Below are 237,566 nucleotides of genomic sequence, written 5' to 3'. Positions count from 1 at the left end.
AGACGCACGCTCCATACGCTCTCATGGAGGCGTCAGCAAAGGCATGTATTTGAACCGGTGACATCGGATCGGAATACACAAACCGAGATATGGATATGTCTTCCAATTGAGATAGTGTATTTTTCAACTTATTCCACGCTGTTTCCAAATGCAGCGGGATCGACTCATCCCAATCTAGTTTGTTAAGCCAAAGCTCCTGCAATAGGATCTTGCCTTTTATAACGATAGGACTTAATAAACCTAGGGGGTCAAACAACTTTGATGTCACCGATAGTATGTTCCGTTTTGTCGCTCGGAGACCCATAACTGAATTGTCAATTTTGAACTTAAAGGCATCGTCAGTAGGTAACCATGAGATTCCTAACGCCTTTGTCGACTCTGAATCCGAGATTGTTATGGGTTTGGCTGTGCTCTCAGATGCGGTGATCTCGGGTGAGTTTGAAAACCACTTAGTCAACTCAAACCCTGCGGTCTGAAGAACCTGAGACACTTCGGACTTAATTGCCCTTAGCTCCTCTACGCATGCAGCACCAGTCAACAAGTCATCGACGTAAAAGTCGGACCCAATAACGTTAGCAGCTCTAGGGAATGAGAGCTTCGCAGACTCACTCAACCTTTTCAAACACCGGATAGCTAAGAATGGGGCTGGTCCAGTCCCATAGGTTACAGTGTTGAGCTTGTATAATCTCAAGGATTCAGAAGGGTCTCTTCTCCACACTATGAGCTGAAACTGCCGATCCGCTTCGTTCACCATCACTTGGCGATACATCTTTTTAACATCAGCAGTCAGGGCAAACCTGTGCAGACGGAAACGGAGCAGTGTCGAGTATAATTCCTCTTGAATGGTAGGTCCCACCATCAGAATGTCATTTAAGGCCACCTGTGAGGACGTCTTGGACGAAGCATCGAACACGACTCGGAGCTTGGTAGACGTACTTTGGGGCCTCAGAACACACTGATGAGGGATTACGTAGTGTGGAGTAGACGGAATCGTATTGTCAGTAGGAGACATATGACCTAAGGAGAGGTACTCTTCCATGAATTCCAAGTACATTTTCTTCAACTCAGGGTCACGATGCAATCGTCTTTCAAGCGACAAAAACCGCCGTTTCGCAACCTCAAAGGAGTTTCCTAAACAATTTGGATCTGATTTAAACGGGAGCCTTACTTCGAACCGACCTGATGATAGTACCTGAGTCGTCTTACGATAGTGTTCTTCACATAGCTTGTGCTCAGGTGTGGCAATTTTCTTGGTAGATGGCATTTCTTCCAGTGACCAAAACTTTTTCAAGGTCCTATCGATGGATACTAGCAACTCTTCACTGCAACTCAAACTGTTTGTAATTTGAGGAGCAGAACTCCTGGAAACATATTTTCCCGACACAACCCAACCAAGAAGGGTTTTCTGAAGAGTTGGAAAGTCAGGACCTTGTTTAATTTGACCAACAGCTAATAATTCAAAGAACGATTCTGCTCCAATTAACATATCTATTCTTTGTGGCTTGTAGAAATAAGGGTCTGCCAGTGGTAGGTTCTCTGGGATTCGCCAGTCAGTCACATTCACTGACTGGTCAGGGTGATAACCTGAAATTGATTTCAGGATCCAAAAATCAAAGGAGAACTCACTACCATTTATTCGCGACTTCACCACTGTGTGTATTTTATCCTTTACTTGGGAATTAGATTCACCAATTCCAAGCAAGTTAATACAGGACTCCTCTCTACGGATCTGTAAGCGATTAGCGAGGTCCTCGGTAATGAAATTTGTTTGTGATCCAGAGTCGAGCAGAGCTCTGGCCAGAATGTGTTCACCGCTCTTAGTTCGGACGCTTACGATCGACGTAGCCAGAATTACCCTGTCCAACGCTGTCGCATGCAAAACATGTGACGTGGAAGGTTGATTCTGATTTGATGGAGGAGAAGGACTCTCTTGGGGTGGTGGCAACGCGAGACTATTAGCCGACACTGTGTATCGATGCAATAATGTATGATGTGAGCGGCTGCACACTCGACATTTATTGGCTTTGCATTTTACAACAGCGTGGCCTTTTCGCAGACAATTAATGCATAGGGATGCCGACTTAGCAAACTCAAACCTTTGCATCACCGAGAGACGCGAAAATGAAGGGCAATTTGACACTACATGGTCTCCTGAATTGCAGTAGCTACAAGTTTGCTGAGTTCTACTGTTGGTGGAAGTGGAAGAACAAGCAAATGAACTGCGATTATGTTGCTTGCTTGGCATGACTTTGTCTTGCCTTGGCTTGGTCGATTCTTCAGCAGACAGATGCTGGTATCGACGATTCAAGACTTTCTCAAAGTCGGACCAAAGCGGCAACTTCTCATAAGTAAGCTGTTCATCCCACTTTTGTTTCGTCACTGGGTCGACTCTGTTTAAAACGAGATGAATGAGCATTGCATTCGAAATTGTTGTATCATCTCCGATCGACAGTAACGATCCGTAAATCGACGAAACAGTATCGATTAGAGTTCTTAGAGATGATGCAGATTGATGCGACATTCTCGGCAGATTGAACAATGTGGAAATATTATTCGTGAAAATCAAATAATCGTTGTCATACACTCGTTTTAGGCCAGCCATGGCCTTTTCATAATTTGCCTCGGTGACTTGGAACGCCTTTATTGTTCCTAATGCTTCATCAGAGAGGCACGAAATCAAATGATTAAATTTTTCGATCACCGGTATGCTGTTGTCGCTATGGACTAGTCTTTCAAAAAGGCTAATGAAATTTTTGAATTCCGAGTGTTTACCACTAAATTTGGGTAATGCCAATTTCGGAAGTCTAGCATGAGTTGGGGCTGAAGAAGACACTGGCTTCGTCTCGCTTGCTGCATCAAAGGCGGCGATAAGCGACATTATCTTTCCTTTGGTGACAATTATCAGCTCTTCCAACTCGGCTGCATATGCATCATCACCTGTTATATCCTCGATTTGCTCCTGCAAATGGTTAGCCTTTTCAATTGAAGCATTCAAACAATCTAATCTACATTGTAATTCCGGTAATTGCAAAGGAATCGACCCTTGATCTAATCGATCCTCTAAGCGGCGAATGCTTTTTACTCTACTTTTGAGCTTAATCTTTAAGTCTTCAAGAGTGGGTTTACTTTTTTCTGCCATAATGGTTGTGTTTTTATTTATATATTTATTATTAATATTTTTTTTTTTTTTTTTTTTTTAATTTTAAATTTTTGAACGAGAACGATAATCGAAAACGAATTTTAATTGAATGTCGATGCACGAGGTATCAAGGGAAAGAGTTGTTGCAAGTAACAGCCGAAAACAATATACCCGTTAGATACAGGGTAGCGCGTCACTTGGCAAGTAACAGCCGAAAACAATATACCCGTTGGATGTAGGGTAGCACGTCACTTGGCGCACCGTTAAGCTCAAGAGCGGCAACGAAAATTCTCCCAACAAATACAACGCAAGCAGCAGTGGAGAAGCGAAAGCGAAAACGAAATAATGCACCGGTGCTGCTGCTTGTATGTATGTGTGGATATTTTCTATACGCCGTGGCTTGGGTGAACGAACGAACAAACTTTGTTCTAACGACGAGAAAGGTAGAACAAAATAAAATGGGGGGGGGGGGGGGGGCGTTGACAGTGATTGCAGTAAACGAAAGATGTATGTATGTATGTACATATGTATAACTGTTGCGTCCAAATAGCGGTTCACATATGTATGTCTGTTTGGGTCGATATGTATGTATGTATTTATGTTTTTAGTTATATTTATGCAATTAATAACAAAATGCATGCAATCAAGCTCTACTATATATGTATCATACGTCTGTGCCTAGAATTGAAGGCGATGTGCAATGTATTCAGCACAAGACACCTCAAAGAAAGATCTGAATGTCTTTAGCTCAGCCTTCAATTTTCTGCACAAATACCTCTGATTCCTCTTTTGGATTTTTGAATCCAACTGCTACTTTCCTGTCTTTTTCGCAGGGCATCCCTCGGCGGTAGCAGAATTGCACAAAAATTATTGTTGGCGCGACCGACGCGATGATATTTTACAAAAATTGATTGCCGATTGCACACACACACGACGCGGGCAACGAATATGTTTGCATATGTATACTGCAATTTCTTGTGTCACTGTCACTTGTTTTTTGTTGCCTATAATTCACTTTACAGTCCACCCGGGGGCGCCATGAAAAATTAGAAGAGTTTTTCTAATCAGTTACCGAAAACTTTGGGTGGCTGTAATTTAAATTATTTATTTGGCGGGGCGAAAAACTTTATACGCTCGATCTATTTCAAGGTTGGCGAACAACTAAAGTTTCTTCACAATTCAATCTCTTACTCTAGCTATCCTACGGTGGCAAAGCGGGGCGAATTCGCCAAGAGCGAGAGAGCGAGCTTTTATTGCGCTCCCGCTTTGCCCTAGCCTAACTTACACTAGACTTCATAATTCATAATTCCATCTATAACTAATAATTGTGGCCATGGATGGAAGGTCACGCAACAGTGGTGCTAATTGATTGTACACACAATCGTCGAACGCATGCCCTAGAGTTCGAATTGAAAGTTTCTCTAGTGCAAACAAACAGAAGATTACCTCATGTTTAAAGCGGGGTTTTCCGATCTGGCACATTGAATATGATCTTCATTGAATGGATTGAGTTAAGCTGTAGATAAGTATCCACAAGTACAATCATTGCTAGTATCTTTTCTGCCAGTAAGCACTCACACCGCGAGTTATCGCATCAATGGTACTCTCATGGACCCACTCAGGCATAATCCCAGTGCCCCATTAAATACTTACGGCAAAACCCTCCAACATTATGCACTCGAGCGGTTCAACGAACTAGCCAGCACTCAAAAGGAAAGCACAGCCCTTACTACCATGATTCAATATCAAGTTGGCAACTCGAAACCCACTTGGAATTAAGTATGACTGACCTGCAGGCGGCGCACCTCAACCTCAACCTCAACATCAACCTCAGTGCCCGCCCGAATGAACATCAGCATTCAGCGTTTAGCATTCAGCTGTGTCCAATGCTAAGATCAATGCCACTCCACGTTGCCTCTGCTAACTTCCTGTTGCAACAACCACTACTACCCTATATGGGCACATATATATGTGTGTATACTACTTGCAAGTATTTGGGAGAGTGAGAGGTATGCCCAGGACAGTTCTACTTCTACTGCTTCTCCTTTCTTTATTTCAGTTTTTTAAACACTTCCTCATTTCATTTTGTGCCCTGGCATTCGGCATTCGGCATTTGGCAGCTATTCTGTGTCAATTCCGGGCACTGTGTCTGAGTGTCATCCGAGAGCGAGCCAGCGCCTGTGAAATGTGAAAAAGCAGGTGAATGGGATTGGCTTCGAGCGAGCTGTCTCTGCCGCTGCCACTGCCACTGCCACTGCCTCGCTCGTCTGGCTGTGTGCCAAGTGTAGTGCAATAAACTTGCCATCCTGAATGGCTGGCAATCAAAGATTTGAATGCAAGATACGATGACATTTACTCGCACATTCAATTGCGCTTTTGATTTGAATATTTACATGCTCCTATCCACAGTCCTGGTCGTAGTCCTAGCCCTATTCCTGGTCCGAGTCTCTCTCCCTTAGGCTGGAATTCTTTCATGTCTTTGGCTTTATCCTTTCATGCTATTGACATAACCAAATTGGCTTTGCCTTTGGTTTTTCTAGAGGGGAGAGTGGAGCGGAGCCGGAGCCGGGCCCTAATTGATTTTCAAATGTTTCCTAAACATCTTTCAGTCTCGGCTTTGTCGTCTTTATTTAAATAGCTTGGCAAGTACTACGAGTATCTCGGAGCCTTGGCATACTTAGCTGCAGTTATGCATTTCAAGCATAAGCAACTAATTTGCCTAATTGATTAGCCATGCCAGGGCACCTCAAGAAGTCTTGACTTGACTTGACTTGACTTTACTTGGCTCCCCTTCGCCTTAACCCAGGTCTGGGCTTGCCGCTTGGTCTCTCTGCCTTGAGTTTCTGTTTCTGTTTGCTTTGTCCGTCAACATCTTTTGAGTCGAGGCACTCAGGCGCAAACTGTTGCACTTCAGCCCCAGCCTTATAGTCGGCCAAGAGGAGTTGCATACACAGCATGCGAGTACGAACATGCCTTCGCCTTCTCCTACTCCTACTCCTACTCCATCTCCTACTCGTACCCCCTCCCCGGTACGTATACGTACCCCCATTAATTGCAATCAATTTCGCTGTCAACACACACTCCAAATAACTGCAGGATATTTATTCATGTTGCGCTTCCCTTCAGCAACCTTTTGCAACTGAATAATTGCCTTATGACACATTATCATTATTAAGGCTGCCAGAAGCCACGGCAAAAGTTATCATTATCATTCTCCTATCGGCCCCGGGGGCCGTGGGCCCAGGAATTAGAGAGTCAACAATGAAGTCCCCCCATCCTAGAGAACTCATAAATTTATTTGCAGCTGGCAACATTATATAATTATTTTGCCATGGATTGGATTGGACTGCTTCTTGAGGGCTTGGAGTGCGTGGAGTGCGTTGCTTCTTGTTGTTTTTAGCGGATGTTGCCGCAGGTTGTAACTCTTCATCTTGCTTCATCTGCTGCTGCCGCTGCTGCTGCTGCTGCTTTTACAGAGCCAACATTTTTAGGCCAAGAGCAGTAGGAGAGGAGTGAGTCTTTTGCGTGTATTTCATTTTAAAGAGCAAATATTTGTGGCCTGGCAACTGCTTAAATGGTAAGAACTGGGCAAAAAAAAAAGCACACACTCGCACAAGCACTGAAACCAGTAATGAAATTGTGCGGCACTCGTCATTGCGGCACTCATTTTTACATACACACAATCCACATACATACATATATATGAATATATACTCGTAATATATAAATACACATGCATTTGTATAATTGCATTGGCAGCCTATAAAGCAATGCCCCTGAGGACGTCAGGGATGGGAGACTATAAATCGTCAAAGTTCTCGCCAAAAGGAAACTTAAGTTTAAGGGCGGGAAACCACAAAAGAAACCAATGATATTTCTTGTAAACTTTGTATAGAAAAAAGAAGGGAAGGCACTTAGGTTATCAGAGCTGTCAAGACATTTTTATCTGATGAAAGTTTTTAGCAGCGGAGAAAGGCTTTTGTTTTCCATATATAAGAGGAACTCTCAAACAAAGACCCAAATAAGACAGTAATCGAAATAGTAAATTCCTTTATAAATACAGGAAAATCTGGCCAATTCTAAGAATACTTTCCAAAAGTAAATCCCAAATCAATATTTGAATTCCATTTGAGTACAATTTTGATTTCAATTTAACAATCAAAGGCCTTCCCAGGCTAGAATTCTTCACGATACGCCAGTGTTCCCTTGGATTGCAATTTATATCGCATCAGAGCCCCAGAACCTTGCAGTTTGTGCATCTCTAGCCAATACAATATTATTATATACTTGCAAAAGTTGTGCACTGTAAATATTTGAACCGAACACCCGCACTTTTTCCATGGCCATGCGAATGGGTGGACGGGGAGGAAACCGCAGAGCATGCTTGACTTTGGTTGTGGAAAAAAAAGCTACGCAGTCCATTGGTCTCCCTCTACCTCTTGTCGTCACTTTTCCGTTGCTTTCCATCGCTTTCCCTCGCTGGGACTTTTATTGATGGTCGCGGCAAGTGCTTTAATGGAAATTTAAGTATCATCGTTTAAAATGAAGCAGAAAAGCGCAAACGAATGGACGACTCCCTGCCAGAACAGAACTGGACCAGGAAAAGGCCATCTCCGAGCAGCGATAGGGCCCGCGACCCTTGAAGCTTTGGACATTGCGTTGCCAGGGAAAATTATTATTATTTTTTTTATTTTTAGTATTATAGCCTGGTTTTTGGTGCACATTTATTTTATGCAACATTTCCATCCAATGCACATAGAAGTTATGTACAGGCCCGCTCGCTGTCCAGCAGTGGACATTGTTGAGAAAGGCGCCATGTAAAAGGGGAGCGACAGGAATCACATGGCATTAACCAGAGCAAACAGTAAACTAAAATATGCAATGCCAGCGGTGGCGAAATTTGATGGCAGACAGAGGAGAATCGTGTCGTGAAAATGCCATAAAACTGAGCCAGGTAATGGTAATGAGCTACAGAGAGCCCATTAAATATGCAACAATTAAAAGTGACAGGCACTCAAACAGGAAAAAAAAGAGTCTTTCAAAATTTGTTGCCCAAAATGAAATGGAATGCAAGACAAGGCAAATATTTCAAAGCCCAGTACAAATTTATGCCAAGCTGCTTAGCTAACCCGATGATGGCCGGAGGAGTGGGAGTGGATGTGGGAGTGGGGGCACCGTAAGCACTTTTAACACCCTTTCTCGGAGTAACTTTTGCATTAACAAACCAGGCTCGTAAAAAAGACAAACAACTCATGAAAAGTGAAGCCAAAACCCCAACCAAAAACCTCCGTCTAAACCGATTTGAGAATTTATTTAGGCAACCACTTTCGGGCTCCATTTTTGGCAGCTTCGATTTCCCAGGATAACCTATAAATCCTTCTCAAAAAAAGGACAGCCTTTTTGGCTCGGGACTGACTGTTCATGCTTAAAGCCAGATATGGAAAAAGCTTTTCAAATTTAACAAAAATTTTAAAATAGAAAATCAAGCATGAAAGGATGAAAGGGAAAATATTTAGTAAGTAATCTCAAAGTAGAGAGCAAACCACTGTATGAATATTCCATTCCAAAAGCCTTTAATGAGTAATTCTCGCAGACATTTGATAACAAAAATGTATCCGGCATGTAAATTAAATATATATTTTTGTCAACCATTTTTTGCCAGTTTGATCTGTTTGAGCTATTAATTTATCACATTTACAGTTGATTTAGCAAATAATACGAAATTAATTATAAATCTCTGCAAAAATACATAAATTAATATCGAAAGCCAAAGGGTGGGCGCGACAATATCGTCATTAACAATTAATTATGCAGATAAAATCTATGAAGGTGTGTGAGTACATGAGTCTATTAATGTCCATAAAGAGGGGACAGTATGGGCGTGGCTTTAACGGTATTCTAGTGCTTATTAATTATGTGGAGAGTGTGTAATGGATGGGTCTGTAAATGGAAGCGATCTGCATAGAGAGGGGATTGGAAGGACATTAAAAACTCTTCATGTTCTTTAATCGGCATGTTCCCTCTTAAACCAGACGGTCATTGGCCCTGAAACAAACAACAAAAACCCCAAATGATTAACAATGTCTGCAACTGGTAGACAATTTTAATTACAACGCAATGAAACCAAAAAAGGCGACTATTACATTATATTCCGGTTTCATTTGTTCCAAGGGCGCCTTTAAGTTGTATTCCCTCCCACCCCTTCAGTCCCCATGGCACTCCCACACCTCGTACTCTCAAAACAAAAAAATATGATTTATGTGTTTAATTTAATGTTCTTGGTGTTGTAGTCCTCGTCGGCGGAGGGGCTTTCTTTTAGAGGACAGCTACAGCCCCACTGCACGGTGTGTGTTTATTTGTCAGGCGACAACGGGATAATAACAGAGAGACAGTGCCAAAAAGAAGATGTAGATGGAGATGGTGGGTATCCGGCAGAGAGCGATTTCCTTTGTTGGTTTTAACGGCATTTTGCTGTTTTAAAGGCATTAAATTATCTTGATATTGTTCCCTTTTTATTTTGATACTCCCACCTCCCCCTCCTGGACCCCCATGCGGACATAAAAATGAAAAATGTGCGGCGACTTAGCTCTACAGTTTTCCTCGGTCTTCATCTCCTTCCTTTGGTCTCTTCCGCTCGTACAATAATTATAAATAATTTGTCCTGTTGTTGGTTTTGCAGGGATGGTTCGCCCGTGTGCAGTGCATTAATAAATAAATAGGCCACAGGGCAACTATGAGATCTGTTTTTGCCCGGGGGGCACTCGTTTCCTTCAATTATGCAAAATGAGAACAAAACACGGCCAAATCAAATTTCGAGAACGAGAGTGCAGAGAGGGGATCAAAAGCACACACACTTGTAAAAACATTAGGGGCACACACACATACATTCACGTCATGCAATTACCATAAGCCGCACACACACTGACAATCTCTCCCTCTCTCTCAGGGAGACCATTGTGCCAGAAAACGAAAAATAAGAAGGAGCCAAATAATAAAGGAAATCTTCTTTCAAGGGTCGTAACAAGGGATACCCTTGTTTCCATGGCACCTATAGTCATCCGATTTTCCTCAAATTGTATCAGAAAAGCCTACTCTAACAGGGTTTTAGAGTTTGGGGAGTGCAGGCTTACAAGGCGGACTCTTTTTCCATGTAATTGTTTTGCCTTCTATTTAAAGCATTTCCGGAATTCCGAATTGTGCCCCTGCCACCCTTCAGAATCTACAGCGCCTCATTCTTTTGGGGGACAGGTGAAAACTGGGATTGACGATGTAATTGGAATTGAAAAGAACGCGACACTTTGCCCTAGAAAGGTTTCAAGGATGAAAGCTTATCTCCGGGACAGATGAATGATGATCAAGAATATGGTGATCGTGAGTTCTCCCACATCTGCATTGAAAACATTTGTGGGAAATAAGAACTCCCTCTGCTTTGTAGGGTATTAAAAACGCAGGATCAAGTGCAAATTTTTGATAATTAAACATTCAGCAGCGCCAAAATGCTTAACACAAGCACAAACAGAGAAACAGAGTCGAGTGGAGTCGAGTGGGGCCGCCGTACCCGTACTGCCACGCCCACCCGGCGGGAGGTCCGGAACTGGGGCCCGGCAATGTAATTAACACACAAAAATTGAAATCTGTTGGCTCACACGCACACACACACACACGAGCACACATACAGAAACTGCCGAGGAGACGATGGCTTCATTGAGGTCTAGGAATGTCTGCAGATGGTGAGAGGACGGAATGCGATGCCGAAATGTGTATAAGTATGTGTGGCATGGCCGTGAGTGTGTGTGCGTGCTTCTGTGCTTGTATTGGTGTTTACATGCACGAAGTCGCAACAGCATCCTTTTTTGTGTTTTCGTAATTAAAAATCAGCTGCAGGATATTTTTCGCCCAGATACTCGTCGTACTCCAACGAAATTACAGCCTCAGAACGTGTGTGTGCATACGATACGAGTAAAAGCAGCAATTTTCACAGGAGGCAACATGCCCCCTCCCTTTCTTGTAATTTGACTGAGGCCCACTCCCACTCGGCAACAAAATGATGAAAATTGAACAGTTGTCATGGAAATCTCAAAAAATGTAAGGTATTTCGAGAATTCTTTTCAGTAGTCATTTTATTTTCAATTAATTTGATGAGATATATTTATATATATTAATTAACTAATATTTGAGTGACTTTTTTCCATGCCATGACATGCTATATTGCACTTTATTTAGTCCATTATTTTTTGCTGCCTTTGCCCATCTTGCTACTGACAAATTGGTCTTTAATGCGCATTACTCGTGGGCCAAGAACTTGTAGATACTCCCAGAGTATCCCCGTCTAATAGTCACAGATACTGTCAATGCTTGGGGAGTACTTGTTATGTTAAATCTTCCTATTCCGCAGTTGACATTAGGAATGTACACTCAACAATACGAGGGTGCACAATCCATCGGGCTCAGAAATAAAAAGGTATTTAAGATCCTTTCACCGATGGAGGCAAATCGAATTCGCAGCCTAGTCCGTAGAAGCTAGATGTTGAGGTACTCCTCCAGGCCGGATGTAGGGGTCCTTTCACCATAACCAACATTAAAAACGGGGTATTCTCTGCCTGTGTCGGTAGATTGTGCGAAAATCTGAGCCTTTGCTTGCTGAAGTATAACACAGCAAACAACTAGTGAGAGGCCGCGAACAATTTTCAGGCAGACTCGATGACGCAATAAAACAACTGAACTGAGAAGCTACCCAATCTCCATAATTGATACTCGCATTCGAAATAAATAAAGCTAAATGAGTACTTGTATCTCTTATTTTAATTAAGAGTGACATTTTTTTCTGAGTGACTAATACTTTTGTTACGGCAATTAAAAATACCTGAATATTTCTTTTTTTTTGCGAAAATTATACATGACATCATCGTCATCACCAGAATCAGTAGATCTGAGCAGCCTTCTAAGCCCAAAGGGCATCGACTCTGAATACTCCCCAATAAACCAATCAAGCTTATGCCACCTTCTGCAGAGCCAAGAATCCTCTAATATCTTAACTTAATAAAATTCCATGACCACACTTTGTGCGTAAAGCCAAGCAACAATATTTTGTACAGCGAAGAAAAAACATTATGGAACCTGCGAGCCTGTAAATACATTGCATTGATATGTGTATGTGTCAGGCATATGCGTGACCACTATACGGTGGTCCAATCCATAAAATCCACTGCCGACATTCCATTCATGGCTGCTGAAGGCAGAAGCTTAAAATAATTAACCGGCGAGACTTCGCTTTGGGCAGAGATAAGCGAGGGTTCGTCGAGTGTTTAAATATGCTTTCATATGGTTTAAACGAATAGTCTGGCCGGACAAACAGACCCATCGCTGTGCAGGGAGGGGGGAGTGTTAGCATTAAAGCCAAACCATAAGCAAATATTTTCAGACACACATTTCAGGTCCGTTGCATTCGGCGATGGTCGATGGTCGATGGCCGTGGCCCTGCTGTGTACTCCGGATGCAGCCCGAAGTCAACATTTTTAATTTATTTCCCAATCATTTATTTTATATTAATTAAATATGCGGTTTTGATACATACATACATTAATATTTACGTTGGGTGGAAATCGGTTTTTAAGCTGGAAAAGAAAACATTGAGGGTTTTTCCCTTATTTTTTTGCCCTCGTTTTCCCTTGTGCGCTGAAACCACACACCAAAACATAAAATCAAATGAAATGAAATGCTTTGACAAGCATCTGTTGTGGGGAGCCGTATCAGGGGCGTGGTTTTGACAAATTGACTTTTGCAGCAATAATAATAATAATAATAACAACAGCAGCAACAAGACCGATTTTTCAAGTACTATATTAATATTTATTCCAAAACGAAACTTGAAATGCAAATGACAGATTTATTTTTCATGCAGTCGTTCCGCAGCTGTCAATCATCATGTCGAAGGTGTTGATTGATGTCTAGACGGAAGCTGGGGCGGGCCCCTTAAAACCAGAGAATAAGAGGGAGTGAGAGGGAGGTTAGCGGAACATTTCAAATATTTTTGACAGCTTTGAATTTCAGATTTTCGAATTTGAAACTTCCCACTCCCGAAAAGAGCCTTTTGAAAGAGAGTCTGCCACTGTGCTTCGGTGGTCGAAAATGCTTGAATGAGTTTTCTCCATTGAGGGAGCTACTAAGCCGGCCAGCCAGCCAGCCAGCCAGCCAACCAGCCATTCATGCGAGCATTCGACATGCTTAGAAATGCAATGGAGCATGTGCAGCTTCTATCCTGAAAGAGATTTCCTCCTCCCATCTCACGGTGGTCCTTTTCTGGCTATGAATGGCGTTCTGCGGTCGTCTGGCGCTCAACTTCAAGAGCACAAAATCGCAGTAAAAATTGTTATTAAAATCTTAGCCTACATTTCATTGTTTGCTGCCGCTAAAAAACCACAGAAATTCAAATTTTAACACGAAAGGATGCAAAAGACGATGTTCGCGACCATAATATACCCATTACTTTAGATTACATTTAAATTGAAGTCGCCAAATGCTTGAAAAACTATACCAAAATTTAAGAAAAGAGACAACTATATCATTTAGAGATCACTATATTCTATATGATCTATATTCTAGATCAAACGAAAAGATTTTTTTTCAGGAACACTACAACAAATGCAGTCGATCCTGGTAAATGGTTTGTTACATAAATCTCCTGGATACAGTATAGCCCTGTGCTATGACATGTACTGAGTGCGGGAACAGAAAGCCTAAACAAAAGCACGCGCTTACACATTTTGCACCTGTGCTCGCCAAGGTGCGAAATGTGTAAGCGCGAGGCGAGCTTTGCCTTTGTTTTTGTTTGTCGAGTACTGTAATTTGTTTGCCTGTTTATTCATGAGAGCGCCGCCGCGCAGGCAGCAGGCAGCAGACAACAGGCAGACGCTAAACAAATACGGACTCACTCGCACCAACAATAGCGAGCTGCTCTCCCACACGCCATGACACTCATGCTTTAAATAATTCATCTCCCTTCCACACACACACATGCGACACATAGCAGCAGCAGCGGTAGCGAAATTGAAAGCTTAAACGGTCGCAAAGAGAGAGCTTGACATCTCTTGCAGTGCTTAAAAACTGTCGAAAAAAGCCAAACCAAAGGAAGTCTGGGAAAGGGAAGGCAGAGGCAGCACGAGCCCTGGAAAGCAAAGGGACCACGAGGCCGGGTAAAGTGCCTTAAATGGGTTGCAGGATTTTCGGGGACCCACTGAGGGAATGCAGGAAAGGACCTCCACTCATTGGCTTTCGTCGAGCGGTTATCCTCTTGGCTTAACCCCATAAGGCCACAAAAGATGTTTAGCTTTATTTATGTGACGAAAATGGTATAAGGGGGGAATAGAAACGAAAGTACTCGTAAAAGCAGGTCAGGGGTCCTCATGGATTATCCTTTTGAGGGAAAAATCCATCCACTTGAAACATTTTGCTGTGCTGTGTAGGACATTCTTTTACATTTCCACTCAGTAAACTGTGAATATTGGTTGTTTTTTTTTTGGAATGAAACAAACTTTCTATTATTCATTTTTTTGTAAATCTTCCCCAAACCAAAATGTTAAAGTCCCCTTAATGTTAATAATAAGAAGTTCGAAATACTCTACATATCCTAGCAATTTCCTTATTAGCCTTCACCGCTTTACCAACCGCCTTTAAACGCCCACAGACCCAACCTTTAACGCACCTTACCTCCACTTTGATTCGTTTCCAACTTTTTGCATTTTCGATGTAGTAACTTGGCATAAAACTTACAAAAAGGAGTAAAGCACCAGGCCAGGCTCGTCTCCTCTCCTCTCCTCTCCATACAGAATTCAATTAAAAACTTCAACGCTTTTGTGGTGGTGCAAAAGGAGTAAGGGAAGAAGCGTGTGAGCGAGGAGAAGGAGATTGAAAAAATCATAGAAGTATTTTTGATTTTGTTCGCATATTTTTGTTATTGGTTGAAATTCTATACCGCCACCACGCTGTGTATCTGCCTCTGTCTCTGCTCTGCTCTGCTCTGTTCTGCTCTCTCAGGGGGTGAGGATTAGTGTCTGCCACCAGGTACGGTTCCAGTTTCAGTTTCAGCTTCTGCTACGGTACGGTTCCAACATCAGTTTCGGCTTCTGGTATCCCTTTGCAAAAACTTACACAAACGAAATAATCCAATATACATATTGTATTGTGCGATAATACGCCTCGTCGGTGGAGAGGGCGAGCCAGCCGGAACGATTCGAGACTGAAGCGCTGGTCCATGGACATTTCCACTTTCCTTCTTTGTTTTTTCTGTCCCCCCTTTTTTGTTGAGTTTTTGTTCTCTTCCTTCCCCAAACAGTGTTTTGTTTAACAATGCTATCAGGATTCCGTTGAGTCGGTATGGGGATCTCTGTATCGAGTGCGTTCATTTAAATTTTTTGCAATTTTTAGGCAGTTTTATGCATGGCAAAGCCAAGCAACTGGCGTACAAACTGAATGGAGGGAAAATCATTTCAATTTTCCAGAAATTTGCATATGTACGAGTATATACTCCGATGTTGTGGAGTGGTTATATTCCACTCCATCGAGGTACAACAATTGGCAAAACAAAGACTTGCAAAAGATTTCATGGAGGTAATAATATCTCCTTTCTTTAATGAGAAGTTCGCCCCATCTGAGACGAGGGGTTCGGTTCGTTCAAACGAATAACAAATAAATTTCCATTGCTGACTAAGTAAATACAAATTGTTTATGCTTGAAATAGCGCAGAGCAGAGTTTCTTGAGAACCCAATAAATTAACTGGCAGATAAACGTAATTCGAGAGGAATAATTGAAATTGAAATTGTCACAAGAGATGGGTGGATTGCCATTCCCATTCTGATTCTGATTCCCACTCCCAATTTAGATTCGATTTCAGGACATTGATTTCAGGCAAAGGTCTCAGGATGGCCGACAGCGAACAGCTGCTGGTGTGTCACATCTTGTTCTGTTTGTTTCTGCCAACTCTGCATACGAAAAATAAAAGATAATGCTGATTGTAAGTGCTGGGGCGGGACCAGGACCAGGAACTGGAGGCCCGTGTATTCTGTGGTCCATAACTGCTTCGCTGTTGACCCCGAAGTGGGCAAATGGCCAGGAAGAATGTAGCAACTGCTGGCGCTAATGTCACCGTCTGGGCCTTTTTGGCAACTCTTCAAGCCATGCCCCTCCCAGTCCTCCCAGTCCACCAATTGCCAATCGTACGTGGAGGCTCGCTGTTTATTTTTATGTGACAATGACCATGCAAAGTAAGTGCACTTGAGTCGGACGCCACAGTCCACTACAGTGTGCTCCACTCCACACTCCACACCCCATCCAGCTGGAAGTCGATCAACGGAGTACACAGAAGGATGTGCATAAAAATCACTGAGCTTTAAAATTAACGATGCATTTCGCTCAATTACGGCAGTATAAACAACTCCATTGGCTCCTGTTCCCCTGCTACTGCGTGGTGCTGGTGCTGCTGCCGCTGCCCTGTACCCCCAGAGGGGTGCTGGTGCTCCTTCCGACATTGGATGTGTGCGAGCTCTGCCCTCAGTTCCGCTTTGCAGCCCTGCCATAATTGTTTGGCTAGAAAAAACAACAGCTCGCAGATGCCAATCAATGAGAAGCCCGCTATAATGCCGCAGATGTTGCCAATTGTACCTGGCAAACGGGCATAATGGTTGGTGAGATATGCAAAATTGTTACAGCCACCCCCAAAACCCATCCCATGCCCATTCCCCATTTTGAATGGATAGGGAGATACTCACTGAAGGTCTCGTACCAGGCGCTCTTAATAATCTGGCGAAAGTATTGAATGTGCGTTTCGGCAAAATAAATACGAACCACAGTCATCTCCGACTGAGAGGATGAGTTCGAGTTGGCGTTGGCGTTGGCGTTGGCTTGGCCGTAACTGTTATTGCCAGTAGGTCCAAGGATGCTTCGCCTGCAAAATGAAAAACTTTTACGATCTCTTGGCAAGGAGTCAACGTGAGCCCCCGGGAAAGGGGTTGAGCAAAGGAGTGATTCCATATGGAAATTGAACTCAATTGAAGGCGCAGCAGAAGCACAATTTCCACCGCCATGAATTCATGTTTCCAGCGGACTTACGGCGGGGACTTCGATGTGCTCGGCAGGGCCAAAGTCATGGAACCGCGCACACTGTAGCGCGTCTCCGAGCAGGAGGCCAGACACTGCGGACAGTAGAGGGCATCCTGCATCTCGTGCTCCAGGCCAGTGACATTCTCGCGACTGGTGATGACATTCAACCATTTAACTGGACACGGGCACATCGCATATACATAAGTAATGCAAGTACTCGTATATTTCAGATTGAATGAATTTCAGATTAACTCACAATCGTAGCGTTTGAGGCACTCGACATGCTGCAGCGTGCAGTAGAGCCGACTCTCATTCCCACCGATGTACCGCAGGGGCAGTGAGAAGGGAAGGCACTCGCAGAGGCTGACAACACTGCGTGCCCGGCAGGCGGAGATGCACTTGCTGAAGGTATAGCGACGGGCAAAGATCCATGGCATTTCGTCCTCAAAGAGACACTTGCGCTGGTAAATCATCGAAGGAGTGACTGATTGATTTGGTTAGCAGATTGAAGGATACCTACCACCGACATACTCATCCTGCGGGCTTCGGGCACCGTTTCAAAGATCTTGGCCTTTATGGGCAGCAAGGTGTTCACGCCCGTCTTGGCCATTCTTTCGGCCACTCCACCGGAAAACGGATCCGGATAGCTATGTGGCTCATAAATGGAAATCTGAAACAATATCCCCTTGGGCTATCCATATAAAGTACGAATGTTTCTATACCCCTTACCCTAAAACCCTTCTTTGGATTCTCTTTGTAGAAAATATCGCCGGGCAGTGACTTTAGAGTCAGCACAAGGCCCATTTCGGGTCCAAAGTAACGCTGTCGAAAGTCCCGCTTGTTGACATACCTACAATGATGTGATTATACAACATTTTTATAAAAGATTGTGCCAATGGTTCGGCGGACCTTCCATCATAGTTGAACGTGCAACAGTAGCCATGGCTTGTGAGGGTCTCCTCGAACTGCTGTAGACAATCGAAGGTGCGCCCTGCAATCCGGCAGGATACAAACATGTCGCTGCAGTTGGGTGTGAGGAGATGCATGCGCCTTCTCGTATTGAAGAAGAGCTCATTTGCCTCGACATCGAATTTATCGAGAAAGCTCTGAAAGCGCAGCGCATTGTCAATATCCGTTGTCCCATGGGGATTGTAGAACAAATTAAAAAAGTCCTTCAGCTGGTCATAGAAGAAGCTAGCGTCGCGCTGCTTGGGATCCTTGCCGCTCCTGCAAAGGATTACAGGATTGTCCGTAAGTCTTTTATCCCAAAACAACATTCGGCTTACAGCTCTTGGGCATAACGCCAGGCAGCCCGCTCGGATATGCGATTAAAGGAGCACACGGATATCGCCGGGAACTGCACCTTCCAAATGGGATAGAGCGGATGGTAAATGGTGGTGACCAGAGCGTCCTGGACCTCGTTCGTGTAGGTCCCCCAGAGGAATGCAATTAGAACGCTCAGGGCAGTTATGTGGAAAATGAGCCAGAAGAAGCTGCGGGTGGTTAACGGTTTCGGTAATGGCTAATGCTAATTGAAAAGGTTGCTGCTGGATGGAGCCCCCCACTTCCCACTGTCCACTGCTTACCGCTCCTGAATGCGACGGCCGTGCTCGACTAATTTGCCATAACAATGAAAGGACAGGTTCTGCAGAAAATCCTTTAAAGCGGCAGAAAATGGCAATTTTCGCGTATCCTCTGCTGAAGTCGCGGCGGCGACCATGACCGTCGCGTTCGTCACAGCCGCAGGTGCGTGTCGAGTGGATTTGCGATGGCATTGCGGTGGCTCTGGTCCTGGATGGGGTATCCACCAGGCAGCTCTCCCCATGACCAGTCGAACGGGCAGTGTCTCCTTTGCCATCGCTGTTCCGATTGCAACTGTTGGACGCTACTGGAAACCGTATGCTCCTGTTCCGTGTCGGATACTGGATCCATTGTCCTCGCACCCGACTATGGCGTAGCGTACGCTTTCTGGCTCATTTTAATGAAAATTTCGCAGTCATGTCGTGCGTGTTGTTGTAATTAGGCCTTGTGTTCCAACTTATTGCCAACAAATTAACTGCGACATGGCACGTGGTGTTCGTTCAACGTTGCAGGAGTGGGAAATGCCAGAGGAACTCACTCCCTCTCTCTCTCTCTCTCTCTGTTGGTCTCCTGCTCTCGTCTCGATTCGTCTTGGCAATTCCCCTTAATTGTCAACAATTTAAAATGAAATTAGTTAAATGCGCGTTAAATGTCAGCCAGCGGAAACATCATCATCATCAGCAACAGCAACAGCAGGAACAACAGTTGTGTCCTTGTGTATTCTTTCCACCAAAAAAAACAAAAAAAATCATGTTTTCGCCGCCCTCTCCTTTGGATTATGAACTGGGCGGGCAAATGGAGGACACGTGTTGGTTCTGTATATAGAAATTCAGATTTGTTCTGACTAAAAAAGTGGATTATATGCCTAGGGCCTGGTCCTTAAGAACACATTTTTAATGATGATGAGCTGCAAAGCCTTGAAGACTAAATAATTAAATCATTTGAAAACAAAGCAAATTTTGAATTTCATACCACAAAAAACTTGAATGATTTGTTGTTGTCTTAAGTGTCTGTAAGTGGATAAACGAATAGCTTGTACTTCATTCCATTTGTTTGACTCTACAGGGTGTCTGGGGTCTCTACAGGGGCTCCTCATCTTAACGGAATACATGCCGCTCTGTCATCAAGCTGCAGCACTTGAATGCGTTGATGTAAGGGTCGATTCACCATAGTGTTACTGATGATTGATGCATTCACATGCACATGACACAGGGTGCAGTGCAGTAGACAATGCCATTGAGGCATCCGAATAATCAATGATATGCGGATGGAATGCATCAGATGGCAAACCAAAGAAAGATCTAGTTTCTTACTGATGTCTCGCTGATTGATCTAAGAACATTATACACGCCTGAAGTCCAATCCATTGCCTTGTTGACGCCAAGAAAGGCAATCCGCCAAGACAAATAGTTTGATAAAAAGATGGCAAAGGGGGATGGACTCGTGTCGGTAGGGGGATAATTCATGAATGGAGATGCATGAAAATTCAATGGTTGAAACATATTGACACACCCGGAAATGGCACATTTTCAACGGAATAAAGTGAAGGATCCTTCAGATTGGTGACAAAGGATTGTGCGACAAATTGCTCCCCAGGTGAGTGAGAGACTACCACCAGAGCGGGACGAAAGGCAGCAGCAGCCAAATTAATCTGCAAATAAGCAGGAGACAGACCAGGAGGCAGGCAGGGAAAGAGACAGCAGAGTCAGAGGCAAAGATAAACGCACAAAGCGCAAATATTCTGGGTATGAGGTTGCCAGCATGGGCGTAGGACTGGGAAGGTGGTATTCTTTTCTCTTTTTGAGGTAGAAGCGGAAACGGAAATGAAAAATGTGAAAAATGCAGTGCGCAGCGAGTCGCGAAAAACGAGAAAACGACAGTAACATTCAATGGAGAGCGGAAACGGGAGGGGGGAAGCGAGAGGACCTCCAAGAGGCACTGCAGTGAAAATTGCAAATGCAAATTGTCTATGGAGCCCATATGTGGACGTGGACCCCTTCCTGTGTCCCCCGTATGTGCGTGTGCGTGTGCGTCCGTTGCACGTTGCGTATAAGCAACATCGATGCCGACTTGCCTTTTATCTTGCCCTCACCTGTACCTCAGGTCCCCAGTGCCAGTCTCCATTTCCCCCATTCCCTAGGCCCCCTGCAGCGTTCATCTCGGCGCCAATAGTTTGCCGTATCTGTTCGCGGGGATATATGGCGCCGTAAATCTGTCATAACCAGACAAAAGCTCAAGCCAAAACGATTTCTGCCTGCTCTGGTGCGGCAGCTTCTATACGCAACAGAGGGAAGTGTGTTCCATCCACAAGGATGAGCTCTGATAATTTGATTATCAATATTTGTTTTATTTTATTAATTGGACTATGCAAAGTTAATTAACTTTTACTTTATTATTAATTGAGATTTTGAGATTAACATATGATATATCGTACGAAAAGACTTTTTGGCATGGCATCAAATTCACAATTGAGCCATTATTGCTTCAACATTTCGTCCACCGGCCCGAGAATATTTAAATTTTCATGGGAAACCGCCAGGAGAAAAAAACAAGCCTAATCGATAAGTCTGGCAGCCCCAAAAAGGAACATAGCATACTTGTAGGCAAAGTTTGCACCTGACAAAAGCTAAATGCTACAAAAGTGGCCGGCGACAGAAAACGTTTCTTTTCAAAACGTCATTTTGTGCTGAAAATGTTTAATGTCGGTATTTGGTATAATTTTAAGTTCATTCGGTTCAAACCAGTGACAATTAAATGAATTGTTGAACTCAGAAATCCAGTTCTGAATTGCACGCACCGGAACTAACTCAAGTGGTGATTTAAGACCAAGTCAAGCCAGTTGTAAGTTCTTATCTCTGATCAGATGACATGTTAATCAGATAAAATAAAATGTAATTAATCACATTACAGCTTTTTTAACCGTTTATTTTGCTGTAATCATATTTAACACATTGCAGCAGTGAAACACAAGGTATTAAACGATGTCGCACTCGAATGGTATCTTGAAAATCCCCATAAAAAGTGGAGGCGCAGTTGAAAAAGGATACAAATCTTGGAGATATTTCAAATATACTCTCAATTTTATCAAAATTATAAAAGATTTGGTAGATCTGGTAAACGTCGATAGTAGATTGGTCTTCCATTTGTATCTTGTAGGTCGCGATAGTTGTTGATCAAAGGTCTGGAGCGTGAATCTCTAAGGTTGAACAATCTCTCTATAAGTCGATACTGCAGCTCGAGAACATCTGGGAACACAATCCAAGTAACAGCCTCAGCACAGTCCGGTGTAGTCAGCGATCCTAAACAGAGGTTAAGGAGAGTCGAAGATACCAATATCGAACATTTTCTGGGACTGAGAGTGGACTAACCATTATAGGTGAAGAACTCCCCCGTTACGACAGATCCCAGCAGCTGTGCAACCTCCAAGCGACCATTTATTGTAGCATTAGTGTTGTATTGAACTATGCGGGGCACCCGATTGAAGATCTTGGTGAGGCCGGAGTTCCTGGGGTTTTGCCTCCTTCCGGGGCGGATCAGCACACCAAGCACGGCGAGACCATCCCGATGCTTACTGGCCTCCGAGGTGGTGGCGTATCGTGTATTCTTGTGCACGATATGCATCTCCACCTGTGCTTTTTCGATATTATAGTTCACCAAATGCTCCACGCCACTGGAGTTCCTCGATCCCCAATGGAAGTGCACGCTCTGGGCCTCAAAGTTGCCCGGCAGAAGAGCGCCATTGATGTAGGCACGCGGCCCCAACTGGGTGGGTGGTATGACCATGTTGGCTGTTCAAAATCAAGTTCAATCATTAGCTCAAAAGATCATTCAGTCACTCACCTGTGTGGCCATTGTTCATCAGGACAAGAGGCGTTTGCAGGGTTTCATTATAATAGTGGAAGCGAATGCGTGGAACATACATATCTTCGGTCTGTGGAACATTTCCCCAGCTGGTTATATTCCTCGTTCTGTCAAGATTTCAAACTTACTTCCTCTACATTGAGAGCAATAGGTGACTGTGCCTGTCCCGTCTGACATAGACCCTCCCAGTCATCGCCCTGCTGATCGTAGTTATAGTCTCCGGCTGCCTGGTCATCCGCCTGATCCAGCCTTATGGCAGTCAGATATTCCTCAGATATATCTAAGGGAAAGCTATAGACAACAGGTCCGAAGCAGAGGCATCATCAATACGTACGAATCAAGGCGCTGGAGCAGGTGAAGACCACAAGCAGAAGCAGGCAGCCGAGAGCAGGCAAAGGATGATACATTTTCTAATGATTTCAGCCCGTTCTGTTCGCGCAGGAGACTGCAAGAAGACTGTAATTCTCCCAGAGCCAGGCAGGACCATTTATACTGGCAGCAGCGGACCAACACCAGCATCAGCCCACTTGCATCAGCAATAACTTCTAAATGGGCGTGTATATAAGTCTGGGTCTGATAAGCGCAATCATTTGCAGATTTGCCGCACGGTGGCACCTTTTGAAAATTAAAACTAGCAAAAATGCATCCATTCTTAATAAACACACAAGACGTCCTCAGAATAATACCAAAAAGTATTCCAAATTCAATTCGTAAGTCAAAGAAAATTGTTTTCTTTCAGAAATCCAAAGTACATAGCCATCATTGTTTTGTGAGGCTTTTCTTCAAAATCCTGAAAAGGCACCACTGTGCGGCATCGCAGCAATACTCTAATCCGCCCATGGGCTCAATTTACGTAGAAGCTATGCAGCTAGAAAACCAGATAGGCAAATAATTGAGTTTTGCCGCATCCACAGCGTGTAATTAATGGCCACTTCATTTACCGGCTTTTGGTTTGATTTATAAATAAATAGGAAAGAAGAAAGGAGAGCAAGCTTCAAAGACTCAAGCATTTGATACCCTTGCAGATGCATCGGTTTAAAGTTCAGTCTACGATCTTAATCTGGAATGGCTGTCTACAGCCTGCTGCAGCTGCAAAAACGGTATAGTGATCGATCTTCAGTCTCAGAACTGAAGAAATAGTCTGTATAGACATGGATGACAAATAACTTGTATACTTTATAAAATCAACATAATAGCAATACCCTCTGGAAGGGTATAAAAAGAGAGGAGTAACAAATTGCATTGGCAATTATCCAGCAGCGCGAATCAAACTACAAATTACCAAGGTGTCGGATCAAATGGAGAAGGAGAACGAACTCCATTTCAGATCAATACGTGTCTGGGTAAGCTTTTGGCTGTCACACTGTCGGAGAGTCATTATATTGTAACTTCCCACGTGACACAAATTGGCACGTAAGCTATTTGGTATCGGTAAAAATTAGGGCTCTATTTGCCTAAGTACTTTTCCGGCTGATAACTCTTGGAGGTCATCAATAGAACATTTGTTGGATATAGTATCATTTCTATGAATTATATTTGTATACCTAAATTTGTAGTTTAAGAAAATGCAATAACCATTAGTGCAATTCCGATTCTGTACCGATTAGTTTCTGCTTGGGTAACTGATCTTGGGTAACATTTATTCTTAGTATATCTCTGACTTATGCCTCGACTCTGGTGTAGTAATTATTATCGCTGCTTAAGGTTATATTGTGATTATAAAATAAAATCCAGATGTCATACCTTGAATTCTTCATAACAGATAGCTTTTCAGGATAAGTATGTATGTACGATATTTACATTGGGGGTGGGGTATTCTCTATTTAGACTTCGGTCATAATAACAGGCATAATGGTAATAATATTTAACATTGAAGCCATCCTGAAAAATACTTTAATGTCTTATTTAAACAATCTCCAATTTATTACATACACCCATAATCCACATCTCTTTAACTGACATTAACTTCGCATTCAGAATGTGTTCATCCTGTAACAGAGGCTTTATAGGAAGATATTGAGTTTTTTTCAAACGGAAACACTCAACACAATTTTATTGTAAAATTCTTGTATCCTTTTATTGTAAAATATGAAATAAATAATAAAAATAGGTATATTTTTCGCTCCCATCTTTGGTCCTCTCCTCCAATGATCATTACTAGCCGAGCAAATTGTTTATCTGATTCGGGCTGGTACGATAGTACACGGGCCGGTTGTTCCTGGGCTGGATGTTTCGATAGTTGTTGACCAATCTGTAGCCGTCAGAGCTGCGTAGGTTCCAAAACCGCGAGACCGCTGCAAAGCTTATGGGCAGGGGCTGGGAGAACACGGTCCAGGTAACAGCCTCCTCGCAATCGGGCGTCGTCAACGATCCCCTGTACGTGAAAAAGTCGCGGGTGTTCAAATTTCCGAACACTTGTCCCAATGTTAGACTGCCCAAAATTGTCGCTTCCTCTTTGTATTTCTTAATTTTTGGAAGCTGGGCAAAGATTTTGTTCAGACCGGGAAAAAAGGCATCTGGTGTCTGAAAGCCGAAGGGTTATGTTTGAATTCACTTAAGGATCAAAACGTTTCTAGGAAAACGTACTTGGACAATTTTGAACATTACTCCAAGCACAGCGACGCCATCTTTATACTTTAATGCTTCGGGGAAATCGGTGTACCTTGAATTCCTATGAACAATGTGCATTTCCACATCATAGCGATGATCTTGGATCGAATGCTCGGATCCACGCCAGTTCGGCGATCCCCAATGGAAATGGAGACCCTCCGCAATGTACCGACCCTTGAGGAGCCCTCCAGTTATAAATGGTCTGCTGTTGTCAAGCGTCTCTGGTATGTCCATGTGAGCTGCGGAGTATCAGAGCTGATTAACATACGTATGGAAATGTATAGACATGACCTACCCGAATGCCCGTTGTTCACCAAGGTGAGTGGAGGTCTCAGCTTTGTGTCGTAGTTCCCGAAAGTAATCCGCGGCATTGCTGCTAAAAGCGACTGGCAGAAAGCATGAAGAAAATTTCAGGTTATTGAAATGAATTTCTTCCATATATGTATATGTATCACCCACCCCCTCAAAACCATTAACTCTTGTAATACGAAAAGTGTGCGTTAAAAGAGTTTCCAATTTGTCTCATTCGGAAGCAATTTGTTTGTACTCAAGACTTTAGTTTAAATCATCAAATTAGCTGTCAATGCGCAAAGCGGAAACAAATGGATGGTTATAGTCGGGTAAATTATTATTCAATTATCTTTAATATTTTTGGTAACTTCAACTATGAGCTTAAACATGTTAAAACACATTAAAGGGATTGGAAACCTCTCCAATGTTTGCTTTTACATGAATTTTTCTAATGTTTACTCAACTGATATATTTTTACAGCATTTTTCTTGCAACATCTAAGAGAAACAGTAGCGTTTTTCTTTCTATAATGCATTTTTTATGAGCTTGTTCATCAACCTTTTTAGAACTTAGAACTCACTTTTTGAACGGCCAATCTTATGGGGGATTGTCGTAGTCCCGTCCGACAAGTGCCACCCCAGTCGTTTCCGTTATATTCGTAGTTCCAATGATGCACACGATGATCGCCATCATCTGTAAAATCGATATTGAAGCAGAAACCAGGTCTGAGACAAATTTCACTTTCGTTCAACCGATAAGCGGCTCATAATCCTATTAGCGCAGACCATGAATAAGTTTTAAATTGGTTTAGATGTAATTTTATTCGACATCGATCGACTCTCTCATTTCTTTGGTTGCTCTCCAAACAAGGGCATGGAATGATTAATTATTATTGATTGTTAATGGGGAAAAGAGTTCGATTTGGAATGGTGTCCAGTAGATTTTACATTTCTTTTAAGATATGTCATTCAGTTTCACTTGGAGTTCTTTCCAATCGGATTACCATTATGCGGTAGTTGCGGCTTGTTGGTATAGGCAAGCGGCAGCAATAGTAAAAGTTTTTGAAAAATTCTCGATTCTGGCATTGTTTTACAGATGCAGATTTGCAATCTCCCGATTGTTCTGTTTATGGTTCTTTAATTGATGCTGGGAAACGGAATCGCGCGTGCTTGTCTTTGTCTCGGGTCGCTTTCAGTTTTGCATAATTTCTCATATGCGAATGCGAATATGAATACGAATACGAATACGGATCTCCCGGTGAATACTACAACTAACGGTGGCAACTGCTGCTGCTGTCGCTGGTGGTGCGGTCGTCGTACAACTGAAACGGTTCCCCCACATCTCGATAACTTTTATAGTGTCTTTAGTGACGACTATGACACGGTGCGAGTAGCTGGTGTATGCCACCGCAACGTCTCGGAATCGGGTTCGAATCGAAAAACCTAAGTGGAGCGATTATTAGTGGCAAATCAAACGCCAAACAGTAGCAGCAACTGGCAGTCTAATTGCAGTCGTTTCTTTTCGAAATGATAAATGATGGATTACTTGAAATCTGTGCAATATGGGGCGAAGAAAAAACATTTAATAAACGCTCTTGAAAGAATGGCCCGGCCCCGATGGAAATGCGGAAAACAGATCTTTGGGAGAAGGTGTCTGGGGTTCAACACGGCAAGGCTGTACGGTATGAAAAGTCCCTTTCCTTTCCCTCATGCAACATTTATTTTATTAGAAATAAATTCAAACTATTTGGGGAGATATGTTGCTGACCGACATTTACATATATGGAAATGTTTGATAAAAAACCATTAAGAAAGCAGATGTTGGATACGAAGTTAATATATGTACCCTTGAAGTTGGATGACTAATAAATTTTTATTTACTGAGCAGTAATTTTTTAGGCTGAAGGGATATGCGATATAACATTACTAAGAGAGCTCTATTGTGTATCCAGCTGATTCCAACAAATTAAATGCCAATAATATGCCACCTTTAGGATCTGATCTCGGTTCAATGTCCTTTGGAAATTTTGATATGCCTTATTTCAGGGTACACAAATTTCGCAAAAAAACCCAAAATATAAACGTTATATGGAATCCCCTCTGCTGTGACGACATTAAAGAAAGTAGCTGAAAAAATTAGCATTTTAATTAAAAGCCAAAATCAAAGTTAGGGCTAAACATTGGGCAGCTTTTCAGGGTCACTTAAGTCCTATGATAAATATGATTGATAGCTTTTTACCTCGAGGGAGACCCTCTCTCATCAGTTCCGCACACTTCGCATATTTTGCGTAATAACTTCTTTGAAAAAAATTTCGTAATATCCATAATGTTGTGGCATCCAATGGGAAGCGTGCATAAGAGGCGCCAATTAGGTATAACAATGGGCCAAGCATTTGTCATTACTACTTATATTGGACACACAATTATGGGCGGACAGAGCTGGAGAGGAGTCTTTTAGTTTCACTTTTCAATCATCACCGAATGAATGAATCTCCGAAATGGCAAGAAGATTGTTGCGGCAATAGAAAGTCGCTTAGCATTTTAAGGCATTACATTTAATCCGTATTTCGCATTCTATCACTAAAAATTAAATATACATACACACGTACTATAGTTAATACAATACATTATATATAGAAAAGGAGCATTCAATTAATGCAATTGATTTTGATTAATGTTTTCATATTCTATCTGCTTAAACAAAGCAACGTAACGTAACAATGCCTCCAGAGGAAAGCGAGAAGCACACGGTTCTATGCACCCTATTGCTTTAAAACTGTAACACTAGTTTCATCATCATTTTGGGTATGGGGAATTGGGTTATTGGTCAGAGTTCAGTGGCGAAATAGATACGTTTGTTGGGTCAGAAGTCGCCCACCGTATGCGAAACGAACTCGAACTGGCGCTCCACACTGCCGTCGATCTCCATCTCTAAGGCATCGTCAATGAAGTGCATCTCCACATGTTCACGGAACGCGTTGAACGACACCTGGCTGGAGTATAGCTTCCCGCACATGGGGCAGGTCTTCTCCATGGCATCGGCAGCGTCGGCCTTCAGTTTTTCCTGGATAATATTGATCCTAGACGGTGGGGCGGAGGCATGCCCATTGTAGCCATTGAGCGTGTCATTGTGCTCGCTGTGGTAGAGTTTGAGCTCGTTGTTGAGACTCTCATCGGTTTCGAGGCTCTTATCTGCCATTTCTGGCTTCTTGGCTGCCTTTTGGGCGCACTCCCGGCAGGGCTGCAGTGCTGTGAAAAGATAAGATAACAATAACTATAAGTTTTCCTTCAATTGATGAAACGAAATACGAGTGCTTACCAATGCGACTTTCCAGCAGCGTGAGTGCAGAGCTCAGCTCCTGCTGCTGCTTCAAGGCCTCCCGTCGCAGGTCCTGCAGCCCATCCATGCAACGTTTGGCATCCAAATTGGCATCTGGTTCACTGGACGTCGTTTCCTCCACGGGCAGGCCGTAGGGATAGCCCATCTCTGTGTCGCCGGCGCCGAAGTCGTCCAGGACTATCTCCTCGAGACTGATGTCCCTCAGGCCATCTGAGATCATCTTCTGGCGCAAGTGCGGATTTGGCGAGTGCTGTGTGAAAGTCTTGGAGCGAATAAGATTCTGATTGGCACGCGAGTCGGGTGACGCATCCTCGGCCTTTGCCGGGGCCTGTGCCAGCAGCAGCTGCTGTTGCTGCTGGTCCTTGGAGATTTGTGACAGACGCGACCACAGTCTGCGATTCTCGTTCGAGACCATGCCGATGTGCTCCTCAAGCTGCTCCTTCTGGCGCTGCAGCTCGGCCACTTGTGTGCGCAGGGATAGCGAGTCGTCGCCGCCGCTGCCACTGTCCGGCTGGACACCACTGGAGCCCTTGGCGTTGGCTTCGCGCAGCCGCTGGTTCTCCTCCTCCATGCTGGTCACCCTCCGCTGCAGCTGCATGCATCGCTCTTTGATCGTCTGCAGGGCCACTTGCAGTGCGTAGTTCATTTTTTCGCTGGATGTTGTGCTGGAGCTGGAGCTGACGGGGGGGATGGTAGTTTTAGCAGCTGTTGCCTCCATTACGCTTTACCCAGGTCCACATGCAGTTTGCACACAAATCTGCCACTTGCTTTCCAAAAATTAAATTAAAATTAAAATTTCGCTAGATTTTCCTTTTGTTGCGTTTTTTGCTTAGTGTGACCGACGAAAATGTACAAATATAAACATAAAATATACCGCCCGACCCTGACAAATATACCGAAGTGCACCGTTTGTTTTAAAAATATACCGTAAATATACTGACGAATTATTCAAGGTCTATCTTACATATTCCTCGTTTTTTATATTCCGTCGAATATTACTAGCTTAATAAAACCCTCAGTCCTGCCCACATAATTTTATCGAATAAATGAACCAACTTTGTACTTTACTGGCTTATTTTAAATACTTGCTTTTACTGGATTTCTTTTCCCATTCTTTAGCTTTGAAAATGAAATTAAAAAAATTGATGAAATTTATAAAATATACCATTATATACCGATATACCGTAAATATACCACCAACTCAATCTCGACTCAAAAATATAGCGAAAAGTATATAAAATATATCACAGTGGCTCTAACATATCGTTCCAAAACCATTGATGTCGGCGATAGTTTCACACCACCAGCACAGCTGTTTTTGTTTACCTCTGCGCGCATATTATCCAATAGCTTTTAATTATGCTTTTCGGGCGGAAATTAGTTAATAATTTTTATAAATACAAGAGAAAAGCGTTTCAAAGTGTGTGTCTCAAAATTACACGATCTATTTCAACCCGCGAACCTTCCAGAATACTGTTTTTCGGTACCGACAACTTTTCGCTGCCCAGTCTTCAGGCCCTTCATAAAAATTGCAGGTTTTTAAGCGTTTTTAAAAGAATATCTGAATAAACTCTAATACTTTGATACTTCGTAGTCACAACTTGGGCGTGGTTACATCCTTCAAGAGTCCCGCCAACTGTGTGAGAACCTATGCAGAGCGGGAGAAACTCCCCTTGCAGCGGTGGCCTATTACAGAGGACCAATGCACGGACTACGACCTGGGTGTTGTGGTCTCTTTTGGTCACATGATTCCAGCTCAGATTATTAATGCCTTTCCCCGGGGAATGATCAACGTGCATGCCAGCCTGCTGCCTCTCTGGAGAGGAGCTGCACCCATCATCTATGCAATTATGAAGGGCGATGCGAGAACAGGTGTATCAATTATGAAAATTGAGCCACATCATTTTGATATTGGTGCTGTAAGTGATTGCGAAAGATAAGAGAAACGTATGTGGACAATATATAGTAACTCTTTTTAGGTCCTGGCTCAGCGTGAAGTACCTATTCGAAGGGACATCTACATGCCAGAGCTGCATGCCTCCTTGTCTCTGTTGGGAGCCGATTTGCTGGTCGATACTGTAAACAACCTATCCGACAGGCTTAAAAATGCCAAGCCACAGGAAAATGCAACTGCCAGCTATGGTACGTTTTAGACCTTTTATCATAAACTCGTGAATCCGATATGATCTTTATTTTTATGCAGCTCCAAAGATCACATCCAAAATTACAGAGATTCTGTGGACAGAACTAAGCGCCGACGAGCTGTATGCCAGGCATCGAGCTCTGTATGGCTACAAAAATCTTACAACAAGCTTTCTGGATAAGCAAATACAACTCCTGGAGCTCCGGTTGCCTGAGAAGCACCTGACGGTGCAGGAACCAGGCCATTTCAGCTACCAACGCTCGCGGAAGTCCCTCCTGATAGGTTGTGCCCAGGGCACACAGCTAGAAGTGCTGCAGGTGCGCGTGGAAGGACGCAAACCAATGAGTGCCCAGGATTTCAGCAATGGATTTCTGCGGCAAGCGAGATCGTTGCAATTTACACACAATAAACAAGTTGCCTGTTGATAACAAAGTAGGTTTTAATGCACAATGTGACCTAATATCTATGCCAGATCGGAGGGTTTAACCTCCTTGGCTTCCGACTGCTGCTGTGTGGATTTCTGTAGTAGATTTTTGGTGAACCACATGGGACGTGGCTTTTTCATTTCCACAATTCGTTTGCCCTGCAGTTGCTCGGCAGTCTGTTCGGCCTTCTCTCCCTCGTACAGCACAATAACCTCCTTGTCGACGGGATCCAGACCGAGCTTCTCTTGGATTTTCGCCTGCATCTGCTCCGTTTCCTTCAGCACCTTGTTGTAGCAGAAGGCTGTTGGAATATACTTAATTAATAGGAATCCCCTTAGACTTTCTTTGCAACTTACGACACAGCACACCCAATTCATGGTCATGACCGCATGTCTGGCACGAGCGGATGTTTCGCTTCACTTTGAGCGGCTTCCACACGTACTCAGGATAGCCGAATTTGCGGTTCAGACGCTTCTCCACGGAACGCCTGTGCTTGGGCACGGCCCAGAGCATTCCATCGCCAATCAGCTTCTTCAGACTGAATTCCTGTGCCCTGTTGTTATTGCTGGTGCTGCTATGTTCGTGCTGGAAGCCGGCCAGGGCCAGCGCTGGGAATTGGAGCAATATTTAACTTTGTTTCGCCGCACTTCGGCTGCCACTCACCTGGTGGATGTCCGCCATATGGCAGAAAAAGACGCTCCAAACTTCTAACAAAGTTTGTAAGTGATAAAATCAAGTTTTTCGACATTTTTTAAAAATTGTTGGATTTACATAAACGGATGGGCACCAGTGTGACCGCGGATTTATCGTTAAAGTATACCGTCCGACCCTCAGAAATATACCAAAATATACCGTCTCATCTTAAAAACTGATGAATTCAAGTTCAATATTCCTCGATTTTGATATTCCGTGGAATATTTCTAGCTATCTATAACTCTCAGCCCTGCCCACATAATTTGAACCAATTAATGAACTCTTTTTCTACTCTGTTCTGTTCAAACAGCTGTTCGGCCGGCCCTATCGAAAAATACCACGTGCAACGTTAGCGGCTTACGTTCTTGGCCGCTTGCGCTACGAAATTTCGCACGTTGCTGCATCCCTGGCCAACAGCTGGCCACTGTTACGTCAAAATAGAGTAGTGAAAAGGTTAAATTAAATAAAACTATAACAGACCGCGACACTCGTACTGCATGTGACATCTGCTTTTAAACTACGTGTGGACAATGATGATTACGCCCAGCCTTAGTGTGAAATAATGGCCGCGTACTAGGCGGCCCTTATCATCCCCCAGCGAATAAACCCTTGGCACGGGTCAAGTCAGGAGAGCCGCAAAGTTCCCACGATTGCGTCCATACAGTTGCTCTAAAACTGCACGGCGGATGTGCAACTGTCGTGTGTTTGCATCCGCCTAAACGCTGAACGCTCAAGTTCAAGCCGAATGCAGATCGTGCCTTGGCTGGCTTGCGATCGGACTAAGCCCGAAAGCCCGAATTCCACCACGAAGACGAACGACTCTTTCACCACAGTTGGCGCGCAGGCGCTCAAGCCAGCTCTCGGGTGGCTCCAAAGCCACTAAAGCTCCACTTTGCTGGAGCTGCTGGAGCCAGACGCAAGCCAAACGCGCTTCGCTGCCGCCTCATATAAAAACCTTTGCCTCGTTCCGCCGTAGATCTAGCGTTTGAAGAAGTGTAACTGACAGTCGACCGACCGCTTGTTTCGGGCGTGAGTGTGAATCGATCATCGCAAATATCCTGCGAGAACCCAAAAAAATAAAAATAAACCAGAACCAGAATAAAAACCAAAGGAAGAATGCCCTCAAATAATCAATGAGCTGCACATCCTCCTAATTTCTGTGTGTTTTTGTGTGTGTGTCTCGATCGTTTCTTGCACCTGCACTTCCTCTTTAACCAAACAAACGAAATATATAAAAGAAAAAACCAAAAAATTCAGTACAACAAAATGGCCTGCATGAGCACTTCCGGTCGCGTCGTGTGCGGTTCGCGTCGCCAGCAAACGCACAAATTCCTGTGCCAACTCTTTGGACGACAGTCAGGATATGCCACGGCGGTCTCCAGTTCGGGTTCGGTTTCGGGTGCGGGATCCCAGCTGCTGCCCATCGCAAACACACAACAATACCAATTGGTGCGTCGCTTTCATGGATTAAGCTTCAACCTGGGCAAGGATTATCTCGATTTGCTGGTGAGTTCAATGTTTGGCTCGAATCGGATCCGGACATCGGATCGGATCGGATCGGATCGCGGGGTCTGTGGCCAAGCCAGGCCACAACCCGTTAAGCAGGCGTTGGCCAAAAGTGCATTGGCAGCGCGCGCGCGCTCTCAAGTCGATGCCGTGGAGGCGATGCCTTTTTGCGCATGCGCCACGAGTTTGCCGCTAATGCGTCTGCGTGACTTTGGCTTTTGCCTGCTGCCTGCTGCCTGTTGCTGCTGCCACTGCTGCTGCTGCAGCTTGTGGCATGCCTTGTCTTTGTCCGCTTTTCATTTCGCGCTGCAAAAGCCAAAAAGAAAATGAAAGTGAAATTGTTGGCCATTGCTTTTGTGCAAGTAGCGTGAAAAAAACCAAAGGCCGAAGACAGCCCCAACAAATTCCAACAACAACTTGTGGCAGTAGCGCGCCCACTGTCTCGCTGTTGTTGTTGGCGGAAGCTGCCGCATTTATTTATTATTTTGCTTACACTTTTGATACCCTTACAAGAGGTATTACGTGGCGTCTATGAACGAAGAAGATATGCGTGCGTTCGATCATATTTATGGAGTCATATTTATGTCTGTTAACAGATTCAGTGATAAAGGACCTTCGGTTTGAAAAGCAACACTTTGAGAGATATCTCAACAGATATTTCAATAGCGTCCATTGAGATGCTAGAGTATCAAAATCTTCGCCCACTGAAGCCATATTTTCTTCTTGTTTTTGCCTTTTTAACGAAACGCCTGTTTCTGTGTTTTTTCCTTGCATTTTTGCAAGGTGAAGTCTCCTACTCCATCTATCTACGAGTATCTCTCTCTCTGCTGCTTGTCTCCTCTTTCTTTACCCCTAATTATGTCTCTTTCTAGTCTGACTGCCCGTTTGTCATTAATTTTTTTTTATACCGTTGACAAGTCTCTGTTTCTGTCTCTGTCTCTTGTCTCATGTTTTTCTTCCTTGCACATTTTCTTGTTATGTCATTTTCGTTAGTTACATAGAAATATCTCTGTTTATTGCTACCATTTATCAATATTTATGGGCACTGCTTGTTGATTTTTCGCGCCTTATTTTATGAGGGGGGGGAAACAGCTGATTAGGCTTCAATGCTTCTGAAACTGTACGGAAACTCTGACCTGCGCAGAAATCTGAAGTGGAACCACACTGCTGTTCCCCCATTTTTCGTGTTTAACATCTGGATTTGTGTTTGCTTATCAATTGGGAGAACGATTGCTGATAGGAACGCTCAATATTTAATTTGTTTTATTAGAAATTGCATCACTCCGTAACAGGGGGAAAGCTAGAAACAACAACAGAAGAGTACTCTGTGAAATTTGTGTTATCTTAGCAGCAATCGATTTCGAATGGGGAGGGAGACTCAGGATTACTCTAATCGGAATTACTATAGAAAATTCCTAAAGCTATCATTTCATTATTGTTTCCTTTTTTGTTATTCCCATATGAATGTTTTATGCTGGGAACATCGTATTGTATAGCCTCTTCTCTGCCATTATATGTGTAACTAGAGGCATTCCAGACCATTGTTATTGAATGTTCGAATTGTTAATGGTAGTTAATCCATTCACCTTGAGATTAATTGCTTACATGCCCGCCTTGACTATTGCTCGAACCACAATTAGTGCATCAGTTTTCCACTGGTTTTTAGTGTTTTTCTTTAGAGTTTATATAGTTTTATGGCACGCCATTTATGTATGTATGTCTCCTCCCCTCCTCAAGCGAAGGAGCCCCCCTTCCCTGACAAGGCTTTGATTAAATTGCTTTAGCATTGCGAATGCAATAACTAATTTTCTGTGCAGTATTGTAGGCCTTCTGTAGGCATTGGCCATAATGCAATGGTTATCCATGTGCGGAATATCTGTGGCCACATTTCAAGGCCCTGGCATAAATATTTGCCGTGTGCAGGATAGTTTTCAAAAGGTGATAATGTGTTAAAGGGTTAAGTGCTCATTAAACCCCACTTTTAATGGTTGATCTTTTTTTTTTGACACTCGGCAGCAGAGTACGGCCCTGCTCCGGGGGTTAGCGGGTCTCTAGATCGCCCCGGAATAAAGCCAAGAATTAATTATATTATTGTTTATTATTGTATATTAAATAAAAGACGTGTGCGTTTCATTAGGGTGCTGTCTGGGGTGCTTTCGAATATAAAAGATAGACAAAAATTGAGGAAAAAGTAAATAATAATTTTGTATGCAGTTGACGTTGGTTTTTGTGTTTCAAATAAAAATTCATTCAACGCCAAATTGGTTTTATGCCCAACACACAACCCCACACACACACACACACACACAGGCGCAAAGAGAGAGACACAGATACAGCTGGAAACTGATACGTTCATCTATCATAGGTAAACAATAAACAAAACGCAAATAGAAAGCGCACGTCGCAGCGCAGCAGCAGCAGCAGAGCCAACAGAGACGCTTGGCCAAGAGACGCTTTTGGCCAAAAAAAAAAAAACGAAAAAACAAAAAACGCCAACTAATAATAGTCTGCAATGGCAGAAGCAACGGCCAACAGCAACAGAAACAGCTAACAGCTAACAGCCATAGAAGAAATTCACTTTTAACCGTTTCTTTGACTTTCTTCTTCATTTCATTTGGCCAAAAGCAAAGAGAGCTCTCCTCTCTGCCGCACTCCACTCTCCTCACTCTCTGCCCCTGCCTCTGCCTCTGCCCCTGTCTGGCTATTGTCTTGCGTCTTTATCTATGCCCCACACGAATTTGGCAAGCAACTTATTGGCCAGGTTTTAGTATTCGTTATCGTTGACTGGTATATCTTTTGACTCGAATTAGTTTCCAAAACGCTATGCCCCTTCTTCCGCCTTCGGTATCAACTTTTCACTTTCATTGCGAATGCGTGAGATGAAGTCAACCTGTGGATTTGGACTCCGACTCGGACTCGCAGTCGGACTCCGACTTAACGCCAGCGTGTGAATTTGATGGGTTGATACTCTCTCAAGGTAGCGACTTTTCAATTAGATGCCAGATACTTCCCTCTAGATGGAATCCCGTTTTGATTTGATTGATTTCCGTCGATTCTTCTCTCGTGGTTTTTATTTTTATTTAATTTGAATGCTTTTGAGGGTTTGGTCTTGTGAAAGTGAAACCAAAAGCGCGACCTGTTTTCATTGAAATATTTTTGTTTTTTAGAAATTTCTTGTTGTGGGCACGAAAACGTTTGACTTGAGCCAAGTGGTATTTTTGATTGAAATTATACTAAAGGGGACTTTAGTCTTAAGCCATACAATATTTTTTTAAAGATCTCCGAAATGTTTGATCATTTAAGAGCTTACAGAACCAACTACATTTGTGGCTTATAAGTCCCACAGAGACTATTCCCCTCATTCATTCACAATTTATCATTTGTAATGTTTCACTTGTGTGAAAGCCATTAATTTGAGCAGAAATATGTGGCAGAAGCTCTCACGTATAAAAGTAGCCGAATATGCTAAAAGATACATCTGCCGTATCGTAAATCTTTGTCTTCATTTCTGCAAACAACAAAACACTTTCACTTGCGGCCCCAAAACCAAAACCAAAACCAAAACCGAAACCCTGACCAAAAAAAACCAACAACGAAAAAGAAACGAAACCCCGATTTTCTAATGAAAAGTTCTGAATAAATTTCATATGCATATGCAAAATGAATGGAAAATGGTATAATTGTGCATTAAATGCATTGGGTGTACGATTACGATTACGATTATGGTTTAATTGGATTTTCAGCTGTGGTTGAAGGGAATCGAAAACGAAATTGGTTTTTGGGCATGCCTAAGCGGCTTTTGGCTTTGGTTTTGGTTTTGGCTTTGGCTTTAGGCTTTTGGCTTGGGTTGACTTTCATTCAACCTGTCCCTACACCTGCAATGGCTTGTCTTTTGATCGTTTGGTGCTGCTGTTGGAACTGTTGGCTCGTTTGCCTCTTGGCTTTGGTATTTTTGTCGGTTCGGTTTGGTTCGGTTCGGCTTGGGCCCCGGTACTTGCTGACCCAATTCCATGAGAGACGCATGCGTTTTGGTGTTGTCCTAAACTGGTTTCTGTGGTCTCTGCCTTCTGCCTCACTCTCTCGGCGTGTGATTGGCGGCGTCTCTCGGCCAAGTCTGTTAACTGTTAATGATTTCGGCGTTGTTTTCCTTAACAACAAAAATATTTCGAATTTCGATTTGAAAGCCAAAAAGAAGCGCCGCCGCCACCGACACCGCCACCGTCTAGGCCACGGAAGAAACAAAAGCATGGAGCAAGAGCATTGCATAACGCCGGACCAAACCCACAGATCCGCAGATCCGCAGATGGATTTTCTACTGGATGTCAGTCAGCCCCACATTTCATCAATGTCGCTCACCATTCGGATATCTCTGTATAAATTTAATCAATAATTATTGATAATTAGCATAAATTTGTGTATCTTAGGGAAATGAATTTCCCACACTGATTGGCTGCTTTGTGTGCTCGGTTTCTGAGTGCAAATTGCCATTAGTTTCGGTTTAATTTTGTGGACAAAAGGTTGCACCTTAATTAACATTGGAATTCAGTTGATTGCTGTGTCCCCCATTGCCACATTCCCCCAACCCCACTCCAACAATCCAAAGATACTCTATTCAAAATTAGGATAGTGCCCGCCTTTAATTTGCGGCACGCGTCGTGCTTTTCCATCAGTTTTTCCTCTTGGGATTTTGTGATTTTTTCCTGTCTGCACATTTTATGTAATTTTTTTTGGAGTACATTCATTTTGGAGACCCGCCTGATTTACACTTTGTTGCTGTTGCCATTGCAGGATAAACTTGAATTTTTCTGGTTTTCCCCCAACGAACAGGTTTCCAATTTGTCTGGAAAAACATTTTTGTTTGGGTGATGTTTTTTTCTTTTCTTTTGCCTTTGACAGATTGCCATATTTACCGTATCCAATGAACTGCCAGTATTTAATTTATGGATATTTTGGTCTATAAAATAATTCTCTCACCATTTTCGGCCTTTTTTTCCTGAGCTTAGAAGTTCAAGCGTTTTAAAACGCATTCTCTTGGGAGTCCAAGCGTTTAAAAACGCATTATCTTGGAAGTCCAAGCGTTTAAAAACGCATTCGCTTAGGATTGAGGCGTTTTAAAACGCATGCTCTTTGAAGTTGAAGCGTTTTAAAAAGCATTGGCTCGGAAGTTGAAGCTTTTTAAAACGCACGCCAATGAGTCGGCTCAAAACACCTGCGGGTCTTAGACGTTGAGAGACGCGTGTGCGTTTTAAATCGCCCACATGTAGCCGCTGCATTAGCCGGTCGCACGCACTAATTTCAATTGTAAATCGCATTGCGTTGCGTAACATTCAAAGTGGAATTTAAGGTGATTTGTGCATTGATATATGATGGCGGAAAAATGTAACTTAACTGCAAGCTAAAGTAGTTTTTTGGGAAAACTAGTTGAGATCCAGTCGAAGATTATTAATAGGAGATAAATAGATGAATGTGGGGAACTTTGAAGGCTGATTTGATTGGTGCAAGAGCTAAAAAAAACAGTTAATTTAATTAATTTAATTGAATAAAGCGGAATCCCTCGAAGGTGTTCGTGTTAAGAATGCTTGGAATTGGATAGAATGGAGATCTTTCTTTGGGTAATTTATACTTTCGTGGAATTGTGACAGATCACTCTTCTAAAGATTACATTCTAATAGTTTTGTATCCTTTTATTGGTTTTTCTTGGGAATGATGAACGAATGAAGACCCACTTTTATGTATTAATACTGGGGGATTCTCCTCATACTTCCCTTTGCCATTTCTTCAGCGACTTTTCATCTTTATACTTCTTTAGATTCGCAGCATTAAGTTTCCCAATCGATTACATTGAGGGTGCAGTCCGTACCTCCAATAATTGCAATTGTCATAGTTTCTGATGAGCTCAATTTTGAACGCAATGAAACCGTGACGCATTGAGACATCCATCTGTCAATATGTGAGACTCTCGAAGATACGCACATCTCTGGGTGCGTACGGGGTACTGGTGCCTAAGAAACATTCCTTGTGAATACTCGTATACATCATAGATTACCCAGCGTTTGGGGGCAAACACTCCCCAGCACTTGGCATCCACCCTCACTTGAGCTGCGTGAGCGGTGGCATGGTGGCAAGGTGTCTGTTAACACGCATGTTAACCACTTTGCCAGCAACAGACGGTGCCGCTAATGAAGGGAGAAGGCGGTGCCCTCGGCACAGCAACGGCAGAAGAGTTCGAAAATCGAACAGAGAAATTACATACCGCATAAAATCGGCCATGGCGAGCGATTGCCCCCCTGCACACCCCTGTACCCCCCGCTGCCATATCCCCCAGCCATTTACTCATCCCGCCAACGTATCGTTATGTCAGCCACAAATACAAATAAAAGATACAACCACAGCAGCGACATCAATAGCAACAGCAACAGCAGCAGCAGCAGCGACAGCGACAGCGACAACGACGATGACAAAAAGGGAAAGTAAGTCCAAAGCGTCGACTTCGACTTCGTCTTCGACTTCGGCCCTCGGCAGAAAAAAGAGAGGTTCACTCACTTTCTTGACTGTGTTTCTCTGGCTTTTGGCTTTGGCCAATACGCTGCTTCCGCTACGCCATAGGCCCTGTCTGTCATAGCCGATCAAGGCAGCATTAAATATACATTTCTAAAGAAAGGCAGGAGGCGGAACATTGATTGAAATTAAATGTTCTTTCTGGCCATGCCTGATGATCATTATAATTGGAATAATTCCAAAAATTAATGCTTATAAATAGCTTAAACCCCAGTGTAGGAGGTCTACGATCTCAGGTGTTGTGTGAGACCTCCATTAAAATAGCAACATGCAAAGGCAATTGTCTGAAGCAAAACAAAAATGGAATACCATATGCGGAATACAAATTGCCCTAAAAACCAGACAACAACAAAAAACTATGCAGCAAACAAGAGCAAAATTATAACAATAATATGAAATAACAATAAGTAAGTCGTAAAGCCATCAATAACCAAAAATTGTTGCAAAATGTTGCAATTTGGCCGTTTTTTTTTTTCGATCAATCTGTGACATCAATCAGCGCGCGCGCTCTTTGGATTTGCCCTGACACTTGAGTAGATCGTTAAATACTTTCAACATTTCATCTTCATTTTCAATTGCAGCTTGAGATGAGGCCATCATCCCATCCATCCCATTTGGGGGGATGGATGGCGGATTATATCGTGGGAGCGCCTTGAGGCGCAAAATTCAAAACATTTTTGTTTTTTTTTTCTTTTTTTTTTTGGCACTTGTCTTCTCTATTTGCATGGCTTTTAAGCCGCACACTCTTCTTTGAATGCTGCTGCAATTTCCTTTGATCGCTGCGCCCATTTCTCCACCACTTTTTCGCCAATTAAATTAACGGCTCCAAAAACAGTCGAGTATTTAAATGAAAATTGGCAGAGGCACAGCAGAAATCAGCAGCAAATAAACGTAAATTATTTCTTTGTTGCCAAAAGATTGTTATTATTATTTCTCTTTTTTTGTTGTTGTTGTTGTTGCTGAAATCAATGTGAAAGTTGCTGGCCTGCTGATCGGCAGCGGCCTGCTGACTCTTTTGCGGTGTGGCGGCTTTTGCGGTTTAACCTTATCAATCGATTGTAGTCAATCTTTATTGGCCAAAAAGAGTGAACTCTTTTGGGGCTTTTTTGGGGGGATTAACTTTTTAAAACTGCCGTTTTACTGTATCTTTTTATTCACATATAAATCTGCTATTAGATACATGGCTAAATTGGCACTCGGTGATACTTTGAGACCCCTGCCAGCGGAGGATTTGTTTAACTTTGTTGTTAAACTTCAAAATTACAATAGAAAAAGTTTATTGTGACGAGGAATCCTAGAGGATGCCTTCAGACTTTCACAAAATATTTCAGAGGAATCCCTTTGTGCATTACTTACAGAAAGTGAGATATTTCCTGCAGTCCTCCTTCTCTGCACTGCCTGCACTCTTCTAGATATTTCCTTCTTTCATATAACTAACCCCAAACCAAAACCAGCCAACTGCAACGAATCATATCGCACTTCCTACATGGTTAATGTTTGTGTATTTCGCACGCAACAATTTACCAGAAAAATCCAAGAGCTTATAAGTTTTTGATGAAGATCTGCTCCAGAATTGAAGGCAAACTTAAATACTAAATTGATTCATAAAGGTTGAACTCACGACTGAAGAGACCATAGGTTTAGAGACACTTAAACTCCGTTCGGCTTCGTGTGGCACCTGCTGTTTTGTGGTAGGACGCCGAGGCAGAAGACCGACTATAAAAACCATTTAAAAATCATTCAACGTATGCGGGCCACAATTATATGCATTTCTGCACGTTCGCCAAAGAAATGGTAGTGTAATTTTTTCGGTTTTTTTCTTCTTTGTTTTTGCAAATATTAACAAGTGCGAGACTGGCGGAACTCTGTTGGCCATTGGCCACTAATTTTAATTTGGCGCACATATTGAAAATGAAAGTTTCCACGACTCGCATTTAATTGGATTTCTTTTGGAGGGGAGCTACTGCTGCCACTGCCACTGCCACTGCTGCTGCTGCTGTTGTAATTGTGATGCCCTCCGATTTTGTAATACATTTCAGCAGGGGGGGGGGCCTCTCTCGCTTTCTACACGGCTAAAAGCTAAGCCTCAACCGATGTTTATGACATATATTTAATATGAAACTGGGTCATTTACAAGCTCTTTTGAATGGGCTGGGGGATGGTCAACAATTTGGTTGGGTATTTTACGATGTCTCAGCGGAGACCCCCAAAAACGATCATCAATGAAAAGAAACCATCATCGTCGAACCCGTTTTTGGGTCCATCGTCCACACGTGTGCGGTAGATCCGGAGACCAATCAAAGATGATGATGTAGCCAAGGGCGCTGAATGGTTACGGCCACTCGTGGATGATGATGGTCAGTGACTGCTGTGATGCAGGACCCACCGTCAAGTGGGTCAGCACACCACCAGTACGCGTAATCCGTTCACGCCCAGGACCCGCGCCATAGACAAATATTAGATGTAAGAAACGTTTGCCTCCCGTTCCGCCTCTGTGTTGACAAGTTGGCAACATAAAATTTACATGTTATCATGCCTGCATTTGAGTGCGACTCTTATTGACAGACTGACAGATAGACATAGCGACAGATAGACAGAGCCACAGACGGACAGGGCGACTGCTTGAATGCACAAGAAGCCAAACGGCAATTGCATCATTGCATATAAATTGCTCCGGAAAGAAAAAAAGCCAAATCAAGAGACACATTTCGTGGCATTTCGGGGCATTTCGTGGCAACATGTTGCCAGGCAGTTTAGCAGCGCGTGCGGCTTTCGTTTTGGCTTTGATTTTGCGGCCCCCGAAACAAAAGGACTTGGCTTTAACAATAGCGACATTGGCGACAAGGTCAAGAGTCGCTGTGCGAGGGCGTCAACAATAAACTTCAATTAGTTGGCCATTTACTGCTGCTTTTGGCTGCTGTTGGCTGCTGCCTACCGCTGTCGGGCTTTTTGGCTGCTGCAATTTTCCAGTTATTAATTTCGGTCGTCGGGCAAGGCGAAACTTGTTAGCCGCAATTGAAAGTTGTTAACTGACTTGTTTGCTCCTTCAATTATTCACACTTTGTTATTAATTACAGCATTTAACCAAAAACTAATGCAGCCAACCATTCTAAAATCCCTGTTCTCTCTCCGTATCTATGTTTCACAGCAAAACGCCCACAGCTGCAGCCAGAATCTGAAGTACTCGCAGTGCTCGAAGACGAATCTGAGGCAGCATAGCTCGGTGCACACCCAACAGCCCGCCGGTCCTGTCCGAGAGATCCAGATCGATCCGTACATCATACTGGACGACGAACTCAAGTACTTCTATGATGATGTCAGAGATGTAAGTAGGGTCTCCGTGATTAATGGACCTATTCATGGGAATCATTTTTTAACTAAACAAAACCTTAATTATCTTAATGTATGTATTTTCAAAATGAATCAGCTTAAAAAGAGTGTATTTTTGCCATACTTAATATCTAGTGGAAAATTGATTAGAAAATTGTTTTTTTGTATTCATTTTTTTTTTATTAGTTTATTTTCTAACCCAAATATTTATATTATTTGATGATAGTACTTAAACAAATTTCGATGCTAAATACCAAATGTAAAGAGTTAAAAATTATAGTTTAGAGTTTTTTTGACCCTGGATGGTCTTTCTTTTGGGATGTACGTTTGATGTACATGTAAATAGTAGTCGATTTGAGAAAGAAACAAAGAAATATACAATTTTTGTAATAGATTTTGATAATAATATTGAAAATATGTAAAATCCTGAAAATACAAAGAATACTATGAATATTAAAACAATAAACTTATGAAAATAGAGCTCAAGTTCAGATTTAGTAAACAAAAAACATGTAACAACCAACCTATTCAAATCTCGAATACTTAGGAATAAATTAGTTGTTGTTTCTTGTAGATTTGCCTTGAAAAATATTCCCATTACCGCATGACATATATTTGCCTATTTTGGGTTGACAATCTCAAAGATAAATAAACAAATGTATGAATATCATCAATAAATAACAACTAATTCATCAATGTAGACAAAACGGTATCAGATATTTCACTCATCTGTTAAATACGTCATTGATTAGTTGGTTTTTTCCGCCAAACATTCCAAAGGGGATTTTTCTTTCCGCAATATAAGCAAACACAAACCCAAGAACAAAGAATAATATTTGATGCTATATTTGGCAGTTGCTGCAATCGGGAACATCCCAGCCGGAGCTGGACACCATCGCCAGCTACTACTTCGATGGCCAGGGTAAGGCCCTGCGGCCCATGGTCACCATGCTGATGGCCAAGGCGATAAACTATCATTTGAACAACGAGTCACAGTAAGTGTTGTTTGTGCTTCGATTTGGGTGTTCCATGTAGCACAGTGTACATAATTAGCATGGCTTTGCGAAATGTGCGCATTTTTTGGGCCAAATTAAAGCCCCGCCATAGACATAGTCGTATGTAGTCGTATGTACACATGTGGATGGGATACACTCGCATCGGAGCCATATTGAATGGTAATGTGTGCTCTTTACAAAATACTATTGTGCCCCCTATCGCCTTGACAGCCAATTAGTACACAAACAACGACAGGTCGCTCTCTTCTCCGAGATGGTACACTCGGCCAGCCTGGTGCACGACGATGTCATCGATCAGTCGGACTTCCGACGCGGCAAGCCCAGCGTTAACGCTCTGTGGAATCATAAAAAGGTAAAGATCTTCGATTGCACACCCCGCATGTCGGGCTATATGTTTGCCAAAATCAAATAAAACCAAGCAGCGATCAGCAAGCAGCAAACAGCAGCCAACCGCAAAGGCAATCATCATGCAGCTAGCTCCCAACTCTGACTTTGACATCAATTTGTTGCGTATTTCGATTTGAAGTGTTTATTGACTTTGTCAACATCTTTGCCGTCTTGCATCACTTTGTAAGGCCTCAAAATCAGATGCCTCTTCATTAAATTTAATCATAGCCCTCATACCCCGCCATAGGCCACATTCCAGCCTGCATTTACCCTTTCGACATGTGTCTTTTAAAAATTGAAATGCATAAATTAATTCCACACTTTCGAAGAGCAGGAGGCATCATTCAACAAACCGTCAAGCAGCTTTAATTTCTTGTCTTTGATTGTATCTCTCAGCCTCACATCTTAGTCACATGTCAGTGGAGTGGATAGCGTCTTTTGATGATTTTGTGCTGCCTTTACTGTTAGCTGTTTTAGCTCTTGCCACAGTTAACGGGTTTCCTTTGTCCATGTTGCCTGAACTTTTGTTATATGTATGTATTTTTCTCTCGTCTCTCGTCTTTCTTCTTCAGGTCACAATGGCTGGTGATTATATCTTATCGATTGCCTCAATTATGATAGCCCGTCTCCGCAGCGACGATGTGACGATCGTCTTGAGTCAGGTAAGAAAAATGTTGCATTACGAAGACAATCCAATGACGAATACCCAAAGGGGGAACTCCTTTTTGGTCGGGAGAAAGGTATTTTCGCTGAAAAAAGATGAGTCTTACAGATGAAATCTAGTATTCCCGAAGGCCAGAGCCTAAACCTTAATGAAACGATAAATATAAACTTGTTAATCATCAAAGGCGAAGAATCTTTAGTCAGAGAAGGAGGTGATTAATGAAGCAGATTGCTCGAATGGTAGTCGTATATCAAAGAAGAAGAGTTTAGCCTTCTTTAAGTTTTTAAGTTCTTTAAAAAATGCATTATCACGTAACCCTTTTAAAAGCACCGGCACTCCAACCCCATGATATTTAAGGATTCTCAAATATTCCAGGCTCTAGGTAAGACATGGACTTCCAAAGCTAAGAATCAGAGCTTCCTCATGTAGCTGTACATTGTTCCCGGAAGTATAAGCCGTACTCTCACCTCCCCTTCCAATATTTCATCATCGATCCAAGTTCATTGTGCTTTTTGGACTTTAAGTACTCAACCCTAAAGATTTGTGCACCCACAACCACAAAAATAAGCTAAATATACGAGGTACCTCGCACATTTTTTGCTTCTAGTTAATTGCCGAAGCAAACACACAAATACCCCCCGTACGAGTAGTGCCGATCTACTATTTGTCCAAGTCGTTTGGTGTGGGCAAAGATGCCATCAAGAACTGACCGAAAAGAAAAAAAAATCCCGGATTCGAATGAATTTTGGTTAGATCTACAGATCTGTGTGTTGTGTGCGTTTCTGGGAGTACGTAATCGAATAAGGTGCCAAATTTCACACAATTTCTGGGCAAACAGGAGAGTACTTTTGTCTTTTGGTACACGCGTTTTATACAAAAAAATTATGAAAGTTGCTTTAGCGGCTGTTCGGTTACAACATTAAACAGAAACCAGTCAGTCCCTGAGGGGCACACATGGGGCAGCACAAATCATTCGGCCTGCCACTTCCTGCGTCCCTGGGAATCGGCATTCATCCAAGGTTTGCCCTTCGCCGGAGTTCGTGCAACTTTGCAACGGCATGGCATTCACTTTTCCATGTTTCGCTTTGTTCAATGCAAGTTCTTGCTCGTCCTTGCTGATATAAAATTCCGCACAAATGCTGGGCTACGGGCATTGTGCAACGTGTCTCTCGCCGGCCCTCACGTAGTTTCTATAAATTTCGAATTAGTCACACCTGCCAATTTCACTTTCGGCCGTGGCCGCGTGTGTGAGAGTGAAACTAGATCTGCTCCGCACGGATGCTGAGGTGTCTCCACATGCTCGTATGTATCTGCGAGTATCTCTGCGAGTATATCTATCGCATATTTACACAATCGACCGAGCCAAGTTAATAGCCCGAGCAAACACTATAAACTTGCCTACGTTTTCGGGCTACACATTGTCTCGGATCTCCATATCCATCTCTCCCCTGGTTTTTTGAATTCGCCAAAAAACATGCGTAACATCTTAGGCTGGAACCAAGAGGTGTGGCCCAAGGCGGCCGCTTTGTGAGTGCTCGAGGTGCTCATGCATATGCCAATCTAGGAATTATCATACCCGTGTCTCTATCGGATCACATCTCAGATCTCATTAGCATACCAAACATTCAGTGTGGATCCCACCAAGGGATGAACAACCAAACTTTCTTTAGTCTTAGAGCCGGCTCCAGACTATTTATCTTTTCTTGCAGGAACGTGTTCTGTAAATATGTATACAGGTTTATCCCAGTTCATATTTAAATTGCAGCTTAATAAATATTTCTTAGATATTTATTGCTATGCTTCTAATTTTCATAGTTTCCCTAAAAATTCCACCTCTCGCCAATTGCTAACCATATTTTAAGCATATGGCAATAAAAACCAATCCAATCTCTTCGTTAACTACCAAATATTGTATCCAAATGTTTAGTGTTTGATATTCTTCCACCTTTTGCTATATTTCTTTCTATTGACAAACGACTTTTGGCAGGTTCTTCTTTCATCTGCTACGACAATCGACGGCATAAACCCATGTATTTTTGTCAGATTTTCTTATTAAACATTCCGTGCGCGTGTCTGAATAATTTCAACGGCTTCTAAGACGTTGATTGCATTAAAAAAAAAGAAGAATAATGATTAGAATTTCAGTGACTCTTAATCGAGTGGATTTATGACTTTTACTGGGTATTGGGTTAAACCAGTCCGTTAAGTTTGATTGTTACGCCCTCGGAATGCCCAGACAATGTCAGATATAAATGTACTTCAAAGAAAATGCGACCATTTAAAGTCACGCATAATGATTCGTATCTACTTTGCTAATTTCATGACCAATTCGCATAGAAATCTGGCCACATACATATGTATGTTACATTTTAAACGTTTCTGTGGATAATAGTTTAATATAAGCCCCCAATCTAGCGGACCATTCGTTTCTTATTTTAAGTGAATTTTCTTTTAGCCAATATTTCCTTTGTCGAAAAAGAAAATTCCCAAGTACGTGCCACACGAAGAGTTGCTTCGGGGCAAACAGCTTTTCTTTACGGCTGCCTTGAGGCGAAAGACTCCGTAAACTGCGCTCGCGTTTTGCGGTTGAGTGAAAAAATGTGGCAAACCCAAGGCATTGGCCGGGTTTTGGCAGCATTTTGACTTTATTTGGTGGCTAAGAAGGCGGCTTTGTGTTAATTTGACGCGTATATGGCTCGAAATGCATTTTGTTGGCCGCATTGTTGAAGCTCACGCACTTGTCGCTCTAGCTTGTGCGCTGTTTGTGTCAATTAACATTGAAAGTCAGGTAGCAGGCAGATTTTGGCCAGAAACTATTGGCCAGCTATGGCTGCCTCGCCTTGAGCTCCTTGGAAACACACAGCCACAGATCAGAAGCGCCCACACAGACGCATACGCACACGCACGAACACACGCACACGCACTGTAGGCCGAGTGTTTGCCAAAGATTTTGACAAGTGTCTGCTAGTTTTTGGGGTCCGAATGAATGAAATTGCCTATCGAAAGCGAAATGGAAGGGCGTGCCAACCAGCCATCGATTTGTGTGCAAACAAAATTGGGCATAGAAATAGTGGACAGGTAGGTAGTATCTGAGAGCTGAATGAAACTGTGTTTGCCAGAAATATTTGGCACAATAGTATTTGCTCTTTGCATTTGAGGCTCCGTTCAAGCGGAAGTTACGTACCATACAAAATGGCTGCGCCCCTACAGCATGCCTGACGGAACACCGAAAATAGCCACAAATTTTGCATTTTATTGTGGGAATCTTCACGGGGATTACAGAACAATCGAACGTGAAGCGATAACCATATCTTTTGTGACATATTTACGAGCCATTGTGCGGAATACTTAAAACACCATTTATTTGCAGATATTAACCGATTTGGTTCAAGGCGAGTTCATGCAGCTGGGCTCAAGGGAAACGGAGAACGAGCGTTTCGCCCACTATCTGACCAAGACATACAGGAAGACCGCATCGCTGATTGCCAACGCACTGAAGGCGGTGAGTAATCGTTATCGGCATGCAACCGTGCAGCAGCGGCATGCAGTGCAGCCTCTGTGTTTGTCTCTGTCTCTGTCTCTGCGGATAATTCAGCGATTAGTGTGCACGCAGGCCGTTGTCATTGTTCCCATTTGCACCGCACAGCACCGCCGATTGCAATTGACTTTGAACCTAACCCAACCCCGCGCTCTCTTGCAGACCGCCGTCATTGCCCAGGCCGATGATAATGTTGCTGAAGTGGCCTTCCAGTACGGACGAAACATAGGCCTGGCCTTTCAACTGGTCGACGACATGCTGGACTTTGTCTCATCCACCGAACAGATGGGAAAGCCAACGGCGGCAGACCTCAAACTGGGCCTGGCCACGGCTCCAGTTCTCTTTGCATGCGAAAAGGTGAGTACACGGGCCAGCGGTAATTGCCCCTAGATAGCTTATAGATACAAAATGCTTGAAGATATTTCCTTATTGCTGTGACAACAGTTGATCGATCCAGTGTGGAATAATGCAAACACCAGAGCAGGTCTCTCTGTGTGCGCATGCATCTAAAGTGCCTGCCCGGGCATGACCGGGTGATGCCAGCGCAGCGATGATATCATGTGTGGTGGGTGGGTGGTGGCCGGCTGGAGATGCGTCTGTAAGTCGATTGCATATGGGACCGATTAGCGCCTGCGGCCATACCCATTTGCTATGCAGCCCGCGATTAGCGGACGCGTGCGATGCGTTTCAAACAGCGCGCTTTTGAATGCCAGTGGCCCGCGGATGCATGTGCGTTGGCAAATAGTAAAAGCCAGACAGCAAAAAACCACCCGCCCAACCCACGCTGAGACCTTGCATAATTGAAATATTTGGCATTTCTCGCCTCTTGCAGTACCCCGAGCTGAATCCCATGGTGATGCGACGCTTCAGCGAGCCCGGAGATGTGGAGCGGGCCTTTGAGCTGGTGCACAAGTCGCACGGACTGGAGCAGACCCGCTTCCTGGCCAAGAAGCACTGCAACGAGGCGATACGGCTGGCCCAGGAGCTGACGGAGTCGCCCTACCAGAAGGGCCTACAGGTCGTGGCCGACCTAGTCATCAACCGCTTGAAGTAGAGCGTAATGAATCAGAACTACAATTTAAATATACTATAATGGAATTACAATATGTAGGCTAAGAGCGGGCCACACTCGGTGTTCGGATTAGGTTTTTGCCGGCACATAAACGAATAACGTCAAATTGTAAAGAAGATTTATTATTTAGTTTTTAGGCATCTGTTGTTGACACTGTAAATAATTGCATAAAAACAAACAAAACAAAAACAAAATAAACGGCAACGTTTGCTGTACATAAAAACGAGATGTTCATGGAATTTTTAAAGAAATTTTATATGCAATGTTTTTGAGAGAATATATTTATACGAAATACTATGTGTGTGTAAAGCCAACAAGCAAATTGTACAAATCTTTCTTCTAAAATGGAAATGAATCAAACCCAAATGGAATCGCGAATATGATTTAGCTACAACTTTTGAGGGAACTTTCCTTCCGGCTACGCTATTTCTAAGGGAGAAAAAAAATCATATATAGTCAATGCAACAAAGAAGACAGAGTGCAGAAGGATATTTATAAAAGAAAGACAGCCCTAAATAATACGCAAACAACTAAAGTTCTATTTATGCTTAATATTTGTTTAAGGCATTTCGTGCCTAAATGGTTCAATGGTCATTGCCTGCACTCTTCAGATCCCCCCTTCGGACAGCACAAAAATATCTTATTTAAAGTCTTTATTTAATTTAACGGAATTAAGTTGAATTTTTGAACCATTCGCGCATGAAATGCACATATACAATTTGTTGTACATGTAAAGAAAAGCCCTTCCCCTCCCCTAAGAGGATTATATGACAAAACAACGCTGCCCAGTCTTAATTTTAATAAAATCTTATTTTCTGCAATAATAATTAATAAGAAATTCAAACAAAATCGGACGACAAGAAATATCTACAGAATCGCATGAAAAAAGGAAAAAAACACTTCTATATAATATAATTTAAGTTTTTATTTTAATTTATGCAGCAAAACCTCAATTAAGTCAGTCAGCAACTTTTGTTTTTTTGTTTCGATAGAAATCATTAAATGGTTTAGGGCTCCTTTACAGCCTGCAATACTGAGGTCAAAAGAGAGAACAAACTAAAACCAAATCTTGGGTAGAAATCAATTTAAAATGGGTGCTGAGGACACGATTTGGCCCCCCACAGGTTATAGAGTGCGAATGCTGAAACGGTGGAAATGTTGTTGATATTGATAACTTTAACTACGATATTTGTATACCTAATGAGATGAATAAAAATTCGATTTTGTAAAATATTTGTGGGAAACAAATTTATAAGGGTACAAACTTCTTTAAATTGGTTCATTTTGGATTAAAGCTTAAATTCCTGATTGTTTCTCACACAAAGATACTATGCTATCAAAGAATCATTAAGCACACATGCCCCAAAGGCAGCCTGCCACACTGTAACTATTCAACATATTGGCCCAAGAGCCGACTGGGCCAACAAAAACAACAGCCATGGCGACCTAGTGGAATAGTTTTGGACATGACCCAAAGTGCTTTATGTTGCGACGGGCAGGGACTACGAGTGCTGCCTGATATCGGAATTGGGTCAAACAAATAAATGTGTTTGTGCTGCCACAAGAGGGAAATTGTAGCCGACACATTGGGGCGGATGAGCAATGCGATATGGAGTTGCATTTCAGTTTAAAGTATCAACAAGTTTCGGATTAAATTGCACGCAATGCTGCAGCGGCTTTAACCTGGATAAGTAGACCCCTTCTAGTATTGATGACTCTACAAACTTTTGGCTTTTATAGAACAAAGCATAAGGGAATTGGGTTAAGCTAAGGCAGCCGTGGCACAATTTTTCCGCAATATAAAGTAAATATATTTTACGTCCAAGTCTCGTTACTCTACCAGACAGGCAAACAGGCCCAAGTAACCAGAGCAAGCAAACAGAAAGCCAGGTTGAAGCGTGCCTAACAGGCAAAATATTTAAATGGCCAACGAAATTAGCAGTGGTTACGCAAAAAGCGGATGGCAATCCCGACCCTGCCCTGTCCCACCCTTAGACGACTTGACAAACAGCAAGAACAAGAACAACTTCAAGGACAGTTGCCCGACGCTCACGTGCGGCCCAAGTACGCCTTAACCTAGGCTATAAATAGTCAGGCACGCTGCCTAGACAACCGGATTGGAGGCCCAGCCGTACTCCGCCGTGTCCCAGCAGTGCCTGGCACGGATCAGTGCAGCCAATTCGGCGGTTAAACGGTTTGAGTCGAGCACGAGACTGTTTCAGTAACGCGGCATTTGCTGAACGCAGCGCTACTTCCGTTCTTCCAGCTCCCTGTGGAACGATCTCAAAGGAAACCAAGGACTGGAGGCATCACAGACACAATGACGACCAGCGATGAGATGGGCATGGGGGGCAACTTCTGCCACGACCACATCCAACATCCCCTGATGTGGTGTGACGAGAAGAAGCGTCTCGTGGAGCGCAAAAATGCGGAGGAGAGTCTACGCATGTGGCGGCGGAGAAAGGCGGAGGAGTGTGCCCGCAAGGAAAAGGACAAACAGGAGGTGGGTAACAGTAAAAAAACAGAAAACGGTGTCACACAGTGCGTATGTGTAATGTTCAGTCGGTTGAAAGATGTTAGAGATTTCAGGGAATATAGTAAGTTGATCAAAGTTTTGAGTTTATCTTTAGTTCGAGTTCGGAATGCTTTATATGCTGACATCCTAAGAACTACAAACATATTACTTTGTGGTCTTTAGTGGATGGTGTTCCAAAGCTAAGAACTCAAAGAAAGAGGACGCTAAGGTTTTTCCAGAAAATGCAGGAATGCAAGAAAACTTGAATACAAGTTTGCCCAAGAACTTCCAGAAAGAACCTACGACAACCACACAAAACTTCTCGAGCTTACACCCACGCGATTCCAGCGACTTGAACGGAGTTCAAAGACCTGCCCCAAGCAACATGTAATACATCAGTTTTTCGTGGATTTGGTTCAACAAACCCTTTGACAATTTTGACTTTAGTAATCAAATCATTTCGCCAGACGAATGCCTAACCAGAAGCAGCTTGGCTTCGTACTCGTACCTTGCCTTGCGTGACTGAATTCCTGTCTGATTCTTCAGCATTTTCAGAGTGTGCAGCTGTGCAAGCCCCCAAACCGAAATGTGGGTGAAAAAAATCAGTGAAAATGCAAATCGCGAGGCGTTGCAACTATAACAACAACCTACAAACAAAGTAGTTGTCGGGCCTGGCCTGGCGCCAGGGCACGGGGAAATGGTGGCCAATTTCCGTAAACAAACAGCGGAACACTCGGGGAAGAGTGACACACTGAGATGGGCGAGGAGGCAGGTCACGTCGCGTCGAGTCTGGAGCCCGTAAATAGGCTGCCAACAAATCGATAGAGCATAACTCGGTTTTGTAATCAGTGTCTGACTGACTGAACACTGGAATACATTACGTACTAGGGAATTCATTTAATTGGTAGCACATTAAGTACTGATTTACGGTGCAAATGCAGGCTGGAATACATTAGCATATACCAGGGAATTGGCTTCATTAGTAATATTTAATGTGGATTAAGGGGAAATTCCAGACTGCAATTAATATATCTGATCCCCACCTGCCTCCTTCCAGTACTACGACCTCTTCCTACAGCATTGCCCTTGGGGTCGACCGGGAGGGGGAGCTCCTAATATAGAAGTACGCCGCAAGGATATCACAGCCGTTGGTCTTCATTCCACACCAACCGTGGCAAGTAGTCCCTCTTCAGCTGATTCCCAAAGCACTACGCTAATCGAAAGGTGCATCCCCCAGGCCACTGCCCACCGGATGAACTCCCTGCAGCCGTGTCGCTACAACGACTACTTTTCCGTGCAGAAAAAGTGCCAGAACAATCCGCTGGCTGCCTATCACCATCATCATCATCACCATCCGCCGCCGCCTCCGCCAGGGGGTCGTTTGGGCCATGCCCATTCCGTACACCATCTACAGGAGAGCGGACCCCGGAGCAGCACCGTGACAATCTGTGAGAGGGAAATCCCCCACAAGCACGGCGCAGGAGTGGGCGTTGGCCTGGCCAAGAATGCCAATGGTGAGAGTCTGCACATCCAGCTGAAAGAGCATCCTTCAATGTCGTTTCGCAATAAAGGACACGTGGATATCGAGCTGCGGTACAAGCCCTCGCCGCCCTGCAAGGGTAAGCCGCTGCTCGAGAAGATCGTCGTCAGCGAGAGCGACCAGCGGTGTCCGCTCCAGGAGAAGCTTGCCTCGCAGAAGAAGCGCCTGCAGGCGAAGCTGGAAAAGCCGGTGAGCGGCATTTATTACGCATCCAGGGGCGTGGCCTTACTAATTCCATATTCTTTCCTCTTGTTTTAGCCCTGCAAGGATCCGTGGGGCAAGCCAGGGCCTGGGGGCAAGCCCTGGCGCAGTCCCAAGGAAGTGGGAAATACATTCATGAAATCGTTGGTAAGGAATCCACCATCCAAAACTTACCTTTTGGGTAATAAGCCTCTTTCTTACAGGGCTGGACAAACAAGGAAATGCTCAAGGAACTTGATCAGGACAATCCTGTGACTCCGGCGGAGAAAAACACATTCCGCAAATCGAGACCCAACAAACCGCCGAAGCCGCAGCGGTGCTGCGAGCACTGCACCTGCACCTGCCCCGCCATGAACAGCCCGCTGAAGCCGCCGCCGCCGCCGTGTAAGAGGGCGCTACCGCCTGCCCCACCAAAGATGGTGCACCACCTGAAGCCGGAGGACTGCAAACCCATCAGGCTGTGTCCACGCATGGCCCGCGGTGACACCAGCACAGCCACGCCCAATGTCAGCGCCACCAATGGGGGCAACGATTGCAACGGCGAGGGCGGGGGCGTGGAGCTGGTGCCGCTTCTGGCGCGCAGACGGGGCATGCACCGGCCGATAAGCCTGTCCAGCACGGATGTGACCAAGAGGACGCCCTCGCATGATAGGTACGCATCCAAGCACAAGCCCAAGAACAGTCAACCGACCCAGATCAAGTGCATCAACAGCATCATCAAGAACATCGGCCACATGAAGCGGCTGCCCAAGAATCTGAGCTGCAAGCTGCAATGTTGCAGCTGCGATTGCCCCACAGCCACGGCCACGGGCTGCTGCCTCAAGCGGCTCACATTGCACATTCGTTAGGCATTCGTCCAGCCCCCATTTCCCCCTAGCATACCCCACACACTTCCATTTCCGTTTCTCATTTGCTTGCTCTGCGCCATATTGAAAAGATAGCAAAACAATCCGCTTGCCACTTACCCGACCCCCCGTCTTTTGAGTCTATCATTTTGCATTGTTAATGGTTTCTCTACCCCCACTTCTTCTCGGCTTATTCAGCAAAAAGAAAATATCCATTGTAATCCAAGTGAAAGTATAGCAACCAAAAGAGCAAACCCAATCTCACCAAAAACCAAATACCAAAAACAAAACTAAACCAACAAAAACCAAATCATAATACCAATCTTCTATGTATCCCCGTGCAAAACGAAACGAAACGAAACGAACCGAACCAAACCGAAAATCGTTTACAATTCCAAAAAACCCTGAAAACCAAACCAAACCAAACGTTAAAAACGAAATGAAATCACTTAATAACCAACACCAAACAACCAACCAACCAAAATTGCTGCCCACCAACCCATGAACATCATCTTCCACATGCGATTCGATGCAGGATTCAAACGGCCGCCGATATGCGCTATCTCCACGACTTGAATGTCCAAATATCGCAGAACCGCCGCTCCGTTTCCGTCTCGAAGCAACTGGACCGGGACCTGTGCAATCAGCATTTCGACACCTTCGAAACGTTTTGGGGACGGCCAGGACATGGGGCCCGCGGCGACCACATCAACAAATTAAAACTGGACAATCTGCTGTACGGCGCCAGCGAAACCTCCTGAAGCTCTTGGTCCGGATGATGGGTGCTTAGAGACATGGATAAGGTTACAGACACGACTATGGACACACTGCCTCCCCCACCCAACAAACACTCATGTCCATTCAGTCCGCTGCGTTGGGGCATTCGTACAGCGTACGGCTCGTAGTTTTTGTGCTGCAAATCATTTGCCCAGAAATCAATCGATGCCAAGGTCCAGAGGAACAGGAAAAAACTATTTCCGTATAGCCGATAGAGAAAGCAAAATAGAAAAACTTTAGGGTTTTTTTTCGTGAAATTTTGCCAACTTGCAGCAAATTGTAAGTTGACCAAAGTTTTGAAAATGTCAGCTGGGACTCGCAGTATGAGGGGGGAAAACTAAAACGGTTGAAGGTAAGGAGCGATATAGAAAATCACATTTCATTGTTAGCAATTGTCGTCCATTTAGTTAGTTTTATAAATACCAAATAACATTTAAGCAAAGTCAAGCCTTGGTTCGGCTCTGTCGATCATTCAAGCCCCTTAAAATTTATCACATAATTAGATAAATTTATGGAAAAGCTTTTAATTTTATTTATTTTTTTTTAATATCAATGAATTAATCGTTCGTGTGATTATGCATTTATTTTATTTCGAGAACCTTTAGATCTATCAAACATTGTTTTATTCTTTTTAAAGAACTTACAATTGAATTAATCTTTCAAAAGACTTTGCGATAAGTTTACTAATTATAATTATAAATAGATATGTGAAATATGAATACAATGTAAATAAAATAAATAAATGTGCATTAAAAAAATGTAATCTTTATACTTCATTACTGATAAAAAGTTATATCTATACCACTTCCTACTATATATATAGTGATATTCCCCATAACGGACAGTCCTTTATGATAAAATATTGAAATAACTAAAAAAATATACATATGCTCTTCATATATGTATCTACATTTCTTGCGTGTAACAACGTAATTTTACACGTCTTTTACCTACATCATGAAGCAGGGCATCTAAAACGCCTCAAAAGTGTCTGTGTCTCCACTAAACATAACAGTGCCCTTAAAACTAGCTTTGCATTGCACAATACCTCTACAACTGTACTGCGAGGAACAGTCACTCAGTCAACAAATCCCCAACTTTAAAACTCAGCCACCACTTAGCTATCAAAGAAAAGATTTTTTACTCAAACCGCAAAAAAAATCTGACAGACACCGAAAATGTCGAGTCACGTTCTTGTCATTTATTATTTTAGTTTTATATTAGCCCAGAGGATATGGGCTAACACAGAACACATGATATCTGCACTGTCGCTGGAGGGTGGATAATACACATAAGCCTAGCGTGCGGAATAGTGTTGGCAGCTTAAAACGAGCTTGAAACGTTTTGGCAAATGCAAATTGTAAAAGTTTATAAAATAAGGTGAGACTGGGTATCCTCCCAGACCTCTTAATCCGCGGCAACATTAAGGGTGAATGATGTTAGTGCTCTTTCATCTGGTTTAGTGAAAATGGGCGAAAACATTTGTAATAACACCATAAAACACGGTAGCCGGCTAATTTGATTGCATTTTGCAATTAAACTTGGCCAAAAACCGGGAACACAAAGCCATTTCAAGGTTGGCCGAACCCGCATACGACCGGTCGCGACCGTGCCAAGAACTCGTACTCTCAGATGCGCTTAATTAAATTAAATTGTTCCTACAACTTGTCTTCAAGGCGCCCAATAAATAGATTATGTTTTAATTAAAAAAGTACGGAAATGTGCGACGTCGCTTGCAGTACAAATTTAAGTGTTTGTGGTCCGTGTTTCTGTAGTTGAGAAAACATTTTTTTCTGAGGAGTTCTTATGGGCCAAGAAAGTTGGTTAAGCAGGCTGGCTAATTGCAGGCATAAGAAGCATATATGTATATGCGTAGAAGGCAAAAGGCTAATGATGATGACTTTCGACCTCAACGAGTTGGAAAATAGACGGGAACCAGGCCTGCCAAGTAGAAAAAAAAACCGACGGAAGCCCAAGCGAAAAATCAAGAAAATATTTGCGTGCACCGTGAACAAACAAACCGGAGACTTAGCCCTAGGCCCATCTGTCCATTCCACTCCCTCTCTATGCCAACACGTGTGTTTGCCGTTCTTCACGCACGCCAAAAAAAAAAAAAAATGGGAATGAAGAATAAGCCGCCATGGCTTTGATGTCGAGGCAGTCTGTGCCACCAGGAGTATACAAACGGATAGCGCCCGAAAGGAAAACAGATTTCGCCCAGCATTTAAGTTTTTAAAGGGGCATGAAAATGGTACAGAAATCTGTTGGCGATTTCCCGATAATGGTTGATTATGTTTGGAAAACGCTTATAGGTGCAATTAAAGCGAAAATATCTAACAGAGAAGCGAAATTCATTGATTTAGAACGCTGTACAACAACACCAAATCCTGTTCAGCTTCATTCTCAATTCGTTTGAGAATTATCCTCATTAATTAGGCCGAAACAATGGCTATGTAACCACATATCAGGTTAATTTAATTGAGCAACGGAAAATGCTCTAATCACGTGTCGAAATTAGCAACAATGCCTGATCAGCAGTTATCTCCTGTCAGCCATGCAGGTAAGGTACGAGTTCCTTTTTGTGTGGGCTGCGGGTGTAGTGCTAATTACTGAAATAGCCTTAGACACTGTACGTTCTGTCGAATGAAAGCCTAGAGCAATAATTACAGCAAATAAACTGGTGAAATTAGAGCTAGCATTGCGCAAAGAGTTGCTGCAGTTACGGCTACAAATCATTGCGGAGTTGTCCAAATGGAAGCATGAGAACGAAATCCCCAGCTGAAAGACTGACCAGCAATGCATCATATTTCTCTTTGTCCTGGGATGAGGCATGTCCCGGGCTGAAGGGAGAACCAACGAACGGTCACGGACTGCTGACAGTCCTCCTCCATTGCCTCACGCTGTTTGGCTTTGCATCAAATTTTGAGCAATTTGTCTCAAGGAAATTCTTGAAGCTCCTTCAAGCTCCGGCATTTTGCTGTTGACTCTGGGTGAGCCAACAATGTCAGTGCCCGATGCAAATATTTGGCTAACATTTTTTGGCTATTTTGCTCGACTAATGGGGGAAAATTAACTATGCCAGCTAGGAGGAGTTTTCCATAGTTTGCATATGGCTCCAGGCAACTGCTACTGCTACTCGTGCTCCTCGTATGACAGAAGGAAAATTCAATTCATTTTTTAAAAGGCGACAGAAGGGGGGCAGCAAAAATTGAATTCTAAATGATACATAATATGCAAATTGAATTTGTGGATAACAAAACGTTTGGGCAAATACATTTATTTGTATTTAGTTTGTTGCTCTCCCCCTTCTGCCTTCCGGCTGTTGCTGTATGTGCCTGAAACCGATAACGTTTGTCTTCCATTAACAATCCAAACACCAAAGCAATAACGAGAGGGAACGGATAGCTAAGTGGCTCGAAGTTTTGGATACCCTAGATCCTTCTAATCTTCTGTGACTTATCAGTTTCTTAGCCGATAGATTCCATGGCAGGTATTCGTTATAGTAGCCCAACTTCCAGAGATTCGGCTTGGCAGTGTAAATTTATATCTAATGGAAAATTATGGAGTTGTAATGGACACTGTTCAGAAGTGTAAGAGAGGCTCTCACCAAGACTAAAGTCTATGTTGATTCAGCCGGTTAAGACTTATGCTGGCAGCCAAAAGCGGGGTATTTACACAGTTGATCTAGCTTAAAAACTTCAATACTGCTCCTGATCAAGAACCACCCTTTCCTGCATTCAAAACATCTAGTCCATACCCTAATACCCACTTCAAGTGTAGGCAAAAAACAGAACACAGCAGATGTATGTATGTGTTTCTTAGTGTACGGTTACGAATCAGTGTTTGTGTGAAGATGACTCTTCTTTCGAGTCGGTGAGCGGCATAATAAGCTTTGACATAAACTGTAGCATACTTTTTCGGGATTTGCATTTGTCACATGCAAAACAGGGACTCGACGCGCTTTATGCAAACGAATGAATGAATACAAACGAATACATGGCAGCGACACAGCACAAAAATGATAAATTCAAATCGAAAATCGAATGTTATCCTATCCAAGCTTCAAGTTGTTTACGTCCGCCCACGCCTTACCCTGCTGCAGAGGGAGTCTGTGGCTGCTCATCGAATATGCTGATTTGTTGTGATGTTTGCATTTTCACGTAATTTCCAATCTTTTTTCTGGTTTGTTTGCCAAGAAAACAGACACACAAACAGTTTGGGAAAGTGTGCAAAGTTGCGAAACTGGTGGATGCCAGCCAGCCCCAACAATGCCAGACATTTTGCATTGTTTATTGAATTAGTATCGATGACGTGTCTGAACATGAACACACAATGGCGTCGACGACCGTAATATCGTACGTTCCGACTCGCTAGCTAGTTATGGCTAGGTGGATGTGCATGTGTATGTGATGGTGTTAGGTGGATGTGGAACTGCCACGTGATAAGTGAATGATAAATGAAGCATGATATGTGCATTCTGACACCATATACTGCATATCGCATTGAATTAGTATCAAATTAAATGCAATTTTAATGCCCTCGAAGCTTATAGTATTTCCAGTTATTCTTTTTTGTTTTTGTTATTCTTAAATGATTATGATTAAAAGATTAAAAGACTGGAAATTTTATTTCATGTCCTTCAATTTTGTTGAAATTTAGTTCTTTTTTCAGAGGAAGCCGATGAAAAATAAAAGCACTTAAATTTTATCCAGATGTTTTAAATGGAGGGCAATACTTGTTTCAAGCCTCTTGTACATGCATATATGCAAGCTTTCAATCAGCTTCAAGAAACGAGTCGATACAGAAGTGTCCGTGATGTGCATCCGTTCAGTTACTCCTCGCCCTTAAAATTCTTAACCACTTCTCTCTCACCTTTTCCTTAAGGCTTAGTTTTCCCTTTGGTTTTATGCTACCTATAAATAAACTATATCTTGACACTGTGTCAACCATCAACAGGCTTGTGGCATTAATCAATTATTTATGCGAAATACTTTATAGCTTGTGGCAGACACTTTGTGCGTTGACTTCCAGAAGGAGTCGTCTCTGTTTCTGTGTGCCCTAGAGACCAACGCAATTACCAGACTCAAATTACTTCATGCATACGTGAGACTCTTCTTTTGCGAGCTGTAGTTGACTCAAAGGGAGACAGAAAACGACACAAAAAACGCCACAAAATTGTATTTTTTTTGGTAGTTCAAGTTGTATTTTACATGCAACATGGTTCTCTTTTGTCTGGTTTGCTCATCGCTCTGGCTGATGTGTCAGTTTACAAGTGTTTACATGTCCTTAAACCCGCTCTCTTACAAAATAATATACCCGCCCGCTGTGCTTACGTCACTGACAGCCCAGGCGGCGGCGGCACCTTGTTCTTCGTGTGTCCTTCGCCCGGCCGATTGCCACTGCAGGCCGCCCCCATGGCTGAGACTGAAATTGAGGGTCTCAAGGTTTTGTCGCCTGTACACACTGTAAGCTACACTTGGCATATATCCATATATATCTATATGCACTACCTGTATGTATGTTTCCTTACAGATGTGTCTATGTGTGTGTGTGTGCCCCTTCCTTTGTTACTTTCACGCGCATTTGTGAGCATAAAATACAAATTGCAAGCCCAGCCACAACTGCCGCTGACATTTTGCATTCGTTTATTTTTCCACTACTCCTGTTTTACCTTTTTCTTTAACTTTCCTCACGGCTGTTTGGTCTGGCACAGAAACTCCCCTCACCGTCTGAGATTTCGCCCACTCAGACGGCAACATATTTTAAATAATTTAAGGCTTGTTCCATATCAACGTGTCACTTGGGCAATCGCACACTCAAACATTCATCAAGCGGCCTTGTGAGTGCACTTTTAATGCCTTCATTTAGTATGCATTTGTTGGCCAGTTGAACCCCTCTCCAATTTTAACTTAATTAGTTTCCCGAAATAAACTCTGCAAGAGCAAAAACTATGTTTTGGGGCACATTTATTATGGGGCTGTTAATTTGGGGTAAAAAACTTGCACTTAAAGTCAATTTGATTAACAATAGAAACTTTCCAGAAAGCAGTAGGCCAAGACGCAGTCAACTTGGCCAATTGTTTGAGCAACCAACCACAGCCACTAGGGGCCCTAGACGGAGCAATTTTCTGGAATTTGTGCAAGAAGTTTGTGCTTTGTCCAAAATTAATTAAAGCCAAATTATGGGGCATAAAAAAGGCAAACGATTTGCTTGGGTAAATTGTGCCAGCGATAAGAAGAAAAATTCTAAAAGAGAGCTGCACAAAAGTACTCTAGAAATTTATTTTATCCTCTTATTGATTTTATCATCAGAGGCAGAAGATTGGCAGACAAATCGCACATATAAGTCAATAAGTAACAGATACTCCATTCAACGTTTTTAAGCAGCTCCATTTGGCCTCTAAGTGTCGGCCATTTCTCTATGCCAGCTCTGGAATTGACTCTAAGATCTCTCTATACGAGTAGATGCTGCTGATGCTTCTAGTTATGCTTCTCTCTGGGTGATACTCCTAATGCAGCTCCTAGCGCCCCCTCTGCTCTGGCATCTGATGCATGATTATGGATGTTGTAGATGTACTGCACTGGGAAAACGTTTGCATATGTCTGGAGCTGCATTAAAGTAAGACATTCTCACACACTCTCCAACGTGCAACACTTTGACATGTTCACGTGCTGCGATTTTTCCTTTAAGCTTGCAACATGAAAGAAAAGAGAGAAGGGAACGCTGCTTAAACCGGTAAATAAACAAGAATCTGTGACACGAAATGAGCTCGTGGCTCATGGCACACTCTCAAAAGAATATCGCCGAGTGTGTGGTGTGGTGTGGTATGGTGTGGCACGCCAGGCAGTCTTTAGTGCGCTGCCGAGCAAGTGCGAGTGGCGAGTGGTGCAAGCTTTTGCAGGAAATGCATTAAAAGCGTGTCGCCCCCAAATAGCAGTTGGCTCTGAGTGCAAGTGTCTATATGTTAGTGTGCTTGTGTTTGCGCCGCTTACTTATCAGCTGAAAGAATGTGCATATGTGTTGAGAGGAGTACGAAAGTACGAACAACTAACACCCAATCGATATTGTTGCCCCTTAATAGACTTTTTCATGAAGAAACGTTCCAAGCTCCATTAAAATCTCCTTCCCTTAAAGCTGCTCTACATTATAATGACACAATTATTCTGCCATCACTTTACCATTTTTCTCCCTCCAAAGAAACCCATTTAAGCATTGAAAATGCGGCAAGCCGAGCAGACGACGCGCTTAGTTCAATTTGTGGGACGCCGTGAAACGAGGCGTATGCGCATTATTACTTGGCGGGTCACTGAAATATGAAGGAGCTCGAGAGAACTAGACGCCCGACTGCCCTGGACGACAGATGCTAATTTTCCAGCACTGCAGCCACCAAAATTGTGCAACAACGGCAACCAGTTATCTGCTGTATAACGATGCGTTTTTCACCGACACTTTTTTTAGAATTTTCCCCAATAACTGGACGAATAAAAGTGGTATCGATTTAAATTTTAGTCTCAAAACGTATAAGTAAAATGACGAAACATACGGTAGAAAAAAAATGTATCGTGCAACAGCCGCATAGTGAAAATGAAAACTGGCGCACGCCAAGTCGACAGCGACAACACAGCAACTTTAATTGGACTGTGGCAGGATGGCTGGCTTGCTGCTGAAAAATCATAAACATTTCTTGGAGCTAAGCCAAAATTGGAAAAAAAACCCCAAAACAAAATTCAGCGTACCCGAAAAAAGAAAAGCCCAAAAACGGTACAACAAATGACAAAGCAACTGCAATGAAAATGAAAGCCAGGACTTAAATGAAGATTGACGTTAATTTAAGCACCCTCACAGCTCTGCTAATCAGCACGGGCAGGACGACACACACACACACATACCAGTGCATGTGAGGCTTCAAAGCCATGCTGCAATTATGGCTGACTTCCGGCCATGGCATATATGCCACCCTCTAACACCTACTCCTCTTTTTTTGGGGAAAATTGCATTAGCATGGCACACACACACACACACCATCACACGTGGGAAAAGTGCTTTGACATCTCCCTCAAGATGTCCGCCCCCCTGGCGACCATTTGCATTAGCACGCCGATGACGTCATTGCCTTATAGAGCACATTCGCTTTTCACAGATGACCTTCAATGGCTGCAACATGCCTGCATTCTGTACGTATGTTACAAGAAAAAAAACTAGGGAAATTTTTTCCACATTAACATCGTCAGCTGCATATTTCTGAGGTTTTTTTTTCGACTACTCATTTCTTAGTTGCTTTTTTCATAATTTGTTTGCCTTGACTATTTGCCTTGTTGCGCATTTGGCTGGGATTTCGGTACAGTGCTGCTGTGTGTGTGTGTGTTGCAGTGTATCTTTGTGTGGGGCAACATATGTTTGCCACTGACAAACTCATCAAGGCGAGCCGCAATGCCAAGAGCTAGACTCGAGACGTGGCTCTGAGAGAGCTAGAGCAAAAACTGCAACTGAATCAGAGATTTGAGCATGGTTAATATTTTATTTAATTACTGCATCTCCCACCAGATTGTATGTGCTCGTAAAGTCCTATTTGGGCTTTTGTGATTGTGGCTTGACAACCGCATTTCGGTACGATAGGCATCTATCAAGGTTGCATTGTCAAGGTCGGATTGATGGGGCCAAGGCAACACTAAGAATACTTAACCTATGGCACTGAGAAGAGTTCTGCATAAATTATAGGTTAATTTTGCAAATGAATAAGCCTCACATTTCCCTTCCTGCTAATGCAATTTTCGTGCTCTTTATTCCTTTCATATTATTAATGTATTCGCTTTCATTTCCCTCTCCATTCATCATATATGTATGTATATGTATTCCTAATGACCCAAATGGCTTTCACGATAAAAGTAAATTACTGATTGGCAAATTGGGTAAATTTACGCCAATTTCATGTGATATTAATTGCAGTGGCAGGCCGCACACTTTATCGCACAGCTGTAACAAATTGGTACACCTGTGCCGCCATTAATATTGTTACCAGCAATTTGTTCCGGACTCCCACTCTAAATATATATCACCCATCTAAGGTTATCCGCAAATACCTTGTCATGGCTGCACGGCAGCTTATCGTTTCCTGTTTTTCATACCAATGAAATTCAAGAGCGAATAACTTAAAAATGTATACTTTCATCTGCCATTCGCGGTCGCGTGTGTGTGTGTGAAAATTCGGATTGCGTGTTTGGTTTCATATTTGATTTGCATTCAAAATCGAGAAGGCATTTACATTTTTAATCATTTTTGCTCTCCCGACGCTCTTTATGGTTCAGTTAACCTTTAATAATTACCGTAGAGGGTAATGTGAGCACGTCGCAGTCATTGAAAGTTGTTGGCGGCGTCGTGACTCCTGAAATATTAACGCCTTCCGGAATAAATGTGGCAACCGGAACCGTGGCAGCCGCTAGCTTCCGCTGCGTGCTCTGGAGGCGTAATTATTAACACTTGCCTGCCCGCAAGAGAGAATTTTTTGAGTGACTGGCCTGAAAAATCTTAAGCAGAAGCTCGGGAAATGTAGGTGAAGTGCGTATCTACTATAGATATCAGTTGTTTCTCGGACGAAATCCTTTCAATATATATATTTTATTTTTAATCGGTTGCTTAAGAACTCTGTAAGCTGAGGGCAAACTTCGGCTGGCTTGGGGTTAAATAGGCTTAAAGCTGAAGGAGAACAGTGTCCTCTGTGCTGTTATCTGCTTCTTTGGCGCTGGGATCTTTGCGGCTTGGAAAACACAATCTGAAAGGGGTCCTGCCACCTGGCACTTCCACTGGGACGCGTGATGGAATTTAATTGGCTTTTAATTACGGCACACTAGAGACAAGGATTATTAATAGTCTTGAGGGGTGTTCTGATAAGCCCCCATGGAAAACGAAAGCAATCGAATCGATGTAAGGCTATAAAGACATATAAGAACTCTCGTTTCCAGTTCCACTATAAGCTGTGTTTACAGCAGCGATCGGTAATCGGTGGTCATAACTCAGTTGTTGTTATGTTTAAATTTAATTTATTAAACATAATTTAAATTTGAATTAGGCCAATTATGACTCATTTGTCTTTTAGGAAGACGATATGAAGGGTGTATTAGTGTTGTGGCAAGTGTATTTTGTAACAATTATAATTGAGCTCTAATTGTGGCCAGAGGCAGATGTCAAAGGAAAGCCAAAGGAAACCCCACGGCAGTCAGTTCAAACATGGAATTATTCCTGTTGATTGCGGCTTGCCAAATAAATGGCAGTCATTCAACGTCATTGTATGTATGAACATTTAATTAACATTCACACACGGGTGTCGGATTTATTACTGGCCAAATTTGATTTGTAATTATCAAGCATACGACACGTTGGCTGGGCCGGGAGCAGTCCTGATTCAATCAATTAAACTATTTTCATTGGTAGCAGCTAGAAGAAATTCAATTACCTTGGACCCCACATCAGTCACTCTGCCAATCAATCAATCAATCAGTCAAGATTGAGTTATCAGCAAACCCACCGACTGTGAGTAGTTCGGCATCAATCAAAGTCAGCAAGTTTTGGCCCAACAGAGGAGTGTTGACGGTTTTGGTTACGGCTAAAGGTGGCACCGCATATTCGGTTTAGGTGGCAAACGCAACGCCACCGCACTGTAACACACATCGTGCATAAATTACAAATTAAATGCAGGGCAAACACCGATCTCGCAAAACAAACAAAAAGTGGGAGCTATTATGCTTTACGCCAAGGTTCGACAGTGGGATACCTTTTCCGGGTAAACTGTTCGTCCAAATCTGTACGCTAATCGCATAAACACCCCTCCTGTTCAAACAAAATTGTATCTGGTATCTGGTGGCAAATAAGCACCGAAAGCGACACAAAATTTGCATTAGACTAACGCGAACACCCCGAAAAAGGGCACGCAAAATGGAAGTGCGTAATGGCCACCGCATCGGCTGTGGTATTAGCCAACTGCAAACTGCAGTAGCTGCAACTGGAACCATGGCAACAGCTCGGTAGCCTCCAATGCCCATGCCACTGGGTGGCAGCCCACAAACAAGTGCGAGTGCAGATCCAACGGTTTTTCGACGCCACAGCCCTTGCCCCTGTGTCTGTTGATTTGCTGCCGCAAATAGTGCAGAAACAGAGCAGGTGGGGGATGCAGGAAAAATGAAGGACATTTACCATTCAGCGCCTCCGCAAAAATAGGCACTGAAAATCAATGAATTCATGGTTTTCGCCAAATAGCAAATTCCGGCAAAAAGTTTAGTGGCCGACTAATGATGATTCCCTGCTAATGACGTAAGGCCACGATTCACCGCACAAGTGACGCTATATGTTTGCCCGGTTCTGACAGCTTCTGTGGTCACAAGTTTATTGCCTTGCGGCCAAAAAGAAAACCGGAAAATCGCAGGCCAGTAATTTCAATCTAAATTCAATGGGAGGATAACATTTCTGGCATTCATTTCCTTTTTTCAAGTTTATTCTCTGGCTTTCTTTATAATTGAATGGTGGACTGTTGGCGGCCCTTTTTGGCCAAAAAGTAGTAAAAGCAAGCAGCAAATGATGCATTCAGCATAAAAACAAAAGCCCAAACAGGCTTAAGCACCTGCACGAACAACAGCAGCAACAGCAGCTGCATTGAACATCAGCGAAAACGAGGTTAAAACGAGTTAAGCACTTGAGGGCCCGAACCGGCCGTGACGTTAACTGAAACTGAAAGCCACAGCCGCCAGTTTTACCCAGTTGTTGTTGGAGTTTTTGTTGTATTTGTGCCCTGTGGGAAAATTTTACGAGTTTAATGAAACCTGAAGAGGTAAACACGGTTAAGGTTTTTCTGGGGAGTGGTCAAAATGTAATTACACACACACATACACAACAACTCAACCACACGCACACAGTCTGTTGACCGCCGCGCAGGTTAATTGCATCAAAATCTCAGCAGTTCGGTGCGAAAAGGCGAACAGCATCTCTCCCTCTGACGCCTTTTTACTGTACTCGTACACTTTTGCCCTTTGATTTGCTCCGGGCTTTATGTAGAGGGTCTGCGCGATGGAAGTTTGCTTGTGTCCACAAACGATGGCGATGGCGATGGCGATGGCGATGGCGATGGCGATGGCGTAACATCATTACATTCAGTATCTCGCTGTCATCAACCCCATCAGCGATGCATCACCGAGCGGGCGCTCGACTAATGAAGGGGGAAGCTACGCACCCAATTTACCAGGTCTACAGAAGCAATTAGGGCTATGGATGCTGTCTGTACTTTTCTTCTTAAAGCTGCGAAAAAGGTTCTATGCACTTATCCCCTGAAAATCTGCCATATCGCGCTTCTCAGTGCGACAGACAGACTTAAATATGCGTGACCCAGGGGTGTACATATAAGTTAAAGCTTTTCATACTACTTATAAGCATACCATACTCGTAGACACCAAAATATAGTGATATTCGATTTTCCTGCATGCAATGTTCCTTTTTATTCGAATAGGATTAGTGCCCACAGATGGTTTCTTAAATTCTTTGGGTTGATATACCAAAATGAAGTACCCTCTAAATAAAGCTTCTAATAGTATTGTAATACTGTGGTTTTATAACACCCATATCCCTGTTCAGAGTAGCATTAATTCACCATTAACACACCCACGAACAGACTATCATTTCCCGAACACATTTCCCCTGCTGAGCAGGGCTGAGCACTACTCCAACCGGGAAGTCCCTCAACAATCCCGTAACACTGCCCTAGTAAAACCTGACAGTAACTATAAACCCAGATAACACACACAGACATCCCTCGCTGTCCTTTGCATACGCCACTTGACTGGGGACTCCCACAATTTGTAGACAATTTCGTTATACGGACCATAAACGCAAATTCCCGATGCTCGACGCCTGTGTAAATAAAATTTATAATCAGTGCCAGTTCCACAACCCCCAAGGAAACCCACAAAAAAGTAAAAGGACTTTCGAACAAGACTCTGGTGGGGCTCCTGCTGGCTGAATGGCTGCCAGGGATCGGCAAACAGAAAATGGCAAATGTTGACGCCTTTATTGAGTTTAAAATGCGAATGGCGTCATGGTAGGATGGCATCGAGTTGTTCGTAGATGACGAGGTGGCTTGGCTTTTAGGGGACTTTCTGGGCTGGTCGTAAGTAGTTGACATTGGCCAAAACACGTTCAACAGCCCTGCCTCGTACACGAATTTCCAATTAGTCTTCATTTTAAGTAAATTTCCCACACAGTTCGTTTTTACGGGCCAATTTTCAATGCGCCCCTGAAAAATTCCCTACTGCCATTGCTGCCAGTTAATATCCTGCCAGTGGGCACTATCTCGGCCAGAGTTACTGCCACCGATACTGTCCGCTGCCTGTCCGCTGAATTTATGTTCCGGATTGATATTCGAATTTCGAAATAAATGCTGTTTCCAGGGCGGCTTTATTGGCTTTTGGCTTCTGGCTGATGGCAATTTTCGGCAACTATTTTTGCAAAAAAGAATCCATTGACAGACGGAGAGTAGTTTGTGTTGTTGGTGCGGTTGCTGGTTGTAATGCCTGTCGCTCAGACATGCCCGCAAAGGCAGCAGCAGCGGCCGCTCCATCGATTCGGATCCTGGCAAACGGTTTAAAGCTCCAAAGATCCGGGTTGATGCATGTCACTCACAATGTTTGCTGTTGATGCAAAGAAATGGCCCTTTAAATATTTCCATTGGATAGTTGCATCCAATGTTTATAGCTACATATACGTATCTGGCATGCTGGCATGCTGGCATGCAACCGCTTTAAATTATTTTCCCACCACTCGTATACATATTTTCTGACATAATTGAGACCCAGCAAACATGTCAAAAAATCATCAAAAGAAAGCATTACCGAACATTGAATATGAAAGCCAACAAGTAAACCTTATACAACTTTGCAGAGTCGACAACAACTACGAAGAGTTATTGATGGTAACATTTCTCGCTCTTTATTTCATTTCATTTTTATATTTATAATAAACTCGCAAAAGCGACAGAAATTACGAGCCACGGCAAAGGGGGAGGGAGAGTTTTTGGCCGCGAGCCAAATTTGTAGAGCCATCCAGAGATGAGACAGGCCAAAAAGGAAGGGCGACCATGTGGTGGCAAAGCGCTGTAGACGACGGGAAATGAAACCAAGCCACGAAATATGTTGACTGCAATAGCGGACTTTCCTGCAATTTATGCCAACGCAATGAGCAGGACGGCGAGGACACATTAAGAGCCGTTGAAGCTGTCACAATTTAAGAGGAGGTCTGAAGCGAATACTAACGAAAGAGGGGAGGGGGTCGGGTCTGCAGCGAGTGCTAACGTAAGTATGGCACAAAGCGGTCTAGAGCGAGCGATATTTATCGAGTGGGTCGAGCGAGAGTTCGTGAAAAAGTGAGACCAAAAGAAGCATTTTGTAAGGACTAGAATTTTGTAAGGAACGAGTTATATTCAACGAGTGTGACTTGGGCGAGCTCCTCGATAAGATTATCTCTAATGAATGAATAGAACCGGAGCAAGTGATTACAAAGGAGTAAAATTTCAACGGGTGCCAACACAAAGGGACTGCCAAATGGGTAATATTATAAAGGAATAAATCAAGACATTATGCCTGCACTGGACACCGGGGGCTGCGGTCACGCCCAGGTCCACGCAGCCCCGCCGCATCCGCTGCCTGTACATTATTAATGCCCCGACATAAACCGCCGCCTGTCTAAACTTTCCCACAGACTTACTTCTTCGTGTGCAAGTCTCTGAGTGTGTGTGTGAATATCTAATATACGTAGTTTGTCAGCTCCTTTGACCGTTTCAAGGCCAACAATTTGGGGGCCTTTGTTTTGCACTGTGTGCCTAGACCCCGAAAAATATGTCAGCCCGAAGAGAGCAACAATTTATCATTCCAGCATGGAGGCCGAGATTGGTCCAGGACCTGCACCTACTTATGTACTTCTGTGTTTCTCTTTCTGGTCAGTGTCTCATCAGGCGCTGAAAGCAAACGCCTGGAGCTGTCAAACGCAAATGTTTGCCTGATGTTCGGATTAGCATATAACAAGCCAAGGACACGTAGATATATCTGTGTCATCCCCTCTACAGAAATATGTACGGGTAGGAACGAGTGTGTCTGAATACGTGTCCTCGCACAGCGTCAGCTGTGGTTCCTTTTTACAAAAATATTTCTTTCATTTCATGTTCCATATATAACTTCCAGTATCCATACTCATTCGTATGATAGCCCAGATGACGTTGCTGTTATTTTGCCTGATTTTACTCTCGGGACAGCTGCACAAAAAAGTTATGCCGCTTTTTTCCCAGGTGCCTCGGAAGTGTTTGTTCAATTATGAGCTGGAGCAAAAAAGTGTTGTTATTGCTGACCGCTTCGTGGTTATATTTTTTAAAAACAATAAAGAATCGCATAAATGTGTATTCAACTTTTCCAGTTAAAACGAACAGGTATTCAGATGTTATACAGTTAAAAGTAATGCATATTTTGATAAAATACTGAATATCTAAAAGTCCTTTTCGACGTGGCATTAACACTATCATTATCAGATGTATACAGCTGTAGATATATCCTAAACTCTTCCCCACTTGCTTCTTATAATTTATACGAAAAAGGAGTGTTTCAGTGTGAATACATTAAAGTTTTAATTGGAATCCTCGCCAAACTTTTGGTGTAGATTTCAACTTTAATTGATTTTCACCTGACTAGCTAAAAGTTTCAGTGTCGGCATTTCCTTTATGGGTATCTGTTAGCCCACGAGAAAGCCTGTCTGTGTCTACGGGTTAGCTCAAAGAGTAGAAAGACGCTGGTATGCTGGTACACAACATTGTCGCCCTATGCGCCGTAAGCCTTTTCTTGCACGCTTATTTTTATGCAAAAAATATTTACCCATTTATGTTGACTGCAACACTTTTAGCTATTGCCGGACGGCCAGCTCCTGGCTCTGGTCTTCGTGTTTTTCCGACTGCTCCTGCTACTGTTACTGCAGTTGTCACAGTCCTTCCCAGCAGTTGCTATGCCGATGGCTCAGTCCTGTTGGCCATTCCCTTTGCCCCGCTCTGCGGTCACCCACTGACCGCCACGCCCACACAAGCGACACATTTTTTGGGGGCACTCCGACTTAGATGGAGAATTTATGTAGGCTGTTGTGCCAGAATTGTTATTAATAGCCGGCACGATACATCCTGACTGTAGCCATGGAGTGTCGGCTGTGGTGTGGTGCACCTCTGACATTTCTGCATATAAATTTTGATTGGGGTACATAAAAACAAAGTTATGTTTGTGGCTGAGAACAGGTGACTTGCGTCCAAATATACAGAAATTCTTTGGGGTAGGAACGATAAATATTTGGCATATCTTTAAACTTGTACTCAGATAACTTTAAAGACGTGATTAAAACAAACAAAAAAACGAATAAAACAAGGAGTTAAACTTCTTTATTGATAGGTTATTCTGCAACCGATTTGAAACATCAATTCAAAGTTCAAGTGTCCTGAAGGACAACAAAACACATACACAAATACATCCAGAAAAAAAAACCAATGAAAGGGAAACATGTTGTGTGGCAGGGGCAGTGGCACAAACAAATACGCGTACGAGTGGCAACCAAAAGACAACCGGAAAGTAATGTGCGATAAGGGATAAGGGGAACAGCCGGATCCGGAGCCACACAACAAACAGAAGGCAAATGGCAAAAAGACAAACCGACGCAAACCTCAAGCAACTCAGGCAGCCAACGATGAACAATGAGATTTTTCTCCAATTCCAGACAAAGAGAAAAAATACGAATTACCTCTAGAATTATTTACGCTGGAATAATTCTCGAAAATGTACGAGTACTTCATTTGCTGCGGCCCCGGGTTCAGTGTTGACTTGGCGCCGCATTTAGCACGAAATTTATGTTGCCCTGTGCACGGATGTGGTTGGTGCCGGGATTCCGCTACAGGGAATCCCCATGAGGTGACAGAAATCTGTCTGCAACAAAGAGCACACAATTTTTAAGTCGTCACGGTTGGGACAATTATTCAAAAAGTACTCAATGCCAAACTCTGGAGTGTTTCTTAAATTAGCCGGAAGAAAGCAATGGCTCTATCAAAATATTCTGCACAGGGAATACTTTTTATTTCCTTGGATAATGTTAATTGAAAGTGATCTTTCGGAAAGATCGGTTCTGCTCCAGTGAATTCATCTTTCACTTCAATAAATACTTGGCTAACAAGAGTCAAAGAAAAATTGGAGTACCACACAACCTTCAGAAATGATTATGCTTATCATTATTCATTTTGCAACTAAGTAAATTTCCTAGAAGTACTCGATATAGTATGATCCAATAGCTATAAGTGAAATCTCAACAAAGTACCAGAAATACTTTCAAAGGGCTTTATCAACCTGTGTCTACCCCATAAGTACGTGAGATGACGGGCATGGGATAGTCAGAGGAATACTTTGAGAATGCTTGAATAAACATCATATATTTACTTAGTTTACTTTGAGTTCCTCAGTCTCTTTTGGCTCTGCAGAAGAGCCAGGAGGGCACTATGCAGGCAAAGGACAAAGGAACTAAATGCAATATGAAATATGGAATGTGCTGTCGGGCCTGTCGAGTAATAGTTTACTCTACGCCACGCGGAAATGGAACCATCTCGCATACACGAAATATTTTGGGGTAGTAGGCAATATTTTGTTATTGTTAGAAGGCATTGTTCGACCTGCTCCATGTGGCAACATTATTCAATGTCTTTTGTTACCTTGAGCGCTGTGTCCTTGCCGCAAAAGCGTCCTTGGACTGCTGTACTTTCATCGCCATCGCTATCATCTAACAAAAGCAGGTGGTACCGACAGGCGATATGCGACGCGGTGCTGTTTTTTGTGGCTCCATTTAGTTGCTTTCTAATATGAAATAAACAAAGCTGCGGAGCCGAAGCCAGAGCCAAAGGCAGTGCCAGAGCGAGCTGCAGCACATTATCCTGATCCTGTGCAGAGAGGTGTGAAATTCAATTTCGCCAATTCGAAGCAGCCATTGTGCTGCCACTGGCCCTATTTCGCTTTCACTTTTGCCATTGGCCCTGGCCCGACTGTCCGTTTTCATTATTATGGCCATTTGCCGTGACTGTGACGGCAACGGCGACGGTGATGCTGATGCTGCTGGTGCTGGTGACTTCTGCCCTGAACCTGGACCTGGAGTAACTGACAGATTGCTGGCAAGCGCTTGAACCTCAGGCACAAATTAAATTCCAGTCTCGTGCTGCAGGAAAGAGCAGCAAATAAAAGAAGTCAAATCAAATAATTGAAATGTGTGTGTGTTTGTGTGTGAATAGTTGGCTAGTGGCTTAAAAATTCATTAGAGCCGCATACATTGATGCCACGTCCAGGGCAAAGTTCAGTCCGCCTCTCACTCAAGCCCCAACCCAACGAACTCAATCCCAATCGAGATGCCAATCCTCCATGCAAATGTCCAAATACAGGCAGGCTTCTTTGGGGCTATAAATTTCAAATAAAAGCCGTCGATAACATAAATTATAAAATTAGTTTGCCAATGCGTCTAGTCGTCGGCCACTGGACCTGTCTCGTCTCGTGTCGATTCGTCGTCCCCCCGACAGCAAATAAATCCCGAACTAAATTTGAAAATGACCGAAAATTTAGTACATTTCAGTGTCTTCCTTTGACCCTTGAGGCAAGTGTAAACCAATGGCAAATTGAGCTGCTTCTGCTTCTGCTTTGGCATTCAATAAATTCAATTTACGCCAAGTTGAGTAAATTATTGCCTTGCATTGTCATGACAGAGCTTTTGGGCCGAGGTTTTTCTATTTCCATTACATTCGTATTGCTCCCGCTCTCGTTATGACATTCAATTATCTAACGCACATTACTATTCTTTCTATATAAAAGTAGATCCATTAGGTTTTATTTTCTTTCCTCATTTTCTAGAAATACTATAATTTATATGTCACGATGAAGACTGCACGGGACCTTGCAAACAATTATACCATAAATTTTAATTAATCATTCAGCTATTTTCTGCTACTTATTTTTCCTGGAACTTTTGCAGCCTGCACTTTTAATTAAAATAGCGACAATAAATGATGTCTCGAAGCCAATTAAAATGTGATTTCAAAGCAATTTTATCAGGGATTATTCAGCACTCAACGGACCGTGTTGCAAGCAGTGATATAGCACTTGATAACTCTCCAGAAGGCGAAACACAAACGGCCACAGGACAAGGGACTCCTCCTTAATCAGCGTGGCGTGGCGTGGCACGGCGTATGCTTTATGTCATGGCCTTGATTTGATTAATTAACAGTATGCCACATGGCTGGAGTTGTTCAGGCGAAATGCTGCTTGTCTAATAGATATCATTCACTGTGGAACACTTTGAATCACTCACTCATTCGTTGAACCACCCACGCACTTGAGGCCTGTGAATGCGGACAGCTGCTGGTCTGCGGTCAGCGAGTGCCCAGGCGGCGTATACGTAATGTGTGTTTGAATAATTAAAGGGGCTGGACTGGGCAAGCAGAAAGGTCAGAGTTCATGGCTGTAATGCTGTAAGTGATATTTAAAGAGATGTAGGCGAAACCAGAGGGCATTCATTAAGGCGTCCAGCAATCAACGGCAACTGGCGTTGGATTAATGTGTTGGCCAATTTTCAATTTGGGCGCGACATTATGTCCAGCAGATGCTGATTCTGGGAGAGGGAGAGAGACTGGAAAGTGCAGCGAGTCAAGGCGAGGCCAAGAAGCCAGCTGGAAAACAGAAAATGGAAATGAATAAAATTAAAATATGAATTGCACAACGCCCTCGTGTAGCGCGATAAAACACAAGAAGTGCAAGTCCGATAAGTGGGGAAAGTCCGCCAGTACGGGCCGTAGTCGTCTGTGCCATTACCATTGTCGTTGCCTTGTTAATGACATGAAAAGCCAAACAGGCAGCGAATAAAGGATAAAGTTGCCTGCAACTGACGCGGACAGCCATGCAGCAATTAAACAGCAAGCCGTTATCGGGAAAGAGTGGAGAGCAGGCTCCTTGCATCGGAATGGAGGGCAAGGAGAAATTTTCTCTCAGAAAGGAGTCAAAAGCAAGCAGCATGAGTCTGTTTGGTGTGAAGGTGGGAAGTAGCCAGCTGGAGGTCATTTATAGCGTGACTTCTGGCACAAAAGAAACTGGAGAATTCTTTCTCAGACACTTTGAGTGCTGGCAGAAAATGCTGTTAATTGCTAAGTGATTGGATGACTATTATAATGGCCAACGATTAAATGCTTAAAGTGTACAAATTGCCAGACAAGCTATCCAATTTAATCAGACTTCAACTTGGAATAACTAACCAGGTGAAAAGTGCCCTCACAGTTGCACCGTCCCCATCCAATACATTTCCTCTCACATTTTGTGCCTGTGGCAGTTGCAGGGGAGAACTTTTCTTATCTGCCAGGAAATAGGGTAGCCAATTGCCAGGAGCTATTCCTGATGATTCCCACCCATCCGTGTTCCCGGGTCTGTGGCTGTCATTAATGAGTGGAGATGCAGTGGGTGACTGGCTGCAGATTCAGTTGGAAAAGCCATCATTTTGCCGCATGCAAGGAATGGCTGGCCGGCATATTACTGACATTTCTCATTAGGTGTTGGTGGCACCATTTTTGTAGCTCACTCCCCCCGTTGCCAGGGGCATGCCAGTACCAGATGCACCACCGCATGGACAACTACACCCTTCAATCTCTGGATCTCGTTGCATTTCTTGGTCAACAAGCTCTTGGCATCAGAAGCATTCATTATGGCTCTGCTTTCCTTGGCTCCGCCTGGTTCTGTTCGGTTCAGTTTGGTTTAATTTGTTTTGGCTTCTCTGAAGCTGGGTCCAGCCCCAGCCTGCCATTTATGATGTTTCCCTCAAGGACAGCAAAAGCAGGCAAGCAGGTCTGCCGGCGATACGCCCACAGAAATGATGCCTTCTGCTTTCCGGACTCTGTGTTTCTTTTTGTTTGCTCCGCACACAAAGTGTCATAAATTAATACGAGGTTTTTTGGATGGTTCTGTGGACCCATGTGGGTGTTTTTGTATCCCTTGTGCTGATTTTGTTGGCAAAAATAGTAAAATGACTTAACAAATATTTTCATGGAATTTAATTTCGTATTTTGGAATAGAATTTAAGTTTTCGTAAAGGGAGAACACAAGCTATTTGGTATGCTGTACTAGGCTTAATGAAATGGAATAGAAGTTCGCATCAAAGAGTAAACGACTTGAACAGAGCTCAAGGATGCGAAGGATGCGAATGATGCTCGAATTGATTCTGGTGTAAACGGATTCCTATATTTCCATCATCGTCAAACAGCCCAAAGCTGCGGCCAAAAATCCTTGAAACCATTTCATTGTTATTGCCTTTGTCTTGGGGAATACCTCAAGTGGCGCTTGACTAGTCGCTGGCCATGCTAATGAAGCAGTTCAGCCGTGGAGCACTGGAGCACTGGAGCATCCCCCCATGATTCAGACTTGGTTTTAATCAAGCGCCTTGCACTTTGGTTTTGCCCTCGTTTGTGGCATGCCTCACGACTTAAACCGTTTGACATGTTCTGGGTTGCATTTAGTTGGATATTTATGGCAGACTTCCTTTTTACTCGCTGGCGCGACGCGTAATTGCGCGAAATCCTTTGCTGACACAAAACGTTCATTTCGCTTTCAATTTTACATCACGAATTTGTTTGTTAAGCCTCGCCCTAAGCTTGGGGACTCTACTCCGGTTTCCATTGGGGCAGTCGGGTCGATGCCACAGCCGATACCCGACCACTTTTTCTGTTTGACACGACGATATGTAAAATGCGTGGCTTATCCGGATTACTCAACGCTGAGCGCACAAACATTAGCACAACTCAGTGGTTGTCGCTTTTTTTTTTATTTTATATTTATTTTGTTGGGATAACAAAAATAGCATTGCGAAAGGTTAAATCCTGGAGGGGTGGGGAAGAAATTTATAGCGAAATGGAATTTTAATTTGTTTTACAAATGCATCATTTATCAAGGACAAAAAGATCAGTGAATTGGTCTAGATTTACTCATTTCTACTTCGATATAAGCTATATCTAACTATCAGCAACATTTATGAAAGTTTTCTCACAGAAAGTGTATGACGACGGCACATTAAATCCCTCAATTCAGAGAATGAAAGCCCTCCCGGAGAGACAAATATTTATGGCCCTGTTGAACTCTGAAATAATTCTCTCAGTCAAGGCCCTACTTAGCCATTACTCTTTTTGCTCTGCTCCAGTTTGTCAGAGACTTTCGCAAGAGTCCTTGCCAAGGAGCGGCATTGCACTTGAAAAATGAGCCTCATTTATTCAATTGTTTTGTACCGTGGAATGAAACGAAATGTATTCCTTTTTGTTTGTTTTATTGAAGTTTATTACTAAAAATTAAATGAAAATTTTATTGGAAATACATGTACCATATATAATACAATTATTATTAGTGTTGTAATTGCAATTGGAATAACCAGCATTTCTTGTAGCGTAGTGTGGGACTTGCAACGGAAAATCATTAATTTCGAGGTGAATGTCAAATGATATAATTGCATAAAATGTGGTCCAAGCGGACAAAATATTTGACACATTAATTGGCAAAATGTCAGAGACGATTTTCCTCTTTTAATACAATTAAATGGCAAATCCGATTTACCGATTTCATTAAGCATCGAATTTGTAATTTTTATGCAAATTATTCAACAGAATGGCGAGCTTTAAATACACAAGCTGCTTTGGTTTTGAGGAACTAACATTTAACAATCTTGTATGTGTATATTTGTTCTGTTTTGTTCACACTTTCTTTTTGTTTGCTTTTAATATAGTGGAAAGCCCTTAGATCTAGTCTCTATGTATGTTGTATATATCATATGCATTGTTTAAATATAGGTTTATAAGTATTTATCATTTAAAATGTTAGTATTATTTTAATTGTAAATAATTAAAAATGGAATCGCATAAGTGCTCTATAAGAAAATCGCTTAGAACTTTCATCGTAATTCACTTTGGGTTCACTAAACTCTCTCGATACTTCTAAATAATTCTAGTAATTGGTTTTTCTTTACCTACGTTATTCCAAATTGTGTTACACTCGTCAATCTGCTAGAAACATCTCCTCTTTGGTTATCATTGGATTCCCTTTAGTATTACATTACTTTTAATATATAATTTAGAATTTCATGAACAGTGGAATGAAGATTTGCTCGATTTTCGTTTTTCATTTTTCGTTTTCCGCTATGATAATTCTTATCACCTTAAAGTTACATACATTTGCATAGGTGCTAAATATTTTCCGTTTTAAGCGCCTATCATCTTCGGCCAGAAGGAACAACATATAATAGAGTATCCAGCAAATATTACTTGTACAAAGTACAAAGTCACAGACCCCAAAATAAACGCACCGTGACTTTGACATTTGCGTAATATTAGTGGATCTTTATAGAAATTATAAAGCAAATACTTTACCACGATTTATTTCTACGTTACTTTCGTTCTTTGTTCTTGTTCTTAGGTTTAATGTATTTATTAATGTTTATGAACTGTGAAATTGTAATGCATTCAACGACGCTAATTATATGATATTTATATATTTAACGTCTCAATGTGATTGCATTTCTTTATGTACTTTTGACAGCTGGCATTTTTCTTACAGACAATACTGGTTTTCTTTCTCTCAACATTTTTTTGTTCATCTCTTGTTATATCTAATTAAATTTTGGCATTATGTTTTATAGTGAATACGATTTAGTTTAGGTTTGCATTTGCATTTTCTTCTATTTAATTATTTAACATTTAGTTGTTTGGTTTCAAGAGTTTTATCATTGTTATTTTTATTCAGATATTATGGTGCATTTTGGGAAGACAGTCAGAAATACAAAGCCGCAAAGTATTAACAGTAAATATATATTGCAACATATTCATATACATATTTAATTCGTTTTGGAATCGTATGAGTTTATAAGTCACATCAAAACAGGTTCGAATGGTTGAATTTTCATAGAAATTTTCTTCTTTATGTTTTGTTTAGTTGATTAGGTCCCGTTCACAGAATTTATTTTTCGTATGTTTGTTTTTGAAACTCAATATAAATGCTAAACTTTTGAATTTTTATACACTTTCTTAGTTCAAAAATAAGTTCATAAATAAAAAAGTAACAAATGATATTGTGAATCATCTGAACAATTGTTCAACCTAACGCCTCATGTTCCAGAGATCGACGGCTGTGGGCCAGATCGATAGGAAGGGCAGGGTCAACAAGATGACAGAGTAGGCCAAGTGGGTGCCAGAATTACAGCCATCCTCGGTGCAGCAATGTGTTTGGGTCTCCCAAATTTCTAGCCAACAAAGAAACAGGATAATAATACACAATTAGCTGAGGTTTTGGCCAACAAAAATGGTTGACCACATTTAATTTGAATGCGGCTTTCCGATGAACGTTTCACAAATTATATTGTTCAACTAGCAGAATTAAATTGATCACTTCGGTTGACCCGCACTCACCTTTCTCCACACACTCGGTGGCACAATCGCGAACGGTCGACAGCTCACTAACGTATTTCTGAAAAGAAGGTCAATGGAAAATATGTAAATTTCATACAAAACTGACATTTGAAATCGCATCCATAAAAGGTTAATTAAATACCAACAAAGTCCGGTTGATAGGAGTGTCTGTTGGTCAACATGGTCAAAACTGTGTGTTTGTTATTTTATAACCGGAAAATCGGACATGTATACGCGCGTTCATGTGAATAAATATGAAATTTGGTATTGATTTTTATCAATTAAATATGAATATTTTATTAACTGCCCAGGACCGCAAATTACTGTAGGGACAGGTAAGCAGCGTTGTGGTTTTTATGTACATAAATGTAATTAATGGTTTATCTTGTCTAGTTTTGAAAGATAATACAAACAAAGTATTCGCATAATTATATATGCATATCTTGAAATATATATCTTGGTGTCTTTAAATGCTTTAAAGCGTAAAATTCACAAACACCAGACATGTTTGCACACAATACTGACACACAGTTGAATATTTCTCTTAACTTTGTGATTTTATAATTAATTTTACACTTAATTGGTTGATAGGAATTGCATTTTGTCACAATTTGAACGCAATTATCGTTATATTAAATAATTAATGATGGAGAATAAGCCATTTAAATCGTCAGTACTAACGTTTTCGTTAAATGGCATGTCACTTCGCTTGAAATCTCAAAACAGAAAAATATATACAATATGCTGGCCTTAAGATAAAAATATAAAAGCCACAGACATTTGTAAACATTTTTATGAGCATAATATAAAACTTGGAAAACAAAACAACTTTCGGGGTGGTATCTTACCATAAAAGAATGTTGGACGCCTGAATCTGTGTCCTGGACTCGTAATTATAAGTAAACTATAAGTAAAGTACTTTGCTGACTCAAGCCGATTCCAATCAATACTAAACAAACAAAACCCCACTAACGAAGTTGCCCCACTTTGATGTGGGGACAGAGCTTGTATAATTCCGTAAGAGTGCTCTAAAGGAATTATTTATTTCACTCAGGGATACCCGACATATGGGGGCCCCCATTGTGGGACACATTCGAAGTGTCATCAAGGATTCGTGTATTGTGTTCTAATCCAACTTTTGATGCTATTTTAACGACAGATTCGTGAGCTCAACTAGGGAGCTCCCTGGAGCTCTGCTGCAAGGAAATACTCATAAAACACATCATACAACGACCCCATAATGTACTTGCAACATCACCACCACCACTGTTACCCTACCGAAGTAAGCCCACACCCCATGAGCTGCACAAGCTGGTTTTTAGCATATATATACTTGACATTAAAGTTTATGGCAACATAAGAAAGGGACACTAAACACACAGATGACATGAAGATAGTAGTCGGCGGGTTTCCAGAGGGACATAAAGTGCTCCAGCACACACTCACTCGTGCGCCGGAACGCCCCATTATAAATCTTTTGTTAAACTCTCGACTAAATTGAAAAATGCGGCTCCCGTAAGTAGGCAACGCCGACGCCAACGCCTTACGGTCCATTAAGCAAATAATAAACCTGTTCAATAATTACCCAGCGTGTGTGCACTGAGTGTTATCCTCCAGCCACAGCTCGACAACAATGCACCTGCACCTGCAACCAGGAAGTTGCAACCAGCAATACCTCTACCTACACATGTACGCCCCGGGATAGGCACTGCAAAACACGTGTTCACAACAAGAGGCAAAGGCAGGCAAGCAAGCAGTCTGCTGAGGCAGCTTATGGGGCACTCTAAACCGCTTAATCGATTCGAGAGTCGGCAGGGGCAGGGGCTAGACAATGTGCAACAATCCGAGGCCACGAGCCAAGCCATTCCGCAGCACTTAACGACTTTGCGTGCTCATCGTCCGTTTGTTACTGCAACAGTTTCACGACACTTGCAGCTGGCCCCAGGATCAGGACCTGGGATCCAGGACAACCACAAGACTGCAGTAACCACCGCTAGAACATTGGCAGCTCATTGTTTATGTAACAGGTCCTGCAATAGCACCAAACCCATGCAACCCATTTAACCCCTGCAACCCACCCAGTTCTTACCAAATGTTGTCTTATTAAAATGGAACGACACTTGGAATATTCCAGTGATACATGTTGGCTCGAAACATGCCCTACTCTGCGGATTCGTTGGCATTGTGCAGCCCTTATGCTCGGCGCTAAGTAACCCCACTGGTGCCCCAGGGGGCGGCGAAAGGGTAAGCTCATTATGTTATGTGATGCCACAAATTGCGTCTGCTTGTGCGGCAGGCGGGCTAAGTAATGCGGCTAATGTAGATAATGTGGGGATAATCACATGAGACAAACATTGGGGTGCCATAGAGCGGACATTGGAGCTATAGGGAGTGGTTTCCAGTATCTCTTTAAGGGTTGCAAACCTGAAACTATTTCTGAGTTACTCATCTGATTTACCACCGACATTTCAGTGAACTTCAGTAAACCTCTGTTCCAACGCTTTCTCTCTTCTATCTTTCACTTCCCAAATTCAACTTTCTACAATGGAAATCCTTCCTCACTTAGAGACCCGCCAACGATTTATGCATTTGGCCTAGTTGAAAAACGAAATGCGAAAAAGAAATGCCTGCCTGGCTGCCGTGAGGGCGTGGCTATGGTCTGTCGAGCGCGTCGAGCAAAATGCAGCTCGGCAAAATGCAGCACGGCGTGTTATTTGGTTGTTAGGGCCAAAAGTTGTACCCAAAAGAAAACACGCCACGAAAGCGTTGAGCAGAGCAATAATCTTGAGACTCCCAAGGAGCGGTGCCACAGCCAGTGTTGCTCTTGAAAATGTTTCGGCTGCCCCCTGTGTGCTACTTTTACTTAAGCTAGTTATATCATCACTGTTTAGGTCTGATTTGAGCCCAGTCCTCACTCAGGCAGCCAGCAACTGATGACGACGTTGATGATTTCAATTTTGCATGCAAGTGACGGCTAGCACAAAAAAAAAACCAAAAGATGCAAGAGAAAACTGGTAATGACAGGAAAAGTACTGCAATTGCAAAAAGAGAATATGAACGGATAGACTTGGTGGTCGAATCTTTAGATACCCTAAACGATATACCTTTCCAATGGTATCTTATGACATCTTATATGTCCTGCAGCTGAAGGAATAGTTTTTACCAAAATGGCATAATGGAGCGATTTTCCTTCTTCTCTGCAATACAAATATCTTCCCCAGAGCTTAATACCTTCCTCCAAGGTATCCAAACTAAAAATAGAATGGTGGCAGTGAGTGTGGTAGGGCACTGGTGGCAAATGAACGAGCCACAACGTCATCAAAGCCATCAGTGGCAATGGCAACTTTGAATTGTGTGCGGCTGGTGGGGGAGGAGTGGCTGGTGGCACGGACACAGGTTGCAGGCAGCATTCGCCTCATCATGGCAACGTCCTTAAGCCATTTATGAAATTTTCAAGCGTCTGTGGAGCAGCAGGAGGGTCGAGTCGGCGCCAGCTTAATCTTGAAGAGAAGAAGATGATTTGCTTCAAATACTTAGGCATGCTGCAAATCATGTGTGCTCCTTGTCTGTGTGTGTCTGTGGACTAATGCCGGCCTTTCCTTTTGCCTGCCCCGGAATGGTGCACAATTTTTCACAATTTTACTGTAATAACTCAATTTGTCTGTAGGATGAAGCAGGATGCAAATTCTTGGGTATTCTATAAATATCTATCAACATTTTTAAGGAATGTACTAAAGTTAAAATAAAATGAGTAAAGGATTGTGCAATCCAAGCAAATCTACAAACTTTATTCAGAACTAGTACCGTAGTGTATGCTATGGCTGGAATTATTCATAATTATAGCCTTTGGTATTCAACCACTGCCATCCATTCCATTCCAAGTGCCGACCATTCAGATGTCCCCTCGTTAAAATTTATTCGCCAAGCTCAATAAATCCTTTCAGAACTGTGCCCCTGCCTTGTGCCATCAGCAAAGCTGGTCACGAACTCAATTGTGGAATCCACTCAAATATTTTTGGAGGCGCCACAGTTGTGACATTAATTACGAAATCGTGACTTATCAAATGACAGGCGGCATCTGCAATGTTGGAATTCAATACGTCTCCCAAACAAATCAATTATTCATGTCTAAGGAAAACAATTCCATCAGGGAACACTTTAATTCAACTTCAAAATGAAATAATGCAAAAAAGTGTGAAAATTCCAATGCGTTCAGCCGCGTGTATGCGAAAGGAAAGCAAATGAGGCGCACTCAAAGCAAAATGAAATTGAGGCGTTGGCAAAATGATCGGCAAACAGGCTCAAGGAAAAGTGCAATGAGAAGCAGAAAATGCAAGGGAAACTTTTGAACAAGAAGAATGAACTCGGGAAGAACTTTTGCAAGCTACATGAAACGATTTTGTCTCATTCCCCCACTCGTATGATTGTGCTGAGCATTGCCTTCAATTATTTAGGCAAAATTGTGCCCAGGTGTTGTGACAGGCGTAAAGCCATCTCTTCCCTTCCCTCCACTTGGGCCTTGAGCTCTCGCTTCAGTTGCTCTATTCAATGGGCACAGAAAGGACGAGTATCTAGTATAGTGTGTAGGCTGCCCCTACAGCCACTGTTGCAACTCCTGCCGCTCCATTATCAAAATGCAATTTCATCAATGCCGGCTTTGAGACCTCAAAAAATCCGACCAACAACAACAACAAAATGTAGAAAAATGTCTGAAATTTGATTTCCCTCTAAGAGTGAACGATGCACTCTCTCAGCTTTCAGCAAGAGCACCCAAATTCCCATTCCTCAAAATCCATCAGAATCCTCAGCCAAATCCCAGCCATCAGACAGGCCAGTCATGAGGCAGGCATCCAAGAGGCAGGCAGGCAACGGCAGCCAGCAGAGTCAAGATGCACAAAGCGAGCAGCCTGCAAACGCTTTTTGTGAGTGCAATTTGTTGTTACATGCAAACCATGCCATGCCATTCCCAACACCAACAACTTGACAGAGAGCAATTTTAAATAAAATGACGCTCCATCCACCGAAAATTCATGCCGAAACACATATACATATATGTATGCATGCCTTTATGGGTATATATTTTTGTCCGCGGGGCGTATACGTAATGCAATAAACTGATTTAGCTACTGACTAACAACCAGGGCCAGTCGGGTTGAGGTTCATATAACACTTATCTGGATACCAGCCACAATCAAAAAGAGATTTGTTTAAATTTGATTTTGAGGTCGTCGTGTGTGTAGGTTAAAGTTCAACCAAAGGAGAGCTGGTGTTAGGCCGAAGTTGAAACCAAACTTTATCTGAAATTAATGCAGACTTTTTTATACCCGATACTCAAAATGAGTATTGGGGTATATTAGATTTGTGGTGAAAGTGGATGTGTGTAACGTCCAGAAGGAATCGTTTCCGACCCCATAAAGTATATATATTCTTGATCAGCATCAATAGCCGAGTCGATTGAGCCCTGTCTGTCTGTCCGTCCGTCCGTCTGTCCGTCTGTCCGTCCCCTTCAGCGCCTAATGCTCAAAGACTATAAGAGCTAGAGCAACGATGTTTTGGATCCAGACTTCTGTGATATGTCACTGCTCCAAAAATATTTCAAAACTTTGCCCCGCCCACTTCCGCCCCCACAAAGGGCGAAAATCTGTGGCATCCACAATTTCGACGATACGAGAAAACTAACGCAGAATCGTAGAAGATGACTATATCTTCTAGAGTGCAAAATCTGAACCAGATCGTATAATTATTACAGCCAGAATCACGAAAACAATATCACTCTTTCTCGCTCTGTCTCACTCTAACACACAGGTTTCATGGTCGGTTTTGCCAATTGCAAAATATGAGTTCAAGGATCTCAGAACCTATAAAAGCCAGAGCAACCAAATTTGGTATCCACACTCCTGTGATATTGGACCTTGACCGTTTCCTGTCCAAATTTCGCCACACCCCCTTCCGCCCCCGCAAAGGACGAAAATCTGAGGCAACCACAAATCTCAGAGACTATTAAAGCTAGAGTAACCAAATTTGGTGCACACACTCCTTTAAGATGTCACTATAAAACGTATATCTCAGAATTTCGCCCCCCCCCCATCCGCCCCCACAAAGGACGAAAATCTGTTGCATCCACAATATTGCAGATTCGAGAAAACTAAAAACGCAGAATCATAGATACCGACCATATCTATCAGATTGCTGAATCTGGATCAGATCAGATCATTTTTATAGCGAAAGGAAACAAATCAATTTGCAGTGGCTACGCAGCGCCCGACGTCACGCTCAGACTGATTTTCTGTCTCTCTCGCACGCACTCTTTGTCGTGTCGTTAAATATTAGCGGCGTCTGCCGGAGGAGAGCCATACTGACTTAGTATCGGGTATAACCGTAGAGTTGCGGTGTCCGCAGCAACTCACAACGTTCCCCCTCGTTTAAATTCAAATATCGAGAAGCAGACTATCGTGTAATGAAATTACAGTCGAATAAGACTAAGGCAGAGTTCTCAGCATTAAGGCTTGTTCTAAAGTCACTATTTCTCTTTTATTCGAAATAAGAGCCATTTAGTAAGGACAGTCTTGACCATTGTCCCAGCACTCAACCTCTTAGAAGTATATTTTTATGAGGAAATATTTTTTGCACATTTTTTGCCTCTTTGCATATATTTTAAACAAGGCAAAAGTAATAAAAGTTAATTGCATACTCCTAGAAAATATGCAATATCATCGAAATATTTTTATTGCCGACTGCTCAATGGACTGGCAATTTGATTTTTAGGAAATATAAAAAAGCAATTTTATAATAAGCCAGTACCAGAAAGGTTTGAAGCTGTCCAACATAATCTGCCAAAGCCCAACTCAAAAGATAACGCCTCATTTTAGATGATATTCAATTGGCTAAGCGAATATAACCTTCATCATTGCCTGGTTTACCTTTTGGCCCAAGTCAAAGCTGTTGACCCACATCGCCCTTACCTTATAGACAAAAAAAAAAGGACAAAACGCTGATGACTTGGCAATACAAAAGTGCCACAAGCAGCTGCTTAAGAACAACCCCAGCCGGAATGCAAATATCTTGTTAGGTTTTTCGTTTAGGCTGGCAAAACGATTTGTGTGACATGCAATAGGTTCTGCCTGAGTGCCGATAGCTGTCAATGGCCAAAAAAACACAAATCTGGGCTAACGAAGGGGAAATAACAGCAGTTGCATTTGCGGCTATCTGCAGCACATAATGGTCACCATTGAACCGACAGAGTCGGTCACTTGCACGGACAATCGGAAGCCGGATGTATTGTCATTTATTTACAATGGCATCGCCAGGCGTGTGCGAAAAGCTGCGACTGGCCGGCACACTTATCTCACAGCCATTATGCCGATACTTGAATCCAGTGGTGTGGCATGTGGCAAACAATGGCAGCTGCAATTGCCACTGCAGAGGAAATACTAGAAGAGAACAGAGGAAGCCCCGCCACACAGACAGCTGCTACAGGAAGCAAATATTGTACATAATCAAGTGCACAAGCGATAGAAACTACAAAACTGTATAAGACACAGATAAGAAGGCTGCATTTCCCTTTTCCTTTTCCCGAAGTCCTTGCGGACACACTGAGACTGTATCTCCCCCTAAGCCATATCGATTGGGAAAACTTCCTCAGCTTAGCGAGGCTAAATATGTATTGCAGCACGAATGAAAAGATAGATAAGTCCAGGCTTCATATATATTTTTAGAGCGAACGACTTAAAAGAAAATAAATAGTTTAGCAATCTGGTTTTGATCTAAGAACAAATGAGACTTCAGTCTCTTAATTTTGGGTTTCCCAAAGACTAATTTTATATCAGTATATATTGGAGTTTTGACCTATAAAGTTCCTGAGCTCAGCCTATTCCTGTCAACTGACATTTAAAATTTTAACTTGTGAAAAATCAACCCGAACATGACCCAACTAGCATGTTTTGGGATGATAAATCGAATTTCATGAAAGTTTTCTGACCCTTTTTTAATTGCTTCTATACATTCTAGACATAAAGAAGACTCCTACGTCCTTACATTTTCATTTATGCTTTCAAAAATAGTTTAGCTTAGTCTTATTTGCCATGAGTCTTGAAACATTTTACAAGTGGTCGTGTTCGACTAGATTCCGGGCCTGCTGATGACTGGCATCCCGTTCGAATGGCTGCATGGACGTTTCTTGTGCAGCTGCCGCTGGCGTCATGTCAACATGTAATTGACACCGAAAATAACAGTGTGGGGAAGCAGTGTAGTGTAGTATGCCCTCAAAGGATGTGCGAGTATGTGGTTCAGTCGGGGCAAGGGTAAGCCATTAGTGGATGCTCCGGTCTCTTGTCAGAGTCAAACTGTGCAGTTGAGCTCATGATGCGAGAAACATGATGATGCATGACGCAATATTGCATGTTGATGGGGTCTCCAAACAGCGACAGTCCTGTGTGAATGACTGTAATGCAGGTCTGATGTCTGATTGGGTTACAGAGTGCCATTAGAAAAGCCAGAAAAATAGTTTCAATTATCTGATAAATTTCAGGGAATATTGATTTTCATAGAAACTCATTTGCCAAATAGTTTTTCAGATTCTATGTAAAATATTCATAGTTAACGATGAGCGAATTCAATAACGTTATTCAGCTTTCCCAAACTGCACGTCCTCCAAGTTTTGTCTACGTGAGCGAAAACGACAAACTTTGCTTGCATTAATTTGCGTTAATTCGGAACGATGCCAAAAGTTGAACGTATCGCCCAGACGGCACAGAGAGTCAGAGTCAGAGCCAAAGTCAGAGCCAGAGCAGAGACCAGGACCCAGCCACGCCACCTACTGTAATTAAATTTGATAAATGACGGCACTACGACCTCAGCCAAGGCCCCACCCACACCACCATCCATAGCCCCACACCGTTGACTACCCACAACGATACAGCCTCCTGGCAGGCTGGCACGTAGCCAGCTGGCGAGCGGCTTCTTGGAGAACTGCTCAAGTGTAAATGATCTGCGATTGCCTGGCATTCGATTGGATTGTGCTAATTTCATCGAGCTGTTGACGCACGGAGCACGTTGACAATTATGCGGAAGCCTACTCGGAACCCCAACAGCCTAATTTATGTCTGCCAATTTATCGTAGGCAACTGTACCTTATTCTGCCTCCTGCCTCCGATCCGAACGAAACCTTTGGCAAATTAATTTGCAACAAAACTTGATTAATGTCGGGTGTTTATGCGGCATTCGGGGTCCGTTTTTCCGTCATGTGGTTGGAATGGGGACATTTTTCCACATGAATACCGAAACGGAGAGGAATCGGTAATTAATTACTCACGGACCGCCGCAAAGTATGCCAAAAAACCAGCCATGGGCTGCGTATACGCCATGTGACCCAAAAGGCTTGAGAGCTCAGTGTGGGTTTCTGGGCTTGTCTGCTTGTGTTTGTGTGCTTTAATTACAGAGCATTTAAATTCGAAACAGATTTATGGGAGTTAATTGTTTTATAATTGCCGCATTAAATGCAAAACGACCGAACATTTCTCTGCCTTACCTATGTTAATATGCAAATAACAAGGATTCTGATTGTTTCGAAAACTATTAATATTCAGCTTTAGTACCCAAGTTGATGTTACATTATAGGTTTCCTGCTGATGCCATGCTACTGTTGGTAAATACATATGAGTATATGGGTATGACATCATTACGCCAATGAGAAATCCCGCAAATTTAGACATTAGTTCATTCGAATTTACAATTATATTTCCATAATTAGGGGTACATTAGAAACGATTTGTTCCTAAAAACCATCGGTAAAATATACATCGTGCAACACCACATTCAACTAAACCAAACATATTTGTATACGCATTGAAAATTCCCAATGGAAGATTAGCCCATAAATTCAGAGCTGACCAATACATAAATTGCATACAAAGGATATTTTCCAAAGTCAATATTGGTTTTCAGACCATGGTGATTTTGTGTTTACTTACCGGAGTGTTTCGGAATGTTTATTTTCAATAAAATTTAACTACAAATTCATATGTTTGTTTGCTTCATTGATTCTGGGAGCATGAAATGTTTTGTTAATTTCCCTGGGGCTAGTTATTTATGTACGAAAGTGCCCTCACACTCATATCAGCACCTTTTGTTTGCTGTTTAGCTTCATTTTTTAGGCGAAAAAATTGCGAAAATATTTACATAAGCAAACTTATAGAAAAAGACTTTAGATGGGACACCCCAAGGGTCTCTGCTGCACCTATGGGCAATCAATCAATTATACAATCAATCACCCCCAAAAAGGACGAGGCTCATCATCCCATTCCTTGTCGTCATCATGGGCGCATGAGATTCCCAAGTTTTTCCTTCAGACAGACTGATAAACGAAGGCACTGAGGGACTGAATGACTGATTGATTGTTGCTGCGTTGCATTAAGTGAAATTAAAGTGTTAATTTGACAATGGCCTTGTGCGATTGTTGGCAGTGTGGATGTGGATGGCAAAAGAAATTACCAAACAATTGGAAACTTTTTTCGGCTCGGGTCATGGCGGTTGCCCTTCGGAACATCTCAACCGTAACAAAGTGCACAGTCACCCACATATACATAGATACACACGTACATGTGTGGCATACAGCCAGATGTGTGCTCAGGCGTTTTCCACTTTCGAGGCGGAACTTTCACGACAATTTTGTTTTAAGAAAATGTTCTAATGAAATTGCCGAGCAACTCTTGCAGGTATTTCGTTATTTATAGTTTTCGTTGTTTGGTTTTGTAACCTATTTTTCATTAGAGGCCGAAACTTTCCCACTGAATCACAGCGAAGTGGAGGAATCTCTTACCGCTAATTAATTTAGTTTGTTTCTAGGTTGGTTTTCGGTTGACATGTGAGAGGAATATTTTATATGGAAATCACTTTGTTTTGCTATCCCTGATGCGGGGCCTGTCTTCCCTTTAATTGATTCAATTAAAAAAGTTTAAATTGTCATAGATTAACGGAAAAGTATGGCCCCAACAAGGCAGATCCGAGTCTGAAAAGTACGGCTATGGCCCCAACAAAGTGGATTTGGATGATAAATGTCGATCATTTGGGACGACGGCCTGAACAAACACACAGAGAGTCTGGCGGGGAGAGTGACATTCGAGCGTTAAAATTAACGAGTGTCACAATTTACGTGTGTGATTTACGACATCAAATTTTCAACTCCAGCTGGCAACCATTTTGTTGGGTTTTCTTTTTTGCTGTCGCGTCCCGGCCACAAGGTCGAACATGGAACATGGAACATGGAACATGGAAAACCACTTTGTAATTACTATATAAAGGCATTTGTTTGCCGCACTTTTATTACTTCATCCTGTCGCTGTTATTGTTTGTCGTTTGTCAGAGAACCAAGCGTAAGTCCTGGTGTGCCGCTCGTCCTCGTTAAAATTAATTAACCCTGTACACATTTTTTCATTAACCAGAAATATGAAAGCATTCAAAGAATGGCCTCTCCAGCAGGTCTGTCCTTTGCATGATTAATGATGCGCTTTAAGGCTCAGAGATACATTTTCGAAAAGGTTCTGCCATTAGCGAAGATATACTTATTTCTTTAAACTGTTTCCGGGAATGCCCCATAAGACTTTTTGAGCAAGAGAAAGTGGTTTCTCAGTAAAACATGCAGTCATAGCTGAGATGTCAAAGGTCCTTGACTTGGATTAGCCAATACTGCCCAACCGCAGGCCCAAGGCATTCCACATCTATGCACATATTTAACATACGGCCACATTGCATGACAAGGCCATAAAATACATCAAATTGTGTGGCCATATTATCCCCATATATTCAGGCTCTTGAATGCGGCAATTTATTGTAATTTGCCCAATTTATGTTGCACACTCTTTAGGTGCCATTCATATGTACTACTCTGCATCAAGACACACACATTCAAACTTGTCGAATACGTGCTGGCATCTGCTTTGGGCCGTGAGGCACAAAAAAAGAGACAAAAGAACAGACATGACACTCAGAGTTTTGCCACGCAGTTGACACTCCAGCGATTCAGAATTCCAAATGCATTGCGCAAAATTTCATTTCATTTACAGTGAGAAAACTTCTGCAAAACTTACCACTATAAATCAACCGCAGAGAATCGTTAAGTGTTCGCTCAAATGAGTTACCACTGTGCACACATACCATGTATTTGGTGTCTGCCATGGCACAGCAATGCTGTCAATTATTCTTGTTGCAGTTGCAAAGGCAAAGCAGCTTCCCGCACACTCGCACAAAGACAGACAATGGCATTGTGTGTCGCTGCCTCTATTCAAATTATCTGCTTCTAAGGGGTTTTTGTGTGCGCGTAAATCATTTCAAGTATGTGCCACACCTAAACACCCACACCCACACTCATCCTCGTACTCATACCATTTCCATGCTCATATTCATATTTATCTGGAGCTGCAGGGAAGGGGAAAATAAAAAGGCTGCAACTACTTCAGGAGTGAAAATGTTAAATGGAGTTGATAAGATGGAAAGTACTTGGTGTGTGATGATTGAGCATCGGCGGAAGTATGAGCATTTATCATAGTGCTTTACTCTCAATCATCTCAAATTTTATGGCTCTGCGAGGGTGGCTTCATTTGAGAGGAGTTGCAATTTACTCAGCTCTCATATTTACTAGATGATGGCTCACTCAATCAACTGAAGAATCGACTCGCATCAGCTGATATGTGGGTGAAGTGGCTTCTATTTTTCATACATTGTCCACAAAATAAGCAGTTATTCAAATGAACTCACATCCCCCCACTATACCACATCATTTTCGTTGTTTTCCTCAGTTGTTCTATCTAAAAAGAATTTATTTGCTCTACTTGTTTTATAGTTTCTCCTCTGCATTTTTTCGTGTGCCTCTCCCTGTTTGGCTTTTCCTGCCTGGCATCTGTTTTTTTTTTGCTTTGCTTTTTTTCCATGGCATTGTAATTCTATTATCTTGTACATTTCTTTTTCCCATTTTCCAGCGCCAGCGCCTGCTCAGCATTTTCTTTATGGAACTGCAGTGGTAGCCGCTTAACTTTTGCAAGGTTCCTTTTTTTCTGGGTAAAATCTTTGAAATATTTTAATGTGCTTTGGCCAGATTTATGGAGAGTATCTCCTTCTACCACTCCAACTTCTATTTCCATCTTTCTCGCCTCCACTTAATACCATGCATTAGCAGTAGCCGCCTGCAAATAATGCGCTATTTTATATACTCAAATCTCTGCGGTTTGACTTTTGAGCCGACTAACGAGGGGCTGGAAAGCGGTTGGTTTGATCCGGTTGGGGGAGCTGGTGGCCAAAGGGCGTGGCAGGCGCTACCATTAAGTGGCTTTGGCTTGCAGCTGATAAATGATGCCAGTTGGTTTTTGGCCATAAACATTTCGGTGCCTGCTTTCTGGCCATACAATGAAATATGATAATCGCCAGCCTGGTTGAGGTCCATAAATCCCATCGACTGCATAAATAAGCCCAACAAAATGTAGTCCTTTAACCGTTAACTACTGCTGTTAGAAAAGCAATCAACCTCAGAGATAGAATTGTGAGCACGTATATGAAAGGGTAAACGAAGAAAAGAGTCTTGAACTGAGAAAGTTGAAATCCCAAGAGTCTCGTTTCAATAACTCATAATTTTGAGGTCAGTAAAAAACCAGGCACCTGCTTTCAGAGGCCGGATACCCATTTTTGGGTGTCAAATGTCTAAAAATATTTTCTGAATTCGCATGCTTTTAAATTGAGAACTCTAGAGTTATCCAACAGTGGATGTGTGACTCAAATAAACAGAACTATATACGCAAATTTTAATTTCAAATGTTTCAAATTCCATTCCACAAAAATAATTAGATAATCAAATTAGTTTTACGGTCAAAATAATCAAAGAGTAAAATTCCATTCTGACAATAGAAAACATTGCAAATTAATTTTGTTTTTAAGCGGGGATTACATTAACCCACTCCACTCCGCAAATATAAATTGTAAATGTCCAAGTGAACAAATTCCCACTCGTCGGATGATGGATGTTGGTGGGAAATACCAAATGAAATGATCGAAATGAACCATTTGAAGGAAGCGAAGCTTAACCGGAAGTATACAAATATTTCAGGGGCCCTCAGCCCTTGGTCCGAGGCATTAATAGCTCAAAGTGCTTGGGCGTCCACAGTGCAGTCCTTCAGGGAGGACACACGTAAGCACAAATTCCGCGCCATAAATCACGGATAAACAATTTTTGTTGTTGCTTTTGTACCTGCGCAGAGGAAAAACACAAAATACGTAAAAACTTGAGCGAGAGCAGAGTTGCGTAACTGGTCAGGCGGCTGGCGGCAGGCGGCAGGCGGCAGGCGACAGGGGCAGAAAAGACCCCAGAACGAGGTCAGGTCCGAAAAAGACAGAGCAGGAAAAAAACCAAATTCCTACGACACAAATCAACAGCAGCTAAATTGAACGTCAACATGACTTTGATTGTTTGCTGCAAGTGTGAGTGGCCCCGTAGTCGTATCCCTGGATGGATATCAGGCATCACTCGCCGAAAAGGCAAACAGACGGACCCACCAGAACCGGAGCCACTGCCGGAGCCACTCATCCACACACGTGCCGCACTATGCCACATGCAGCAGGCCAACCAGGAATGGGCCGGGCAGTTGGCCCAGTCAAACACATAGTTGGAATTTCTAGCCCACAATTCAAAAGCCAGCCAACAGCCACAACAATCCAAGTGCCCCCATTCCGCACCCCATCCAACTCCCCCTTGCACAACTATCAAAATTTGCTTCAAATGAATGCGAAACGCTGCTGCCATGCCATAGCCGTCGGCTTCAGTTGGCAGCTGTTTCCTTAAAGCAAAGACCAGATCCTTCAGCAGGACCACACCAGACCAGACCCGACCAGAGCTAGACGGGGGCATATGAAATGCGAAAATATGCCAAAATGTCATTCACAAGCATGTGCAAAGTATGTCGTCTTCTGTTGAAAGACCCAAAAAACCATGGGATCTGAAAGGAATTGGCAGAGAAGAGGGACAGCAGATAGTGGAGGAATTATGGGAAAAGCGACACAACACCTTGGCAGGCAATAATTCATCAGAGATTCCATTCTGCAGTTTTAAAGTGTTTGCTCTTGGCCAGTGTTGAGTGCTTTTTGGGCTTGAACTAGTTTTTAACATTTGAGGAATTTTAAAAGATTTGTTATGGCTTTAAACAGAGGTTTTCTCTCTCAAGTTTAGATGTTCTTTTGCTTGTTTTATCTGTCCTATAAAGTATAAAATGGTATTTGCACAAAAATAAATCGCCTCAAAAGTGTATATTGCCATATGTTCTTTTAGTTTTTCCTGCCTGTTTGCTCCTCATATGCGGCAGTTCACATCCCAAAGCCTGCCAGCGTGTTGATTTCGAGTGCTCCTGTCTGTGTGAGTGGAAGTGCAGCCAAGCGGTAGTAAAACGGTTTGCCTTTTGAAATTTTTCGACATTCACAAAATGCGATGCGAGTTGTTATGCATTTCGCGCTCTTGTCATGCACTGCCACCCATCCTTGAATGGGGGGAACAGGAAGCACCCCTGAGGGCGAACAGGTGCCACTTTTCACTTTCTCTTTAATCGATTTAGTAGCGCTTTAGTTTCGTGGGTCTTAAAGTTCCCCCAGCAGAAGGAGAGATATTTAGTTCTTTCATTCAAATTGCGTTGGTAAAAGTGGAATTTAGTGGAAAACATCGCCGGACAAAACATGCCAAGACCACTTGAAAAACTTCTAGAAACTGAAAAAATTATGCAAAATGTCTTGCTCTTTAGTACATTTTATTTGAAGGAATGAAATTACCTGACCCAACTCAGCCAGCAGACAGTCGCACGAGTCCCAGTTGTCCTGACCCGAGCAAATCACATTAGGATAATAAGATTCCCACTAGCGAATACCAGCAAACTTTTCTTACTCGTTCTTCCCTCAAGTACTGTAGTAATCATAATTTTCGGCATGCAAGAACGACTTTTTAAAGGCTTAACTATGATTAATATTATTTACTGTTCTGCCAGAAGGCTGAGGTCTGGGTTTTCTGTAAAAAAAAACACTTTCATTACGCCTAATGAACCACAGAGGACCCAGATGGCAAGGCAATGCCCCAAATGGCATTGAGAGTGGTACAGGCTCGCACTCGTAAAAACTGCAACAGAATTTCCCATTTACACAGATCCGTTTTATGCGTTTTATTACGGAATATGGCCACAGCCCTCATCCCTTAACATTTTGGCTTACAATGTAGATGGCTTCGTTTATGGCCCCACATGGCATGCACCGGCAAATGGGGAGACGGATGGACGTTGATCAAGAGAGTCGCAGAACCCAGGAATTTCTATCGAAATTGTACATTTTTTCAACTTGTCGCCAGCTCTGAACTTTAAGCGAATTACATTATACACTTGGGGAAAATACACGAAAATTGTTTGGAGACCAAACATTGGACTCAACCTCGTGGAAGTCATGGGAAAAGTGAGGAAAAAGAAAAAGTTGTTGTGGTTTTTGACAAAAGTTTGAACAAGAAATTTAATATTTTCCTGATTGCCCTTTCACGGGGTGGAGGGCCTAACCAGAATGGTAGAAAATTCATGTGAGAAAATCCCTTTTAATTTGCCAAGATTTATCCTAATTTGATAAAATGGTGTGGAATTAAAAATTTGTATAATGGAGCTACAAAATGGCTTCAAAATCAAGAGTATTCCAAACTTCGGCTTACCAAATCTATTCTTTAACTTTATTCGAGATTTATTTATGACTGTGTCTCTGTTGTGGGTCAGTTGTTGAAGCAAATATTTTGATTCTCACTGCCCGAGGGATTTGTAGCCCAACAACCAACCTCAACCTTTAGTTTTACCAAAAAGTTGGAAAGTTTGAGCCTTGGCGACGCCAGGCCCTTGATTGATGGGTGATGGTGGTAAAAATTTTCATTTTGGCTTTTCAGTTGATTAATATGAATGGCTGTGGAGAAGGACCAACAGAATGCAGCCCCGACCAGCAGCAGACTGTCAATTAATAACCCCAGACCCGATATCGATGGCCAATATGGCAGTACTTCCGCGGGAAAGTGGAAAATGCCCGCGACGGAAGCCAGCAATTTGCCAGAGGCAATGTCGAGACGCGACGCGACTCCAATCCGAAGCTTTAAGTGACTGCAGGCGAAATCTAATAAAAAATTTGACGCTCTTTCTCCGCAGCTTTGTTGCCGGGCGAAAGTTTTTCTCTGTTTCTGGTTTTGCCCTCCTTTTTTTGGTTCGTCCTAGGATGTCGCTGTCATAAGGAAACTAAGGATTTCCGTTTTGGCTTTGGTTCGTAAGCCGAGCATCAGCTTTATAAAAATTTCAGTGGATGTTGTCACACAGACAGAACAGAGAAGGGCAAGAAAAGAAAAAGAATGTAAAAGAAATGAGTGGGGAAAAATTATGTAAAAAGTTTGTTCGTGCACGTTTAGCCACGCCCCCTGGTTATTAGTTGGTCACAGCTGCATGCCCATCACAAGATGGGGGGACACACGTTCCAGGGCAAACCATTTTTCATTAAGTTTTCGCGCCATATTGCTGCCTCTCATAAGTTATATACAAGAAATATATTTTATTAGTGTCTTGGCAATTGTCTGTCTTGGCAAAGAAATAATATAAATTTCCAGCAATAAATTACACGAAAGAGTCGCTTTTTCTTGTGTGTGCGAGAATGCTCAATGAATTGGCAAAGTGGCTTTGACAGGAGTCGAGCACATTACTTCATCCAGTTCGGATAGGTCCTGGCAGTTTCCCCGGCACCTTTATCAACAGCACCAGCAGCTCGTCAGTGGCACAGCATTCTTTATTTGACAGGAGAGATATACAGTAGAGGAAGATTCAAATTTGCATACACGGCGTATGCGCAACATGGCCAAACATCACTTTCCACACACATGCATATGTATGCAGTCATTTACATACTCTTACATATCTCTGCTGGTGAATGTGTTGTCTGGAGAGCTAATAAAACTTATTGTCAGCCACATGCTGACCCACTTTCCCATTCATTTTGTTTTTGCCCATTTTTTCGGTGGGTTCTTCGGCTGGTGTGGTATTCCATTGTTCGTTGGAATAATTTGAATTTTAGAATAATGAAGTCACAAAATGTCAGTGCGCGTTATCAAAATCATTTATATGCGAAAACAACTTTTTGGCCCTGGCAGCTCCCAAGTGCCGACTGCCAACAGGCAACAGTCGAAAGCAGGCCAGACAGCCAAACAGCCAACTGCCAGTTGCCAACATTTTAAATCGCTTACAATGCTTCAAAATGAATGCAAAGAAGTAGAATAGTTGCCGGGCCAACTGGGAATGTGTACTATACATACATATATGTTTGTATGTGTATTCAAATGTGGCAAAAATAAATGAATTATTGTTCTTTGGTGTTGGCCAAAAACTTTCTCTGTGTATATGTGTGTGCCAGAGAGCTGGTAATGGAAAATCCTTAAAGTGCCCGAAACAGAAATCAAGCTAATCTCTGATGAGGCAGAGAAGGAATCTCTGATTATTAAAAAACTTTTTTATTTGATTACACAAGTTCTATGGAATAGACCTACATTCAGGCATTGTTCCATAGCCACCAAAAATATACATAAGACATAATTGACAAAAAGAGAAGAGCCGAAAAGTGCCTTGAGTCAGAATTACAAAATTCGAAAGAATAGAGCTACCTAATTACAAGATTCTTCTTCTGTAAATCAAGGACATTCCACAGAACATTTTCTTTACATTCCTTGAAATAACCATCATCAAAAACTATTACCTACTTACGGACGTACACTCCTTTGTTCTGTTCATATAATTATATCAAACTATCCCCCATTTCGGGCAGAATCAGAGCCATTTAGACCGTACTACTGTCAAAAACAAACACGTTATAATTATAATGATGATCAAATAAAAGTGGAAATTAGCCCTTAAGTTAGTCAAGTGGAGTGGAGGTAAAAGACAAAGGAAACTACTGATAAATAATGCCATACAAGGCAAAAAGTGACAGCCAAATTTTCTAAAAGACAACGGCTAATGAGGCTGGGACGGAAAGTGGGCGAGTGGAAGGAAGGTCCAAATGAGAGTTGGTTAACAGGGAAAGATGTCTGTGGGTGGCTAGACCCCGAGGCTAGTCAAATAGAAAAGGCAACGAGAAGTGAAATGGGTTTGTGGCAGGACTAAGCGTCTTAGTTGTCCCCTCCCCGAGGAAGGGGTGAAAGTGAAGAGCGCGACTCTGGTCTCAAAGCCGAAAGCCGAAAGCCCAAAGCCCAACAAAGAAAAGGCAAAAACAGATGGAAGAAAAAACTCAATTGCCGCACAAACCGAGCCGCCATTGTTTTCTTAATTGAGTGCCTCTGCCATTGTATGGGGGGTGTACGATAGTATCTGTGTGCTGAGTAGGTGCTGGTATGGGTGTTCATGTTTGCTTAAGGACTTAGGGGAGTCCTGTATGTGTGGGTACTATCTGCTGGCAGGGCTGCTTATCAATTACATTGAATTTTTCCAGGCGCAACTTGTTTTCTGTTGACTTCTCCGCCCCCCTCACCCATTTGTCGTACCAATCAATGGCTGCCGGAAATGATGGCATAGGCAGTCACTTCAACATTCACTTCCCTTTCCGCTGGTCGCCCTTCCCACTCCACCTCTTTTCCGATTTGACGCTGATTTCACAACTCGCCGCACGGAAATTGCCAGCCCCCATTTATGGCTTTATTACACCCCACCCCCTCCTGGGCCTTTTCCTCCTCCTTCTCCTCTTCAGCTGGGCACCGCCTGTACTGCATTTGAAAAGACTCAACATTTTCTTATACAACCATTTGCATTGGCTCCTCAGTTTTCGATCCTCTTCAATGTCGAACTTAAGGATTCGACTGATTTATTCCGTTCACGTACCGCTCACTGCACACTTTGATTGCCGCATTGGGATGTAAATCTCGGCCTCTAAAAAGAGACCCAACCATTCGGGCCAATCCGCCAAATCTGGCCCACGTCAACACGCATAATCGGGCTTTTAATTTCGGGCAATAAAACCTTGGATGCCTTATTTAATGTCACAAACGTGGAAAAACTCTTCTCTCCGGGATTTGACACAAAGTTTGATGGAGAGCATAAAAATAGGTGTTTGTTCAAGTTCTCAAAGAAAAAAACTCCGAAAATATTTGTACTAATTAAGAATTCTATTACTGAACCAACATACGATAAAATTGGTGAAAATAATTGTCGGGAATCCCCATCCGTTAAACACAACTTTTCCATCATTAAACATTATGATATTCAAGCCCCACCTCAACAAACTTTCATCCACGAGTATCCCGAAACTTTTGGCAAAGTTTACGCATAATTTTTGACGATATTTTCCCGCATTTAGCCTTCGAGTGGTGGTTGCTGGTGTTGTCTTCGAGCACTTTTGTTGGCCTCCACGGATTCCAAATACGTTTCCGGCCAAACAACTTTATTCAATTTCTCATATTGCATTGGCATTGGTATTTTATTAAGCTGTTATGCTCTGAGCTCCTGGATATTAAGATAAGACAACTTCCTGGTAAGTTTTCTTCCTGAATATTAAATAAATTTCGAGTGTTTGTTATTAAAATTTTATGGTAATCTCCGGCAAACGATTGATATTTCTTTGCCAAACAAAATTTTGATGGTTTTTATTTTCGCAAAAGATTAAAATATTGCTCCCGTTTTCACAAAAAAAAATAAAATAGATGACTTATTGATGCAGTAACATTTAATTTTCATAATTACAATTGCAATTTTTCCTCGCAAACAACATAGGGCTCCAAACGAATTGGTTATCGGAACGGAAAAAAAAATCACTTTGTGCGCGTAACAGCCCAAATTGAGCTCGTTACCAACAAAATAGTTGGAAAAAATTGACCGTGGAAAGTGTATCAATGTCAAACCAAAAGGAAGACGACAAAAATTGACAAGCCATAAAGGTACGATAAAAAGTCAAGAGAAAATATTCCAATGACTTTCGAACAAATTTATTCCATTGGCCAACACGATTGTAGTCCATAAATATTCGTGGTAAATTGAACTATTGAATGTTTTGTTGTACCCCAACTGCTGCATCTGGAAATCATTAGAAACATGGGAAAATCTGATGAAGCGAAGGCCCATTCTAGTTCCTTATCGGAGATGAGGCTTATCCTCAACACAGCATTAAAGAAACCAACCAAAACGTACGATTGAAAGTTGATCACACTGTAGTCATTGATAATCCTTTCAGTCGTGGTTTCAAAGCTGAACAGATGCTCGAAGTTTTCAAAAAGGGAGAACAAATATCGATTTTGATCAGGTCTATGTCTGTATCTAGGCCACACCTATGTGGAACCCCACACGATCTTCAAGTTCTACGAAAAGAATTGCCAATTTGCAAAACTTAATAAGGATTGAATAAAGAATAGTTATTTAAATTTGTTCCTCAAAATTGCCTTAAGATTCTGAACAGATAAATAAGACCAAATCCGAATATGTATTATATTAATTTTTATTCTTATTCCATGAAACTGTTGTACTTCAGTTCCATTTGTTGTTTCTTTTATTGTACACATATTTGCACCATTAAATTGTGCCACTTTACGCAACATAATAAAAGGAAAAATGCCAACTTTTAAGTGATTTTCGGGGCGTGTTTGTTCCGGGTGCCCCCGAGTAAACATTCCTAATTGCAACAACAACATCGACAACGGGGCAGGCACCAAACAGAAGAGGCTCGAGGAATTTACAGCACGGGAAAATGAAGACAAAATATTTGCATTCTTTTTTTTTTCTCTCTCTCTTTTGGCCCCCCGTGGTGGATGGGGCGTGCCTGGTCGGCCAGTGGCCTATATTTGAGTCCGTTATTCAGCGTTTTGGTTTGGTTTGTTGCGTTACTCCCAACAGGCACGTAGTAGCACCAGCAGCCGCCATAGGGAATGCTTTGTTTATGCAGCAAGGAATTCCAAATGCAGTTCCTGCAGTTCCACCAAAATGGAAAACTTTGATACTGCAGTTCTATATAGAAAAAATGTGTACTGCAGTGGCCATATACGTAGAAAAGTGTTTAGCCTACAATATATAGAAGCTCGGCTTCAATTAGTCAGACGTCTGATCTATTGTGGATTGATTTTTGTAGATTATAAGGGTATGATAATATAAGTATGTCACAGTCTAACGAAAACATACATTGTACTCTTGATTCCAGATTCCTGATCAACATCAGCCTCCCTATTCAGTCGTAACATCAGCCATAGCACCCTTACTCCGTTTCTTTTTAAGGGTAATCAAGCGTCGCTTTCATGAACAAAACGGAAAAAAAAAAATTAATTGCGTGCCCAGGCGTTGGCTTTTCCTCCATTCCCATCCTACCATATGCCATTATTTTTTGTTTTCCATGAGGTCAAGGGTTAAATACATACACACATGCAGTATTTGTTTACGTGCTTGAGCCGAACCTCAAACAATGAACGACCCACACCCATTGTTCCAAGATGTAGAGTATGCTCTATGAATAGCAGAGTTTTTGCTACCCTGGAGCACTCATTATTAAAATTATGAATTATGCATTCATTCCATGTTGTTACACTGCTCGCACTGCGTCCCATCCCCCCTCTGGGCACCATCCAAAAACTGGTTACCCAACTAATTTGAATATAAATTTAACTCATAAATATATATAAGGCGATTCCAGGCAGACGGCGCCATGGTCCTGTAACTTTTTTTGGAGAAGAAAAACATCAACTACTTGGCCAAGAACAAGACGACATCAGGTCAAGCAGTCAAGACAGCAACCGCCCCACAAGAACTACAATAATACCAAGGAAACACTTCAACTTTTATGTAAGACATCCATAGATGATGAAAGAGGAGGAGCAGAAGGAGGAGGAGCAGTCATTAGGAGGAGCAGTCTTTAGTCTGCTGGTTAATATTTAAACAAAAGTTGGTCTCCTCTCTGTATAGTCGCGTGTTGCAGCATATTTTTCTTGCCTGTCCACTTTTCGGGGGCGCTCACTGGAGGGCATCCTCATCAACATCATCATTAACATCCTGGCATTCTGGGGCCCTTTAGTCTTGCGGCTTGGCATAAATTATGCCTCTAATTAAGTGTCTGTGAAGCTGTTAATAACGAAATGAATGGCAATTATCAGCAGAAGGGCAGCACAAAAAAAAAGAGAAAATAAAGTTAAATAGAATTACTTGAGCCTTGACGGGCTCAAGCGTTTTCTTTTGTAATTTTCTTGTACAAACTTCAGCTACATTTAGCAGATAAAGAATGGGATGTCCTTCTAAATTTATTGGTTTGTCATTTAAACCATTTTAGCGGAAAAAGGTTGGAAAAAACTTGTTCCTTTCGAAGTCAGTATACGCATGTCCAAGGGCGAACCACAATTTGTACCATATTTCCGCACAACATTTTCCATAATTATCCAATAAATATTAGTATAAATATATTGAATAACTCAATAATTGTTAATCGTTCAACATTATATGAAATAGGTCAAAATATGCTAAAATATTCGCATAAATGATGGCAGTCCATCAATCGAATGTTCACAAAATAAATTGGAATACAAATTTGCTACAAAGACACACTTTTGGGGGTACAAAGGCAATGCCGCAATGTTGTATAAATTTGTTAAATGTATGCTCATTTGCTCCCAATTCCAATTAAATGCAGTTTTCCCAAGCGTGCATAAAATAATGTTCTCATGAATGGAAAACGAGTGAAAAAATATAATGAAAATCTATTTTAATGAGAGCGAACAAACTGCAATCAAAATCGTATATATTAAAACAGCTCTCTCCATATTTCTCCAATTTTAAATGTGCCTTTCGCCAAAGTTTCCACAACTTTGAAAAAACTTTGCTTCATTTCCAGGAGCTCCCAAAATAGGATCCGTCGACTTGTGATAAAATCATGTGTTGATTTCCAAGAAAACTGTGCTCCGAGAGAAAAACCATGCTAACTAAATTATTCCCACGAGACGAGGGCGTTACGGGTGTGGCCGTTGAAATGAGCAGGACGTGTTCCCATCGAGCCCCGCAGAAAATAACAATTTATGGGTCTCCTCCTCCGTTGGAGCAGTGTGGTATAAGGGGCTGCACTCGGAAGGCAGATGGCAGCTGTGCATGGCAAGTAGGTGTTAAATATTTAATGATTATCAGAGCGCAAACAGGAGCAGCCCCAGAGCTGCTCCTCCGCCTGATCTGGCTTTTACTCGGCGTTCCTCCTGCTGCAATTCGTTAAGTGCTCCTTCCTCTTACGCATACAGACACTCGGATTGGGACACGGATACGGCTACAGATACACTGGAGAATCGAGTGCATACAATATGCCGCAATTTATGCGCACAATTGCGCTGCCACGCCCCCACTATAGGCGGCATACGTGCTCTATGCCCCCCCATGCCAGAGATCGTTCGAGGGAAACCAAATGCGACCGCAAAACTAATTGAAATTGCAAGCGCAGGCAGTTGCCATTAGTTTGTCTTTTCTTGGTGGAAGGATGGATGGATGGATGGGAAGGGATGGGATGGAAAGCAGCGAAAGGTAGGGTTGACAGTTGCGTGATTGGGGCCAAAAACAATGAGGCTGTGCGACGGTTGTCTTACAGCAACATTGCGTATTAGTAGCTCGAGCACGGCGCGTATACGTAATGGATTTACATGGACAATGAGCTCAACCCTTAAGCTCCCTTGCAGGCCATTACCTGATATTAATTAGTGGAGGAATTAGTGGTAATTATTTGCTAAAAGAGTTGTACATTTTCATTTTTTCCTTACAGCCCTCTTTGTGGATATAGCCGGAAAGACAAGAACAAACGTTCTTGTAATAAATACGTGTAAATTTGGGAATTAATTAGGGAATCAATTTTGTGACAAATGAATTTGTTTTCTTGACCTGGTTTTAAACTCTTGTTAATGATAAGATACTCGTAATTACCTTTTTAACCATTTCCTTTTAAGAACAGACTTTACTTGTGCCCTCCCTTTCCAGACGCTGATCCTCCCTGTTATTGGAGCACAGCATTGCTTTTATTTTTATAAGCAATTTATCTTTGTTTGTTCCCTCCCCAGCGAGAGAGCCAACAAAATTCTGACAACAGCAGAACTGCCAACGTGCTCTGATGACAGAGAATATATATATATGGCCAATACGGAGATAACACAAACAAACAACATGGCAAGAACAATAAAATGAAAACATCAACTCGAGAAGTCATCAATGGAGCAGTGGAGTGGCGGAAGAGCGGAAACCTTCAGTGGAGGGATGGTGGCTGTTTGCCTGGCAGGATGGTCTTTTTTTAGCCCGGACAATGACAACAATGAGCAGCAATGAATCGAAATGAATGAGTGTATAAATAAATGAATGCAACGTTTCAGTTTCGGTTTGATTTCCGAACGAGGGTGGGACCTTGGACTTTGCCGAGAAATTTCCACGAAAAACCTATACATATAGTATGTATGTACAGATCCGACTTACCACGCAATATTTCTCGCTCTTCTTGGTGCACTCCTTCAGATAGAGATGGGCAATGTCTTTGGTGTAGTTGGTGCAGGGCGTGATGGAGCCCACGCCCTCGTTGTACTGGCCGCACATGTGGCACTTGAGGCCGTCGGCGACTCCGAAGCTGCCGGTGCACAGAACAATGGCCACCAGCAGGGCAGCGGCCACCGTGGCCCGGCTGGCCCTAAACAGAGGTGTGCCACCCGTCAGGCTGCTGCTGGACATCGATGCAGATGCAGATGCAGATGCTGATGGGGATACGAGTACTGAGGATGCTGGATGCATGGACGAGGCCATGTCCTCGTCGACATTTGTTGACATTGCTTCTTGGTTAGAGCGCGACATTTTCATATGAGTTCTGACCTTTAACACAAAACACACACACACCGCACACAAAGGACGAGTCGACGGGCAGACTGACGAGTGACAAACAGTATGCGTGTGCACTCACTGAAATTGCAGTTGCTTCGTATTTTTTTTCGGCAGCTTTTGTTTCTGTTGTGGTTACTAGATTAATATATGTACAGTATACAATGTACAATGTATTTGGCTTTCGTCTTTCCTGTGTGGTTTATCACTTGCTCCTGCCAAAGGTCAATGTTGGTTTTTTGACTGCAAATGAAACTTGATCTTTAAAGGAAACTGCACATGATGAAGACGAAAGCTAACACTCCAAATGTTTCGACATACTTCAGAGCAGTTCTGAGAGTAAGCTGATACTTGGAAGCGCCGGACTGTATTTCCTGGAATAAACTATTGGACAAAATCCATCTCTCTATTTCTGTTAATAGAAATGAGATTTTCACTTACGAATTCTTCGGAAAACAGTAGGAAATACAATACTGACCTGTCACTAGAGGGATAGTTTGCTTTTACGACTATCTAGTTTTCTGTGAAACTGAATCAAATCTATATTAAATGGTAATCAATTTAGGTGAAAAATTCTTTGAACTTTTAGATGAAAAGGAAAGAGTTTCAAATTGTATTCCTATAAATTCTTCAAATCTATGCAGATAAAGGACTGCACTTTCTGTGAAAAACTAATCAGAAATTGACCTGAAATTGAATATTGACCTGTCACTAGAGGAATAGGTTGTTTTTACGACTATATAGTTTTCTGTGAAAGTGAATCAAATCTATATTAAATGGTAATCAATTTAGGTGGAAAATTCTTCGATCTTTTAGATGAAAAGCAAGGAATTTTAAATTGTATTCCTATAAGTTCTTCAAATCTGTGCAGATAAAGGACTGCACTTTCTGTGAAAAACTAATCAGAAGTCTTTGAAGAAAAAGTACTTTGAAGTTGCTTTCAGATGCCGCATGGAAGACATCGACTTAAATCACAAAAGCTGTCGATGCGTGGGCAACTTTTGTGGCAGCAGCATCCTGCATCATGCAGCAGCACCTTTTGTTATACGTAGGGCTCCTGGGCTTCCTGGCAGCATAGAAATGTTACAAATTGCCAAATGCTGCCACGCCCTTTGTTGGGCTGCTGGGGAGCTATGGAGCCAGGCCCAAAACCCATAAGCATGGATGCCACGACCACACACGGCCGCACGTTTTTCACAAAACTCAAAAAATTGTTTTCAAATTGCTTTTGTTGTTAGTTAAATGCGTGTCTGTGAGAAAGGGAGAGAGGAAGAGAGCCAGGGGAGCGGTGTGGCACTGAGGGATGGTTAAAAGTTCTTCTATACGCTTTCTGTGTTGAGTGTTTTCCACGAAATTTCCGGAAAATACATGGAAAAGTACGGTAGGCGAAACCCAAAATCGTATTACTGCCTCCTCGCACAATGTGTGTACATTTTGCAGCCTACTTTGCAGCCAGCTTTGATTTGATTCGGTGAAATATGGATGATGCCTGTCTGCCACACCGACAGGGCACGGGATCAATTCGGGTTTTGATTTTCTGCTATTTCGAAATTCTAGCCAAAGTATCACACATACGCCACGTTGCCCCGCAACAGCCAATTAACGAGGCTTTTTTTGCTTTTGTGTTTGGTTCTGTTCTTTTAATTAAACGAATGAATGCCATGGTCCATCATAATGGGCGATGGATGGATGGCCTTCCGCATTCTGCTCTTTTATGCCAAATGAAATATATTTTTCTCATTTTTGCATGGCACAATGTGCAACGGCACAGTGCAGCCACACAAAAACACCAACATTGACAAGATCTTTTCCCAGAGATTATCGTAAAAAAAAAACACAGTTTTCACTTTCTCGTTGAGGTTTCACAAATGTTTTTAGGGCAGTCTCTATTTCTATGGATATGTTTTTTTCATGTTTTATTCGTGTAAATTTTCTGCGTTTTTAGATAGATTTTACTAGTTTTATCTCTTATTCACTGTTCAGTCTTTTCAACTCAAAATTTGTTACATATTTTCTCTGTAGTTTCACAAAAGTTTTTGGGGGGGAATTTTTTATGTTACAGACACATTTTCAATCTATCACATTCTCTTTATAGTTTGAAAAATGTTTGTGAAGTTTTTCTATATTTAAAATACATTTTATATGTTTCATCTTTTGTTTGGATATTCCACAAATGTTTGCTTGAAAAACCTTTGTTTTAGACACATTTGCAATTGCTTAAACGTTTATTCCTGTGTTCACTCTTCAGTTTTAAACACATTCACTGACCGTTTTTCTAAAATATTTGATTTCCAACTGATTTTAGCTGAGTCCGTCGAACCGTGCGCTTCGTCAGAGTTGAAAATGTTGACTGCAGCGGCAGAAAGCAGAGGAAAGAAGAACCGTGCCACAAAAGGCATAGGCAACGGCGATGCTCGGGCTTTTTGTGGCAGCTTCGGGTCGTCTTCGTATTGGTCCAGTGGCTCAGTGCTGCTCAAACTCTTTTATTCTGCATTTTTGGTGGTACAGTTTTAGAGCTTGCATTGAGCGGCATTGAAAGTGGTTAATTCTGTTAAAAACGAGTGAGGATTGGTACACATTTACATATTTAAAAACTATTTTATTTCAGAATCAATGTTATGGTGTAAAAAAAGATTATAAAGTAATCATTTCATGAAAGAGTGAGTCGAAAACAAACAAAAAATGTCACTGAAAGGAAGAGAATGGGCTCAAAAGGTTATACATTTCAGTTAAGGCATTTCCCGATAAATTAAATCAACACAAGGGCTAATTAACTTTCTATTCTCACTTCGCTATTTTACAATGCAGCTGTTCCCAGTACTACAAAAAACAAAGTGCAGGCTTCCGATGCACGTTAAGCAACATTTTGCACTCGCACCTGGAAAATAACATTATTTATTTTTCATATGCTTGAAATCAGATTGCCTTATCAATCGCCACGAGCAATGTCAGTGGACCCCAATCCTATGATTTATGGGGCAATTTTAAAAGATATGTCTTTCAAATTTATTGGGGGAATTTCTGTGACTATGCCAATATGATTTGGCTCGTTTTAATCCAGTCAACGTAATTGCCGACCTTACAGTAAACACCCGGGTAGGGGGCCACAGTGCAGGGCTTGACGCTCCACGAAACAATGCCCACCTGTTGACCATTGTAGAGGAGAGGCCCGCCCGAGTCCCCGCTGCACTGTCCCATGCCGCCCTCATCGACACCACCGCAAATGTGGTAACTGGGATCCGTGGCCCCATTATGACGAGACGTGCATTCCGCGTCCGAGTAGACTTTCAGATTCACCTCCTGGAGAGTGGTCTGGATGCTGCCGCCAGTCTGAAGGGAGAGCAAAATTATTATTTGGATTTTCTAGGGAGAATTAAGGATTCTTCCAATCCAATCTCAAAACCCACCGCATTTAGACCCCAGCCAATGAGCACTCCCTCGCCACCATCCTCCGTCTGAGGAGTGGAAAAGTTAAGCACTGGGAGCTTAACGGGCGCCACATTAATATCATCGAAGACGAAGGGTTCCTGCACCATCAGTAGCGAGATATCATTGGCATAGTTTTTGCTGGGATTGTACAACTCATGCTGGATGATCTTCTTCACACCCACAACATTGGGACCCGTGGAATTGATCTGTGTCTGTCCATACTGCACCGTAAGCTGATCCGCAGTGCGGCCGGCTGTGCAATGAGCGGCAGTCATCACAAACTGTTTGGAGACGATGGATCCACCGCAAGAATGCGAACCGGTCGGACCACGCAACGATATCTGAGAGAATAACCACAGTAGTACATATCCGCTTATCCGTTATCCGTAAACCTTACCACAAACGGATACCTCTCGATGGTGGAGTCCGTGCCATTTACCACACGACCCATGGGAGGTGCAGCATGGCCAACGCCGACAATGGCCAAAAGTACAAGCGCGGCCAGGTGAAGATTTTTATGCGACAGCATGGTCGAGCGGAATGTGTTCCCTGTCAATTGGCCGCCCTATTATATAGAGCTCTTTGGCCATTGCCAATATCGGGACTGCGAACTGATTATGATTATTTATGAGCTCAGATTACAAGAGAGCGACGACAGTGCTATCGCTGCCAGAATGTGTGAGTATCTCCATTGATATCAAACGAAGCTTTATGCGGTTATCAATTAAACGATTTTAATCAAATTAAAAACAATGAATAAAAGTAGGTATAGCTTTGGAGGATTCGACCATCCGAGGAATGTGTTGGTTCTGATGATGGTGCGCTTAAAAGAAAAAAATTACAGTATAAAAAACTTAACGTTTTAGAGACAAACAAAAAAGAATAAATTTAATGTTAGAAAGAAGAAGGCCATCAATGTTAAGGCTAATACCGCTGCTCCACTAGGGCACATTCTTCGAATTACGTTCAAATTTTTCATAAGTGTTAGGACATACATAATGGGTTTCTGGTATTATTCGTACATACAATAAAATAGATTTTTTGGGGGGGAAGCGTTACAAAAAGCTGCTGTGGTTCTATTGTACATAGAAAGCAATTCTAGTATAGATATATCTCTGTATATAAGTATCTGTATACAAGTATATAAGAAGGCTACGTGACTATGCGATGCACCTCTAACATCGGTCTACAAAAATACTCTAACAAGTGCGCTCCAGGCGCCTGAAAAATTGCTCATGATTTCTATTTTGTTACTACTACTGTATGGTGCAGCTGTGTACCGTGGACAGCTTCCGTTCCTCTTCGTCCAAGTTCTTGGCGCTCAATATACTCTTAATGCTCTCCGCCTCCTTCATCCAAAACTCCAACTAAATAAAGGAAAAATTATCATTATAGTGGATCAAATTTTAAATTATGCACCAACCTGTTGCAATAATAGATTGCGACGTTCCCCCTTTGGTTCATTGTTCACGAAAGGCACCAGAATGCCCAGTGCTGAGGTATACGACTCCAGAGCTGCTTCCAGCTTCCGCTCGTACAGATACAGCTCTCCCTTGCGTCCGATCTCTAGGCCTGTTTTCAGGGACGGACTAGAGTTCGACAAGGCAACTGAAATGGAATTGGAAAAATTAACCATAAACACAAACACCATTAACCGCTTATCCTCTCATACATAGCTGCTTGTATCGTGCATCTGGCTCTAGCATCTCCGCCACCGTCGACCCACTAGGCTGTGGCTCTGCGGTTTGGAGAGCCTCTGTGGAATGTTCGGCTGCTAATGCAGCAGCAGCAGCCTTTTGTTGCCGCAGTGCCAGCTGTTTGTACTCATCCTCGATTATACAGTTTTTGATCTCCTCAGCGCGCTTCATGTAGGTCAGCGCTCGGTTGCGCAAGGCCTGCCGCTTGGGGGCATCCGATTCCTCCGTGATCAGCGGCACAAAATATTGCAGCGCGCTGCAGTATAGATAATAAGCCTCCTTGTAGTTGTGCTTCTCATCGTATTCACACGCCTGCGTGACCAGATCGATGGCCTTCTGCAGCGTGTGCTCCGTGGGAAACGTCTTGAGATCTAGAAACGGATGCGCAAAGAAATCCGCAAAAGAAATGCGTTCCGTTGGTTCGTGGGACAGCAGGCGGCCCAAGAGATCGTGACACTCGTTGCTGATGCGAGCATTTGGTGGCAGTGTAATGGGTTCGGCAGTGCGTATCTTCAACAGCAGCTCCTCAATGGTCCGCGAGCTATAAGGCGCCTTGCCGAACAGGCACTCGTACAGGATCACACCAATGCTCCAGAGATCCGCCTTAGCATCGTACTGGTGCTTGCGCACAATCTCCGGGGCCATATACAGCGGTGATCCCTTCAACTGCTGATTAATTTCGCCCAGCTTCAAGTGCTGGGCAAATCTAAAGAGAGACATTTAAACGTTTGAAAAGATGGTTTAGGCATGGTTTTCCGTGTGGTTACCCAAAGTCAGCTACTTTAAGAGAGACATTATTGGCTCCTCGTGTGAGGAGAAGGTTCTGGGGCTTCAGGTCAAAGTGGGACACATCGTTGGCCCGCATATACTGCACGGCGGCGGCCAACTGGCGTAGAAAATAGCGGCAGGTGGTCTCCGGCAGGGCCTTCTTGGTGCGAATAAAAGCAGAGAGGTTGCCGGCATTGCAGTACTCCAACACAATATAAATGTTTCTAGGGGGAATACTCTGTATGAGTAATGGCATTGATGAACGCTATCTACTTGCGTACTTATCGTCCCAGAAGAAATCCTGCAACGTAACAATGTACTTGTGTTTGAGGTCCCTGAGGAGGCGTATTTCCGTTATTAGATTCTCTCGTGAGGTTTGCGATAACGTTGACATTTCCACATATTTGATGGCATGATAAGTTCGCTGCTTCTGCAATAGAGATATAGTAAATTTTAATCAGCTAATTGATTGACCGTAAAAGTGTGTGCATATTGTATATGCCCCACTTTGTGGCGCGCTTTGTAGACGGATGCATAGCTGCCCACTCCAAGTTTCTCGAGAATATCATAGTCCGTGATGCGCGGCAGTGACATGTGGATGTGGTCATTTAATTCAAGTTTATTTTCAACTGTTTATTGTGATTGTAGCAACTCTTATCGTATATTTTTTTAATTTTGGGTCAGCAGCAGTGTGACTTAGCCCACTTACGCCCCCTTTAGTTAAGCAGGACAACAACTTGGGTTAAACCGCGGAAAATAATAATAATAATTAATCTTGTAGGTCCTTCCTATCCATTCTCTTTACTTAAAAAAGTCCACGTTGTTTTTTACGTCACCTGCGCTAAAATTCTTTATGATTCAAATTTTTAATTGGGAATATCTTTATACCCACTGGTCTACAATGGGGTAATCGTTCCTGTCCATGATCAGAAACGATATTCCTCTATTACGACCTTCGAATATTATTATTCATTCGAATTAATATAATATTAAACTAACTCACTATAACCACATCTGGATTGCATACGCATCCTTGTCACTCAATAATTTTCAAACAATTTATATTTGGCGCGAATTCAGTCGATAGTATCGGTGGAGGATTTTTATCTCAACAATTGCGCTACACCGTTGGCAACATTAAGTTGGTACTGGACAGCAGCATGTGCCCGGGAATGAGCAACATTCTGCTACCCTTGGGAAAGGGATATAGAATGTAGTCAGTCTCTGTTCTAAATATGTAACAATGAATTTTTGCACTTTATGGTCTTCTTACAGAGATCAAGAATAGGTATCGGAATCGAGATATATGTACAAGAAACTAATAAGGTGCATAATTATGTCCATATGTTCACTTACGTTTTATGCCGTTCACAGCTGTTTTATAGGTTGACCAGTTTTGCTTAAAATTTATTTTAGACTCAACCCAATAAAAGGGAGTACTTAAACTTAGCCAATCTTGTAGAAAACTTATTCATCAATGGGATAAAACTATGTGGGCATTGCTGAGAGATTTAGTTAGTCAGAATTATTCAATGGAATATCAAAATTGAGCAATTTCCTATTTCGTTTGTCTTGATTGACCTATTTCGCAATAAAAGCAAGTATTTAGAATAAGCCAGTTAAGTAGAAAATTGATTCATCATCCGTATAAAATTATGATGGCATAGATAAAGGCCCGGTAGACAACATTTAAATCCTTGTCGCTCACATTCAAAAAAGTTCGATTTGGCGCGCACCACTCGGTATATTTTGTGTATTTCGGTGCTGTTCTGAGGGTCATACTGTAGAAATACTAGTTTTCGCCGCGCTCCCATGGTATTTTTGTAAATTTCATCAATCTATTAATTGAATTTTCAATTTTATATAGAAATCCAATAAATGCAAGTATTTTGAATAGGCCAATCATGTATAGAATTGATTCATCAATCGTACAAAATTAAGTGGGCATGGCTAAATGTTCCATATAGATAGTATTATTCAACGGAACAAAGAATTGGTCTTTTTTTTTATCTAATTTGAATTCGCCGCAGTTCGCCCCAGTTCGCTTTAGCAACAATGAGTCTCGTTCCATACACAATGTTGCACATACCATACACACTGTTAGGCAACATTTACTTGAAAACCGTTTTTTGGTCAAAATAAAATACTTACAAGCAATTTAAAGACGCAATCTTGTAGAAAATGCATTTATCTATGGGATAAAGCAAAGTGGGCATCTATAGCTTGAAATATAGGCAATACCCGATTCGCCGCAGTTTCGCTTTTGCAACAATGAGTCTCACTCCATACACAAACATGTTGCAAATTCCATGCACACATACCCTGGGGAAATGGATGATATAGAGTTGTGAATACGTTTGTCATCCCAGGCTCGGTAGGTATCAGGATCGAGATAAATATACACAAGATACTAATAATGTACTTGAATATGTCTAAAGAATATCAATTTGAGAAAAGGTCTTTATAAATCACGTTTCATCTTCATATAAAATTAACAAAATAGGGTATACAAAGGCCTATACTACGGCTTTCACGCAACATAGTGACTCCTTTTTTGTTGGACTTTTTCGCTTAAACCTTTTTTTACAATAAATACAATAAAAGCAAGGATTGAAAACTAACCAATTGTGTAGAAAATTGATTCATCAATCGTATAAAATTATGTGGGCATGGCTAAATGTTCTATATAGCTGAGAATATTCCACGGAATATCAAAATCGAGAAATATTTTAGTACAACTTCAATTCGTCAGTATATTTACGGTATATTTTGAAAATGAGGCGGTATGTTTCGGTATATTTCCGAGGGTCGGACGATATATTTTATCGATAACTCCGCGGTCACACTGAAAACAACGTCGCGCATTTTTCCTCCGAGTTAAAAAAAATGAATTAATCACCATTAAATGCTGGTAAAAGAAAAACGGAAATGTTACTAATAACAGCAACACGCAAACGCGCTAGAATGTGCGGTTGAACCACTGTGATCCGTGGCAGCGACACGCAGCAAAGCAGCCACTGCGGCGGCAGTCTAACACAAAAAAAAGAAGAGAAAAACGAAGAAAAAGGAAAAAATTAAACAAGTTTTCGTGATGCGGTGGCCGTTGGAAATTTGCGTTTAAAGAGTTAAGGCTGCGCCCAGCCAGCCGCGAGAAAAAGTGCAATCAAACAATTAAACAAAAATGATAAACAAAATCCGCGAAGGAGTCGATTTTAAAGCTGTAATTGTGTCGTGAGAGTGATGAGTGTGTGTGCGTGTTGTGAGTGCGTTTTGTGTCTGTTCTCTGTGTGTGCAAATGACTGCTCAAAAGAAGTGCTGAAGTGGCGGCAGAGGTAGCAGCGGCGGCAGAGGTAGTGTTAGCCAAGCCCAAAACGAACGCGAATAAAGCTAGCAGTACAAATTAAATATATATGAAAAAGTTATAAACATAAGAGTGTGAGCCAAGCAGTACTGCACTGAAACAGCAGCAGGAGCAGCGACATCACAGCACACGCACAGGGAGCGGCATCTTTTTTGGGGCTGAAGGCGCAGACGGACGGCGGACACGGCGCAATGACCGAGGAATTGAAAGTGGTGCTGCGACGCAGCGAACAGCATTCCGGTTTCGGGTTTTCGCTACTTGGATCAACTGGACCGCCACATGTCATCTACGACATTGTGGAGAATTCGCCGGCAGCAGATTGCGGATCGGTAAGTGAATGACTCCATGCAGGACACCACTCCCCATAGCCCTAGTCCAATCGGGTGTGTTTGTGTGTGTCACTGGCCATATTCCCGTCTGGGACTGGCGCACTCTCTCCCGTAAAAGAGCGAAGAAATGACTTCATCAACCACCAAGCAGGAGCTCCTCCTTCTCACACCACTGTCCCTCGCCCTCGCCCTCTCCCACTCCTACTTCTACTTCCCTTTGGGTTCACTTTTGGCATTGCAACATTTTCCTTTATGTCTTGCCCCCAAGTGTCCCTGCCGCCTGCTGCCGCTGTCCAATGTCTGGGATGGGATGATGGACGCGGCGCGCCCATTTGTGTGCCCTCTGCCTCTTGATAAGAATATTTTCCACTTTTTTATGCTGTCTATCTGTCTGTCTGCCTGTCTGCGTATGTGAAAAGCATTTCAATTTGCAAAGCAACAAATATGTGGTTCTTCCTCTGTGATGTCATCGCTGTTCTCTCCCTAAGCTGGTCTTAATTGGAGAGGAGGGATGCCAAGCAAATAGATCCATTCACACACACGCACAAAAAAGTATAAAGATAGAAACACTCTCTGGCTCGTATCAGTTTTTGGTTTTGTTTTACCGTTTAATGTCATCGAATCGCAAATGTTTGGAGCGGGGTCCAAAAGTAAACGCAGAGAAACAAAGTAACGCAAACAGTTCATCTGGAGGGGGGGCGGGTGGAAGTATGTCTGTGTTTAATGATACCCTAACTATGATGGGTGATATATGTATGATGGCATGTGCCTCGGAGAGAAGGAAGATTTTCGTTAGTCGTAACTTATTGATTTCTGGATTTTAGACATTTTTATAAAACATTAGGTGATCTACAATCATGAAAATTAACGAGAAAGTCATACGTAAGCAAATGACAAATAGTACTCATATCTGACGCATGCTTTCGGTAGGTCCCATTCTTAATCATTATGATTTTGTTTGTTTAAATTTGAGGGAAACGGCACTTGGAAAAGATAATGGATAGAGAGGATTCTTTCGCTTTTGGGTGTAAATTAGATATGGATAGATAGATAGCGTTTGACGTAACTCTACCCATGATTCATAAAGTTTTCCCATCTCATGCATCAGCCGAAAGAATAAAGATTATTATATCTTATCTGACTATTCTAATGGGTGTCACATTGCGTGGAAAAGTAAACAAAACTGACTGCAATTTCCGAGAATACATACTAGTCTTCCTCCCCCAGAAAAAGTCAACAGCAGAGTAATGGCCGCCCCCCAACGGATATTGCTGTAAAAAGTAAAGTTACTTTACGTGCTGGACATTTGAATTATTATTAATTTGTCGCGGGGCAACTCTAATTCAAATGAAATGCAAAACAATGTAAAGGAGGGAGTCGGAGACGAAACAAAATGCAAATGTAGGAAAAACATTTATTTTCTTCTAAAAATAAAACTCTCTCGCACACACACAGACAGAAACGCACGGGGTACACTTTATAATTATCGGACGAGGCAACAATCCGCGCGATGACATGAAAACAGAGGGCTCTGGCTGGGCTCCTTCGAATCGGGTTTTGGCTTTTCAGAAACATCATTGTAAAGTGGAGTTTTTTTTTGTTGTTTCCCAAACAAACCAACGCGTTTGGAATTTTAAATTGTTAAAATTATTAAGTAATTCCATGCAATCCACAAAAACGAAGCAATGTCCCCAGGTATGTCGGAGAAAGAGGTAATTCTCAGCGGGCGGAGGCAGCGCAATGCAGTGGCAATGTATATTAAATAGAAGGTGTGGCCCAGGCAAGGTCATTCACATACAAATTCGGCATCGTCTCATAGATCCCGCACTCATTCAGTCCTCAATACAGGCCGATCTCTCGCACGTACCTTCCTCTTAATATACCTTGTGCAGCAGCAAACACACACACACACACACGTTAACCGGCACGCACTTTTTCAATTTCTTATCGCTTTCGCTTTACAACTTGTTGTTATTTTGTTGTCGCTTTGTTGTTGGGGTTTTACTTTGTTTTGTCTTCTATCTGCAATCTCCTCTCGCTTGTTGTCTTTGCTGTTGTGTGGCGCAGCACTCGGGGTACCCCTTACGCGTCTCGCAATGGTGGCATTTTATCTCTTTCATTTAATGGCAAATATAACCATAAGATTAGATATGGTATGTAATAATTATCCAATTGAGATGACCATCACATAAAATGTAATTGTCTTAACTACGTGCCTCAAATTGGGGAAGAATATCTTAATTGTAGATAGCGTGTCGCCTCCATTATCAATTAATCTTCGTGGGCATCAAAAGCGATCTCTTCCGAGTACTTATAGCATCTGAAAGTATCCCCAGGTGGAGATGCAAACGGATATGCCTTAATGGGTATTAACAAGTCGACCCCTTAGGGTATAGTGCCTTTTATTTATATGCCGTCATTCTGGTTGCGGGACAATTTTATTTTTCAATGAATTCATACACACACACACACGACACACACGCTCTCTCCAAGGGTGTGTTTGTCCATGCTGTCATCGGTTGTCGCCTTCTTTCTCTTTGCTTGCCTTTTGCCTTTCCTTTTTCTCTGTCGCGTAGACTGCAGTCGGACTCTGCTGTTGCTTCTTCCCTTCCCTTTTTCTCATTTGTTGCATTTGTTGCTCGTTTGTTTGCCTTTTCAGTGCTTCTCCAACTGGAGATTCCAGAGTGACAGACGTCTTTCTGTCATGCCTGGTGCCGTCTGCCCAGGGGGGCGGGGCGGGGGTGACAGACGGCAGACGGTGAATGGCAAATTGTCGCTTAATTGCGCGAATAAAGTAATCCTAAATGATGTGGTCACTCTTTCATGGTATTCCTGAAAGGAATTTTCGGATTTGCAATTGATTAATCTATGGCACATTCAACTCTCTTTCGGGAATATTATTTTTTATATAAATTTCAAAAACAACACACAGTATTTAATGTTCTGTATAGTTTCCACGCGCAGCACACATGATCAATTATCATCAAAAACATTTTGTATTTTTTTAAAATATTTTTGTCTACACATGTGTTTGTTTTGTCATTAATCTTTGCGGGTCCAACAGCACTTTGTAGATAGTTTTCCCTCTCTCTCTCAGGCTCCTATGCCATCCTTGTCTCAGACCGCCTTTGATTTCAGCTGTTTCTTGTGTACCCTGGAGACCCTACAAAACCCGATCAGTGGGTATCCATTAGTCCGTATATTGAACCATACTTGTTAAAAGTTCTATTGCGAAAAAGAGAGTGCTTCCTCCTTTCTTCTTCAGAAACGAAACCTTTAATAAAACGACTGTGTGTGGCCAAACCCCATTTCGCCTGCCCAGACTTTTTCGCATTTATTTCTGCAACCCCACCGTTTGCCCGGAGCCTCTTTTGTTCTCTCGGTTTCGGTTGGTGTGTGGTTTTGGCGTGGTATCTTGTGGTTGCTTGGCTTGCTTCTGGTTCTGTTCTGGTTCTGAATCGTTGCAAAATTCTAACGTTTTGCTTAATTACTCGTTAACTGGAAATGACAAACGACTTTTGTTGGCTCTCGACTACGCCTGCTGTTGGAGGGAACAAATTAATTGCCACCGACACACAGGCAACAGACAACAGAAGAAGAAGAAAAACAGGGAAAAAAGTGTCTCCAAGCAGTTTATTGATTTTCTAGAATGTGGCCACCTCCTCCCTCTCTCTCCATCTAATACCGATCTCACGCTGGGGCAACGACGGACGTGGACGGGGTATATCGCCTGGAAAATTGTGGCTAATGACAATTGAAACTTTAAAGGAAACGTCCCATCAGACAGAGTTCATAGTCGGCAAACTTCAAGCTCTGAAAAGCACAGAAAATAACAAGAAAACATTCTACAGCAAGTACTAATAGTGGTATTCTTTTGAAATGTCAAGAGTTCTTTTTTGCTTTTGACTTACATTTCTCTTTTGCCTAGTAGTACCTTTCTCCTGCCCTGCCACGTTCGGTTCAGTTGAAGTCAAAAGTGCAAAAAAGAAAGAAAAAAAAGTAGAGTAAATTCGCTTTAATTGAATTACAACAGTATGAAAAATTGTGCACGCGTTTATTAAGTTGGTTTTTCTTCTTTTTCTCTCTCTCTCTCTGCTCTCTACCATTTCTTCTACTTGCGAGGGTGGTAGAGACCTGAGGTGTACCCTGTGTGCACGCTGTGCGGCTCCAACGCTGCGGTTCGTTGCACGCCACGGCACAGCGAGCAGCATACAGCCACTACAACAACAATCAAAGAAATAATAAGAACAATAAGTGCATAAGGCACTCAGTGGCTCCCGTGGCTTCGACTCAGGCATGCAAAAAGTGTAGTAGAAAGCGTAGTGCTGCTGAAGCAGTAAACTTTGCGCTAAATCCGAACCATTTATATTTGGCGTCTCGCTCGCACGCTGGCCCGTTCGTGTGTGCGTCCAAGCATTACATAAGAAAAACGACCAAAACAGAAGCTAAACGATGGTTTGAATACCCTTGTAGATCGAATACCACACCCGAGTAAACTAATTTACCATAAGCGAGCAAGTACAAACTAGAAGAAGAAATAGTAGCACACAACTCTCTGCAAGAGTATAAAAAGTAATAAGAAAAGCAACAACGGTGCATCTCCACCAGCGTTGCCACTTGGCAGATGTCTGTCCATCTGTCTGGAAATTGAGTGGCAGCACTCATCGCATCTCATCTTAACCCCACCTTGCCTACCGGAGGCGCTTCTGTTGTTCTCCTCTTGGAGTGCTCTCCTCAATTAGACGGAAAGTGGCCTGGCGGCCTGCCGGCCGGCCGGCTTGGAATTTGCTCTCTCTTTCGTTTTTGTGGCCCACATTCGCAGCAATGCACACAGAAATTGCAACAGCAACAGCCAAGGCAAAATGCAAATCAATAGCAAAAATAAACCCTGCTTCTAGGCACGGGCCCCGTTGCCTCGACTGTTTAAAATAAAGTCCAAAAAAGCAAACAAAAACGCAAAAGCCGCTCGTATCCTAGAATGTGCGATGCACAAAACGTTTGTGTGCAAAAACATTTCTTGTTTTTTGTTTTTCTTGCCGCACGGGCTCTAGTTTGTATACAACCCCCCCCACCCCCTATTAGAAGACTATACGTGGGGTATATGGTATTTATGTGGGAAACGTCAAACCCCATAAATATTGTTGCTTTTATTTAGAATAAAATGCAAAGTTTAATCTATTCCCTTTTTTTCTTTCAATTGTAATTTTGTAATATTTTCTTAGGAAATCCCCTTAGAGGGTATTTTTTTAGTCGCATTGCCATTCCCTCTGGGTTGTTGTTTCTGTTGCAGTCATTTTTATGCGTTTTGCACAAGTTGCAAGACAAGGCCCACACAAACATTTTCTCTGGATTTTTGTGTATAAATATGGTAAATATCGTAAATTCCATGGCAGTTTTCGTGCTAATTTCACTTCATGTACTTTTAATATTTGAAGATTCGAAGAAGAGGGAGGAATATCTTAAGAAACTAGTCTTGTTATGCAATCGATACTAAGCCTTGATGCTGGAGTGAAAATTGAATTAAAGTAAAAGCAAAGAATTGTCAGATGAGTGACTTGATACATGGTTTCTTCATTGAGTTTCCCACAAAGTAAAATATAGGGCAACAAATTGAAAGCTTGATTGGAATTATAGACAAGAACAACTGGACAGAGAGAGAGAGAGAAAGAGAGGGGGGAAGAACATGTGGGAAGAAGGCTTCTCAAGTTGCGGTAAATGCGAAAGCAATTTCCGATTCAAGTTCCAATCAAGTGACAGCAGAGGGCACAGGGCATGGAATCACTCAATCAACAATCGCCCGTAGTTTCTGTGGCATTTCGCACATTATTAAGTATCACAATAGGTCAGGTTCCAGGCCGTCGCAACACCTATATAGCATGTACCCCTCCCCACCATATTTGACATTTATTAAGTGTTGGTGGGGGGGACACACCACAGCGATAACATCACCGTTTCAGAGACTTCCGATTCCCGCGATTACACAATCATCAGCCAGCACCCTCCACTCGAGAGGGAGAGCGAGTAGCATGATAATGAAATAAACCATTCATTCCATGCTAATTTGATTCTCTTTTATTTCTTGTTTTTTTTTTTTGTTCGACGGCGTGCGCAAATATGAAAGGAAATCCACCATGAATGTGGGGGAGCCAGGCCGGCAAGGTCGTTGGAATATTGAATAAAACAACAATAAAGCAGTGCCAAAAGGGGGGGTGCTTTGCTATCGACCAGGGTTGGCAAATAATATGATTATCAATCAAACAAAGGAACAATAGAGGAGATAGAATAGAGGAAGAGAATTACTAGAATTACATGTGTAATTCTGTACGAAAACTAGCCCTTTTCATAGGGTTCTTTAATTTCCCACAAGTAAAAGGACACGCCAATTATCTGCTAAAATCTCCACTGAACACATTTCAACATCTAGTACCGGGTGCGATGTGATTGATGTGTCGGACACTTTCCAGTGTCCACTTTATGGGACACTGAGAATGACACGAGAATGCAAATGGCAAAAGAAGTGGCATAACCATTAGTCCAATAACAGAGCTTGTTTTGGTTTGAGTGAGCCATGAGCCATACTACTCTAAATGTCTACCTCTGCGGCTGTGGCTTTACAAATTTTTTTCCATTGCCCATGGAGGCGTTGGGTGCTTGGGCTTATCTGCGCCTAACATTGATTTTTCTGCCCAGCAGCAAAGGAGGTTAGTGGGTTTTTCTATTACTGCAGCCTGTCAACGACTCTGCCAGCAGCAACAACAACAACCACAACCACCTCGACTTATAACGGTGAAGGTAGTGCACAGGCACAGAGGTCTGTACTTGAATAGGTCGTCGTCGTACTCGTACTCGTACTCGTAGAGTCAATCAATTGCCTTGTTTACCCGCTATATTAGTGAGTGGGCGTTCGGTTGTTGCTATTGTTAATTGATATTGGAACAAGTCGTCGTCGTAGCGTTGTGTCAATAAAACGTCATTGAACACACGTCTATATACGGACATCTATATATAAATATTGTATCTCTTGTGGAACACTTCCGAAATAATAAACCGAGTAGCCGAAAAAAATGATATTAATTGCTGCTTGAAGTGCTCATTAATTGATGGTCGAATGTGAGGGAAATACTAAAGTATATAACTATCAGGTTGTCAATGGGTTAGCATGATTATTGTGGCATTAGGAGGGGGTTACAACTGATAAGATTTCCTTTATTTACTTGAATGTTTGCCTTGTTGTCTTTCTGTTTTCCCAAGTAGCTTCTACATGCATTCTATATTTATGTATGCCCAGGGTTAAGTCCAGGTCTGTGAACCCTAGTCTCGTGCATGTGCAGTTTTCTGGCATCTGGCAACGCCCTCAAAGTTCCGTAAGTCCCAATACTGTGTGCGAGCCTCTCGCAAGATAACAAATCGAAGATGGGCGATGGGAATGTGACGTAGGAAGTGCACGTACAAAAAAACCCTCCTCAAAGTGTCATTGGAAAACAAATCAATTCAAACCAATTTCAATTTGTGCTGCAAGCGTTGCATCCAAGGGTGGAAGAGAGGAGGAGAGGGGTGATGCGGGGGATGGTGGTGGCAACCGAGTGTAACTGATTGATTTAACTTTTAACCGGGTTTCTGCCTGCTCTGCTGGTTGACTCTACTGCTTGCTTGACTGCTTGCCTGCCTCTGCCTGCTTCAACTGCTTTGCTGACATTCCCCCTCGAAAGCGTGAAAGTGAAATGCAAAAGGAGTGTATGCGTGTGTGCACAGGGAGAGGGGAGAGAAGTGTGCACCTGCTGCTGCTGCATTGTGTTTGTGTTTGTAAACTGCCTAATCGAATATCCGATGGAGATGATGGAGAGCGAGAGCGCACAGCAGAGAGAGAGTGAGAGAGAGAGAGAGCCTTCACCTTTGCTGTAAGTCATTAATCGTAGCTTGTTATCGCAGAAAACATGTTTTTGAGTGCCTGCTGTGGTACTCCATGCTGATAGTGCCAATGGGTGGAAGAAGGGGAAACATCAAATTTGCATTACGGTTTTGAGACTTTCTTTTGGCTAGAAATTGCATTAACCCTCCCAAAACCACTCTTTGCAGCTCTGACTACCTCCCATTGGGATTATATAATGCACTTTTTTATTTGTATTTTTTTTTTTTGCGAAAAACAATTAAATTAAACACAGTTTTAATTGAATTGCATTGCCGCCTCCCACAAGAACACAGAATCCGTCTCTCTTTGCATCAGCTCTCTTGGGCGCGCTCTCTCTCTCTCTCGCTCTCGCTGTTAGTTTCGGTTGTGCAGAGACAGGTCGCTGCCTGCTCTGTCGTGCAGACTGAACGTGCTCGCGCTTCATGCTCAGCTGACGCCTTCGCCTTCGCCTCTGTCTCCTCCGTCCTTCCGTCTCCACCGTTTCGCTCGCTCTTGTTATAAACGAACTTTGGAGAGCAGAGCGCATAAATTAGTGCGACTTTTAGTTTTTAATTGCGGCCCCTTTGCCTTCGCGGCTGCCAAGTGGAAACAAACCCTCGAGAGACCCAAGAGGCGGCAACGCTTTGCTCCCGAAAAAAGCATTAATAATAAATAGTGAGGGAAGCAGGAAAAACTAATTATGCAATAAAAGTAATGCTGTGTTCCTGCTGCCGCTGCCTCTACCGCTGCCGCTGATGCATTTTGCATGACATGGAAGATGGCGCCCGGCGCGTGTCACATTTCGCTTTTCGGGGTACCCTCTGTTCTAGGGAGTCCTCCATTTATTGAATAATCCATGCGGCGGAGCATATTCCGCCCCGGCCACTGGCTGTGACGTCTCCTCCAGTGTGTCTTCGTTCTCGGTTTTTCGCTTCTACGTCAGCAAGTAAATAAGGCGCCAATGTCGTTGCTGGCGGTGGACGGACGGGGGGGGCCCACGTTGTGATTTCATGTTATTTTCCTATTTTCCTTGTTGCCATTGCTGTTTTTGTTTTCTGTTCACTCTTGCGTTGCCGTTGAAGGCCCATCGAGAAGAAAATTAAAAATAGTTTACAAGTGCCGACAGTCCACACAGCCATAGTGCTGGATGGGCAGGCGGGACAGACGGGACAGACGGCGGCGTGCAAAAACCGAATACCCAAAAAGAGAAAATCAATAAGCTTTTGTTGTCGAGTGATTCGATTACGCCCGGAACTAACACGAGACATCCACATCCACCTTTTTGTTGCAGGTTGAAGCCGGGGATGTCATCCTCAAAGTCAATGGAACCGATGTCCATCGCTATACAACGAAGGAGGGTACGTAAACTTGTAGCTAGATCATCAGGAGAGAGCTTTACATTTCTTTATCTTTTATGATAGTTCTCAAATGCCTGCGATTGTCCGAACAGTTGGTGACCTTGGAACTGAAGCGAGGTAAATGGAATCGAAAGAAATGGCGTGTTTATAGAAGTTTTCGAATCATGTTCTTGCCATCCCTTAGATCCTAAGCTCAAGGCACGAATTAAAGAGCAGCTGGCCAACACACAGAGTCCACACTATGTGGATATTGAATCTCCCAACATCTACGACTACAGCAGCAGCCACAGCGCCAATTCCTCACCCAACCATCGTCCGAACAACAGCAAGGTATCTTCTCCGGCGGCGGCCAGCGGACTGCGCTTCAAGTCGCCCACACACTTGCCATCGCTGCGGCAGAACTCCTCGCCGCTGCTGGCCAGTGGATCCACCACTACGACCACCCACACACACAGCCGCAATTCCTCGGCCAGCTCCACAAAGATAAAGGTGGTGGAGACCACCATTCAGACGACATCATCAACCATCACCACAAGTGCAGCGCCAACGTCGCCAACGGGCTCGGACGCCACCTCGCCCACGCATCGACCCTCACGCATTCCACAGGCGCGAAAGTGCCCGGCGCCCAAGCCCGTGCCCGTGCTCCATTCGCCACAAAATAAGCGGCCACGCTCCTCGCAGATACCCACAAAGGCATCGAACGGCAACGGCAACGGTAACGGGAGTGCACACAACTCCCAGCTGCCACCGCAATCGTTGCAGCACTCGAACAGCTACAGCGGCAGTCCCGTGACCCGGCCACGGATCTCCACAGAGCGCGAGCCGGACACAGAGAGGGAACCAGAACCGAATTCGGCGCCACCGCAATCGGCGAAGGCGCCACGCTTTGAGGCTTTTATGATGACGGGAGATCTGATCTTGAATCTGTCCAGGACACCACAGACCAGCAATCACCTAACGACCCAGGCCAAGAAGGTACATAAGTAAAATAAAGAGAAACGCATGCGATTTCATTGCTAAAACGTAACATTTTCCTTTGCAGGTTGACAGTCTGCGTGATTCGCCGATTCGTCAGGCCAATTCCCGGATGAATGGCGCCCTAGCGCCACGAGCTTCGGGAGAATCCTCGCCCACATCCTCTTCCTCGGTGGACTCGCCCACCAACACCAGCTCGGATTCGGTGAAGCGTGAGGCGAAGCTGCAGCGCAAACAACACCCGCAGCAGCAGCAGCAACATCAGCAGCAGCGGGACAGCATCAACAACAGCTACAACCGCAAGGATTCGCTCACCAACGACACGCTGCTGATGTGCGAGGAGCTGGAGCGCGATGAGGAGGGCGAGTATGTGCTCGAGGAGGACAGCAAGCATCAGCATCAGCGTCAACGCCAGCACCAGCAACGCTATCGTCAGCAGCAGCAGCAGCAACGATACGAGTACTACCAGAACGATGACGAGCTGGACGAGGAGCAGGAGCAGGAGGTGGAAGCAGAGGCGGAGGCGGAGGAGGAGCGCGAGGAGGATCAGACCCACTACGACATCACCAACATAGAGACGTACCAGAGCGGGATGGGGCGCGGCGATGAGGATGACAGCGACCGCCAGTGCCTGGTCGAAGACGACGATGATGATGACGATGCCTACGACGAGGAGGAGAACGATGCCGGCGACGAGGATTACTCAACCAATTCGCTGGGCTCCGGATCTACGAAGCAGCGACTGCGCGCCCTCAAGCAGCGTGCCGCAACGCGACAACAGCAGCAGCGCAATCGAGATGCCGTCGATTGTGCTGCCCGCATGCCCGGCTACTCTGCCTCGGGCTCCACCTCGTCCACAACGGTCAAGAGTGAGGCGGCCGGCGGCATGGGCATTCCCATGGGCGTGGGGCTGGGCGCAGCCAATACCTCGCAGGACGAGACCTCCTTCTCAGTGCCAACATCGCCCATTTCGCTGTCGACGCCCCTGATCGACAAGGAGACGGCCAATTCGGTGCCCACCAGCCCGGAGCCGAGCTCTTTGGCTCCCGAGTCGAGTAGTGGGGCTGCTGGTGTCGTTGTTGTGCGACGCCACCACAACGGGCATGTGGTGCGCAAATGCGATGCCGCCGGCTTCCGCACCAGCAAGTCCGAGGATCATCTGCAGCAGATCCAGCGCGAGGGCATTGCGGCTGTGATACCCATCGACATTGATGAGGATGTGAATAGTTCACTCAATACGCTGCTGGACACGCGTCAGGACTCCGAGGACTCGCAGGTGAGGCGTCGAGTCGAGCGCACCATGTACTAAATCCACTTCAATCGCTGGATAGAGCTCTAGCCGCCCATAGATGGCCCTAGGCCATAGATGAACTACGTCGAACTTTCCGCCAGATCGATCTTTCTCCCCCCAGCTACCCCCCAGCAAAAGAAAAAACACATACGGTTCCACGTCTCTGTCTCTCATTTAGTAATCCGTATAATACCCGCCAACCCGTTGAACCCCCCTCTCGTTTGAAGTGCTTTGTAGAGTTCAGTTTGCCGTTAACTCTGGTTACTGTAGCTGTTGTCGTATGTGTGTATATATTTGATTGTAAAACCATTGCATTGTTCTATAAATCATATACCATATAACATTCCATTTGAGTTCCCCCATCCCGACCTGTTCCGTTCCTTTCATTACTCGCGTATTTATACATATCACTCGTTACTTTGAACTATCCTATTTGGAACATTTCCATTAGTACTTTCTACTACATTAGTACCATTCTACTTGTACTTCCATTACTCGTTATTCTATTTAGACTCCCATTCCCACTCGTTAGTTTGTTCTTTCCTATTAGAAACATTCCAATACTCGTTATTTCATTCCATATCCACCCGTTACCTTGATCTTTTCTATTAAAACCTTTCATTACTTGTACTTTCACTTCTACCTCCATTACTCGTTATTCTACATCCATAACATTGCCACTCGTTACTTTAATCTTTCCAACTTACTACTAAACAACTCTGTCTATCTTACTCTCTTGTTTCGTGTTTCTTTCTTTTCGTTTTCTCTGTTCTCCGTTCTCTCTTGTTTCTCCTATTTTGACTCTCTCTCAACTATCTCAAATTTGATATATGAGCAATTTATTGTCCACCAATGTGTGAGCTTTCTAGTCGACGGCCACCACTGCATCGTCGGTGGCCACCATTGTACACAACTCGTCGGCGTTGAACAACAACGAGAACGAGAATGAGATTGAGAGTGAACCGCTGAATAGCCGCAACAACAACAGTGCCGCAACAACAACAACAACAATAGGGAACAACAATAGCAGCGAGACCGAAAACGAAACCGAGAGCGAGTGCGAGGGCGAAAGCAGTGTAGCAACAGCAACAGCAACGACTGCCACGAGAACTAACAAGAAGATGATCGGAAGCAACTGCAGCAACAAATTAAACTATATCCTATGCAAAAAGGTTGCCATGCTGCATAGTTGGCATGCCGATTAATGTGATCTTTGACTCTTTTTTTGATTTGTGATCTCTCTTTTTTGAGTTGCCAGTTTTTGATTTCTTTGCCTGCGCTTGGAACAGTTTTGTAAATGTAGAAATTTGATTGATAGTAGACTAAAAGATTTGCGAAACATACTCTATATCGTATGTGGATCCATGAGGAAACGAAACACCCATAACACACCGAAAACTTGTCGTACACGTACACCTGCTGCATACCGCATACCACAGACACAGACACACAGCCACAGCCAAAAAAAAAAAAACAAAAAAAAATAGAGAACGCTTCAAACAAATAAAAGCCACTTTTGCAATTGTTTAGGACTCCTCAGAGTGAGATTGGGCAACGGCAAAATGGAAATTCGAGAGCTACCAAAAAAACGAATCTTGAAATGACATTCCGTGAAATTATACTTTCGTCTACTAATCTTTGTTTTTGTGTTATACCTAGGCATCGGATCGAGATCGGATTGTGTGGACCTATAATGCACCACTGCAGCCGCATCAGCTGCAGCAGATCCAACAGCAGCAGCAGCAACAACAGCTCCATCAGCAACAGCAGCAACAAATACTATTGCAGCAACAGCAACAACAGCAACAGCAGCAACAACAACAGCAGCAGCAGCAGCAATTCTACGGTCAGCAATCGCATTCAAATTCACATTCAAGTTCCATTAGTTCGTCGCCGCAGCATTCGGCTGCCGGCAGTCCTGCCTCCCCCACATCGGTGTCCTCGTCGGTGATGTCCTCGTCGGGCTCAAAGGGTGCCCTCGGTGCCGTGGGTGGCAATGGCCAGGCAGCGGACCAGCAGCAGCAGCAGCTAGAGCAGCGAGAACAAGGCGGAACAGCCTCCCTGCAGCCGCCCTCCGGCATGCCCGGTCTGCTAGCCTGTCCAGGGACTGGCAATGGTGCTGGTGGTGGTGGTGTTGGTTGTGGCAACGATCTGAGCGTCTCAGAGGCCATTTCGAATATATCTAGTCCCGACTACCAAGACGACGATAACTTATTGAGTTCTCGCGATATTCTAGGCGGCATGGTACTTAGCGATCCCAGTGACTCGGACTCCACCATACTCGTCTCGGATGGGGCCGCCCTGCAGCGCCAGCAGCTCAAGCAACAGCTGCGTGCCCAGCAGCAGCAGCAGAGGGACAGGGACAGAGATCAGTCGGAGCACAAGGTGGTCATCCAAGTGCGCGGCATGGACAACAACGGCGGTGGCGGTGGCGGTGGCAGTGCGGCTCGGTCCGAGGACGATGTGGTCACGCTGACGGATGAGCAGCCGCATACAACGATGTCGTCGGGGGCTGGGGCGGGGGCGCAGGGCACGCGAGACGCCTCGCCACCCGTCTCCGATGATGGCAGCGATGTGGAATCACTGCACTCCTACCATTACTCGCCCAAGGCTGTGGACATGCCCTCGGCCATACGCCTGGCTAAAAGACTGTATTCCCTCGATGGTTTCAAGAAGAGCGACGTCTCCCGGCATCTCAGCAAGAAGTGAGTGCCGCCCTAGGACTCTTTGTGGAACCGTTTGTTCACTTTGGATTTCGTTTCAGCAACGACTTTAGCAGGGCTGTGGCCGATGAGTATCTAAAGCATTTCACCTTTGAGAAAAAGTCGCTGGACCAGTCGCTGCGCGAATTCCTGCAACAGTTCTCGCTCTCCGGCGAGACCCAGGAGCGAGAGCGGGTGCTAGTGCACTTCTCGAAACGTTTTCTGGACTGCAATCCGGGTACCTTCAACTCGCAGGACGCGGTGCACACGCTGACCTGTGCCATAATGCTTCTGAACACGGATCTGCATGGGCAGAATATGAATCGTAAAATGAGCTGTGCGGAATTTGTCGACAATCTGGCAGATCTCAACGATGGCGAGAACTTTCCCAAGGATATACTCAAGTTGTTGTATCAGGCCATCAAAACCAAGCCGCTGGAATGGGCGCTGTAAGATCAATCAATCTCTTTAGTCAAGGAAAGCCATTAAATTTGATTTTATTCTTTCAGAGATGACGATGCGGGTGATCTGCAGCAGCGGGGCAACAATGCACTGGGAAATGTTGGACAGAATCCCTTCCTGGATGCACCCGAACTGGCCACCGCTGTGGAGTACAAGAAGGGCTATGTGATGCGCAAATGCTGCTACGATAGCAGCTACAAAAAGAGTGAGGAATACTGGGATACGATTCTAGACGAATTTGCTTCTTACCCGAAAACTGTACCCTTTTTACATTGGCAGCTCCCTTCGGCAAACGCTCCTGGAAGATGTTCTACTGCACGCTGCGTGATCTGGTTCTGTATCTGCATAAGGATGAGCATGGTTTTCGCAAGAGTCAAGTGAGTAGAAGTCACACCAGTAGACGGCACAGCCCTAATTCTTTTGTATCCCACAGATGTCCGACAATCTGCACAATGCAATACGCATACATCACGCCCTGGCCACCAAGGCCAATGACTACACCAAGAAGCAACATGTGTTCCGTCTGCAGACATCCGATCAAGCCGAGTATCTCTTCCAGACAAGCGACTCCAAGGAGCTCCACTCGTGGGTCGAGACGATCAACTACGTGTGCGCCGCCATTTCGGCGCCGCCACTCGAGGGCGGGGTGGGCAGCCAGAAGCGATTCCAGCGCCCACTCTTGCCCAGCAAGCAGACAAAACTGATGGTGGCAAGTATCTGCGTGGAGAAGGGTCACACTCAAAAGATCCCTATCTCATTAAATGGGTTTACTTTATATTGCAGAAGGAGCAATTGGAGTCGCACGAGGTGCAGCTGGCGCAGCTGGAGCAGGAGCTCAATGAGCACAAGAAGGGGCCGATACCCAGCAAGGGCTTGCCACTGCAGAACTACAAGGAGAAGGAGAGCTATTTGCAATACGAAGTGAGCCCGCCCGCCCGTCCCACCTTGTGTGTGCACATTGTAATATTTGGTTTATCCTACAGCTGCGTCGCTACCGCACCTATGTGAGCATACTTAGCGCCAAAATGCTAGCCGATCAGCAGCAATTGGAGCTGCAGGCGCTGCAGCCCACGCAGGCAATCCTTGACGAAGAAGCCGACACATTCCCCGTGGGCAACAGCTGCTCGCCCACCACGCCGCCAAGTATTAACATTCAGGAGCAACAGCAGAAGGAACAGCAGCGGCAGCCACATTCATCGAACAGGTACAGTCAGCAACCACGTGCTAGCGGCAGCAGCTCCTCATCCTCCGGCGGCAATGTCCAGCAGGACATTGGCTGACGCGTAATGGGAGTTTTCTCAGCTTGTGTGGTTTAAAGCGATCGCTTCGATCCATTACTGTTTCCTGTTTTCCCGTTTTCCCCGCAATTCTGTTTTGTTTTGTTACTTGTGTTGTTCGTTCCACCTGCCCCCAGAAGATATCCCCGGTTCTCAGTGCCTTCCCATTTGCTTTGGAACAGGCTGTTCTGGGACTGTGTTTGCTGCGGTGTCTTCCTATGTTGCTGGCGTTACTGCAATATACTCACATTTCTTTAATTTCTCTAATTGTGTGTGTCTGTAAATATATACGTTGTGTTTGTTTTTTATTTTCTTGGAAGTTGCTTTTGAGTTTTGCCTTGCCTTTCATTGTGGTCCCATCATACATACATTTGTACCATCTGCGATCATCTCTAACCATCTGTGAACTCTGTACAAGCTTTAATTTTAAATAGTTTTTAACTTTAACAATAATACAGAATTCAGACTTGAGCGTTGCGTTTAGGCAATTAAAACCATGTGGACATAAACATAGATCCCTAATCTAATTAGTTGTTATGTGGATTTATTTTGAGTGCAACACCCCACACCCGAAACCCCAAACCCCACAAATGCTGTGAAAATTCGAAAGATTCATCAAACCTATACCGAGATTCGAAAGTCAAGATGCGCATAGTTAACTATAGAGAACTAATGTTTTTTGGTAGCACTTGTAGCTATAAACCCGAACTTTTGGCGTTATACATGCATACTATATAGAAATATACATAGATTTAGAAACGAAGAAATGAAGAAATTATATTAAAAAAAAACAAAACACAAATGTGGTTCATTAGTAGCAGACGTTTATGCGTTTATACCTAAGCTAAAAGCATACGAAATATACATACACATACCATAGATGATGAGAATACAAAAATATTACAAGAATTTTACAAGAAATGTGCACACATCAGATAGAGATACAATTTTAAGTAGAACGAAACCAAACAAGCTTGTATGATAAGAGAATCCCTGGAATCATCTCACTCTACTCGCCTCGCTGGTTATCCTGGTTAATTGATTGATTGATTGTAGACCCACATCCATGCATCCACAAAACAACACCTACACTGATGTACCATACCATGAGAATCATCCTAACCGAACCGACATTTTGTAGCCTCTAAAACGAAGAGCGTTACTCGTTACTCGCTACCATCCGTTGTTACCCCCGCCCGCTCAACTCGTTACGTTCCGTTGAATTAATGCCAGTCAAAACCAAAACAAACAAACAAAAATAGAACCCAAATGGAAGAATTCTTCAATCTTACAGATGGCTCGATGTCTTCTGCTGCTGTAGCGTGCTCTGGCGGCATTTCCAAAAGCCTTTAAACGAGTAGTAGACTCTTGCCTGGAGGCTAGCGATCCGCGGACAGCAGTCCAACGAAGGTGCTTCTCTCTCTGTAAATGACCCGACCTGTACCTACTAGCCTGTCTTGAATGTGAGCAAGCTATGGGCTACATATATCTCAATGTTTTATTGCTTACTCTTCAATGTCTAGCTTGGCTCCACATCTTTATATCGAACATTTCAGAACCTCTTTTGTTCGGTGATTGCTAATTTTGGTTTTCATTCTAAACTTACAGAAAGGAGAAAAAATTCGTTTAATTACTTTTCGTTTCGCTCTTGATTTCGATCATTTCAACCCTGCAACACACAAACAAACACATACACATCCGCATCCGCCTCCTGGCAGTCGGTAAGTGCCACACGCCCTAAATGTAACATCCACAATTCGACTGTAACACTTTTTCTATTTATTCTCTCTCTTATTCAGAGATGATGCAGTGATGCAATGCTCATGAATATAGAATACTCCGAATATGCCACGCTGCCACTTAACACCACACCACACACTCGCATAAACAGCACTCATGCAGCAGGGAGCGGGAGCGGTAAAGAGAGAGAGAGGCTCCAACCACACACCCACCCCATCACACACACACTCACGCGTTCCGGCTGTGCCGTGCCGTGCCGTGCGGCACCCACTCAACAAACAAACACAACAAAAAATCTGCCAATACATTTATCCTACTTTACCGTTCGAATGATTCCAAGTGCCGGATCTTAAGGTTAAGCGGAAGATCAATTTGAGATGATTAAGACTACAAATACGAACCCAATTTGTAATCGAATTTGTTAACTTGTATGAGATGGTTTTATGTACTATGTAATCTGAGACGGTCGTTCAACAGAGATATTTGGCATTTCGATTTAGATTTGTTTGCCAGGGATTCTGTTGAACGACCGTTTAAGAACGTGAGGGCAAATCGCTTATACACATAGATTATAATTACGAGAATTGATATACAATACTTACATCATTACCTATGCTATCATTATAAATGATAAAAATAAATTATAAATTATTGAACAATTTCGCTACACACACACCACACACACACACACACGCGCGAACAACTGAAGAACAGTAACAATAAAACGATGAGAGGATCAGAAGATCAGAGGAGCACATTAGCTACCATTATCATAAGCAATAATCGTACATATATCATACATACATACATAGCACACATATGCTTCACATATATGACTCGTTCATTGGCCTTTTTGCGATAGATTATCCTATTTGATCTGTGTAGGGAACACAACAACAACTTACTCCAATATTATGTGCGGATGAGTAATATTAATTTGAGCAATTATTGGTTGATTACGCCACATGTCCATGTAGCTAGAATATGAAATTGATATTTGATGGGGAAACAATAAATCTAAAGAACAACAAAACATACATATACGAGTATATAGTATATATATTATATATTTTTGAATATATTATTACGAGTATATTATATTGTATTGTGTAATTATGTAAATGCAAACTGTATAACATTGTTTATAATAATTTTTAACAATTCTTCTGGAACGGCAATAAATTCGAAAATACCAACTAACTGAAGCGAACACTCGCTCGCTCGCTCGCCCGCTAAACCAAGCGCCTAAATGTATGCATATTGTATATTGATTTAGTTACAACATTTTAAACGGCTCTGCGAGGGCAGCCCCCACACTCACTCACCTCACTCACTCACTCACTTAGTTTTAAAGCAATACGAGTACTATCCGTAACCCTTTGAACCCAGAACCCCAAAAACCACACCGACACACACGAGCATTCTCATCTAAGAACTTCAGAACATATTACGAAAAAGGGAAACAAGAACGCGCATTGTAGAGGCGGTGATTTTTATGTGAACATTTATTACTAACTGATAAGCTTTGAGTAACTTTAGGAAAGCCGTTATACTATACAGATACACATATATATACATATATATGTACATATATACGAGTTATATATAGTATACATGTATATGCTCATGTGAGCAGCCCAATATGAATGATACATTAAATACTTCCAAAAACATTAAGCTCCCACTGTTTGCTTTTACTCCGTCTTGAAGGTGAAGGATGTGTCGGTCTCAGCCAGTATGTTCTCGAGACGTAGGCCGAACTTCAGACGCTTCTTGTCCAGGTTCACCACAGAGGCCACAATGCGATCGCCAATGCTTAGGTCGCAGTTCTTCATGTGGCTCTTGTGCAAGAGGCCGTCCCGCTCCACACCAATGTCGACAAAGGCACCAAAGTGTGTTACATTGGTAACAGCACCTGGAAAATAGAAGAAAAAGGATTAGACGAGGGTAGACGAGTACGTGGGTCGATTCTCACCGGTAACCACTTCACAATTGCTGAGGTCTTCGATTCGTGTCAGTCCCTGTTTGAACAGCGGCCGCTTGTCCAAATCAGCTCGATAGTCCTGCAGCAGCTCCCGCTGCAAGGCCACCAGCAGGAACTCAAGCTGCAGCCATTCCATATATAAAAATAACATACTCAGAGGTAATGTTTTAATGGCTTACCCGATCCATGGGCAGCTTGTGCTGCTTGGCTATGCGATCCAGTTTCGTTTTCGAGGCGGAAAACTCTTTAATGCGTGCTATAAAGCTAGCCTTGCCTATATCCGACAATTTCAAGTCACATTCCCCAAGGATACTGGAAAAATTAAGACAAAATAAAAGATTTCCTATATGTAGTACAAATTCTCAATTCAGTTCAATTCAATGCCGCCCAAACAAACGATCGCTGAGCTGCAGCACTTGTATGATGAACGCTGGATCTATCCACCGAAACTAAAACCGCCAAAGATCAAGATTATAGCCTGCGGCCGGGATCCTTCGTATGGCGGAAAAAAGCCTGTGTACAAGCCCTGCTGGGAGAACCCCCTCTCAGTTACCAACGATGCCCGCTTCGGCCCGTGCTGGGAGTATCCGCCGGAGCGATACAAGCGTCGCCCTTTGCCGCCACCTTGCCGGGGAGCTACTATACCACTCGATGTACTGGAGCCCACATTAGATCACTGCAAGACGCTTTACACCATCTATGATTTCAGACTGGAGCAGTGCGTCCATGAGCAGATTCTTCTGCTAGAGACGCAGTTCAAGGAGCTGGAGAAACAGCTGGCTGGAGCCAAGGTCTTGCAGATTAAAATGGCCGAGACAATGCGCTATCACGCCATGCGCTATCGACTGCTGGTCGGAGAAAGTTGCTGCACCAATATCTATCCCGAGTACCTAAGTCGAATGACCGCCGAACGATCGCTGTGCGAGTTCCAGAAGGCCTACAATGTCATTAACCAGTCCAAGTGAGTCGTAGTCCAGAATTCGCTATTTGTGGCTGACCATTCTCTTTCAGTGACCAGCTATCGAAATCTCTGTTGAGCATTCGCCAGTCCAGGAAGGAGTTGGAGGTGCGTTTGAGCAAGCTGGATCGTACTTTGCAGAGCCCGTTCCTACTCAAGCTGGACCACGTGCTGCAGACCATCGATGACATTAACCAGTACTTCTTCGGTGTGGCCGTCAAGCTTCTGACCTGGGCCGAGCTTATGGACCCCAACAAGGAGTACTCCATTGAGGACTATCTGGCGTTGCTCTCGAAGAAGCGTGATTTCAAGAGCTTCCTGCGTGCCGGAACAGAGCACTGCACCTGCAAGCGCTGCAACAAAAAGGACCCACTGACCCCGTATTGCCCTTCGTGGTGCCGGAAAGAGGACTCCAGTGAGGATTGTGTCAAGCGGCGTACGAACAACTATCTTTGCAATATTGGTATCGCTGCCAAGCTGACTCGCAGTGACAGCAAATTTAGCACAGAGTCCAGTGACACCTCCAGACTGGTGAAAATGTCACAGAAAGTTGAATAAAAGTTATGCCTGAAATGCACTTACGTTTCGGCCACTTTGTAGCTCTCAGGATGGACCCAAGTGCAGTCAAGTGGATTCTTCAGCCGCCCTCCCACGCTCAGCGGCTCGATGCGCACGAAACCAGCGCATTGTACGAATGACTTCTCGCCTATAGTACGCACCGAGAGCAGATCCTTGCGGGACTGGAAAGGCCCCTTCGCCGTGCGATACTCTATGATCTTTTCGGCCTTCTTCTCCGACAGGCCAGCAATGTGTCTTCATGGGGGGAATATTCAAGTTAGAATAGTTTTCAAGAGCAATCATTTGTCCACCTACTTGAGCACACTCAGACTGGCGGTATTTAGATCCACGCCCACATAGCTCACGCATTCGGAGACAACGTCCTTCAGGGACTCCGTGAGTGTCTTCTCAGACACATCGTGCTGGTACATGCCCACGCCCAAGTGGCGCGGCTCTATCTTCACATACTCACTGAGGGGATCATTAAGACGTCGTGCTATGGACACGGCACTCCGCTCGTTCGTATCCATAGTGGGAAACTCTTTGCTGGCCACATCGCTGCAAGAGTAAACCGAGGCTCCGTTCTCGTTTACGATGCTGTAGCGTATGCTTCGGCTGTCCAGAATCCCGGCATGGAACAGATCAGTCAGCCAAAACTCCGTTTCGCGGCATGCGGTGCCATTTCCCAGGGCAATCACTTGGCAGCTGTTCAAGAGGACAGCCATAAGCCGTAAGTTCAATTGATTGATTGACAATTGATTTACAAATACTTACGTGTGTTTGCTCAGCAGCTCCACCAACTTTTGTTCGGCTGCTCGCTTGTTGGCCCTCGCGCCATGCGGATAGATGACGCCTGTATCCAGCACATCGGCCGTCTCGGATATAATGGCCAGTTTACAACCGTTTGTAAAGCCCGGATCGATACCCAGAATGCGTTCACCCTTGAGAGGCGATATGAGCAGCAGCTGCTTCAGATTCTTGGCAAAAACATCGATTGCCGCTTTCTGTGCCTTCTCCTTCAGGTCGGCGCGTATCTGTCGACACATCAAAGGCTGCACTGAAAGAATCTCATGGTCAACATACAGAACGGTAGAGTAGAGTATTTAAGGCTTACATTTCTTCGTGATGCACTCTTCCAGGGCTCTGTTAAATGTCTCCCTTCGCAGTGGATACTGCAAGCCCTGGGACATGTACTGCTCGGAGATAAAGCGAGAGAGATCTCTCTTGAGGTAATCGTTTGTATCCATTTTTACGGATAGAAACTTGTGCTTTTCAGCACGATTGATGGCTAGCATCTGATGGGGTCTAATTGTCTTTATGTCGCCCTGAAAATTAAAGTAGTTCTCAAACTTTGAGCTGTCTATCTTCCGGTCGGCAATGGCACTGCTCTTGGTCGCTTTGCTGCCGCTGACGCTGCTTGCCTTGCTGGCCGCCGAATCCTTTGTCTTGCTGCACATCAGCACAATGCGGTGCACGTTTTGCCTGAAAGTATAAGTGTCTCATGAGTCGGTTGATTGGATCAAAGCCAGATTCTTGGGGGTACGTACAATCTCCTTAGCTCTTCCAATACATTTGTATTTTTGCTGATATTGTGTATAATAATGTTGCAGATTCCATTCAGCACCAGCGTCTCGGTGGCCAAGGCCTCATTGCTAGGATCCACAATGGACGAAAGCTTCACTTGGGGTGCAGTTCCATATAGCAGACGATCGGCATAATCCTCCAGTCCCAGTGCCTTGGCACGCTCGGCCAGGGTGCCCTTGCTGGCCGGCTTGTAGGGGGCATAGAGAAACTCTAGCTCCTCGTTGTTCTTCGCGCACATCAGCTCATCCCGAATCTCTTCATTTATCACATTTTCGCGCTCCAGCTGCGTGACTATGTTCTCGGCCTTCTTTCGCAGATCCACAATCTCCGTGTAGGTGTTGCGAATGTCACGCAACCGGTCCGGTGGCAAATGGTCAACCAAATCTCGCCGATAGCTGCAGGGATACAATGTTATTTATAGGCAGAGTGCATGAATATATTGTTTATATTTCTGAAGGTACCGGCATATGAATGGAATGGTGTTTTCGTTCTCAAAAAGCTGCACAATATTACGGGCTGCTGTGGGCTGGATATTCTCCGTTTCGGCCAGTAGCTCATGGATGTTCCACACCTTGCGACGCTCCCAGAAGGAGCTTCGTCCTGTGGTTGTGCTGGCAGCAGCGCCGTCTGGTTGCGTCAAGGATCCGGGTGGTGCAGAGGCCGCCGCTTCCGTCTCAGTGTTGCTTTGGTTGGGGCAAGCATTTTCGACGTTGGAATCCTTTTTGCCGCGCTTTTTCTTTGCCGCTGGAGCGTCAGCAGCAGTGTCCCGGGCTGTAGGCCACCGCTTTCGCTTGGCACTGTGTGGGGCCGGGAATATATCAGATATAAGATAGATATTGATCATATTATTACTTACACGCCTGCCGTGGCAGCGGCAGCACTATCTACAGCCCGAGCCTGTTCGGGCCTGTACTCGTCGGTATCCTTGGATTCTGAAGTCGCATCTTCGTCGGAATCAGATATCTCAATTACAAGCCTTTTCCTTGTCGCAGCTTGGCGACGCGGGCGCGTCGACATATTTCAAATTATTAAACAAAACAAAAGTCCGATGTTGTGATGGTAGAGAGATGGAGTATGGGTTCGATTTCTTTCCTTGTCTGCACTCTAGTCGTTCCCTATGCGGGAATCAACTGTTATATAGGTCCTTATGTACTTAATTCCACAATATCAGCTTGGTTTTGTATTAAATTTCACGGCTCAATTAAAATATAGCCGAGTCCGCGGAAAGTGTTGGCTGGAAAATGAAAATATCGCCTATCGATTAGTAAACAGCTGGTTTCTGATAACAAAATATCTGCCGCGAGTTCTGCCGGATTTTAGTTAGTTTTAGTTTAATTTATCAATGAAAATGCTGAAATATGCATTGCACAGTGGGGGAATGCCACGCAACAGGTTGCTGCGCCAGCTCTCTGCATATATATTCAGGCGCAGCTACAGCAGCAACATCCGGAACATTGGAATTCTGGCGCACATTGATGCAGGTGACTGTTTTAATTGATATTCGTTGTTGCACCAAACCTGATGAAGTGAATCCTGTGTCCATAGGCAAGACCACAACCACCGAACGTATGCTGTTCTACTCAGGCAAGACCCGGTCTCTGGGGGAAGTGCATCGGGGCAATACGGTGACCGATTATCTAACACAAGAGCGAGAGCGCGGCATCACGATTTGCAGCTCGGCCGTGACTTTTCCCTGGAGTGGTAATCGGTGGGTGCATTCAATGGCATGGTTCCACCAATCTGTTTTACTGAAATCTTGACTGATTTAGCATCAACCTGCTGGACACCCCCGGACACATTGACTTCACAATGGAGGTCGAGCAATCACTGTATGCCGTGGACGGTGTTGTCGTTGTTCTGGACGGGACGGCTGGTGTTGAGGCCCAAACTGTCACCGTATGGACGCAGGCGGACAAGCACAAGCTGCCGCGGCTGGCATTCGTCAATAAGATGGATCGTCCGGATGCAGACTTTGACAAATGCGTCAATGATTTGAGAACGAAGCTGGAAACGCAGCCTGTGTGCATACAATACCCCTCAAAAAACCAGGATGGACTTTTGGGTAGAATTATGAGTTTACTGTGAGTGCTGGACTTCATTCAAACCTTCTCTCCCTGCAGCCATCAACGATGTGATCACATTGGAGCAGCTAACGTGGCAGCCGAAAGATCTGGGTCGCAGCTACAGCAAGACTAAGCTGGAGCCCTCTGATGATCTGCGGCAGCTGCAAGAAAAGCGTAATGAGCTGATCGATCAGCTATCGGGACTGGATGACGAGCTGGCCGATGTGGTAATCAGCACGGAGAGCTTTGACAACGTCAGCAATGCACTCATTGAACGAGCCCTGCGCCGGGCCACCTGTCAGCAGAAGGTCGTTCCTGTGCTGCTGGGTTCTGCCTACAAGAACGTTGGCATACAGCGTTTAATGGATGCCGTGAATACCTATCTGCCAGCGCCAGAGGAACGCAACCAAATATACGACTGCTTCGGGTAAGAATTTAGCGTCAGAAAATGAAATAGTTTTTCGAAATTTGTCAACTTTTGCAGAAATGAGGTTGCTGGCAAAGTCTTTAAGATTGTCCACGACAAGCAGCGGGGCCCTCTGACTCTGGTGCGCATTCTACGCGGCGAGATAAAGCGTGGCATGCGTCTCATCTGCTCGCGGGGCCAAGCGGAGGTAGTATCCAAATTATATGAGCCCCTGGCTGACGAATACCGCGAGGTGGGCGCCGTGCAATCTGGAGATGTGGTCATATGTGCGGGTCTTAAGGTAAGCTTTACAGTGGCTTTACAATGGGCATGAGCTAACTTTGTTCCTGGCTAGTCAACAGTTACTGGAGATCTGCTCACATCCAGTCAGACAGCCCTGAGGAATGCCCAGAAACGTTTAAAGCAAAGCCAGGGCACAGTTTCAGCAGATGAGGATGAAGAACTGGACACCGACGAGCTGTTCGGCATTGACCGGCAAATACCAGATGCCGTATACTTCTGTTCCATTGAGCCCCCCAGTGTGTCCTCGCAAACGGCCATGGAGCAGGCACTGAGGCAACTGCAACGGGAAGATCCCAGTCTCCGCGTCAGCTACGACAGTGTCACCGGCCAGACAGTGCTGGGCGGCATGGGGGAACTGCACATGGACATCATCAAGTCGCGCATTCTGAGCGAATACAAGATCGACGTGGATCTGGGTCCCCTGCAAATAGCCTACAAGGAAACCATCGAATCGCCTTCCCTCACTACGCTTAGCGTGGAAAAGGAGATTGCTGGCAGCAAGCAGAACGTTAGCCTCACCCTGGAGGTGGTCAAAGACCATGACGAGCTCTTTAGGTTTGTCCCACTGCAAGTCCGAACAAGTCGAGAACTGATCTTACGTCTATCTGTGTACCCAAAGTTTAGATAAGTCACCGGAGAACCTGTCGAACCTCAACACGTTGCGTCCTCGCACTCTGCAGGTGATAAGAAAAGGCTCTGTCAGCGCTCTGGAGCGTGGACCCCGAGTGGGCGGTCAAGTGGTGGACACGCAGATCCGATTGCACAATGCAATCATTGGTCGTGGAACAGCCGACTCCTTTGTGATGGCCACTGCGGCTCAGTGCGTCCAGAAAGTAAGGGCGAATTCCGTAATCTCAGGCTGACAGTTTGTCAAGTGAATCGTTTGGCCATCTTTTGCAGCTGCTGAGCACGAGCGGTACCCGCCTGTTGGAGCCCATTATGGCCCTGCAGATTGTGGCGCCTAGCGAACGGATCTCGGGCATAATGGCCGACCTATCCAGACGACGGGCCCTTATCAACGATGTACTGCCCAAGGGTGAAAGAAATAAAGTGAGTTGCAGCCACATTTCAGACTTATTCCAGGCCCTTTTGACCCCCTTTGGCTTATTCAGATGATTTTGGTGAATGCCCCGCTGGCCGAGCTTTCCGGTTACTCTAGCGCCCTGCGAACGATTAGTTCGGGAACAGCCAGCATGACGATGCAGCCGAGCGGCTTTAGCGGCATGAACGCAGTAGACGAATCCCTGGCGGAGCGACGTGTCCAGGGTCTGGAATGATTTGGCTCCCCTTCCCCCCCACTAAATCCCTGGCAATGTTATCTAGTTGTATTTTATATCGATCATAGCTGGCGGTATGTCTATCTAGTGCTGATTTGAGATCTGCCAATCCAGAACAAAGCCTTGTCTGTAGTGTTCGTAGAAATTGTATCGTTTGAGCAACAGAAATTTTGGGGATTCCATCAATGTCGGACGTACAATCGTAAATTATTTTAGAAAATAAACTTTTTACAATATAAATAAGAATTCGCGCGGCAAATAACAGACATTGAGTGTTGACTGCGACCTAAGGACAACATCATGGCCTTCTCCACACAAAAGGAGTTCTTCCATGTGCCCTTTAAGAACACCACGACCCCGAACCGTGAGTGTCAGACGTGTGTTAAACTGAAGAGCTATCCATCAACGATCGATGATCGGTCCTGGTCGGCAAACGAAAACCAGAAGTCGCGCTTCGTGGCTGAGCTGGTGGCCTGCAACGTACCTGGTGGTGTTGGTGGTGCTGGTGCTAGTCGTGGCGATGATTCGCGGGGCAAGGGGCCGTCTGGCGGTAAGGATGGAACTAGCAAAGCTGGTCAGCAAGTTGCGGCTGCCCCTGGTGCACGCGGATCCGGACGCGTAAGCGACGCTGGCGCACAAAGAGGCGATGGAGTCGGGGGATCTGGAGGATCCGGTGTCCATACCGGCGCTCCCTCAAGCAACGCTAGCAGACGCGGAAGCAATGATGAGCTACAGCCAGCTGGCTCTGGCACTGGCTCTGGTGCTGGTGCTGGTTCTGGCCCTGGTGCACGCGGAAGCAGCGCTGGCGCTGGCTCTGGTGGACGCGGAAGCAGCGCTGGCGCTGGCTCTGGTGGACGTGGAAGCAATGCTGGAGCACAACGGGGCAATGGGACCGGAGGATCTGTAGGATCGGGAGGACCTGGAGGATCTGGAGGACCTGGAGGACCTGGAGGATCTGGAGGATCCGGTGGATCCGGAGCCAATACTGGCGGTCCCGGAAGCAGCAGTAGCGGACCCTTGGTACAGCGAAGTGCACCCACGGATGAGTACGGCAGCAATCTGGTGGTAGGCGACAGCCTAATCAATGCAGCCGGTAACACGCTGAGTCGCATGGAGAGTCTGATGATCAAAAACAACATTCTGAAGGAAAAGCTGGCCAGCTCAAACGAGCAACTTAAGACGGCCAAGGAGGAGTCGGCCGAAATCAAGCGTATTATGGGCCAGCGCTACGATCCAGATAAAAGCAAGGCCCTGAAGAGGAAGGTGAAGGAGCTGGCCGACGCTAACAAGATCGATGCCAAGGATGAGCAGGAGCTGAATGATTTGATGAGGGCCATTGACGACATGAACAAGGCCCACGATATCCTCGAGGCCGAAAATGCCAACCTCAAGCGCCTCATCGACAAGCAGTCGAAGCGCTGCAACTTGGAGAGCGTTCAGATCGAGCCCGAGAAGAGCACCGACATACCCTATCTGCAGAACAAGATTGAAAATTTGGGCAAGGAACTGGTCCTGCTGCGCCAGGCCGAGGACGAGTACATGAAGGCTGCAGGCCACCAGTCTGGCAGCAAGTATTCGTTCTCGCCCGAAAAGGACGTCGGCAACATTCAGAAGATCTTGGCGGAGCGAGATGCCCTGCGCAAGAAGGTCAAGGCCCTGGCGATGCTCAACGACACGGTCAACAAACTGAAGGACCAGGCCGAGACAGCCCATCATGTGAATGGCGACCTCGAGGATAATCTTAAACAGCAAAATCAATATATCAACGACATCCAGCAGGAGATGGAAGACATGCAGGACTTCTACGAGGGCGAGGTGGACAAGGCCAAAGGAATCGAGGAGATGCTCCTGGTGAGTACTACACGAATTCGGACAACCTTCGGCCTCTCGTCTCACAACCACCTTCCGCTCTTCTAGTGCCGCTGCAACGAGATGAAGAAGCAACTGGCCGTCGTCCAGACCACCGTCCAGCAGGCCGACTGCAACGCGATGGAGATCGATGTGCTGCGCAACGAGCTGCGCAAGCGGGACGCTGCCCTGAGCGCCTACGGCATCCAGTACGAGCAGCTGATGGTAAGTACAAAGCGTGATCGGATCAGGGGTCATTGGAAGCCAGGCTAAATGGATCTGATTTTGCTCGTTCTCTAGACCAAGGCCAAGCTCTTTAGGAATGGCGGCTATCGCTATCTTGACAAACTGCCGGAAGACAGCAAAGATAGTGAGAATGGGGATAATAGAGATTGTCCATGTTAGGAGCCGCACGCGCCAACAATAGCCCAGTCCGAGAATTCAACTGACCAAATTCCTAGCCACCTAAGATCGAAATCTGATTTGTTTTATCAAATTAAATGTGTATTCCGGTTTATCCAAAAGACCATCCAAAAGAGCGCGCAACGTGAGAGGAAGGTCGCTGGAGCTTCCCTTCCGTTTCCATTCTCCCCATATCTCAAAAGCAGTCTCCATAGATCCATAGATCCATAGATCCACAGATCCATTGATAGATCCATAGCTGCTTCCAATGATTTTCCTCTCCGTTGCTTTGAGTTTGTTTTATTCCTAAACTAACCCACCTGCAGAACGTCGTCTGTGAGCTGAATCAGAAGTACGGTGACCAGCGGGCCGAATGTCAGCCACTTCCAGAGAAGGCGACAGCCCCCTGCGGTGGCGGTGGCGATATGGACGCTGATCTGGCCATCTACACGGAAGCCACTCTGGACCACATCATGGGCGAGATGTCGAAGCAAGGGAACAGCTTCCAAGAAATGAACCAAGCCAACTATCCTGGTGGCACCCAAATCAATACGCTGGAAGACTGCACCCGCGAGTTGAATCGCCTCAGGAACTTGCTGAAGAATAAGGACGGCCAATTGGAGGAGCTGATCGATGAGAACGAGTGCCTCTGTGAGGCCGCCGAAGAGGACAGAAGGAAACTAAAGGAATTGGACAAGCAGATCAAACAACTCGACAATGAAACTAAAGTCATGGAGGAGAGCTTCGGCGAGAGCATTGGCCTCATTAAGGACATCGGAGATGTAGCCGAGGAAAACGAAATGCTCAAGAATCAAGTGAGCCAGCTCAAAGACAGCGAGGCCCAGAAGCTCTTCGATGATTTAAGCAAGCAGCTCGAGGACTGCAAGAAGAGGGCTCAAGAGCTCGAGGAGAGAAACAAAGCTTTGGACGCGGCCCTCAAAAAACTGGGTGGAGATCCGAATGCCATCGAGAGAAAAGATGAAAGCAAAGATGCAGCAAAGGAGGCCAAGACACCTGACGGCGCACAATTGGATGGAAAGCCCGGAGAAGACAAAGAGAAAGGTACAGGTCAAGGAAAACTTGTAGAAGACGAGAAGAAAGAGGTTGGAAAGGACGGAGAAGCTGGTGGAAAAGGAAAAGATATATCCGGAAAAGACGTCGAAGACAGTGGAAAAGGGAAAAGAAAAGTCGAAGAAGACAGTGGCAAAGGGAAAGTAAAAGCCGGAGAAGACGATGAGAAGGAGCTGAAGAATGCCGGAGCTGCCGATGAAAAGGGAAAAGGAAAAGCCGGTGCAGACGATAAGGAGGGACCGAAAAAAGCCGGAGCAGCCGATGAAAAGGGAAAAGGAAAGACCGGTGAAGACGATAAGGAGGGGCTGAAAACAGTACAAGAAGCCGATGGAAAAGAGAAGGGAAAGGCCGGAGAAGACGATGGAAAGGGGCAAGGAATAGCCGAAAAAGACGATGGAAAGGGGGCAGGAAAAGACGGAGGTGCCGGTGAAAAAGAGAAGGGAAAAGCCGGAGTTGACGATAAGAAGGCGATTGGAGCAGCCGGTGGGAAAGGAAAAGTCGTAAAGGAGGCTGTCGTCTCGGACACAGAAAAAGGTGGAAAGTCGGGACCGGGATCGGGAGCAGCATCCAAGCCCGGTGGCGGTCGTAATGCCGGAAAAGATACTGGCAATAAGGGACGACCCGGAGGAAAGGGCCAGAAAAAGGGCTATAAAGGATCCGACATAGAGGGAGCAGAAGAACAATTCGACGATTTTGTGCGGAACACGGTTAAAACTCTGTCAGCTGGCGAGATCGACGGCTGTGGGTTGGAAATTGAGCTGCGTAAAATCCTCGACATGTTCGTCGAAGAGTGCGGTTTTTGCTTTTGTAAGTGCAACATACCCAACAGTCGCTTCTACGCCATCTGCCACAAGCTCTATCACCGTGGACTGACCTCACTGAGCTTTGCCGAGCTGGCCTACATCCACAAGCGTATCTATGCTGCGGCCGAGTATATTCTACCGGGCTGCCTGTTCAACACCCTGCTTCGCGAGGTGACTGCAAATGAATGCCCCGAGCGAAAGGTTTCCACCCCCAACCCACCACCGCAGTCGAAGTGCTTCTGCGCTCCCAAAGAGGGGAAACTATTGAAAAAGGGTAAGTCCAAGCGTTAAATCAGATCAAATCGACTTGGTTCCAATCATCATCGCCTTGTACTTTTAGTGATGCGCTTGGAGAGCGACATTGAAAACGCCAAGGTGTGTCTGAAGCAGCTGAAGAATTTGCCAAAAGTCTTTTCTCCTCCCAAAGGTCGCATGTGCTCTGGAGGGGACTTTTCTCCAAAGTATGTACATATCTCCAACAAATAGAAAAGTTTATTCATAACAGCCTTTTTGCAGGGAGCAACAAGATGGTCGTTTAAAGAAGTTTAAGGAGCTTAAGGTTCGTATACACTAGAAGCTTATTTTGTTCTGTAATCTAAATAATCCCTTTCAGAAGGAGGAATTTCTACATAACTAGATGTTATGTTCAATCACGTTAAGTTACTTATTTAAGTTTTGAATCTACAATGCAGTCCCCATTACAAAAATCAGTTGTGAAAGTTAGTTGGAATTATATTATATAAAAAGCAAAAATGAACCACAAATGGTCTTAAATTACTAACGGTCGATAGGGGGGTGAACAGCTGTTCGGCTGAAACGGCATCTGTACACCTGCGTCTTCATGATTCTGGCGTCTGGTGCGATGGAAAGACCGTGGAGAACGTGCGTGAGCCGTGGGGAATGGGGCCTGCTCCACCGCCTGTACCTGTGCCTGCCGCCTTCCTGCTGTTCTCTCGACCGAGTACAGCGACGGGAACGGAACCACGACGACGAGCGATACCCTTCAAGGATGTGGGCGATGCGCACGCCCTGGACGTGTCGGTGGCGGAGAGGCGCATCTACTGGACTGACCAGAAGACCAAGTGCATCTTCCGGGCCTTTCTCAATGGCTCCTATGTGCAGCAGATCGTGGACTCGGGTCTGATTGGGCCGGACGGCATCCGATGGTCCGATGCGGAGGTTCGTCTCATCGAGGTCGCCCGCCTGGATGGCAGCAGTCGGCGCGTGCTCTTGTGGAAGGAGGTGGAGGAGCCCCGGTCCCTGGTCCTCGAGCCGCGCCACGGCTACATGTACTGGACAGAGTCGCCTTCGGACTCCATAAGCAGCGCCACGCGGTTTCCCTGTATCAGGACTACGTGTACTGGAGCGACTGGAACACCGGCGACATTGAGCGGGTGCACAAGACGACGGGCGAGAACCGCAGCCTCGTCCACTCGGGCATGACTTACATCACTTCGCTGCTTTTGTGCAACGACAAGCGACAGGTGGGGCTAATACGTGCAAGATCAACAACGGGAGCTGCTCCCACCTGTGCCTGGCCCAGCCCGCAGACGGGGCATGACCTGTGCCTGCCCCACCCACTACCAGCTGGCCAAGGACGGGGTCTCCTGCAAGAACTACATCATCTTCACGATAGACTGCTCGAATGTGCCGCTGTCAGTGTCCGGCAAGAATATCCGCGCCGTGGACTATGATCCGATCTCGCATTACATTTACTGGGTAAGGAGGATTAGCAAAAGCTGAGCGCGGTGTCCCTAATATCCCTATTCCTTCTTTTTCTTTTTTCAAATCGAAGGCAGGAGTCACAGCATCAAGCGTTCTCTGGCAAATGGCACAAAGGTGAGCCTCTTGGCCAACTCCGGACAGCCGTTCGACATTGCAATCGACATCATTGGGCGGCTGCTCTTCTGGACCTGCTCCTACTCCAACAGCATTAACGTGACAAGGTGAATCTCTCTCTCTCTCCGATTCATCCGCACAATTGTGTTCCCAAAGCGTTGCCTCTTTTAGCTTCCTGGGTGAATCCGTAGGCGTCAACGATACCGGGGACTCGGAGAAGCCTCGCAACATTGCCGTGCATGCCATGAAGCGTTTGCTCTTCTGGACAGATGTCAGCAGCCATCAGGCCATCATTCGGGCCCGATTCGAAGGCAGTGAGCGTGTGGAGCTGGCCTACAAGCTGGAAGGAGTCACGGCGCTGGCCCTGGACCAACAGTCCGACTACAACAGTCTACTATGCCCATGGCAAGTGAATCAATGTGATAGACCTCAAAGGAAAGAACAAGTAAGCAACCAATATGGAGACCCGACCCTCTGAACACATGTGTAATCCCCTGTTCCCTCTCACAGGAAAATTTTTGTTTCCATGCACATCTCGCAAGTGAACAACATTGCCGCCTTGGGAGCATTTGTGTACTGGCTGGATGACAAGACCGGACTGGAGTGGATCACTGTCAACGGAGAGCGTCGTTCCGCGGAGCTGCAGCGTCTGTCGCAGTTCACCGACATCAGTGCCGTGTGGACACCGGATGCGAAAGTGCTGCGCACGACGTCTGCTCGTGCCCCAAGCATCTGATGCTACTGGAGGACAAGGAGAACTACGGCGTCTATCCGGACAGATAATTTTAAGTGGCGGGAGTAGTGACATAAAGAACGACTGTATATCCGCCTTCTGGCACTGTGACGAAAGGACTGCCCGGCGGATCAGTTCAGCTGACAGTCAACCGAGGGCAGAGACAAGGCTCTGATCTGCGATGGTACCACCTGTGACAACAGTGACAATGTCCACGATGAGGCCGACTGCTGCAAGCGGCCAGGACACTTTCCGTGTCCCATCAACAAGGTGCCTGGAAAGACACGATATATGTATGCCTAAATTCTTAAACTAACAATATCCTACTCGCCCTTCCCACAGCTTTGCATATCGGCCAAGCAGATCAAATTGTATCAACTCAACCCAAGCCCAAAACTGTTAATCTCCTTGATGGCAGTTAATCGTTCCAGTTCCATGACAGTTCCAACGCAGACTCCGCTTAATAATGCGACCGATGATCTGTCTAGGCCCATCTGACCCATTGACCATTTTCGCTAAAACCTCTTTTTACGCAAAATCCAATAAAAGCAAGTGTTTAAAATAAGCCAGTCAATTAGAAAATAGATTCATTAATTGGATAAAATTATGTGGGCATGGCTAAATGTTCTATCTAGCGCATAATATTTGACGGAACATCAAAATTAAGCAATATGGTTTCCAATCCTTGATGGAGAACGATTAACCTATTATAAGCCAAGGGGGTAATCATTTTAGCGCAGTTCAGATGAAATATTAGTGGGGCTTGGCAAGTTAAAGGGAAGGATAGGATTTATAAGAAATTACAATCGTTAATATTTTCCGCCATTTACCTCAAGTAGTTGAACTATTTAAATATAGGGGGCTTAAGTGGGCTAAGTCGGTTTTCCATCATACGAGTCGCTATATTGTTGTTGAGCAACTAAAATTGAGGCAAAAACAATCAAAGTCAAGTATTTATAACATGCCAGTCAAGTAGAAAATTGATTCATTAATCGGATAAAATTATGTGGGCATGTCTAAATGTGCTATATAGCTAAGAATATTCCACGGAAGATCAAAATCGAGAAATATGTATAGTAAAACTTGAATTCAGTATATTTACGGTATATTTTTGAAATCATATGGTATATTTTGGTATATTTCCGAGGGCTGGACGATTTTTATATAATTATTAATTAAATTTTATTTACCATGGAAAAGCTTGTGTCGGCAAAAACGTGCCTCAAATTCTTGCAGGTAACTATTCAGATGATGTACATAATGTCACATTTGCATCCTTACCACTCTTTCATTCACGAATTCAGGTGATGCCCCAGGCTGTGAGTTCTGGTGGCCTGGGGGTTTTGGCACCGGCGCTCCAAATGCAGCAGGTACGCCATCGACAGACCAAGCACTGGAAACCGGAGTTCAAGAAGTTGCGCAGGCAGAAGTTTGTGAAAATTGAACTGCCTAATTTCCGCGAAAAGCCGGAAGACATCAGCAAGGAGGAGATGCGGAGCCGTATGAAGGAACGTGGTGTGCTGCCGCCACGCCCCTGGATGGAGCGCCCATTTCATATCAGTTGTACTGGCGGCATATTCGAGGCATATGTCCCACCTGAGGGCGATGGCAAGAAATCCATAATTTCCTCCAGCGGAGCCAAGCAGAAACTGGAGTTCCTGGAAAAGAAATCAAAGAGTCTGATAGCCGTACGAAAAATACGGTCGTACGACGAGAGCTTCAGCAGCGACCAGTTTGGAGCCGAGGCCCAGGAGATCTATGTAGCGGCCCACACGCTGATGGCGGCCAAGGAAAAGTATAAGATACGTGAATATGTCAGCGAGCGTTGCTATCCCGAGATGATGCACAACGTTAAGGACAAGACCATACACTGGCGATTCCTGCAGTCGCTGGAGCCCCCTCGTGTTGTGCATGCTCGGTGCACTGAGGTCATCACCAAGGAGAACCAGTTTGCCCAGGTGACGGTGCGCTTCCACACTCAACAGATGCTGGCCATCTACGATCGCTTTGGTCGCCTGATGCACGGCAGCGAGATCCTCACGAAGGATGTGCTGGAGTACGTGGTGTTTGAGAAGCACATTTCCAACGAATACGGCAAGTGGAGGCTGCACGACAAGATAATTCCCGACTGGCTCCCAGCCAAGCAGCCGTCGCCCATAACCTATCGCCTCATTGAGGACGTGGAGGAAGAGCCCCCGAAAGAGCTGGGTGCTGGCGAGGAGCCCAAACCACTAGAGGCAGGCAGCGAGCAGCCAAAGGAGCAACTGCAGCTGGACACCCCACCTGAGCGCAGCTCAAAGCCAACTCTGGCCCTTTGATTGTATTTTCTCTGGGTCGCCTGGCGACTCAGACGACCGCACGTTAATGTTGTACAATAATCTTGAGCTGAGGCTAGGCTAAAGAAACCTTTAATTTTTAAAAATGATTTTGCTTTGTTTTCCTTATTTCTTTATTCACCGGCAGACTCACATTTTGGATTATTTTTTTAGGTTTCTAGACCTTTTTCGTTTGTTATATATAGCATAAGAGTTTGAATAGTGTATAGAATAGTTATAATTACTTCACAGAGTAAGGGCTTGAAGGGTTCGAGCAGTACTCCATACATACGGTTTTGGATATGAATCGATTATAATTTCCGCCGCAGCCGCTGTAGTAGAACACCTTGCAACTTTTGGACCTTGGGTCGTGATACCAGCGCTTCTGGATACTGCGGCAGCTGCCATACGAGAGAGGCTCTGTGCAAAGCTCTGTACAAAATTACCTTAGTCTGATTTAAATCTTTATTCTGTTTTCACTTACTATTCCGGTAGAAAATGATGTGCGGACTGAGGGCTAATGCCAGACATTGCAGCAGGCTTAGAATCACAATATGCAGGATTAGTTTAACCATCGCTTGAGGGTTTATTTTGTTAACTGATTGCTCGACAAGCGGTCAACAGGCTTTTATACACAGGCACCCAAAAAGTGCACTTGGAATATCTAATGGGAAATGTGTTTTGGTTGAAGGCCATCATAATCAAATATGTGTATATTAAATAAGTTTATTAACAGGTGGTTAGAGGGATATACATATACTTTTGAAAACTCCATAAAGTTCCATCTACTTGCACCTACCCCTCGGGGCTAAGTAGCTTTATGCATACGAATTATTAAGGTTTATATACCTAAAAGGTATCTGTTATAGCTTAAGAATTCAAATCGAATCATAATTAATTGGTTTATCCAATAGCTACTATGTATTAACAGTTCATTTTCTATCATAGGATATATCCTTGTGCGTGCAATAGTTAAAGCATTGGGATGCACTGGAGAATCGATTAAAGTTGCCCCCACAGCCGCTGTAGACGAAAGTCTTGCAATTGTTGGTCATCGTATCGTAGAACCATCGGGTGTGTGATCCATGACATTCGCCATACGCTTTAAACTCCATGCAATTATCTGCAAACAGTTATCGTTGGGTTCATTCAAACCTTTATTTAATTTGCTCTTACTCATCCGCTCGGCAGCCTGCTTTCGGGTTAAGGCTGATGCCAGACACAGCAGAAGGCTTATAACCACAAGATTTAGCATTAGCTTTCCCATCGGTACCTTGTCAACTGATTGCTCGACAAATGGCCAACAGGCTTTTATACACGGTCGACGAAAACGAGAACTTTAAATATACATACATCTATATATATATAATGGGAAATCTGCTTAAAGGCAAACACTTGTTTCGTGGTAGTATGCATTTCGATAATATTTATATTAAATTTGTTTATTAGCAGGTGGCTAAGGGGTATATACTTTTGCAAACTCCATAGTGTTCCATCTATCCATGTGGAGACTAATGCTTGATGGCTTCTAAAACTGATTAATTAAAGATTTCTTCAATAGTTATTATCCCTCAATGGTTCATTTTCTATCATAGGGTATATCCGGGTGCATGCAATAGTCATGGCATTCGGATCGACTTGTGAATCTATTAATATTCCCACCACAGCCGCTGTAGATGAACGAATTGCAATTGTTGTCAGTGGAGTTGTAAAACCATCGGCTCTCCGATCCACGGCAGTAGCCATACGCACGGGGCTTCATACAATTCCCTGTAAACAATTATGGTAGGGTAATTGAAACCTTTATTTTTGCAGCTTGCACTTACGCAATCGTTCGGCAGCATCGCGTGTGCTCAAGGCTAATGCCATACTCAGCAGAAGGCCTATAACCACAATATTCAGCATTAGCTTAACCATCGCTTGAGGGTTTATTTTGTCAACTGGTTGCTGGACAAATCGTCAGCAGCCTTTTATACACGCTCGCCGAAACCGAGAACTTTGAATATATAATTGAAAATCTGTTTCAGTTTTCTCTTAAACGTTAAACACTTGTTTCGATATTGTATGTATTTCGTAAATAGTTATATTACATAAGATTATATGTATAACTCCATCCTTTTTCACCTGAGGCTGAATCAGCTCAAAAGATATTATCCCTCATCCATCAATTTATTCGATCTCAGGGTAGTCCGGATTCATGCAGTAGTCCTGGCATCCGCCTTTTCGCAAGAATCTATTATTATTTCCACCGCAGCCGCTGTAGGTAAACGGTTTGCAGGACTTCGATTTGGAGTCGTAATACCATAACGACTGTTTATCATTGCAGTGACCATACTCCATAGGTTTCACGCAATTAACTGTCAAGAAATATCCTAGTAAAATGAACAAAAGGGCACAAAAATTAAACTTACTTAGCCGGTCCGAAAAGTTCATTGGATATAGGAGTGCTGTCAGGCCCACCAGCAGCCCCAGAAACACAATACTCCAGATTAGCTTAAGCATAACTTAGGGGTTTATTTGGTCAACTGACTGCTCCACAAATGGTCAACAGCCTTTTATAGACGGCCGCTGAAATGGAGCCCTTGGAATATCTAATGGGAAATCTGTTTCAGGCAAACACTTGCCTCGTTAAAATGTTTATTAAATAAGTAAGTTGATTAAAAGATACTAAATGCATATACCATATATTTATACTAGTTTTCCATTTTACATATACAGAGGATATAATCGGTAGCAACTGACACACTTTGCTGCATCTTTGATAGCTGAAGATTTCAAAGCAAATACGGTTTATTCAATAGATATTATCCACCAATTCCACATCCATCTCTTTGTACATGGGAAAACTTATGGAATCCCTAGCTAGTTTCGTAAAAGATATCCGGGTCCATACAATAGTTCCAGCATTCGGTTTCGCGTTCGAATCGATTGTAGGTTCCACCGCAGCCACTATAGGTGAAGGGCTTGCAGGCGTTGGCCGTTGGATCGTAATACCATCGCAACCGTCTTTCCTTGCAGCTGCCATAGTCGCTAGGTTGCATGCAAATCTCTGTAGAGAAGTATCACAGTTGAATTATCAAAAGTTCATCCACTCGTAGTTTTCACTTACTCTTTCGGTGCTCAAGCAACTCCTTTTTGGTTGCTGATGCCAGACAAAGCAGCAGGCTTAGAATCGCAAAATTCAGCATTAGCTTCACCATCGCTTGAGGGTTTATTTTCTAAACTGTTTACTACAGAAACGGCCAACGGGCCTTTATATACGGACACTTAAAATGGGAACTTTGGATCTCTAATGGGAAATGTGTTTCAGTTTTGTTTTTAAGCGCCAACACTTGCCTCATTATAAAATGTATTTCCAAAATATTTCATAGGCTTTGAAAAGCTTTGAAAACTGTTTCATCTACCCAAGTGGAAGATATACACATATTCTTAATCTAGAAATAACAATTTTCCACGTTTTATATGCATATGTTTGTTGTATATTTATACAAAATGTTTAAACTAAGGGCTTATGGTTGCTAGTTATTGAAGATTACATAGAAGGCTCATGGTCATGGTTGGTCATGTGGTGGACATTCATTCAACAGAGAGAGTTCGGGTATCAATAAATAGTGCAGATATATATGTACATAAGCATTTCAGGACCAGTTAAAAACAATGCCAATTCCATTCATGGGGAATAGGGAATCCAGGAAGTATCACACAAAACTGCTGCTCGGCTCGTCCAGGTAGGCGCACCGCGTGCCCGCCGCCGCCTCCTCCAGCGTCTTGCGTCCAATGTCCAGGGGAATTTTGCTGACAAAGGCCGCTGCGGAGACCACAGCAACCTTTGTCGTGGGCGACGTTGGGACCTGTTTGGTGGGGGAGTATTTGTTGCAGTAGATTCCGGCTGTCTGCGGCACGGCCACTCCCCAGTTGGATGGCTTGATGGGCAGTACCTTTGGCTTTGGCGGCAACGGTGGCGGCGCTTTGGCAAATTCAATTTGATCCTGCGTGTCCACAGGCAATTCAGTCTCTTGCTCCTGGTCCACCTTCATGGGAGATACTTGCTGCTGGCTGCGCGTGATGGAGAGGCGTGGCGCCGGCTGCGGGATCTCTGTGGGACTGGGCGGGACCTTGCTGGTGACGGGACTCAGGTTGGCCCGCACCTTGCGCAGCTTGGAGACGGCTGCATTGAGATTCTCCTTGTTCTTCAGGAAATCGGGTAGATCAAAGTTGATCTCAGTGCCCCGCTGATCCTCCAGGCGCGCCAGTTGTGCCCGCTTCAGGCCCTCGAGTAGTTCATCTGTGAAATCAGAATGGAAGGGAGTGTTTAGTCTAGCGGTTCTCGTTCAAGGGGCACTGCAGGGGGCTACGGCTACCCACCTTGGTGCTCAGCTACTCGCTCGGTCACCTGCAGCTTCACGCCCGCCTTCAGCTTTGCAATGATGGGCTTCTTGGGATCTGCTGCTGCCGCCGCCGCCACCAGAGAGGAGGAGGAGGAGGGATTGGCAGTTGTCTCCTCGGAATGTTGACTGCTTGTTGACTTCTTCTTCAGTTTGGGCAGCTTGCTGCCAGGAATGTTGTCGCGCTGCTGCTGCCGCCGCATCCTCTCGAACAGGGAGGAGGAGCTCTCCGAGGGCGCCTCGTTGGACTTCATGGAGCATAGATCACTGGGCTGGGGCTTCGACCTGTCACTGGCCGCCGCCTCCGCCTTGCTCTGCAGCAGCTCGTTGAACATCTTGTTCGTCAGCTCGTCCAGCTGTCCCTGTGCGTGCGCCTGTGCCGTGGGCGGCAGCGGCTTCATTGGTTTAGTCTGCTTCGGCGGCATATTACTGCCGCCGCCGCACTGAAAATCCGACTGGAGCAGAACGATGCGCAGCCGCTGGCCATCGGCCATCGTCACCGGTTGCATGAGGTCGAGCGGGGCCTGAGTGTCGCGCATTATCACCTGCACGTTGTCCATTTTGTAGTTGTATTTGGTCAGTATGGGCCTGATCACCTCGTGCAGCTGCTTCTTGGGCTTGCTCTTCACGGAGATCACCTTCGGGTCGGGCAGATCCAGCTTGAAGGCCACTCGGCGCTCGATCACCACCTCCTTGCCGGCCAGCAGCTGCGACGACTGCTGCAGATCGATGGACTTGGTGCTGCCCTGGAACACAATGTCGTAGTAGGGATACACGAGGTTCCGCTTCTCCAGCAGCCGCTCTACGAGCTGTCCCACCGTCTCCCCGGGACGCGTCTGCACAATGGTGGTGGCTCCATCCGTTAGGATCACACGACACAGGGAGCACACGCTCTCCGCACTGGCGCCATGGCCGCCGGATGCTCCGGCATCGAACGACGACAGGGAGGAGCGCGAGCTGTGCAGATCACTCAACGAATTCTGACCCGAGGCGATCTTCAGCGAGGCGCTGGACAACAGAGTCGGTGGCGGCAACGGCGGCGCTGGCATCAAAGAGCTGCTCTGCAGATCGGACATGATCTCCGTGCGATCGCGGGACTTGCTCCGCGTCTTGCGGTGCCATGGGAGTAGGCTCTTACGGCGACGATCCTCGGCATTGCTGACCGACTTCTTGAGCTGCCAAAAGAGAGAAATTAGGGAACATTCTGGCAATCAATCGTGGATGCAAAACACTCACCTTTGAGGAGGCAGCTAAGTGAAAATTTGTCTTCAGCAGCTCGTCCAGATCGGCGCCGCTGTATGGCAGGGGCAGGTTCTTCTGCTCGGCCTCCACACAGCTCTTGTAGAGATCGGAGCGTATGAAGCGCTGGTAGCTATCGAATTTCATCAGATTGAAGATCTGCTTCTGGGCGGGAGCAAAGATATCCGGTGCGGCACTCGCGAGCTTCTCCTCCGTAAGACTGCGGGCCTGGGAGTCCACGTTGACGGGATCGCTGCTGCTGTTCGCCAGATGCTTCCCAAAGATATCCCTCGCCTGAATGGCCCTCTCCGCCTCCGATTCGAGCAGGCGATAGCGCTCGCAGGCGGTCCAAAAGTAAATGTTTTCCGCCGAGAACTCCTTCTTGAGGAACTCGGAGAAGGTCTGCATTCCGGCGGCATCCTGCAGCATTCGCTCGAAGGATCCGCCCCAGCTGCTGGGACTGCCATTGTCTGGCAGGTTGTCAGCGGCGGCGGCTGTCTCTGCGCTTACCGATATAGCGGACGGTGGCGCCGGCGTGGTCAGGATCTTGGGCACCTGCAGCAGGCTCAGCTGCTGCTGGCTCCGTGTCGACGTCTTCAGGTCGTCCAGCATCAGGGTCTTGATGTACATATCATTGTCGGAGGCGTTCATCGAGGCAGTGCGTCTCACCAGCGGCGATGACGACTGCTGCTGCTGCTGCTGGTGGGGCTGCAGCTGCTTGGCCCCCTTGTCGGAGCGCGGTGTACGGAATGAAGACTGACCCCAGGCTCGTCGGAAGGGCGAGGCATTGGCGGGCAGAGCACGGTTCTGTGTTCGTACGAAAAGAAAGAACATACATGAAAATTTGAGACGTTGTTTTTGGTGCGTAATAAAGTAGTTAAAAACAAGTATAGGAAGTGGAAGAACACAGAACCGAATTAACAGACTACAAATTGTAGACACGCGAGTGAGTAATCCACTCCACTCCATTCCATTCCATCTATGTACAGGCCTCTGTCATTATCATGGTCAGACACAAAAAACACGATAAACTTTTGAACTTTCAAGTTAGCTCATAAATTTGTTTGTGCAATGCAACGCATGCAACAAGCAGTCCCCGGTCCGCAGCTCCATTTCCCTCCCCCTTCCCGTCCCAACAATTGTCTGAGCTCCAGTTCTGTAGAGCTATGCTGATGATGATGATGCCCTTCCCTTGTTGGTTGCCATTCCATTTACTGCACTTGCAACGAACGATAATCGCTTGTCAGAGATGAAGGAACCCTCCCATACCTCTATTCTATTTCGTATTTATGCATTTCCCACCGACTTTTAACGATAGCTTTTTGTTCCCAAAGATTAATGAATTCCCCAGCCGAAATACCCATCGTTTTCGTTTGTTCTCCAACCTCGGTTTTCGCAGAAGTCATAACTCACTCGGGGACTCCGAAAAACCACACACTCGTATGAGTATTCATTCGTGTGTGGATACATAGATAAAAGAGAAAATTTTGAAACATTTCCGGTTGGATTTCAGTCTAAACAACAATTCATTCAAACATCCATCCATCCATAAAGGGGCAAAAGCAATTTTCATTCATTAATAGACAACCAATTTGTATGGCCTTTGAGATACGTGGGACACACGGGCTACCAATTTAGGAGAATACACAGATGACGGGGCAAACATATATAATAATAGATTGAATGATATATCACATGTGCACTTTTAACTGGAAGCTTTCTCCGAGGCCTGATTGCGAAAGAATTCCAATTGCGCATATTTTAAAGTTTCCACCAAAGATTTCTTGTGACGCAACACACATAAAAAATGCTGTGATAAGAGCAAAATATTCATGACAAATGCAAATGTGGGTCAAAAAATATACAAAACTCTTTGAAACTACTTAAACTGCACTTGAGATTCTCTGGGGCTTTGGCTGGGCCCCTCCTCAACAGGCAATTGTTGTTTCGGGGGTCACAAATCTTCAAAAATCTCCCAAAGGGGAAACGGAAAGAAAAGTCTAGCCTTGAGAGTCGCGAGTTTAGATACCCTCACGGATTGAAGTTATAGTTTTTTGTTTAGATTCGAGATTCGAAGCATTTTCTGCACTAATTTTCGAACATCCCCTGGAGACAACTAGCCAGAGTGGGACAGACATACATACACCTACATGGGACAGATGTACACATTCACCGCTAGAGTGACAGCAACAATGCGACAGCAGCGAAACCAGGCATAAATCAGCGTTGATTGCCAAACAATAGCCATGGATGGGTAGGGGAGAGGGGGGGTCTGGCGAGGGTAACCATTCAGTAAGTAGGAAATGAGCAATTTGCCAAAGAAAATAATTAAAATAAATAAACGGCAGCCAATTCACAAATTGTCGACTCCGCGGCGGCGCAGCACAGACTCACAGAAATCGCAAAGAAAACAGAGGAAGCTAAAACTAAAACAAAAACAATGAATTTAGGCAGCGAAAACGCAATGCAACGGCAACGCAAAACGCAAGAGTAAGCAACAATTACGGCCTCCACCGCCAAGAAATCACACAAAAAGCAAGACAGAGAGAGAGAGAGGAGGGAGGGTGGGAGAGAGTAACTTCTGCGATCGAAGCATGGGATACCCTTGAATCTGCTTAGGTGCTAATGAAGCTATTGGACAGCAGATTTATGTAGAAACTTATAGAACGAAAGAAGCGTTTTTATATCATAAAATCAATCGATCGTAGTCTAGTTCTGACATATGTATGCTGCTCCAAAAAAGGGTATTTCCAAAGTTTCGATGAGAAATCTTTGAGAAGTTTAGAGTAGAACAAAAAGAGGGCTTGAATGCTGCTCCAGCAAATCATACATACACATATGTATGTATATATTTACATAAATACATACATATGTATGTATTTACAAATATTTATGTACTTTATGGGATCGTAAATCCTTTCTTCTCTTCTTTCTGCTTTGGCAAACATCTGGTCAAAATCATAATACCCGCGTGCAACAACAAACAGCTCCGCACCACCACTCCTACAACAGCCGACCAGGGCCCGGCATATTTCTACGCTTCAGTGGACACTGACTTGGACATTTCCCGGTGCTGAAATGGTTGCTACGACGACGATGATGATGATGATGATGATTGTGATGATGGTGGCGGTGGGTACATTCACATTTACATGGCCTCTCTTTTGCCTCTCTTCATATTAGAGTCATCATCTCATGGGCGTAGACTCCGCGCTCCAGCTCTCGGCCCCGCCGACTGCTGTCAAGCAAGTCATTGAGCCAGCCGCCTATAAGTTTGCATTCAGCGGAAAACAACAGATGGGGACAGACTAGGGGGACAAAACAAACAAACAAAATCCCACGAGTAAATTATCTTCAATGGCTTACGGCTCAGGTTACCACTCTTTTTATACTTATTTTATTTATCCATAGGATAATTTCTCTATATACAACCCAGGCGGCTAATCGCACTGTCGATGGCCACATGAACTTGATCTCCCTATCTGTACATATATTCTATATATGTACAATGTAAAGAGATTGCCAAGCTGTCGCCTCTTGGTTGGATGCAACTCTCGGGGTGGCACTTAATTAGCAGAGCTCTGGTAATTGGAGCCTGGAGCCGGTCGTCGGTGGAGACACCGCAAAGAGCAAATATTTGATGGTCTACTGGCCATGAGGGGAAAATTGTGTGGCACTCAATGAAGGGTTTCTGTGTGTTTGTGGTGCTCGTATTATGGAGAAAGCTGAACAGGAATCCCAACAACGACTCCGATTAATCCGCTCCAAGTACCTCTCTAAATTATTTTGGATGTGGCTCTTTCTTTGTTCAACAAGTGGCTGATGGTGCGAGTGGCGCTATCGTTCATAATCTAGAACAGCTTTTCGATTGGAGGCGTCAAAATATCACGTACTACATGGTAGTATGTATGGTATATTTCCCCCCGCAGATAGTACACCAAGCAAATAACACGCATATCTGTTTCTTGAGAAATGTTTCGAGTATTCGAGGCGATAAACAGAGTGAACTCATGGCAAGCAAATAATACATATATGATATCAAATATGATGGCAAAGGTCTTGGAATTACACGAAATATGTACATATGTAGAATTTCACAAGAGACCCAGTCACAGTCACAGGATCCAGTTGCTGTTGTTGTTGTAGTAGAAGTTCCCCGAAGTGTGCCAGAAATTCAAAGAATTACTGATAAATCATACAGCAAACCCTTATATGGTTCACACAATCCATATACATACGAATACATATTCACATTCCTATATGCATTATGGCTGTATGGAGTGGCAATACAACAATGAAAACGAATCTTATCTGAGGAAAGGCGTCTCTGTGACAAAGGCTGATTGAAAATAAAGTGAGCGCTGGTCGTCGGGTTGGTGGGGGCGGTGTTTCGGGGTACGGTTCCATTAGGAATGCAAATGATAAACTAACCATAAGAGTTGTTAAACCCGTAGTAGGTCTGCCAGAACCTACCCGGCGATGGATGTGTTCGCGGCTTTTGTGTCTTCTCTATGTTTTATTTTTAATTTCAGTTTCTTCTTTGGTATTCCAAGCGGGTTCTGCCAAAAGGTGTGGTATTGGCCAAGTTTTTGCGTGTGTGTGTGCAAGAAAGCGAAAACGTGCCTTTTTTGTCACTCTACTTTTCCACGATCACATCAGTCGTTGGAGCGGACTTCACTGTACACTTTTGCTCTTTGGCTTTATAAGACGAGTAGTAATGGCTTCATTCCATTCAAACAACACACATATATGTATTCATTTTTTTTCACACACTTTTTCTTGCCCGCTGCAACGAAATCCGCACCGCGTCACGGAATTACCGCGTCGTACTCGAAGCCTCAACGATTCAAACTTAATGCGATCGAAAATCTGAGGCATTATTTTAGCCGTTAGCCCGTACGACCAGATACAGATACAAGAGCAACGAGATAAAGAGGGACAGAGATGGAGACTTATTGAGCGAGTGTGAGTGACAGAGAGGCCAGCACACAACAGCTGGCTGAGTGCAAGGCCTATAAAAAGAAGGGAAGGCAAATACGATCTTCAAGGTACTTATGCTTTCATAAAGTCTGTACAGTGTATCTGCCCTCAAAGCAGGCCTGCAACCATCACAGCAACAACAAAAAACCCTCGATGGACCGCGATTTATCAAGAATTTACGTGCTTGTGAATATCGGTCGTCGACCCAAAACTTGTTTATATAATGAAGAGAGTACAGAAATATCAGAAGCATTTCAACTACAAAATACAGTTTATCGTAAGAGAGCGCCTTAGCAATACCTCACCCTATTTTTACAGACCTTGCCGTTGGCGATCAAGCTTCTCTTCGAATTTCGAACTACGAGTTTCGAACTCGCTCTCCCGTGACGCATTTTTCGCATGTAGCAGCTGCTGCGCTGCCGCTGCCGCTGTCTTTGCTTTAATTAAATGGCCTTTTGCTTTGCCAATTAATTAAGCCACTAAGCCCCATTCCTTTTTTTGTGTATTTTTGCTCAATTTAACACAAATGTTTTGTTTAGGCGGCAATTCCAGTGCCCATATAAGTATGCAGTGGAAAACGCTTAACGAGGTAAAAACGGTAACTGAGCGAAAAATTCCGTCTAGCGAGTGAATAAATTGCGCTAAATATAGCCAAAAACGCGTGCAAATAAATTAAACGATTCGAAAATGTGCTGTAAACAAAGAGCTAGACAATTGGAATGGAATAATTAAAATGCCGCCCGAATGGAGAAAATGCCCCACGAACAATGGAATGCGGGCGGCTGGCTGTTTCTGCTGCGCATTTGGTTGATAAATTAAGTAATTTGCAGATATCCATAGGCCTGAGAGGGGGATGGGGTGCACGCCCAGAGATACGTAGTGAAAAGACATGGAGAAATTTCTTGCCTGCGTGTGTCGATAATTTCACTGTTATTTATGATTTGTTTAGACAATTTCCACGAGCAAAAACCCGAAAGAATCATAGAATAATTTTATCCAATTTACGCATATTTTTCCTATGGTTTTTTTTGCCGTTTTCGCATTGTTTCGATCCCCCAAAGTGCAGCCAGAATTTCACATATATTTTGTTGAACAGTTGCGTGTGTGGTTGTGCATTAAATTAAATATATCCGGCATTCTGTTGCTTCTGTTTTTTCCCCCTTAATTTTATGGGACGGCTATGCGGGTCATATGCGTGTTCTGAATATGCTCCAGGCGGAAGAGAACATACAATTCGAATTGAATTGTGTTTGTTCAATGAATTTTTACAACTGCCCGAAAAACTCTTTTACGACCGAAGACTGAGGATGGGGGCTGGGCTTGGTCCCCGTCGCGTATAGAATATTTACTTAATTTCTTTATTGATGAATGGAAACGGATGATCGTGTAGGCCGCAGCACTCACGACGACTCATCCGAAACGGGTGTATAAATATGTGAATTTTGAAAAGTGAAATGTGGCACGCGCTGCCAATATAAAATATCTACCATTAGAAAGTCATTATGGCAAACAATGTTTTTGAGTACTTAGAGTGGGCAGACCCATCAAATATGAATGAATCAGTGGGTGTTTTAAAACCACGAGGTGTTCAAATTCAAATTTGCATATGAATGATGCAATCAAAGCTGTGGGGAAAGCAAAAGATTTCCTTGAAAGATAGGATACTATAAAAATAATTGGAATCTTACTGATTATCAATCAAATATATTCTTTGTCCCATTTTGCTGCTACAGCTGTTTCCTGATGATCCGTGACACATGACGCGCGTCATGCGGCACTGCCCTCGGTCGGTTTGGGGTAACAATAAAAAATATTCTTGCAGTAAAAGATCCATTTTTTATGGGCTTTTTCCCGGTTCTATTTGTACATTTGATATATCCTTTCTCTGAAACGGACATCTTTTAAAGCCAAACAAATATTCTACTCTTCAATTTAGGTAATTGTTACGAAGGAACCCTTAAAGCCTCACATAGAAGGAATTTTCTTCAGAAATGTTCAGCATTTCCTTCCTTAAGATATTTATCTTCACAGACGCGGAATACCAACGCCTTCGATGAATATATATTTTTGAAAAAGTATCTCCTTTGAGCAGACAAAATTGCTCAAGCCCTTGCTGTATTTTCGATAGGGAAACCATTTTGTTCTCTTACTTTTTCTTAAGTGGAAAATACCCAGATTTGTTCTCTCTTTAGCGAAAGTCTAGACCAGATTAAAGACGCAAAAGACCTCCCAAAAGGAAACCACAAATCAGAGGCAAAGGAGCATCATGATTGAGTAAAGTTCTTTCCTCAATTAAAATTCCCTGTGATTTTGTCCAGAACTCCAGCCTCCACTTTGAAGAAATCGATGATGTATATGCGATATTTACAAACAAATGAATTTTATTGTGCGAAATACTCGTAAACTATAACTAAATGGCGTAATCTAAGGTGCAGCGGCGATAATCCAGCGATCCAACGACCCGGAATGATCGCAAAATAAACACATTCAAGTCTTAAGAGTACAAAGATCATGGGGGAATCTTTCGGGCAATTGTATTTGGCAGGGGTTCCCTGGAAGCCAAGGTGCGTCCATATGGACGTCCGTAACGGTGGCCCCATATTCTAGGGAATTGATGGACGACGACTCGGGCGTAAATAAACACTGCTTCCAGTGAAATAATTATCAAGAGTAAGAGCGTAAACAATGGAATAGATTGCCGCCAGCTGGTGGACAATCGATGCGAAGGAGATGGATATACATGGATTCATTCATGACAGTGGAGGAGTGCTGTGTGTGCATTGAGATCTAAAAGTGACTCACGCGTATGACATTTGTGGCATCGCCCAGGACGGGGGGCTTGCTGAAGTCCATTTGCTGCACTGCATCCGGATCGCTGAGCGACCGGCGGAGGCCCGTCGTCACGGAGGCGCGTTTGGCGTGAAAGGAGCCCCGCAGGAAGCGCGCAAACTCGTAGGCCGCACTCTTTCCCGCCTTGCAGACGGCTCGCGGTGGCGTCACCTTGAAGCTGGGTAGCAGTGGGGCATGCATCTCGAAGGAGGAGTCCGGGGAGATGTTGCGGCTGTTGGAGCCACCCGACTGGGATGTGATATTCGAGCTGGCCGAGCTGATGCCGTCGTCGTGCTCCTCATCATCCTCCTCCTCGCCCTCGGAGCCAGTGGCCCCCGTTGCTGTGGCTGTAGAAAGTGGCACGCAGCCGAGCATCCGCTCCTGGTCCTGCTCCTGCTCCTGTTCCGCCTGGTGGCTGGGACTCACGCGCAGGAGTACGGGCGAACTGGCCCTGCTGTCGGCCTCGGGTTCGCTCAGCTTGCGGCTGCAGGAGCGCCTCTTGGCCGCCGAGCTGAAGAACTGCAGCACACGTGCGGCACTGCGGCAGCTGCGACGCTCCGCCTGGACACGGGCCAGAGCCATGGGCGGTGGCATTAGATCTTCTGCTCCGGCATATTTTCGGGTGGCCAGGATCTGCTGTTCCTCTTCCTCCTTCTGTTTTAGCTGGTGCTCCTCTTGGGGCTCTCTGATGTTTATTTGTGGCGATGCACTGCGTCGGCCGCTGGCACTGTGATAGATCTCCCTCGCCTTGCGGCAAATGAAGGGGGAACTGCTCTTGGCCGGCTTGGATTTCGCTTTGGGTGTGCTGCTCGCCTGCCGCTCCTCAAACTCGCGCACAAATCGCGTCAGATTCTCGCGATCGAGCTCCGTGAGGCAGCGATGACGATGATGCTGTTGATGTTGGTGCCCTTTGGGAGTCTGCTGGATCCGCTTGATCTCGAAGCTGCTGTCAAAGGTCCCCGAGTCGTTCAGCTGACTCAAAGACTGGACGAAGCGCTCCACCATGCTGGCTATGGATTCACCGGCACTCGTATCGGTGGTGCTTTTGCTTTTGTTGCTTTTTATTATGGGTATTTTTGTGGAATTTATATTGCGATTGTTCATGTCTCCGGGCTAAATGGTACGTGTAATTGGGGGAAATGTTAAACACACTTATTCTTTTCTTTATTTTCTGGCAATTAAAACGCAAAGTTTAGGCCACACGTTCGCGCTGCTTGGCGGTTCGCATTCGACTGAATTTTCCTAGCCAAATGGCAATCGAAAGGTAAACTTTTTTGGCGAACGAATGGCGTCACACATACACACACATATGGAAGCAAGTGGAAATTCGAAAGGGGGAAAAGCCATTTCCATCTGGCATGCAAATTGGAGAACTGTTCTCTGTGGTGCTTCCCAGTGGCTCACGTGGAGTGGGCGCCTGCGCACTTGAGACACAGCCAAAGCCATCAATGGCGACAGCCATAGCCACATTCACAGATGCCATTTGCCATTCCTCGAGGCTTCTTTTTATGGCATTAAAGAGTATTAAAGCCTTTAGTGGGAGGCTGCAATGCTCCTTAAGAGTGAATCATCGAGCGAAACCGGCTCCAAAGAGACCTCTGCTGTGCCCTCTGCTGTCTGTTCCAGGGTATTCTAAGCTTCGATTCGCTATCTTTGGCTGTGTGTTTTATAGCTTTCTGCTTTCTTTGGGGCCTGGCCGAGACTCGTGCCCGGCATATCGAATGAGTCGGAATGACTGGAGGGAGGCAGGGAATGCAGACCCCAAGCTCCGAGAAGAGGCAGAGGGGCTGGACTGAGAGACTCTGGCGTGACGGAAATTGTCACTTGGGCTGTCTAATGGAAGCCCCCCTCCCACTCCTCGCATTTGGATGGTGTGCGTCACTTAATCGTGGCCATAACGAGAGATCCGAGTGAGTGTGCAATTTGCTTTACGCAATCGAATGTGTGGGATGCCGCTCACGAGGTTTCCCCCGTGTCCGCAGAAAAAAGAAATGAAAAATCATAATCCAAACAAAAGAAATTCGAATCAAAATTATCTTGTTTATGGCCAACAAATATATAGAATAAGGTCACGAGTTCTACGCATAACCAATAAAAAACATAAAAACAGGCCTCCAAATAGGGTAAATAGCCGAAATTCCTTATCAAAGTATCAAAGGTAGAAGAAATCCACGTGTAAATACCATCTTAAGAACATAAAGGCTTTGACCCACAAAAACCTGTAGGAGAGGGCCTCCACAATCGTGACCAAAATGAAAAAGAGGGCACCATTTCCAGAGAAATTTGAGGCAAAGTCGTGGCCTTATCACTCGAACGAGGCAGCCCCGCAGTCCATGGGGGGATTACGATTCGGAAAAGTCTCTGGAATCACCCCAAACGTCAAAGCTCGGCCATTGTTCCCTCAAATCACGTCATAAGCGTTGCGATGAGATGCTATGAGGCGGCAGGCAACGGCCATCCATATTCCCATTTATTTCTGACTAACTTCTAGAGAGATCTCATCCGATCGAAACGGAATACATCAAAGATCTCTCCCTCTCTTGCTTGCGCCACAAAAGTGTGACATCATTAAGACAGGAAATCGCCACCGGCATCATTCAATACAATTGCAATTTTCTATCCATCAAAAGTGGCGCTTCGTGGAAATTCCACAGGAATCACATAAATCTGGTGGGGTGGTGCTATTCCAATGAATGTCGAAAATTGGAAATTCTGAGGGTCTACTATTTTTGGCGTTTAAGTGGAAATGGCTCTTCAATTGTTCGATCTTTAAGTGGAATAATGCCTGCGTTTACACCCAAAGCGAATAAATAAGACCCGCTCGTGGGGCGCTGTCGGTTCTCTCGGGCTGGGGAGCGGCTGTCTCATGGGGCTGCGGAAAAGCGGAGGATCAGTCGATTTGGCAGGCTATCAATTCTGGCTAAAAAATTCCACAAGAGGCTGGCTGGGCTGGCGGATACTTTGCGTTTTAATTGCACTTCTGGTATTTTTTTTGGATAATTTCACTTTTTTATTGTTTATTCTGCGGAAAGTTTATAAAAACACACACACACCACACACCCACCCACGGGGTCATTCATCAAATTTGTCTAAGGGGAAATTACCGCCGATTCATAGGGCAAATATTTGCCCCAAACGAGTATTTTTAGAATGAGGCGTTTTTGAAGCGGTTCTCTAGCGTTTTCTCAGTGTTCCTCAATAAGCTCTGCGCGTTTCCAGTGCGTTTTGGCATAGGCTTTTGCGCGATTTGCAAGCGTTTCGAGTGCGCTTTGTACGCGCTTTTCTAGCGTTTCTTCTTTGTACGCGTGCGTTTCAGGTGCGTTTTCCTAGCGCTTCTTCATATGTTCTGCGAATTAATAGTGCGTTTTGTCCGCGTTTCCCTTGTGTGCTTTTAATTTCGCGTGATTTTAGCTATGACGTCGATTGGGGATATGGGGAATTTTATTTGTTTGATTATTTATGATTTTCTACCCAAGGCAATTCTTCAGGAATGTTTTGCAGCATAATGTTAGGATCGTAATTGAATGGAACTTTTTGCACAGAGTTTATAAAACGAACGGAATTCCAGGTTTCATCGCATGTTTGTTTTTGTTTTTTGTTATTGAGCGAGAGATCTATTTTTGGCATCAGGCCGCCAAAAGTTCAATTGACTGCAAAAATTGAACTTGTTTTTGTTTTCTTAAGGGAGGAGAGGCGATTGTTTTTGTGGGTTTTTGTTGATTCTGATGGATCCGATGGATGGATGGGGTCTGGAGTGTGTGGTGTGTGGCTTGTGGGGGAGGAGGTGTGTGTGCGCCTGAATTTTTAGACATACACAAATTCAGGTCTGGGTCGTCGTTCAGTCGGGGTAAATATTGGCCGTTTATTAATAACTTGCGCGACTTTAGCAGCGCGCGTTGCTGCTGATCGGAATGAACTGCGCTCGGCGACTGACTCAGAGTTTGTGAGTCCGTGTTAATGCTTAGCCCGTTGTTAACTTGGCTCTTGGTGAATGCCAACCAGCTGAAACAGCGACTGAGCAGCAGAAGCAGCTGTCTGGCTGTCTGTCCAGTGGCCGAAGGGAGAACCACAAGCGAAAGAAAGAGACAGAGAGCGCGTGCGCGCGCGTTTTTGATCGCCACTTGGCGGCGATGGCACTGTCACTGGAACAGGGGCGGTTTACAAAAGCGGTTTCCACTGCTTTCGCTCTGTTCTACAATATTGTTGTTGTTGTTTGATCCATTAGTCATTTATTCACTTGGCAGTAAAACACGAGAGCCAGCAGCAGGGTGGAAACCGATCCGAACCGATCCGCAGAGTCAGGTGTTTCTCTCCCTCCCTGCGAATGCACTTGCCACCGATGGTTGTGGCGCAATATTTTGCTCTGAAATTGCAGGCTATTTTATGGATACACATACCCTGCACCTGGGAGTGGTGTTGGCTATGATGAGTCACTTGAAAACAGTTGCCAGGCGGTTCAGGAGTATTTTACATCCATTTAGGGCTTTATGAGCTGCTTAAAATATAAAGACTCCTTTTTATATTAAATGGGGATATTTGTTCGATTTTGTATGCCTTTGTTTCACTAGGACACAGTCAATAAATTGACACACACAAATTTTCCATAAGGGAACGAACACATTCGTTGACCCTTTTCCCTCCAAGTGCGATTCGGCAGGTGAATATTTTAAAAAAAGTTTCTCCAACCAGTTACTGAGGTGTTAGATAGCATACATTTGTAATACTTTCCTTCTAGATGCATTTTATTCTGAATTCTTAAAGTTTCAAGGCAAAATTCTGCTTGTCATTCCACCAGGGATGTTTAGAGGAACTCTGGAACCTTTTGGGACAATATCCCCTAATGGATCCCTAATTGATTATTGTTATGAAACCTATTTTCAGCACAGGAAACCCTATAAAAAGCAGCTGCTTATAAAGCAATAAATCGATCCTAGATGATACATTTTTCATCTAAAGAACACACAGTGGAAATGGTTTCAAGAACTTAATATTTTTTGCAGTGATGTAACTATTGGGTGGTTTAAATGAAGTCAAATCTTTAAATAAATTATGGAAGTATCACCCCATTTGTAAGCCAACTTCTTGGAACAAAAATCAAAACAATTTTCCTTTATTGAAATTCAAATAATGGTTCAATAATAGGAAGAGTAAAGAAATATCGTAACTTATTCAAAATGATTTGTGAGACATAGAAAGGATCTCCTTTCGAAGTATTCAGTTTTTTATGGTATTCATTCATTAATTCCAATTAAGAGATCATATGACACTGTCTTCATAGAGCATCCCCTCGTTCGCATATGTGTAGACCCCTCGCAGCCCTTGGCTCCATCTATGTATGTGTCTTGTCTGCTTTCTGGGGTTTTTTTTCTGCGCAACTTTCTGACAACACAACTGCTCTTGGTCATATCATCAATTGGCAGGTTACGTGCCTGGAGCGGAGCCCAAGGTGTTTATTGTTAGCAAAAAACAAATGTCTGACGTACTTTGGACAGCTTCATTTAATTTCATTCATTCGTTCGTTCCATTCCATTCCATTCTTCTTTTCAGTGGCTATCAAACATCCTCAAGTAGTTGTTTTTCTTGGCTAAATTTAAAGAATTTTAAAAATAAATAATTCTTAGTTGCTTTCTTTTCGGGAGATAAGGAATTATCAAAAACCGAATGACTCTTGGGCTTGGGGTTCGTCTGCGACAAAAACATTACAGTGTGCTCTGCTTTCCATACGAGTATCTGTATCTATCTATCTACGTGTGGGTATATTTAAGTGGTTAATATCTGGTATTTAGAGGTCTCCTAATTCCCACAGCGTCAGCTGGCAAATACGTTATGGAATACATTATGCTTTTTCGGTTTCTGGTTTCTCTGGTAATGGTAATCGAAGTCACAGACAGAGGCCGCGGTGTCTGCGCCCTGTGGCTTACTGTTCTACAAACAAGAATCTACCTGCCAGATACATAGATACTTGATAAAAAAAACAAAACTAAAGTCAAATGTAGGTTCATTTCCCATGACGTGGACTCTGGAGGCCACTGGAGCGGAGATCAGGAGGGAAGCAAAGTAACGTTCATTTGAGGCATTCCCCCAGTGCAGTCCCGCGCTCCCTCTCTCCCTAACTTCTTTTTGATGGCAGCACGAGGGTTGTTTGCTTCCTTCCTTTGCACCTGTGACGGCATGTGCCACAGAGTGTGCTTCGTTACCGCCAAAATGCCGACAGACGGAGTCAACCTGTTGGAACAGCCGGCCAGTCGAGCAGATCTCGCCCCGGATTGCGTGCCAAAGAATGATACGAGGGTAGGCAGTGGTTGGCACTTGAAAAATACAATTGCTGACACGACAACACAATATTTTTCCATTGCGAGTTACATGTGAATAAGGGAAACTGCTCCCTGGAGCAGCAAAACCGACTTCTGCCGAAGAATTTCACAAAAACAACATACATGTTGTGTGCATGATGCGCTACATTGACGCTGCTTTATAGAATCGCAGATTACAAAGAAAAATGACCAGTCGGAACATTTTGGTAGAGGCACACACGCTCTAGGCAGAGATCTATGCGCTACGCGTAAGATCTAAGCGATAGAACTGAATTCTCCCACTAGTAAATGCCGTAAGTTGATTGAGAATAATTCTATACTCCAGACATTTTCATGTATTTTACTTTATCTAGGGCAAGCGATAATAAAAGTAAGCTTTCTTATAAAAAATAGTTACATATATCAAATGTTCTAGGAACGTGCTTAAGCACAACCTACATTCATGCATTCTTTCTCCATTATTTGTTTCTCTAATTATATTTTGTTTGCAAGTAAACAGTTTTTGGGTGAGTTGTGGGATAGGAATCAAGATTGATAAAACAATGAGACAGAACGGCACGGCATAGCCATAAAAGTAAGCAAAGTGTGACGAGCACTCCATTAGTAGAATTTCCCGAAATAGGAGTTGAAGTCACCCCCGTCTTTGGGGGTTAGCTATGGGTATAATTATAATTAGACCTCTTTTGAGAGGTCAAACCAGACATCATTCATCAGATGCAGATCTCAAGAGATCTGTGAAGTTATTTATACTATATATTTGCGTATATATCATTTCGATGTGTGCTTACCGGATTCTCCTCCGAGTACAGGCCGCAAACGAGTTCCCGAAATGACATTTTTGCATTGAGCTGGTTCTCTTTTTTGTTTTTTAATCAATTGAACTTGCAATTTGTACACTTTTGTTGTCTTCTTTGTTTTGTTTGTAATTTATATATGTAGTGTATGCACTTTTGTTTTTTAAGGCACTTATTGTATGACGCTGACTGTTTTGTTCTGTTCTGGGGCTCCTTGAACTTTCCACTGAACTTTTTATGGGACAACTTTTCGTGTAAATATATAAAATAAATAATCGAATAATCATCGAATTCGTACGACACGGCGGTGGGCACAGCGAAAGTGAAAATGAAAATGAGGCAGAAAAATCGCGTGTTGTCAAATCAGAAATCAAACTAAAATTACGAATAAAGCACAGACACACATACACAGATACAGACACACACTGTTATAATGTTCTGTACAGTACACCCCACGTAAGCGCTATCTGCCAGAGAGTGGGAGAGGGAGGGAGGGAGGTGTGTCTGCGCGTGTGTGTGTGTGCAGGCGAAACGAAAAGGTCAGCACCATACATACATACATCGATGCCGTTAATTGCTTTAGATTGAATTAAGCTCGACGTTCCGCCGTCCCATTCCCATTCCATCCCATCACATCCCAACCTCTATCCCTCTCCCTCTCTCTGTCGCGACCTACGCGCCACACCGCCTCTGACGTCATGCACAATTTATTTTTAGCAACAAAAAACAACAATCATACGCGATTTCCGCTCTTATCTCACATCGAATTATGACGCGTTGCTCCCTTACCGTCCGATAAGAGCAAACAATCGAAACGAAGTCACAGCCACAGCTCCGATTCGATCCGATACGATCCGATCCGACCCGACTAGAACGTTGTAACAGTAATGGCTATAAATCCATAATTTTGTTCGTCTATAGATCTTGAATCGTGGACATTGGGAGCTCTCTGCCCCATCACCCATTGGCAAAGCGGGCACTGCGACTACTGGAGACCCGGCGGGCCGCTGACAAAGGAAATATTATTCTGACACTAACGCCACAGCCGACTCTGGGACCGGGACTCTGATTGTACGAGTACTCCCGCATGGCTGTATGGTGTATCTGTGTGTGGGGAGAGTTCTTGCCGCTTATCTGGGGGGCCCAGAGAGTGGAGCGAAGCGATAAGCTCTGGAGGGAAAGAAGCTCTCAGGTAACAGTTGGCGGACCACAAGCGTCCAGGTAAACATATTTTCTTTGTACTGGCCACAGGGACGGTTCAGAGAGATATGGGGGTGAGAACAGCGGCCCATAAAAGGGCACATTTTATACAGATATCTGTTCTATAGCCTCGTTTATATATAGCATATCTTAAACTACATATATCCCACTTTTATAATTCTTTTGCGCCTTAGAAATGGATATAGAGCCCTACAGTTGATAAACCATCAAACGACAGGTCCATTGCAATTATTTACGATAATAAGGTAGATCGTTATGTTTCTGCGTTTACAGCTTTCCCATATCTTCGAAATTATGGATGCCACAAGATTTACCAATTGAGAGCCTGCACATAGAATAGCTTACTCTATCTTCCATATATATTCTATAAGATCTAGGCGTCAAAATGGGCGGACACACGCTGTACAACAGCCGTGGATAAAAAGATATAATATATTAAGAAATCAATCATCAATCCCCCAATTCCAGTGCACTATTTGAGGCTTGAATAGGACTGATCCAGGTGTTCCAGATAGATTAAAAGAGGGACGACCTCCATAAAAGGAGTATCATTAAACGGTTTCGTAAATCTGTCGTATAGCTCCCCGCTGAAACCCTTAACATAGTTTAAATATAAATCAGAAGTCTCTTAAATTCTCTACGATTTAAAGCGGAATACCATCACCATTTCCGCCAACAGATTGGAGAGGGGTACGGTCCCAAGAAAAAATAATACAAAAATTGTAGCACTCACCCCCAGATCCGGTTCACTGTTGGTAGCTTCTAGTAGGCACTGTGTGGACGAGGATGCGGACAAACTCTGGCGATCCTTGGGGGTTTTATGTAGATTCTGTAGGCTGGCCCAAGTGTCCATCGGTGGCTCGATGCTGGCCACACCGGCCGACGACTGAATGCTGTCAATGGCCTCGAATCCCAGGGAGTGGCGGGAGCCTGGCTGCCCAAAGACCTGGACACTCAGCTTGTGCGGGGTCGAGGGTGCAGCATCCAGAGCCAGCGAGCGGCGTGGCTTGCGCGGCACGCACGAAGGATGGACAAACATGTGTGACGGCTCGTCCAGCGATGGGGCAGTGGAGTGCAGGGATATGTCATCCATGGAGGCAACACCAGCCAGGACACGCGGCGAATCGTCCACAAACAGATTGAGGACGTCGTCACAGGATCGCGTGGATGTGAGATTTGTGGCCGGGCTTTTGATGAGATTGAAGCTGGCCAAAAGATTCGGACGACGCAGCGAGGCGCTGTCCGAGGGTGACATTTGATGAGCAGCCGGATCGGGCATGGCCCTGACGGTCAATCGATTGTCGGGCATCCCCACAATCCCCTGCGGACGGGCTGGGGCCGGATGAGATGGTGCTGCTGCTGGCGCATGGACTGCCGCCGCTGCTCCTGCCCCAAGAAAATCCACGACCAGAATGCGATCGGAAATGTTGGTGCAGTCGTTGTTGAACCCAATGCCCGAGTCCGAGTTGGAGGTGGTTGTGGAGATCTCGCTGTGGTTCGACGGCTGCGGGGAGTGGGCTGCAGCACCGGCGGCCGCAGCGCCTGCAGCTGCCTCATACTCCGGCTGATGGCTGCGGCTGGCCGGTGGCAGGATGCGCATGGTGTACATGCTACGGACAAGATTAACCACGTACTCCGAGTTGTTGGGAAACTCCAGGCACAGATTCGATATGGGATCCCTGGTGCACTGCAGCCGAAACTCGTGCGCTCGCTGCAGATGCTGGCCGTGGTCGATCAGCTTTGTGTCGATCACAAACACATGGCAGCTGTGCGAGATGCTGATGTGTTGGCCAACACAGCCGCTGCCTGCATTTGGCTCGTACTCCTCCTCGATTTGGGTGTTGTGCACGGCGCTGGTGACCAGGCCAAAGAAACGATTCTCGCTCTCTGACGAGGAGCTCACGTAGTTCAGTCTCGATGAGGCATAGGTGGCCAGCACTCCGCCATTGGCGCTTTGCAGCGTGAGGCTGTCCGGGGTGATGCACATGAGCACTATGGTGGGCTGGCGCTTCTCCTGCCGCAGCTTCCGTATGCAGGAGCGCACCGTCTGCAGCTTCGAGCTGTGCGAAATCTGCTTGGGCATTTCAATGGTGCCCAAATAGCCCACAATTACGCGATACTCCAGCGCCGCACTACCGACGGCCCGCACCATGGCACTCACATTGGCCACATCCGCCGATTTGCCAGTGAGATTCGCCAACGGGGCGTCCTCCAGAACTGGCCGAAGCGTTGAGTGATCTGTGGGCGGTGCTGGCTTTGGCTTTGGTTCCACCGCATCCGGCGGAAGCTTCTTTTGTGGCGAATTTCGCAGTCGATGCATCTTCGACTTGTGATGCAGGAAGCGCGGCTTGTGGCGCAAACTGGCGGCCAGCAGCTGGCCCCTGGCACTGCGCTGCATTTGCAGCGTGGCATTGGCGTTCTCCTCGTCCGAACTGTCCGAATAGTAGTTCTCGGCTATCTGCATGCGTATGCTGCCAAAGGAGTTGCCAATCAACTGGACCACCGTCTCGTGCGGCAGCTTGGAGACGTTGAGGCCGTTGACCGAGATGAGGAAGTCGCCGGATCGCAGGCCGGCCTGCTCGGCGGGCGAGCTGCTGATGATGCACGACAGACGACATGGCTGCTGTCCCGATATGGTGAACCCAAAGCCATTGTAGCCCCGCCGCACCTCCACGGTGCGGGTTCCATTGTAGTTGTAATTGGGACGCTTTTTGCGGCGCCGCTGCTGCTGCTGCTGGACGGTCGAGGTGGATGCCGTCGCGGTCGAGCCAGATGCCACGGCTGGCGATGCTGATGGATTGCCTGACGCTGGCGCTGCCGCTGCTGCTGCCCCTGCCACAGATGCTGTGCCCGTTATGGGCAATGGCGGATGATGGTGATGCATTGCGGGTCACTGAAAAAACGGTAACAAAGTGGTGGATCGTGGCACACATCTTCAGAGCTGCTGCTGCCGCCGCTCCATTCTCAAACGCACCTTTTTCATTGATGCTGGTTTCGTCGTGTCCGCTCTCTGGAATGCGGTTTGTTGCTGCCCCTTTTTGGTAATAGCAGATGGTGCGCTCTCGCTCGCTCTCCTGCGTTCGCGCTATGTAATCAAATAGCAGCAACAACTACAATACATACACGGAGGAAGTGGCAGACCAGGCGGATCTTGTTACACTTTTTCTAGTGATAAACTGATCTGTTATATGCCCAGACAAAAGCATTTTCACATTTTCACACTCTTAATAACTCCTGGCTGACAATCTTACGCTTTTTAAATGCCATTTAGTTGGTTAAAAACAAATTTGAAAGACGCCTAACGCGCAAGCGTAGCGTATAGTAGAGGTGTCAAACCATCGATGGAACTATCGATAGTATCGATGGTTTTTCTACTATTCATGATACTATTGAGCTCTTATCGGTCGCTTCACCATCTCTACTTTGATTTTGAAAAGTGCAGTGGTGTCAACCAAAAAACTTGAAGATCCCTTTATTCATTCAACAACATAGCCAACTCATTGCAAAAGGTTCTGGCTGTTATTGTAACTGACAATGCGAGTGCCATGGTTGAGGCATGTCACCTTCTTTGCTTGAAATATAGTTTTAAAAGCCTTTTCTTACCTTTTCTGTCAAACCATCGATGGCACAATCGATAGTATCGATTTTTTGAATCATTCCATTCAAAACTATCGAGTGGCGAATTCAAGTTCTATTTTACATATTCCTCGTTTTTGATATTCCGACAAATATTACGAGCTAGATAAGTCTCTCAGCCATGCCCACATAATTTCATACGATTAATGAATCAATTTTCTACTTCACTGGCTTAATTTAAACACTTGCTTTTATTGCATTTTTCGTAAGAAAACAAAACTCCTCTAACGCGCAAGCGTATCGTATATAAAACTAGGTAGAACAAAATCAACGATATAAATGCCAATCGAATCCAATACCCTTCGTTTGGATGTAATCGCTCATCGCTATTGTGTTGTTGTGAAATACATTTGAACGAATTTTAGTTTATTTGGGTTTTAAGCATTCCTTTAAAATGAGTTCTCCTAACAGAAACGAACTTGCGGATATCGATGCTATTGTGACAGAAACGTTAGAGGCTAAGCCATTGCCTGCAGAGCAGGAGACTACCAAAAGGAAGCAGCCCGCAGAAGGCGCGAAAAATGACGATGAAAGCAGCCCGGATAAGCGTATAAAGTTGGAGGACAACACAAAAATTAAGGAAGAACCATCCGATAATGAGGCAATAGCTCTACCCATCAAGACAGATCCAAATCCCATGGCTGTTCCAACAAAAACAGAGCCCGGGTCCAGCACGTCTGACGGGGTCAAGATAAAAGTGGAACCAGTGGATGGGGCAGCGGTGCCAGCGGCAGCCCACACAAGTAGCGCTATAAAAGTAGAACCTGCCGATAGTGGAAGCACCTCCCCAGCGGTTGTGGTAAAAACGGAGCCTGCCACCAGCAACGGCCAAACAGCAAATAATATACCAAATGTTGTGTCCTCTAGCACCACTCGCAATTCATGCTATTTTGGCATTCGCTGCTACAGGTAATCAATTCCAAACAGATTGAAGTTCAACCAGTCTCCATACATTTAATCCTAGACGTAATCCACTTCACCGCATGGCTGTAGCTCATCCGGGTGATGCGGACTATACGCGACCAAACTTTCCGGCACCACCGCTTGGCACACCAAGCTGTCCTTTTGGAAATTTATGCTACCGTCGCAATCCCGTACACTTTCAACGGATGTCACATCCTCCAAATTGTAAGTCAGATTCAGAAGTGCAGTAATATCGAACGGAGTTAAACTGCAAAATAGTTAATTCCGATCAGAACATACGGAATCGTTTGCGTCAACGGCAGACACACGCGCGGCAGGCGGGCACGACCGGGGATGACGAGGATAGCGACGAAGAGGAGGAGGATCCATTTGGAGGAGACAATGATGATGATCTCGAATATAAACCAGGCGCAGACATAGACGAAGATGAAGACGAGGACGATGAGCTTGAGTTTGATAGCCAGCGCATTAATGCTGACGACTACGATTAGGATGGTCTAATCAATGTTTTGATAGATTTATAAAATGTTATATTAAATTCCAGCGCTAATCCGTTGAATAATAATAAAATTTAATGTATATATTTAAGTGATTACATTAGTAGAAGCCCTCATCGACATCCTCTGCTAGCTTTTGGTCGAAATTTGAGCCCCAAATGGCTGCCTCGCCACCACGTACTTTAACATTGTAGCAGACATTCTCTGCCTTGAGGACACTCTGTCGCATAGTGGTAATCTTGCGCCACAACTCCCGAGCACGCTGCAAGTTCAAGCTGATGTAACTGCGAAAAGATAAATATAGTGTAAAGTGGATTCCTCATATATTTGTGCATCACATACCCCGTGTAAAACATCTGCAAAGTGCTGCAGGTCTCCATACAGGTATCGGTGTCTCCGCTGCCCAAAGAATTTATGCATCGGCGCATCAGTTCGCCGGTTAGGTCGGATAATCCCAGCACGTACTCTGTGGGATCAATGAAGAACTGAAACTTCTTGGCCTGTCTTTCTTCGCCACCTTTCTCTTCGTCCACATCCATTTCTTCGACAGATGCTCCCTCGTCTTTGACTTTGCTGGGATCCTCCACGTATTGCATCACTGACTGCAAGGCCTGCCAGTCAGACACAGACTTGGGCGACTCGTCGTTGTCGTCGCGGGACAGATACTCCATATAGGTGTATGCCTCGATAAACTCCTGCAGGCCTGCGGAGTACGCATTGCGGAACTGATACACATCCTGGTCGCGCAGTTCCAACGCTATGGCCCGAAAGTTGACCTCAATCAATTTTTGGAGACGCTTCTGGGCCTCCTCCAGAATCTTCTCCTTGTTTTGCTTACGCGAGTCGATCGAATGCAAGGTGAATATAATTCGCTTGGACTCGATGGTAATGTCGCGGCTCAGCTTCACAATACGCTCATGGCGATCGTGTTTCGTTGTCAATTCAATCGAATAATTTCGGAATGCCTGAACTATGGGATTGTCCTCATCCACAGCAACCTGGGGCTGTCGCTTCTTATGAGCATTGCCACGGTGGTTACCTCCAGCATGTTTCGACATAGTTCTGAGATGGTTTTGTTTATTTATAATTTAGAAAACCGGCAAAAATGAAAAAACCCACATAAATAATGCTAGCGATGTGCTCGAAGCGATTAGTTTTCTATCGGGTGCAGCCCATCTCCAAAAGGCCAGGGCTGCACTGCATTGTTATTGGTCGTATGTTCGTGGCAATAAAAATTAGAATTTATTTAATTTAAGACAAACAATATGCATGAGCCGGCCAAGAAGTCCGTCCACCTGGGCACCGGAGCCAGCAGCACCGCGGAGAAACTTTGTTTCGACAAAAATGAGTTCATGAAGGTGTGTTATTGCCATTTGAATTGGGCTCCTCTTACTACTAAAGTTCTTCCGAGCAGGAAAATTTCTCGGTGGACGAATTCCTGCACAAGAATCGCAATGCTCCCAGCTTGGAACAGCTGCGGGACAACCTGGGGCTGTATTTAAAGGGACTGCGATCTGCCATGATTGATCTAATCAATGAGGATTACGCGGATTTTGTGAATCTGAGTGCGAATTTGGTGGGACTTGACCAATCCATCGAGACGATTCAGCGGCCCCTGGAGCAGTTTCGCAGCGACATCGAGAGCATTCACAGTCTGATTGAAGACAATGTGACGGAGCTCAGGGCGCAACTCGAGGAAAAGCGGAAGCTGCGCGAAGCCAAACGAAGTCTGCAGAGCCTGAAGAAAGTCTATGAGACAACCGGCAAGCTGCAGGATCTAATTGCCCGGAAACTGGATGGCGATCAACCCGCACAGGCTGTCGACCTGGAACGCGCTGCCCTCGATCTCATACAGTTGAAGTTTCACGAAAAACATTGCGCCAACCACCTCACTGCCGAGCAGCAGACGAAAATCCAGCAACTGGAGACGCAACTACATCAGCATTTGCGTCGTTTCTTCAACGATGCACTGGGACAGGCACGAAACTCGGCCCCAGAGCATTTGGAGCGTTGCCTGCGCATCTATATAACTCTCAATGCCTGTGCGCAGGCAGAGTGTGCCTTTCGCGAGGATGTTGTGGCGCCGTACATGAACGGAATCATCGGCGAGCAGCAGCTGCAGAACTCGCCTCAGGGCCTGGCTGGCATCTACAGCAAGATACTTAACTTTATATCGTTGCACATGACGGACCTGCTGCGGCTCACCCTCTACTCGGACAAGCTAGCGGGCTTCAATTTTGTGGTCAACAGCTATTGGTCGGACGTGGAGCAGCGACTGGAGATGCACATGAACTCCATATTCGCCCCGGGCAATTCGGAAGTGTTTTACATCAAATACAAATGCACACGGGATTTTCTGGGCAAAATAGAGGAGCTGCTGACCAGCAGCGGCGAGCAGGCGGTGGCCAGCTACCGCCAACACAAGCAAACGAAGAGCTTTGAGGCGCGTTGGAATCTGCCAGTGTACTTCCAAATATGCTTTCAGGTATGCTCTATAAAGCCTTTAAGTTTGTAGATAATTGTATTCTTTTATTCCGAAGGAAATTGCTGGGCAATTCGAAGCCAAATTGGAACCCGTTTTGCAGGATTCCACTCTGAACAGCAATTCCAATGGAAATGCCTACCAATTGTCGACATTCAATGCCGCCAAAGAAGCAGTGACCCGTTGCTGGGCCGAAGGTGTCTACCTGCCCGAAGTGTTTCCCAAATTCTACAAACTAAACGTACAGATTGTATTGCGGCTCTCCCGCTGGATTACTGATGCCATAGCCGTCTCCAAGAGCAGCAGCTTTGCCAAGTCCTACACTCGCCATCAATTGCTGATTGCCCTGCACGCGGACATACGCAAATTGGATGCATATTTGCCCGAACTGCAGCAGCTTATTGTCCAGTCCGTGCCCCAGCAGCAGCGAACAAAGTTGTTCAACGATGTGCTGGGCCAATCCATAGCCTCCTTGGCCGATACACTGGGTGCCCATCTATCCAGCATACAGAAGACCTTGGTAGAGTTGCTGATCGGCGAATGCGAGGCGGAGAATGTGCGCCAAGTGAATGATTTGCCTCGTTTGTATCGCAAGACCAATCGAGAGGTGCCTTCGCGCTGCTCAGGCTATGTGGAGCAGATGTTGCGCCCCCTGAAGGCGTTTGCCAGTCAACACGAATCCCAGTTGGGGGCTCTAGTGGTGGAGCAGATCCTCTCAGAGGTAGCCAGTCACATCACCAAGGCGTAAGTTGTTCATCTCCACTGAAAGCACTCTATTCATATGCATCCCCCACTTTTGTAGCTACTTTAATGTGGTCAAGGATGTCCTCACATCGGTGCAGAAAACTGAAGAATCTCTGCGACGTTTGCGGAATGTCAAGAGTGGTGGTTCTGCAACGCAGACGCCTGCTGGCAATACCGCTAGCATGTCGGATGATGATAAGATACGCCTGCAGCTGCGTGTGGATGTCACCACCTGGAGTCAGGAGCTCTCCAAACTGAATTTCCAGGCCACGCAGATTGATCAACTGCTGCAGCTCACAAATATGGTGGAGGATAGCATAAAGCTAAAGGAGGGGACGACGGCCTAGAGGCCTAGAGGCTGCCCATAAAACGTACATATACTTCACTTTATTCTTGTTAACGATTTCTAATGGTTCTTTAGGCACAATTAGTGTTTCAGTTAAGACTACGAATTGTATATTATATATATGTATAAGTATATAATCATATATGTATATCATATATTGTATTAAATGCAGTAAATTTCACGTTTCGTTTCGTTATTTTTGTAAATACAGGCGAATGTAAAGGCGCGAATATTTCCCCTTCCAGTTGATTATTTGCTGTTGGAATGAGACAGAGAAAAATAAAACAGAGATTGCAGAATATACCATAAGTTGAGCGGCCAAAAAGTGGCTTAACTTTGTTAACGAAAATATTGCATAAAACGGCAGGCAAAAGGTGGAATGCATGCATGCATAAATCAGGCGCTGCGAATAAGTAAATGTGCATAAAGAAGGAGTAAGGAGTTGAGCGGCGCCAAAAAAGGGAAGACAAAGAGGGGATTAACAGGCTCAACAAAAACAAAACGGGTTGAATGGCCAACCCAAAATTACAGTTTGAGCTCCTCGGTATCGGGCAGCTTGCGGAAAAACCATTGCACATGCTCCTCGGTGACATCCGACAGCTGGGCGGGCTGCCACTTGGGCTGCTGGTCCTTGTCGATCAGTAGGGCTCGTACACCCTCCTTGAAGTCGGCACGGTCCTCCAGATGGCGTACGGCCAGCCGATACTCCATAATCAGGCACTGGGTGAGGGACAGCTGGGAGCCAAGCTCCAGCTGGCGATACGTGACTTTCATCGATGTGGGGGACATCTTGCACAGGGTCTAAAATAGAAAATCGAGCGTGAATTAAGTGCTAATTTATGTGAGGTCGTTGCTAATTAGCTGGGAATACGCGTTCTACAAATATTTATGCGCTAAAAGCGTAACGAGGGTCGATTTTCCCATCCAATTAACAAGTGGCTTGTGCTCAAGTACTTACTGCCAGCGTCTTCTTGGCCCAATCACTGCCATCGTTCTGCAGATTCTCGAGAATTGCCTCCACCGAATCGGCTGAAAAGTTCTTGTTGATCTGCTCCAGCACTGGCTGCAGCGAGAAAGGTTTCTCCGGCTTCGTATGGAACTTCTCCAGCAGCTCTGGCACATCATCCGCATCGGGGCAGTTGAGCAGCGCCGTCTCGAGTTCAGGTATCTTGCTGCTGTCGCAATAGTGCGTGGCAATGCCCGCATAAAAGGCATCTGCACCGCGCAGGCGATAGCCCGTGAGTCCCAGGTACAATCCGAGTTTCCCCTGCAGGCGGGGCAGAAAGTATGATCCGCCGACATCGGGGAAGAGGCCGATGGCCGTCTCGGGCATGGCAAACAGTGTCCGGTCTGTGGCGACACGATACTTTCCATGAACACTCAGACCCACGCCACCGCCCATGGTAATGCCGTCAATGATGGCGATGTAGGGGATCTTGTAGTTGCCGATCAGGGCATTCGTAGTGTACTCCTCCCGGAAGAAGCTCTTCGACTCATCCGTGGGCCCAGCATCGACCAGGGCTCGGACGTCGCCACCCGCACAGAATGCCTTGTCGCCGGTGCCTTTGATGATCAGCAGGGATTTGGATTTTTCACACTTCTTCAGATGCTTGTAGATTTTGCGCACCATCTCCAGATTGATGGCATTTAAGGCCTTGGGACGGTTTAGGATGATCATCCCCTTGTTGGAGGACTCCGTGGCCAGCACGGAGGAGGAGGACTGTCGCGTCGACTGCTGCTGTTGGGCCATCATCGGTTGGACTTTTGTTGCTATCGCTGCTGCTGCTGCTGGTCCGCCGATGAGCGGCAATTGGCTGTAGGTGCGTTGACCGAACGTGTAGACCAACCTTTGAATTGGATTTTGCTGTGCGCGCGCGCGTTTAAGTTTCCGTTTATTTATAAGCTTTATTTTATTTTGTGATTTGCATTACTTACCATTTTTGCGTGTGTTTTGGTTCTGTTCAGGCAATTCCCGTCTCCGTCCCAAGTTCAATTTGAGTTGCGCAATACGCGAAAAGCTCCAGGCTCCCACACAGCTGTGGGGCCGTTCCACGGGGTGGCCAGACCAACCCGGAAGTTAAACAACTGTGCTGACAGTTAAGCTTTTTTCAAGCCATGACAAATTTCAAGCCACTTTCTTTGAAACTTTTGGCTAAGCTTTGGCACTATACCACAAAATATATACTTACATTATATCTCAGTATGTATCTTAGTATGCAATTAATGTAATTAACAATCAAACAATTTCTATATTCGCACACATTTTAGCTTGCCTGAAATAATTCGCCTAGCCAAAAGCCACAATCTGGCAGCGCTGCCGCAATTCAATTCGCGAACTGCCAACCTGTTCCGGAAAAACAACAACACTACTATGTACTTATCGCGAATAAGAATAAGGAAAACAAGAAGCAATTTTTCGTGTGTAGTTTACCTTTATCTTTATCTGTCAACAAATAAACAGTGAGTAAACATTTGTAATTAGCACGCCCCGCACGCTAGGCCGTGCTATCGGCTGTTCAGTTCAGTCAGGGCCAGCCAGTGGCTCGCAATTGCCATTGCCATGCCCCAGTTCTTCAAGTTTTCGAAACTGCGAACAAAGCGACGTAGTTCATCCAAATCTGATTTTGTTTTCATATCCCCCCCGACGACACCGCCGCAGATGAACTATGACGGCCTGCTGTCCAAGTTGACGGAGGACAAGCTGATGCTCTTCGATGCCGGGGAAGGAGCCATTGTCGAGGGCGGACGTTGCAGACAAGATGTGCCTTCACTGCCACTTGTGGAGGATGGTGCCATCGAAGAGGAGCAGGCAGCGCCCATACAAACGATTCCACGCACCGTGTTCGCCGTGCCCCGTGCTCCATCGCCTTCCCCCGTGAGCACATCGAGTGCGAACTTGAACCTGAAAGCGGAAAGTGCTGCGACAGCGACACCACAGCGTAAAATATCGACGTCATCACGTTTCATGAATGCCTTCAGTCAGCTATATAGCGGCGGCAACAATTCAAGCTGCGGTCACGTGGAGCAGCAGCAGCACCACCACCACCAGAGCGAAGACCCCGACCTGGCCGCCAATCGTACGCCAACAAAGGGCATGGAGTCCAAGCTGGTGGCCATGTGGCACAATGTGAAGTACGGATGGAGTGGCAAGATTAGGCAAACGAGCTTCTCCAAGGAGCAGCCGGTGTGGCTCCTCGGACGGTGCTATCATCGACGATTCACGCCACCCGTCAGCATGGAGAGCTCGACCACAGAGCTTCCCAGCGGCGCTGACTCAACGCCCGACCATGCCACATCCGCCTTCGATAGCATACCAGCCAGCTCGACCACCGCCTCCTCGTCCCTGTATCCCGCACTAAATCCACAGCATATCGATGAGATTGTTGTGCCCCAGGAGCTGGGCATGGATGCGGTCGAGAATCAGGTGGGAGAACAGCCCTGGGAGGAGGGCATCGAGGGCTTTCGCCGCGACTTTTACAGCCGCGTTTGGATGACCTATCGCCGGGAGTTTCCCATCATGAATGGCTCCAACTACACTTCGGACTGTGGATGGGGCTGCATGCTGCGCAGCGGCCAAATGCTGTTGGCTCAGGGTCTCATCTGTCACTTTTTGGGGCGCAGTAAGTGGATGGCAAATCACTATCTAAATGGATTCTAAATGGATTTCATTACCCAAAGGCTGGCGCTATGATTCGGACTCGCAGCTGCATTCCACATACGAGGATAATATGCATAAGAAGATCATCAAATGGTTCGGGGATAGCTCCTCAAAGAGCAGCCCCTTCTCCATACACGCGCTGGTGCGACTGGGCGAAACTTTGGGCAAGAAGCCAGGCGACTGGTACGGTCCTGCCTCCGTCTCCTATTTGCTAAAGTGAGTGCAGTGCCATAAATCGGTCTTTAATGTTTATGGCATGGTATTTTGTACTTTATTATAGACACGCCTTGGAACACGCCGCTCAGGAGAATGCAGACTTTGACAATATCAGCGTTTATGTAGCCAAGGATTGCACGAGTGAGTATCAGAGACAGGCAACAAATTTAAAGCTGAATAGATAGCAGCCATCGACAAATAGATACGGAAAACCCTCCGTGACTAATTGTCATTACTCATGGAGGGGGCTGCCTGCCAGATAGCGTCACATTCATTTGATAAGCGTATCTATCTATCTATTTGCCTTTCAGTCTACATGCAAGACATTGAGGATCAGTGCAGCATTCCGGAACCAGCCCCCAAACCCCATGTGCCTTGGCAGCAAGCCAAGCGACCGCAGGCGGAGGCGCCACCTAAGCAGGAGCCACATCAGCAGCACTGGAAATCTTTGATTGTCCTTATACCCTTGCGCCTGGGCAGCGATAAGCTGAATCCTGTTTACGCGCACTGCCTGAAGCTGCTGCTGAGCACCGAACACTGTCTGGGCATCATTGGGGGCAAGCCCAAGCATTCGCTGTACTTTGTGGGTTTCCAGGAGGACAGACTCATCCATCTGGACCCGCACTACTGCCAGGAGATGGTGGACATCAATCAGGAGCACTTTTCGTTGCATTCCTTCCACTGCAAGTCGGCGCGCAAGCTGAAGGTCAGCAAAATGGATCCCAGTTGCTGCATTGGCTTCTACTGTGCCACCAAAACGGATTTTGACAGCTTCATGGAGAGCGTGCAATTGGTAAGCATTCCCATGCCATCCCACTATCAGTAGCCCTCTATCAATATTTGTACGCCTTTGCAGTATCTGCATCCCATGCGCTGTGCCTCGGGGGCCACTGTGGATAAGATGACTGGCAGCCAGCACCAGCAGCAGCAGCAGCAGGCGTCGCAACAGAGCGAACAGCCCATGGAAATGAACTATCCGCTGTTTTCGTTCTCCCGCGGCCGTTGCATGGACCATGAACGCGACGAGATGAGCGATTCGCTATACAAACCGCTCATAAAGCAGGTGGCAGCTTTGACACAAGAGCTGAATGCCGGTGCCCAGCTCTTGCCGCCACATCATGGACACTTTGACCAAGACCAGGATGATAGCGAAAGCGAAGAGTTTGTGCTGTTGTAGGTCGTGTTCTGTGTTATTTATTCAACATTTGTTTGCTATTGCTCGTTTGCCTAGAAAAACCCAACAGAAGCCCCCCGGTATCTCAAACACAAAGACTTTTTTTTGTTATACATTGTACGCATACACACATATAATATATCTGTAGTATCTAGTGCTTGTCCACACTTTAATCTCTCTTTTGCATTGTCTCGCATTTCTCTGCCAAATGTTCCAAGCTTTTTCCATGTGTTATAGCAGCCCAAACCGATCTGTGTACCATATGATATGTGTGCGGTGCTTGTCTTTATTTATATTCTTATATTTATACATGTAATTCGCGGTATTATTATGTTTAATCACGAATCTTGAATGGAATTGAATAGTTTTCTTAGAGTACACACATATTTCCTGGTTAGATCCTTACGTTCTAGAAATTAGTTAAATTATGTACCGTGTAAGTGTCCCATCCATCATTATTGTGTTTTAAAAAAAGAATAAGTGTATATATCCTCACGGAAATAAATAAATAAATTATCCTAAATATACATCAAATATATATAAATACTGTGTACAATTGATATGCGGGTGGAATAAGTACTTTTGCATTGCATTGCCTCTAACTAGACTATGAGTATCTCTGGTGACCTTAATCCTAGGATCTAATCTGCTTCTGGGACTAGTTGTCGCTGAAAGAACCACACAACCGCAGTTCCTGCTCAGTGTTAAAGTATTTCCTTGCTAAAAGTTTACCTTTCGGTTACCTGGGCCTCCCGCTCTAGGCGCTTCAGCAGCTTGGACAGATTCTCTCGTGCGGTCGTTGCCCTTGCGCCGTTGATGCTTATCGCCGTACGATACGCCTCAATGGCCTCCTGCACCTTGTCCCATCGATGATAGAGCACACCGAGATTCGAATAGTACAGCATGTTGTGTGGATCCAGCTGAATCACACGCTTATAGAGCGTCTCCGCCTCGACATAGTGCTTCAGTTTGCCCAAGACATTGGCGCGTATGAACAGGATGCTCATCTCGTTGGGCAAATGCCGCAGAGCCTGATCCGAGATGCGCAGAGCATCGTCATACAGCGAACGATTGTCGAGCATGGTTAAAATGTTGGCCCAGGCCTTTGGCTGACGAGGATTCAGCGTCACGGCGTGCTGCCAATGATGCAACGCTTCGGCATAGAGCTTCTGCTCCAAGTACAGATTCCCAATGTTGTAATAGCACACTGCAAAGTTCGATCTATACTTGAGAGCCTTCTCGTAGCTGGTCCTTGCCTGGTCGTACTTCCTTTGGGCCGACTGGACAATGCCCAGATTCATCCAGGCGGCGGGGAATGCGGGAAAGACCTGCAGGGCCATGCGAATATACTTTTCAGCCGTCTGCAGCTGTCCGTGCTCCCGGTAGAGATTGCCCAGGTTCATCAGAGCTGCCTCGTACTCGGGATACAATTCAATGGCATAGTGATAGTGCTGAAAGGCCTTGGTATTGTTGCCCGTGTCCGTGGCCAGGCGAGCGATGTTGTAGTGCACCTTGGCGTTGTCGGGGCACACCTCCAACGCGGACTTGAACAACTGATCCTCGTTGAGCCAGTCGGTTGCTCGCTGACGTGTCCGCACCATCATCACGGCAAAGAGGAGCATCAGAAGTGTCTGCATGACAGTGCGCCAAAATGGCTTGTGGATGTTGTAGTCGTACCAATAGAGGAATCCATAGATGGACAGCAAGCAGAAGCCAATCGAGGGCACGTACAGCGTCCTCTCGGCTATAACAAAGCCCACGCGAATGATCCCCGAGGCGGGTAGAAATGGAATGATCATCAGGCCCAGGCCAAGCATCATGCCGGGCAGGCGGCGAAAGTTCATCAAGGCCGTCAGCAGGATGGAGTAGAACCCAATCACGCCCTGCAGCCGCAGATCCCAAATGCTGGTCACCAGCTTCACACAGCCCAGGGCCCAGTCGTAGCACAGCCAGTGGGGGCACAGCATCAGCCAAAGGTTCATGACCAGCAGATACTGCTGCGAGAGCACGCGCGTGAGGATGTGGTCGTTGTGGGCAATGGGATTGTCCACTTCTTTGAACTTGGGCGACTCAAAGTTCTGCCACCAGAGACGAGCCGTCAGGAGGGCCGATGTCCCAAGGATGTAGACAATGTAGCTGATGCGCGTACGCAATATCCTGCCCTGATCCTTGAGCGACAGGTGGTAGAACCCGTTCTGAAAGTAGTCCATCAGCACACAGGACATGGGTATGGTCACGGCCGACTCCTTGAACAACATCCCGACCGCCGTGAGGGTGAGTATCAGGCAAATGCTGTGGGGACTGTGCTTCCCGGTATTGGCCACCGTCAGCAGCAGGCAAAGGAGATGGATCATTCCGAACATAAGCTCCGCCCGGCCAACAATCCCTGACACTGCCTCCGTGTGGATTGGATGGGCGGCAAACAGAGCTGCCGAAATGATGGCCCACCGCTCGCCGTTGATTTCAACCACATAGAGCGATCGGACCAGTCGCCACATCAGCAGCGTATTCACACAGTGCAGCAGGAGATTCAAGAACTTCATGTGTGCCGCCGTCAGGCCCAGGAGGGCGTATTCGCAGTGGAACATCAGCGTGGTCAGTGGTCGGAAGGATTTGTGCGAATCGGAGCTGAGCAACGAGGCGCCCCAAAAGTCGTGCGTGAAGATGGCCGTCCAGTTGGTGGGCAGAGCATTCACATCCTTATTCTTCACAATCGCCACCGTATCATCAAAGACGAACTCGGCTCCACTCAGTCCGCCGCACCCGTAGCAGACCAGGCAGATTAAAACCAATATCGACTGGCATACCATGCTGTGGAGCGCGGTGCTCTGGCCGAGCAGACCGAAGCTCATCGTTTTCATGTTTCAATTTATATTTTTGCGAGCTTTAATTCACTTTTTAATGGAAATTTACTGTTTGCGGCGGTTTGTATACATTTTTGTTGTTGTGGCTCTCCCACCCACACAACGCACAGTGATGCCAACTTTGCCCAAAAAGAGCTAGGCTATCAAATGATAGCTGAATGCTAATAATTTTAGCGAATTTAATGTTTTGTTCTCTCCTACCCTTATTTATTCTATATCTCTTTCTCTAACCTTTAATTATTGTACATAATATTTGCATGCAGTTCCGGTAAATTTTACGGCTAAATTTGGATATAAAGCAAGACTGTCAACACAATCTTAATTTCCATTCACATGTTAACGTCGACATCAGCTGTTCCACCTTCAACTGCAAACAAATCTGAAGAAAATTAGTTAGAAAATTAGTTTATTCATAAAATGTCGGAGGAAATTCTGTTTGACTGCCTGCACGCCGAGATAGTCAACTATTGTCTGGATAGCAACAAGGTGGGTGAAAACTTAATTGAAATATCATTTCTTAACTTTCTTCCGACTCCCAGGAGCACGACTTGGCAACATTGGAATACATTGGCTTCACCACGGGATATCGTTTGATAGAGCGTCTTACGCGCGAGGTTGCCCGATTCAAGGATGAGCTGGAGACCATGAAATTCATCTGCACCGATTTCTGGACCCTCATCTACAAGAAACAGGTAGACAACTTGCGGACGAACAATCACGGCATGTATGTGGTGCAGGACAAGGCATTCCGCTTCTTAACTCGCATCTCGCCGGGCACCAAGCAACTGGAACATGCGCCCAAGTTTGTGGCCTTCACCTGTGGCCTGGTGCGCGGAGCCCTCAGCAATCTGGGCATCAACAGCACCGTCACCGCCGAGGTGCAGAGCATACCGGCCTGTAAATTCCACATAGAGGTGAACAGGAGCTAGAGTATTAAAGGGCGGTGTTTTATTTTGTTTACAATTAAAGTTACTATAAACTAGATTAGGCTATTTTTTCATAGAACGCCACGACATTCCGGTCAGTCCAGTCGAGGCGTTCCCGCAGAATCCACACATCGGTGGGAAGCTGCGGCTGAATGGGATTCGGATCTGTATGTATGCCAACGGCTGGCTTTGGCCCTATTAATATCAGCCACTTGCCACGATATATTCGCAGGTAGTCAAGGAAAGCCCGACGATTGTTAAAGTAACAAAATAACATCGCACATGGTGGATCATCGTTGCAGCAGTTGCTCAAGAAACCCGAGTCCAGTTGGCTTGGATTGGCTGCATCTTCCACATAGTTCAGAGGAATGAAGCTGCGCACGGAATACTTGCTCTGCCACCAATTGCGATCGACTTCCAAGCCATGCATGGAGATTTTATGCTCGCCAGCAGCTGCAGCCATCAGCCATTCCAAGAGACCACTGCCGCAGCCAATGCTCAGAATGCGCTGGATGTTGTGCTTGGCCAGAAAGTGATTGTAATTCTCCAAGTCCACCGATGTGGGCCATATCCAGAGCAGCTTCCGCTTCAGCTGCTGCTCCAGCGAAACGCCAAAGGCAAGCAACTTGCGCCAACTGCCCGAAGCACCATTCGTTAGATAATAGATCTCTTGCAGCGACTCGAGTTCCGCTTGCTCGTCGAACATATTGAATACTGATTTTTGGTAATACTCGAATACTCTTTTCGCACTGTCTTCCTTTTCTTTCGATAGCCAGCGATCTTGGCATTGACGTCGGTGCGCGGCGGCGGCACACGCGGAAATATGGCGAGCGGCCAACTAAATGACGGTGACGGTTTCGTGGGCATCTTTCCCAGCACTTAACTAATCACTAATAAATCAAGGGCCATCTGCCAAAAAGGGCAGCGGCGGCAGCAACATCATAATTAGAATATCATTAGAATCCGATCAATTTGTGTGTTCGTTCTCATACGAATATTTGAAATTCTTGCGCCAGTGCATCTCGCTAAAATTGGAGGTGCTGTGGCCCGGGCCACGCTGCTGCTGACGTTGCTCCTGCATTGCGGCAGAATCTTGACCCGTGGATACCTCCTCCTCCATGGTCAACTCATTCGAGTACTCTTCGTTGTCCAGATCCAAGATGATCTTCCGGTAGAGTTTTACATTTTGCTTTTGCATTGCATCTGGCAGGGGCTTGGGGGCGGTTGTCATTACTGGAGCTTGCTGCTGTTCCAGCTGCACTTCGGGTAAGGGTGGGGGCAGCAAAACTGGCTCCACATTGCCCACGCTCTTGATCACGCTGTTGTACCGCAGACTCTCCGTTGGGGTACCCTCTGCAGTCTCTGGCTCGAGTGCCCTCGTTGGAGTTATGATTTCCACGCTGCTCTCAAATGAGACACCTGGATGCATGGAGCGAAGGTGGCGATGCATGTTATCCCGACGATTGACTGTGACATCGCATTGGGTGCAGCGATAGCGCTCAACAGTCTTGTGTTGCCGCAAATGGCGGGCCAATGCATCCGCGTCGTTGTAGCTCTTGCCACAGAGTGGACAGGGTTGGCGCTCGCGCAACGCGTGACGCTTCATATGCAACCTGAGCGTGGACTGGCGCAGGAATGACTTTTGACAGACTTTACACTTGTGACGAGAGCTGTTCTGGTCGTGCTTCTGGCGATGCTGATTTAGATTGGCCTTGTTCTGAAAGAGTTTGGCACAAGTTTCGCATTTGTATGCAAAGCCGTGATCTGTGTGTGCCACCAAATGATCCTTGAGTGTGCTCAGACAGCGGAAAACCTTGTGGCAGTGATCACAGGCGTGCTGCTCGTTGTTGTGAATGCGCATGTGACGCTGCAGGACGTTTGGCTGCTTAAACTTTTTGCCACAAATGCTGCAGGAATACTTTGAGAGGCTGACGTGATTGTTCTGGTGATACTTTAAATGCGAGTGGGTGGCAAATCGCTATTGGGGAAAGGAATCATCCAATTATAACAATCGGGAGTTTGAAAGGCAAAAACTCCACCCACTTACGCGGTTGCATTGCTTGCAGCAGAACTTCTTGAGCAAGTCGTTGCCGCAGGTAAGATGGTAGTACTGTTGGGTGCGGCTGCGAAAATCCTTCTTGCACACGGTGCAGTGATAGCCCTGATCCGTGATGGTAATCCGTTTGTCTGCAGTCATCTTGGCATTTGAGATTTTCTTTGGTGAGACTGTTTCTTTGTTGGTGCATTCCAGACAATCGGAAACATCGGCCACCAGGCAGAGGCGACACTTGGTGTGGCCACAGCTGTCGGTGACCAGGCGATTCTGTCCAGTTGCTTCGCAATCGCATCGCGGACATTTACCCATCACATTTATGGATATTTATTTCAAACAACGAAAAGTGCAGCGCATGCAGTCAGTCTCTTCTTCTTGAAGGGTAATCAGCTGGCTGCCAGCCATTCAAAGCGAAACGTAAACACAGGCGGAAATCGGGGAAAATATGATTTATATTTTAACATATTTAAGATTAAAACTAAATGATTGAGAGAATTATCCTTAATTATAGCAGTAGAATGAGCTGAGCTTCAACAAAATTTTCTTAATCTCTTAATCATCCATGCCCTCCAGATCCAAACTAGCAACGTGGCCCGGAAAGAGGTGGGCCTTCTGCATGGGGACTTGAACAAAATAGCGCTCAGTGAATTTTGTATTGCGGCGGGATAGTACTTCCTGGAGTATCGTCTTGTGGTCAACTTTTTTCGTGATTAGGAGACGCCGAGATTCCCCATTGCCATAGCTACCCGAGCGTAAACCGTATTTACTCGCAATCCTGAAAGTGGAGTCAAGTGATGTGGTTTTTAAATGGTGGTGGAACATACTTGAGGATTAAACCATATATTGTTATTACAAGAAGACTATGAGCAGAGGTGAGAACCGACCCCACAAAACAAAGTACCTCAATTACCAATTACAAATACGCGCACGATTTCCAAATCATGCCATCGATGTGGGCACTTACTTGTGAAATGAGGCACGCTCTTCCTTGGAGAACGTTGGCTCAAATTGCATATCGCGCATATCATCCGATTTGACATAGTTTTCAATCATCTTGCGATAGTCACCAAGATTTACATGCGGCTTGTTACAGCCACCCAAGCCAGTGCGATTGCTCTTCAGCAAATATCTAAAAATGAAGTTAAGTTTTACAATGTCGATCACACAAAGAATTTTTTCAATAGTACATACCCAACGGGTTCCTCGCGTCCCTGCTTTTCGCGTCCCAAGCCACCGCCCGTCCAGCCCATGAGACGCATCATGCGGTAGCCCTTGTTGGTTTCATCCAATTTGGGATCGCCCAGGCTATCTGCAGACTCCTTCGTCACATTGATGTTCACACCATTGACAGTCTTCTCGACTTTGATGGTTTGGCGGGTGGCGTTTAGCTGAATAATTTTGAATTTGTAAGTCAATTGACGCCGATCTTGTAATGCTCTTGAATACCTTGATGCTGTAGCAGTGTGTTTGGAGCAGGAACAATGCCTGTTTAAATGCTGCAATCTTGGCCGCCTTGAGGGTTTCACCTTGGCCAACTGCAATAACCTCGTTATTCACAAGAATCTCGGAATATTTCGTCTTTTCAGTGGATTCGGGCTCTTTGCACGGACGCTCCTCGTACTTAATTTGGCTTATGGTACACGAATTGCGCAAACAACTCCGTCCGCCGGCTAGGTATAGTATGAGACTGCCAAATCGTAGGCCCTCGAAGAGATCAATTGGTTTTCCGCCGCCAAAACACTGACGTTCTCGACTGTATGGATTGGTGCTACCCCGCTGCTCATCCTGGCGTTGATTTGGCTTTGTTGAACCACTGCGCCCTATTTGTTATTTGGAATTATTCATTAGGAAGAATGCGTGGTCTCTGGCTCATATAACTACTAGTAATATAAATAATTCTCTGCCTCATCAAATCGAACTAATTCTTCCGTCTACCTTTGGCGCGCTGCTCCGCCGCATCCGATGCGGAGACAAATGTTCGCTTCAGACGCTGGTCACGCTTCCGTCTAAACTCTTCAGCGATGTCTTTGGACAATTCCGCCACCAGATGCATCGTTTCGCTTGGGTATTTGCAGCCGAGGAATTCCATATTGACAAATGTCTGAGCCAGGCACACCATGCGGTCCTCTTCAAAGCGATCCTTGTGGGCGACCATAAAGCTGCGCCGCAACTCCCAATGCTCCTCACTCTCATATTCCGTCCTGTAGTCATCCACATTCCAGTCCAATGAAAATTCTCCGGATCCATAGCCGGCGTCAGATTCCTTAGCCTTAATTTTTTTCTGTTTTTTGGTAGTTATAGTATTGTCAGGGATTACTACATCGTCAGACACAGTCTCAATTTTTTGTTTCTTTACTTTTGAAGCCATTTTTTACGAAAATCGTATGTGTTTTTTCCCAAGAAATTTTTCACGCAAAGATGGTAGCAGTGTGACCGCGGATTTATCGTTAAAATATACCGTCGGACCCTCATAAATATACCAAAATATACCGTCATATTTAAAAAATATACCAATGAGGTAAGTGGCGGAAAATATTATTTTTAAATTTATTCAAGAGTCTAAATAATAAGAACAAAATTAAATCTATTTTTCAATCAAATGAATCAAGACTCGCCCTAAAAAATCATAGATATAGATATAGCGTTGCCATATTCTATTTGCATTGCAGCAGTGAGGGCGAGTACGAGTTTGTCCCGGGTGAACCTAACATAGCCAATGATATGTAACTCTTTTCCCAAAGCATCCAGAGCTTACGTCCTTGCTCCCACATTGAAGGAAAATCGAGACGCACAAGAGAATCCTGCAAAAGGAAATACCCTAGAGTAGTAGTTTACTTATTCTGCAGTGTACATACATATATGTATTTGGTTAGCATTTCTTTTAGATTTGTTTAATTCGTTATTTCCAACTTATGTATGTTCGATGTTGTTTATTATGCTTGCAGCATTCTGTATTTATTTTCTTTCCTTCTACATTTTCTGTTCCTTCCTTCTTGTAACATTAAATCTATTCCTTGAGTTTCATTTCGTTTTCTTAACGAATCGCCGCCCCTAATCAACAGCACTGATAGATACAGTGTGTATGTATTTTTCTTTTCCCATTAGAATGCTTTTAAATTTCGATATCGTTCTTAGTTATTATGAGACAAAGTCTTTGCCTTTTTTTATAAGTCTTTTCCACCCACTCCTTTGCGGGGAGCAACATCTGAGAACAAACACAGAAAAATACAAACAGAATATAAGGGAATAACAAAAACGTGGACCCTCTTTCAGTGGCAGGTGCTTTGGATCTGCCTTGGGCTCCTCTCCTTCCTTACTTATAGACTACCCAACCATGTACCCTATATCTGTATTTTTTTAGTCCTGATCAGAGTCCTCATCATAACAACTGTCAATCGGCGATGGTTCCGAGTCGCTTGCAAATAGCTCTTCTAGATCCTGCAGCTCCGTCTGAGCACCCAAACGTTGAGCGACTTCCCTCAAAATGGCAATCACAGCCTGGCCCAATGCCTTCACAAGCTTCTCCTTAGTCCGATAGTAGCGACGGCGATGTCTGTAGAATGGAATAAGGAGGGGGATTATTATTAACCAATTGATAGGTAGGCATACGCTAGAATAGTACCTGTAGTACTTATCCCTCTCGCTGAGTTCCTTTCCAGCCGGACGCTTGCGAGACTTACGATCTTTGGGCTGTACAGAGCATGAGTTGTTTTGGTTGTTGTTTTCGACAGATTGCGAGAGTTGCATTCTCTCCAACTCTGGTGGAGTCGGAGTATCGTCCTGGTTTACTTCTCCATCGTTCTCGGTATTAATGTTTGGCACCTTTGTCGGTGTCTTAGGATTAGGAACAAATGGTACGATCTCCACCACTTTTTTCGGGGGTTTTGGATAAAGTTCAGGAGGGAAGACGACCTCCACCGCGCAGTCGTCCGATAAATTTTCTGCATTATTGTATTCTGTTGATTGTGGCTGGCGGAGTTTCGTTCCGTCCCATCCTGGAAATGAAGGAGCCGGAATATCGTCCTGGTTTACTTCTCCATCGTTCTCCGTATTAATCTTTGTTGGGGTCACAAAACCCTTCACGCCCTCATCGTCCTTGGAGTTGTCCTGTTTACGCTCCTGTTTATTTGGTGACACCGTCTTAGGATAAAAATCAAATGGGCTGACTTCCACCACCTTTTTCGGTGTTTTAGGATTTTGAGGAACGATTTTCGACTGCGCTTTCTGATCATTCTCCGCATTCTGCGCATACGAATGATGGTCATTCTTCTTCATCATGAATTTATGCATCTCTCCAAAAAACTCCCACTTCTTGTTGAGTGATGCGATGATCTGATTGTTGATTGGCGTAGTTATGCCCTTCTTCTCCACGCGATAGTCATGCACAAGGGCCTGCCATTGCTGGCGCAATTCATTCTCGTTAAAATCACCTATCTGGGCCGTTTCCTTAAAAGTCCTGTAAAGTGTTTAATACAATGCGAGTGTAAGATTTACGTACATTTGCCCCATAAAAAGCTTATTTCGTACACCCACATGCACCATTCAATACTTTTTCCATTTGACACAGCTTATTTCGTACACTGTACGCCCCACTCCCTTCCCTGATAAAACCCCAATATAATAAATGCCAAGAAACTTACTTCCAGGCCCGATCGTTCCGCAGCGAGGGGGACTTGAATAAATAATCAGAATTTATGCACTTGGTCACCAGGCTGCGTTTCTGCTCTATGGTCCCTACAAATGCAGAAAAAAACGAAAAAAATCGTATATCAGAATCGCGGGGGGAACTCGGATGATTATCGTGCAACTTACAAGTTTTCGAGCCACTTTTGGCGTATGTATGATGCTCCATTTCATTTATTTAAAGCGAAAATTAACCAAACAAATTATGCACCACACTGAGAAAATCAGCAAAGAATTTTGTAATTTATCGATTCTCAGAAATATACCTTGCGTACCGATAGAAAAACGAAATTAGCCCTCGTAAGCTCCCTTTATTTAAACAGGATAGATCTCATGTGGTGTGAATGTCGAGTAAAATAAATTTAATGTGAACAAAAATATGTATATAATTTGTGGAATATCTATCGTATCGAAATTCCTCTAGACAAAATCAAAGGCGATCTGGACCTAGGAAATTTAGGGTTAATCTACAAGAAGAATTTACAAACAATGTTCTTTTCCGCGGTTTAATTCAAGTAGTTAAATAATGTTTAAATAATGGGTTAAATGGGCCAAGTTCGTTTTCTTATCGGTATATTTCGGTATATTTCTGACGGTCAGACGGTATATTTTAGCGATAAATCCGCTGCTGCAGCCTTTTCGTCGTGTCGTGTGTGTGTTTTTAAGTTCCTGGTTTTTAATTCATGATTTTTTGGTAATTCCATTATAATTTCGAAAGGACAAGAAAAGAGAAAGTTACTAACTGATAAAGTGTCTCCATAGCTGCCAGTGACCAAGGCGACTGCAACAACGTTCTAGACACACAGCAGCCAAAACTGCCAACATGAGCATACCCAACGAATATATTGCGAAAACGGAAGATGTGGCGGAACAGGTAATATTTATTTAACAGTACTCTGAATGGAGCACTAGAGCCGGGGGTGGGATACCTAATCAGAAGGCGCTTTCACAAACCCCTTGACATCGGACAGACTGGCCGTGGACTAACCATTAAAGGGGGGCTCTGGCAGCTGCATGGAAGAAAACTGCCAACGTCACCCAAACGCGGCAAATTGTGTAGTGCTCAACTGCAGTCGAACCGCTGGCCCTGACTATGGGAGGTCTATGTGCAAGGTTAACTCAGTCCGACTACCGATTTAAACAGAAACCCATCCTGCTCATCAAGCAAGAAAATGATTCCTATTCGCAATTGTTGCGTCTGCACCAGACAAAAATATATCCATATGCACGCACACACACATGAGTTTGCGAGAGTGTGCGAGTCGCTTCTTGCAAGTGAAAGTGGTGAGAGTAAGTGCGTGAGTGAGAAGCCGACGCCGACGCCATCCGCCAGATCGAGAGTTCCGTAATAATCTTTGAGAAAGCAAAATGGTTTAATAATGCTGCATACCAACGCCACTTGGTTCTGTGTGTATGTGTGCGTGTGTGTGCCTTGTATTTTTATATTCAAATCGCACCGAGAGCATGCTGGGGAGCTGTTCACATAGGCCTGAAAACCCGTTAGGCGTGCACACTGATAGGATAGTGGAGATCGGCGGAGATAGAGAGGGCGAGAGACACGTCACTGTCTTGCCAAACCGACATTTTCCCCACAAACACACATGTATGTGTGAAAGCCCCGCTCAATGAGTGGCATCGTATATTTCCCATCTCTTATCACCCGCACACTTATCAATCCTCCAACTGTATTTAGCTATCACTAAATGAACAATCATTTCTCTCTCCACGCTCGCCATCCAGGTTATCAAGCGCGGCAAGAATGTGCTGCCCACGGTGGCGCGGCTCTGTCTCATCGCTACCTTCTTCGAGGATGGCCTGCGCATGTACTTCCAGTGGAACGAACAGCGCGAGTACATGGATATGAGCTGGGGCTGTGGCAAGTTCCTGGCCACCGTCTTCGTGCTGGTCAATCTGCTTGGCCAGCTGGGAGGCTGCGGCATGGTAATGGCTAGATTCAAGGTTGACATCGCCGTTGGTCTGCTTTTCTTCATTGTTGTTCTACAGGTAAGCGAAGCAGAAACTCCAAAGAAAAGCTCCTTCTAACCTCGTCCTTCTCTGTTCGATTCCACAGACAATAGCCTACTCCATTCTGTGGGACTTCCAGTTCTTGCTGCGAAACTTTGCCTTGATTGGAGCCCTACTGTTGGTCCTGGCCGAGGCTCGGATCGAGGGCCGCAGTTTATTTGCGGGCGTGCCATCGATGGGCGATAATAAGCCCAAGAACTTTATGCAGCTGGCAGGGCGCATTCTGTTGGCGTTCATGTTCATCACCCTCATCCGGTTCGAGCTGAGCGTGTGGCAGGTGATCCAGGACATTATCGGCTCCATTCTGATGGTGCTCGTGGTGCTGGGCTACAAGACGAAGCTGTCGGCCCTGATCCTGGTCGCTCTTCTTACAGTTCTGAATTTGTATCACAATGCCTGGTGGACCATTCCGTCCTACAAGCCACTCAGGGATTTCTTGAAATATGACTTTTTCCAGGTAAAGAAAGAGCAACCAGCACATTCTTTAATGAATCTTAACTAATTTGATATAATTATTATTACAGACACTTTCGGTTATTGGTGGCCTGCTAATGATCGTGTCCTTGGGCCCTGGCGGCGTATCCATGGACGAGCACAAGAAGAAATGGTAGAGGCGTTCGCGCACACTCCCACGGAACACTTGTGCAGCAATTGACTTTAACCGTGTTTTACTCTTTCCGAGAAATGTTAGTTAGGATTTACCATAAAATGGGACAACAACAGGAGCAGCATCAGCAGAGCAACAGCAGCAGCAGCACAGCAACAACATCGGCACAACACCTTTAAGAACTTGACAAATATTTGAATGAAAAGGGACTTGACTTCAGCAATACCCTCCCCCCGCCCGGCTAGTCCACAGGGCCCTGACCTACCCACATCCAACCAACCATCATTCGCACACATTCAACGAAAAACTTCGTCTACATTTAAGATCCTTTTTCTTTTTGTACATAACGAAAATGCAACTAACAAATATGGCATATGTATGGCCCACAAACGAGAGACATTAACTGATTTTGACTATCCATCCTTGTCAGCAAAAATCCATATTATTCGCAGATTTTTTGATTATAATTTGTACGCCCTAATCAATAAGTTGTAATCTTGGTGTTTGCGTTTTGTTGTTTAATAGAGGGTTGAATATGATGAAAACGATGTATAAAATATGATGAGTGTACCAATTGACAATGATTTGTTTCTTTCGTTTATAAGCAAAAGTGTAATAGATTTAAATTGTAACGTTTTAATAAACATAATGAAGAATATTTTTGATTTTTAAACTGAATGGAATTATTTGAAAGCGATAAACTACGATAGACTACCCTGTGAATGACACGAAATCGATAAGTCGCATCCATTTTTTATTTATTTATAAAATTGTTTTATTTTTGTACATTACAATGTCTTAACTCTCTTGGAGGCGTGTCGCTCTGTGGGTATAGCTATTGGCTATTGGCTTGAATACATATATTTAACAGAATGTCCTTCCTCGAGCTCGGATTCGGGCACTCGCAGCAGATGCAGGGACTCCGCGTCCCACAACCTTCCTTGAGCTTATCCCGAGCAGCCGCGGCACCCGCAATGCACACATTCCACAATGCGACCCTCCTCGAGCTTGGACTTGGGCACCCGGCAGATGCAATTTGTGCCAAAATTCGTGTCGCGCGACTGTATGCATCGCAGGCAGCAGAGGTTCTCGTAACCGGACTTTTTCCACTTGGCTATCAGATTGCCATCGGCGATCTTCTCCTTGAGGCAGTAGTCATAGAGCTCTCGGCTAATGGCTTTGCGGCGGTGGAACAGGTCGTAGATGTAGCGCGTCTTCTGATGGTGGATCTTGAATATGGGCCAGAGGGACTCCGAAATGCGCTTTCCCTCGTGTGGTTCTGTTTCCGCCTCGCGCATCTTCTGCTCGATCTCCTCGAGTGTGGGCTCTATCAACTCCCATCCGTCTGGGGGCGGCTTGCGGCTCCGGCGTACTTTCGGCATACTTTTCTTAGATTTTCTTTATTAATATTTTTATGGTGCCAAAATTTGATGTGATGCCGAATCGTGTGAATGGCAATAATAATAATAATGGAACAGGGCCACACTAATCTGAAATACCAGGGCTGGATTGTCATACTGTCTGGGAATTGTCTATTTACTCCTCGAAATTGGCCATTTTGTTTAAGCCTTGTTTTAGCCAAAACACAATTAAGGCAAGGACGAAAAACTAGCCAATCTTGAAGAAAATTTATTCTTAACGGCCTTAAATTATTTTGGCATTTGTTACAACTTTGTTTTTGTTATCTGGAAATGGCGAATACGTTGCAGCCAATTCCAGCAAAGGTAAAAATTATGATTTATGTACAAGTTTCAATAACTTTGAGAATTATATATCTGTTTCGTAGGTAACACCGATTAATGTGCGAGTCTTTGAACTCCCGGAGTTCATATTCGTGCAAACCAAGCTGATCACACCACGCTACGCGCTGGAAAACAGGATACTCACAACCCGCATAAAAAAGCCATGGACTCGGACAAAGAGTGCTATGGTCGCCCCGGCGGCTAAGGTTGAGCGCCCACCTCTCAAGATAGTGCCACTGCCCAGCCGCAATGGCCCGCAGAAGACACCGGAGACTAGTAACCCAGTCCGCGAGCGCGCTATCCAGACGGAGGAAAAGCAAACATGTGATGTGGGAGTGCAATGCGACACAGACGAGTGGGAAGAAACACAAATGGATACCGAGAGAAAAGGAGAGTTGTCAAGTGGCGAGGAGGACGAGGAATCCAAGTTCATCACATTTGTAGGTGAGAACACATTGATTATCCGGAACGGAATGATGGAGTGCCTGGTCTGCGGCGAGGTGGCCCGATCCTTGGAACATCACAAGAGTCACATTGTCACGCACTATGGGCCGAAAGTACTCTGCTGCCTTTGTGGAGAGTTTGTTGATCACGAGCGTCTGCTGCTCGGACATAATCTCACCTGCCGCTCCCGTCCATCGAAGAAGCCTTCGATTTTCCTCAAGTGTCCGAATATGTTTTGCAATGTTGTGTGCAGAACGCAGCCACAGCTGTACAAACACCTAAGCTCACACGACAAAGTGCCCTTCTATCGTTGCCTGGAGTGTCGTCTGCATTTCAGGACTGCCATGTCCTTTCTTCTGCATCGCAAGAAAAAGGAAGGCTGCAACAAGGCAAAGGCCCTGTTTCTGTTCGACAAGCATTCGGCCTCGCGATGGAAGGGCAATCTCAAGCGATGCACCGTCTGTCTGAGGAAGTTTAACGATGAGCGCTTGTGCGGCATTCACAGGTTCAACTGCATCCAGGCGCATCACAGAAAATTGACAAAGAAACTCTTCAAGCCCTCATCATTGGCCTAAACGATATTTATTTATGTAAATTAATAACAATAAATCGAAGCACTTATGATGCCTGCACGCCGTGCGCTTTCTTCAATCCTTGGAACAGCTGCAGCTTCTCCAGATTGATCTCTTTCAGCGTTTGGACGGCCAGCTCCAGTTGCACCTTCTTCAGCGAATGTTCGCTGGCAATGTATTCCTCGATAAACTTCAAACTGATGTCGTCGGCAGCAAAGTCCTGCTCCGTCTTGCCAATGGCCGTATGGATTTCCTGCTCGATGCCCTGCTTCTCCTCGGGCCTTCGCAGGAATCCCCGCAGCTCGGAGAGTGCGCTCTCATCGGGCGTGGGATGTAGAGCCTCTAGCTTAGCCAACGTTTCCGTATATTCCACAGGAATTTTGTGAATTTTATAGGTCAGCGCAATGAGCTCTACGGCATTGTGTAGGTAGTCCCGCCGGATCATGTCGTACAAGAGATCATCGATACACCGATGCCAGGCATAGAAGAAGGCCATGGGGCCAAAGTGCCGGGTGGAACGCAGCAGATCGAATTGCTTTGACTCGTTTAAATGCTCGAAAACTCTCGCAGAGAGATTGTGAAACTCGGTTTCGTACGGTTCGTATTGGACGGTGAGCCTGTCCAGCACAAATTCATACTTGTGCTCTTCCAGACACTTGTGCAGTAGCTCCTCGTACGCGAACATGCGCGGAGTGTAGGACTTGCGGCCCTCCAGTGGGAAGTAAAGCTGATTCATTCGCTTGGTCGTGTCCAGCGAGGCGTAGGCCAGGGTTCCGTCAGTCTCGCGGACCACCACCTTGCGCTCCGAGTGGGGCAGACCGAAGGTAATGTCCGTGAACACGTACTTGGTGGTGGCAAAGTCTTTCAGTGCCGGATCCTTGGCAATGATTCGCTCCGTGTCTTGTTTGATCTTGACGATAGGCGGCATCTTCAGCAGATGCTTTGCCTTCTCGATGATCTGCAGGAACTCCGTCTCCAGCTGCTCATTGGTCATAAACTTGGTTTCGCTCCTGTTGTCCTTCACAGTCCTCTTGCGGAACACCTTGTCCAACTGCAGTTGCGTCATGGACTGGAGCAGGCGCTGGGTTTCGCTATCGGTGAAGAGCGGTTGCGGATCCTGGTCGTATTTGAGCGTGGCGCTCTTTGCCGGTGCGCTGGAAACTTCTCGCCGGCAGTGCTGAAGGCCTTGCAAGGCATTCAGCCGGCGCACGTACCTCAAAAGGGACATTTTAATTCAATTCTTTAAAACGGCAACAAAATACACGAGTCGGAAATTCAGTGTTTGGCAACGATTTACAGCACTGTTCCAGTTCTTGTATAAAACCTGTGGAAACCGCGATTTGTAGTTACATATACTGTAGATGTCAAGTAAATTTGATTGTTTGGTCCATTGCGATTGTATTAACCCACTGTTGACCAGTGGGTGCTCTCCACGAAAATTATGAAACTTGAATCTGCTCTAAGTACAGGGGAAAGTTTTTCAAGTAAAGATGATGGATAGGATGGACCTTCAAGTGACTCAAGCTGATATCCTGTTTAAATAAAGAGGGGATAAGTGGACCAAGTTCTTTCTTCATCGGTATATTTACGGTATATTACGGTATTTTTCCGAGAGTCAGACCGTATATTTTATCCCACTGCTTACTTGCATTTTAGCTGGAAAATTGAAAATTGCAAGAAAAGCATTCATTAAAAGCGGGTAGAATGGATAACGCCGATGTGGGCAGCGCTTTTGTTGCAGCGCAAAAGCGGCGCTTCTCGGCCAGCGAGATTGCACTGAAAGATGCCGCACCCATGATATCCGTTGTCCAAGACTACCGCCCCGAGCCGAAGACAAAACAACGCAAAAAAGGGGACGACTTCCAGGAGCACCACTTGCTCGGCTTTTGCGATGAAATTCTATACGAGATTTTCAAGCACCTGGACACGCCATCCATAATGGCCCTAATGCAGTAAGTCGCGAAGGCAAGAGACTACTCCAATACACTTCTTTTGTCGTTTGTTTGGTCAGCTGCTCGCCGCGTTTGGAGAACTTGCTGCTGGATCACCGGTTCTGGCACGGAATCGATCTCAGTAACGGCCCCCTGCCGTTGGGCATATTGGAGGAGATACTGGGTCGTGCCACAGAAAAGACCCACACAATTAAAATTTGCGGACCGCCATCGTCGCAGCATGTTGCGGGCGAGTTCCGGCAGTTCACCTGCACCCTGACCACTGTTTTTCCAAAAGTGGCCACACAGCTGAAGGTGCTGGAGCTGCAGGGCGTCAGCCTGGACTTTGAATATGTGAGTCAGATAAAAAAAAGTAACATTTAATTATAAATGGCTTACTTTTCAAAATGTAGATACGGATTACACAGTTTCCTGGCTCTCTGAAGCGTCTCAAGCTCAAGGACTGCAGTGTCAAAGTTGGGGATCAGGGCAAGAGCATATTCCATACGATAGAGATGCAATTGGTTAACCTGGAGGTGAGTGGAGCAGATCATAGCTCTGAGAAGCTCTTAATGTATTCACTTGCCTCGTGCAGGATCTCAGCATCGAGGATAACAACTGGTTTGAGCCATACTACATCATGGCCCTCTCCAAGCTGCCCTCGCTGCGACGCCTCAGCCTCAAGGGCTGCCAGATGCTGTGCAAGTTTGTGCCCTACGGCAGCATGGCGGCACGATTTGGTTTTATGAAGCTAGAGGTTTGTCAACGGCATTGATATTGGTCTCTGTTATGAGAAATCTATTTCAATTCGTTCAACAGGTGCTCGATCTGCGTCTAACGCCCATAAATAACTCGGATCTGCAATGCTTCAGTGCTATTGAGAACCTTAAGGAGCTACTGCTGGAATCCCCACTTAATCCGCCGTCGGAAGCGGCATCGCCTGAAAAGGTGAACAATGGAAATGACGAGGCTGCCACATCGCAATCGGAATCTCTGAAAGTGCTAAATGACGACGAGCCGTCCACATCTCGCGCTGCTATGGCGCATTTGCGTACCTACAAAATGTCACGGGGCATCGACCCTAACGAGCCTGAGTCCTCCGATGCGCCTAGGCAATGCCACGAGATATTCCACTCGGACCCCAGCGACGAAAGAACGGATGAACCAGCGCCAGCGTCCAGTGCATCATGTTCGGGAAAGCGAGTGTGTTTGTCCTCCGAGTCCGAAGATGAGGATACGTCTTCGGCGTCAGCGTCCTCGTCAGACAAGTCCGACAGTGCAGCCCCGCGCAGCAACGGCCACAGCGGCGGTATCGATCCCAATGCTCCCGTGCGGTCGCCTCTAGTGGTGATAGCCCTGCCAAGTGTTGCCGCCGTGCGCCAGGGCATGCCACCGGCCGCGGAACAGGCCGACAACGCTGAACCAGACGAAGCTGGGGCTGGAGTTGGACCGGCACCACGCGCCTACGTCTACGTGCCCGGGGGCCAAGGCCCTGGCGAGAATCCACAGCCCAACATGCAGTCCATACTAGATCAGATGGCAGACCATTTGAGGTCCTGGCGCGGCAATAATCCGGCACACAGCCGCTTCCTGCCACGACGCGATCAAGTCATCTACATGAACCCGCAGGCCATGGGAGCCATCAGGGAGCCAATGCTTGTCATGCACTCAGCGCGGCGGCGTTCGCTGGCGCGTGGCAACTTCGACCAGGTGGTTCACCATCCAATGTTCTGGAACATGTTGGATCCCCTGGACAGAGACTATGCCCGCCGACTGCGCCACCGCCAGACATCCAATCCAGGCCCACCACCGCAGTACTATGTCTCGGATCGGGCCATCTACAGTTTTGGGCGAGCAGCCAGACCCGTGCAGCCGGACGTCGTCTGGATACGCAACATCAACCGGTCACCGGACAACCGCCTCGAGCGGATATCACTGCGAAACTATCAGCACATTACCAACCACACACTGGAGCATCTGGTACAATGCTCGCCCTTCCTAGTATTCATCGATGTGAGTGGCACGGGCGTTACGGTGATTGGATTGCGTAAATTCAAGGAATTGAAGCCAGAGTGCGAGGTAGTGGCTGCGCATTTGGATATTGATGAGGATGTTAAGCCACCGGAGGAACCGAAAGAACCAGAAGAACCTGAGCAGCCGGCACCACCAAGCAATGCACCGGATGATGCACCCGACGAGGAGCAGCCACCACCATCGCCTCCGCCTCCATTCGATTTTGACGATGTGGCCTAGAAGAATTCCTGAAACTAGGATACACAGTCCGCTCCAAACCTCCCATCCAATTGTATTTGTATTTTGTTGTACGAGTATTTTCTTCGCCTATGGCACGTCCTGGCTTGAATACTTTTAGTGAGACGACGGAAGCATGGCCAAGCCTGAAAAAAAGCAACCACAACCACGGCTGTCTACAAGCAAGTGCTGTAGCTCAAGCCCCTCTAGTATTACGCCCCCGCCCCACCATACACACTAAACGCTCTTGTACTATACGTCAGGCTCGAAGATATGTATAGCGTCGGGCCCGGATGAATGTATAAACCCTATCATTTATAGTTAGGCATTAAAACACGTGAACAATCCTTTGGTATAATGAAACGTTTATTTGTAGTTTTACGTGTGAAACATATGTGTATATCATGTGTAATGCTTATTTGGTATCTTCTTTGGAATTGTTGGGGGAAAAGCTTTGAAATATTTTGTATTTGGGTATGTGTAGACATATGTATCAAGTGTAATGTTTATTTGGTATCTCTCCTGAAATTGTAAGAAAAGCCATGAAATATTGTAAAAACTCATGTGTGGGAACCCGCATTGCACTGTGTAGTATAAGTAGTAGTAGTGTAGTAGAAACCATAGTGTGTATGAATGTGTAAGGTATGTAAAGGTTCTGTATTTATTTATCGGCGCCATTGGAGGACCCTTCGTCCTCCACCTCTTCGGCATCCGACTCATCCGTGTCATCAGAGTCTGTGTCCGACTCGCTAGAGCTCTGGCAGTCGGCTATTTCGCCTGTGAAGAATATAATAGCCTTGGGAATTACACGCTCCTTCAGATAAAAGCCAAGTTCAAAGTCATTCTGCAATATGGCCTATAAACGATAAAGTTGTATAAAAAGTTAAGCCGTGACGAAAGAATTACTCATCTTACATTAATATCACAGTAGGTTGGATCATCAATATCCTTTGGCAAAGTTGGTGGATTGAAGAACTCGAAGAATGTTTGCTCAGAATCTGTTCCATTCGAAGATGGTTCAATCAATCAGATCAATCAGTTACGTTACCCTTTCTTACCATTGTTCATGTGATCCTTGGGCTGCTTCCAATTAATTTTGCAGCCCTCAGTCTTGTAGATCTCAGCGCCATCGTATGATAGCGGATCATCACTGTCCGGTTGACAGTTGAGGTAATAGGTCTTCACTAGGACATCATTGCTGAAGTATTCGTTCTTATCAAAATGGAATTGCACCTCAAATTTAACCACCGGAGCGCTGTGCAGCTTGGTGCGTATGTCGGTTAAATACTGTGGTAGAAAAAAGTACAAACTAAGTTGTTGGATATGCAGATTTGGATGGCATTAAGCACTTGAAAAACAACAGCTGCCTAGTACCCATGAGAATTTGCAATGGAGTATTGAATTGCTTAAAACAACACAGACGATGACCATTTGGTTTTCTGAGAATTCATTTATTGACTTTGCGGGGGCCAGGCCTTCGTTTGACTCAGAATCAGAATGCGAATGATGATTTTTATGTTTATGAAAGATCGCATTCCTACAGTAAAGGGATTTATTGCCTAAAGGGACGGCATTATATTCCTCGTATGTATGTTCTTAGAATTAATTGAAACATGTGTAAAATAATATTGCCTATGGAACAAAGGCAGGAAAGGAGCTGCACCTTTGATTACCTTTGAAATTATGGAATTGTAATCAGAATTGAATTCTATAAATTGGAATAATATGTAATCCCGTAGTCAGGTATGTCAATAAAGTAAATGTCAGTTATACTATTCATTAAACACCAGCTATAGTTTTCCTTAAATGTCAGTCATACTTTGCCTTAAATGTCATATTATAATATATAATTTCGTATTAATACTCACCGCCAAAATCTTCTCATCTTTCTTGCTGATAAACTCCGTGTAAGAGGCCTTCAGCACACGCAACCAAAAGTTGGTCACGTTCTCATTAGGCGTGGAATCACCATGGTTCTTCTTCTTAAATTCCCTGAGGAAGCCACCAGAATTATGTAGGGAACAGAGGTTGGGATTGGGGTGGCTGAGGGACTTACTGCAAGATCTTCTTGCGCTGATCAAATATCTCATTGTGCTTGCTTTCAAATTTCTTCTCCATGTTGTAGATCTCGCGCTGCAGCTCCACATCCAGTTGGATGGTCTGCAGGTAGAGCTGTTTCATTTCAGCGATCGTCATTTTTTCTTCCTCACTGTATTTTTCATTCTGTGTAGCACATCCCATTTAACATTCACCACAGATGTCCAGATAATAGCCTCCTTCCCAAATACTTACCATCAATTGAGATTTTTGAGCGGCGATGCACCTGGCCCTTGCCGATTGAGATCGAGGATTGCGAACGGCGTCCATGCCGACAAAAGATTTAGTTTTACTAATTTACTAACTTTACTTTTTCACTTTCACTAACTATATTCACTCGAAAAAGTTTCAAACAAAATTTTCACTTTTTATTTTTCGACAATTTTTCTAATTTTTTTTTTTTCAAATATCTTTTTACTTTCTTTAGATCGTCTTGGCTCGGCTGCCGACTCTGTAATGAGAATATCTATACTGGATGTGATACACAAGCCTATTCAAAATTGTCAAGGCACTCTTTGTCTCCGAAATTCACAAAAAATGTTTCGTGTTTTCATTGCCATAGAGTTGCCTATGATATAGTGATCCGATTTTGTTGAAATCTTTTTGAGTATGTATAAACTTAAGAGGTCCGATCTGGCGGATTCCGAATTTTATGCTATCCAGCAAAATACTTATTCAAAGGAAATATTCCATGTTCCATGAGTACCTTTGTAGGGTGCGATGTCTTATAATTCCCAACTGGTTCTAGTGCATGTGAAGTACAGAGGCAGCTTCTTCGGGGTTTTAAATCACTCTGGTTTCTCTTCAATTGTCGAATAAATCTTTCGCCTTTTACTAAAGATTTCCGTGGAGAGGGACACTCTAATGAGTCTAAACTAAATTTTTGTTTAGTGCCTGGTGACATCTGTTGCCGGGCCATAGTCAATACATGAGAAACAGGACCCCTCAAATAGGTTCTCTAAAATGAAGATTGTAGTATCCAAGGGATGGCTGGATAAAAGTTATAGATGAACGATAATGGAACATTATTCTTCATTAAAGAATTTCCCCGAAAATGTATTTTTAGAATGGGATTTTCTTCTCAGAATTGATGGGGGCTTTCATGCTCCTTCATGGCTTTAAGAACCCCTTTCGTTTTCGGTTGGTGTCATTGAAATGCAGGCCATGTTTACTGTCAATTTAACGCACATTTAATTTTTGGTGCTGTTCCTGTTTCTATTTTTGGTTTTTCCTTATATATTTCTTCGAACTTTTCATTTGGCATGTAATTAAGTGTGGCTTGGGGGTTGGGGGCTGGTGGGTAGGAGAATTCTGGTGCAGGACCTGGTTCAGCTGCTTAAGTGTATGCAAATCACGTGCTGAGTGCTGCCAAGTGTTCAGAGTCTGTTTAATGGGCCGGACCTAGCTTTCGGTTCTCCAATTCTCAAATTCTCCATCTCTGAGCTGTTGTCTTTTGACGCCCCATCGGACATTGGAGTGGACTCCAGCCTAGTTATAATAATGTGGAGCGGGCTTAGTGCCATATGTCAGGGTACAAAACTACATAGAAATGAATGCAAAAAATAAGTACATTTTTGTCGCTTAGGCAAACATTTCAAAATGAAATTATGAGTGTGGGGTGTGGTGGGGTGGGGTGGTGTGGCAGGAAGCGGGGAAAAAGTGCAAACAAATTTAGCCAAGCGGAAGTCCAGACACACACAACGGGGAATCCCACAGCAGCAGCAGCAGCAGCAGCAGCAGCAGCTTGGCAGAATGGGGTGGGGGAGATCGCATTGTTGAATGTTTGCTCACAAATACACATGAAAAAGTCCATGTACTCGTGCTATGGGGCACGCATGTCCGGCCAGAGAATCCGCAGGACTGGCCCATACCCATAGTACTCGTAGTAGTCGTCCATTCCGCGTTGTCCTCATATTTGATATTATTAAATTTTTCCCCTAAATACCTCTGGGAAATTAAAAAGAAATCATAAGGCAAATATCAGCAGTAGAGGAACAACAGATGATGACTCTCTCTTTCTCCGTCTCGCTATTGGTCCTGTGCCCAGATTTATGCTGCCCCTTTAAGTGCTCCAACTTGGAAGTTGAGCTGTTTCTGGCATTTTCAATTTACATTTCGGTCATTCAATTACAAGGTGCATCAGAATTTAGCTACATAAGTAATATGGAAGCCGGTCATCATCGCCATCACCATCAGCATCAGCATCAGCATTCAGGGGCATCATTGCCATCATCCACATCGTCAGTGCCAGCAGCGTCAACATAGTTTGAATTTAATTAAAACCAAAATTAGTAAAACCCTGAACGGGCCAGGCCAGAGCCAGACCAGACCAGCCCAGACCAGGGCAGAGGTAGAGGCAGTGTGGCGGAGCCAGGCCAGGCCAGACCCTGTGAGCCCCAAACCCAGAGTCAGAGCAACAGTTACTTGGCGCTGGGATTAGAGATGCTCTAGCTCATGGAGCTGCTTCTTCTTTCTGGCAAAAGTGCATGTCTGCAGAAAATCGAATCAGCAGCTTAACGTCCGCATCCGCATCCACATCCGCATCCTCCAAACCACCACCGTCTTCTATCCTCCTGCGTCCAGGTGGAAAGCCCAACCTTCATGCCAAAAATATCTACAACAAAAGCATAAGATGTAGTGCAGCATTTGATGATGAAACGACGTGTTAATTAAGGTCATAATAATTCAACTTAAATTGAAAACTTGCCCGGCTTTCGGGCCACCTCCCACTCGCACTTGGGGGCCCCTGTTGGCCAGGGTCGGGGGCGGATGGGGATGGTGGCATGCTGTGGCATGAGGGCCATCCTCAGCTTGCAGGCTAAGCTGATTGCAACAAATTATTTTGCACCTTGGTTGAACTTTCCTTGAGCTGCAGACAGCATGGCGTTGATAAACGAATTTTGTTAGTTTGCTTTTGCTTATTTTAAATGGAACTAGGGGGCGGTACAAGGCGTTGAATACCAGAAGAGGACTCTGCTGTGCTGCACGAGGCAGGTGCCGTCCGAGTCTGAGTCTAAGTCCGAGGTCCAGGCTCCAGGTTCCAGGGTCCCGGACAGGGGCCAATGTTGCCTTTGGTTTTGCATAAACCAGACAACGCATCTAATAAGTTGCAGCTGTTGGGTTTCCATTCCCTCCCCCCAATAAGAACTTTAAAGTTTGCCGCCTAATGCCTCAAAGTGCGGAATTGTGTTTGCCATTAAATGTTATTATTTAAGGGATAATTAACAGTTAGAAAACTGTGGAAAATAACCTGCAGCGAGTAGCGCATTTGCATATCGCCACTAATTGGCTTAGACGGCCATTGCTTTTTTGGGGATAAGAAGTACAGTGCCATCAAGCGGCAGTGGAGTGTCGATCCGGTGGAGTACGTCCTGGCAGGCGCCGCCTTTCAGGGTGCGTGGATGCGCTGCTGTTCATAATTAACATCCACACACCTGCAGTTTGTCTAATTCGAATGCTATTCATAAGCCACACACATCACAGATACGCACACTCACAGATACGCACTCGCATGTACATAAAAGAGATCCTTGCCAGCCGCAGGATAGTTTGGCAAAAGCTTTCCTCAGTCTCACCCTCACTCTTACGCTTCCCATCTACCTCTCCACCCAACCCCACCTCTGGCTGAAAACTTTTTACTAATTTACATTCATTACACACATTTGCAATAAAACTAGAAACGCTCACACACACATACGCACACCCATAGACACATATATAAGAATAGATTCACACTGAGAAAAACGAAAAGACGTTGCAAAGATGAGCAAAGAATGGCGAGACTCCGAATGAGGAATGATGCGAAGAGAAATTTCCTAAATTCTTATAAGGAATCTGTGGCTAAAAGATAAAGGGAAGGACAGGAACGAATAATAGTTTGAGGCCTTACAGAATATTTAGCAAAGATTGGGTCTATAGAAAGATAAGCTCAAGGTACAAGGAATGATACGAAAGGTTATCGCAAAAATATTGGATCGAAATGGTGGACCCTGCAGAAGTGGGGTAAGACAAGAATACATATCTCTGGAAGAATAATGGAATAGTCTTGAATCAAGATCAGATCGTTAAATTCTTATTCGACGAATCTTCCGAACCTACAGATATTCAGAGCTATTCAGAGCCATGTTTTGTATCTTAAGTGTCATTGAATATCATCCATTGGATATCATCCAAAGTAGAGATATAAATTGATTGACAAATTTTTATCTCAGTGCATTTATAGCAGTGGATGAGTGAGAGTTCACACACACACACACACACACACACACACAACTATATACATTGATATTCTACATGCTTCATTAGCGTGTAAGCGCGGTAATAATGAAATTTCCTTATGGCTGCATTTCCAGCTTCCATTGGTGGGTGGGTGGCTAGGCGTGTGGCGTCCTGGGGGGCAACTGCTGCTGCATATTGATGCAAAGTTTTAGTGGCGCAAAACTTGGGGCAATGTTCGCCAAACCCCCCCACCCCTCCTAAATGTCTCTAGCCGCAATTTATGTTGCTTCTGGCATTCAAGAAACGCTTTAAAGCACTGTGTGGAAGGTGCAACATCTGAGGGCTTCCGCTGCGGACCTGCCTGCCAGCCTTTCTGCTGATTGCCACCGAAAAAAGGCACACACAGAGACACAGACAATCGAAAATTGTTCATCATTTCGACAATCAAATCAGCAAAAGAAGACAAACACAAGACAAACATAAAGCAAATCTATACAAATTTGTCAGAAGTCAGTCAAAAAATGAGCAGCGGAAATGATGGCTGAGAGCTGACGGAAACGAGGCGCCCCGAACCAGGGGCATGGGGCAGGAGTATCAGCAGAGGGCGGGTATTACTGCTGCACAGCTGATGCCCTGCCACATGACCTCCACCATCCTACATCTGACATTTGCCTGCCTGCCAACCTGCTGTGCGACGGGAAGAAATTAAAATTGCATTACGGGGCAGAGCAAGAGCCTCAGGATGGAGCTGCTGCTGCTGCTGCTGGGTTTCGTATCGGATTGGATAGGGTTTACTTTGCTCATGTGTTTGGCTGGCTGTTCCATAAATATTTCAATATTTGTGCACATTTGAAGCTGCTTAGGCCACGCCCCGAAAGGCATGGCAGGGGGGCGTGGGTGTGGGTGTGGAGGGGTTTTGAGTGGGCGCCAGTTGAAGCAGGAAATAGTTTAATTAAAATTCCTTTGGCAATATCATTAAGGACATTACATTTTGTAGCTGCTGCTCGGGCTGCTCCAGCCCCCAATTTCTCCTCAAGGTGTGTATTATGGTGAGGCCTGCAAGGACGAGTGAACATTTCAATAAGGCAAGGACAGCCGCACAGCAGCACACCCAAGGACCCAACGGAATTTCATTGTTTTCGCATGCAAATTTGCATCTGCAAAGCCGGCGAAAAGTCACAAAACAAAAGCTTAATAGAGAGATCCTTTAAAGAGCCATAACAGCATGTAAATGCCCGTCAACACGCCCCATCGATAGTATTTGTAAAAGAACACTCCTTACTCCTCTTCCTCCTCCGCCACCTCGTCCTCCTCTTCCTCGTCCCTCCTCCCATAACGATGATGAAAGGCGAAACTGAAAAACAAGAGCATAAAACCTAAATGCAAATATCCAAAGGTTCGCAGCACCAAACAATTTATACACATTGCATATAAAAAAGGCGAATAAAAAGTAGGGAGGAAAATAAAGGAAAACAGGAACAAAGGAAAAAAAAACAAAAAAATGGACAGGGAAAACAACAAGATTAAAATGAAAACAATCATGACAATCAGAGGACCGCAAATGTCAAATTAAATTATCAATAAATTGCCACCAAGGAGTGGAGCCATGCCGGACACAAAATCGTCGTCCTTGCGCCTGCCACTGGCCACCAGGACAGAGCATCCATCCCAGGTCAGCCGTATACCACCCCCAAGCATCGATGAGGGGGCGTTTTGTGGCACATAATGAAATCATTTACAAAATGAAAACAGCACAAGTGGCAGCAGCAGCATCAGCATCAGCATCAGCCATTGGGAGATGGAAAGCCACAGAGCGAAGACTGTTTAGAATGCTTTAGCCTGCGGGTGGACAGTCCACTTTCTCCCCTGATCCTTGTTCTGTCCATTCCGCCGCTGAAGCGAAAAGCAGAAAACTTTGCACGCCATTGAGTTGACGGGGCTCTCCGGCTCTCCGGCTCTCTGGTCGAAAGGAAAGGCACACTTGCAAATCATAAAACAACAGACGCGAAGAAAATGTTTTTTAAATCTTCATAAATATTCATTATGAGGACTGGCCGAGAGATGGAGCTGACGATGGGGCAGGGCAAATAGTTTGGGGCAGCCTGTAAATGTCCGAGCAGGGCCATTGCCCAGCCGAAAGGAGGAGAAGATGGGGCAGTAGCAAGAGCAGGAGGACACTAAAAAAAAACAAAAAGAAAAATACAGTATTTCAACGAATCAATGGATCATCGAATTATTCATTCGAAATCAAGAAAACATGGTTTTAAATCAAACTAATTATTCAATATTTAAAAATATTTTCTAACTTGAAAAATTGCTTTTCTATTAAATGTTGTCGAAACTAATAATCCAATGATTCATTAAAGAAATAAAACCTTTTTTTTCGGTGTAGAAGCACCAGGAGAAGCATGGGTCATCATCAGGAATCGGAGCTGGAGTAGGGACCATCAGCAGCGGCATTACCACGAGTAGGGCCCACTCGGCTGGGGCGGTAAGCTTCATTTTGCAGATGGCAGTTCATGAAGTTTGTCAGAAAACTGAAGAAAAAAACCAAAAAAAAAGAAGAAAGAAAACCAAAAAACAAAAACAGAAACAGCAAAAATAACAATAAAGTAGCTTGAGGGGGGAGCATAAGTAAACGGGAAAAAGACTGGCGAAAAAGAAAAACATTTTCAGGGGTACGTATGACGGCCTTGAAGCGTGAAGATGAGCCGCGCTGAGCCAGACGACAACGACAACGTCAGTTCATGTCCATGGCCGAGTGGTCAATGGAACCGGGAGCAGCCCACGTATTGGGAGCGGTAGCGGGACAAGTGGGAAGGAAAGCAAACAACTATAAATAACAGGACACCAGGAGCACCAAACAGAAAGAGCCGGAGTAGATGGAGTAACAATGGATCCCGCGGAACCACAAAGCTGTCAATTAGCAGATTTCCTTTCTTAATTTAAGGATTTTTTCAAGGCATACACCATACCGAGAGGGTCCGCCTTCCCCCCAGCTTTCACACATGGATGGTCCGAAAGAACAATGGACTGCAATGGTCTGCAGGAGCTGGCAGCGCCTTACATTATTTCGTTACTTCATATGTCATAAAATCAAGTTACAGAAAGACTTTTTGAAGTCCTTTAAAATTATACACGTATTTGATTCTCCCCGATTCTCACATATCATTAGATTCGATTTATATTTAGGCAAGGCAATATTTAGTGCTTTGTACTGCATACTACGAGTATCTATTAAAATTCTAAAATCAAAGGTTTGCTAGTTTTTCATTGCCGAAAAAATAGAAGAGAAAATTTCCCCACAAACTTCTTTTGCGCTCTTTTAGGCATGTAAAAGCTTTTGCAAGCTTTAAGCTTTGTGTGACATTGAGGGAATTTTGTGGCGCGCTTTCAAACTAAGAAAAGGATCGAGATAATTCAAATGAAGCGAATTTCCACTTAAAATATTTTTTGCATTGAGTAAACCAGCAAATTTTCAATTCAGGCTATTCTAAGTTTATCTTGAGTCTCATTGACTAATTTCCTTTTGCCGAGGGGACATTTTATCTTCGTTTGAAAGTAAAATCCAAAAAAGCCCATCCATGCCATTATATCTACCATAAATGATAATAATATAAAGAATTCAAAGATTAACTAAAATTTATTTAGCACAAGAAATTTCCAAATATTTCAACAAATTAACATTATTTACTCTTAAGAACTTATTAAATTTTGTATGCTTTAGTGCTGGTTTTTATTAAGATAAAAGTAATAAAATATTGCAAAAGAGGTCTCTTGTTAACAGACTGCAAGAATCTTAACATATCCCACAGGGATATTTTAACAGGAAAATTCTCTCTTTTTAAAAGGTACATTTTCTCTTTGCGTGGCTTTTCTCTTCGTTTTTGGGTTTCCACCAACAAAAAGAGCAACAACAACAGCAACAACAGTGGGTGAAGAGGAGGCTGTAATACCAATTACATTGGGCTAGTCGCGTAGGTCCTTCGTGTGCTCAAAGGACTATATCCATTGCTCCCATCAGGGGGTGAGAGTGGGTTGAATGGATGGCGGGTTCGTGTGTGCCCTTCCCGCTTCGTGCTAACTGTTGAATCAACGAGTGGTTGCCGAAGCCCACCCTCGTGTCGTCATTCGTGCAATTTGCTACCGAGGCAGCCTTCATCATGCAACCTTCAGTCTTCGTCCGAACGCGTAATCTAACGGTTGTTGTGTGTTCTTGCCACATGCCACACTTGCCACACTCTCCAGAGGCCGCCCCGCTTACAAAGTGTTGAATGGAATTTTTGGGAAAAATATAGATAATAAAATTTGAGTGCATTTTGAGATTAACTCTCCAGCGCGATATATCTCTCCGATAAACTGTAAATTGTTTGTGTTTTGTAGTGTGCGAAAATCGTAGGGATTTACGGATATTTTCCATAAACAAAATCGCGCTTCGTTAATTCTGTTTCTGATTCGATTTTAAGTCTCTCGCGGCGCTCGGGCTCCCGACTCCCGATTCCGGACACCGATTCCATGCCGCTATTATCACCGTCTCCGGGCTCCACTCTCGTACTCTCTCTCTGTGCAAATTGTGCCACATAGAAAATCGTGAAATTGAACACACCGCCGGCCACGCATCTAGCAGCCGCTCCCTCTAGCACCTTCGCCACATTGAAAGCCACAAGACGAAGATTTTTAATTAAATTAAGAGAGTGAAAAATAACAGCAAGCCACAACAGCACCATTCTGCCAACTCCCGGCTGCTAATGCAAACAATCAGCACAGAAATTAAATATTTAAATATTTGTTTATGCGGAAATTGTGCGGCATTTTAAATTAGGACGCTCGAACGGAACCGCCAGTACCAGTGTGCCAGTTGCCAGTTGCCAGTTGCCAGTGTTTCTATCTGTGTGTGCCCCGTGCCACAGTGCCGCAGTGTGAATGTGTATGTGTGTGCGTGTCGCAGCCGGAAAAGCCATAAATAAAGCTAAGCACACATAAACAAATAAAAACACACACACAAGCGCATATACGCATATACGCATCGAGAGTGTTGGGTCAAAGACCGTAGAAACCAAAAACTAGAGGGGATTACTGTAAGAGGTAAGTCGTGTCACCTGTTGAAAGGGCACCTCCCCATCAGAAACATCTTATGCACATTCACAAATGAATTATTAGACTAGGAAAATATCCATCGAGCTTATAGAAATACCGAGAAGCGATATGTGGGTAGCCTGTGGGAGATCTATTGCTATTCGTATTATCATGATTTTCATTTTGTTTGGAGCAATTTTTTGAGGCATCTTAAGCTGAAATATATATCATTTGGACTATCTTTTAGATTGATTTATAGTCGGAACTGAATAACCATTGAAAAATATACAAAATAAGATCTTATATAATTAGCTAGTTCTAAGATATAAATTTATATTTAAAAGAAAACAGCTTTAAATAATTTTCATAGAAAAATCAAAGTACATGAAAATGATTTATTAATTGTTTCTATTTATTATTTTCTTGGGAAAGTGATGACTTTAATGCATGAAATGATAAGAAAATAATATCAAAAGGAAATTAAAGGAAATATAATTTGTATATATGAATATGAGGATGATTTTGCGCTTGTGTGTGTTATATTTTTCGCTTCATATAAAAGGAAATCAGCGCGGTATAGAGCCGTATTCCGCAATTTAATTGCAGTCATTGTATTTTTATTTTGTTGCACGGCATCAAGAGGAGCACTTGCTGCATATTTAATGGCCGGGCTGCAATCATTCAGCTGCATAATTAATATAAAATAAAGCCATGCGATTTTCACAATCAAATCACTTCGAATTGCACTTTTTTTTCTCTCTCCCTCATCCTGTCCGTGCTTTATTGTTTGTATTTTTTAGCAATTAATTAAAAATATGTATGAATGATGTGTTTTTCGCACATCACTTGCTTGCCATGTTCTACCATAGGGGATATGGTATCCCCCTTCGATTCCCTTATCCATAAATTGTCAGTCAGTGTAAAATTGAAGTTTATATAGAAAACAATTATGCGGCAAACACACTACAGAGAGAGACAGAGAGAGAGAGAAAGAGAGAGAGATTGCACATTGCATAAATCCGATACCAAATGAAACACTTGAAAATGTGACAATCCACAGCTCGTTTGCTCGTATAATATGCCATTCCAGATTAACCGATTGATATCTCCATGAATTATGGATGGATTGGAAAAACACACACACGCATTTACACACACTTGTTATACACATTTATGTGGTGGAAAATCTATTCTGATTGAATTCGAAATGTTCATTATTTCATTGAAAACAATTTGTTGAAAGCGGATTTCTATCAAAGTTAATTCTTATATATATTCTTATATTAATATTTTTTATTCAACGCTCGGTTAAGATTATGATTGATGACGTTAGCGGCTTACAAAAAGATATCTCTCTACATGAAATAGTAATCTGCTCAAGAAATGTGAAAGTGTAATCAAAAATGTTTCAAAATAATAAAAAGCTCAAGAAATGTGAATCTTAATTTATTAAAAACAAGAAGAAATATGATTTTAAAAGAGTTACCATAAGAAACGTGATTAAAAACGAACTCAATGCTTGAATTCACATCAGAGATGATTAAATAAAGGTTGTGGAGCATCAAAGAAATGGAAATTCAGTTGGAAATTCCCCACAATTTCACGACCAATACAGGATCGGTGACACATTTGCCCGAAATGGTCGCACGCTCATTGAAAATGGGGCTATAAAAGCAGCCGGAATGTACATGAATCTTATATACGCGATTGCCACGTATGTATGTATCTCTACATTCGCATACAGAGAACTTTTATTTAACGAGAACTTTAATTTCCGCTTAAATACTGCGGCCAGCAGTTGGGGCTTAAAAATGAAAGACATATCAATAAATAAGTATGTCCAGCATGGCCCGTGGGGGCTTGCATCAGCACACAGATACGAACGTGTGCACACACCAGCGACCATGCACCATGCACCATGCACCACACGACACACGACACACAACCATCCATCCACACACCCATCCATCCACACCTACAATAAATAAGCCAACGCACATAATGGTTAAATAATTAAAGACGCACGAAAGCCACAGCAATCAGATGTATCAGATGCTATAATAGTTAAAGTCATTTATATTTATTGAGCCTGCATTCGTAGGTGGACAACGCTTAATGGTTGACCAGATCCCCAGCACACACAGCCCGTAGCCTTTGGGGCAATGTGTCCTTTATCCTTTCTTGACCCAACCCCCGGCCCAGCCGCATGCCCCATGCCCAAACCATCCAAAAACACACAATTCAATATATGTAAACGTAATGGTTGGGCAGGCCACTCTATTAACTTTCAATTGCAATTCGAAAATTTCCCTTCCACATTCCCAAAACGCAAATTCTCAAAACGCATTTCTCATGCATCGAAGGGATGGGCAGGCGTGGGCGTGGGCATGGGCGTGTCCCGTTGTGGTAATTGTTTTAAAGCATTCATACATAAATTTGGCTAATTAAACATGACCACATACGCGCACATACCCCATCCCGGAATCGTAATACGTAAATATTCCATAATAATGGTATAATGTAAATAGTAGTGCTCGTAGAAACAGACCCACTAACAAGCCACACAAAACACACACAGCCAGAGCCAGAGAGCCAGGACCAGGACGATGTCCAGAGCCCAATTGTGCCCACACATATGTGTTTGCCTATTGGCATCGACAGAACAGAACAGAACAGAACGAGTTATAACAGCCCAAAACATAATTCATAATAACAATAAAATGAGAGAGTCTGGACCGTGCAGCTATGGAGCCAACTGCAGTTGGCTTTAATTCAATTTTCTGTGCATCGATCCTGCCATCCTATTACGTACAATTTCTGGTCGTGATTCGATTTTAGCTTCTACCGACTGCTCAGGCAATTGATAAATGACAAATCTAACAGGGCCCTCCACTTGGATTACTTAATTCGTCGCTATCCATGCAATCCATAATTAATCAGCATGTACATTTAATTACAGTCTTCATTTGTACAGAGATTAATGGAGATGCCCACCTTGGGACTGGCCTCTGAAATGTCAATTACTTTGGCATACATTTAGTGAAACTTCGGGGGGGATTAAGAAAAAAGTTGTATATACTATTTACTCAGGCTTAATGCTTTACTTGAGAGAAATGGGATAATAATTATAATAAATAATCTCGAAAGAATAAATCCATCCTGCGGAATGAAGGAGACATTCCACTGTACCACCTCAAATATTACAGAAAAATGTTCCTTTGATACAAATTTAATGAAGGCGAACGCAAAAGAAACAGAAATTTCATTCACATATTGTAACTGTCATCCATTTCTCAATTATTTCCGGAACGACTGCTTTATCATCTAGAAATTACCCAGAAAACTGTTGACATTTCTGTTATCTTCTATTATCTTTGCATTTCCCCAAATGGTTGCTCTGGGGAAAATATTCCCTTCCACAAATATCATACAGATGTTCATTTACAACTGCTCCAGCATATTTTTCTTTGATATACTCTTTCATTTTGCAAGGTCTTGCCATCCTTCAGACGATACTCCTTCTGTTGACCTTACCCATTTTCACAGTTCGTTTTCCTTTCCAACAATCACACGCCATCCATGGTTCATAGTTTTCCCCCATTGTGTTTCCTCAATTTTCTCCCCTGTTCCACATTTTCAACTATTGACTAATTAAAAAAAAAAACGAAATCAGCAGCAGCAGCAGTAGGAGGAGGAGCAGAATGGAATCTAGATGGCATAATAAGCAACTGCTTCTGTTTTCTGTTTCAATTTCTCGTACTGTTGCTTTTCCAGAAGTAAAGAAAATTCCTTGCCAAATGGGAAAAGCAAAACAAACCCAGGGAATGTCCGCAGCGCGTTGTATACGTGTTATATACAGAGAGAGAGGAGAGCCCTAGTAGATTTTCTCGTATTTTTCCAAATGACCCAATAAATTTGAGCTCATTATGACGCCGAACCACGCTCTTCGCGCTCCTCCTTTGTTTGTGGCCAGCAGAAATACCAAAAAATAAATAAAAAAGAAAGAACGAACAGAATTGGTAGAAGAACCAAGTAAGTAAAATAAATGTGGCAGCAATCGTAGGGCGAGAGTGAAAATAAAAATGAGCCACAAACAGGCAGGCAGGCACAACGGGGCCGGTGGCACGATGGCACGGTGGCATGGAAGGTAATTGCTATAAGCAGGGCCACAGTCCGAGGGCATTCAGAGTTTCCCGGCGCATAATGAGCGTGAAAATAGTGAAAATATGAAAACGTCTTCGGAATCTTCAGTGGGTCCGAACAATATTTGATTTCCTAATGGCTAATTCTGCTGGCAGTGCAGAAAATTATGCCATGCTAGCTTGTTCTATGCTCATGAATAGTGGTCATCTTTGGGGAGTGGGTAAGGGAACAGGACTGGTCTTCGAAAGCATACCAAAGACTAAATAGGAAAATGATTTCCTATATTTTGAGTTCACCTTTGGGACTCCTAAGAACAAATGCCAGAAGAGCTCCATTTTAAGCGAATTTAAAGAAAAGACACACATTGAGTTTTTAAATGGAACCTTCCATCTATTTTATTAATTCAGAAGAAATAAATAAACCATTACATTGGAGGGATTGCAAAATTATAAGTAGGTTCTCGACTTCTTAGATCATGAGGGATTTTCTTAGTCTTCAAGCGAGATGTTGCAGATTCCAAAAATCACCTTCTGCCTTGCATTGAACTGTACCTCAGGAATGCTGGCCATCATCTATCGGAATCTAATGCCGCTTCATTGCACATTGTACGAGTACGAGTACGACTACGGGTTGGAGTATCTCTGCTGCTCGAGCTTCAAATTATGCTGCAATTTGGGTTAGCCAGCCTGCGTCTGACCGAAATCCATGCTTAGGCGCTTTATTACGGCTAATTAGGAGGCTTCTGGAGTGGGGAGAGAGAGTGGGAGTCAGAGCTGGCATTTCATTCCCGGATAGCTAATGCCGTAGCCACACACACGGACGGACACGACACTGACACTGACACACTCGCTGGCACAATTTTAGGCCCACATGCGTCGTCTGTTTAGTCATTCGAGTGTGCACATTTGAATAATTAATTTGTGCAGTGGTAATTTACACGTTGGTCGACTGGCTTTTTGGTTGGCATTCGGTCCTGTGGCCTGGCAATGGCAACTGGCTCCTGGCTCCTGGGGCCCCGTCGCTGCATGTTATTTGATTATTTTCCTATGCCTATAGCTGCAATTGCATCTGGATCCGGCGTAGGGCAGGGAAAGGCAGCGCAGTGCAGGGCAGGGCAGAAGGTACGGTGTGTGGTTTTCGTATGTCATGGCATATTTATGACATTGGTAATTAAATTTAATTGTTGCACTTCTCTCTCTCTCCCTGGCCATGCCCACGGGCCAACCATCTACCCATTCAACCATCCTACTATATTCCACCACCGCCGCTTTACATTTCGTTGCGGTCATGGGGCCATAACTTAACCCACTAACGCCCGCCGTACACGCATTATAGTGTTGGTTGTCCTTGGATTGGTATATATTTTATTTTTTTTTTTAGCTCTTTACGCTAGGTACAAAGGGGTGTACTGTTTTGAAGTAGATGTTTGTTACAAGCAGAGGGAATCGATTTCTGGGGGGATCGATTTCTTGTAAGAGAAAGAGAAACAAATGTTGAAGATGGATAAAAGCTCTTAAATGTTTTCGATCCGCTTAAGACTAGGAAGCGAAATTTAGGTTAAGGATGGATTAAGAAGAACTTAGAAGAAAAAGGAAAGATTTTCCACTGTTATCACTCCTATCACTATCATATATTTCTTGTTATTTAGCTCTCAGAGAAATTGTATTCAAAATAATCAATAATCTGATAGGGTATCTTGTAGTCGTTATGCGCTATTTTTTCTAATTTTACCTGTTAATTTTTGTTTAGCTTTTTAGCTGGCCTTCGGCCCCTGTCAACGGCCATTGGCTTTTATTTGAGGCATTTGTTTTGTTCGCAGTTTTTATTGTGCCTTTTGTCCATTACCGGGCCGACGTTTGCGTGCTGCTTCTGATATGATAAGCTCAGTGGGGGAGGTACCTTCCAAACCCATGCTCAAGCCCTCTCCCTCTTGGCCAGCTGTCGGCTTAATTGCAATGCTAAACGCTAAATCATAGCCTCACGTGCACCACGTAATTAGCTTAAATTGTAAGCTGTTGTTATAGCACTGACCAGGAGTGTACGAGGACTCATTAGCCATAGTATAGAGAGAGAGAGAGAGGGAGAGCGAGAGAGAGAGAGAGAGTAGGTCCTGCAACAGCCACACAAATAGGTTCCCTCTGACCCCTCACGTGTTGATTAGTTCAAAAATAATAAATTGCATAAATTGCACTCTTTTGTGTATGTCCTCTGAAATAGGATTCCATTCTCAAATTAAAAATATATTAATTAAACATTAGACAGCATGAAACATGCATTTTACAAAATGTTGTTTATGGAAAATGCATCAAATGCTCCACTTCACACATATTTGAGAGCTGAAGCATTCGAGTTGACATTTGTGGCTGGAATTTATTTACAGAATCCTTGATGGGTCTTGGCACATGGTGATGTGGGGGGAATCTGTCCATCAGTATTGCAGATACTCGTATCATTTGAAAGGATGACAGACTGAATGGCTATTAAAAATGTCTGTGGAAGAGTCACTACACATAAATATGTAGATGGGAATCGATTGGAGTTGAGAATTCTAGTTTGAAATCAAAACAAGGCAAAATATTTTCTATTTGGTGAATGAAAAGAACCCATGCTTCATCTGGTGGGGTTTGAAGTAATTTCATTTGAGTATTTCGTTATGTAGAGTCTAATGAAATTACCAACAGAATTGTTCAAGCATTTACTGAGTTCTAACGAACTAAAAGGTTCTCTAAAAATAGACTCTTCTTATTTGATTTTTTAGCTGCAAATAACATTACCTTCAATATTTATTCAAAATTTCTTTGATTTTGTGGTTCGTAGATATTTTCAGACTCTAATAAAATAAATTAACAGCATTCTTTCTGGTTGTTTTAGGGAAATTGATTTTGTGCTTAAAAGCTGAATTGTTTGAAATAATATTTCGGAGCTAACTTCGATACTCATCGGCTGGTAAATTGCTTTTGTTCTTAAGACTGTTATAAAATTAGAAAATTAAATTATTGAACCTTTATCGATAGTTAATGGAAACAATAATTCTTCATTCAAGTATTTTTTTCTAATTTCATTTGATTTCAGCTGCAAAAGTGGGAAGGATTAGGATACTCATGTACTAGGTGTCTATAAAAATATTATTCCTGCTATTAAGAGATTTATAAAATCAACAGTGAAAATTATTGAAGCATTTTCTGATAGTAAAACTACTATAATTAGTTGTTTTATCCCGCAATTTTCATTTCCCCCAATTCTTATTCTCCCAGCTAAAAAAATGAATTCAAAATGTAATTTATTATTGTGCAATGAAGCAGCAGTTTGCCGTAGGCTTTTCCCCAGAAATATATAGTGCATTATTCGAATATAATTAACATTTACAATCCGCTCACCTGTTGGGGACAATAAACCATATCCCTGCCTCTGTCTGCCATGCCATTTCCTAATTGTCTCAGACACAAGCCAAAAACAAACAAAACAAACGAATAGTTCTGATTAAGTTCGATTTAATTATGCAAACAAATACCATATCTAATGGAGTGTGCTGTGTACATACATACATATATATCCCGAAAGCAGGCCCGAAGGATTCAGTTTGTTGTTCATTTCAAAGTCAGGAAAAAAACTCTGAAAAGGAATACAAATAAAAACGACAACACTTTTCATATCTCCCTTTTTTTGCTTTGGTTGTCGGTTGACTTTATTTTTGGTTAGGGGTATTCGCCCGCAGGAGCGAAAATAATTAAATACAAAAAAAAAGACAGAAAGGCGGTGGGGGAAAGGAAAACACAAGACAGAAACAGTCAACAGTCGAAGCGATTGAGCGGTGACGGTGGGGGTGGGGGTGGGGTGGGGCTTCGGGGACAACAAGTGAAATGGAAAGTGAGGAAATGCCCGCCAGCAGTTTTTGACAGTATCCTTGACTTTTGTTGGCGTTTTTAAGACCCTTACACCCCCATGGAAACCCTAAAGGCCCAACCACCCATCGATGGTAATGAAAAACGCGCCCTTTGTGGGCTCCCTTAATGGGCGCGGGCGTTTTGCCAGAAATGCTTGTCGTGCCCCAGTTTGTCGCTCCTTCTTCTACTGCTGATGTTGCTTTTGCTGTTGCTGTTGCTGTTGCTGTTTGCCGTTGCTCTTGTTGTTGCCACATACCTTGTTGTGCCTTTTATTTTGCGCCTGGCGCCGGACAAAAACTTTTTGAGTAAATGTCTTTGTCAGCAGGTGTAGCAGGCGGCTGGTTTTTCCCTTTCTCTTTCTTTTGCTTTCCTGCCCTTTGGGCCGTGTCCTTGCTGCCGCATGCCGCTTGCCGCATGCTGCCTGCTCCTTGCAGTTTCATTACCCCAAAACAAGAGATTTTTGTTTAAACTTGTTTCAGGTACGAAGGAAAAAACGGAGCAGCATGAGTAGGGGTAGCACCTACCAACAAGAGCAACAAAAAACGGAAAAATAATACTTTGCATCATTTATGCGGTCTTTTGGCGTTTGTGTTTGCATACCCTGGAAGAGGGTGCTACGGTTTTGATCAGATAGTGGAAAAGACTAAGAACAAAGCCTTTTCTGACATGTAAAATATTATGTACATATTCTTATGCAGCATTGGCATATGGTAAACGGTAATGGCAAGATTTTTTTTACCAGTCGTATATCATATAGTTGTAGAGGTCATGGGAATAATAGGGCGAAAAATAGTTTCTTGTAACAAACATTTATTAAGTTCTAATAAAAATTAAGCTTAATCATGTTCAGATTTCTGTTTAACAAGCTCTGGAAACATAAGATCATAATAAAATAAAAATTAAAAAAAAAAACCATTTGTGGGAAAAACAAGTTAACTAATCCAATCAGACGTTTATTGTGATCTTTTCACTTTTCATATAGGTATGTATGTACCTCCCATCTGAGCATTCGATCAGGAAAGGGTATCCCAACATTCGTTATCTTTTCTTTCTCGTTTGGAGCTTTTGTTTGCACAAAAGTGGCTCTGGCCCTTTTGGCTGGCGGGCGACCTGTTAAATGTGTTTATTCGAAACACTTGAATTATTTAGACACGTTTGACTGGCATTGACTTTGATTAGGCCATACATATTCCATGCATTCATAAAACCTGCTGCTTAGACAGATTTTAGACAGCGTTTTATGGGGGATACACACAGCGTATGCCACCAGAGTCAGCATTAAATTTAGCACACAATTACCAGGTTCGCAGATAAGTCGATAAGCTGCTGACGGAATGGCATCGAAATCCAAGGCGAAGGCGAGGCGGAATGAAGCTCATTAAAATGCAACGAAATGTCACCTATCTGAAATTGAAGTACAATCTTAACGCAGCCAAACAGCCAATTATAGTAGCATGGAATATGGCGTAAATTTCAGGATAAACATCCTGCAGGACAGGCGCCCACAAAGGGACGAAGGTAGACCAAGAATCTGCTAAATTAGAGTGCAAGCTTGTTAACGACAAAGGATGTCTCATACAAAGAAATAAGTACGAGTATATGTATGTACGTTTCCATTGGGTCATTGGAGGTCACTGCCTCCTCCTTAGACGTTTGCATAATATGAGAAAGATTTCATTCTTTTATTTGGTTTTTTTTTTTTTTTTTGGTTAGTAAAGTCATATTAAATGGGAAAGGACCAGTGCCGCAGAAGGGGAGGCTGATTCTCGTTCTCCGGCTTCATCTTCTCTCTCTCTGGTTAACTGCGAAACATAAGCCCTGGCCCATAGAAGGCGATAAAAATGGCTTGGCTATTGTGTATTGCCAGAGCTGCCGCTTTCTGCACCATATTGCCAAGTGTGCCGTGGCCATTGCCGTTCCCGTTCCCTCCATGCCGTGCCTTTCATTCGGTCCCTGTGCCATTGTCTGGGCCGGGCCGGGACGGGCCCGTGCGTAAAGTGAACAAAAATTGTGGGAAAATTACATTTCAAGTAGATGGAGAGGCATTCACAGCCATAGAGCAAGAGCCATAGAGGGGGGATGGAGAGAGAGTCCAGAAATCCCGACTTAGCCTATTAGCATTCATATTAAAACGAAAGTGGAGCCATATTGCGTATACGCAGCCATGTACCATCTTACCATATACAGAATGTGCGTAATTCCATGGCTCCATCTGTGTGTGTGTGTGTGTGTGTACGCGCAAAGACGCCTACAATCTGTTATTCTGGGTGTTCTTGATTTTTTTTGTGTTGTGGGGGGAAGGCAGCACTTGGGCAGATTTAAGGATTAACGTCAGCTCATCTTCCGCAGGACCCTGGCCATCAGAATACTTTGTGATGTGCGCCTTTGCATCTTTTGGAGCCAGGAAGCGGGCAGGACAGTTAATTCCTTTTTGAGTAATACGCATTTCTTCCTCTGAATAGCCAACCCAAAATTGCATTTCCTTGGGTGGCCCAAATTTTATGGCGAGGCAATCTCTAATCCAAGGAACGTTTTAGTGGGTTTTTTGACTTTGGGATAACCGCCAAGGAGAACTATTCTTTTGTTCACTAATCCGTAAAGAATACAGTGGAATTTTAGAAAGGTTCAAAGTATTCAAACAGGAAAAACATGATGCTTTTTTCAGCCTCTGCCATGAAAGTGGGAGATTGAATAATTGAATAGATAATTCTCCTTGGGAGAAGGACCTTTAACCAGGAGCAAACTATCCCAATCAACCCGCACTTAGCTGCATCCTGAAAATGTTCCTCGCAAGGAGGCCTAAGCCAGGTGTAGATTGGCCCAAATCAATGGGACAAAGTCGCGCGCTATTAGCTGGGACAACAACCACTTGGCCTGGCCGTTGACTGGGTTTTTGTTTGCGTGTTTTGCTTAGGTGTTGCCGCTTATGTGGCTTTACCTCGGGCACTTAAGGGCCCTCTGGATGTGAGCGAGAGCGAAGAGTGGAGTGGACCGAGCATATGGTTACACAAGGATACAAAGTGGTCAGCGGACCCATTACATCGTCAAAAGTGCTTATCTACACAGTTGTTCAGTTGCTGCCTCCGTCGTCTCCGTGTTGTCCGCCATTGTGGATTGTGGTGGGTGTTGCTTTGGGTTGTCCGCAGCTAAATAATGCGCTTAATAGCGCTTGCCCACCTCCAAAGCACAAACAGCGAGACAGAGACAGAGAGAGAGAGAGAGGCAGAGCCAGACACGGACATCACGCTCGGCGTTTTTGCCATCTGAATGTGTCAGTGTGTTTCTATGTGTGCCATGCTTTTGTCTTTATGCCATTAGGCAGGCAAACACTACCCTCGCACACCCACAAGGTTCAACCCACATGCAGGAGGCCAGGAGTCACGTTTGAAGCCCGGACACATAGGGCCTTTGTTGCCAGCTCGATTAGCATATCAATATGCAGCACACCCATGCTCCAAGCTCCAAGCTTCAACCTTCAGCATCAGCTACAGCTATAGGTCTCTGGATCTCTGGTTCTATTCAGAGCACCACGCACAAGTGACACATCGTTATGCGGCCTGATAAACATGGGCACACCCTCACCCTTACCACCCCATACACATTGCGCATACGCCACGTTGTCAATGTCAAGTGCTTGAGAGTGCGACAAGAAACTTAATGAAATGAACGAATTGAATAGTTGAGGGCCTCTCTCTATCTTCCTCTCTGGCTGCTTCTGCTGCTGCTCGATATTGAGTTTTATTTTATTATATTTCCCTCAGCTATCAGCTCCTTGTGGCCTCATCCTTTCCAATGGATTGCCATTGTGTGCGGAGGCAACACATGCCGCCATTTCGCAGCATAATATCAAATTACAATGACTACCCATGTGGATCTCTGCCAGAGTATGGGTTAGCAGTTCCGTCCTCCCTCCCGCATTTATTGCTTGGCACACACCTTTTCTATCCATGCACCACACCATGCAGGAAGGTGGTATTCCTTTCCACTACCATCCTCCCGGTTCCCCTGGGCTGTATATGTTTGTAAACTACTTAATGGTGTGTAAATTTGCCGACGCGCTTCGACGCTGTTCGGTTTCAATTTTGCGGCTGAGAAAAATTAATTTTGTTGCTTTCTTCCCACTCTCTCTCTCTCTCTCTCTCTCTCACTCTGGCTCTTCCTTCCTGTCTTTGTTTGGCAATTTTCCATCTGCCAACTGCGTATGCGTAATGGATTTGTGCAATTAAACTCCAAAACAAGAAGAAAATGTTTTTCTTAAGACCGAAGATTGAGATACTCTAAGATAAATACCTCTATAAATATGATCGAATTTTAAACCAATTTACATGGGAGCGACTTTAAGAAGAATAATATACTCGCATGTTCATATGTGTGTACCTCCTTCTCTAAGTTGGAAAATTCTTGTCGAAATTAGAGAGCCTTCTGTCAGTTCGTAACACAGACAGTTTCTAAACCAAAATACTGCCAAAACAGTCGAACAAACAATCTGAAAGATAGACAATAAGTCAGTAAGTCAGTCAGTCAGTCAGTCAGTTAGTCAGCTAGTCATTCATTCAGTCCGTCAATACCCAACCTGTAGGAGGAAACTGCAATCCTGAAGTGTACTCCTGCCTAGCAATCCCATGAATTATTTGGGCCACTCGAAAGCCTCCCTACTTTGAGGCTTTTCTTTGGGAAATTCAATTTTACCATGACAGAAATTACATGTTATCCGAGTTGACTCTACTCGTACTACTCGAAGAGAACTCCAATCTGCTCGAACAGACAATACCAGAGCCAAAAGCAGATTGTGCCTCCTCTAGCCGAAAAAAAAAAAACGGTTTACGTACCAAATAAATTTGCCATTAGATGGGGTGCAGGGAGGGGGCACAAAATTTACACGATTTCCAGCCAGGCCAGAGCACATAAACAATGCAGCTGCAAGTCGCCCTGAAGAGAGAGTGACACACACAAGACCGAGCGTCTTGCAACAGCAGCAACAACGAGTGCTGCCGCCATGCAACAACGGTGTTGGTGTCGATAACGCCTGGCGTGAATTTACGATGAGCATACATTGAAATTGTCACTTGGAATGGAAGAAATGGTGCAGGAACAAACCTGAAATGCAGTAGAAAACATCCACCTGTGTGGAGTACAGTGAACTTTCTGTGGTCTTCACCACAAATGGCTTTCCAGGGATCACAAAAGGAGTCCTAGAATATCTATTTAGCCTGTAGCCAGATTTGCGATAAACATGCTTTGAAATTGACTCCTGGAAAGAAAGAATGGGAGATGAAAATGTATGGGCATGGAATAATCAGAACTAAATGTACAATTTACAAGAGTCCTGGAATAGCCTGTCCTCACTGTGAGACGAATACAATGAACATTTAGCTATCCCATACGTGGTATGTAAATGATTCCTTAAACGGTCCAGCCTGAGTGAAAAGAAGGCTAGAGCTAATGGAAACTCATTCCAAGGATCCCCTTTCTCCTCAGGCCAGACCCCACTGTGGCGGCTGTGCGAAAATTGAATTGGTTGCCCTGCTACCGTGTATTGGCTATAAATTATCGCTTGCAGCCTGACAGGGAACCAAATATAGGACCTGCAATGCAGCCAGCACAACGCTACGTATACGCAATATACGAGTACGTACAAAATAAATACAAATCAAATTGGTAGCAAAAGCTTTTTCCATTTTAAATGTACATAAAAAATATATCGAAATGTAAGCTTCAAGTGTGTGTGTGTGTGTGTGTGTGTGTGGGTGCGTGGGTGAGTCCAGGAGCCACTGCAGAGGATCGTTTATAATCGGGAAAAACCAGCAAATTTCATATTGCCTCAATGGCCACAGAACCTTCTTTGTCTCCGTGTGTGTCTCTGACTCCGGCCTTTGTGGCCTGGCTGTGTGCAAAAATCTTTGAACTATGAAAAATTGATATTAGCTAAAAATACTTTCAGTCCTTGTGGCTGCATAGCCATGTCCATGTCCATGTCCTTACACACACACAGCCCTTTTGTGTCCTCAGTCCTTAGGACACTGGTTGTTGTGGTTGTTGCTCCGGCCACTCCACAGCCACATCCTCATCCACAGCCACATCCTCATTCTCATTCTCATCTCTGGGAAACTCAGCTGGAGTGTGTGCACAATGATTAGACGTGGCTGACACTGGCCACATTGTACAATTTACTGTGATTCTTTTGGGCCGCCTGGGGACTGCTGACCCTCACTCCAGGACACACTTTTCGGGGATATGTTTGTGTGTGTGTGTGGGTGTGTGTTTTCTTCTTTTTTTCTGGCTTGCTTATTTTGGCTGAACTTTATTTAATAAAGCAATTTGCGCTTGGCTGACATTAGTTATTGTTTGAGCCCTGGGCCTGGGCGGGCGATGTCTGTGCGGGCACAGATAATTTGTGGCAGCCCCCAATGGGGCAGCATTAAGGGAAACAGAACCAGTAGGAGGGCTTCAGGACACTTGGCCTTATATTTGTAGACCAATTGCCGCAACTTGTTAACCAATTAAAATTAATTTGCATAATAAAAATAAATAAATGATTGCACAAGTGCCATACAAATATATGTATATAGACTCTTGCACTCCACAGGGTTAATTGTTATTAATGGCAGGTGGAAAAATTCTGGGGAATCAATCAAGCGGGCGAGCAGGAAATAGTTTTGGTTACTGGGAATCACGCACGGCCAATTTGTTGGGCACCAAAATTTAAAGAATTTTCCGCGTTTAACCATTGAATGTGGCAGCTTCCGACATTCCTTCCCGTGGCCTCTGTAGTCAACGCCTCTGGCCAGGCGTTGCACCTTTCTGCATTACAAATCATTGTTCAGGCGGTGGCTGGCAGCAGAGGGGGGCAGAGGAAGAGGAAGCTCTTTTTTCACGTTTGCTTGCAACGTTTTTAAGCGCACATCCGCAACGGTAACGCCTGCGGCTCTACACTTTTTGGCCCTAACACAGGCACAAAGATACATGAACACATATATAGATACATGGACACACACACACATGCATATAGATACAGCAACACATCCACACACATAGAGTTACAGCGACACGAACCGTGTTTTTCCTTTTGTTTTGTGCGTTTTGCCAAACTGTCAATCAATAGAATTGTTCGGCACTTTTTTTGCACGGCCCACCGCAAAGCGCCGCCGAACCATGCAGCCCCCGTTGCCCATTGCATGTGACAGGCTATGGTGGCACTGCCGTGCAGCGAGCAGCGAGCCGTCAAAGTCAACGTGCATCATGTGGCATGCGCCCCAGTCCCACATACAGCCCAGGCCCTGAGTACCGGCGCAATGTTATTTTTCGCTTTGTGGCTGCGCTTTGGCTGCCCGTTACGACATTTCCCAACTTCTGGAAACAACACACACAACAACACATAAAAAACTAGGAAATGAAGGATACGACCCAACGAACCGAAGCTTTAGATATCCTTTGGCGTGATGAATGCAATGGAAGCTATGCTTTTTCGAATTGGCTGAAAAATTTTGGGTTTATGAATGGATATATGTCTTGGAGGGTGTTCTATATAATTTCGTAAGCCCATGGCCTATCGGCAGATGGGAGTTTTGCGAGCTAGATATTTTCAATGTCATGACTCCAATTCCCACTTAAACATCCTAACAGACAAATTGACCAACGGATATGCCTATATCCGATCAACGGTTAAAGCCATTCAACAGTAGCCAACCCATGGCTTGCTTTTTGCACATACTGCAAACTTTGGCTCAAAACTATAACACCTTTGCATGGAGCAGAAAAAAGGGCTATAACTGCTGAAAAAACTGGCGGTGAAAAAACCTGCCCAACAAGTGCCGGTGATGGATGAGGGGTCAGGTCCGAACAGTTGGCCAAGTTGTGTGTCTAAATTTAAGTTTTTGCAGGGGGTACTCGCACTCGGTCTCGTATTTACTCGGCCAGCCATTTAAGGGGCCCCTCTCCAGCTCAACCCCAAAGTCTGCGGCTCTGCGCTCCTTGAGCCTAAAAACTGCTCGTTAACGCTCTGGCAGAGGAGTGTATCTGATGGAGAGGATGAGACGGCTGTAGATGGAAGATGGTGAATGAAGGAGAACGACTTGAGGCCGCAGGCTGCGTTTTGCATGCGGCTTTGATTTTTGTCTTTGTTCACGTTCTTCCCAAGTATAGAGCCCCCCAAAAAAAGCCGAAAATCAATATATCCCAGTGGCTTGACGGGTGCCTTGTTTTTTTTTTCTCTCTCTCTGAGACCGTGTGTATGTGCCCGGCCGTGATTTTCCTTCTTTTTCTTGTGCGGAAGTTGCCTGTCTGCCAGGCTGCTAAGGCATGCAAGGACACAGCCCCACATGCATTCATTTCCAGCTCCTTTTACACTCTTTTGCCCTCCCGCTCTCTCCCCTCTCTCTGTGCACATATTCCCATGTCAGGGTGTATGAATCGCTCGTGATTATGTCTAATAGCTGTCCAAGTCGATCGATGTTCCCTGTACTTGACAGTCGAGCTAGGCTTAGCCTTGACTCCCGGCTCTTTTTCGATTCAGCATTTCTGCTGATGCATAATAAACGAGCTGTTCATACTCCTCCTCGCTTAATCATATAATAATAACTTAAGTAATGGCCAGAGTAAATAAATGAATCACTAATGAGCCGAAACAGTTTCCTTTTTGGCCCAAAAACCACACAAAAACAGAAACAGAAATGAGAAACAAGAAACAAGAAACAGAAACGAGCTGCGACGCACTAAAAATGCGCCATTTACGACAATCAAAATGATTAAGTGCGGCACACGGCCTTGGGGGCTGGAGAGAAAACGCTGCGTATACGCAATAAACACCACGAAAAAAGAAAAGGAGTGAAGGATGGAGTGCACAAGCGGAACTCAAGAAATATTACTGGGGCTGGCAGATGGGGCTAGTGGGTGTTGCCCCAAAGATGTTTCCTTGCACGATACGCTAATGCATCTCACCGATTGAGAAGGTAATGAAATATTCAATCGGTGGAATAGGACCATTCATGCGAATACGTAAGAGAGCTGAGAGCTTCCAAGATTTTACCGAAGGGAAATGTGTGAATGACAAATTTTATCGACGGTGAAAAACTTACGGTGAAAAAGAACGGTGCTAAAGGATGTATGCAATGTCAAGAAAAAATAAATGCAAATAGTGTGAATGGCAGAAGTTATCGACGGTAAAAGTCTGTCGGTGAAAAATGAATCGTGAAACAGTTAAAGAAAACACAGTGTTTTTTTGAGCGTCGGCAATTTCGTTAATATGGACTCCCTTAAAAATTCTGTAAAGATGGTAAAGAGAATGGAGGAAAATACACTTTAACGGCTACAACAGGTCCTCGGGGAGTGATTAAAATATAATAAATTTCACTTGGAAAAACGAAGAAAGACAGCGGCGCCAACCTCAATGGGAGTCGAGGAGCCCCCGGAACCGAAAAGGAGATTAAGTGGTTGGCCAGCATAAAAACCGCACATGCAAACCGAACCACTCACCCATCCACCAGTCCACCAGTCCACAGGCCACGCCCACCCATATGGACTCGCCACTCAAGTGAGGAGCCGTGTCCGGGCCTGGAGTACTGGGTCCAAGGGGTCCGATGCCGGCAGTGGAGCCCACAAAAGTGTGAACATAATTTAACATGCAGCGGCGCGCCAGTTTTTGGGTTTTTCGGTTTAGACAATGTTCAAGGATTGCCTTGGGCCATGCCCCAAGCCCTACGCTTCCTGCCCCCTTCTGCCTGTCAGTCAGCCTTTGTGGCGCTTCGAGCACAGGCGTTTGAGTGTTTTGAAGCCTTATGTGAATTTGATTTGCGGCATTTTAATTTATGAACATGTGAGAGAGCCGCCTGCCGTCGAGTTACCAAACATTTTGCCAAAAACATTTCCTGAAACAAGTTGTGGTTTTCGAGGGGGTGCCGAGGGGCAGTGCAACAGTCCGCCACCCCTCTTCGAGACAGACATCCTTCTGGATGGAGAAGCGCCCTCCATCCGGCCCTGCCCCAGCTGTCTCTCGTGGCACAGACGCTTTTGCTGCTGAATGCCAAATCATGCAGCTGCCATTTTTGTGTGCTTTAATTTTTGTATTTTATTTTTCACTTTTTTAATATTTGTTAAATACCCTTACGGCAGGAGTTTTAGGATTTTTCAGAAGCGGTGATATCTACAGACGAAATTTCATGGTTCTTTCTGTGAAAACTATTTCCTAACTAAGCGGAGATAGTTTCGTATTTTGTGTAGCACTATATCTTATATCTTTCGTGGAAACATTCCGTCTGACAGGGTATCTAAAACTTCGTCACTTTAACATATTTTTCCTTTCTTTAATATCATCGTATTACTCTCTTTTTTAGCCATCCTTGAGACTTCTGCCAATAGAAATTCTGGGTTTCTGGTTTTTGTTGTTTTTTTGTTTGGTTTATTTATCCAAGGCGGGTGGCATGGAGGTCTATGGATGTGTGCGTTTTGTCGGGTTATCAGCGCTCGCATAAATCTTTTATCAACCAGTCGCAGCTGTGCGCCTGTGCTGGTGGCATGAGGGAGCTGACTCTTGTTGCTCCTTTTGCTGCTGAAGCGGCAGCTGCCTAATGAATACGCACAAAGTTGCTAATGAAGCAGGGAAGCCATGGGAAGATCTGGAGATGGGGAGAAGTTTTTGGCCATACGCATATGAATATATACATACCGAAAAAGCAAGCCAAGGAATGATAAAGATGGGAAAGACTA

The 237,566-nt window shown here is 44.3% G+C and overlaps 41 protein-coding genes and 1 non-coding gene across 60 annotated transcripts; 18 read left to right on the top strand and 24 right to left on the bottom strand.

Annotated features, from left to right (window-relative positions):
- Positions 1-16,551: 16,551 nt before the first annotated feature.
- On the bottom strand, positions 16,552-19,092 carry LOC6594894 (sodium channel protein Nach). The gene is made up of 9 exons (XM_026984249.1): positions 18,821-19,092; positions 18,521-18,727; positions 18,144-18,461; positions 17,964-18,084; positions 17,755-17,889; positions 17,491-17,695; positions 17,244-17,409; positions 16,904-17,079; positions 16,552-16,796 (listed from the first exon to the last, which is right to left on the bottom strand). The coding sequence occupies exons 1-9, from the start codon at positions 19,090-19,092 to the stop codon at positions 16,552-16,554; spliced, it is 1,845 nt and encodes a 614-aa protein (XP_026840050.1).
- A 2,813-nt stretch (positions 19,093-21,905) lies between these two features.
- Positions 21,906-23,083, bottom strand: LOC6594889 (carbonic anhydrase 14). The gene is made up of 5 exons (XM_002019950.2): positions 23,011-23,083; positions 22,805-22,956; positions 22,656-22,746; positions 22,184-22,603; positions 21,906-22,114 (listed from the first exon to the last, which is right to left on the bottom strand). Exons 1-5 carry the CDS (start codon positions 23,081-23,083, stop codon positions 21,906-21,908), a joined length of 945 nt encoding a protein of 314 aa, XP_002019986.2.
- Positions 23,084-24,755: 1,672 nt separating this feature from the next.
- On the bottom strand, positions 24,756-26,831 carry LOC6594890 (carbonic anhydrase 2). The gene is made up of 5 exons (XM_002019951.2): positions 26,581-26,831; positions 26,158-26,270; positions 25,582-25,672; positions 25,263-25,525; positions 24,756-25,199 (listed from the first exon to the last, which is right to left on the bottom strand). The coding sequence occupies exons 1-5, from the start codon at positions 26,660-26,662 to the stop codon at positions 24,834-24,836; spliced, it is 915 nt and encodes a 304-aa protein (XP_002019987.2). The 5' UTR covers positions 26,663-26,831; the 3' UTR covers positions 24,756-24,833.
- A 1,296-nt stretch (positions 26,832-28,127) lies between these two features.
- LOC6594891 (protein spindle-F) lies at positions 28,128-29,713 on the bottom strand. Its single transcript, XM_002019952.2, has 2 exons — positions 28,896-29,713; positions 28,128-28,825 (listed from the first exon to the last, which is right to left on the bottom strand). The coding sequence occupies exons 1-2, from the start codon at positions 29,632-29,634 to the stop codon at positions 28,440-28,442; spliced, it is 1,125 nt and encodes a 374-aa protein (XP_002019988.1). The 5' UTR covers positions 29,635-29,713; the 3' UTR covers positions 28,128-28,439.
- Positions 29,714-30,275: 562 nt separating this feature from the next.
- On the top strand, positions 30,276-31,516 carry LOC6594892 (methionyl-tRNA formyltransferase, mitochondrial). The gene is made up of 4 exons (XM_002019953.2): positions 30,276-30,451; positions 30,511-30,835; positions 30,896-31,058; positions 31,120-31,516. Exons 1-4 carry the CDS (start codon positions 30,276-30,278, stop codon positions 31,482-31,484), a joined length of 1,029 nt encoding a protein of 342 aa, XP_002019989.1. The 3' UTR covers positions 31,485-31,516.
- On the bottom strand, positions 31,479-32,247 carry LOC6595025 (39S ribosomal protein L32, mitochondrial). The gene is made up of 3 exons (XM_002019954.2): positions 32,148-32,247; positions 31,841-32,092; positions 31,479-31,785 (listed from the first exon to the last, which is right to left on the bottom strand). Exons 1-3 carry the CDS (start codon positions 32,230-32,232, stop codon positions 31,523-31,525), a joined length of 600 nt encoding a protein of 199 aa, XP_002019990.2. The 5' UTR covers positions 32,233-32,247; the 3' UTR covers positions 31,479-31,522.
- Positions 32,248-32,673: 426 nt separating this feature from the next.
- Positions 32,674-51,481, top strand: LOC6595026 (decaprenyl-diphosphate synthase subunit 1). The gene is made up of 8 exons (XM_002019955.2): positions 32,674-33,683; positions 43,390-43,566; positions 44,427-44,566; positions 44,798-44,939; positions 45,547-45,636; positions 49,009-49,140; positions 49,339-49,533; positions 50,009-51,481. Exons 1-8 carry the CDS (start codon positions 33,444-33,446, stop codon positions 50,228-50,230), a joined length of 1,338 nt encoding a protein of 445 aa, XP_002019991.1. The 5' UTR covers positions 32,674-33,443; the 3' UTR covers positions 50,231-51,481.
- A 1,087-nt stretch (positions 51,482-52,568) lies between these two features.
- Positions 52,569-55,352, top strand: LOC6595027. Its single transcript, XM_026984171.1, has 6 exons — positions 52,569-52,751; positions 53,821-53,937; positions 54,001-54,277; positions 54,335-54,492; positions 54,562-54,651; positions 54,708-55,352. The coding sequence occupies exons 1-6, from the start codon at positions 52,569-52,571 to the stop codon at positions 55,350-55,352; spliced, it is 1,470 nt and encodes a 489-aa protein (XP_026839972.1).
- Positions 55,353-55,834: 482 nt separating this feature from the next.
- LOC6595028 lies at positions 55,835-56,192 on the top strand (the record flags this gene model as incomplete). Its single annotated transcript, XM_002019957.2, has 1 exon — positions 55,835-56,192. A coding segment is annotated over one exon (276 nt), but the record flags the coding sequence as incomplete, so codon positions are not given.
- A 23,250-nt stretch (positions 56,193-79,442) lies between these two features.
- LOC6595029 lies at positions 79,443-108,808 on the bottom strand. Its single transcript, XM_002019958.2, has 4 exons — positions 108,759-108,808; positions 106,098-106,733; positions 80,632-80,689; positions 79,443-80,465 (listed from the first exon to the last, which is right to left on the bottom strand). The coding sequence occupies exons 2-4, from the start codon at positions 106,470-106,472 to the stop codon at positions 80,323-80,325; spliced, it is 576 nt and encodes a 191-aa protein (XP_002019994.2). The 5' UTR covers positions 106,473-106,733; positions 108,759-108,808; the 3' UTR covers positions 79,443-80,322.
- A 630-nt stretch (positions 108,809-109,438) lies between these two features.
- LOC6595030 (chymotrypsin-2) lies at positions 109,439-110,460 on the bottom strand. Its single transcript, XM_002019959.2, has 3 exons — positions 110,317-110,460; positions 109,898-110,260; positions 109,439-109,820 (listed from the first exon to the last, which is right to left on the bottom strand). The coding sequence occupies exons 1-3, from the start codon at positions 110,446-110,448 to the stop codon at positions 109,518-109,520; spliced, it is 798 nt and encodes a 265-aa protein (XP_002019995.1). The 5' UTR covers positions 110,449-110,460; the 3' UTR covers positions 109,439-109,517.
- Positions 110,461-110,631: 171 nt separating this feature from the next.
- On the bottom strand, positions 110,632-113,054 carry LOC6594878 (serine/threonine-protein kinase ULK3). Its single transcript, XM_002019961.2, has 7 exons — positions 112,892-113,054; positions 112,666-112,814; positions 112,384-112,608; positions 111,592-112,322; positions 111,343-111,527; positions 111,200-111,286; positions 110,632-110,742 (listed from the first exon to the last, which is right to left on the bottom strand). The coding sequence occupies exons 1-7, from the start codon at positions 112,976-112,978 to the stop codon at positions 110,644-110,646; spliced, it is 1,563 nt and encodes a 520-aa protein (XP_002019997.2). The 5' UTR covers positions 112,979-113,054; the 3' UTR covers positions 110,632-110,643.
- Positions 113,055-115,290: 2,236 nt separating this feature from the next.
- LOC6594879 (AF4/FMR2 family member 4) lies at positions 115,291-134,821 on the top strand. 8 transcript variants are annotated; one of them, XR_003408624.1, is made up of 16 exons: positions 115,293-116,074; positions 125,254-125,320; positions 125,384-125,437; positions 125,505-126,295; positions 126,363-127,571; positions 129,246-129,432; positions 129,823-130,291; positions 130,351-130,737; positions 130,798-130,955; positions 131,030-131,127; positions 131,184-131,459; positions 131,534-131,671; positions 131,734-131,954; positions 133,322-133,490; positions 133,636-133,748; positions 133,827-134,820. XR_003408624.1 is itself a non-coding variant. In XM_026987675.1 (13 exons), exons 1-13 carry the CDS (start codon positions 115,937-115,939, stop codon positions 132,028-132,030), a joined length of 4,962 nt encoding a protein of 1,653 aa, XP_026843476.1. In that variant the 5' UTR covers positions 115,291-115,936; the 3' UTR covers positions 132,031-132,498. The 8 variants fall into 8 exon arrangements, 4 of the variants coding, with proteins under 4 accessions (XP_026843476.1, XP_026843489.1, XP_026843482.1 ...); XR_003408617.1 differs by having other exon boundaries at positions 115,292-116,074; positions 129,246-130,291; positions 133,827-134,821; XR_003408618.1 differs by having other exon boundaries at positions 115,292-116,074; positions 129,246-130,291; positions 133,322-133,437.
- A 432-nt stretch (positions 134,822-135,253) lies between these two features.
- Positions 135,254-140,041, bottom strand: LOC6594880 (S1 RNA-binding domain-containing protein 1). Its single transcript, XM_002019963.2, has 10 exons — positions 139,708-140,041; positions 139,313-139,648; positions 138,815-139,246; positions 138,382-138,749; positions 138,042-138,324; positions 137,583-137,972; positions 137,292-137,522; positions 135,931-136,063; positions 135,743-135,872; positions 135,254-135,682 (listed from the first exon to the last, which is right to left on the bottom strand). Exons 1-10 carry the CDS (start codon positions 139,866-139,868, stop codon positions 135,462-135,464), a joined length of 2,685 nt encoding a protein of 894 aa, XP_002019999.1. The 5' UTR covers positions 139,869-140,041; the 3' UTR covers positions 135,254-135,461.
- On the top strand, positions 136,111-137,274 carry LOC6594881. The gene is made up of 2 exons (XM_002019964.2): positions 136,111-136,712; positions 136,763-137,274. Exons 1-2 carry the CDS (start codon positions 136,132-136,134, stop codon positions 137,265-137,267), a joined length of 1,086 nt encoding a protein of 361 aa, XP_002020000.1. The 5' UTR covers positions 136,111-136,131; the 3' UTR covers positions 137,268-137,274.
- Positions 140,042-140,186: 145 nt separating the features above from the next.
- Positions 140,187-142,914, top strand: LOC6594882 (ribosome-releasing factor 2, mitochondrial). 2 transcript variants are annotated; one of them, XM_002019965.2, is made up of 9 exons: positions 140,187-140,332; positions 140,397-140,559; positions 140,621-140,913; positions 140,972-141,341; positions 141,399-141,621; positions 141,676-142,178; positions 142,243-142,456; positions 142,524-142,673; positions 142,736-142,914. In XM_002019965.2, exons 1-9 carry the CDS (start codon positions 140,194-140,196, stop codon positions 142,898-142,900), a joined length of 2,220 nt encoding a protein of 739 aa, XP_002020001.2. In that variant the 5' UTR covers positions 140,187-140,193; the 3' UTR covers positions 142,901-142,914. The 2 variants fall into 2 exon arrangements, with proteins under 2 accessions (XP_002020001.2, XP_026843527.1); XM_026987726.1 differs by lacking the exons at positions 142,524-142,673; positions 142,736-142,914 and having other exon boundaries at positions 142,248-142,306.
- A 210-nt stretch (positions 142,915-143,124) lies between these two features.
- LOC6594883 (keratin, type I cytoskeletal 9) lies at positions 143,125-147,771 on the top strand. 2 transcript variants are annotated; one of them, XM_026987702.1, is made up of 6 exons: positions 143,125-144,751; positions 144,818-144,973; positions 145,477-147,298; positions 147,365-147,485; positions 147,541-147,583; positions 147,638-147,771. In XM_026987702.1, exons 1-6 carry the CDS (start codon positions 143,201-143,203, stop codon positions 147,659-147,661), a joined length of 3,717 nt encoding a protein of 1,238 aa, XP_026843503.1. In that variant the 5' UTR covers positions 143,125-143,200; the 3' UTR covers positions 147,662-147,771. The 2 variants fall into 2 exon arrangements, with proteins under 2 accessions (XP_026843503.1, XP_026843506.1); XM_026987705.1 differs by lacking the exons at positions 145,477-147,298; positions 147,365-147,485; positions 147,541-147,583; positions 147,638-147,771 and adding an exon at positions 145,049-145,274 and having other exon boundaries at positions 143,189-144,751.
- Positions 147,772-148,542: 771 nt separating this feature from the next.
- Positions 148,543-149,352, top strand: LOC6594884 (low-density lipoprotein receptor-related protein 6). 2 transcript variants are annotated; one of them, XM_026995038.1, is made up of 3 exons: positions 148,543-148,743; positions 148,813-148,970; positions 149,035-149,352. In XM_026995038.1, exons 1-3 carry the CDS (start codon positions 148,582-148,584, stop codon positions 149,339-149,341), a joined length of 627 nt encoding a protein of 208 aa, XP_026850839.1. In that variant the 5' UTR covers positions 148,543-148,581; the 3' UTR covers positions 149,342-149,352. The 2 variants fall into 2 exon arrangements, with proteins under 2 accessions (XP_026850839.1, XP_026850838.1); XM_026995037.1 differs by having other exon boundaries at positions 149,020-149,352.
- A 1,435-nt stretch (positions 149,353-150,787) lies between these two features.
- Positions 150,788-152,021, top strand: LOC6594885 (probable 39S ribosomal protein L45, mitochondrial). Its single transcript, XM_002019968.2, has 2 exons — positions 150,788-150,832; positions 150,901-152,021. Exons 1-2 carry the CDS (start codon positions 150,788-150,790, stop codon positions 151,912-151,914), a joined length of 1,059 nt encoding a protein of 352 aa, XP_002020004.1. The 3' UTR covers positions 151,915-152,021.
- A 602-nt stretch (positions 152,022-152,623) lies between these two features.
- On the bottom strand, positions 152,624-153,234 carry LOC113567360 (PI-stichotoxin-She2b-like). Its single transcript, XM_026994912.1, has 2 exons — positions 153,088-153,234; positions 152,624-153,034 (listed from the first exon to the last, which is right to left on the bottom strand). The coding sequence occupies exons 1-2, from the start codon at positions 153,176-153,178 to the stop codon at positions 152,844-152,846; spliced, it is 282 nt and encodes a 93-aa protein (XP_026850713.1). The 5' UTR covers positions 153,179-153,234; the 3' UTR covers positions 152,624-152,843.
- Positions 153,235-153,314: 80 nt separating this feature from the next.
- Positions 153,315-153,843, bottom strand: LOC113567359 (PI-actitoxin-Afv2a-like). The gene is made up of 2 exons (XM_026994911.1): positions 153,738-153,843; positions 153,315-153,681 (listed from the first exon to the last, which is right to left on the bottom strand). The coding sequence occupies exons 1-2, from the start codon at positions 153,826-153,828 to the stop codon at positions 153,491-153,493; spliced, it is 282 nt and encodes a 93-aa protein (XP_026850712.1). The 5' UTR covers positions 153,829-153,843; the 3' UTR covers positions 153,315-153,490.
- Positions 153,844-153,938: 95 nt separating this feature from the next.
- LOC113567361 (kunitz-type serine protease inhibitor A-like) lies at positions 153,939-154,428 on the bottom strand. The gene is made up of 2 exons (XM_026994914.1): positions 154,323-154,428; positions 153,939-154,268 (listed from the first exon to the last, which is right to left on the bottom strand). The coding sequence occupies exons 1-2, from the start codon at positions 154,411-154,413 to the stop codon at positions 154,081-154,083; spliced, it is 279 nt and encodes a 92-aa protein (XP_026850715.1). The 5' UTR covers positions 154,414-154,428; the 3' UTR covers positions 153,939-154,080.
- Positions 154,429-154,668: 240 nt separating this feature from the next.
- Positions 154,669-155,126, bottom strand: LOC6594886 (kunitz-type serine protease inhibitor). The gene is made up of 2 exons (XM_002019969.2): positions 155,021-155,126; positions 154,669-154,960 (listed from the first exon to the last, which is right to left on the bottom strand). The coding sequence occupies exons 1-2, from the start codon at positions 155,109-155,111 to the stop codon at positions 154,770-154,772; spliced, it is 282 nt and encodes a 93-aa protein (XP_002020005.1). The 5' UTR covers positions 155,112-155,126; the 3' UTR covers positions 154,669-154,769.
- A 241-nt stretch (positions 155,127-155,367) lies between these two features.
- On the bottom strand, positions 155,368-176,878 carry LOC6594887 (regulator of G-protein signaling loco). 6 transcript variants are annotated; one of them, XM_002019970.2, is made up of 5 exons: positions 176,648-176,878; positions 174,407-176,566; positions 157,533-158,342; positions 156,277-157,471; positions 155,368-156,196 (listed from the first exon to the last, which is right to left on the bottom strand). In XM_002019970.2, the coding sequence occupies exons 2-5, from the start codon at positions 176,555-176,557 to the stop codon at positions 155,610-155,612; spliced, it is 4,743 nt and encodes a 1,580-aa protein (XP_002020006.2). In that variant the 5' UTR covers positions 176,558-176,566; positions 176,648-176,878; the 3' UTR covers positions 155,368-155,609. The 6 variants fall into 6 exon arrangements, with proteins under 6 accessions (XP_002020006.2, XP_026842845.1, XP_026842850.1 ...); XM_026987044.1 differs by lacking the exons at positions 174,407-176,566; positions 176,648-176,878 and adding exons at positions 165,318-166,457; positions 169,159-169,228; XM_026987034.1 differs by having other exon boundaries at positions 156,115-156,196; positions 156,305-157,471.
- Positions 176,879-177,696: 818 nt separating this feature from the next.
- LOC6594888 (aprataxin and PNK-like factor) lies at positions 177,697-178,821 on the top strand. 2 transcript variants are annotated; one of them, XM_002019971.2, is made up of 3 exons: positions 177,697-178,218; positions 178,274-178,437; positions 178,492-178,821. In XM_002019971.2, the coding sequence occupies exons 1-3, from the start codon at positions 177,704-177,706 to the stop codon at positions 178,722-178,724; spliced, it is 912 nt and encodes a 303-aa protein (XP_002020007.1). In that variant the 5' UTR covers positions 177,697-177,703; the 3' UTR covers positions 178,725-178,821. The 2 variants fall into 2 exon arrangements, with proteins under 2 accessions (XP_002020007.1, XP_026843374.1); XM_026987573.1 differs by having other exon boundaries at positions 178,506-178,572.
- Positions 178,784-179,819, bottom strand: LOC6594813 (translin-associated protein X). Its single transcript, XM_002019972.2, has 2 exons — positions 179,073-179,819; positions 178,784-179,014 (listed from the first exon to the last, which is right to left on the bottom strand). Exons 1-2 carry the CDS (start codon positions 179,786-179,788, stop codon positions 178,831-178,833), a joined length of 900 nt encoding a protein of 299 aa, XP_002020008.1. The 5' UTR covers positions 179,789-179,819; the 3' UTR covers positions 178,784-178,830.
- A 137-nt stretch (positions 179,820-179,956) lies between these two features.
- LOC6594814 (conserved oligomeric Golgi complex subunit 2) lies at positions 179,957-182,483 on the top strand. The gene is made up of 4 exons (XM_002019973.2): positions 179,957-180,088; positions 180,145-181,215; positions 181,271-181,956; positions 182,015-182,483. The coding sequence occupies exons 1-4, from the start codon at positions 179,996-179,998 to the stop codon at positions 182,301-182,303; spliced, it is 2,139 nt and encodes a 712-aa protein (XP_002020009.1). The 5' UTR covers positions 179,957-179,995; the 3' UTR covers positions 182,304-182,483.
- LOC6594815 (3-hydroxyisobutyryl-CoA hydrolase, mitochondrial) lies at positions 182,461-184,321 on the bottom strand. Of its 2 annotated transcripts, XM_026987855.1 has the most exons (4): positions 184,238-184,321; positions 183,261-184,166; positions 182,832-183,103; positions 182,461-182,558 (listed from the first exon to the last, which is right to left on the bottom strand). In XM_026987855.1, the coding sequence occupies exons 1-4, from the start codon at positions 184,238-184,240 to the stop codon at positions 182,552-182,554; spliced, it is 1,188 nt and encodes a 395-aa protein (XP_026843656.1). In that variant the 5' UTR covers positions 184,241-184,321; the 3' UTR covers positions 182,461-182,551. The 2 variants fall into 2 exon arrangements, with proteins under 2 accessions (XP_026843656.1, XP_002020010.1); XM_002019974.2 differs by lacking the exon at positions 182,461-182,558 and having other exon boundaries at positions 182,565-183,103.
- A 406-nt stretch (positions 184,322-184,727) lies between these two features.
- On the top strand, positions 184,728-187,886 carry LOC6594816 (cysteine protease ATG4C). Of its 2 annotated transcripts, XM_026994789.1 has the most exons (6): positions 184,728-184,762; positions 184,962-185,922; positions 185,981-186,176; positions 186,241-186,317; positions 186,488-186,969; positions 187,033-187,886. In XM_026994789.1, exons 2-6 carry the CDS (start codon positions 184,962-184,964, stop codon positions 187,351-187,353), a joined length of 2,037 nt encoding a protein of 678 aa, XP_026850590.1. In that variant the 5' UTR covers positions 184,728-184,762; the 3' UTR covers positions 187,354-187,886. The 2 variants fall into 2 exon arrangements, with proteins under 2 accessions (XP_026850590.1, XP_002020011.2); XM_002019975.2 differs by lacking the exon at positions 184,728-184,762 and having other exon boundaries at positions 184,834-185,922.
- A 63-nt stretch (positions 187,887-187,949) lies between these two features.
- On the bottom strand, positions 187,950-190,276 carry LOC6594817 (transmembrane and TPR repeat-containing protein CG5038). The gene has a single exon (XM_002019976.2). It carries the CDS (start codon positions 190,209-190,211, stop codon positions 188,079-188,081), a length of 2,133 nt encoding a protein of 710 aa, XP_002020012.1. The 5' UTR covers positions 190,212-190,276; the 3' UTR covers positions 187,950-188,078.
- Positions 190,277-190,594: 318 nt separating this feature from the next.
- Positions 190,595-191,198, top strand: LOC6594818 (trafficking protein particle complex subunit 6b). Its single transcript, XM_002019977.2, has 2 exons — positions 190,595-190,700; positions 190,754-191,198. The coding sequence occupies exons 1-2, from the start codon at positions 190,632-190,634 to the stop codon at positions 191,141-191,143; spliced, it is 459 nt and encodes a 152-aa protein (XP_002020013.1). The 5' UTR covers positions 190,595-190,631; the 3' UTR covers positions 191,144-191,198.
- Positions 191,141-192,078, bottom strand: LOC113565595. The gene has a single exon (XM_026988072.1). The coding sequence runs from the start codon at positions 191,844-191,846 to the stop codon at positions 191,199-191,201; it is 648 nt and encodes a 215-aa protein (XP_026843873.1). The 5' UTR covers positions 191,847-192,078; the 3' UTR covers positions 191,141-191,198.
- Positions 192,079-192,106: 28 nt separating this feature from the next.
- On the bottom strand, positions 192,107-193,542 carry LOC6594819 (zinc finger protein 28). Its single transcript, XM_026988070.1, has 2 exons — positions 193,188-193,542; positions 192,107-193,118 (listed from the first exon to the last, which is right to left on the bottom strand). The coding sequence occupies exons 1-2, from the start codon at positions 193,503-193,505 to the stop codon at positions 192,108-192,110; spliced, it is 1,329 nt and encodes a 442-aa protein (XP_026843871.1). The 5' UTR covers positions 193,506-193,542; the 3' UTR covers position 192,107.
- Positions 193,543-193,627: 85 nt separating this feature from the next.
- LOC6594820 (NF-kappa-B-repressing factor) lies at positions 193,628-195,570 on the bottom strand. Its single transcript, XM_026986498.1, has 5 exons — positions 195,129-195,570; positions 194,640-195,013; positions 194,385-194,581; positions 194,158-194,322; positions 193,628-193,968 (listed from the first exon to the last, which is right to left on the bottom strand). The coding sequence occupies exons 1-5, from the start codon at positions 195,559-195,561 to the stop codon at positions 193,746-193,748; spliced, it is 1,392 nt and encodes a 463-aa protein (XP_026842299.1). The 5' UTR covers positions 195,562-195,570; the 3' UTR covers positions 193,628-193,745.
- Positions 195,571-196,122: 552 nt separating this feature from the next.
- On the bottom strand, positions 196,123-198,069 carry LOC6594821. Its single transcript, XM_002019980.2, has 4 exons — positions 198,006-198,069; positions 197,834-197,927; positions 196,816-197,649; positions 196,123-196,746 (listed from the first exon to the last, which is right to left on the bottom strand). Exons 1-4 carry the CDS (start codon positions 198,043-198,045, stop codon positions 196,551-196,553), a joined length of 1,164 nt encoding a protein of 387 aa, XP_002020016.1. The 5' UTR covers positions 198,046-198,069; the 3' UTR covers positions 196,123-196,550.
- A 443-nt stretch (positions 198,070-198,512) lies between these two features.
- On the top strand, positions 198,513-201,089 carry LOC6594822 (surfeit locus protein 4 homolog). Its single transcript, XM_002019981.2, has 5 exons — positions 198,513-198,570; positions 198,639-198,750; positions 199,617-199,880; positions 199,948-200,358; positions 200,426-201,089. Exons 2-5 carry the CDS (start codon positions 198,700-198,702, stop codon positions 200,510-200,512), a joined length of 813 nt encoding a protein of 270 aa, XP_002020017.1. The 5' UTR covers positions 198,513-198,570; positions 198,639-198,699; the 3' UTR covers positions 200,513-201,089.
- A 156-nt stretch (positions 201,090-201,245) lies between these two features.
- Positions 201,246-201,944, bottom strand: LOC6594823 (protein BUD31 homolog). The gene has a single exon (XM_002019982.2). The coding sequence runs from the start codon at positions 201,888-201,890 to the stop codon at positions 201,456-201,458; it is 435 nt and encodes a 144-aa protein (XP_002020018.1). The 5' UTR covers positions 201,891-201,944; the 3' UTR covers positions 201,246-201,455.
- Positions 201,945-202,082: 138 nt separating this feature from the next.
- On the top strand, positions 202,083-203,345 carry LOC6594824 (zinc finger protein Helios). Its single transcript, XM_002019983.2, has 2 exons — positions 202,083-202,232; positions 202,295-203,345. Exons 1-2 carry the CDS (start codon positions 202,200-202,202, stop codon positions 203,267-203,269), a joined length of 1,008 nt encoding a protein of 335 aa, XP_002020019.1. The 5' UTR covers positions 202,083-202,199; the 3' UTR covers positions 203,270-203,345.
- Positions 203,231-204,521, bottom strand: LOC6594825 (28S ribosomal protein S22, mitochondrial). The gene has a single exon (XM_002019984.2). It carries the CDS (start codon positions 204,492-204,494, stop codon positions 203,313-203,315), a length of 1,182 nt encoding a protein of 393 aa, XP_002020020.1. The 5' UTR covers positions 204,495-204,521; the 3' UTR covers positions 203,231-203,312.
- Positions 204,522-204,951: 430 nt separating this feature from the next.
- LOC6594923 lies at positions 204,952-207,794 on the top strand. The gene is made up of 5 exons (XM_002019985.2): positions 204,952-205,218; positions 205,278-205,551; positions 205,611-205,733; positions 205,793-205,954; positions 206,017-207,794. Exons 1-5 carry the CDS (start codon positions 204,971-204,973, stop codon positions 207,448-207,450), a joined length of 2,241 nt encoding a protein of 746 aa, XP_002020021.1. The 5' UTR covers positions 204,952-204,970; the 3' UTR covers positions 207,451-207,794.
- Positions 207,793-209,916, bottom strand: LOC6594924 (nucleosome assembly protein 1-like 1). Its single transcript, XM_026994651.1, has 6 exons — positions 209,740-209,916; positions 209,504-209,670; positions 209,316-209,439; positions 208,506-208,734; positions 208,363-208,445; positions 207,793-208,303 (listed from the first exon to the last, which is right to left on the bottom strand). The coding sequence occupies exons 1-6, from the start codon at positions 209,812-209,814 to the stop codon at positions 208,109-208,111; spliced, it is 873 nt and encodes a 290-aa protein (XP_026850452.1). The 5' UTR covers positions 209,815-209,916; the 3' UTR covers positions 207,793-208,108.
- A 416-nt stretch (positions 209,917-210,332) lies between these two features.
- LOC6594925 lies at positions 210,333-210,450 on the top strand. The gene has a single exon (XR_048025.2). It is a non-coding gene; the product is annotated as a U5 spliceosomal RNA (small nuclear RNA).
- The last annotated feature ends 27,116 nt before the right edge of the window (positions 210,451-237,566 follow it).

This window comes from Drosophila persimilis, unplaced genomic scaffold (assembly GCF_003286085.1).
Source record: "Drosophila persimilis strain 14011-0111.01,24,50 unplaced genomic scaffold, DperRS2 tig00000000-arrow-pilon, whole genome shotgun sequence".
Taxonomy (NCBI): Eukaryota; Metazoa; Arthropoda; class Insecta; order Diptera; family Drosophilidae; genus Drosophila; species Drosophila persimilis.
This window is presented reverse-complemented; position numbering and strand designations above follow the sequence as displayed.

What these genes read in the sequence shown, in the direction of transcription:
- LOC6594821 (XM_002019980.2), bottom strand. Translation starts at nt 198,045, where the DNA reads ATGGAGCATCATACATACGCCAAAAGTGGCTCGAAAACTT. An exon ending in CAAAAGTGGCTCGAAAACTT is followed by an intron (nt 197,928 to 198,005) that starts GTAAGTTGCACG and finishes CTGCATTTGTAG; the next exon opens with GGACCATAGAGCAGAAACGC. An exon ending in GAGAGGGATAAGTACTACAG is followed by an intron (nt 196,747 to 196,815) that starts GTACTATTCTAG and finishes TCCATTCTACAG; the next exon opens with ACATCGCCGTCGCTACTATC.
- LOC6594884 (XM_026995037.1), top strand. Translation starts at nt 148,582, where the DNA reads ATGACCTGTGCCTGCCCCACCCACTACCAGCTGGCCAAGGACGGGGTC. An exon ending in TCTCGCATTACATTTACTGG is followed by an intron (nt 148,744 to 148,812) that starts GTAAGGAGGATT and finishes TTCTTTTTTCAA; the next exon opens with ATCGAAGGCAGGAGTCACAG. An exon ending in AACAGCATTAACGTGACAAG is followed by an intron (nt 148,971 to 149,019) that starts GTGAATCTCTCT and finishes GTGTTCCCAAAG; the next exon opens with CGTTGCCTCTTTTAGCTTCC.
- LOC6594882 (XM_002019965.2), top strand. Translation starts at nt 140,194, where the DNA reads ATGAAAATGCTGAAATATGCATTGCACAGTGGGGGAATGCCACGCAAC. An exon ending in GACCATGACGAGCTCTTTAG is followed by an intron (nt 142,179 to 142,242) that starts GTTTGTCCCACT and finishes GTGTACCCAAAG; the next exon opens with TTTAGATAAGTCACCGGAGA. An exon ending in CCAAGGGTGAAAGAAATAAA is followed by an intron (nt 142,674 to 142,735) that starts GTGAGTTGCAGC and finishes TGGCTTATTCAG; the next exon opens with ATGATTTTGGTGAATGCCCC.
- LOC6594883 (XM_026987702.1), top strand. Translation starts at nt 143,201, where the DNA reads ATGGCCTTCTCCACACAAAAGGAGTTCTTCCATGTGCCCTTTAAGAAC. An exon ending in GGAGGGGACTTTTCTCCAAA is followed by an intron (nt 147,486 to 147,540) that starts GTATGTACATAT and finishes GCCTTTTTGCAG; the next exon opens with GGAGCAACAAGATGGTCGTT. An exon ending in AGAAGTTTAAGGAGCTTAAG is followed by an intron (nt 147,584 to 147,637) that starts GTTCGTATACAC and finishes AATCCCTTTCAG; the next exon opens with AAGGAGGAATTTCTACATAA.
- LOC6594818 (XM_002019977.2), top strand. Translation starts at nt 190,632, where the DNA reads ATGTCGGAGGAAATTCTGTTTGACTGCCTGCACGCCGAGATAGTCAAC. An exon ending in ATTGTCTGGATAGCAACAAG is followed by an intron (nt 190,701 to 190,753) that starts GTGGGTGAAAAC and finishes TCCGACTCCCAG; the next exon opens with GAGCACGACTTGGCAACATT.
- LOC6594889 (XM_002019950.2), bottom strand. Translation starts at nt 23,083, where the DNA reads ATGTATCATCCTTTGCCTGCTCTCGGCTGCCTGCTTCTGCTTGTGGTC. An exon ending in CTGCTCCAGCGCCTTGATTC is followed by an intron (nt 22,957 to 23,010) that starts GTACGTATTGAT and finishes GCTTTCCCTTAG; the next exon opens with ATATATCTGAGGAATATCTG. An exon ending in TTGCTCTCAATGTAGAGGAA is followed by an intron (nt 22,747 to 22,804) that starts GTAAGTTTGAAA and finishes AATGTTCCACAG; the next exon opens with ACCGAAGATATGTATGTTCC.
- LOC6594816 (XM_002019975.2), top strand. Translation starts at nt 184,863, where the DNA reads ATGCCCCAGTTCTTCAAGTTTTCGAAACTGCGAACAAAGCGACGTAGT. An exon ending in CTGTCACTTTTTGGGGCGCA is followed by an intron (nt 185,923 to 185,980) that starts GTAAGTGGATGG and finishes CATTACCCAAAG; the next exon opens with GCTGGCGCTATGATTCGGAC. An exon ending in TCCGTCTCCTATTTGCTAAA is followed by an intron (nt 186,177 to 186,240) that starts GTGAGTGCAGTG and finishes ACTTTATTATAG; the next exon opens with ACACGCCTTGGAACACGCCG.
- LOC6594888 (XM_002019971.2), top strand. Translation starts at nt 177,704, where the DNA reads ATGAGTTCTCCTAACAGAAACGAACTTGCGGATATCGATGCTATTGTG. An exon ending in TTTGGCATTCGCTGCTACAG is followed by an intron (nt 178,219 to 178,273) that starts GTAATCAATTCC and finishes ATTTAATCCTAG; the next exon opens with ACGTAATCCACTTCACCGCA. An exon ending in GATGTCACATCCTCCAAATT is followed by an intron (nt 178,438 to 178,491) that starts GTAAGTCAGATT and finishes ACTGCAAAATAG; the next exon opens with TTAATTCCGATCAGAACATA.
- LOC6594924 (XM_026994651.1), bottom strand. Translation starts at nt 209,814, where the DNA reads ATGGACGCCGTTCGCAATCCTCGATCTCAATCGGCAAGGGCCAGGTGC. An exon ending in CAGCGCAAGAAGATCTTGCA is followed by an intron (nt 209,440 to 209,503) that starts GTAAGTCCCTCA and finishes TGGCTTCCTCAG; the next exon opens with GGAATTTAAGAAGAAGAACC. An exon ending in AAGATGAGAAGATTTTGGCG is followed by an intron (nt 208,735 to 209,315) that starts GTGAGTATTAAT and finishes TTTCTACCACAG; the next exon opens with TATTTAACCGACATACGCAC.
- LOC6594820 (XM_026986498.1), bottom strand. Translation starts at nt 195,561, where the DNA reads ATGGCTTCAAAAGTAAAGAAACAAAAAATTGAGACTGTGTCTGACGAT. An exon ending in CACACTGCTACAGCATCAAG is followed by an intron (nt 194,582 to 194,639) that starts GTATTCAAGAGC and finishes AAAATTATTCAG; the next exon opens with CTAAACGCCACCCGCCAAAC. An exon ending in GAGCGTGCCTCATTTCACAA is followed by an intron (nt 193,969 to 194,157) that starts GTAAGTGCCCAC and finishes CTCCACTTTCAG; the next exon opens with GATTGCGAGTAAATACGGTT.
- LOC6595029 (XM_002019958.2), bottom strand. Translation starts at nt 106,472, where the DNA reads ATGAAAATGTCGCGCTCTAACCAAGAAGCAATGTCAACAAATGTCGAC. An exon ending in AGAGCGAGAAATATTGCGTG is followed by an intron (nt 80,690 to 106,097) that starts GTAAGTCGGATC and finishes CCTTCTTTTCAG; the next exon opens with AAATACGTTAGTGAGCTGTC. An exon ending in CACCGAGTGTGTGGAGAAAG is followed by an intron (nt 80,466 to 80,631) that starts GTGAGTGCGGGT and finishes TTTGTTGGCTAG; the next exon opens with AAATTTGGGAGACCCAAACA.
- LOC6594817 (XM_002019976.2), bottom strand. Translation starts at nt 190,211, where the DNA reads ATGAAAACGATGAGCTTCGGTCTGCTCGGCCAGAGCACCGCGCTCCAC.
- LOC6594880 (XM_002019963.2), bottom strand. Translation starts at nt 139,868, where the DNA reads ATGTCGACGCGCCCGCGTCGCCAAGCTGCGACAAGGAAAAGGCTTGTA. An exon ending in GCCGCTGCCACGGCAGGCGT is followed by an intron (nt 139,649 to 139,707) that starts GTAAGTAATAAT and finishes GGCCCCACACAG; the next exon opens with TGCCAAGCGAAAGCGGTGGC. An exon ending in CAATTGTGAAGTGGTTACCG is followed by an intron (nt 135,683 to 135,742) that starts GTGAGAATCGAC and finishes TCTATTTTCCAG; the next exon opens with GTGCTGTTACCAATGTAACA.
- LOC6594881 (XM_002019964.2), top strand. Translation starts at nt 136,132, where the DNA reads ATGCCGCCCAAACAAACGATCGCTGAGCTGCAGCACTTGTATGATGAA. An exon ending in AATGTCATTAACCAGTCCAA is followed by an intron (nt 136,713 to 136,762) that starts GTGAGTCGTAGT and finishes ATTCTCTTTCAG; the next exon opens with TGACCAGCTATCGAAATCTC.
- LOC6594825 (XM_002019984.2), bottom strand. Translation starts at nt 204,494, where the DNA reads ATGTCCCTTTTGAGGTACGTGCGCCGGCTGAATGCCTTGCAAGGCCTT.
- LOC6594894 (XM_026984249.1), bottom strand. Translation starts at nt 19,092, where the DNA reads ATGGCAAAGGAGACACTGCCCGTTCGACTGGTCATGGGGAGAGCTGCC. An exon ending in GGCCGTCGCATTCAGGAGCG is followed by an intron (nt 18,728 to 18,820) that starts GTAAGCAGTGGA and finishes AACCACCCGCAG; the next exon opens with CTTCTTCTGGCTCATTTTCC. An exon ending in ATCCAAAGAAGGGTTTTAGG is followed by an intron (nt 17,890 to 17,963) that starts GTAAGGGGTATA and finishes TCCATTTATGAG; the next exon opens with CCACATAGCTATCCGGATCC.
- LOC6594819 (XM_026988070.1), bottom strand. Translation starts at nt 193,505, where the DNA reads ATGGGTAAATGTCCGCGATGCGATTGCGAAGCAACTGGACAGAATCGC. An exon ending in GCTGCAAGCAATGCAACCGC is followed by an intron (nt 193,119 to 193,187) that starts GTAAGTGGGTGG and finishes TTTCCCCAATAG; the next exon opens with CGATTTGCCACCCACTCGCA.
- LOC6594885 (XM_002019968.2), top strand. Translation starts at nt 150,788, where the DNA reads ATGGAAAAGCTTGTGTCGGCAAAAACGTGCCTCAAATTCTTGCAG. An exon ending in CGTGCCTCAAATTCTTGCAG is followed by an intron (nt 150,833 to 150,900) that starts GTAACTATTCAG and finishes TCACGAATTCAG; the next exon opens with GTGATGCCCCAGGCTGTGAG.
- LOC113567361 (XM_026994914.1), bottom strand. Translation starts at nt 154,413, where the DNA reads ATGCTTAAGCTAATCTGGAGTATTGTGTTTCTGGGGCTGCTGGTGGGC. An exon ending in GAACTTTTCGGACCGGCTAA is followed by an intron (nt 154,269 to 154,322) that starts GTAAGTTTAATT and finishes ATTTCTTGACAG; the next exon opens with TTAATTGCGTGAAACCTATG.
- LOC6595026 (XM_002019955.2), top strand. Translation starts at nt 33,444, where the DNA reads ATGGCCTGCATGAGCACTTCCGGTCGCGTCGTGTGCGGTTCGCGTCGC. An exon ending in TGACGATCGTCTTGAGTCAG is followed by an intron (nt 45,637 to 49,008) that starts GTAAGAAAAATG and finishes ATTTATTTGCAG; the next exon opens with ATATTAACCGATTTGGTTCA. An exon ending in TTCTCTTTGCATGCGAAAAG is followed by an intron (nt 49,534 to 50,008) that starts GTGAGTACACGG and finishes CGCCTCTTGCAG; the next exon opens with TACCCCGAGCTGAATCCCAT.
- LOC6594824 (XM_002019983.2), top strand. Translation starts at nt 202,200, where the DNA reads ATGGCGAATACGTTGCAGCCAATTCCAGCAAAG. An exon ending in TGCAGCCAATTCCAGCAAAG is followed by an intron (nt 202,233 to 202,294) that starts GTAAAAATTATG and finishes TCTGTTTCGTAG; the next exon opens with GTAACACCGATTAATGTGCG.
- LOC6594892 (XM_002019953.2), top strand. Translation starts at nt 30,276, where the DNA reads ATGCTTTTCGGGCGGAAATTAGTTAATAATTTTTATAAATACAAGAGA. An exon ending in GCCCTTCATAAAAATTGCAG is followed by an intron (nt 30,452 to 30,510) that starts GTTTTTAAGCGT and finishes GATACTTCGTAG; the next exon opens with TCACAACTTGGGCGTGGTTA. An exon ending in ATCATTTTGATATTGGTGCT is followed by an intron (nt 30,836 to 30,895) that starts GTAAGTGATTGC and finishes AACTCTTTTTAG; the next exon opens with GTCCTGGCTCAGCGTGAAGT.
- LOC6594815 (XM_026987855.1), bottom strand. An exon ending in GGGCCAAGAAGACGCTGGCA is followed by an intron (nt 183,104 to 183,260) that starts GTAAGTACTTGA and finishes TTTCTATTTTAG; the next exon opens with ACCCTGTGCAAGATGTCCCC.
- LOC6594823 (XM_002019982.2), bottom strand. Translation starts at nt 201,890, where the DNA reads ATGCCGAAAGTACGCCGGAGCCGCAAGCCGCCCCCAGACGGATGGGAG.
- LOC6594891 (XM_002019952.2), bottom strand. Translation starts at nt 29,634, where the DNA reads ATGGAGGCAACAGCTGCTAAAACTACCATCCCCCCCGTCAGCTCCAGC. An exon ending in GCTGCTGGAAAGTCGCATTG is followed by an intron (nt 28,826 to 28,895) that starts GTAAGCACTCGT and finishes ATCTTTTCACAG; the next exon opens with CACTGCAGCCCTGCCGGGAG.
- LOC6594886 (XM_002019969.2), bottom strand. Translation starts at nt 155,111, where the DNA reads ATGGTGAAGCTAATGCTGAATTTTGCGATTCTAAGCCTGCTGCTTTGT. An exon ending in GTTGCTTGAGCACCGAAAGA is followed by an intron (nt 154,961 to 155,020) that starts GTAAGTGAAAAC and finishes ACTTCTCTACAG; the next exon opens with AGATTTGCATGCAACCTAGC.
- LOC113567360 (XM_026994912.1), bottom strand. Translation starts at nt 153,178, where the DNA reads ATGGGAAAGCTAATGCTAAATCTTGTGGTTATAAGCCTTCTGCTGTGT. An exon ending in GCAGGCTGCCGAGCGGATGA is followed by an intron (nt 153,035 to 153,087) that starts GTAAGAGCAAAT and finishes AACTGTTTGCAG; the next exon opens with ATAATTGCATGGAGTTTAAA.
- LOC6594822 (XM_002019981.2), top strand. Translation starts at nt 198,700, where the DNA reads ATGAGCATACCCAACGAATATATTGCGAAAACGGAAGATGTGGCGGAA. An exon ending in CGGAAGATGTGGCGGAACAG is followed by an intron (nt 198,751 to 199,616) that starts GTAATATTTATT and finishes CTCGCCATCCAG; the next exon opens with GTTATCAAGCGCGGCAAGAA. An exon ending in TCTTCATTGTTGTTCTACAG is followed by an intron (nt 199,881 to 199,947) that starts GTAAGCGAAGCA and finishes TCGATTCCACAG; the next exon opens with ACAATAGCCTACTCCATTCT.
- LOC6595030 (XM_002019959.2), bottom strand. Translation starts at nt 110,448, where the DNA reads ATGCTGTCGCATAAAAATCTTCACCTGGCCGCGCTTGTACTTTTGGCC. An exon ending in TCGAGAGGTATCCGTTTGTG is followed by an intron (nt 110,261 to 110,316) that starts GTAAGGTTTACG and finishes TTATTCTCTCAG; the next exon opens with ATATCGTTGCGTGGTCCGAC. An exon ending in TTGGCTGGGGTCTAAATGCG is followed by an intron (nt 109,821 to 109,897) that starts GTGGGTTTTGAG and finishes CTCTCCCTTCAG; the next exon opens with ACTGGCGGCAGCATCCAGAC.
- LOC113565595 (XM_026988072.1), bottom strand. Translation starts at nt 191,846, where the DNA reads ATGTTCGACGAGCAAGCGGAACTCGAGTCGCTGCAAGAGATCTATTAT.
- LOC6595025 (XM_002019954.2), bottom strand. Translation starts at nt 32,232, where the DNA reads ATGTCGAAAAACTTGATTTTATCACTTACAAACTTTGTTAGAAGTTTG. An exon ending in ATATGGCGGACATCCACCAG is followed by an intron (nt 32,093 to 32,147) that starts GTGAGTGGCAGC and finishes TCCAATTCCCAG; the next exon opens with CGCTGGCCCTGGCCGGCTTC. An exon ending in TGAATTGGGTGTGCTGTGTC is followed by an intron (nt 31,786 to 31,840) that starts GTAAGTTGCAAA and finishes ATATTCCAACAG; the next exon opens with CCTTCTGCTACAACAAGGTG.
- LOC6595027 (XM_026984171.1), top strand. Translation starts at nt 52,569, where the DNA reads ATGACGACCAGCGATGAGATGGGCATGGGGGGCAACTTCTGCCACGAC. An exon ending in AGGAAAAGGACAAACAGGAG is followed by an intron (nt 52,752 to 53,820) that starts GTGGGTAACAGT and finishes GCCTCCTTCCAG; the next exon opens with TACTACGACCTCTTCCTACA. An exon ending in CCTGGCCAAGAATGCCAATG is followed by an intron (nt 54,278 to 54,334) that starts GTGAGAGTCTGC and finishes TTCGCAATAAAG; the next exon opens with GACACGTGGATATCGAGCTG.
- LOC6594890 (XM_002019951.2), bottom strand. Translation starts at nt 26,662, where the DNA reads ATGCCAGAATCGAGAATTTTTCAAAAACTTTTACTATTGCTGCCGCTT. An exon ending in TAAGATTGGCCGTTCAAAAA is followed by an intron (nt 25,673 to 26,157) that starts GTGAGTTCTAAG and finishes GCTTTCTGCCAG; the next exon opens with TCGCTTTTAGCAGCAATGCC. An exon ending in TAATGTTCAAAATTGTCCAA is followed by an intron (nt 25,200 to 25,262) that starts GTACGTTTTCCT and finishes TTCGGCTTTCAG; the next exon opens with ACACCAGATGCCTTTTTTCC.
- LOC6594923 (XM_002019985.2), top strand. Translation starts at nt 204,971, where the DNA reads ATGGATAACGCCGATGTGGGCAGCGCTTTTGTTGCAGCGCAAAAGCGG. An exon ending in TGCAATTGGTTAACCTGGAG is followed by an intron (nt 205,734 to 205,792) that starts GTGAGTGGAGCA and finishes TGCCTCGTGCAG; the next exon opens with GATCTCAGCATCGAGGATAA. An exon ending in TTGGTTTTATGAAGCTAGAG is followed by an intron (nt 205,955 to 206,016) that starts GTTTGTCAACGG and finishes TTCGTTCAACAG; the next exon opens with GTGCTCGATCTGCGTCTAAC.
- LOC6594813 (XM_002019972.2), bottom strand. Translation starts at nt 179,788, where the DNA reads ATGTCGAAACATGCTGGAGGTAACCACCGTGGCAATGCTCATAAGAAG. An exon ending in TTGCAGATGTTTTACACGGG is followed by an intron (nt 179,015 to 179,072) that starts GTATGTGATGCA and finishes ATCTTTTCGCAG; the next exon opens with TTACATCAGCTTGAACTTGC.
- LOC6594814 (XM_002019973.2), top strand. Translation starts at nt 179,996, where the DNA reads ATGCATGAGCCGGCCAAGAAGTCCGTCCACCTGGGCACCGGAGCCAGC. An exon ending in ACAAAAATGAGTTCATGAAG is followed by an intron (nt 180,089 to 180,144) that starts GTGTGTTATTGC and finishes TCTTCCGAGCAG; the next exon opens with GAAAATTTCTCGGTGGACGA. An exon ending in GCCAGTCACATCACCAAGGC is followed by an intron (nt 181,957 to 182,014) that starts GTAAGTTGTTCA and finishes CCACTTTTGTAG; the next exon opens with CTACTTTAATGTGGTCAAGG.
- LOC6594887 (XM_002019970.2), bottom strand. Translation starts at nt 176,557, where the DNA reads ATGCATCACCATCATCCGCCATTGCCCATAACGGGCACAGCATCTGTG. An exon ending in ACAGTGAACCGGATCTGGGG is followed by an intron (nt 158,343 to 174,406) that starts GTGAGTGCTACA and finishes GTACGAACACAG; the next exon opens with AACCGTGCTCTGCCCGCCAA. An exon ending in ACTTAGCTGCCTCCTCAAAG is followed by an intron (nt 157,472 to 157,532) that starts GTGAGTGTTTTG and finishes CTCTTTTGGCAG; the next exon opens with CTCAAGAAGTCGGTCAGCAA.
- LOC113567359 (XM_026994911.1), bottom strand. Translation starts at nt 153,828, where the DNA reads ATGGTTAAGCTAATGCTGAATATTGTGGTTATAGGCCTTCTGCTGAGT. An exon ending in CGATGCTGCCGAACGATTGC is followed by an intron (nt 153,682 to 153,737) that starts GTAAGTGCAAGC and finishes AATTGTTTACAG; the next exon opens with GGAATTGTATGAAGCCCCGT.
- LOC6594878 (XM_002019961.2), bottom strand. Translation starts at nt 112,978, where the DNA reads ATGTCACTGCCGCGCATCACGGACTATGATATTCTCGAGAAACTTGGA. An exon ending in TGCACGATACAAGCAGCTAT is followed by an intron (nt 111,528 to 111,591) that starts GTATGAGAGGAT and finishes ATTCCATTTCAG; the next exon opens with TTGCCTTGTCGAACTCTAGT. An exon ending in AGGAACGGAAGCTGTCCACG is followed by an intron (nt 110,743 to 111,199) that starts GTACACAGCTGC and finishes TTTTCTTTTAAG; the next exon opens with CGCACCATCATCAGAACCAA.
- LOC6594879 (XM_026987675.1), top strand. Translation starts at nt 115,937, where the DNA reads ATGACCGAGGAATTGAAAGTGGTGCTGCGACGCAGCGAACAGCATTCC. An exon ending in GACCTTGGAACTGAAGCGAG is followed by an intron (nt 125,438 to 125,504) that starts GTAAATGGAATC and finishes GCCATCCCTTAG; the next exon opens with ATCCTAAGCTCAAGGCACGA. An exon ending in ACTATATCCTATGCAAAAAG is followed by an intron (nt 128,759 to 129,245) that starts GTTGCCATGCTG and finishes TGTTATACCTAG; the next exon opens with GCATCGGATCGAGATCGGAT.